We start from the raw sequence: 288,358 nt of genomic DNA on the forward strand, positions 1-288,358 counted from the left end.
AAATAGTTAAGATGTTTTCCTGTCATATTCTGTACTCCATTTTTATGAAAAAAGACAAATAGGAAATATGCTGTTGTCAGAATTTTGGTTTAAAAACCAGCACCAACATATGCCATAGGGTCAGTATAGGTTTAATGTAATTTCTCACATCTTCTATATAGCTATACTGTGAAAACTGTTCAAGGTCAAATAAATCAAGTTATGCCAGACCGACATTTACTCTGCATTTATTCATACAGGAAACAAGTATGTATTGCTTCCCAGGTGCCAGGTATACAATAGACCTGCAATACAATTCTGTGCAAAGCATTCAGGGAATGTGTGTGGATTAGAACCTTCATTAAGGAAATAGAGAAAAGGTTGGGAAAATAACTTGGAGCCTGACTCTGAAAGATCTTTGAATATCAGGCTAAAGAATCATGGAAGAATTTTTGAGGCAAGGGGTGATATGATCAAAGAAGTGTTTTAGGAATATTGTACTCATCTGGAAGCAGTTTGCAGGCTCATGTTCTCCCTCTTCCTTCTCATGGGACCATTGCTGAAATGGGCAGAGGAGCAGGGAGTGGGGTTCTGAGGGGTTAGGACTATAACAGAACCTTTCATCTGAGATGGCCAGTGGATTTGCTGGACCAAGGGAAGTAAGCTGAGTCACAAATCATAAGGGAAAGTTGAAGTTTAATGTGACAGTGAGTGGTCAAGGGTCACAAAATCACAAAGAGACCAGGAGCAGAAATAAAAGCTGGGGTATGAACCAAAAATTTAAAAATAAAGAGGTGAAAAAGAAGCTCAACATCACTAATTATCAGGGAAATGCAAATCAAAGCCACAATGAGATACCACCTTGCACCTGTCAGAATGGCTATTCTCAAAAAGACAAGAAATAACAAAAGTCACATAAGGATCTGGAGAAAAGGGAGCCCTTATGTACTGTGGGAATGTAATCGGTGCAGCCACTATGGAAAACAGTATGGAAGCACCTCAAAAAACTAAAAATAGAACTACCATATGATCCAGCAATTCCACTTTTGGGTATTTAACTGAAGAAAATGAAAACACTAATTCAAAAAGATATATGCACCCCATGTTCATTGCAGCATTATTTACAATAACCAAGACATGGAAGCAACCTAAGTGTCCATTGATGGATGATGAATGGATAAAGAAGATGTGGTATATATACACAATGTAATACTACTTAGCCATAAAAAAGAATGGAATCTTGCCATTTGTGACAACATGATGGACCTTGAGGGCATTATATGAAGTGAAATAAATCACAAAGAGAAAGACAAATACTGTATGCTTTCACTTATATGTACAATCTAAAAAAACAAAACAAATAAACAAGCAAAAGAAAACAAAACAACCAAGCTCATAGATAAAAGGAACAGATTGGTGGTTGCCAGAGGGGAAAGGGGTGGGAGGATGTCAAAAGGTACAAACTTCCAGTTATAAAAAAAAATAAGTCATGGGGTTGTAAGGTGTAGCATGGTGACTATAGTTAATAATACTGCATTGCATATTTGAAAGTTGCTAAGAGAGTAAATTGCGGAAGTTACATAAGAAAAAAAATTGTAACTATGTAGAGTGACAAATGGTAACTAGACTTATTGTGGGAATCATTTCACAATGTATACAAATATCAAATCATCATGTTGGAACCTGAAACTAATATAATGTTATATGTCAATTATACCTCAATTTTTAAAAAAGTGAAAAACAACAACAACAAAAATAGGTGAAAGTGAATGAAAAAAGTCAGAGATGGAAGAGAAAGGAGGAGGAAAGCTTTGGGGGAAGTGAATGGGAAGGCCTACCTGACTTGAAGGGCCAGGAATGGTGGCAGTGGGAATGGAAAAGAAGGGAAGAATGGGTGAGACATGATGTAGGAGACACCATTCAGGTCTGATGACCCATCTCTTCTCTGAGAACATAAAAGTGGACCCTCTGTTGCCATATTTGTGTTACTTGAATCTGCCCCTTGTCCATAGCTGAATGGATCAAGGTGGATTACACCTGACCTAAACTGGGCCAATCACATCCTTTCCTGAGAATTTGAAATTTGGATTGAGTCATCTAGTAAGTTTGAAATCTTCCCAAGAGCAAAGATGGTGTAAATTTGGAAGCTATGTTGGCCACATGAAAATAAAAACTGAGGGCAGCTTTGGAACAAAGACAGAGATAGAGGAGGTGGGGGTGATTTATAGTAAGATGTATGTATTTGGTCTTCATCCTCATTTCTGGCACAGAGCTCCTAAAACTCTTGGAATTTCCTAAGTGATGTGAGCTATAAAGGTGTCTTAAGTTATGTTAATGAGGTAATTTTTAGAGCCCACCTAAGGATAAGGGGTGGTGGCCAGGAGAACTAAACTTGTGATTAGAGGGTCAGAACTTTTATTCCCCACCTCCACCCCGCACCTCTGAGGGACTGAATCAATTGCCCATGGCCAATGATTTGGTCAATCATGCCTCTTACATAATGAAGACTCCATAAAAACCCCAAAGAATGGGATTTGGAGAGCTTCCAGGTTGGTGAACACATGGCAATTTGGGGAGCGTAGCATGCTTGGAGAGGGCATGGAAGCTCCATGCCCTTTCCCCATACCTTGCCTTGTGTATCTCCTCCACCTGGCTGTTCCTGAGTTATATCCCTTTATAATAAATTGATAATCTAGTAAGTAAAATGTTTCTCTGAGTTCTGTGAGCTACTCTAACAAATTAATTGAACCCAAGAAAGGGGTTGTTGGAACCTCCAATGTATAGCAGGTTAGTCAGAAGCACAAGTGATAACCTGGACTTTTGACTGGTGTTTGAAGGCAGGGTTGGACAGTCCTGTGGGACTGAGCCCTTGCCCTGTGGAATCTGACACTATCCCCAGGTAGATAGTGTCAGAATTGAGTTGAATTGTAGGACACTCAGCTGATGTAGGAGAATTGCTTGGTGGTGTGCGGAACCACCCCCATGAACACACACACATTGGAATTGGAGTCAGAATCATTACCAATAAATTCCTTTTGCTGAAGCAAATTCAAAATGTGTCTGTTACTTGTATCAGAATCAGTAGAGTCTGGTGCCCAAACTTTCTCTACCAACAGACAAGGCTCTAGCAAGGGTGGAGGCGGTGTGTTGGTTACTTCTTTTCTTTGATAAGATTCCAGAAATTGTGCCTTGAAGGGATGCCAGGATTATAGCTATCACTAAAAACAGGGTTACTAATCCATAGGGGTAGGGGAAGAGTGGGGGAATCAAGATATGGATGGGAAATAAAAAGATATGGAAGGCAGAGAGAGGGCAGACTGAGTCTGGTAGAAATACTAAGGAACCTTAGATGGGGTTTGAAGCACTTTTGTTCTAGCTTATATAGGACTCCTGGGTGCTCTCAGAGTTGTAGGTGATAATGGTGACTAACTGGATATAGGGGACAATGACCTTGAGGTACTTCCAGGTTCTGAGTTAACTTCTGAATTATCTAATAATGATATAAATTTGTTAGTAAGTACTATAAATACTTAAATAGTTAAGACTATTGTCATTGCTGAATATATTTTATTATAGTCTAATTTATTGAGCATCTATTAATATGCAAGGCATTGTGTTACATACATTATCTATGTCTGTAATTCTCTAATAATATCCTCTAATAACTCTGCAAGGCAATTGCTGTTATATTCACCTTATGTATTTGTGGTTAGATTAATTGGGAATATTTCAGTAAGTCTGAACTTTTGTGAATGCAGCCAGGGTAGCCTTAACTTTCCATGTGCTTTTTATGAAATAATGCAAACCCAAGAATATACAGTAAAACGGAGGTTTTATAGAAACATGTACATTGCCTGTGTGCTACTTTTCTGGGCTCACAAAATGGAACAATCACGGAAAGCACCAAAGTTCAGGCAGTTCTAATCATGCTCACAAATATGAATGGAGGGAAATTCCAAGATCTGGAAAAAGATCTTATATATTTGCTTTTTAAAAGCAGGACTTGCTTCAGTCTTGGTATGCCTGTGGGGCCTGGAACAGAGAGCTGTGCCAGACATATCTCACCTTCAATTCTTTTCTATCTACTTCCTTTCTAAATAAAGGACATGAGTTATTGCAGCACCAGTCATTTATACTCCAGGAGTGCATTTAGAAAAGAACAGAGCTTTTGTTTTCCTTGTCCATCCTGTGGTCGAGGTACTAATGAGCAGGGAAATAACCTAAAGGCCAGTTGCACTTAAGAGAAGAACAGAGATTTGAGGTCTCTGAATTAGCTTACAGAATTAGTGCTCAAGCCCTGAATAATTGCAAGTTCTATGAATGTAAAGGGAGAGAAATTTATATCTAAGGGTTTTAAAATTTTATTTATTTATTTTTGGCCGCGTTGGGTCTTTGTTGCTGCGTGTGGGCTTTCTCTAGTTGCGGTGAGCGGAGGCTACTCTTTGTTGTGGTGCGTAGGCTTGTCATTGTGGTGGCTTCTCTTGTTGTGGAGCACGAGCCCTAGAGCACGTGGGCTTCAGCAGTTGCAGTACGTGGGCTCAGTAGTTGAGGCACATGGGCTCTAGGGCATGCGGGCTTCAGTAGTTGTGGCATGCAGGCTCAGTAGTTGTGGTGCACAGGCTTAGTTGCTCTGCACCACATGGGATCTTCCCAGACCGGAGATCTAACCCGTGTCCCGTGCATTGGCAGGTGGATTCTTAACCACTGTGCCACCAGGGAAGTCCCTATCTAAGGTATTTATTAAAGAATTTTAATGCTTTATGAACTCCAAAGGATTTTATGACAGGCATATGGTCTTTTTTAAAATGAAGCCTCCTCATTTTTTTTTCTTAATGAAATGCTTAAAAGGCAATGAGTATCCTTCCAATGATGAAACTATAACTATGTGGTTTGAAAAGAGTGTGATTATGGGAATTATACAGCTTATTCCTAATCATTTCCATAGCAAGATATTCTGAGAATTTTAAAAGGCAAATAGCATATACCATGTGGAAAATGATAAAATATAATAGTAGAAGGGGGAATAATCTTTTAAAAAATATATCAGGAAAAGTTAATTAAAGCTCAATCATTTCAACAAAAATATCTCAGTCCCATACCCTTACTTGAACTTATTTCTCTTTACATACAGGGCAATTAATGCCAGTCTCCAATATAAAATTGCTCTTAGACATTTTTTGAGAGGATCAGGCCATCTAGTGGTAAGGAGACCTATCTATCACATGGGGCAGTGTAAATTCACTGTGGTTTACATCCGATGCTGAATGAGGGTGGGGTAATTTTTAATGGGTCACTTACCTTTATACAACAAAGAACTGTCACGTAAATATCACCTTAGCCCCAGACAGTATTTCATAAAAGCATACTGTTTTTCCTAATGTAGAGAAAGGGAGAAATTCATCACAAATATTGAAAAACAGCACAAAGGAAATACCTGATTTGACAGTTGAAATAAAAAAATTTAAATAATTGCTTATATATTTGAGAATCAGTTTCATATAATTGAGTTTCTTTTATCAAACTAAATGTTGGAGAATCCAGACAGCTGCCTAACAGCTAAGATTTAGTCCTGACAGATTTTAATCTGCATTATGTACTTACATCATCTAAAAATTATAATTCCTTTTTATGGCTGAGTAATATTCCATTGTAATTCAGAAAGAGAAAAATAAATACTGTATGCTAACACATATATATGGAACCTAAAAAAAAAAAAAACGTTCTGAAGAACCTAGGGGCAGGAGAGGAATAAAGATACAGATGCAGAGAATGGACTTAAGGACACGGGGCGGGGGAATGGTAAGCTTGGAAGAAGTGAGAGAGTGGCATGGACATATATACACTACCAAATGTAAAATAGATAGCTAGTGGGAAGGAGCCACATAGCACAGGGAGATCAGCTCGGTGCTTTTTGTCCACCTAGAGGGGTGGGATAGCTAGGGTGGGAGGGAGACGCATGAGGGAGGAGATATGGGGATATATGTATATGTATAGCTGACTCACTTTGTTATAAAGCAGAAACTAACACACCATTGTAAAGCAATTATACTCCAATAAAGATGTTAAAAAATATATAAATAAATAAACATGATAATTCCAAATAATCAGGGGCTATTACTTGATTAATTTAGTAAATAGTTCTTATGTTCTGGGAACTCTGTGTTGAAGGTAGAAATGTAACCAATTTATCTAGCAGTTTGAACTTACTGGGGAATAAACACAGAGTGGTTTTATTTTTCTCCAATCATTGCTCTCTCAATAGAATCGTAGGCAAATACATAACTTTCTAGTCATGCTCAGTTATTAAACAATCAGTCCGATCAGTTTAAAACTCTAACATCATCTTCTTTCCTCCCCAGCCCTGGCTTGATTGTGGCTCAGGGGACAAGGACAGGGAGACAAGAGCTGCTTTTTCATGCTCTCTTCTCCCTCTCCCTCTTCAAGCTCTCTTGGGCTTGAGGGCAGGGAGAAAAGATAAAAGGAAAAGTGCACTAGTCTTTTTACTTAGCTGAGCCCATTACTGAAATGGATGTTCATCACTTCTCTGGTTAATGTTGATTCGACATTTGTGCCCTCTGTGCCAGATGTCTGACTGCTGTTTCTGGTGGGGGCATTTGTAGGATTCTTCAGAGGAACCACTTCCTTGACACCCTCAAGGATGGTTTACCCCATTGATTGCCTCTTTCTACTGGTGTCATGTCAACCAGCAGAATTCCCATCTAGCTGGGGTACTAGTACGATGGTTAAAGCCCTCCTACTCTCCTGATATTTGACCCATGGGAAATTCATGCATTCTTACTATGCCTATTCCCTAAAACCCCTTCTCTATAGCCCATTCCCATTGCTTTTCCCTGCTTAGGTAGATACAGGACAATCAAAAGGACCACTGCCTAGGAATCTTCCCACTTGGAGAATGAGATTCCAGTCTCATTGTATCATGAGCACCCCAGTCTCTATAAGTTACAGAATTAATAAGTTAATAACTCTTTAATTTTTTTTGTGCTCCATTCATGACTTGGGGGTGGGGTATGCTCTGAGAGAGCTTCTAGGTCCCAGCACAGGAAGGAGGAACCCAGATGGAGTCTGGAAGAATCTCTGAGTTAAGGAGATAGAGCTGAAAGTATAGGGAGACCAACACAGCTAGAGCTTACAGGAAGGAGAATCACAGAGACGAGAGATATCAGAGAAAGAACTCCATAGATCTGCAGAGGGTCCTCTCAAGTATTCAGCTGAGTACTGATAAGCATGATCATGAAAGTAAAGAATCTCACCTTTGGCCAGGAAACATGTGCCTTTGGCTGGGAAGAACCACCCGCATGGATTAGAAGTAACAGGGTAGAAATAATGCCCATTCCCCACCAGTCAGACAGGAAAACCTCCAAGTTTATGGGACATTAGGTACAGTATACAAATGCTACTTGCCACAATAGTGGGTAATAATCAGCTCTAGACTGGGCACTGTTCTGTTTCTAACAATCTTATAAACAAGACACAATGGGACCAAACTGTTTCCAAGTAACTTAACAAAGCCCAACAATGTTTATAGACATACAAAAATATCTAGGACCCAACAAGTTAAAATTCACAATGCACCCAGTCAAAAACTACCAGCTATACAGAGAAACAGGAAAATATAACCTGTCATGAGGAGAAAATTAATCAATTGAAATTGACCCAGAACTGACACAGAGTTAGAATTAGCAAAGACATTAAAAAATAGTTATAACTGTATTTCATATCATCAAAAAGTTAGAGACATTGACAATGTAAAAAGGGCCCAAGTCTAACTTCTAGAGATGAAACAATATGTGAGGTAAAAATATACTAGATAGAATTAACAACAGATTAGATATGCAGACGAAAAAAATCAGTGAACTCAAAAATATTAATAGAAATAAACTAAAATGAAACAAAGAGAAAAAAGAATTTAAAAAATAGAGTCAAGCAGTTTAATATACAGGTAACTGGAGTCCCTGAAGGAGAGGAGAGAGAGAGAGAGGGAGGGAGGGAGAGAGAGGAATGGAAAAAATATTTGAAGAAATTGTAGCCAAAAATTTTTCCAAATTTGATAAAAAGTATGAACACACAGAGCCAGGAAGCTCAATGAAACCAAAGCAGAAGAAACCTAAAGAAAATTACACAAAAGAACATCATATTCAAACTGCTCAACCCCAATGATGAAGAGAAAAATCATAAAAGTTGCCAAAGGGGGGAAAAGAAAAGGACATGTTATGCTGTACAAAGGAACAAAGATAAAGATGACAGCAGATTTCTCACTGGGAGCAATGCAAGTGAGAAGATGTTGGAGCAACATCTTTAAAGTACTGAAGGGAAAAAACTGTCAAACAATTCTATAAGCAGTACAAATATCTTTGAAAGGCAAAATAAATACTTTTTCAGACATATCAAAGATGAAAGAATTCATCACCAGCAGAGCTTCACTGCAAGAAATGCCAAAGGAAGTCCTTCAGGCAGAAGGAAAATGACACCAGATGGGAAGTATGGGTCTGCACAAAATAATGGAGAGCAGCAGAAATGTTACCTACACAGGAAAATACAGGCATGCCTCAGAGATATTGTAGGTTCAGTTCCAGACCACCACAATAAAGCAAATAATGCAATAAAGCTAGTCACATGAAGTTTTTGGTTTCCCAGTACATATAAAAGTTATGTTTACACTATACTGTGGTCTATTAAGTGTGCAATAGCATTATGTCTAAAAAATGTATACACCTTAATAGAAAAATACTTTACTGCTAAAAATGCTAACCATCATCTGAGCTTTCAGTAAGTCATAATCTTTTTGCTGGTGGAGGGTCTTGCCTCCATGTTTATGGCTGCTGACTGATCAGGGTGGCGGTTGCCGAGGCTGGGGGTGGCCGTGACAATTTCTTAACGTAAGACAACAATGAAGTTTGCACATCAAATGACCCTTCCTTTCAAGAATGATTTCTCTGTAGTGTGCAATACTGTTTGATAGCATTTTACCCACAGTAGAACTTCTTTCAAAAGTGAAGTCAGTCCTCTCAAACCCTACCACTGCTTTATCAACTCACTTTATGTAATATGCTAAATCTTTTGTTGTCATTTCAACAATCTTTACAGTATCTTCACCAGGAGTAGATTCCATAAGAAGCAATTCCTCATTCATCCAAGTTTTATCATGAAAGTGCAGCAATTCAGTCACATCTAATTCTAGTTCTTTTGCTATTTCCACCACATCTGCAGTTACTTCCTCCACTGAAATCTTGGATACCTCAAAGTCATTCATGAGGGTTGGAATCAAGTTCTTTTAAACTCCTGTAATGTTGATATTTTGACCTTTTACCGTGAATCATGAGTGTTCTTAATGGCATCTAGAAAGACAAATCTTTTCCAGAAGGATTTCAATTTACTTTGCCCAAATCTATCAGACAAATCACTGATAGTGATTTGTCTTATAAAATGTATTTCTTCAATAATCTTATAGTCTTATAAAATGTATTTCTTCCATAATAAGACTTGAAAGTCAAAATCACTTTTCAATCCATGGGCTGCAGAATGGATGCTGTGTTAGCAGGCATGAAAACAATAGAAACCTCATTGTACGCCTTCTTAGAGCTCTTGGGTGACCATGTGCCTTGTCAATGAGCAGTAATATTTTGAAAGGAATCTTTTTTTTCTGAATAGTAGGTCTCAATAGTGGGCTTAAAATGTTCAGTAAACCATGTTGTAAACAGATGTGCTTTCATCAGGCTTTGTTTTTATAGAGCACAGGCAGAGTAGATTTAGCCTGATTTTTAGGGCCCTAGGATTTTTGGAATGGAAAATGAGCATTGGCTTCAGCTTCAAGACACCAGCTCCATTAGCCTCTAACAAGAGAGTCAGCCTTTCCTTTGAAGTGTTGAAGTCTTGAAGCCAGGTGTTCACTGCTACTCTCTAGCTGTGAAAGTCCTAGATGGTATCTTCTTTCAATATAATGCTGTTTTTGTCTAGATTGAAAATTTGTTGCTTAGTGTAGACACCTTCATTAATGATCTATCTGGATCTTCTGGAAAACTTGCTGCAGCTTCTACAATCAGCATTTTCTGCTGCTTCTTGCATTTTTATGTTTTGGAGACAGCTTCTTTCCTTAAATCTTATGAAATAACCTCAGCTGGCTTCAAACTTTTTTTCTGCAGCTTCCTCACCTCTCTCAGCCTTTATATAATTGAAGAGACTTAGGACCTTGCTCTGGATTAGGTTTTGGCTTAAGGGAATGTTGTGGCTGGTTTGATTTTCTATGTAGATCACTAAAACTTTCTCCACATCAGCAATAAGGCTGTTTCTCTTCCTTATCATTCATGTGTTTACTGGAGTAGCAATTTTTTTTTTTTTTTTGGAGTAGCACTTTCAATTTCCTTCTTTTCCTTTGCATTCACAGCTTGGCTAACTGGTGCAAGAGGTCTAGCTTTCGGCCTATCTCGGCTTTTTGACATGCCTTCCTCACTAAGCTTAATCATTTCTAGCTTTTGCTTTAAAGTGAGAGATATGCAACTCTTCCTTTCACTTGAACACTTAGAGGTCATTGTAGGTTATCAATTGACCTACTTTCAATAGCGTTGTATCTTGGGGAATAGGGAGGCCTGGGTAGAGGGAGAGCGATGGGAGAACAGCTGGTTGGTGGATCAATCAGAACACACACAACATTTATCAATTAAGTTCACTGTCTTGTACGAGCATGGTTTGTGATGCCCCAAGACAATTACAATAGTAACATCAAAGATCACTGATCACAGATCACCATAATAAATATGATAATACTGAAAACCTTGAAATATTGTGAGAATTACTAAACTGTGACACAGAGACATGAAGTGAGCAAATGGTGTTGGAAAAATGGTGCAGATAGACTCGTTCGATGCAGGGTTGCCACAAATCTTCAATTTGTAAAAAAATGCAGTATTTATGGAGCACAATAAAGCGAAGTGCAATAAAATGAAGTGTTCCTGTATATTTTGTGAGGAAAAAAGAAGGAAGAATTGAATTAAGCCAGCCTATCTAAGTTAGGCAGAAAACTAGAGGAGATTTTAGGGCAATGATCTGCTGGGTTGATGTTAAACAAGACCCTCCAGAGAAAACATGGCAAAAGTTAGAAGTAAGGCAGCAGCAAAATGGTACAGGAGGAAGGAGAAGGAGTAAGGGTTAAGTTCTTCCTATAAAAAGGTATTTTGGGATGGGGTAAGTTTAACTACAAGTAAGAAAGAAAGAGTCAAGAGTCATTATATTAAAATCTCTAGATGACATTGTAAGGTTAAGCTGGGATAGTGCTTATCATTGCTATGTATGTCTTAGGAAGACTTTTTTTTTTTGCTTTACTCTGGTTTTTATAACCTTGTAGACTAATTAATTTCAATAATTATTAAGTTTATAGAATGTCATTGAAATAAAGAGTATTAAAAAGTGTGATATGGCCTTCGATTGGCTCTTTCCAATGGATAACTTATTACCTCTAGTGGACAGTGAAAATATATTACAGTGTAAATTTTTAAAAGCCAGAGGAAAAATTAAAGTATTGTTATTTAACTCAGAACCTTAGAAGGATTGAGTGGATATTACATAAAGGCTCAGGATTTTTTGTTTTTGCATTTTCCCCTCAGTGCTTGTCCTGGTTCCATATACATGTAAATATATAAAAAATAACCTTTATAATTTAGTTAATAGAATCTAATACTTCAGTATATTCTCTAGAAAATAACAGGATCCTCATGTTCTTCGTAGCACATGTAGAAAGTGCTAATTTAGTATAAATAGAGAAGACCTACCTTTATAAATATATTAAAACTTATGTTTGTTTTTCTTCTCTGACACTTCAGGTATTTGATAATAATGACAATAATAATAATGAAGCTCACAATGTAAGTTACTGGGCTAGGCTCTACGTGCATAATCTCATGTCTTTACCAACACCTTTTTTTTGGCAGGGGCGGGGGGATTTTTTCTTTTTTAAAAAATTTTTATTGAAATATAGTTGATTTACAATGTTGTGTTAGTTTCAGGTATACAGTAAAGTGATTCAGTTATACATATATATAAAAAAATATATATTCTTTTTTTATGTTCTCTGCCATTATAGGTCATTAGAAGATATTGAGTATAGGTCCCTGTGCTATACAGTAGGTCCTTGTACCAACACCTTTTGAGGTGGGTATTTTTTCTTCCATTTTATAGGTGAGGAAAGAGATGCACAGAGAAGTTCAGTGACTTATCCAGGTGCTCTGGGCTCCAACACAGGTCTGGGTAATGCCAAAGCCCATGCTCCTAGCCACACCCTGTGCTGCTCCCCCATACCTCTTCCCAATAATAAACATGACGGCTTTGAAATTCTAATTTCAGGATACGGTAAGTAATCAGATGCTCATTAAGCATAATTATTCTAAGTCTGTGAGAGTTTCGAGGATAACTTTGGCATAATAATAATTTTGTGGACAGAAGAAGGAAGAAACTCCTGATGGCCTCAAAAGAAAGTAATTAACATGAATTTGTTAAGCACCTACTATGCACCAGCCTTGGAAAACACTCTTTCAAGTTAGTTTTTCCATAATATAACTTTGTCTACTTAACTTTCATTTGTAAGAAACCAAAATCTATAAACTTTTAAGTCACAAAGTTTACGGATTTTAAAAGATCTTCTTCTGTACTGCTTAGGTGAAAAGTAAGCTGTAATAAGGTTTCTGCTTGTTTTTCATTCATTTCCAATATGAAAAAAAGGTTGAGGGTTTATAAGAAAATTATTTTAAACCCCATGAGAGAACAAAGAAGCACATTCAGAGAAAATCTTGCTTTGCCCCTAAATCTAACAGCTTGTCAGAAGTGTATAGAAATCTCAGCAGCCAAATATGAAATGTTTTTGCCATACCCAGCAGACCATCTACTGAAACCCTGAGACATAAAGCAACTCATCAAAGCAGGAATCATCTAGAGAGAGGAAGATAACCAGTACATCGCTTAAGGCACTGGGTTTAAAACATTAAAGATGAGGAAATACTTTAGAAACGATTCTGTGGCTATTGTTAAAATAGAATTGGCTCGGGGATTGTGGTTTAGTGTTCCAAAGTAGCTAGTTCCTTGAAGCTGTTTTTGTATATCCCCACTCTTCTCCTGTTCTAGGAACACTTAAAGGGCTACAGAATTGCAGAAAACTTTGGACCCTGTTTATTCCTCCTTACCCTTGAAGTTCTGTTTCTAGTGAACATTATAGTATACCAAGGCCAGGCAAACTTAAAAAAAAAAGAAACTTTTTCAGCATTAATGATGCCAATTTTGGTGGTTTTAAATTTTGGATTGAATAAACTGGATAAATGGTATCATAAAATTCTTAATTTTACCAAATATGATAATAATTTATCAACACATTGTTATGAAACATTTAGTTAAGTCATATGATCTAGCATGCTTTTCTTTTCTATTTTTTGGCATGGAAATGATGTTTACCCTTTTTTCCTGATGATGATAAAGTTTCATATTAATTTTGGGTTACAAAAATTATAAAGAAGACATGCATACTTTTCATATTAAAGAAGTTATTGTTGGGACTTCCCTGGTCATCCAGTGGTTAAGAATCCGCCTTCCAATGCAGGGGACACCAGTTCGATCCCTGGTTGGGGAACTATATCCCACATGCCATGGGGCAACTAAGCCCGCACTCTCTAGAGCCCATGCACCACAACTAGAGAGCCCTCTTTCCCCAGTGAAGAGCCCGTGCGCCACATTGAAGACCTGATGCAGCCAAATAAATAAATATTAAAAAAAAATTATTGACTTCTACCAGGAAACACATTTTTAGAAAGGCATTCTATTCTTCCCTCCATTACTAACAAGTCTTACATTGTAATATGCACTGTGGCTCTGGGTCTGGCCAGAAGACTGCTCAGAACTGTGTTCAGTTTCATCTTCAAAATGGTCCACAAAGGACAAAGCCCAAGGCAACAGTAATAGCTCTGAATGAGTGGTTGAATATAGAGAGTGTCTCAGAACTTAGCCTCCTGTAGATACTCAATCACGTTTTAAAAGTGGATGAGAAAAAGAGAGACATCTTTGGAAAAAATTGTGAAAGTAAGGAAGATGTTCAGGACTGTTTTTGGTCCTCTTTTTAAAACTAAAAATAAAATGTTGAACAACTTCATACTCAGAACCTAACCAAATATTTGGGATTACTATTAAACAATACTTCTCAAATGGAGAAGTTGAAGGGAGGAAATTCTATGCCTACATTCAGAAAAAGGAAAAAATGTCTGTTGTTAGTCCACCAACCATGGGAAAAGGAGCACCTCATTTAAACTTATATTTACCAAAATGAAGGGTACTAAATATTGGTTAAAAGGGATTACTGTTTCCTTCCACTAGGCAATAAATATTTGCTATCCAGGCGGATAGATATGAATGCTATCACTGATCAGTATAGCAAACCAATAACAATATAAATATGGCGTTTAAATGAGCCTTCATGGAACCTCTAAGATGTCAAGAAACCCCTTCCTATAAATAACCATCTGGAGCACGGGAAGGTAGATACAGAAAAACCGAAATACTTGGGCAGCTGGAGTTCTGGGCCCCGGCAATTGCTTCAGCCTTAGAAAGAGACACTCTGCTTACTGCTTGTTTCTTACTTTGGGCTTTTATACAAGATTATGTTTGAAAACAGATTAGCATCATTTTTTTAAAAAAAGCTTGGAAAGGCTCCATCTTAAAAACCTTCTACTATGTGCTGAATAAGAAGAAAATGTGAGAAATCTGGTCACTTTTGCCCTCACTCCCAATCAGGGGCAAAGTTCATTTGAAGTTGAATTTATAGCTCATACCATTACTCACTTTCAGTAGCCCTCATTCTTATCTCTATCTGCATCCACTTTCATCCTCTTTCTATCATATCAATGATACATATTTTTTTTAAAAGTCAGTGTATGTTAATTTCTTTTCAAACTTTTTCAAAGACATTTCTGTCTTTGAATGTTTGAATACCAACATTTAGAGTCCTCAGGATTCTCTCACCAATTTCTCAAGTGGAATTTTTGAACTTAGTTTATTTCTAAAAATCAACAAATTTATTATATGGTGTGGTTGATCCTGTCATTTCTCACTTTACTCATATTATAGCATTTTAATATTGTTTAGTCAATTTATTTTTTGATCCTTCCCACATACTTCCCTATACTTTCTTATTGATGAAAGAAAGTATGAATATTATTTGAGATGTTAAACATACAGTTGAAATTAGTAATCTTTTCCAGAAATCCTCATTTCCTTTCCACTAGTTTGAACAGAAGGATGTCAAATCTTTCTGCAAACTGTTATCAACTCAAAATACCAATTGCTCCTTGTTTAAAGCTAAAATTTAACATCTCATCTGTGATAAAATATTTTGATTCCTTCTGATATTTTTGCTAAGCTTTTGAGCATTATTTGCTATTTTTTATCAATTTTACCAATTTCAGTTTTCTGTCATCAATCTTCAAATGGCATGTCAGCCTTTTAAAAATATTTAAATTTAAATTTCAGGTTTTTACTGGTGATACTATTGCTTTGACTACATTTGAGTTCCTTTTCATCCTTTTGGACATAATTTTTAATTTTTCAGCCTTAGGGTATTTTTATTATTTTTCTAACTCATTGGCGTACTGGTATGTGTTAGAATACAGGTTCAGTATCTAGATTGAGACCCAAATTAGTGACTGAAACAAGGTAGACATTTATTTCTTTATTTCCTCTTGTGTAACAGTCTGGTGGTTGGTGCTTCAGGGCTAGATGGTAGCTTTGCTCCAGGAAACCTGGTGGCTGTCCAGGAATCCAGGCTGCTTCTATCTTGTTGCCACAAGGTAGCACACATTGCTCAAAACTATTCAGTATCACTTCTGCATTCCAGTTAGCACAAAAAGGGAAAAAAACATGGAAGGCATACTGTTCCCTTTTAAGGGTAGATCAAGAGGTGCATACATCACATCTGCTCAAATTCCATGCACCAGAAGTCAGTAATGTGACTATACCTAGCTGCAAGCAGACTGGGAAGTGTAGCTTTTATTCTGAGCAGCTAAAAGTCAGTGGTTTTGTTACAAAATAAAGAAGGGGAGAATGGATACTAGATAACAACTAGCAGCCTTGACCACACAGACTTAATTTTGTGTTTCTAGAAATTGGTAACCACAATATTTCCATTTCTTATTAATGAGATTGCTCTGGATACTTCCTAAGCAATTTCATATTTATGGGGAATATACATTCACAATATGGGGGCTCTCAGTTGTGTTTAGGGAAAAAGGGAAAAGAATTTGGTTAGTTTCCATGTTTCAGCCAGAGCCAGGTTTCTAAGGGGCGTGAAATCTGGGCACGGTGGTGGTACAAAAGAAACTCAAGGGGCTGTTGGAGCATACCGAGACATTCTGCTGTTCCCATCTGCTTAAATCTTGATGAGATTGGGAAAATGTTTTAAAAAGAAGGACCATTGTTTTCAAAGCTTCCCTAAGGATTTCCCTTCCCCTTGCCTTCCTCTTTCTTCTTTTTTTTCTCCTTCTCCCTTTCCTTCTATTCCCATACTAGCAGTTACCACTAAAGATGTCATAAGTAGTTTTACTGCCCTGAAGATCTTTAATAAAAGCTCAACAGCACTTTGATTGAGTTGGCTTAGACATGGTTGATTTAGTCTAAATATGAACAGGGCCAGTTCAGAATGCAAATAAAAGACTTCCCATCTAAGCTCTGGAGATGGTGGTGGCAGGGGAATCGTACCCAAAGAGGAGTCCAGAGATTTGTTCAGCTATCTGTTCAGCTAATGGGAGCAAGATATTCTTTTTTAGAAAGATAGGTTTCCTTCATAGATAAGGGTCAATTTTTCTCCTTAAAAACAAAACAGGGTCAGAGGTCAGAATTATTTAATAGCGAAAGATTATTTAGAAGAGAACTTTCAGTTGAATATGGCTCATCTGACTATCTTATCTGTGCTTGACAACGTTGAGGGGAAAAAAGTGTTTTTCCAGAAGGAAATTTTGAAGGTTGCCTCGTTATCATTTAAATATTATTTTAAAAACATCTCTATATATGCACATCAGTATCCAAAATACAAAATAGAGTACGTTCAACAGAATTAGATCCTGCCTTCTAGCAATTCAAATATCAAAATTGGTATTATTGACTCAAGCTAACAAGTAAACAGAAACCAGCACATTCTACACATAATAGACACAAAGAGCAAATTATTTATAGTTTGCATAAGTTCAGTGACCAGCTCTGAGTTTTTGTGGTCTGAAAATAAGCCATAATTTTCTGACTCCCACTCTGGAGTTAAGACTTTTAGATTGCCTCTTCACAGAGAATTAGCTAACATTTTTAAGACTATGATGTCTTAAAAGATGTGAAAATTAGCTACATTTGTGCAACCTCAATTCCAGGCTTTCTAAGTATTTTATACTACAATATATTGCATTAGACAAGAAAACAGAGCCCAGCAGAATGTCACTTTTTTTTTTTTTTTGGCTGCGTTGGGTCTTCATTGCTGTGCGTGGGCTTTCTTTAGTTGCGGCGAGCAGGGGCTACTCTTCATTGTGGTGTGCGGGCTTCTCATCGCGGTGGCTTCTCTTGTTGCAGAGCACGGGCTCTAGGCGTGCGGGCTTCAGTAGTTGCAACACTCAGGCTCAGTAGTTGTGGGACACGGGCCCTAGAGCGCAGGCTCAGTAGTTGTTGTCCTAGTTGCTCCGTGGCATGTTGGATCTTCCCGGACCAGGGCTTCAACCCGTATCCCCTGTATTGGCAGGCGGATTCTTTTTTTTTTTTTTGCGGTATGCGGGCCTGTCACTGTTGTGGCCTCTCCCGTTGCGGAGCACAGGCTCCGGACGCGCAGGCTCAGCGGCCATGGCTCACAGGCCCAGCCGCTCCGTGGCATGTGGGATCTTCCCGGACCGGGGCATGAACCCGTGTCCCCTGCATCGGCAGGTGGACTCTCAACCACTGCGCCACCAGGGAAGCCCGGCAGGCGGATTCTTAACCACTGCGCCACAAGGGAACTCCCAGAACATCATTTTTTTTTTTTTTTCCCTGAGAAAATCTTGAAAGGAATCTATAAAATGTTGAACAAGGCATACTTGTTGGAAGTTGCTCTTGATTTTAGGAAATGCAGTGGCTATTATTTATAAAAGTATGACCAACTTGTGAACATGTTTCTAATATGAAAATAAATGCAAGGTAAATGTTTTTATTTATAAGAAGAAAAACACCATTATTATCAGCATGGACTAAATTTGTAAATCAAGCTGATTAAATAAGTTACATAATCATAATCCAATTTCATTGAGATCAAACAGAAGACAGTATTCTGAAAGGAAAGGAATTGAAACATACACACTTTTAAGACCATCACCAAAACCTTTCAATTAATCAAAGTTTGGGGCTTCAGTTCTTTGATTTACATGAGTGATTCTTAACTTTTAGAAATGGAGACTACCGTTCTTACTTGAAACCAAAAGAGTGATGGAATTAAAAAATGAAGGCTGAAACTTTACAAATAATATGACTCTGCTCTACAGATGTCTCTTAATAGAGACTGCTATATATTTTAGAACGAAAGAGACTTGTTTAAATTACAAGTTTTAACAAGGAATGTGCTTGCAAAAGATCAGAAGTTGTAAGTGCCCTGTGGATGACATTAGTTATATTTTAGATTTTCTAGTGATTGTTTTGATAATGGCTTTCTAATATGAAAATTATAAGTAATATTATTTTCTGTTTCTGTGAAATTATGAAGACTTGATCAATTAAACATTCATTTACTTCTCTCTGTGCCAGGGACTGTACTATGAATATGACACAATGCCTTCAAAGGACAGATATGATATGTAAGCAAATAACAGTACAATATGGGGTGCCACAAGCTAGCATAGAAGTATGTACAGCAGCTATAAGGACAGAAAGGGGAAAGACCACTCACTCAGGAAGGTGGAGTGGAGGAAGGATACAGAGGCAAAGAAGAGGAAGGCTCCCCAGAAGTGGTGAAGAATATTAAAGAGAATATTGAAGAGAAATTATTTACCAATAAAACAATTGGGGAAGAAAAGGGCATTTACCCAGAGAGGATTCAATAAGTGTGAGAGCTTGGAACCTGTATGAGAAGTAACAAGTGATTAGTATGGCTAGAGAATAGATCTATACTCATAGGTTGGTCACGGATTCTACTTTGTCCCTTATCCACCACATCTACATTTATCAACAAGTCCCCTTGTTTCTACCTCAAAAATACCTCTGGAATATGGCTAATATCTCTAATTCCATCTCCACAGCACCAGCTCAATCCAAGCCACCGCCATCTCTAACCTGAACGATCACAATGGTTTCCTTAATGTGTTTTTTCTGCCACTTTTATTCCCACTAAGAATAATCTTTAAAATTAATCAGATGGAGTTATTCCCTAATATGGCTCTGTTAAATGTAGCTTCTGTCTGTCCACTGTTCATATTCTTCTTTGCATTTATCTTGACTATGTTAATTAATTAATTAATTAAACTCTTCATTTTCAGTTATCCTCACTAGACTTTTAAGGAAAAGCCATGCTTGTTTATGTGCCCAGTATTTGGCACAGAGAAGAAGAAAACAAACAAATAAGGAAAGAAGGAAAGAAAAGGAAAAAAAAGGAAAAGAGATAAAAAGAAAGATATCGGATGACTAAATGTAATGGGGTATTCTGAATGAGATCCTGGAACAGAAAATAGGAAAAAACTAAGGAAATCTTAATAAAGAATGGCCTTTAGTTCATAAGTACCAATATTGGTTTATTAATGGTGACAAAGTACAGTACTCATGTAAAATGTTAATAAGGGAAAACTGGGTTTAGAGTATGTAAGAACCCTCCATACTATCTTTGCAATTATTATATGAATCTAAATGTATTTTAAATTAAAAGTTTATTTGAAAAAAAGAAAGGAGGAGAAAATAAAGAGGAAAAGTAGGCAACTGGGATTGCAGCTGGGAAAGTAGGCAGGGGTTAGTTAAGAAGTTCCTCATAAGTCATGCTAATAAGTTTGAACATTTTGCTGAAGTGATTAGATTTGTATTTTAGAAAAGAAAACTCTAAATGTGAAGGTTGGAAAACTTTGTCTTAAAGTACCAGATAGTCAATGTCTTAGAATTTCGTGCTGTATTAATTTCCCAAGATGACTGTAAAAATTTATCACAACCTTGGTGGTTTAAAATATCAAAAAAAAATTTTTTTTCTCACAGTTCTAGAGACCTTAAGTCCAAATTAAAGGTTTCAGTAGGACTGCATTCCCTCCAGTGGCTCTAGGGGGAGATTCTGTGTCTTCCAGTCTCTGGTGGCTCTAGGCATTCCTTGCTTTTTTTGGCTTGTGTCCATATCACTCCGATCTCATCCTCAGATCACCTCCTCCTTTGTGTGTATCTTCTATGTGTATCTCTAACAAGGACACTTATCAGTGAATTTAGTGCCCACTTGGATAATCTAGAATGTTAAGATCCCTTCTTTAATTACAGCTACAAAATGCTTTTTCTAAAAAAGGTAACATTCACAGGTTCCAGGGATTTGGAGGTGGACATATCTTTTGGAGGGCCATCATTCAACCCACTACCCAGGCCATCTGGTCTCTTTTGAAACTACTCATGTCTGCAGTTGTAGCACCAAAGCAGCCATGGACAATATGTACATGAATGAGTGTAGCTATGTTCTAATCAAATATTATGGGTTGGCTTTTTTTGGTCCATGAGCCATAGTTTGCTGGCCCCTTATGGCAGTGCAAAAGAGGAATTGGAAGGCAGCAAATAAAGGCAGTTAATCAAGACAGGAGGGAATTCCTTTTTTTTTTTGGCCATGCCTTGCAGCATGTGGAAAGTTAGTTCCTTGACCAGGGACTGAACCCGTGTCCCCCGCATTGGAAGCACGGAGTCTTAACTGCCAGGGAAGTCCCAGGAGGGAGTTCTAAAGGTCAATATTAAGGATGAGAAAGGTTTGAATAAGACAATGGCAATAGAGGTGAAAGGGAGAGTAAGAAATTGAGAGCTAGCGATTAGATTCAATAGCACTGGGTGTTAGACTACAGGGGAGAGATCATTAAAGTTCATTACAGAAGTGGAAATCATTATTACACCAAATAGGTTAATACTTTTGGCTTTTCAAGAGGACAACCTGAGACTTTTCTACTTTCATTACCTGAAAAATATTACTTTTACCAAAGGCAATTTTGTATAACCCATGCAGATAAGTAGTGAAAAATAGAAAGGTTCAAAAGTGTTAAGAGATTTTAGAGAATTCCCTGATGATCCAGTGGTTAGTATTCAGTGCTTTCACTGCTGTGGCCCAGGTTCAATCTCTGGTCAGGGAACTAAGATCCCACAGCCATGCAGCACGGCCAAAGGAAAAAAAAAAAAAAAAAGATTTTACTGTGCAGCTGGAACTACACAGTATGGGACATTTTGAAGTCAGAGAAGACAATAGTTAGCCAGCTGGTTTATTTCTTACAAGGAATGAAGCAATGCTAGGAAGGATGTCCTTTCCCATTAAACTCACAGTGTATAAATAGTTCCTCTTATCATGCAAAGAGTTGGATGGTTGAGATTATTAATTATAATTAATATTTATACACCCGTTTATAGTTTACAAAGTTCTGACACAATACATCATGTCATTTGATCCTCACAACATTTCTGAGGTAGGGAGGGCAGGTATTATTACTCCTGGAGTAAAAAGCAGTTAAGTGACATTTTCAAGGTCACGCAAATTCTGGTTTCCTGTCTCAAAATTCCCTAAATATTGAGCTATTTCCTTTTTAGTGTCTTTGAAGTTGGATCAGAGAGCTGTGACATCATGTGGCCCCTCTAGCTGGGGTGGTCAGCACGACCAGAAAGATAAAGATGAGATTAATGAGGTTCTTAACTAGGCAGTCAGGGTGGCCTTCCAGCTGTCCTTGGAGGGCAGATGGCCAAAGAGAAAATGCATCCTTGAGAGCAGAACATGATATGGGCAGGCATGATGAGAGAAACTGGACCCAGAGCTGTGTTACAAAAATTATGGCATGCAAGAGATAAAGCAACAATGTCATGAATGTAATCCAAAGAAGTGAGTGCCAAACTCACCACTGCAACAGTTACTTGCAGAGTTTGTTAGAAACATACCATCCCAATTTCCAATTTAGGAGTCTTCTGATTCAGCCAATCTGGGGTAGGGGTCCTGAAGGATCCCCTTCCCACCCAGGAAATCTGATAGAGAATGTCCACCTAATAATCCAGAACAAAAAATCGGTAGAAACATCTAGAAAGATTTTTGATGTTAGGGTAGCAAAGCATTGGTAATATAATAACTTCTATTTTTAAGAAACAGCAGAGGGAGTCTAGGCCTCTTTTAGAGAATAATTTAATAATTTTTTTGACACCTGCCTTGTGTATGGCACCAGGCCAAGTACTGGGAGTATAGCAGTGAGTAAGAAATTAAGACAGAGTTGGTCCTTGTACTCACAGAGCTTATATTCTGTATGGGAGACTGATGTCAACTATTATTATTACATGATAGTTTGTAGGTAATTGCTAAAAAAAAGAGAGAAGTACAGGATGTCAGAATAGGTGACAGGTAACAGAGGAGCCTGTCCCAGTCTGGAGATCAGGCAAAGTTCCCCTGAGGATATGGCATATGATTTCAGATCTGAAGGATGAGGTGGATTGACCAAGAAAAAAGGGGAGAGGAGGATAAAAAAGACATCTCAGTTAGAATATTAATTAATTACTTCAAAAGTATTTTGAGAACCTACAACATGCCAGGTATTATTCTAGGTTCTAGGTTTTGTTTATTGACGGAGCAATAAACAAAATGGATAAATTTCCTGTTCTCATGGAGCTTATATCCCACTTTACGAGACAAGGAAAATAAAAAATAAATTATTAAAGAGGAAATCGTCTGATATCTGATAATAACAACAGTGTAAGATTTCAGTTCTCTCCAAATCAATCTATTGATTGAATGCAATGCTAATCAACATGCCAGCACGATTTTTTTTTGTAGAACTTGATAAACTATTTATAAAATTTATAATGAAAACACATACAAAGAGAAAGTCTTAAAAAATAAAGTTGGAAAACTTTTATTACCAAATACCAAGACTTATTCTAAAGTGATAACTAAGACAGTGTGGTGTTGTCACAAGGGTAGACAAATAGCCCAATGGAATGGCACAGAGTTCAGAAAAAACTCACACTTAATATATAGCAAAGATGCCACTGCAATGCCACAGGGAAAAGGATGTTCTTTTCAATAAGTAGTGCTAGGTCAATTGAATATCTATGTAGAAAATCAGTAAACAAAAATCAGTTCTTGTGCAAACCAGAGGAGTAATACTCCTAGAAGTTAACATAGGAGAATATCTTTATGAACTTGGAGTCGGCCAAGATTTCTTAAACCAGGTACTAACCAAAAAGGGAAATATTGATAAACTGAACATTATTAAAATTAAGAACTTCTATTTATCAAGAGACGCTATTAAGGGGGTGAAAAGACAAGTCACAGGGTTGGAGAAAATATTTGCAACATATGTAGCTGACAAAAGACATGCCTGGAATATATAAAGAATGCCTACAAATCAGTACAAAAAAGTGGGCGGGAGTGACACAGGCATTTCACACATGCCAAAAAATAAATAAATAAAAGATTACATAAAAGACCAATAAGCATAAGAAAAAAATGCTAAGACTTCTCAGTAATAAGAGAAATACAAATTAAAACCACGATGGGGTATTACTGCATACCTGTAAGGATGGTTGACATTAAAAAAAAAAAGAACAATATTAAGAATTAGCTAACTAGAAAAAATAATAATAAAAGAATTAGCTAGGATGTGGAGCAATTTGAGGGGTGTGTGTATTGATTGGTACAATCACATTGAAAAGTAGCCTGGCAGTGTCTGCTAAAACTGAATATGTGCATATTGTATGCCCCAGAAATTCTACTCCTTGTTATATACCAAAGAGAAATACATTCTTAAGTGCACCAAGAGACATGTATGTAAATGTTTATAGCAACACAACTTGTAATAGGTCCAAAATGGAAACAACCAAAATGTCTGTCTTAGTCTGTCAGGGCTGCAATAACAAAATACCATAGACTGGTTGACTTATAAACAACAAACATTCATTTCTCACAGTTCTTGGGGCTAGGAAGTGCAAAATCAAGGTGCTGGCACATTCAGTGTCTGGGAGTGAGGGTTGCTTCCTGGTTCAATGTCCATCAACAGAAGAAAACTTAAACAAATTCGGTATATTCTTTTATTTTTTTAATGTTTATTTATTTATTTACTTTCTTATTAGTTATCCATTTTATACACATCAGTGTATACATGTCAATCCCAATCTCCCAGTTCATCATACCACAACCCCCGCCCCCCACCACTTTCCCCATTTGGTGTCCATAAGGTTGTTCTCTACATCTGTGTCTCAATTTCTGCTCTGCAAACCAGTTCATCTGTACCATTTTCTAGGTTCCACATATATGCGTTAATATACGATATTTGTTTTTCTCTTTCTGACTTACCTCACTCTGTATGACAGTCTCTACATCCATCCACATCACTACAAATGACCCAATTTCATTCCTTTTCATGGCTGAGTAATATTCCATTGTATGTATGTACCACATCTTCTTTATCCATTTGTCTTTTGATGGGCATTTGGGTTGCTTCCATGACCTGGCTATTGTAAATAGTGCTGCAATGAACATTGGGGTGCATGTGTTTTTTTGAAATATGGTTTTCTCTGGGTATATGCCCAGTAGTGAGATTTTGCTGGGTCATACGGTAATTCTATTTTTAGCTTTTTAAGAAACCTCCATACTCTTCTCCATAGTGGCTGTATCAATTTTCATTCCCACCAACAGTGCAAGAGGGTTCCCTTTTCTCCACACCCTCTCCAGCATTTGTTGTTTGTAGATTTTCTGATGAAGCCCATTCTAACTGGTGTGAGGTTATACCTCATTGTAGTTTTGATTTGCATTTCTCTAATAATTAGTGATGTTGAGCAGCTTTTCATGTGCTTCTTGGCCATCTGTATATCTTCTTTGGAGAAATGTCTATTTAGGTCTTCTGCCCATTTTTGGATTGGATTGTTTGTTTTATTAATATTGAGCTGCAGGAGATGTTTATATGTTTTGGAGATTAATTCTTTGATGATTCATTTGCAAACATTTTCTCCCATTCTGAGGGTTGTCTTTTTGTCTTGTTTATGGTTTCCTTTGCTGTGCAAAAGGTTTGAAGTTTCATTAGGTCCCATTTGTTTATATTTCCATTACTCTAGGAGGTGGATCAAAAAAGATCTTGTTGTGATTTATGTCAAAGCATGTTCTTCCTATGTTTTCCTCTAAGAGTTTTATAGTGTCCGGTCTTACATTTAGGTCTCTAGTCCATTTTGAGTTTAGTTTTGTGTATGGTGTTAGGGAGTGTTCTAATTTCAGTCTTTTACATGAGCTGTCCAGTTTTTCCAGCATCACTTATTGAAGAGACTGTCTTTTCTCCATTGTATATCCTTGCCTCCTTTGTTATAGATTAGTTGACTATAGGTGCGTGGGTTTATCTCTGGGCTCTCTATCCTGTTCCATTGATCTATATTTCTGTTTTTGTGCCAGTATCACATTGTCTTGATTACTGTAGCTTTGTAGTATAGTCTGAAGTCAGGGAGTCTAATTCCTCCAGCTCCATTTCTTTCTCCTCAAGACTGCTTTGGCTATTCGGTGTCTTTTGTGTCTCCATACAAATTTTAAGATTTTTTTGTTCTAGTTCTGTAAAAAATGCCATTGGTAATTTGATAGGGATTGCATTGAATCTGTAGATTGCTTTGGGTAGTATAGTCATTTTCACAATATTGATTCTTCCAATCCAAGAACATGGTATATCTCTCCATCTGTTGGTATCACTTAAAATTTCTTTCATCAGTGTCTTATAGTTTTCTGCATACAAGTCTTTTGTCTCCCTTGGTAGGTTTATTCCTAGGTAGTTTATTCTTTTTGTTGCAGTAGTAAATGAGAGTGTTTCCTTAATTTCACTTTCAGATTTTTCATCATTAGTGAACAGGAATGCAACAGATTTCTGTGCATTAATTTTGTATCCTGCAAATTTACCAAATTCATTGATTAGCTCTAGTAGATTTCTGGTGGCATCTTTAGGATTCTCTATGTATAGTATCATGTCATCTGCAAACAGTGAGAGTTTTACTTCTTCTTTTCCAATTTGTATTCCTTTTATTTCTTTTTCTTCTCTGATTGCCGTGGCTAGGACTTTCAAAACTATGTTGAATAATAGTGGTAAGAGTGGACATCCTTGTCTTGTTCCTGATCTTAGAGGAAATGCTTTCAGTTGTTCACCATTGAGAATGATGTTTGCTGTGGGTTTGTCATATATGGCCATTATTATGTTGAAGTGCATTCCCTCTGTGCCCACTTTCTGGAGAGTTTTTATCATAAATGGGTGTTGAATTTTGTCAAAAGCTTTTTCTGCATCTGTTGTGATGATCATATGGTTTTTTTTCTTCAGTTTGTTAATATGGTGTATCACATTGATTGATTTGGGTATGTTGAAGAATCCTTGCATCCCTGGGATAAATCCCACTTGCTCGTGGTGTATGATCCTTTTAATGTGTTGTTGGATTCTGTTTGCTAGTAGTTTGTTGAGGATTTTTGCATCTATATTCATCAGTGATATTGGTCTGTAATTTTCTTTTTTTTTGGAGTATCTTTGTCTGGTTTTGGTATCAGCGTGATGGTGGCCTCATAGAATGAGTTTGGGAGTTTTCCTTCCTCTGCAAATTTTTGGAAAAGTTTGAGAAGGATGGGTGTTAGCTCTTTTTTAAATGCTTGATAGAATTCACCTGTGAATCCATCTGGTCCTGGACTTTTGTTTGTTAGAAGATTTTTAATCCCAGTTTCAATTTCATTACTTGTGATTGGTCTGTTCATATTTTCTATTTCTTCTTGGTTCAGTCTTGGAAGGTTATACCTTTCTAAGAATTTGTCCATTTCTTCCAGCTTGTCCATTTTATTGGCAAAGTGTTGCTTATAGTAGTCTCTTAGGTTGCTTCGTATTTCTGTCATGTCTGTTGTCACTTCTCCTTGTTCATTTCTAATTTTATTGATTTGAGTCCTCTCCCTCTTTTTCTTGATGAGTCTGGCTAATAGTTTATCAATTTTGTTTACCTTCTCAAAGAACCAGCTTTTAGTTTTATTGATATTTGCTATTGTTTTCTTTGATTCTATTTCATTTATTTCTGCTCTGATCTTTATGATTTCTTTCCTTCTGCTAACTTTGGGTTTTGTTTGTTCTTCTTTCTCTAGTTCCTTTAGGTGTAATGTTAGATTGTTTTTTTGATATTTTTCTTGTTTCTTGAGGTAGGCTTGTATAGCTATAAACTTCCCTCTTAGAACTGCTTTTGCTGCATCCCATAAGTTTTGGATTGTCGTGTTTTCATTGTCATTTGTCTCTAGGTATTTTTTGATTTCCTCTTTGATTTCTTCAGTGATCTCTTGGTTATTTAGTAATGTATTGTTTAGCCTCCAGGTGTTTGTGTTTTTTACATTTTTTTCCCTGTAATTGATTTCTAATCTCATAGTGTTGTGGTCAGAAAAGGTGCTTGATATGATTTCAATTTTCTTAAATTTACTGAGGCTTGATTTGTGACCCAAGATGTGATTTATTCTGGAGAATGTTCCATGTGCACTTGAGAAGAAAGTGTAATCTGCTGTTTTTGGATGGTATGGCCTATATATATCAATTAAATCTCTCTGGTCTATTGTGTCATTTAAAGCTTGTGTTTCCTTATTAATTTGCTGTCTGGATGATCTGTCCATTGGTGTTACTGTCGATTTCCCCTTTTAGAGCTCTTAGCAGTTGCCTTATGTATTGAGGTGCTCCTATGTTGGGTGCATATATATTTATAATTGTTACTTTTTCTTCTCAGATTGATCCCTTGATCATTATGTAGTGTCTTTCTTTGTCTGTTATAATAGTCTTGATTTTAAAGTCTATTTTGTCTGAAATGAGAATTGCTACTCCAGCTTTCTTTCGACTTCCATTTGCACTGAATACCTTTTTCCATCCCCTCACTTTCAGTCTGTATGTGTCCCTAAGTCTGAAGTGGGTCTCCTGCAGACAGCATATATATTGTATTGTTTTTGTATCTGTTCAGCCAGTCTATGTCTTTTGGTTGGAGCATTTAATCTATTTACATTTAAGGTAGTTATTGATATGTATGTTCCTCTTACCATTTTCTTAATTGTTTTGGGCTTGTTATTGTAGTCCTTTTCCTTCTCTTGTGTTTCCTTTCTAGAGAAGTTCCTTTAGCATTTGTTGTAAAGCTGGTTTGGTGGTGCTGAATTCTCTTAACTTTTGCTTGTCTGTAAAGGTTTTGATTTCTCCATCGAATCTGAATGAGATTCTTGCTGGGTGGAGTAATCTTGGTTGTAGGTTTTTCCCTTTCATCACTTTAAATATGTCCTGCCACTCCCTTCTGGCTTGCAGAGTTTCTGCTGAAAGACCAGCTGTTAACCTTATGGGGATTCCCTTGTATATTATTTGTTGTTTTTCCCTTGTTGCTTTTAATATTTTTTCTTTGTATTTAATTTTTGATAGTTTCATTATTATGTGTCTTGGCGTGTTTCTCCTTGGATTTATCCTGTATGGGACTCTCTGCACTTCCTGGATTTGATTGACTATTTCCTTTCCCATACTAGGGAAGTTTTCAAGTATAATCTCTTCAAATATTTTCTCAGTCCCTTTCTTTTTCTCTTCTTTTTCTGGGACTCCTATAATTTGAATTTTGCTATGTTTAATGTTGTCCCAGATGTCTCTGAGACTGTCCTCAATTCTTTTCATTCTTTTTTCTTTATTCTGCTCTGCAGTAGTTATTTCGACTATTTTATCTTCCAGGTCACTTATCTGTTCTTCTGCCTCAGTTATTCTGCTATTGATTCTTCTAGAGAATTTTAAATTTCATTTATTGTGTTGTTCATCATTGTTTGTTTGCTCTTTAGTTCTTCTAGGTCCTTGTTAAACGTTTCTTGTATTTTCTCCATTCTATTTCCAAGATTTGGGATCATCTTTACTATCATTACTCTGAATTCTTTTTCAGGTAGACTGCCTATTTCCTCTTCATTTGTTTGGTCTGGTGGGTTTTCACCCTGCTCCTTCATCTGCTGTGTGTTTCTCTGTCTTCTTACTTTGCTTTACTTACTGTGTTTGGGTTCTCCTTTTTGCAGGCTGCAGGTTCGTAGTTACCGTTGTTTTTGGTGTCTGCCCCTAGTGGCTAAGGTCGTTTCAGTGGGCTGTGTAGGCTTCCTGGTGGAGGGAACTGGTGCCTGTGTTCTGGTGGATGAGGGTGGATCTTGTTTTTAGAATAATTTTGAAGGCAAAATATGAACTATGCAACTAGAACAAACTACTTATTTATTTATTTGTTCTTTCATTCATTAATTCCCAGCTTTGTTTAGGTATAATTGACATATAATATTGTGTAAGTTTAAGGTTACAATGTATTGCTTTAATACATTTATATATTGCAAAATGTTTACCACCATAGCGTTAGCTAACACCTCCATCCTGTCACATAATGACCATTTCATTTTTGTGTTGAGAACATTTAAGATCTATTCTCTTAGCAACAAGTATATAACAGAGTATTATTAGCTAAATCACCATGCCATACATTAGATCCCCAGAACTTGTAAATTTTATAACTGGAATAAACGTCCCCATTTTTTGGATGCTTTGTTCAGAGGCCCATGTTACAACTCACCATGTGGTCTCCATTGACAATGTGAGGGGTACATAGTCTCACTATTGTTGGGTGGTGGTGAAAGTCCTGATTCTCCATTAGGCATCTTCTGATACCTTTACAGTGGGGAGGAGGAATCTTGGGGATGCTCGAAATATTCTGTACTTTTTATTAAGATTGTGATTTCACAGATGTGTATAACTGTCATAACTCATTCAATGGTATGTTTTAAATGGATGCAGTTTTGTACATAAATAATTTCTCAATATATTTGTAAGAAAAAATGAGAAGGCCTTTTTAATATAATTCTTCATAGCTGAAATCTATTTCTCAGTCAGTAATAACCCTAAACCAATTCTGTGGTCCTGGTTCTACCCTCTGAAACCATGCCTATTAAGGCATGAACAAATTATTTATTCCACTGCAAGAATCTCTCAAATATTTGAAAAGAGCCAGCTTTTCTTCTCCATATTAGGTAGTACCTTTCCCCAATTCCCCACCCCTGACTCTCTTTAAAATATATTCTTTAAATCCTAAGCTATCTAACCTTCCTGTTTTGCCACCTTGAAATATAATTTGGTTTGCAAACATTACTTATAAAAAGAATCATCCAAAACTGATTGCAATTGTCTTATACATTATCTATTAAGTCTTGTTCAAGGGACAAAGAATAATTGTAGAAAGAGCAGAGGACCAGGTATAGGCAAATTTGAGTTCACTGTCTCTGCCAGTGAGTGATTAGCTTGATCTTAAGCAAATCAATCCCTCAGTATAATGAGGGAGCTGGAATTATTTATTTGACCTAAGATTTGATTCAGGTCAAATCTTTAGCATCCAGAAATGAAAACACAGGTAAGAAACCTCTGAGAAACTTTCTGAATTAGGAAATATAATTCAACTGAGACATTCTGCTTATAAGTGATAGAAGCTAAAAAAACCCAACATTTTGTGACTTGAAAATAATTTTTTAGTTTTGTATCAGATATGTGTTTGGAGGGATGTTCATTTTTCCATTTGCATGTGGATCAATGACCCCTAACTTCTTATATTAAGAAATTTTCCAGTCATGTGGTTTGTGACTTGCTATGCAATCTCTGTTGATTGGAAAAATTCAAAACATATGGCAGCTCAGATATTAGGCTGGAAGAAATAAAATATTTAAAAATTCCAGAGCTGTTTAGAAGATGCTTTGCTATATATATATATATATATATATATATATATATATATATATATATATATAATGTTATTGGTATATATGAATATGTTGGGGAAATTCCACTTGGGAATGAAGTCTAAGGAAAGATATATCTTCTTTATACTTTAAGTGCACTCTAGGTAACAGCATATGTTGCAAATAAAATAAGATTTGTTCAAAGCCAGAGATTTTAAAAATAAACTTTTTCTAATTGAACATTTAAATAACAACAACAACCAAATCAGTGACAATCGTTGTTCAAAGGAAATAGTATGGTATGTAGAAGGAGCCAGGGGCCAGGTATAGAGAAATTCAGGCAAAATTACTATATTAAAAAATCAAGTACTAATTTCTAGAATATTTCTTGATTTGGAGAAATTTTCAGATAAATTGTGTGAATGGTACTTTTTTTAATCCAGGAAAAAATTTCTAATTCTCCAATATTATAGATCATAGCCTACCAAATAATTTATTTAGTTAAAATTTCCCCAAATGACTTGTGATACAAAGCATCCTGCTGGAAAAAGAAGTTTCCTACTGGTTGGTTACTTGCCCATTTCTACAAGTGTGGGTGGCATATAAAGTGTGAACACAGGCTGCAGGGTTTGGGAGGACTTCTTTTTTGGAGTTAATGCTGTAATTGTTTCCCTAGGATAGCATGGTTTAAGTGTTCTGTTAATTAAGGGACACATGAAATAGGAGAATATAGTTCCTAATGATCGATGACACCTGAAAATTTGACAGCTCTTTTATTCCACGGTTATCTGAAAATATTCTGACAGTACACATTAACTTGCTTCGCTTTTATATTAATCATTCTCTTATCTTACTTGTCGTTTCCTAGACTTGTAGCGTTTTTATTTCCCTCCCAATCTCCATGTATTTCCTTTTTATATATATATATAAATTTATTTATTTATTTATTTTTGGCTGTGTTGGGTCTTCGTTGCTGCATGCAGGCTTTCTCTAGTTGCGGTGAGCGGGAGCTACTCTTCATTGCGGTGTGCGGGCTTGTCATTGCAGTGTCTTCTCTTGTTGCAGAGCATGGGCTCTAAGCACAGGGGCTTCAGTAGCTGTGGCACGCGGGCTCAGTAGTTGTGGCTCACGGGCTTTGTTGCTCCGTGGCATGTGGGATCTTCCCAGACCAGGGCTCGAACCTGTGTCCCCTGTATTGGCAGGTGGATTCTTAACCACTGCACCACCGGGGAAGCCCTCCATGTATTTTCTTTTTTTTTTTTTACATCTTTATTGGAGTATAATTGCTTTACAACAGTGTGTTAGTTTCTGCTTTATAACAAAGTGAATCAGTTATACATATACATATGTTCCCATATCTCTTCCCTCTTGCCTCTCCCTCCCTATCCCCCCCCTCCAGATGGTCACAAAGCACCGAGCTGATCTCCCTGTGCTATGCGGCTGCTTCCCACTAGCTATCTACCTTACATTTGGTAGTGTATATATGTCCATGCCTCTCTCTCGCTTTGTCACAGCTTACCCTTCCCCCTCCCCATATCCTCAAGTTCATTCTCTAGTGGGTCTGTGTCTTTATTCCTGTCTTACCCCTAGGTTCTTCATGACATTATTTTTCTTAAATTCCATATATATGTGTTAGCATACGGTATTTGTCTTTCTCTTTCTGACTTACTTCACTCTGTATGACAGACTCTAGGTCTATCCACCTCATTACAAATAGCTCAATTTCGTTTCTTTTTATGGCTGAGTAATATTCCTTTGTATATATGTGCCACATCTTCTTTATCCACTCATCTGATGATGGACACTTAGGTTGTTTCCATCTCCGGGCTATTGTAAATAGAGCTGCAATGAGCATTTTGGTACATGACTCTTTTCGAATTATGGTTTTCTCAGGGTATATGCCCAGTAGTGGGATTGCTGGGTCATATGGTAGTTCTATTTGTAGTTTTTTAAGGAACCTCCATACTGTTCTCCATAGTGGCTGTACCAATTCACATTCCCACCAGCAGTGCAAGAGTGTTCCCTTTTCTCCACACCCTCTCCAGCATTTATTGTTTCTAGATTTTTTGATGATGGCCATTCTGACTGGTGTGAGATGATATCTCATTGTAGTTTTGATTTGCATTTCTCTAATGATTAATGATGTTGAGCATTCTTTCATGTGTTTGTTGGCAGCCTGTATATCTTCTTTGGAGAAATGTCTATTTAGGTCTTCTGCTCATTTTTGGATTGGGTTGTTTGCTTTTTTGTTATTGAGCTGCATGAGCTGCTTATAAATTTTGGAGATTAATCCTTTGTCAGTTGCTTCATTTGCAAATATTTTCTCCCATTCTGAGGGTTGTCTTTTGGCCTTGTTTATGGTTTCCTTTGCTGTGCAAAAGCTTTGAAGTTTCATTAGGTCCCACAGTCTTCACCTTTTGGAATATATTCTTGGCCAGAATGGTTTCACCTGGACTTGCTTTAACCCACACCACTCTATTTTCTAGTGGAAGGACAATGTTCCTTCTGCTTAAATATATAATTTTTTCTCCATCGACTCTGGGCCCACTCTATTCTCTTACTCTCCCCATAATACACACAGACAATGCATCTACTCTCTCACACCCTCACTCAGACAAGCACACACACTATTTGTGTGAATTCTTAGACATTTTGCCCATACATCAAATGAACAAATGTTTGTAAACTGTAGAGCAGGGGTCCCAAACCCCTGGGCCATGGACCGGTACCTGGGCCATGGCCTGCTAGGAACCGGGTCACATAGCCGGAGGTGAGTGGCAGGCAAGCAAGTGAATCTTCATCTGTATTTACAGCCGCTCCCCATTGCTCACATTACCGCCTGAGCTCTGCCTCCTGTCAGATCAGCGGTGGCCTTAGATTCTTACGGGAGCGTGAACCCTACTGTGAACTGCGCATGCAAGGGATCTATGTTGCACGCTCCTTATGAGAATCTAATGCCTGATGATCTGAGGTGGAGCCAAGGTGGTGATGCTAGTACTGGGGAGTGGCTGCAAATACAGATTATCATTTGCAGAAAGGTCTGACTGCACAGAGACCATAATAAATCAATTGCTTGCAGACTCATATCAAAGCCTTATCAGTGAGAATCAAGTGAAAACAAGCTCAGGGCTCCCACTGATTCTGCATTTTGGTGAGTTGTATAATTATTTCATTATATATTACAATGTAATGATAATAGAAATAAAGTGCACAATAAACGTAAGGCGCTTGAATAATTCCGAAACCACCCCCCACCGTGGTCCGTGGAAAAACTGTCTTCCACGAGACTGGTCCCTGGTGCTAAAAAGGTTGGGGACTGCTGCTGTAGAGTGCTATATACATTTTGTTGTGACACTGGTGTTTCATAGGCCACTAATCTGAGTTATTTAAAGCAATGTAATAATGCAGGTGACTTTTTCCCCACCAAAGACAACAAAGCAAGTTATTACTTTGAAACCATACCTCCTAATTGTTGGAATCCCAGCTCCTCTAACACTCCCTACCCAACTGTTTCCCAGCTGACAACTGGAGGAAGGGGCTTCATAAACTCTCCTGGCTTTAGCAATCAGTCCTATTAACTATCATAGGCACGCTTTCCTGGCTGATTTCGCAGCTCTTACTTAGGCTGCCACTTCAGCCATGGTGACAGTTCTGTTGCTCATATCCCTGCCTGTGTTTGGGCAGTGTGCTGTTCCGAGGCCAGCAGGGACCTACCAAGGAGGGACCTTCCATTCTGGAAGGCTTAGCAGCACCAGGCCCTGGGAACGGTCTGGGAGCATTGCTTAGCTGCCTCTCCTCCACAGCCTGGTCCCCACAGCTTCTCTTGCTGCTTCGTTCTGAGTCTGCTGCTCCCCGGATATGAATGAGTCTTTCTCCTGTGCCTAGTACCAGGGGTGAGGGGGGCCTTAACCTCAGCAGTAAGCTACTTTTATTCTTTGTGCACTTCAACATGCCCACCCTTCCTCCAGAAATTTATCTCATATTCCCAGGCCTGGAAGCAGACGAGAACAGCCAGAAATGCCAAAGAACATCTTCAGATTTAGCCCTTTCCCTTCTCTGGTGATTAGTAATGGTGGCAGTTGTTGTGAGAAAACTGATGTGTCTACTTCTCTTTGTGGTGGCTTCAGACTCTGGGCAGACGTGGATGCAGCACTCCCAGCTTTGTTCCAGGGATCACCAAAAATGTTAAAATATACGCTATTACATGCCCTGTGCTTTCTCAATGCTTTGACATATTTAAACATGAGATAACCCATGCTTAAATGCATTCTAACTCAATATATATCACAAATGAGTAATTATCTGCCAGCCGTAATAACATCTCTCACCACTCTCTCCCCCTTCCTGGGAAGGATTCTAGGCAGATGCATCATTATTGTTCCTTCACGGTGTTTCTTATTTCTGTTATTCTGTCCATATTCCAATCTGTCTAGTATCTTAACTGGTTACTTGTAACACTGAAAATCTCTTTGTTTGTAATTATGATACAATGGTGATACAAAATTATATCACCTCTAGAAATGATTTTATTTCTAAGTAATATATAAACAACTTAATCTTTGATCATATTACTGTGAGATCTTGCCAATTACTCTTTTGTCTTTGATTAAAAAAATGCCTATTCTTAAAATCTGTTTTATACTCTGATCCCTGATATTTAGATATCTTTTAAAATGTCTGTCAGTGGCTTTTAAAAGTTCCCTCAAAGAATCTTTTTGTAGATGTAATATATCCCATGTTTCATTAAGATGGTCTTACAGGGCTTCCCTGGCGGCGCGTGGTTGAGAGTCCGCCTGCCGATGCAGGGGACACGGGTTCATGCCCCAGTCCGGGAAGATCCCACATGTCGCGGAGCAGCTGGGCCCGTGAGCCATGGTCACTGAGCCTGTGCGTCCGGAGCCTGTGCTCCGCAACGGGAGAGGCCACAACAGTGACCGCAAAAAAAAAAAAAAAAAAAAAAAAAAGATGGTCTTACATAAATACTGGATGCCAGAATCTTGATTATAACAGTCAGGTAAAGCCTACCTCCTTCAGATACTAACCATCTGAAGGAATGTGTTAATTCCTATTTACACTGGGACCTTATAATAATGGCAGAAGAATTTGTTCAATTTGTTACACAAATCTAAGTACAACTACCCATAGAGAATGTGCACTGGTTATCCCTCTCCCATTTACTCATTCTGAAGAAACTGGTTTTAATTTTTAATTAGGAAATAATTCTGTTCCAGTGTGGAATACTGCTATTTGTCCCAAAGCTGCTGTTCTGGGATGTTTGCTTCTTACTTCAGGGTTTGTGTTACATTTTAGACTCTACTTACATAGTTAGCAAAAAACAGCCATTGAATATTGAGTCTTTATCGACTAATTTCTATGGAAGGCTTATACTCTTTGTAATAATACCCTCTGGCTAGCTGTGGCTGGGGTCTGGGTCTAACTGGAGCACACTAACCGGCAGTCTCATTAAAATCAACATTTTTGGCTTTGGAGAACAGAAGATACTTTAAATTCATTTTGGCTGAAGAAGTCAACTTCTGCCTAAAAACAAGCAAATGGATCTCCCAAAATATGGGTACTAGTCTCTTCTGCATCATCATTAAACATACTCCTTAGAAGCTGGAACTCAAGGAATTACTTTCTAATTAACATTTGTCTTTTATTTTCTTGGTTACATAGAGACTTACTAAATCCTTCCCTAAAGAACAATTAACCTTTGATTTTCATTCATTCATCTTTTTCTATTTAAGCATCTGCTAAATGTATAGATAGCACTGAACTCTTCTGCACACAATTGTGCATAACCCTCTAAATTTTTCTTTCCGCCCAAGAATCCCATCCTACCAGACTTGATTCCTTTTCTTTCTTTTTACTTTCTCAGATATTAACTGCACAATTTTCAGAGTCTCCCAAATGCGCTTACCTTTTCTTTTCCAAGTCTGACAACAACACAGCATATTTCTGGCTGTCATCCAGAGAAAAACAGTCCTGAAACTACAACATGTCTTGGTTCCTGCTTCTCTAAAGCCATCAGCACCAATATTTCAATATCAGTTCCTCCTGATCAGAGTTTAAAAAGAGTGGAGGTTACAAAGTAGAGAAAAATTTTGATTATGTTGAACTTATGAGACAGAACCTATGGCATCAGTTGTATCAGCAGAAATCAATCTTCCTCCTGTGTCATGAATACCTATTATTTGTCTTTCAAGCTCTTCCAGTCTTTCAAGAAACTATATTTTGACAACACCCCCCCACCTTTATTTGAAATAAATACACCTTGTTGGTCCATGGCATGCCCAAAATGGATCAAAGATGTAAACTTAAGAGCTAAAACTGTAAATCTCTTAGAGGAAAACATTGGAGTAAATCTTCATGACATTGGAATTTGGCAGTGACTTCATAGATACGACACGAAAAGCACAGGTGACAAAAGAAAAAAGATAAATTGGACTTCACCAAAATTAAAAACTTTCGTGCATCAAATGATACTGTCAAGAGAGCAAAAAGAAAACCTACTAAATGGGAGAAAATATCTGTAAATCATATATCTGAGAAAGATTAATATCCAGAATATTTTTTAAAATATATAATAAAAAGATAATAATCAATAAAAAAAATAAATAACACAAAAATTGGCAGAGGACTTGAATAGATATTTCCCCCAAAAGATATTAAAATAACCATTAAGCACATGAAAAGGTGCTCAACATCATTAGTCCTTAGGGAAATGCAAATCGAAATCATAATAAATGAGATACCACTTCACATCTGCTAGGATGACTAAAATTTGTAAAAGATGGAAAATAACAAGTGTTGGCAAGGAAGTGGAGAAATTGGAATGCTTCTGCATTATTAGTGGGACTGTAAAGTGATATACTAACTGTGGAAGACAGTTTGGTTGTTTTTCAAAAAATTAGAGTTATCATATGACCCAGCAATTCCAATCCTAGGTATTTATCTAAATAATTGAACGCAGGGACTGAGAACAGATTTTTTTTTTCTGCTTCAGATGCTTTTTATTTATTTTTTTTAAACTTTTTATTTTGGGGGCTTCCCTGGTGGCGCAGTGGTTGACAGTCCGCCTGCCGACGCAGGGGACACGGGTTCGTGTCCCGGTCCGGGAAGATCCCACATGCCGCGGAGCGGCTAGGCCCGTGAGCCATGGCCGCTGAGCCTGCACGTCAGGAGCCTGTGCTCCGCAACGGGAGAGGCCACAACAGTGAGAGGCCGAAGTACCGCAAAACAAACAAACAAACAAAAACTTTTTATTTTGTATTGGAGTATAGTTGATTAACAATGTTGTGTTAATTTCAGGTGTACAGCAAAGTGATTCAGTTATACATATAGGTGCATCTATTCTTTTTCAAATTCTTTCCCATTTAGGTTGTTACATAATATTGAGCAGATCTCCCTGTGCTATACAGTAGGTCCTTGTTGGTTATCCATTTAAAATACAGCAGTATGTACATGTCAATCCCGAACTCCCTAACTATCCCTTCCCTCCACCCTTCCCCCCTGGTAACCACAAGTTCCAGAACAGATTTTTACAATTTTTATAGCTGCATTATTCACAATAGCCAAAAGGTTGGAAACAACACAAATGTTCATCCGTGGGTGAATGGATAAACAAAATGTGGTATATACATACAAATGGAATACACAGCCTTAAAAAGGAATGAAACTCTGATACTTGCGACAACATGGATGAACTTTGCAAACCTTATGCTAAATGACGTAAACCAGACACAGGACAAATACTGTGAGTTCACTTATATGAGGTACCTAGGATAAGCAAATTCTTCGGGAGGGAAAGTAGAGTTACCAAGAGCTGGGGGAAGGATTAAGATTTCTATTCAGTGAGAATAAGCCACAGTATCCTGAGAGGCATATATTAAAAAGGAATTACAAACTTCTGGGGAAAAGGAGAGGAGGGAAGGTTGGGGGCCCTGGCGATCCATTGCTTGGAGCTCGGCTTAGCCAGGCTGGGGGGGGGGGTCCTCCGGGGACCGGTGAATAGGCGCTCGGCTCTGAGGGCCGGCGGGGAGGGGAGAGAGGGCAGCTGGGACGGCAGCTGGGGAAGGTGGGGACTGGGGCCCGTTGCGTCTCACAGGGAGGAAGGGACGGGAGAACGGGGACCCCGCGGGGAGAGGGGTCAGGGTGGCCGTGGGGAAGTGGTTGAGCTTCCCAGCCGAGTGTCGGGCGGCAGCGGACGGGCGCGGCGAGGTGTAGGACCGCCGGCGCGACCCCGACCGCGACCCCAGCCCGCGCGGCTCCTCAGCCGCCTTCGCGTCAGAAGGGGCGGGCGAGGCCTGAGGCGGCTCCGCCTCTTGAGGGGCCGGCTGGAGCACTCTTGTTTTGCTTTGATAGCTCCTGGAGCCCCCCGTGTTTACTTACAAGTGTGTTTCCCTCCCGGGGCGGGAGCTGGTGGCCAGCGCGCGTGTAGCCGCGTGTCCACAGCGACACGACCTGCAGCCCCGCGGGCCCGGTGCCGGCGCCCGCGCCCGCTCTCGGGTCTCGGCCACTCACCCGGCCGGAAGTCTTACGCCCTGCGCCCACGAGTCTGGGGTGGGCTTTCTCGGATTTAGGGAACATCACGGGGGTATTTTTTTTTCAGACCCAGATTCGGTTCCTGCTGGAACTTCCCGGCCCCGGATTCCCCGGGGACGTGGTGGAGATCAGGCGCTCCGACTGTAAGGACCTCTCGGCCGAGACTCGGGGTATTAATTTGTTCCCACGTTCATTCTCTTACTTAGTCAAATTTCCTGCAGTCATTTGTGATGGTTGGTTTTTCCAGTGAATGTTGATCTGAGTCTTCACTGATTAACGGTTTCTGGCAAATCAATATTTCGTATCTGGGTTTCTGCACTTTTGAAATAAGTATATTTCTGAGAGTAAAAATTGTAAGAGATAACTAATAGATCTGAACATCTTATACGGTAAGGATTATAGAAGGTAAGAAGATGCTAAATTGTCACTAAAATAATTAGGTAAGGTGCAGGTCATTTCAACAATCAACAAATTATGTAGTTACAGAAACAGTTTAAATATTTTAAGAGTAATTAGTTAGAGCAGAAGCAAGCACTTAAAAAAGGAAAACATAATTTTATACCACATGCTGAAACTAGAACTTTGTAAAAAATAATCTAACGTGGAAACTTAGAAAATCTGACTCTAAACCTAAAACTTAAAATTAATCCAAAATCTATCACCTCCTACAGTAACAAACTCATATTGAAATATGGTAACGTCCCTTGTAGGACCTATGTTTAGAAAAATATATTTATTTACATAATTCAAGTGCCGAATCCCACGGTCTTTTAGAACCTTCATGATTTGATTACGTGAATCCTGAATTAGAAAAACAAATCACATTTTTAAACTGAATATTAAAGATTGGGGGGTAAATTTTTAAGCCTCAGAATTGACAGAAAATTATTTTTATTTAAAATTATTTTTATAAACTGAACATTGCTAATGTATTTATTCCACAGTGAATTGTTATGGACCATCTGCTATGTATCAGGCACTGTTCTGGGTTATAGGAATACATTAATGAGTAAAAAGTCCCTGCTTCCTCTACAGGGAGAAAGATAAACAACTGAACAGTTATAAATTAGTGCTGTGAAGAAAAATAATGCAAAGTATAGGGATGGAGTATTTTAGATAAAGGAGGTTTTCTTTCGTAGAACTGCATCACAACTAAAATATATACATAATGTTTTTATTCTGGACCCAAACAAGTTATTTTCTCTTTTATGCCAGAACTAGGAGTCAAATCAAAAGTTCTCTTGAAAATATTTGCTGTTTATATAGGAGGTTTTTAGATTAATTTATGAAATATTTTTTTTCGGAAACAAATATTTTTAATTTGCAGTTTTATTGTTTTGTTTGCAGCTTCTTTTAGAATAAAGAGTTCAAACATGTGCGTGTTAGCCTTAAGAGTTTCTACTTAAATTCTGAGGTACCATATAAAAGTGGTCTGGAATGTTTTAATTTGGAAAACTCTTTTTGTTGTTTAAAATTATATAATTTTCCTAAGACTAGAAAGGGAATATTTTATTTGTTACTTTTTGTATAATATAGAAACATGATTGGCATTTTAATTTATACTTTATCGGGTAATTGTTTTCAGCTTCTGAAATTCTTTACTTAAATAAGTTGTTAAAGACTCCAGTTAGCAATTTCTGAGTGACTCCCTTCTGCCTCCCACCCTGTTATCCTAGGCTTCTATTGTCCGCATAATTAAATTGTTTTAGACATTTATAGAACCATGCTAATTTGTTTCAACTTTACTGTTTCTTTTTGTTGGTGACTAAACGATTAATAAATTGAGAAAAATGAAGAGGACAACTAAGCTAAACAGGTGGAAAGGGGAAAAGCCCAATAACTAAACCAATGAAAAACCCCACAGTATTCTGATAAAGTAAGAACAGTCCTAATGTAATCAAATTTAGCCCTCTTGTTAGTAGCATTTTGTCAAGGGGTGCATGTGGAAGCGTTCCTCTTTCCCCCACATACTTCCATGTGTGTTTCACTATCACATCAGGGAGGACTCAAAATTGAAGGGACTGGACTTCCCTGGTGCAGCAATCAATCAATCAATAAATAGGTATATACATACATACAAACATACATACACACGCACTGCTCTGACTTGGTAATATGGATTTCTCCACGAGATGGCGCTCATATAGTGTCTGATTTTAGTTTCCATCCTAAGGAAAGCTTTGCAATATATTAACTATCACAGAATAAATAGAAATGTGATTTTATATTTTTTGGTATGTGCGTCTGATTTCATGTTTTGTCATATAGAATCTTATATCATGTTTCATAAATTAGAAAAAAGTTGAGTTGTAGTGTTGATGTGCAGGGGGAAGAATTACAAAGTATGTATCTGTAGAAATAATTCTACTCTCTCCTGTTAAATTTGAGGCTTTGTTCAGCCCTAGATTTTTGCTATATGCCCAGGTAGCCAGTGCTGAATGTTTTTATCCTTTACATTTAGATAACATCTTTGGATATAAAAATTATCTTTTTAAAAAGGAATGTAAACATTTATATATATGTTAGGTAATATAATGTAAACATACATATATATGTTAAACTAGTAAATTTGTTTATTTTGATAAATTCAAACATATATAAAAACAAACATTGAGGAACTCCACGTACCTATTACGTAGCTTTAGCAATTATCAACTCATTGCCAATCTTGTTTAATCAATAACCCTCAACATTTCTCTCTTTATTTTGAAGCAAATCTACTCTATCCCTTGATTTTGAAGGAAATCCCTGCATATGTACACAGTACATTGTTAGAAACACACACATTCACAATAAAATGCACTATCCTAACTCAAAAATAATGGTATGAACAAAATATTTTAGGAGCCCGAAGGAGCCATTAATTCTGCTTTTGGGTAATTCAGAGAAAACTTTGAAGAAGAAATGGCGTTTGACCTGTGCCATTAAGAATGGGTAGGAATTTGTCAGGTGGAGAATGGAAGAAAACACTCTTAAGCATTGGTGCAGAATGAAGAGAGGGGTACATATGTGAATATGTATGAATGAGTGGAGAAAGAGAATAATGTATTTGAATATTTTAGCACTTTGGAGGAAGTTACAAAAGATGTTGCTGAAAGGCTATCTGTCATTATTTTGGGAAATTAATGATTACAGTTTATGGATCCAGAAATTTTGTTTCTACATCTTTGTAAATAGAATATAAACTACTTTTTTTTTGGGTATTTTTTAGATTTGTGACAAAGTCCAGTTTTCAACAATGCTGAAATCAAATGACGCCTTGTTTTCCTTGGATAATTTGTTTTTTGAAAAAACAGATGAAGCTGAAAAGTAAGTCTGCTTTAAAGAATGATAACAGTATATTGCTTAAGGGTTTTTGATTTTTAAGGCATTTTAGTTTTCTCTCTGGTAAATTTATAGATAAAAAATGAGAGATCAACAGAATGGCATTTCAGGTATATGCTTGGTAAACATGGAATTCAGATATAAAGGAGTAACTGAAGTTTAACATGTTACAGTTTTAAAAACAGAGTAGATTCTTGTTTATTTGGCTTTCATTCGTTTGCATTTCTGGTTTGTTCAGATTATTTTTGGCTAAAGTAAAGACTGAAAGTAATGGTCAAAGAGTAGCTCAGGACAAGGAGTGATGATGGCACCTTTTGGAAACAGAAAGGGCAGTGTGCCAAAGGCCAAGTGTGATAGGCAGATTCAGTGCAGGCAGGAAGTAGGGGTGGAAATAAAGATGTGGTACCAAAGGAACTATGAATGGGGAATAGGGAGTCTGTTAAATACTGGCTTTTATGGATTTTCACATGTGAATCACTTTAATTTTAAGTTTTCTATGTATTTGTTCTATCGTATTACCCTTTTTAATGAAGCATTGAGTAAATTATTTACTGCTTCATTTATTCTTCCATTCATTCAAATATTAATTCAAATATTGACTGAATGCTGAAAGGGATATAAAAAGAATGAAACAGACTTTTACTTTAAAAAACTTAAAGCCTATTTGAGGTTAAATACACATATAGAAAGGTCATTCATAAATAATGTGACCATGTAATTCAGACTGGGACACTTTTGAGAGTGAAAGAGTGCATTCAAATGAAGCAACAGGTGTTAAGACTGACCTGGGCAAATTTGGAACATATGGTTGCTCTTCTAACAATACAAAAAAAAAGTGCAAAGCAAATTATAAGCATATATTCATGCAAAGAAATTTCAGATTTGGAGAGAGACTTGGGCCAGACTGTTTAGGTCAGGCTTTATGGTAGTTGGGGGAGACTTCAGGCTTTGAAGGACTGGATAATTCTTTTTTTTAAAAAAATATTTATTTATTTATTTGGTTGCACCGGGTCTTAGTTGCGGCAGGCAGGCTCCTTAGTTGCAGCACGTGGTCTCCTTTGCTGTGGTATATGGACTCTTAGTTGCGGCATACATGTGGGATCTAGTTCCCTGATTTTGTGAATGTAAGATTAGAAATGGATTTTGAATGAGCATATGCTCTGCTGCCTAAAACAATGCCTGGCACATAGTACTCAGTAAATAATTGCTGAATTGATTAATGAATGAAAAAAAAGCAGTTGAACTTCTATAGTTGGATATAGGGGTAGTGTCGGGTATAGGGGCAAGCCAAATAAAGAAAATAGTTTTGAACAAAGATAAGGAGGGACAGAATGTATTATCTGTTTGGTATACAAGTAGTTCACTTTGGTCTGTACTATAAGGGACATGTAGGAGAATTGAAACTGTAACATGACCTAAGGCCTCTAGGTAGTTTGGTGTTATTTAGAAGCCACTGACGGATTTTGAATGGAATAACATGAAAACAATTCCAAATTAATGTGATAGGAGTATATGAAATATAGAGAGAAAGCCCAGAGGCAGTGAAGTCAATTAAAACACTATTGTTCTCAATCAGACATAAGTTGCTTAGAGCCTTGATTAGGATAGTGCTAATGGAAATACAAGGAAGCGATGTATTCAAGAAGCTTTATAAGGAAGATGCAATAAGAGACATGGATATAGTGGGTAAAAGACTGTACTATGGTTTGGATTCTGGGTGATGGGGAGAATGATGACACCTCTGGAAAATACGGATATCAAGGAAGATTTGATTTTATGGGGAGGCTGAATAGAGAGCTAGATGTGTGCTTTTTGTATCTTGTTAATGTCTTTCTTGGATTTTCAGGAATAGTCTCTGTGCAGAAAAGAGTTAATATACCAGGCCCAAACCACTATCTTTGAAAAGGCCTACTTGTAAGGTTGGCCTCTGGCTGGAGTCTGAGAACTTGGATTTTAGGAAGATTCCTACCGTTAACTTATAAATTGGCTCACTGTGTAAAAACTGTTTATAAAAATAATGTGATTTAGGGCTTCCCTGGTGGCACAGTGGTTGAGAGTCTGTCTGCCGATGCAGGGGACATGGGTTCGTGCCCCGGTCCGGCAAAGTCCCACATGCCACGGAGCGGCTAGGCCCGTGAGCCATGGCCGCTGAGCCTGCGCGTCCGGAGCCTGTGCTCCACAACGGGAGAGGCCACAACAGTGAGAGGCCCGGGTACCACACCAAAAAAAAAAAAAAAAAAGGTGGTTTATAATGAACATCTGCTCTTCTGGGAATCTGGAATTTAGGTATGTGCCAGAGAGGGATGCCTACATGAGTAGCCTAAAAACCCTGGGCATTAAGTCTCTAATGACTTCCCTTGTTGGCGACATTTCACGTGTGTTGTCACAACTTGTTTTGGGGGGAATTAAGCACATCTTGTGTTACTCTAGTGGGAGAGGACCTTTGGAAGCTTGTGCCTGGTTTCCCCTGGACTTCACCCCACAGTCATGAGTAGGACTATATGCTGAGTCCTGTAAGTCGTCCTAGGGAATCATTGACCCTGGCGGTGATCTTGGGGACTCTGTGACATAGTCCTAAATTTCAGTTGCTTTGGTGTATTGTCAGACAATCTGTCAGACATTGTCAGGTGATGTGTTGCAGATTTTTGATTTAGAAAATAGAGCTGTAGTAGCTATGTTTGAGGTGCTGTGAGAGGCAGAAAATTGAAAGACTGGGCCTCTCACTTCTGGGAGTTTAAAATTCTAAATAAAGAGAGAAGAAAAAATCATAAAATCCTTGGGACTTGGCTTAGACAGTTTATGTGGTATTCTTCTCAACTTTATTTTGTTACCTAATGCTTATCTTTTTCTTCTAATGAAGGACAAGCCAACTTTGGTTGGAAAGGAAACATTAAAACATTATATATTAATAGGATCACAGCTGAAAGATAAGGAACGGTAGTTAACAATGCAAACAGGGTGACAAAAATCTCATCAATTACTGTAGGTTTACAAAGTGATTGTCAGTTTCAACTGTTTTCTTGGATTTTCCATGGTTATAGATGGTTCTGGACCAAGAATATTTGGGTTAAGACATTAATTCGTAATGTTTTAGGAGTACTCCATAATACCAATACTGGTGTCATTTACACACTTGTGACCCATGATTAGATGTCAGGTGTATCATCAGTAATTTGTTACTTGTATTGGTTAAGATGCTAAAGTTTCACAATGATTTACTACTTTCTTTTTTATATTGGAGCAGATTTAAGATTCCTGTCGCAAGCATTTGAATTGGAGAAAAGAAAATGGAGTTATAGCCATTATTTAGGTAGAATATCTCACATAGCAGTGTCATTAATCACATGACACACAAGGAAAAAATGAATGCTGCTATATAGGGATAAGTCAAAGTCACCGCAGAAAGGTAGTATATTAAGTTTAAGAGTCTATAATTGAGCAATGTTTCATTAATAAATACATAGTTTCTTTGTTTTTTCTTAAATAAAATTATTTTATTTTTTATGGCTCTGAAAATTCACATTTTAAAAAACACATGTGGAGAGGTATTACAAAACATTTAAGGTAGCCCATGATTACATTTATTTGTTCATAGGCTGTGTAAATCTTTTTTTTTAAATTTTATTTACTTTTTTATACAGCAGGTTCTTATCAGTCATGCATTTTATACACATCAGTGTATACATGTCAATCCCAATCTCCCAGTTCATCACACCACCACTCCCATCCCCCCGCCGCTTTCCCGCCTTGGTGTCCATACGTTTGTTCTCTACCTCTGTGTCTCAATTTCTGCCCTGCAAACCGGTTCATCTGTACCATTTTTCTAGGTTCCATATATATGCGTTAATATACGATATTTGTTTTTCTCTTTCTGACTTACTTCACTCTGTATGACAGTCTCTAGATTCATCCACGTCTCTACAAATGACCCAGTTTCATTCCTTTTTATGGCTGAGTAATAGTCCATTGTATATATGGACCACATCTTCTTTATCCATTCATCTGTTGATGGGCACTTAGATTACTTCCATGACCTGGCTATTGTAAATAGTGCTGCAATGAACATTGGGGTGCATGTGCTTTTTTGAATTATGGTTTTCTCTGTGTATATGCCCAGTAGTGGGATTGCTGCATCATATGGTAATTTTATTTTTAGTTTTTTAAGAAACCTCCATACTGTTCTCCATAGTGGCTGTATCAATTTACATTCCCACCAACAGTGCAAGAGGGTTCCCTTTTCTCCACACCCTCTTCAGCATTTGTGGTTTGTAGATTTTCTGATGATGCCCATTCTAACTGCTGTGAGGTAATACCTCATTCTAGTTTTGATTTGCATTTCTCTAATACTTAGTGATGTTGAGCAGCTTTTCATGTGTTTCTTGGCCATCTGTATGTCTTCCTTGGAGATATGTCTATTTAGGTCTTCGGCCCATTTTTGGATTGGGTTGTTTGTTTTCTTAATATTGAGCTGCAGGAGCTGTTTATATATTTTGGAGATTAATCCTTTGTCCGTTGATTCGTTTGCAAATATTTTCTCCCATTCTGACGGTTGTCTTTTGGTCTTGTTTATGGTTTCCTTTTCTGTGCAAAAGCTTTGAAGTTTCATTAGGTCCCATTTGTTTATTTTTGTTTTTATTTCCATTACTCTAGGAGGTGGATCAAAAAAGATCTTGCTGTGATTTATGTCAGTGTTCTTCCTGTGTTTTCCTCTAAGAGTTTTATAGTGTCCGGTCTTACATTTAGGTCTCTAATCCATTTTGAGTTTATTTTTGTGAATGGTGTTAGAGAGTGTACTAATTTCATTCTTTTACATGTAGCTGTCCAGTTTTCCCAGCACCACTTATTGAAGGGACTATCTTTTCTCCATTGTATATCCTTGCCTACTTTGTCACAGATTAGTTGACTATAAGTGCATGGGTTTATCTCTGGGCTCTCTATCCTCTTCCAATGATCTATATTTCTGTTTTTGTGGCAGTACATATAGTCTTGATTACTGTAGCTTTGTAGTATAGTCTGAAGTCAGGGAGTCTTATTCCTCCAGCTCCGTTTTTTTCCCTCAGGACTGCTTTGGCTATTCAGGGTCTTATGTGTCTCCATACAAATTTTAAGATTTTCTGTTCTAGTTCTGTAAAATGCCATTGGTAATTTGATAGGGATTGCATTGAATCTGTAGATTGCTTTGGGTAGTATAGTCATTTTCACAATGTTGATTCTTCCAATCCAAGAACATGGTATATCTCTCCATCTGTTTGTATCATCTTTAATTTCTTTCATCAGTGTCTTATAATTTTCTGCATACAGGTCTTTCATCTCCCTAGGTAAGTTTATTCCTCGGTAGTTTATTCTTTTTGTTGCAATGGTAATTGGGAATGTTTCCTTAATTTCTCTTTCAGATTTTTCATCATTAGTGTACAGGAATGCAAGAGATTTCTGTGCATTAATTTTGTATCCTGCAACTTTTCCAAATTCATTGACTAGCTCTAGTAGTTTTCTGGTGGCATCTTTAGGATTCTCTATGTATAGTATCATGTCATCTGCGAACAGTGACAGCTTTACTTCTTCTTTTCCAATTTGGATTCCTTTTATTTCTTTTTCTTCTCTTATTGCCGTGGCTAGGACTTCCAAAACTATGTTGAATAATTGTGGTGACAGTGGACATCCTTGTCTTGTTCCTGATCTTAGAGGAAATGCTTTCAGTTTTTCACCATTGAGAATGATGTTTGCTGCGGGTTTGTCGTGTATGGCCTTTATTATGTTGAGGTAGGTTCTCTCTATGCCCATTTTCTGGAGAGTTTTTATCATAAATGGGTGTTGAATTTTGTGAAAAGCTTTTTCTGCATCTATTGAGATGACCAGATGGTTTTTCTTCTTCAGTTTGTTAATATGGTGTATCACATTGATTGATTTGTGTATATTGAAGAATCCTTGTGTCCCTGGGATAAATCCCACTTGATCGTGTTGTGTGATCCTTTTAACGTGTTGTTGGATTCTGTTTGCTAGTATTTTGTTGAGGATTTTTGCATCTATATTCATCAGTGATATTGGTCTGTAATTTTCTTTTTGTGTTGTATCTTTGTCTGGTTTTGGTATTGAGGTGTCCTTCCTTGTCTCTTGTAACATTCTTTATTTTAAAGTCTTTTTTATCTGATATGAGTATTGCTACTCCAGGTTTCTTTTGATGTCCATTTGCATGGGTTATCTTTTTCCATCTCCTCACTTTCAGTCTGTATGTGTCCCTAGGTATGAAGTGGGTCTCTTGTAGACAGCATATATATGGGTCTTGTTTTTGTGTCTATTCAGCGAGCCTGTGTTTTTTGGATGGAGCATTTAATCCATTCACGTTTAAGGTAATTATTGATATATATGTTCCTATTACCATTTTCTTAATTGTTTTGGGTTTGTTTTCGTAGGTCCTTTTCTTCTCGTGTTTCCCACTTAGAGAATTTCCTTTATCATTTGTTGTAGAGCTGGTTTGGTGGTGTTGAATTCTCTTAGTTTTTGCTTGTATGTAAAGCTTTTGATTTCTCCATCGAATCTGAATGAGATCCTTGCCATGTAGAGTAATCTTGGTTTTAGGTTCTTCCCTTTCATCACTTTAAATATGTCATGCCACTCCCTTCTGGCTTGTAGAGTTTCTGCTGGGGAATCAGCTGTTAGCCTTATGGGAGTTCCCTTGTATGTTATTTGTCGTTTTTCCCTTGCTACTTTCAATAATTTTTCTTTGTCTTTAATTTTTGCCAATTTGATTACTATGTGTCTTGGCATGTTCCTCCTTTGGTTTCTCCTGTATGGGACTCACTGCGTTTCATGGACTTGGGTAGCTATTTTCTTTTCCATGTTAGGGAAGTTTTCGACTCTAATCACTTCAGATATTTTCTCAGGTCCGTCCTCTCTCTCTTCTCCTTCTGGGACCCCTATAATGCGAATGTTGTTGCGTTTAATGTTGTCTCAGAGGTCTTTTAGGCTGTCTTCATTTCTTTTCATTCATTTTTCTTTATTCTGTTCTGCAGCAGTGAATTCCACCATTCTGTCTTCCAGGTCACTTATCTGTTCTGCCTCAGTTATTCTGCTATTGATTCCTTCTAGTGTATTTTTCATTTCAGTTATTGTATCGTTCATCTCTGTTTGTTTGTTCTTTAATTCTTCTAGGTCTTGTTAAACTTTTCTTGTATCTTCTCAATCTTTGCCTCCATTCTTTTTCCGAGGTCCTGGATCATCTTCACTATCATTATTCTGAATTATTTTTCTGGAAGGTTGCCTATCTCCACTTAGTTGTTTTTCTGGAGTTTTATCTTGTTCCTTCATCTGGTACATAGCCCTCTGCCTTTTCATCTTGTCTGTCTTTCTGTGAATGTGGTTTTTGTTCCACAGGCTGCAAGATTGTAGTTCTTCTTGCTTCTGCTGTATGCTTCTCAATAAATACATAGTTTCTGATGTTATATCTTTATTAACATGTATTCATACTTTTATATTTTATATAGCCATCCAGACAATGAAAAATCTTTGGATTGGTTTCTGCCACCTGCTCCATTGATTTCGGAAATTCCAGAGACTCAAGCATTAGAGGAAGAAATGGAAAATCATAAACTGTTAGGTAAATTGTCCCATATTTTTTGGGAAGCCAAACCCATTCAGCTCATGTCAATGTAAAAAAGTCTAATATTGAAATATTAATTATTTTATTTTAATGGAATAAAATGAAAGTTAGAGACCCATTCAAAATAGTGCTTAGCAAATCTTAAAATCTGAAACATTTTCCCTCTCCATACTTACATATACACACATATGTATATTATATGCATAAAATATGCTATCACACACACCTGTTATATTGTTCTGTGAATTTGTTTCCTCTTACCATTAAAATTGTCAGTGCTATTTAGTTTTTGCCTTACCCTTTACTAAAGGTAGGATCCTTTCATTTAGGGAACCAGATTCATGAAATACATTGAGTGAAAAAAACAAGATGCAGATTATATATATAGTTTGTTACCATCTTTACAAAGCTAGAAAACCAGCACACTCGAACAGTATATGTGGTCTAATGTGATATTGTTGGTAAAACTGATCTTTAAATTGAGTGGTAGATTCATGCATGTACATTTTATTACTAAGCTTCATAATTTTTGTATATTTTATATATGAAAATACATATTATATACTTTTGTATGTACCAAATAATATGTAAAATTATTACATATATAGAATATGATAATTCTCTTATATGTTGTAATAGAACACCCATATATAATACGTATTTGTAGTAGTATAGTATGTACACCTAAATGATAAAACAAATTTAAGCCATGGGCTTCCCTGGTGGCGCAGTGGTTGAGAGTCTGCCTGACGATGCAGGGGACACGGGTTCGTGCCCTGGTCTGGGAAGATCCCACATGCCGTGGAGCGGCTGGGCCCGTGAGCCATGGCCGCTGAACCTGTGCATCCAGAGCCTGTGCTCCGCAATGGGAGAGGCCACAACAGTGAGAGGCCTGCGTACTGCAAAAAAAAAAAAAAAAAAATTTAAGCCCTAATGAGGCCTCCAGAATCCTTCCAAACCTTTCAAAGATGCTTATAAATTCTCTGTAAAGACACCTTTAAAATTCTGTCACCTTGATGAAAGCATTCCTTTATCTTGATTTTAGAAGCAAGATTACAAATTTAAAAGCATTGTGTCATGTATTTTAATACTGAATCTATTCAGTAACATTTTATATGATTGGTCGCTGTATTTTTGTGTACAAATTATTTATATAAATTTTTAAATCTTCATAATTACTTATATAATTATATCATTTGTAGTAGATAAATACTTAAACATTATAATTATGGTTATTTCTGTGGGTCATAAATTAAACCTATTTTATAATGTAGGTTTAATATAAATTTCAAATTTAATTTCATTAATTCTTAACTAATTTCTGAGTATCCTGTAGTGTTATGATATACCATAAGAGTAACAACTACCTGTATTTCAAAATCACATATAGTATTACAGATTATCTTGTTATATTCATATTTACCTAGTAAGCTGTTTTGAAAAATTTTATTAAATTTTTCTATCATTATTTTGAAAATTTGTTTTCCAGGAGAACATGTAGTAATTAAAATATTCCATTTTTGTAGGTCAGAGAAAGAGGTCAAAAATGTTACCATCAAATTTGAAGATCACTAATGAAGACACAAATTATATTTCACAAACACAAAAATTCCAATTTGCCTTCCCTTATAATGAATATGAAGAAGATGATCTAAATTTTGGAGGGGCAGGTAACAATGACTTACATGTTGCTGGCAAGCTGACATATGGTTCTTCTCAGAAATGGAAAAATCACACTGGCACTGAGATAGCACTTGAGAAAAATGTTCCAGATGATACGAAGTTAATTAATTTTGCACAAGATAAAGGAGAGAGCACGTCAGCCTTCTGCAAGAGGTAATTAATTAAATGAAATAAATAATATTCAATGATAAAGTTGAATATTTATGTGTATGTCCAGACGTATGAAGTATGGTAGAATCTGAATGATAAAAATATCAACAACAAATCGAGTCTACCAGGGACTTCCCTGGTAGTCCAGTGGGTAAGACTCCATGCTCCCAATGCAGGGGGCTGGAGTTCGATTCCTGGTTGGGGAACTAGATCCCGCACACATGCTGCAACTAAGAGTTCACATGCTGCAACTAAGAAGTCCGCACGCCACAACTGAAAGATCCCTCAAACTGTAACTAAAGATCCTGCATGCCCCAACTGAGAGCTGGTGCAACCAAAATAAATAAATAAATATTAAAACGCAAACAAAGAAAAAACCAGAGTCTACTATGTACTAGACACTGTTAACTGTGGGATTCTAGCCATAGGTTCTTGCCTTCAGAGAACTTACAGTTTATTGAGGGAAAGGCAGATAGTAAATAAAAATAACTGATTGAATACTTTTTGCACCACATTATTTTGATGAGATATATGGTTAGATCAGAGGTTCTCAAACTTTGTTTTCAGGACCCTTGTACCCTTAAAAATTACTGAGGATTCCCATAGAGCTTTTGCTTATTTGGGTTATATCTATTGATATTTAACCATATTATAAATTAAAATTATGGGAAAAAGTGTTATGGAAATTGTTTTGATCATATGAACTCTCTGAATCTTGACCACCATTTGAGAACTGTTGTTAATATGAGGTCCTAATCTGCTCTGCACAATCAGGGAAGACTTTCCTGAGGAAATGGTATTTAAGCTTAACATTAAGGAGGAATAGAATCAAGCTGAATGCAAATAAAGAAGGAGAGTGTGCCAGGCAGAAGGAATAGTATGTGCAAAAGTACTAAGGTAACGCAGAGCTTGGCTCATTCTTAGAAATTTTTCTTTAGTTTAAGTAAGAAAGAATGCTAAGAGATAAGGTATGGAGGGGCTAAGTCATTCAGAGTCTTGTAGGCCATGAAACACTTTGTACATTTAGGCAGTACTTATTAAACTGTGGCCCATGAACTCTCTGCATCAGAATTACCTGGAGTGCTTGTTAAAAATTTGGATTCCTGCTTTCTACCTTAGACATATTGAATCACAATCTGGATAAAGGTGGGGATGGGACCCAGGAATCCAAATTTTTAACAAATTTTCTAGATGATTGTTATGTACACTAAAGTTTGAGAACTATTGTTCTAAGGTCCTGGGTTTTAAGCAGAGGAGTAAAATTAGATTTTCTTTTTTATTTAGTGTCCATTTTGGCCACAGTATGATAAATTAGAAGAGAGCTAGAATACATTGTGAAGGGTCACTTAGGCTATTTTATTAGTGTAGGTGAGAGAAGATGGTAGCCTGACCTAGGACTGAGATAACAGGAATGGGAAAGTTCAAAGTTTTTTAGGATATAGAATTCCCACAGGACTTAAATGACGTTTGGATACGAGACCTGACTCCTAGGTTTCTGGCTTGAGCCAGAATGATGAAGGATGATAGTGTTCTTTCATGATACAGAAAACTGTAAAGGAAGAATAGGGGAAGGTGGTGAGTACAGATTTGGACATGTTGATTTTGGGTACTTACAAATTGTCCAAAAGACAATTGGATGTATGGGTTAAGGATTCTGAAGAGATCTAGTTGACAGTTTTTGTTTTCTCTGTGACATAAGAGGCAAAGTCATCTGTGGAGTTTGAGGGGAAAAGTGGGGGTATTGAGCAAGTATGAGAAGAGTGGAAGAAATTGTGGAGAATGGGAAAGCAACTAATTAGAATAATGGTAGGATTTTTGGACACTGTAAAGGGCCCAGTTGAGGTTGATGTCTATGAATTTTAAAATAAATTTTGTTAACATCTAATTCACATATCATAAAATTCATTATTTTGAAGTGTACAGTTCATGGTTTTTAGTGTAGTCACGGAGTTGTGCAACTGTCACTACTCTTCAATTTTAAAATGTTTTTGCTGCCCCAAAAGAAACTCTATACTCATTAACAGTCCTTCCCCATTCCTCCTTCCCTCATCTAGCCCCTGACAACCACTAATCGTTTTCTGTTTCTGTGGGTTTACCTATTCTAGACATTTCATATAAGTGGAGTCATACAATATCTGACCTTTTGTGTCTGGCTTCTTTCACTTAGCATAACATTTTCAAGGTTCATCCGTGTTATGTCATGTATCAGTATTTATTCTTTTTTTATGGCCAAATAATATTTCATTGAATGGGTATACCACATTTTGTTTAATGATCTGTCAATTGATGGACATTTGAGTTGTTTCCACTTTTTGGCTATTATGAATAATGTTGCTATGAACACTCATGTATACATTTTTGTGTGAATATATGCATTTGACCCTTGAACAACACAGAGGTTAGGGGTGTGTTGACCTTCTGGGAAGTCAAAAAATGAAGTATAACTTTATAGTTGGCCCTCTCTATCCACAGTTCTGCATCAGTGGATTCAGCCAACCTCAGATCATGTAGTACCATAGTAGTATTTACTGAAGAAACAAAATCCGAGTATAAGTGATCTGGTGCAGTTTAAACCTATGTTGTTCAAGGGTCAAATGTATTTTAATTCTTTTAGATTTATACTTAGAAGTGGAATTGCTGGGTCATATGGTAACTTGATATTTATCTGCCAGATATCAGGTAACAGATATTTATCTGCCAAATTGTTTTACAAAGTAACTATACCACTGAACAGTCCCACTAGCAGTATATGAGGAATCCGATTTCTCCAGGTCCTTGCCAGCACTTGTTGTCTGTCTTTTTTATTATAGCCATACTAGTGGGTGTGACGTGTACCATTGTGGTTTTGATTTGCATATTCCTGCTGACTAAAGATGTTGGGAAACTTTTCATGTGATTATTGTTTATTTTTGTATCTTCTTTGGAGTAATGTCTATTCAGATCCTTTGCCTGTATTTTTAATTGTGTTGTCTTTTTATTGTTGAGTTGTAAGTGTTCTTTATTCTGGATAAAAATCCCTCATCAGTTATATGATTTACAAATAATTTCTCACATTCTGTGTGTTGTTTTTCACTTTTTTGTTCGTATCCTTAGCAGCCCAAAAGTTTTTAATTTTAATGAAGTTAAGTCCAATTTTTCTAATTTTTGACTGGACTTTTGGTGTCCTATGTTGATTGGACTTTTGGTGTCCTATCTAAGAAACCATTGCCTAATCCAAGTTTGCAAAGACTTACTCCCACATTTTCGTCTAAGAGTTTAATAAATTTAGCTCTTAAATTTAGATCTATTATCCATTGTGAGTTAACTTTTCAATATGGTGCAAGGTAGGAGTCCAACTTCATTCTTTTGCACATATATATCCAGTTGTTAAAAAACAAAAACAAAAACTATTCTTTCCCCATGGAATGTCATGGCACCCTCACTGACAATCAATCAACCATAAATGGAAGGTCTGGGGGTTTTCTTACACCATCCAATTATCTGATTCATCAACACCAATGGGTGTCCAACAGTTCAATTCAGTTTTCATACTAACTCCTGGAGTTAGCATCAGACCACATGGGTTAAGGGTTCAGTCCTTTGCCCTACTTGAAATGCCAGCCACAAATAGGGTGCCAGGCTACTGACATTTCTGCCTTGCAGACTACAAATTTGGGAGTTCCCACTACCCCACATTGGGTGTAATAATTTGCTAGAATTACTCACAGAATTAGAAAAATGCTTTACTTATGTTTACCAGTTCATTATAAAGGATACAACTTAGGAACAGCCAAATGGAGGAGATGCATAAGGCAAGGTATGGAGAGGAAGAGTGTGCAGAGCTTCCATACCCTCTCTGAGTGTGTCACTCTCTCAGCACCTTGATGTGTTACCAATCTAGAAGCTCTCCGAACCCCCTGTCATTTAGGAATTTTTTATTCATGGAGGTTTCATTACATAAGCGTGATTGATTAAATCATTGGCTATTGGTGATTGAACTCAGTCTCCAGCCTTTCTCCCCTCCTTGGATGTTGAGAGTGGAGCTGAAAATCTCAACCCTCTAATCAAGTTTAGTTCTTTCTGGTGATTGGTCCCCATCCTGAAACTGTCTAGGTGACAAGAGTCACCTCATTAGCATAAACTCAGGTATGATTGAAAGGGGCTTATTATGAATAACAAAAGATGCTTCTATCACTTCTGTCAAGCAGGGAATTCCAAAGGTTTCAGGAGCTCTGTGCCAGGAACTGGAAACAAAAACCAAACATATTTTCTATTATACCACACAAAGGTTTTTTTCCATGCTCTCAATTCTATTCTATTGATCTGTATGTCTGTCCTTATGCCTGGCATAAGGATATTTTTCACAATGGCATAGCCTACATTTTCTTGATTGCTGTAGCTTTGTATTGATAGTAAAGTTTTACATCAGGAAGTGTGAGTCCTCCAACTTTGTTCCTTTTTTTCAAGATTTTTTTGCTATTCTGATTTATTTGCATTTTCGTATGAATTTTAGGATAAGCTGGTCAATTTCTGCAGAGAAGCCAGCTGGGATTTTGATAAGGATTGTATTGAATCTGTAGGTAACCTGATGACTATTGCTATCTTAATATCATTAAATCTCCCAATCTATGAACTGGGATATCTTTCCATTTATTTAGGTTTTCTTTAATTTCTTTCAAAGATGTTTTGTGGTTTTCTGTGGACAAGTCTTATACTTATTTTGTTAAATTTACTCATAAGTGCTTTATTCTTTTTGATGTTATTTTAAATGGAATTTCAGATTGTCCATTGAAAGTGTATAGAAATACAGTTGATTTTTGTATATTGATTTTGTTTCTTCAGTCTTGCTAATGATGACTTTGAATTTTAATATAACTCATCTACCTAACAGTTGTACTTTTTCCAGTAGTGTTCCACCACCCGGCTGCAATTATAAAAAACAATAGATAGTTAGATTCATCTAGATTTGCAGATTTGCAAGATAGTACGATAAAAGGCTAAAGGGGAAGAGGAGTTTAGAATATTGGTAAGAGAGTGGTTGAAAAGATAGGTCGTGGTATTAAATTCATTAAAGGTACGTGAGAAAAATGAAGGGGAAGATGGTTTGGAAAAAAATAAGGAGATTAATTATAGTAATTTTGTTCTTTGACCTCATTGGTACCTTCAGCAAACAAGCTAAAAGGATAGGAGGTTGTGTTCAGAGAATGATATGTTGGAATCGTTGATTTGAAAAGAGGAGCAGTTCTGGATAATGATAATGTCTAAGGTGAGAGAGTAGGTGACTGAGATCATGTGAGGGTTAAAGCCACTGAAGATAAAAGCCTAAGAAACTGAGAGGGTAGGATTTTGAATGGGTTGTCTACATGAGTGTTGAAGTAACCCAGATGATGGCAGAGTTTGGGATTGAGAGGAAAAGATTCTAAAGTGACCAGAGGTTGATATATGATACATGCCATGAGGAGTTTTACAAGGTGGTATAGCTAGACAGCACAGATACTTTTGTGAGAGAGTGGAAAAGTAATGATGTAGATTTGGGGTGGAGAAGAAGACTCTCAACCATCAATACATTGGATGTGGGAGAGTTAGCAGTTTTTTCCACTTAAGAGATTTTTAAGGAGCAAGAGTTTTCCAGGAAAAATAAATATTTTTGTTAAGACCAGGAAGTAAATATAAAATTCAGTAAAGAAGCTGAGGATATGGAGAATGTGGAGTGGGAGTTCCAGAGGACCTAGGAAGAATCTCAGGTTCAGAGAATTTAGATAACTAGTATGTGGATAATATTTTTATGGTTTGAAAAACCTATTTCAAACTCTAAAGTCATGCAGCTAGAAAGTGGAGGAGCTTTGGATTTATATTCAGGTTTGTCTGATTCCAAAGTCTGTCCTTTTAACTGATATCACAGCATGTAGCAAGGAGTCATCTTGTGGCATAAGTGTTTTCCTTGTCCTCAATACCATTTCATAATGGGATTCTATTATATTATCTAAGACTAACCATCTTCTTTTGAATTTTCTGTCTTCAAAAATAGAACTGCTGGCCTTGGAGGATGCAACTCTACAGTTTGTTCTAAAATACATTTCTCTCTCTAGTTTTTTGAAAGATTGGTCTTTCTCATACAAAAACCTGTCATTAAGATTAATAGTCAAAATAATTTAGAAAGTATTCTGTATTTGTACAGTACTTATTTGGGTGTCATTCCTTACAGAATTCTGTAAGACTGATAACCTGCCATCACCCTTTTACTTATTCTATAAGGTGCTAGTGTTATATTAGGAACCCAATTGGTCACTTCTTCCCTTAGGGTTATTGTGAACAAATTACTTTGATGGATTGTCTTTGAATCAGTCGAATATAGTAAATTACAATCATACGATGGCCTTTCTTTGTTTTCTAGAACTTTATAAAGAACTATTTCGTACACTAAAATGATCATTGAACAGTGTTTGGAAAGTTGGTGCTGGATATTGACAAGAAGTCTCAGTACCTGTCCACATGGGCCTCTCTATAGGGTTGCTTCAGTGGTCTCATAATATAGTGGCTAGCTCCCCATAGAGTGAGTGATCCAAGAGACCATGTGGAAGTGACAATCTTTTATGACCTAGCCTTAGATGTTGCACGCTTGTCCTTCCACAGTACTCTGCTAGTCTCATAGGCCAGTCCTGATTCAAGGAAGGTGACTAATAAAGAAGGTGAGCACCAGGAAACAAGGATCATTGGAACTATCTCAGAGGCTGGCTACCACAGATGGATTTATCTGAGTGTTAGGAAAAGAAATAATTCAGTGGTAAATTCAGCAAATTATACTTTAGGAGAATGATTAGCTTTTGTGTTCTAATAAACCAAAATCTGTAGGTATTTTTAAAGGGACCAATTTTGTGCTAGTTTTTCACATTCTAAGTAACTATTATAAATGCAAATATGTTTTGTTTTGCAGATTATTTAAAATATCTGACAATATACATGGAAGTGCTTATTCCAATGACAGAGTAAACTTGGACTCTCATATTGACTCAGTGAAAACTGTCCAAATGGAAATGAGCAAAGGGAAATCATGGAAATATAGCAATAGTAAGCAGAAACCTCAATATTCAGACATTAATATGTTTAGAGCCAGTGATACTTTTTCTGCTTCTGAAATCAGAGAAGGCATAATCAAAGGACCATCTTTTTCAGTTGCCTCCCAGCCTCATGAAGTTCAAGGTAATTCCTTGCTTTTTCAGTTGGTTTTCTAAAAGTACAGTCTAGTCTGTTTTTCTTAGCATAGGTAAGGATACAAAAATTTGAGTAGGCTGTCTCTATGTACAATTTCTTTACTATATTGCATTGTTTTTTTAAACTGTGATCTAATATTGTTTTAACTGTGCTCTCAATGAAAAGTTATACAAATTTTATTGCAGTAGCTTTTATGGAAAAGGTTAAAATATGCATAAGTATGTAGGATTTTCTTTTTTAGGGGTAACAGAAAATGGTTTCAATTCCTTGAAGGCTGTCACAGAAATCCGTATCCTTTAAATTATTTTACTATAGCAGCATTATATTTGAAGTCATAATTTTAAAACATTTTGTATCATTGTGTTTCTGTTTGTTTGTTTTGGTTGACAAAGAAGAAGAGGGAAAAGTGAATCTTTTGGGTCATGTAAGAGTCCCAATATGTGTGATAGTGCTACTGAAAGTGTGATCTGTGGACTGGTACCAGTTGTGAACTGTTTGTTACCAGTCTGTGACAAGTACAGATATGAGATTTGTATTACTGAATGAACTGTGAGCATATTTACTTACAAATTGATACAGATAATTTCCTATATTTTGTGTAAGAACAGTGTATTGGTATAAACATGGGTAGGGGAAATGACTGAGAATGGGATATTCTATGGACTGGGGACAGTTTTACAAATCTAGTAATTTTTGAAATAACCTAATTTGCAGATTATACCTATTTACATGTCTGGGTATTTCCAACGTAATTATTTTGAGTATATATGTGTGTTCTGGAGGTAACATTCTTTGCTTCTTTGATACTTTGTATATGTCTGTAACAGTGTACTTATTCTATTTTATTATAACTCATCAGCTGTTTCTGTAACTATTTCCCTATGACCTATGAACTCCTTGAAGGCAAGGACCAAGCCTTATGTATCTTCTTATCTCCAAATTCATTGAAAGCCGTATAAAGAGGAGAAGTTGTTCCGGCAAAAGAGTAGCCATGAGCAAGGGCAAGGGTAAGAAAGTATGGAATATGTTTGGAAAGAACAAGTATTCCAGTTTGGGTGAAAAAAGTCATGATTAAAGGAGTAGTAGGGGGACTACCCTGCTGGCGCAGTGGTTAAGAATCTGCCTGCCAATGCAGGGGACATGAGTTCAAGCCCTGGTCTGGGAAGATCCTACATGCCGCAGAGCGACTAAGCCCGTGTGCCACAACTGCTGAGCCCGCACTCTAGGGCCCATAAGCCACAACTACTGAGTAGTTATGAGCCCCACAACTACTGAAGCCTGCATGCCTAGAGCCTGTGCTCTGCAACAAGAGAAGCCACCATTATGAGAAACCTGCACACCACAATGAAGAGTAGCCCCCACTTGCCACAACTAGAGAAAGCCCATGCACAGCAATGAAAACCCAACACAGCCAAAAAAATAAATAAATTTTTTAAAAATGCAGTAAAAAGGAATTGTATTTTTTTTTTAAAAAAAGGAGTAGGAGGAAATAATGATGGATAGGTATTTTAGGATTAGATCATTTAATGCCATGAATACCAAGAAGCTTTTATTTTTATTTTTAATATATTTACTAAGCCATGAAGAGAAACCATGCAATATTTTTGAGCAGGTCAAGTTACATTACCTAAGCCATGCTTCAGGATTATAGAATTAGTGACTCAAAGCTGGGGAAGGCTCTAGAATCCACAAAAGTTATGATCTAGTTGGCAAAACAGTGAATTCCAGATATGGGGCCGTTGAGCTAGAGAAATCTAGGGATAAGTGATTCTAATCCTGGGTACTCTGGGGACTGAGAATTCTGAAGTATAGTTAGAAAATGTTTGGTTGACCACTTGTGAAAAATTGCCTCCAGTGCATATAACTGAACTGAATTAGAATGGGAGGAGGGGACAATAAAAGGATTATATATGATATAATAATGTCAGAAATGGCCAGCCATTAGTGCTCCTCTTCATCATGTTGTCTCAGTCTTGTTGCACTTCCTTCTCTCTGGTGATCTAAATAGTGTGGGAATGTAGGAAATGGGTTAGCAGTAAACAGTTAAAAGTAGTTTCATTATCTGTATGATGGAAAATTCTTATCCAATACCTGAACTTGCCATAATGTGACTAATTTTTGAAGAGCTTTATAAAGATTTTCTTGCTATCTTAGCATAGCTGAAGTGCTTCTGTTGTTTAGGTCTCTTTGTTAGCTAGACTACTGCCTACTCTTGTGTCCATTGATTTATTGTCCAAAAAGTTCATTTGCTGTCAAACTTGTTGAACTTGCTGCACTTTATTGTTTCCAAGTGTATATTTAAAGTGGAAGACTGAATGCTAGTTACGATAATTTGAGAGTCTGGGGATTACTTGGACTTATTTTCTGATTATTTTACAATAGTTTACTATATTTGAATACTCAGGACAATAGAAGTTTGGTCAGATTGATCCTGCTACAGTACTGTTGTCATTTTCAGTTCTGCAGACATCCTGCTCCTTCCGCCCCGCATCCCGTTATAACATGTAATTGCAGTGAGACTGCTGAGAATTCTTCGGACAAAGGGAAAAATTGGGGGCTTCCCTGGTGGCGCAGTGGTTGAGAGTCCGCCTGCCAATGCAGGGGACACGGGTTCGTGCCCCGGTCCGGGAAGATCCCATATGCCGCGGAGCGGCTGGGCCCGTGAGCCATGGCCGCTGAGCCTGCACGTCCGGAGCCTGTGCTCCGTAACGGGAGAGGCCACAACAGTGAGAGGCCCGCGTACCGCAAAAAAAAAAAAAAAAAAAAAAGGAAAAATTTGATATCAAGTGTTGATAGTGATGATAAATGCTATACTTAGTAGCTAAGTTTTCTCATGAGCTAGAAACTGATTTTACATCTACTCTGAATCATAGATTCATTTTTGTGAGTGTAAATGGATGTGGAATTACCTGATGAGAGAAAAACCAGCATGATGACCCACTTGTGGGCTTGTTACAAATAAATATTTTAAAGGAAGAGATATATTTTGAAGGAAAAATGAGATTCGTTCAAAAACTGATGGATTGACAAACTCAGTATTACATTTTTGTTTTGGAATGAGTATTCTGACACAGTGCACAATTGAAAGTAAAATGAAGGTTTATAAATTATCTGCTTGATTTAATAAATGCAGGCCTGTATTAATTGAGTTCTTAATGTGTGCCAGGCATTTGGGATATGTCAGTTAGTAAAACCGGCAGTGAATTCTTGCCCTTGAGAAGTTAACATTCTTGGGATGGGGGTGGAGAAGAGGATAGATCAGAACAATTGTAATAGTATATAAATAAGTCATATAGTATTTTAGAAGGTGATGAGTAATATGAAAAAAGACAAAAGTGGGGCAGAGTAAAGGAGATTACATTGGGAATTCTGGAATGGGGGCTCAGGATTAGAATTAAATAGAGTAATTAGGGTATGTCTTCTTTAGAAGTTGAGATGTAAGCACATGAAGGAAGTGAAAGAGCCAAGGAAATATGGAGGGAAGAACAATCTAGGCAGAGGGAAGGCTTTACAGCAAAAACATGGCTGATGTTTTTGAAAAACATAAAAGAGTCCAATAAAGCCAGAGGAAATGAGTCAGAAGCAAGAGTAGTAGGACATGAGGTCAGAAACACAAAGGTGGAGTGGGGAGGCAAGATTATGTAGGGCCTTGTGGCAATATACTTTGAGAGAAATGGGGGAATTTGAGCAGAGAAGTAATATGCTCTGATTTAACTTTTATCAGGATCACTTATCACAATCAATCAGTTTTTTAATATCTTCATAAAAATATAATTGCTTAAATAACTATGTATTTGTGTTCTCAGATATATTATCTGTTTTATATCTCCTAATTGATTGTAACAGCCTCAGTTGCAGGAGCTCATTTTCTTCTTTATTTACAACTTCCTACAGCTTTCTGAGTCTAGTATTCTGCACAGTGTTTCATAAAGGCAGTTGACAAATGTGATTCAGACTAATAAGAATCCATGCAAGTACAAATATCTCCCAAACTGGCAATAGACTCTTAACTTGGAGAGGGGACAGATTATTCTTTATGTCTATTAATATTTTTGAGCTTTCTTAGAGGAAGGACGATTTAAGTCCTTGTTGAGCCAGTATGCTGATAATTGCAATTAAATCCACCACTTAGCACAACGAAATTATCAAAAACAAAGGAATTCAGGGTTAGGTGACCAGCAGCAACACACATCAGCTAATGAAACATAATCAACAGTTAAAAAATGAAATTTGGAATTTTAAAGAAGAGATAAATATCAAATGACCTCATCAAGATGAATAAGAAAAAAATACCACTCTGGAAAAGATAAACTACATTCTTAGTTCTGATATACTTTTACATATGTTTTTGCATCTCTTCTATCAGATCTAATTGTCAAAGTATAACCCTTATATAACCTTGTTTCTCCATAAGGACTTTACAAGTTCTTTTCAGAATATGGAAGGTGACTGGGGACTGGAATAATTTTAATTCCTCCCCCACCCCAGCTTTACTGAGGTATAATTGACAAATAAAATTATAGTACATTTAAAGTGTTCAATATGATAGTTTGATAAATGTATACATTACAAAATGTTCCCACCATCAAGTTAGTTAACACATCCATCACCTCACATATTTACCTTTTTTTTGTTTTTTTGGATGAGAACAGTTAACACTTAAGTTCAACTCTCTCAGCAAATTTCAGTTATACAATACAGTATTTTCAACTCTACTCACCATTTTATACATTAGATCCTCAGATCTTACTCATCTTGTAGCTGAAAGTTTGTACTCTTTTACCAGCCTCTGTTTCTCCCATACCCCCAGCCCCTGGCAACCACCATTCATTGTACTATTTTTATGTCTGACTTTTCTTTTTTTTAATTTCCACTTATAAGTGATATCATGCAGCTATCACAGAAAGGATCTGTCTTTCTCTGTCTGGCTTAATTCACTTTGCATAATGCTCTCCAGTTTCATCCATGTTGTCACAAAAGGCATAATTTCCTTCTTTCTAAAGGCTGAATAATATTCTGTTGTATACATATTTTCTTTATCCGTTCATTTCTTAATGGTTATGTTGTTTCCATACTTTGGCTACTGTGAGTAATGCTGAAATGAACGTGGCTATACAGATATTTCTTTGAGATACTGATTTTGTTTCGTTTGGATATAACCCAGGGATTGCTGGACCATGTGGTACTTCTATTTTTAAATTTTTGAGGACACTCCATAATGTTTTCCATAAGGACTGCACCAGTTTATATTCTTACCAGTAGTGTACAAGGGTTCCGTTCATCCATATCCTTGCCTGCATTTATCTCTTATCTTTTTGATTATAGCCATTCTAACAGGTGTTAGGTGCCAACTCACTGTGGTTTTGATTGGCATTTTCTTAATGATTACTGATGATAAGCACATTTTCATGTGCTGTTAGCCATTTGTATGTCTTCTTTGGGAAAATGTCTATTCAGGTCCTTTGCCTATTTTTATTTTTATTTTTTTATTTATTTATTTTTTTGCAGTACGCGGGCCTCTCACTGTAGTGGCCTCTCCCGTTGTGGAGCACAGGCTCCGGATGCGCAGGCTCAGCGGCCATGACTCACGGGCCTAGCCGCTCTGCGGCATGTGCGATCTTCCCAGACCGGGGTACGAACCCATGTCCCCTGCATCGGCAGGCAGACTCTCAACCACTGCAGCAGGGAAGCCCTGGATGTTTGGTTTGCAAATATTTTCTCCCATTCCATAGGTTGTCTTTTCATTTTGTTGATGGTTTCTTCTGCAGTGCAAAAGCTTTTTAGTGTGACGTAGTCGCACTTGTTTATTTTTGCATTTGTTGCCTTCGCTTTTGGTTTCAAATCCAAAACATCATTGCTAAGACCAGTGTCAAGAAGCATTTCCTCTAGGACTTTTATGATTTCAAGTCTTATGTTTAAGTCTTTAATCCATTTTGAGTTTATTTTTGTGTATGGTGTGAGATGGGGGTCCAGTTTCATTCTTTTGCATGTGGATATACAGTTTTCCCATCACCATTTATTGAAATGGTTATGCTTTCCCAATTCTTGACTCCTTTGTTGAAAATTAATTGACCATATATGCATGGGTTTATTTCTGGGCTGGATATTTTGCTCCGTTGATCTATGTGTCTGTTTTTAGTGTCAGTACCATACTGCTTTGATTACCATAGCTTTGTAATATAGTTTGAAATCAAGAGGTGTGTTACATCCAGCTTTGTTCTTCTTTCTTAGTATTGCTTTAGCTGTTTTTAGCTGTTTTTTTTTTGTGTGTGTGTGTGTGTGGTTTCATATGATTTTTAGGATTTTTTTTCTATTTCTGTGAAGATGCAATTGGAGTTTGGATAGGGATTGCATTGAATTTGTAGATCATTTAGGGTAGTGTGGACATTCAGCAATATTAATCCTTTGAATCCATGAATATGAAATATCTTTCCATTAATTTGTGTCTTCAATTTCTTTCATCAATGTCTTATAGTTTTCAGTTTACAGATCTTTTACATCCTTGGTTAAATTTATTCCTCAGTATTTATTCTTTTTGATGCTGTTGTTAATGAGATTATTTGCTTCATTTTTCTTTCTGATATTTCATTGTTACTGTATAGAAATACAACTGATTTTTGTATATAGATTTTGTATTCTGCAATTTAACTAAATTTGTTTATTAGTTGTAACAGTTTTTAAAATTTGTTTATTTGTTTTGTGTTGTTTTGTTTTGGTCTGTGTGTGTGTGGTCTTGGTTTTTCTATATATAGTTTCTTGTCGCCTGGAAATAGAAACAGTTATACTTCTTTGTTTCCAATTTGGATTCCTTTTCTTTTTTTTTTTTTTTTTTTGTCTGATTGCCATGTCTAGGATATCTAATACTATGCTAAATAAAAGTGGCAAGAATGGACATCCTTGTCTTGTTCCTGACCTCAGAGGAAAAACTCAGTTTTTCATAATTGGGTATGAATGTTAGCTGTGAGCTTGTTATATACAGCCTTTATTATGTTGAAGTGTATTCCTTCTGTACCCAGTTTCTTGAGAGTTTTTATCATGAAAAGATGCTGTATTTTGTCATATGCTTTTTCCTCATCCATTGAGATGATATGATATTTATTCTTTGCTTTGTTAAAGCAGTATATCACGTTGATTGATTTGTGGATGTTGAACCATCCTATATCCCAGGAATAAATTCCATTTGCTCATGGGGTATGATCCTTTTAATGTACTGTTGAATTCAGTTTCATAATATTTTGTTGAAGTTTTTGCATCTATGTTTATTAGGGATATTGTCCTGTAATTTTCTTTTCTTATGGTGTTCTTTTCTGGCTTTGGTATCAGTGGAATGCTGGCCTCATAAAATGAGTTTAGAAGCATTCCCTTCTCTTATAGTTTTTGGAAGAGTTTGAGAAGGATTGGTATTAATTCTTTTAAAGTATTTGGTAAATTCACCAGTAAAGCCATCTGGTCCTGGACTTTGTTGGGAAATTTTTGATTACTGATTCAGTCTCCTTACTAGTAATTGATCTGTCAGATTTTCTATGATTCAGCCTTGATAGGTTCTTGTTTCTAGGAATTTCCTTTTCTTCTAGATTATCTACTTTTTGGCATATAATTGTTCATAGTAGTCTCTTATGATCCTTAGTATTTCTGTCTTATCAGTTGTGTTTTCTCCTCTTTCATTTCTGATTTTATTTATTTGAATCATCTCTACTTTTTTTCTTAGTTATCTTAGCTATAGTTTTGTCAATTTTGTTAATCTTTTCAAAAAGACCCAGCTCATTGTTTCATTGATCTTTTCTGTTGTTTTTCTGGTCTCTTATTTATTTCTGCTCCAGTCTTTGTTATTTTTTCCTTCTACTAACTGTGGACTTATTTTGTTCCTCCTTTTCCAGTCCCTTGAGGTGTAAAGTTAGGTTGTTTATTTGTGGTATTTCGTTTTTCTTCATTTTTGTACTTATCACTATAAACTTCCGTCTTAGAACAGCTTTTTATTGCATCCCAAAAGTTTTGGTATGTTGTGTTTCCATTTTCATTTGTCTCAAGGTATGTTTTTGATTTCCCTTTTGATTTCTTCTTTGACCCTAATAGTTGTTCAGGAGCATGTTGTTTAATCTCCATATATTTGTGAATTTTCCAGTTTTCTTCTTTTAATTGATTTTTATTTTCATGCTATTGTGGTTGGAAAAGGTGCTTGACATGATTTCAGTCTTCTTTTAAAACTTAAGACTTGTTTTGTGCGCTAACATACGATATTTCCTGGAGAATGTTCCATGTGCACTTAAGAAGAATGTGTAGGGCTTCCCTGGTGGCGCAGTGGTTGAGAGTCCGCCTGCCGATGCAGGGGATGTGGGTTCGTGCCCCGGTCCGGGAGGATCCCGCATGCCGTGGAGTGGCTGGGCCCATGAGCCATGGCCGCTGAGCCTGTGCGTCCAGAGCATGTGCCCCGCAACGGGAGGGGCCACAGCAGTGAGAGGCCCGTGTACAGCAAAAAAAAATTTTTAAAAATTAAAAAAAAAAGAAGAATGTGTATTCTGTTGCTGCTGAAGGGAATGCTCTGCGTATATCTGTTAGAGCCATCTGGTGTAAGGTATAGTTTAAGTCTGATGTTTCCTTATTGATTTTCTTTCTGGATGATCTATCCATTATTGAAAGTGGGGTCTTGAAGCCCCCTACTATTATTGTATTGCTGTCTATTTCTATGTTCAGATCTGTTAATATTTGTTTTATATATTTAGGTGTTCCAATGTTGGGTGCCTAAGTATTTACAGTTGCTGTATCCTCCCAATGGAGGATTATATAATTATAATGACCTCTTTGTCTCTTATTACAGTTTTTGGCTTCAAGTGTATTTTGTCTGATGTAAGTAGAGCTACCTCTACTTTCTGCTGATTTCCACTTGTATAGAATATCTTTTTCCATCCCTTTACTTTCTTTGTGGGTCTTTAAAGCTGAAATGAGTCTCTTATAGGCAGCAAATAATTTAGTCCTGTTTTTTTAAATCCATTCAGCCACTTTATGACTTTTGATTAGAAAATTTAGTCCATTTACATTTAAAGTATTTATTGATAGGTTGGACTTATTGTTATTTTATTGTTTTCTGATGTTTTGTAGTTCTGTTGCTCCTTTCTTCTCCTTTTGCTCTTTTCCTTTGTGATTTGATGATTTTCTGTAGTGGTATGTTCTTACTCTTTTCTATTTATCTTTGTGCATCAACTGTAGAGTTTTGCTTTGTAGTTACCTTGAGACTCGCATAAAAAAATCTTACAGTTTTAAGTCTCTTTTGAGCTGATAAACCTAACTTTGAATGCGTACAAAAGCTCTACAATTTTACATTCACTTTCTCACATTTTATGGGTTTGTTTTTGCGGTACACGGGCCTCTCACTGCTGCGGCCTCTCCCGTTGCGGGGCACAGGCTCCGGACACGCAGGCCCAGCGGCCATGGCTCACGGGCCCAGCCACTCCGCGCGGCATGTGGGATCTTCCCAGACCGGGGCACGAACCCATGTCCCCTGCATCCGCAGGTGGACTCTCAACCACTGCGCCACCAGGGAAGCCCTCACATTTTATGTTTTTAATGTCACAATTTGTATCTTTTAATATTGTGTCTCCATTAATAAATTATTATAGATACAGTACTTTTGTCTTTTAACATTTATACTACAGTTATAAGTGATTACCACCATTACAATATTAGAGTATTCTGAATGCAACTATGTATCAACCTTTATCAATGAGTTTTGTACTTTTATATGTTTTCCTGTTACTAATTAGCATCCTTTCATTTCAGCTTGAAAGAACTTCCTTTAGCATTTCTTGTAAAGCTGGTCTAGTGATGAACACCTTCAGTTTTTGTTTGTCTGAAAACTCTTTATTTTTCCTTCAATTCTGAAGGACAGCTTTGCCAGGTAAAATATTCTTGGTTGGCAGTTTTTTCTTTCAGCACCCAGAATATATCATTCCACAATCTGGTCTACAAGGTTTTTGCTGAAATATTCACTCAATCTTATGGGAATTCCTTTGTATGTAGCAAGTTGCTTTTCTCTTGCTGCTTTTAAGGTTCTCTCTTTGTCTTTAACTTCTGGCAATTTAATTACTGTGAGTTTCAGTGTGGGTCTCTTGAGATTCACCTTCTTTAGTAATTTCTGGGATTTTGGGATCTGGATGTCTGTTTCTTTCCCCAGGCTAGGATAGTTTTCAGCCATTATTTCTTTAAATAAGCTTTCTTCCCCTTTATCTCTTTTTCTTCTGGAACCCTTATAATGTGTATATTGGTCCACTTGATGGTGTCCCATAAGTTCCTTAAGCTGCTTTCACTCTTTCTCACTCTTTTTTGTTTTGTTTTGCTCCCGTGATTGCATTAATTCCACTGCCCTGTCTTCAAGTTCACTGATCCTTTCTTTCAGTTGATCTGTCTTCTTTTGAAACCTTCTATTGAAATTTTCAGTTCAGTTATTCTGTTCATTAGCTCTATGATTTCTGTTTGGTACTTTTTAATATTTTATATGACTTTGTTGGAATTCTCATTTTGCTCATGCATTGCTTTCCTGACCTTGATGGGCATCTTTATGTGTTATTTTGAACTATCAGGTAAATCACTTGTCTCTGTTTCATTAAGTTCAGTTTCTGGAGATTTATTTATTTATTTATTTTTTAAACATATTCCCCTGTTTCTTCATTTTTCTTGACTTTCTGTCTTGGTCTCTGAACGTTAAACAAAACAGGTACCTCCCCAGTCTTGAGAGATTGGTCTGGTATAAGAGATGAACCTTGTCAGTCAACCTGGCCTGGGCTCCTAGTTACCTGTCAAACCTTTGTGATTATCCAAGCCTCTGCCTTTGTTCTTAGTGGCTCACAGAAGTTAAGGGTGTGCCAAGATCCATCAGTGTCCCAAAGGGGAGGATTGCAGTCAGTCAGCACCTAGATGCAGGTTGATTAGAAGCCAGAACTTCAGGCAGCAGCTGAGAAAGTATGCAATAAAATTCCTTTCAGGGAGAAACTGAAGATAGGCATTTTTGCCTGCCCCCTCTGCACTGAGCCTGGATGTATACCTGTGGGGGTAGTGGGATGTTCATGTGCCCATTTAAAAGATGCTTATTTTCTTTGCTTGTAAATGCGAGCCCTTCTGGCTTCTAGAACTGGGTGTTCTGAGAGCCCATCCCTCAGGCAGGAGCCTTAAAAATTGGGGCACTAGATGTGTGGTCCAAACTCTCTGCTCCTCAGGGAGGATCTGGGAGTTGGGGGTTTCTTCCCAATTGTATGGTGATGTGCCAGGAGTGGGATTTATGGCAAGAGTTTCTCAGCCTTTCCCACCCATTTTGATGTAGGTATTTTCTCATTCATCTGTTGTAAAGGAATCATTCAGCTAGTTTGGGGATTTCTCTCAGAGGGAATTGCTCCACGTGTAGCTGTTTGTTCAGTGGATCCATGGGAGGATGGAAGTTCAGGAGCCTCCTATGTTGCCATCTTGGTGCTTCCCTCTATATCTGTTAATTCCTTTCTTATGATAAAATAGCAAGTATTAAGCATCATCATTAAATATTGTCAAAGTCAATATTAACTTAATTTTTAAGTTAAGAGTAACTGATTTTTAAAATTCTGAAATATTTAACTCCTTAATGTTATTCTCAGCGGCAAAATTTAGAAGTATTTTCAAAGAATTCCCGTATTTCAACTATATACAGTCCAAAGCCTTTGATGATGTAAGTATTTTGTTTAATTATCTACTTATCTGCCTTTTCTTACTAGATTGTGTGCTCTCTAAGGGCAGAGACTAGATCACATTCATCTTTTTGTCTTCAGTGCTACACTCAGTGATTGGTACATTATAGGAGCTCAAAAAATGTTTGTTAAATGAATGCATGTAATTTTCATAGGTGGGTTGTTTATATTTATTAGATTTATAACAATTTTTCTGGAAGCTAAAGAAATTATTTTCTTCTAGGTCTATCTAGCATATTACTTTGACCAAACAAGATGATAAATTATTAATAGTTTTATTTTTTGAGGGTGATAGACCTAGAGCCAGCTTATAATTTTAATAAGTTTAGAGGTAAAGATGTTTGAACTATTATTCCATAGAGTCTTCTTAAGGCATATTTTCTAAAAAATTGAGAATTGAAAATTTCTGTATATTCTATGGTTGATTAAATTTTATTTTTTAGCTTCTTTATACAGATAGGAATTTTGTGATTTGTGCTCCAACTGGTTCGGGGAAAACTGTATTGTTTGAGCTAGCTATAACAAGATTGTTAATGGAAGTACCATTGCCATGGTCGAACATTAAAATTGTTTACAGTAAGTATTTATATATTGAAAGAGTGATAATTAATTATAATAATGATAAACCATTGAGGTAAAAGTAAGAAATAAGTTCAAATTCAAGACATAAGAATTATTATTTGGTTTTCCAAACTTTTTAAATAAAGACATGTCACATTTGGTCTTATCTGTTAACATTAAATTCAAATCACATTTTCCCAGATTTACAAATAAAAATAGTATTGGAATTGAGAATTTGGCCTTTACATGTTTATTTTTAAAAGGACAGGGAAAATGAACAAATAGAATCAAACATTTTGTAATCTGAGAAATTTCCATAGGAACCTCTATTCTCTTTTTTTAGGTATATATTAAAATTTTTTTCATCAAAATAATTTATACACATGGTTAAAAAAATCAGTGATCACAAAGGGTGATAATTTCCACCCTACCTTTCTTCATTCTTAGTTACAATCTCCTGAGCAATCACTTCTTTTTCTATTTTTAGTTCTGTTTGGTGATTACTTTTATAGTTCTAAATAATATGTTTATATTGTTAATTTTTAATTTATAAATACTAGGCAGCACCTAGATGTGTGCTAACTTTATTAACTATTTGTGAAAATAATTTTTAACTTGCACTGATATTTAAAATAAATATCTTATATTGTTGTAGTGGCACCAATAAAAGCCCTGTGTAGTCAGCGTTTTGATGATTGGAAAGAAAAATTTGGACCAATAGGATTGAACTGTAAAGAACTCACTGGAGATACAGTAATGGATGACTTATTTGAGATTCAGCAAGCCCATATTATTATGACAACTCCAGTAGGTGTTGCTTATATTTTATTATTTCCTTGGTTTATTAGCAAATATCTCTTTCTCTTCACCATGGAAAAAAGTTAAAAGAAAATACAAAGTAGAAGACTATATTTGCAATGTGAAGCAAACAAACAATACGTACTAGTATTCAGGGTACATACGGAATACTAGCAAATCAATTAAGTAAAAGACAAACAACCAAATGGAGTAAATAGGCAAAAGATATGAATAGGCAGTTTGTTATTGTGGATGATTTGTAATCATACTTATTGCTTGTATTCTTTATCCAAATATTATGTATGTGTACCAAATATTATGTATTGTACCAAATATTATGTATTGTACCAAGGAGGACCTTGGTAGAGCTTAGAAAGGGTAATTAGACTATACTTTTGAATATTTTTGATTAAACTTAAAAAATAAATGGGAGTTCAATTTTTTAAACACATGATTATCAAAATTCTCTAAAATTTTAAAAATCTTTAAGTATCTTTTGGGATACTTTTAAGACATCAACTAAAATATTGCCCATCATTTGTAACAAGTCATGTTAAAATTTTTACCAAAATCTTAATAATACTTATTATAATTCCTTATCATGTTAAACCACTTGCATTTTTTCTCTAGGAAAAATGGGATAGCATGACTAGGAAATGGAGAGACAACTCTTTGGTCCAACTGGTTCGATTGTTTCTCATTGATGAGGTAGTGAACGCGTTATTCACTTTCAGAGATAAACATGAAGAGATGATTTGAATGGATATAAAGAAACAAGACATTTTCAACCAAACTCTATGTTTGCTTTATCCCTTCAAGTGGAAAATGCTTATTTTCTTAAGAAAGAGTGTTTAATATTGTTTTACATTTTCATTGACTAGACAGATTTTTATTTTTATAGCTAATGAGTCTTAATTTTTTTTCTCAGATACACGTTGTAAAAGATGAAAATCGTGGACCAACTCTTGAAGTTGTAGTCAGCAGAATGAAAACTGTGCAGTTTTTATCTCATGCTGTAGAAAATACCAGCAGTATTATTCCAATGAGATTTGTAGCTGTATCTGCAACAATTCCAAATGCTGAGGATGTAAGTTAGAATTTTAGTCTATCAGAATTTTTTATGACTTAGTGAAATATTTAATCTTAGAGAAAAGTGAGGTGTTTTTTTTTTTTCTGTCAATCACCTAACCAATTTAATAGGAAAGTTATATCGTGGAAAGTTATGGTTAGATCTCATAGATATGACAGCATTAAGGCCATAAAATTTGGTTGATTGGGCTTAATAAAATATGTTTGGTGCAAGTCTATTGTTTAATAGTATCTAAAAGTCATACTTTCATGGGTTTTAGACACTTCATAATACGAGGTGTTATGTTACCCCCAATTCTATGTGCCTGGAATTGTGGTAAGCACTAATGATAGATGCAAAAGTGAAAACATATAGACCCTGCTCTTGAAGAGGATCTCATGGTTAATAGGGTACATGAACATGTAAAGAAATAATTGTACAGTATTATACTTTCTATAACAAACACATGTCCTAATTTTCTTCTTCAGTTTTTTGGCAAACTTGAAAAGTAGTACGATTTCACTCTGCTTTCTTACTGCTATTTACTTCTCAGCCTACTGTAATATGACTTTTCCCCCAGCTAATTCTTAGAAATTGTTTCCACAAAAGCTGTTGTACAGTATTCTCTAATCCAATGTAAAATTTTGCCTTTATCTTTAGTTTAGCACAGTTAATCCTTTTTGTTCTTAAAATGACTACTTGTTTTGTTTATATTCAAGAATAATAGAGAAAATTTTAAAGTATGTGTAAATTAAAAAAAACCCAGCATTTGTCCTTCTAGATGTATTGATGGAATCATAATATACATACACTTTTATGACTTGCATGTTAGCTACAAATGTTTCCATGTTATTAACTATTCTTTAATACAATTTTTTGTGGTTTTATTGTAATTTATTTAATACCTTAATGGTCGAAGATTGTTTCCATTTTTTGCTATTGTAAATAGTCTTGAAATTATATCTAAGAAAACATCACAATTATTTCCTTAGGATGGTCTGCTAAAGTAGAATAACTGAGTCAAAGGGTATATAAAACTCTAAGAATACAGTGCTTTCAATAAATGTTATATTCATTTATACCTCTACCATCAGCCATTTCTCTGTATTCTAATGCTGGATAGTATAATAATGAAATTATTATTGTTATTATTACTTTTAAATAGTTCTCAAATTTGTTATTTGAAATGGTACCTTATTTTAAAATTTTGTACTGCATTGATTACTACTGAAGTAAATATTAATATATTTGTCAACTATTTTAAGTTCTTTTTTTGCAACCTGCAAGGTCATAGACTTAACTCTTTTTTCACATTGGGATACTAAACTTTTCTTATTTATTTGTAAGCAGTTACAAAATATCAATACTCTGTAATTCTTGAAACTCTCTTCCCCTTTGTGATAATCACTACTTCTGTGAATGCTATCTCTCTGTCTCTTTCTACAAGTCCTCTACCTCAGTTTTCCCCTGAGTTAAGGCCTTCAACCTTTGCCTTCTGCTCTGCTCAAACTGTAAATTCTTGTTCTCATCCCTACCCATGAGAGCCTTGAAAATGTTTTAATATTTCCTTCCTGTGCCATTAAAAACTCATTAATTTATCTTCCTGTCAAAGAAACAATCAGTTTCATAGCAGGGCACAGAAGCCTGATTACTAACCAGGCTATGTGAAGTTAAGGATGGCTCTCCACAGCTCCAGAAATTAACTAAGGACTCTAGCATTGAGTCTGAAATGTGCTTTTGGCACTGCCATCTCTCAGTGTTTATTTGTTCTTTGTTTAAAAAAGTTGTCAGCCTTTGCCAGTCTAAGCCAATCATTACTTTGCTACTCTTCAGCTAATATTTAGGATAACACAAAAGAAGTGTCAGCCATATCTGGGCATCATTCTGAAAAATAGCAAAGAAGTTACAGTGCTAGTGAGAAATTTGACTTCTCTGTTGAAATTAATTTTAATTTTACTTTAGACTCTTAGGAGGAAAATGAAACAAAATAATAATAATTAATTGGAAGTTTACCATGTTAAAAGTGGGTATAATCTTGAACCACTGTTATTGGAAATATTTACCAATATATCAATAGAACAGTGTCACTAGAATATGTAATGTTGAAAAAGACTACTTGACTAAATATTTTAAAACTTGACTTTAAAGTGAACTATAATTGGGCTTTTTAGCCATAAAACTTTACTAGAAAAAAATTTAATGTGTATGTTTCTGTCATTTAAAGATTGCAGAATGGCTTTCAGATGGTGAAAGATCTGCTGTATGTCTGAAAATGGATGAGGGACATAGACCAGTGAAACTTGAGAAAGTGGTCCTTGGATTTCCCTGCAGTAATAACCAAACCGAATTTAAGTTTGATTTAACCCTCAACTACAAAGTTGCCAGTGTTATACAAACGTACTCTGATCAGAAACCCACGCTTGTGGTATGGTTTGTTGGTTGCTTATTTTTTAGTGTAATGTTCAGTTTTTAATATGATTAATACAAAAATTATTCATTCAAAAATTATTCATTCATTTTTAGTTTTGTGCAACAAGGAAAGGTGTGCAACAGGCTGCTTCTGTTCTTGTGAAAGATGCGAAATTTATTATGACTGTGGAACAGAAACAGAGGTATATTTTAAATTTTTTTCTTGGAGGTAGAAAGACTTTTAAGGATAACCTAGATGAGATGAGAAAACTGGGTTGACCTTTTCAAGTTACTTGACCTCTCTAAGCCTTAGTTTCCTCATCTGTAAAATAAGGATAAAAGTAAGTTGGATGATTAAGACAATGAATCTTGATGCAACTGTGATCCTGTCTTCTTTATTTCATAGCCAGATTTGAAAGATTATTCATATTGCTGTCTTCAATTTTTTACTCACTTTCAATCCAGTATCTGTTGTAATCCTTTACTAAAGCTGATCTTGTTAATTGATCTCTCAGGAGCTTCTAACACATTTGACCACTCCCACCTAATTTAAAAATTCCAGACTCTGTGTTTCCATGATCATTTCTACCATGTTTTTTGCTACTTTGCTTTCTACTCATTCTCAGTCCCTTTTCACTTATAATACCTGATTCTTAAATGTTAACATTCTAGGGGTTCTATCCAAGGTTCATTCTTTCTAATGCCACACTCCTAGGTATTTGAGTCTCATTATCACATGGTTCAAAGAATATATGTGTACACATATTTATATATGTCTGTGAATTTACAAATTTACAGCTCCAACACAGACCTCCATTCTGAGCTCCAGGTCTACCATCCACCTGCCTGACATCTCCGATTGTATATCTGTGGGCATGTCAAACTCAGTATGTCCAAAAGAGAACCTTGGTTCTTTCTCTCAAATCAGTTCCTCCTCCAGTGTTCCCCATCCTGATTATTTATCATCTCCCTAGTTGCTCATGCAGAAACCTATCATTGACATCTCCTTCACCTTCTTCCCCATAGGCAATCAATTACCAAGTCCTGTCTATTCTTACTTGTAAATATATCTCAAATATATCATTTTATCTTCATCAGCACTGCCACCTTCCGCATTCAAGTAATTATTAATCTCTTGCCTTTTATCTGATGACCACAAACACACTCTTATCCCACTTTAATCTGTTATATTCATAGCAGAGTGATTGTTTAAAATTACAAATCTAAACATGTCATTTTTCTGCCTAAAACACTTTAATAGTTTCTTGTTGTCATTAGGCTAAAATCCTAAATACTTAATATCGCCTGCAATACCCTGTATAATGTGTTCTGTGAATACACCAAACTGTTATCCTACACAGAGCTTTCCTGAATCATATTTTCTTTGCCCAGAATTGTTTTTTACCTCTTATTCATCCTTCAAGTCTCACCTTTAATATCAGTTTCTTAAGAAGTTTTCCATGATTCTTAGTGTCCCTTTATTTGCTTTTACAGGCACCCTATATTTTTATTTCATAAAACTTACTGTAATTATAATAAATATGCTTTTGTTTAATTGTTATTTAATATCTGTTCTATTCCTTAGATTGTAAACGTCTTGAGGAAAGAAGGACTCATGGTCATCTTATTTACCCCTCAATCTTAGCAAGACTCAGCAGAGTGCCAGCACATGCTTACTACTAATATTAGCTTATTATTAATAACAGTTTTTGGAAATAAATAAATAAGTTTAGTGGTAGACCTCAAACCAAAGTTGGATTAGATCATTACATGTGGATATGAGCAGATACTGATTTTTCTGACTAATTTTCTACGGTGGGGGATGTACTTTTCTTCGCTTTGGATCAGATCAGCTTTCCAATTACAGTCTACCCTGTGGCTACACCTCTGGTTACTTTTCAACCAAAGATGTGTACCAAACCTAGAGGATACCACTTTAGCTTTCTGACATTTGACTTTCTATCCACTAAAAGGGTGGATCTCTAGTCATTTAGTGCATTAAAGAATTACATATGCAGCCACCTATCCATGCTGTATATACTATTTTCATAATTTTACTTCTGCTTTAAGGATTTAACTTGATCTCCTTAGTTACTGCCATAAGATAAAAACTCTCTATGGTGCAGCTTTTGTTACAAACATCAGCAAAGCATGATTAAACAATAAGATACAGTAGAGAGCCAGAGAAAGAGAAACCAAAATAGAGCTTATAGCCAAAAAAGTGCATGAGGTCTAAGAGGTAGACAGAAAGGGAAAATGTGAAATTAATGCTATCAAGATAACAATAACATAGATTTCTTTCTACCTACCTCTTTGTTTTATACTATAGAGAATATTTATCATATATCACGGTCAGTCTGTTACTCAGGCACAATAAACAGTTGAATAGATTCTCATTTGTATGTTTGGCTTTTACTTCATTCCCTGAGAAAAGCGTAAGTTGAAAAGGAGTGGAATGCCATTTTGAGTTACTATAGACTAGGGAAAGAGACTGCTGCTTATGTCAATTCCCCTTTAACCAGTCAGATTCTAGCAGCTCCCACAAGATTTCTTTTTGCCCATAAACCCCAGATTCTGTTACTAAGGTTTCTAAACTTGTCTAACATGCCCAACTTCTTGTGTACTCTGGTCTCTTTAGCTTTTTTAAAAATAATTTTTCTGTTGTATCATGCATTTAACTTAAAAAATATTTCTATATTTTAAAAAATTTAAGTTAACTTCAGGAAGTTAATTGATAGTATTCTCATAGTGAAAATGTTTCCTGAGCCTTTGGGGGTATTTTTCTCTCTTTTTTTTTTTTTTGGTGATTTTATTTATAATTATTTATTTCCCTATTTTCCCCAGTTTTTTTGAGATATAATTGACATATAGCACTGTATAAGTTTAGGGTGTACAGAATAAAGATTTGAGTTACATATAGCATGAAATGATTACCATAATAAGTTTAGTGCATATTCATCATCCATACATATAGATACAAAATTAAAGAAATAGAAATGTTTTTCGCTTGTGATGAGAACTGTTAGGATTTACTCTTTTAACAACTTTTATATGTAACATGCAGCAGTGTTAATTATATTTATCATGTTGTACATTATATCCCTAGTACCTATTTATCTTATAACTGGAAGTTTGTGCCTTTTGACTCCTTCATCCAGTTGCCCCTCCCCACCCCCCCAACCCCTCGCCTCTGGTAACCACAAATCTGATCTCTTTTTCCATGAATTTGTTCATTTTTGAAGTATAATTGACCTTCAACACTGTGTTAGTTCCTATTACACAACACAGTGATTTAGTATTTCCATACATTTCAAAATGATCACCGTGATAAGTCTAGTTACAATCTGTCACTATGCAAGATATTATATAATTATTGACCATATTCCCACACTCTACATTTTGTACCCATGACTCATTTATTTCATAAATGGAAGTTTGTTCCTTTTAATCTCCCTCACCCATTTCTTTCCTCCACCCACCTCTCTCCCCTCTGGCAACCACCTGTTTGTTTTCTGTATCTATGACTCTGTTTTTATTTTATGTTTGTTCATTTGTTTTGTTTTTTAGATTCCACACGAGTGAAATCATGTGGTGTTTGTCTTTCTCTGTCTGACTTAGTTCACTTACTTGTCTTTCTCTGTCTGACTTATTTCACTTAGCATAATACCCTGTAGGTTCATCCAGTTGTCACAAATGGCAAGATTTCATTCTTTTTTATGGCTGAGTAATATTTTACACACACACACACACACACACACACACACACACAAGTACCACATCTTCTTTATCCATTCATCTATTGTTAGACACTTAGGTTGCTTCAATATCATGGCTATTGTAAATAATGCTGCAATGAACATAGGGGTATATATGTTTTTTTGAATTGGTGGTTTTGTTTTTGTTGGATAAATACCTCAGAGTGAAATTGCTAGATCATATGGTAGTTCTATTTTAAAATTTTTGTGGAATCTCCATATTGTTTTCCATAGTGGCTGCATTAATTTACATTCCCACCAATAGTGCATGAGGATTCCCTTTTCTCCACATCCTCACCAACACTTATTTGTTGTCTTTTTGATAATAGCCATTCTGACAGGTGTGAAGGTATATCTCATTGTGGTTTTGATTTCCATTTCCCTGATGATTAGTGATGTTGAGCACTTTTTCTTGTTCTGCTGTCCATTTGGATGTCATCTTTGAAAAAAATGTCTATTCAGGCCCTCTGCCCTTTTTAAAATTGGATTATTTAGGTTTTTTTTTTCTTAGTTATAAAATTAGGGACTTCTCAGTATGAAAGTTAGATATTCTCTGCTTCTTAAAGATGGTTTTCAAAAAATGATGTTGTGAAAATATTTTGATATCTGTAATCTTCAAAATAACTAATACACTAAGAGTTTTGATGTTAATGGGAATAACTCAATAATTTTGTGTTTTTTAAAATAGGTTACATAAGTGTGCATATTCCATAAGAGATTCAAAACTGAGAGGTAGGTTTAGAGATAATTTTTGAATAGTATTTTCAGCTATAAATAAAAAGAGCCAATTACTGATGAAATATCAACAGTACATAACAGATGATATATTTCTTTTATAGATATCTTAATACATGGTGTTGCTTATCATCATGCTGGTATGGAGCTGTCAGATAGAAAAGTAGTTGAAGGAGCTTTTACTGTTGGAGATCTACCAGTTCTTTGTAAGTAAAACATATTCTTGTGAATATTATAAGATCTTTTGGAAAAAGAAAAAGCTCAGGTATTCTGACTTATTTCTGCTTTTCTTCCAAGAATCTAAAATTATATAACTATCCATACATATACGTGCTATAGTAAACTCTCTGGCAATTTTAGTTCTTTATCATCTTACTGAACATAGTGCAATTTGAAAAGTAAGAATTAGTAGCTTTTTGGTTTTAAGATATATTATTTTACGTTGTAATGTTTTCTTTTTGCTTTTTATTCTAAATTTCCTATATATGAGTTTTATTACATTTATAAGAATATATCTTTTATAAGAAAATGTTTACTTGAAGCAATAAAGTTATATGACTTAAAAGTAATATTCCATAATTTGATGCAGTTACTACCAGTACCTTAGCCATGGGAGTAAATTTGCCTGCTCACCTAGTAGTTATAAAATCTACAATGCATTATGCTGGAGGAATGTTTGAAGAGTACAGTGAAACAGACATTCTACAGATGATTGGTAGAGCTGGTCGACCTCAAGTAAGTGACAGTGTTTCACTTTTTGTAATTTATTTTAAAGGCAAGATAAAAAGCAAAAAAAGGATATAATTGTGTATTTTTTGTTAAACAAAAGATTAACATTTCACATCTAGATTAGGTTTAAGCATAAATGTAACTAAGAAAATGTACTTTAATGGAGGAGTAGAAGTAAAACAAGTCTCACCAAAGGAGACATACTCCCTTCATTCCCTCTAAGCTCCCATTGGTTGATGAATGGTTGGGTTGATAAATGGTTGGGTTTATTAATGTGTATGCTGTTAAAGGGTTTTTTTGGTTTTGAGTATTTTTGTTTTTGTTTGTTTTTTATTCTGAATAGGGATGCTATTGGCATTTTGGATGGGACAGCTTTTCATTGTGTAGGACTGTCATACATTGCAGAACATGTACCATCCCTGGATCCTAGCACAGAATGCCAATAGTGGTCCCAAGATATTGCGACAATTAAAAATCAGCCCATACGCATTATAAAACATGGCCTAATCTGACAAATTCTTGAATAAAGAAGTCATTCATATAGGTACTAAGGGAAAATTTAGGAAGAATATCTTTTCAAAGAATATCAAAATATTGTGTCATACAAATTTATAATTATTATAGGATAAATTAGATTATAAATAAATTGCCCCGAATCTTACAGCTTTTAACCAGTTACCTAAGTTTGTTTTGATTTTACTACTGCCAAAATTATGTTACATTGAAACCAAAGTGGTACTTTTACATCTATACTCTTGGAAGGTTTTTAAGTCAAATTTTCAGTTAATATTCAAATTCAGAAGCATTTTTAAAGCCTTTTTGACCTGTTGTTTAAGACAGGGAACTGTTTAATATAAAATGAAAATCTTGAGTTATTGAAGAAGACTGGTATCAACATGTGCTTTTCTTTACTACATTTCTGTTTTCTTTTTTTCCTTCCAGTTTGACACTACAGCTACTGCAGTTATTATGACTCGGTTAAGTACAAAAGAGAAGTATATTCAGATGCTAGCTTGTAGTGACACTGTAGAAAGCAGGTAATATGGAAAATATTCCCAAAAGATGTTAATACGTTAATGTTAATATAGGCTGTATTTTTCCTTTTAATATATTAGGGGATTTTCTAAGGCCATTTTCTTGAAACTTTTCAATAATCTAATTAGAAAGTGTGTACTTTTAAGAAATTTAATAGTTAAAAAAGAGACAGGGTAATATCTTTGTTCAGCAATGCTTCTTAGCATGCAGTTGCATGTATCCCTGTTATAAAAGGCCAGATTAGTAATGGGAGGAATGTAATTTTCACATCTTTTTACATCTTTAAAATTTGCATAATAGTAGGAGACAGGCAACCTGAGACCTTTTAGTAAAGTGGTTGATTATAATACTTTTGGGGAAAATAGGATGTAATCCACTCCCCACCCTTTTTTAAAGCAATAATGTCTTCTAGATCCATGGAGTAGAGAGAAATCTATAATGTTTTTAAAAGTTAAACTGACATTTTAAGGTTTTGTCATATTTTTGAAAATTAAGTTAACTTTCATGAATTATTAAAGTAACAATATTATTCAATTATATTATTGAATTATTCAAATATTATTCTAAACAAGCAACAGTTGTATGGCACTGAAATATATATTACTAATGAAAAAGTTTTTTTTCCATTAGTTTGCACAGACATCTTATTGAGCATTTAAATGCGGAGATAGTATTGCATACCATCACAGATGTGAATATTGCTTTGGAATGGATACGATCAACCTTGCTTTATATCAGAGCCTTGAAAAATCCATCTCATTATGGTTTGTTACTTTGATTTTGAAGAGTAGTAATTTTATCAAGCCAATTGGACCTACTTTATACTAATAGGTCACAGAATAGATTATAGAAACTAATAGTTAGCAGAAGTAAAAACAATTATAACAAATACAGTTAGAGCAAGAGTAGAGAAACGTGAGAAATATTTATCTGTTTTACTTCTAGTCTTTTAATAAGGCTTGAAATCAACACCATTAAAAATAGATCTTTTAGAAAAAAATTATCTCAAAAATTTTTTAAATGCCTAAAATTATTTAAAATAAGTTAAAGTCAAAAAGAAATTTTGAATTTTGTCTGAACTGGTGTTCAAATCAAAGTATATAGTAATACTGTTGCTGCTGGAATTTTCTTCTTGCTTCTAAAGCTAGCACACATATGGTTATGTTGCTTCTAGAGGGTTCTTTCATGTGGTACAGGTTATAAAATAAAAATGCTTGGGATTGCAGAATATCAGATTAAAACCTGACGTGTTATAATACCATTCTAATACACATAGGTTCAAAACTTTCAGACCTCTAAGGAAAAAAAATACATGTAGTATTCCTGGTCACTGTTATACAATAAAAATAACAAGAGATAGCCAATTGATATTGAAAGGATTTCACAACAGTGTTTATTTTCTATAGATGTTTAAGCCTTGTTTTAACTTTAAGCTACTTTTTTCTTCTATTTAAGATTGAGTTAGATTACTCTTTTCTAGTTAACTGGGGTATAAAGTGAGCTTATAAAGATGAATTCATCTCATTGTATTTTATTTTTAATAAATTGTCATAACTTATATAGGTTTTGCATCTGGATTGAGCAAAGATGGAATTGAATCAAAATTACAAGGTTAGATGCATTTCCTTCTAAAAAATTATATTCTGTACATTTTAATGAAAAAGTTTAGTTTTTATGAAAGTAAGAATGCTCCGGGAAAGTATTTTTTAAAATAACCTTGTTTGCAGAAAAGAAAATATGGATTTCTTTTTCACAGGTAAATAAAGCTTGGCACATGTACTTTTTTTCTGTATTAATCTATTTATTAATTCTATCAGAATATCTTCCTTTGTATAACATGTTAACTTGGTTTGTTTTTACTTTTAAAATGATCCTGGTCTTTGGAAATGTTGCCTATAGATACTCAACTCTTTATGTTCCTTTTCTAGTTTACTTTTAACTGAAAATATAAGCCAAGCTTGATTATGGGCTTCTTATCTTAATCTGTGCTAATGAAGTATTCCTATCAAACCCAGTTTTAGTTTTCAGTTAATCACTCAGTATTTCATTACCTATCTTTTAAAATATCAAAAGATTGTTAAGCATTTATTAGGAGTAGAAATTGCTGCCTCTTCATTGTATTGAGACTGTCTTCCAGGAAAAGAAAACATGTTAGATCCCAAAAAATATTTAGCCAATTTTAATTTATTCTCTACTTGGATATACACATATGGCAAATAAAAATGCAGAGATAAGGATGAAGCAGTAAAATTGTCTTTCTTAAAGAATAAATATATTGTTAAAACACGCTGATTAGGGGCTTCCCTGGTGGCGCAGTGGTTGAGAATCCGCCTGCCGATGCAGGGGACACGGGTTCGTGCCCCGGTCCGCGAAGATCCCACATGCCACGGAGCGGCTGGGCCCGTGAGCCATGGCCGCTGAGCCTGCACGTCCAGAGCCTGTGCTCCGCAACGGGAGAGGCCACAACAGTGAGAGGCCCGCGTACCGCAAAAAAACATGCTGATTAGCAATAGCTTATGTTCATGATGCAGCTGTTGAGAAACAGATCTATAATATAGTTGTATTATTCTTTATGTATTGACCAAATTTGTAATGGAGTTTTAAAAGCATATATTTTTTATCATAATGATCAAATACACAAAATGAGACAGACCAAGAAATACCTTGCTATATTCTGGTAACTGTAAAGATTTAACTTTTCTTAAATGTTCTTAACAGTTCATATTTGTCTTATTTTCAGTTATTATAGGTGGCTAAGTTTTGCCTATAAAGAATAGCCAAATTTATTATATAACTGGATAGAATGTTTTGGTTTGCTTGGAGGTCTGCCTTAAATTTCTTAGGAAGGGTCTTTAGCATACAATATGCTGTTTCCTAAATTTTGTTATACTTTCTTACTCAGTATCCTCCAGTAGCTCTCCCATCACTCTTAGAATAAAATGCAAACTTTCACCAGAACCCACAAAGTCCTATTTGGCATCCCCATGCCTATTTCTCTAACTTCATCTCTTGTCACTTTCTCCTCATTTATTCCACTCTGTCCAAATTGGCTATCTTGCTGTTCCTTAACCACATCAAGCTTGTTCACACTTCAGGTCCTTGCACTCTCTTTATTCTTGAAACACTTCTTGCATATTTTACGTGGCCTGAACCTTCATTTCATTCAGGTCTTTGTTTACATATCAACTCCTCAGAGAGACCTTCCTGGACTACCTTATTTAAACCCACATTTACAGAGACAAAGGAAAAGCAATTTCCATATTGTTACTGCTGTTTTCCTGCTCTTGGAAAAGGTGATGTGTTTATGTTGAAAATTAGGATGACTACATCCTTACTTTAATCAGAAATTATAAGCTGTGTATCTGAAATACACGTAAGCTTAATTAAATAAAAGCTTAAAAAACTCTGTTATTCTTTAGTTCCTTTCTCAGCTTTATTTTCCTTCATAATACCTTTCTTTTTTTTTAATTTTTATTTTATATTGGAGTATAGTTGAGTAACAATGTTGTGTTAGTTTCAGGTGTACAGCACAGTGGTTCAGTTATACATATACATGTATCTATTCTTTTTCAAATTCTTTTCCCATTTAGGTTATTACAGAATATTGAGCAAAGTTCCTTGTGCTATACAGCAGGTCCTTGTTGGTTATCTGTTTTAAATATAGTGGTGTGTACATGTCAATCCCAATCTCTCCCTCCCTCATAATACTTATCAATACCTGAAATTATTTATTTGTTATTGATTGCTTTCTTCAGTAAAATATAAGTTTATAGAAGAAGAACCTTGCCTTGTTCACTACTATAAACTTTAAGCTTAGAATAGTGCTCAGCATATAGTAAGCATTCTTGTTTGATTAACTTACTGAATATTAATTTTTTTGAAGTTGAAACTTGAGAGCATTGTTTTTTTTTTATTTAAGTGTAGTCGATTTACAATGTCATGTTAGTTTCAGGTGTACAGTATAGTGATTCAGTTTTATATATATGTATATTTTTCTTCAGATTCTTTTCCCTTATACATTATTACAAAATATTGAGTATAGTTTCCTGTGCTTATAGAGCAGGTCCTTGTTGGTTATCTATTTTATATATAGTAGTGTGTACATGTTAATCTCAACCTCCTAATTTATCCCTCCCCCTCTTTCCCCTTTGGTAACCATAAGTTTGTTTCCTATGTCTGTGAGTCTCTTCCTGTTTTGTAAATAAGTTCATTTGTATTATTTATTTTTTTTAGATTCTACATATAAGTGATATCATGTGATATTTGTCTTTCTCTGTCTTGCTTACTTCACTTAGTATGATAATCTCTGGGTCCATCCATCCATCCATGTTGCCACAAATGGCATTATTTCATTCTTTTCTATGCCTGAGTAATATTCTATTATGTGTGTGTATATATATATATATATATACATATATATATATCACATCTTCTTTATCCATTCATCTGTTGATGGACATTTAGGTTGCTTCCATGTCTTGATTATTGTAAATAGTGCTGCAATGAACATTGGGGTGCATGTATCTTTTCAAATTATAGTTTTCTCTGGATATATGCCCAGGAGTGGGATTGCAGGATCATATGGTAACTCTTTTTTTAGTTTTTTAAGGAACCTCCATACTGTTCTCCCTAGTGGCTGTACCAATTTACATTCCCACCAACAGTGTAGGAGGGTTCCTTTTTCTCCACACCCTCTCCAGCATTTATTATGTGTAGACTTTTGTTGATGGCCACTGATTGTTAACTTAATAGTGGGTAATTAAGAAAATTAGCAAAGACTTCAAAAGCCTTACTTAACCAAACACTTAAAACTATCAAGCTGCCTTAGCAATGTTGCTTAAACTAAAGTATTTTTCAAAGAACCCTGCTTTCTAAGGGCTATATTTTTGTGAGTGGCTATTCTATATAACATTGAATAGGTTGTGGTATTCCCATTCTCTGCTGTTAACTGCCTCCAATCTCCTGGGCTTTTTTTTTTTTTTTAACGTCTTTATTGGAGTATAATTGCTTTACAATGGTGTGTTAGTTTCTGCTTTCTAACAAAGTGAATCAGTTATACATATACATATGTTCCCACATCTCTTCCCTCTTGCATCTCCCTCCCTCCCACCCTCCCTATCCTACCCCTCTAGGTGGTCACAAAGCACCAAGCTGATCTCCCTGTGCTATGCGGCTGCTTCCCACTAGCTATCTGTTTTACGTTTGGTAGTGTATATATGTCCATGCCACTCTCTCACTTTGTCACAGCTTACCCTTCCCCCTCCCCATATCCTCAAGTCCATTCTCTAGTAGGTCTGTGTCTTTATAGCAGGGAACAGAGAGAACACTGAATGCAACAGGTTACTACAATTGCTCTGATCCCCATCAATCAGTGAGAGTGAACTTGCATTGTTTCCTATTCAGAGGTTCCTTCCAGGTGCAATAGTGTCATATTCAGAGATGCTGAAGTAAATACTAGAAACATCAGCTAAAATAGTCATAATGGTTACCTTAAGAGAGTGTGGCAAACTAGGAGGAGGGGAAAGACTGGTGTTTTTTGAACAATCTCTGTAGAACTATTTGACTCTTTATACTTTGTGTGTATATATCTTAAAGCTTTTTTAAAAAGAAAAACTACTGCCGTATTGGAAGTCAAATGGCAAAACAGTTATTTAGACCTGGAGCAAGTCACTTAGCTTCTCTATTCTTTAATTTCCTAACTTGTATATGAAATAATATTAATACCTGCCATGTTGTGTTTTGAGGATTAAATGAGATAGTACAAATATATCATTTTAAAAGCTCCAAGTTGTAAATGTTATCACTTGAGTGTTATTTTTATTATTTGTATTATTTTTACTGTTAGAAAATTTTTTCAGCATATTAGTCAGCTCTTTTGTTTAAATGAGTTTTTTTTTTTAACCACTTAAATAGGGACTACAGTTCTTCCCAGAACAATTACACTGAAATACACCTTCAGGATATTTTATAATAAATTCTATTTTGTGTTGATTCTTTATTTTACTAAAGTAAAAAATATGTTTTCTATAATTGAACAGAATTATGTTTGAAGAATCTGAATGATTTATCATCTCTGGACCTGATAAAGATGGATGAAGATGTTAATTTCAAACCAACTGGTAATTTTTCCATCATTGTTAGTAAATTTAACAATTGCTTACTTAAGTCTAAATTAAAATATTTTTTCTACTAAAATTTAGATGATGGTAAAATTGTGGTTTCAGTTCTCAGTAGGGTATCATCATTATTAGCATGATCAATTTATACGAGTTTTATTTCTGAAATTATAGATCTTCTTTTTGACAGGCACAGAATTTGTGTTCGCTAACTCCGGTGACTTTTAGCAGAGGATTAAAATGCTCAAATCTTTGGGTTGCTTCAGTCCTGTCATAACTCTTGTAGCTATCCTTTTACCAATTCTTAATTATTCAAACATTGCTTATATGGATGGTTACTTAGGCTCCTTTTCTCTCTCTCTCTCTCTTTTTGATTCTATATAGGGTATAACAGAAGCAAGAAAGAATGTTTTGTAGTTTTTACCACTCATGATTAGAAGTTTCTTAGGGGAAAATATTGACTTCATTATAACAAATTAAACTTTTTAAGAAGATATACTTTACTAAATAAAAATTGGGAAGTATAGGAAAGTTTAAAAAAATTAGACTATCTGTTAACATTTTATGTATCCTTCCATTTTTAAATGCATTTTTACATACTTGCAACTGTACTATAGAAATGTATGATTTTGTATTATGTTTTTATTTGTATTTATTTGTATAAGGTTTTTAAAAACAATTTACCTCCCTAACTCTCAGCCCTAGATTTATAACATTTGTTTCCTCTCCCATGGTTCTCATTCTGATAAACCTAATTTGTTTGTGAGAATTACCTTCTTTGTATTCTAGGATGTCTCACTAAAGGGGGCATGAAAATCACTAATATAACTTCTTCATCTATTCTTCAGATACTTTAATTCTCAAGAATCTTATTCCCACTATAATTCTTTCCCTGTGGAACTTCTTGAATCCACTGACAACATCCCTTCTGCCTTTAAACATACCTAATAAATGATATGTGTAATATTTGTCTTCTTTCTCAATCATCAGTGAATACTACCTGATTAATTTTCTTCTTTTTAACATTCTTTTGATTCTCTTTCTGCTTCTTTAATCAATTTCTCTTTGCTGACCTTTTTTGCTTTACTATGGGCTTCTTAAATGTGTAGATGTTGGACCTTTATTCCCAGTTTATGATAATTTCTTTGAAAACATAATTTACCTTCACAGCTTAAGCTATGGTCATTATGTAAATGAATTGTAGTTTTGATCCTGGTCTCTCACCTTTGCTATGACATTTGAACGTTAGTTTTCTATTGGAAATCTTTTCTTACATATATGACGTGAAACTTGACACCCAGAGCATATAACAGTTAATTTGACCTGGAGTACTATACAGTGGAATGAACATAAAATTTGCGTTCCAAATGCCTGGATTTCAGTCCCAGTTCTGCCACTATGCTTGCTGTGACCTTATGCTCACTGAGCCTTAGTTTATTTATCTGTAAAACAAGAATATATTACACATCCTACTTACCTTACTGGGTTGTTGTGATGATGAAATGGGATAATGAACATTTACAGCAAAAAAATTCCTCTGAAAACATGAGTCGTTGCTCTTTTTTGTCCAAGGTTAGGAAAATGTATCTCTACTTGCCTCTTATTCTCAATAGCATAACCGGTTTGTTAAGCCTATTAAAAAATGTTTGATGTCTTTGGTTTCTCTTTCATTCCTCACTCATTCCATGTCCAGGCAGGAATGTCCAAAAGGACAATCCAGTCTTGGAGCTGAAAATATTCCTTATCACGTAGCAGGGTAATGTTTCCTAAAGTGCGGTTGGGTTAACTACTCCTCTCAAAGTCAACTGAGGGTGCTGTTATGTTAAAAATGAAATTAATGAACCCTACTCCAGACCTACAAACCTCACCTTCTAGGAGTAAAACCTAGTAATTTAGATTTTAAGCTTGTTCCCTGGATGCTTCTTTTGCACATTAAAATTGAGAACTGCCTTGGGATTGATGTTTCAATAAATGGTATAGTGAAAATCTATTTAGATCTTCATGTCATACACCAATTTATCTTAGTGAGTGTTCTGGGGTGGGGGGTGAGAGACTCCAAATTAAAATAGAGAATGCAGTTTTACTCTAAACTGTCTTCTCTAGGAGATTCATGGGGTTCAGTAGCATACTAAATGTGCTAAGAAGAAAGGTAGTAAAAAAGAGATGAAATTGATTAACCTAAGATTTTTACATTCTTATTTGTCCACAGAAATCTTTTAAATGGAAATCCATTAATATTGCAAAGAGCACTAATGTTCTATCAGTGTTCAGTCTATCAATTTAAATGTTAATATCATCCAAAACACCTTTACAGACATACCCAAAATAATATTTGACCAAATATCTGGGCACCCTATGGCCCAGTTAAGTTGACACATAAAATTAACCATCACAGCAGCTTAACATAAAATATACATTCTAGCTGAATGTAGCTGAGTTTTCAGAGGAATACAGTATTGTACATGATGCTGTTTTACCTGTTCCTCCTCTGGACCCAGTTTGGTCATGTACTCTGCTTTGAAAGCACATACTATGCAATGCCCAATCATTGGACGTTTTGTCCTCTGTATTTATTAACTCAGCAGCCTCAACTCTTGTTACACCCTACACCATCAAGCTACTTAAAGCACACACACATAAAGTGTTACATGTATGTATATATAACTTTATGAGGAATTTAACATGTCTTTTTAACTGTGCCAGTATTTTTATTAGGATCATTTAGGTTAGTGCTCTTGTTATAAGGTTGTATGAATTTTTTAGTTGTTTGCCTCAATACTTTTTCCCATAAGCCTTGTTATTTTTAGTATGTAGTTTATAGAATACAAGATTTTATAGGAATGCATATACTATATATTTACAGGAAATAAAGGTTTATGTAAATGTATAGGAATACTATATATTTATTTAAGGCTAAGAATTTTTATTAGCTGTGATTTGTAATAGCTTCATTATCAATCAGTTTGTTGTGTTTTCTAATTTTCATTATTTCTTCTTTTACCTATGGGTTATTTGGAAATCTAGTTCTTAATTTCTGTACATATGATGGTTTTCTAGTTATTTTTCTTTTCAGTTTTTTTGTTGTTGCTGTTGTTTTTGATATTTGATGCAGTTGCTTTGTATCAGATAATATTTTCAGTATGATTTCAATCTTTTGAGAATTGTTGAGACTTGTTTTATGGCCCAGTATGTGGTCAGTTTTTATAAATATTTTGTGTGTGCTTATCCCTTTGGTTTTAAGCCCTCTCCCAGATAAATATCTTGTTAGTTCTTTGCTGCCTTATAAAAGATATTTCATATGTTTCATTTATCTGACTTAGTTGCCTTCAGCAGAGGCATTGGTTCATAATTACTTAGCCTGCTGTTAATGTGGATGGAAGCTCCTTACATATTATTTCTAATTAATTCTTTCTTTATGACTTCTTGTTCCTTTGTGTTACTATTACTTCTTTTATCTCTTTGAATATTTATTTTTTGTATTTAAATTTTTAGTCTGTATGTTCCAGTAATTCTGCTTCATATAGTTTTTGCTTTTTTAGTTTGTGGTTATAATACTCAAGTATCTAGGTATTTTTATCTGTATGCTTGTGTTCTTGTCCAGATTTTTAGCTATTCTGCCTGCTAATGTGTATAGAAGAAGGGCTCAAAAGGCCAAGTCTTAGTTTGTGCAAATTTATGAAGGATTAACAACCTTATGAAAATGGGCAGTAATTGCGAAAGGCATGGAAAGTCATTAAACTGGGATGCAAATCTTACCTCTGTGAAGGAGAGTGAAGGAAGGAAGGAGAAAAGGAAGGAAAGAGAGAAGGAAGGAGAATTTTATCCTGCAATGCAGTCCTAAGACCATTTGGCAAAGTTGATGGGGAATCTTCAAGTCAAAGTTGCCCATCCAAAGAGTCCCTTGGCTTATAGATCTTTCTTAATATTCCTGCCATGCTCAGTCATTTGTTTGTATCTCCTGAGAAGTGTGATCTTGGCGTGTACATAGTGATAGATTCAGAACATAGCAGTTTGGGCCATCCATCAGAGCACTTCTTGCAGTAGGATATGTGAGAGGTGCATACTCATGACCTCTGCTTCCACTCCCCTTACCCCAACTCTATGACTTTTACTTTGAAATACCCTGTATTTGCTATTATTCAAAAGCTATATTGATAGCAAGTTGCCTTTTTATTTTCTCTCTTCACTTGCAAATTTTAAAAAATTCTTTCCATTGCTTCTGCCTTGACTCATTTTCTTTATAGCTTTCTTTCTAGTTTATTTTTATACCTTACCTAGGAAACCTTCGTCCTTACTAATAAGCCAGCAAATATCAAGCCTTTTCTCAAAACCTTTCATTTTGACTAGCAGGGAGATACCCTATATTAATTTATAAACATCTAGGATAAGAGGAGCATCTTAAAATTTACCCTAAATATAACATATACTAGTTCCCTTGGTAACCATATTCTCGCTATCTCACACACTGCTCTTAGAATCTCCCTTTGGTGAACCACTGCATTACTCACGTTTTGGCTGAACATATTCACTAGACTCCTAATTGAGAAAGTGGCTATTCCTGAGTCTAAGTTCTGTCTACTGTACCTTATTCTTGATGCCTGTAAGTGATGGAATGTCAAATTCTTTCCTCTTCAGCAAAACCTGTAGCACATACTTAAATATTAGCCTTTTCCTTGAGCAACAGTATGCCTTTTTCCTCTTCTCAGCTGTTTTTTGTGTGTGTTCACAAGACTTGAAATTCTTTGTAATGTTCTTGACAACTTATAATTGAAGCCAGTAACCTTTTAAATGAATTCCATTTCATCAGTTACTTATCCTCACTCTACCCATCCTCCTACCCACAGCCTACCTGATGTTTTATTTCCAAAACAATTTAGTTTCAAATTCAAATTTATTTGAAATATTGCTCAAGAATTTTAAGTGGTCCTCTGTTATTTTACAAATCAAAACCAAAATCTAAACTCCTTTATAGCATTTAAAGGCTATTTCAGGGCCTCTGTATTCTACCTTTCATCATGTTTTGATAATAAAAGTAGGCAACATTTATTTAATGTTGGGCACTATGCTAAGTACTATGCATGTATTATTGCATTTAATCTTCTTCACAACAAACATATGAGATGCATACTTTTATTATTCCCACATTACATTAAGAAACTGGTAAAGTAACCTGCACATGATCACCTAGTAACTAGTAAGTGGTGGCCCAAAGATTCTAAGCAGGTCAGTTTGACCTGAATTTTAGTCTTATGTTTATCAAGCCATATCTCTCATTACATTATTCTAAAGATAGTCTTTTAAACTTTACTCTTTTGATAAACAAGTTTTGTTTTTTCCTGAGGTCATAACGGCTATATTTCCTTTCTGCCAAGGCCTATTGTTTACTTTAAAATCCTGCTCAATACCCATTTTCTCTAGAAGGTAATCCCACATGGACCATTCTTTTAGGATTAATTTCCTCTGTACTTAAGTTTGTGTATGTAAACATTATCATTAACTGGATTTTGTACTCTAGTCTAGCTATTTCACATGTGGTTATCTCCCTAGCTAACCTGTAGGTTCCAGAGACCATGTCTTCTAGATTTTTTGGTGTCTTTTGTACCTGATGCTGTTAAAGGCACAGCAAAGATGCTAAGGAAATGTTTGTTAAATTGATGAAAATTCAAGTTGTTTCAGCTGATGGGGAATGTTTATTTTTCTGTCTTTTCCCACAGAGGCAGGAAGATTGATGGCTTGGTATTATATTACATTTGAGACAGTGAAGAAATTTTGTACAATCAGTGGAAAAGAAACTTTATTGGATCTGGTAAATTAATTTTCACAAGAAAATAAATATACAATGATATAGTATAAAATAATATTGGAGTAAATAATTTGTGTATCTCATGCAATTTAAGAATAAATGAGCAGAAAAGAAAGCATTTCTAATAGTGCTTATGTTTTTCCTCCTCATGTGCCTTTGATTGTAAGATATAGAATAGTACTCCTTAGAATATATTTCCAATTGTATCTCTGTGTTAGAGCTAAGAAAATTCATATACATACCCAAAGTCAGGATGGCAACTGCCTTTCAACTTATGTGGTAATGCTGATTACCTTGGTAGTGGTTACCAAGTGTAATATGTTGAGAAAGAATGTGCTGAGAAAGATTCCAAGATGGTGTGGCATGGTATATTAGGAAAGTCTGCCATGAATGAGGGACACTGAGGGACGCATGTGTCTCCTACTTGCAACTCTTCCCTAAATCCTTTGCATCAGAATAATGATAACAGTAGAAAGAGAATAGTATTGGTGATAGACCAGGAAAAAGAACTGATTTTGGAGAAGATGGGAGTAAAAACAGGCTATACTAAGATATCCCCAGGGGGGGCAACTTTGTAGCTATAGCAGTGAATAGAACCATAGTCATGTTTTTGGCACATGGTAACTGTATTGGTCCTTTCTTCCATTACTGGGGATATGAACATGAAACATGACATTTATATTTATTGTCAAATCCAAACTATTTATTTTTATTTAAAATATCTAAGTTGATTATTGTGATAAGATTATTATACTAAAAATTGCATTAAAATTGATGAGTAGAAGGCTTATATTTTCATGTAAATATTATTCTTTTTTAATTTATTTTTTATTGAAGTATAGTTGATTTACAATGTTGTGTTGAATATTATTCTTAACTGAGAAGAAATCAAGAATAGAAACTCCCTAATGTTAACATTAACTCATCTGATTTTGAGTTCAGTAAGTGTGAAAGAGAATTAGAAAGGGTGTTAGTTTCATTTTACAGGTGTGAAAAACCAAAGCAGAGTCATCTGACAGAATTAGGCTCTAGAATACAGATTTCTTAATACCTACAGCATTGTTTTCATTACAAAATAATCCTCAATAGGAATAATAATTTGCAAACTATAGAAGGGTAAATAATACTATAACAGTAGTAATAGCGATAGTAATGAAATCTTCATTTATTGAGTGCTTATTATGTGTTAGGTGCTACGCTGAATATTTTAAATTTTATCTTGTTAATCTTTACAATCTTACTGATATAGCCCCAGTGTGTAACACAGTGTCTGACATATAACAAGTGTTCGTAAACTTTCGTTAGTGAATGAATGAATCCTTAAAGAAGCAAAATGTATAAGGCAGGTTTTTAACTCTATTATGCTAAATGTGATGTCCCAAGGCAGCATTAAAAATAAATAAATACAGAAAAAATAAGTGAGAGAAAAGAAGTAAAGAATGGACATAACTAAATGAACAAATGCTGAAATTTTATAGGTCACAATGATAGCCAGCTGCAAGGAATTTCTAGATATACAGTTAAGAACAAATGAAAAGAAAACACTGAATACTTTGAACAAAGATCCAAATCGGATAACTATCAGGTACAGAAATTAAATATGTTTTAAGTAATTTTAAAAAGATTTCATTCAGTTAAAATAAATAATAATAATAAAAGTTTTGCCTTGTTTATTTACAGATTTCCAATGGGAGGAAGAATTAAAACAAGAGAAATGAAAATAAATTGGTAAAGAAAATCAATTGTTAAATGTCTTAAAATACTGATTACCTGTCCCTGATTCATATTTATGAAGGTTTTTTTTTAAACTTATTTTAAATTTGTTTTCCTTAATACAAAAAAGAACATATTTACATAAGAATGAGGAGTCAGAATGTAGGTGCGAAATTAATTTCCCAAAACTCAGACTTTAATTAAAAGAGATAATTTGTGAATTTTTAAATCAACAAACGTTGAGAGTGTAATCTGTTGAGGGAAGTTAGACAATAGAAGAAGATATGCTTCTCATCCACAGGAACTTTCAAGTTGGCTTGAATGAGAACCATGTGTATAAAAATAATGGACAGTATGAAAACACATACAGTAAATGTCTATTGAATGATAGTGGTATTCTGGGAAAGACATACTAAATGCAATGATATCAGTGAAGGAATGTATTTGTGACAATGGGATGACTGTTCTCCCAGGAAAAGGAAGTTTCTATAGAGGAGTAGTAGCTGGAAGAGTAAACTAAAGTTACATTGTATTGTAATGACTTTACCCAGTTTCCAATCACAAATGGTGCCAAGTGCTTGGTTTTCTGAGTATTTAGGTCTTAGTGTTAAACCATTTGATTTAGATCATTTCAGGTAAAAATGATTTTTTTTATGTGGCTCAATAAAACCAGTTGGCCAAAGAATTTCCTTTTTCTCCTTAGCTAAAGGAGGTCACTCGTTCTCTGGGATACTTCCTAACGTCTCATTGAATTTTATCTCCCAAATACCATGGCATCTCATAAACAAACTTCCACTGCTGTGTACAACTCATCAGGCAGATCTACAGCTTGGACAACAGAAGTTAATGTTCTGTTTCTTAGATATATTTCTTTAGAAATTTAAATATCCTTAGAGATCTTACAGAACTTAGAGATCCTGTACCCAGGTCCTCTCATTTTACAAATGAAGTAAGTGATGCCTAGATAAGTTGTGACTTGCTCAAGGTTATGTTGCTATACTGGGGGCTGATCTAGAACTAGAATCTAGATCTCTTAATTCTCACAATGTTTTTTTCAATATACTCTGTTGTATCAACTACTGAGTCAAATTAAATCAAGGTATTTTTCCACAAGCACCTTGTTGGGAACACTATTTGCAATTTTAACGCTTTCATTTACCTTACCTTAGATTGGGTCATACATTCTTTTCATTGGGACTGTCAGATTTTAAAATTGATGACTTTATAATTGTTTTTGTATGTATCATAATTTAACTTCCCATTATAATTTCCCACCTTTATGCAACTACTTGAGTGTGGCTAGGAAGAGTGAATGTGTGTGGGGTATTTTCTTAATCCAAAATGTACAGTCTTTTGGTGGGTGATGATGGCTAATAGTTACCACTTTTATGTCTCTCTCATATTCCTGTTACTTTGCTGAATTTCAGATCAGTTCTTTTTCAGGTAGGTGTTAATCCTTTTAATTTTAAAATTTTATCCTTCACCTTTCTGCCCTTTAAGGCTGTTTTTTAATTTTTCATAATTCCTGGGTCTTTCATCTTAAGCACTAGCTCTGTTTTCTTTATTTGGTATTTTTCAGTGAACTTATAGGGTGTATTTCCAAGTCAGTGATTTCTTTTCACATTTGTTTGTTTCTTCTTATTATATAAGTAACGCATGGATTCATTTTTAAAGATTCAAAAATAAAATTTATAAAGCAAAAAGTCAGGTCTCCCTTGACCCCCAGAAGTAACTGTTATCAGTAGTTTGCTGTGGGTCCTTCCAATTTCCTTTCTATTTATTTCGTACGTATATATGGGCTAATAAACATATGTTATGTCTACATATAAAAAAGGTCATACTATAATTATTGCTCCTGTCATGAAGTTCTTCTATATCAGTACATACACGTCAACCTCATTTATTTTGATACCAATGTGTGTGTGTGTGTGTTGTTTTTTTTTTTTGCTGTACGCGGGCCTCTCACTGTTGTGGCCTCTCCCATTGCGGAGCACAGGCTCCGTACGCACAGGCTCAGCGGCCATGGCTCACGGGCCCAGCTGCTCCGCGGCACATGGGATCTTCCCGGACCGGGACATGAACCTGCGTCCCCCACATCGGCAGGCGGACTCTCAACCACTGTGCCACCAGGGAAGCCCCCAATGTGTGTTTTAATAGCAGTGTATTCTATAGTATGAACATATTGTAAATTTTAACCACTCCTTTACTGATGAAGAGTTAGATGGCTTACAAACTTTTGCTATTACAAATAGTGCTGGAATGAACTTCCTTTTATTTACATCGTATTTTTCAAGAATTTCTGGGTGAAAAGGTATATACATGAAAAGATTTAATGCCAAATTGCCTTCTAAAAAGCTTATCTTATTTACAGTTCCCACCCACAGTGTAAAAAGAATGACCATTTCCATAAATCCTCCCAATACTTGTTTTTTTATCTTGAACTTTTGTCAATCTAATGAGTGAAAAATTTAAAACTTTTCAAATCCCTAATTATTAGGAGGGAATATACATATTATTTGGTTTTATACAGAAATTTTAAATTGTTATAAAATCATGCATGTCAGTCATTTCCTTATGACTTCTAGGTTTTGTGTCTTTTTTTTTTTTTTCATCCTATATTTCTTAAGATTAGGTTCAACTACATAAAATGGTAATAAAATGAATTAACAGTAGATTCAACAAAATAGGCTACTTTTCTCTCACAGAATATACAACTCAAGGTAGATAGTCTAAGGTAGATATAGTGGCTTGAAGGTGTCATGAATACTGTGTTCCTATCTTTCTGCTCTGCTATCCCACACATGACTTCTATTTCAAGGTCACCACATTGTCCAAAATTACTACTAGAGCTTCAGCCATTACACTTGAATATCCTCTCTCTTTTCAGTAGGTTTCTTGGAAGTCCCAGATAACCCTTTCTCACCTAATACAGCTAAGTGCAAAAGAGACTGGGAAATGTCTTGGTGATAGTGTGCCTATATTAAAATTAGGATTCTGCTATTAATAAGGAAATAAAGAATGAATGTTGGGTAGGTAAAGCAGTCTCTGCCACACATCCTAAGATCATAGAACTTTTTCTATCGTTTCTTCTAATACTTTAAAATCATTTTATTTTTACCTAAAGGCTTTTCATAGGCATCTGGAGTTAATTTTTATATGTGGTATGAGTTAAGAATTTAATTATATTTTGTCCCTGAAAGATAGGAGTGTTTGATAACTATGTTGTCTTTCTCTCTTTGCCTATTGATTTGGAATGCCACCTTCTCATAAACTGAATTCCTAAGGATCTGATTCTGGACACTTACTGTTAGCCTGTTTATTTTGTTGCCGTGACAATACCACATTGTTTTACTTGCTATTCTTTTATTGCATGTTTTGTTATCTGGTAAGGCAAGTCCGTTCTTACTGTTATTTAAAAAATGTTTTTGGATATTCCTGCATTTTTCCTCCCTGTGAAATTTAGAATCAGTTTGTCAAGATTTATAAAAAGTCCTATTGAAATTGGCTTTATAGATTAGTTTGTGGAAGAATTCTTCCTTTAACAGTTCTGAAATCTTTCTATCTAGGAATATGGTATCTCTCTCCATCTATTCAGATCTTTATGTCTTTCTGTGATATTTTATAACTCATCATTTAGGTTTTATATTTCTTGATAGGTTTATTTCTTGGTATTTTATGGAGTTTGATATTGTGAGTCCTTTACATTGCATACCATTGCATTTTATGGTCAGTTATTGATGGTATATAGGAAGGCTATCAATTTTTAAAATTTTGATTGTTTTATCTGGCTATCTCACTGAACTCTCTTAATAGTATGAGTTGTCCTTCAGTTGGTTTTCTGGGATTACCTAGATAGTTTTATCTCTTGATTTCTAATAGTTGCAACTCTATTTTTCTTAACTTCTTGTAGATAGAAACTTTAGTATATGTTCTCTAGTTTTAGAAAGAGCAGACATCTTTGTCTTTTTACTGTTTTTAATTGTCAAGTTTCCAGTGTTTCACCACTGGGGAATTTCTCACACTTTTTGGATTCGATTGTGGAATCCATTAACCTCCTTCTCACTTATTTGTAAAAACAGATTTGAATTCAGAGAGAAGAGCGAGCAATCCATTTTAGCTCACCATTGTCTCTGGATCTAAAAGTTGGGTTTCTCTACGATTTCTTTCATTTTTTTGTTCTTTGCAGGGTTACTAACTTTTTTTGAATCAATTTTTCTTACTTTATATGTTCCTGAGCTATTCATTTCACCCAGCTTGTCAGTTTTTATGGCATAAAGTATTTTGTCCTCTAATAAGTTAAAAATTTCCTCTAAATATATAATGTCTTTTCTAATATCTAATATTATTTGTATCATCTCCTTTTTTCTTAATCAGATTTGCTAGAGGTTTCTATATTTTGATCTTCTCAAGCCATTTATTTTTGACTTATTGATCATGTTTAATAGTCCTATTAATTTTACATTTTTAATCTTTACTTTCTATTATTTTTTATTTCATTAATTTCCCATTTTGTCTTTATTTTTTTCCTTCTACTTCTTTTTGTAATCTTTTAAATTGTATTTTTCTCCATTTATTATTTTTTTTTAATTTTCTATAAAATATGTAAGACTACAAAATTTCCAGTGAATACCACTTTGACATTGTTCTATAGATTTTCTAAATCTATTGCTATTCTTTCTAAATAGTTTGTAATTTCAGTTTTAGTTTCCTCTTAAGAATTATTTAAAATTATGTTTAAAATTTTTAAAGTAAAACTTTTAAAAAATTGTCATTCTTTTATTGTTAATTTCTAATTTTATTGGATTGTAATTAGAGAATGTGGCCTGTTAGAGTTCTGCTTTGTGATAGATATTGTGGTTTTACTTGTGGCTTAATACATGGTTAATTTTTATCATTATTCCATGTGGAGGGTAAATGGATAAATGAATGATGTGTTCCTTAGGCACTAAATTGCATATTTTGCCATTAGGAAGAGTTTGCTAATTGTGTTACTCAAAGTGAAATATCACTCATTTTTCATGTAAAGTTTTATTAATCAAGAGAGTAATTTATTATATTGGAAGAGGAAAATATATTGAAAATATAGCCAGATTATATAATGGATCTAAAGATGTAATGTCAGATAGTTCAAGGGAATATATATATACCACCAATATATTTGGAAAAGCAAACAGAAAAGGAACAAGTACACAGTAAACAGAAGAGTGACATATTGTCTAATCAGCTGTGACTTGTGGAAATGACTATAAAAGTATAGGATGGATTATACAATAAAGGAACAAATCATAAGGAAATTGTCTTCTTAGGATTGTACATAAAAGGAGTTGTACTTAACCTGTGTATTTACACATTTGTTAGGTACTACAGGCCTATTGGCCCGTTTGTCCATGTTGCCTTTCTTGTCCTGTCTTGTCGTTTCTGCTGATGGAAAGAGGCAGGTTAGATGAGTCAACTAACTGTCCTATTGAATACTTTTTGCTTTTAATTCCGTTTTGTCTACTATTAATAATATTGCCATACTTGTTTTATTTAGTATATCATTTAATCTTTTTCTTCTTAACGTTTTCATATTGTTTTATAATTTGTATAGATTGAATATAGTTAGACTTTATCACTTTTCTTTTTACCTGATCTCAGAATTCTTTTAATTGAGAATAAGTTCATTCACATTTATTATAATTACAGTAGTCCCCCCCCTTATCCACGGTTTCGCTTTCCACGGTTTCAGTTACCAGTGGTCAACTGTGGTCCGAAAATATTAAATGGAAAATTCCAGAAATAAACAATTCATAAGTTTAAAATTGTGCACTGTTCTGAGTAGCAATTCATAAGTTTAAAATCTCACTTCATTGTGCTCTGTCCCACCTGGGACATGAATCATCCCTTTGTCCAGTGTATCCTGCCTGTTCTTCACTTAGTACCCATCTCAGTTATCAGATGACAGTTGCCATATTGCAGTGCTTGTGTTCAACTAACCCTTATTTTACTTAACAATGGCCCTGTGGAATTAAAGGAACCTCAGCTAAAATTGGAATCAGGACAGACCTGTAGGGGAAGATCTCACACTCTGCCATGCGTCATCAATTGCTCCAAGCAGAAAGAGGTGTACACCTACCTCTCTGATAGGAAAATCCCTCTACTTTACTATCCAGCAGGAAAAAGAAAACTTCTCTCTGCCCTGACAGCCCAGCCAGTCGGAGACTGTACCAGCCCGACTAATGAGAAGCCTCCATACTTTGTACTACCAGCTTCCTCCAATGGACTCTGGTTTTCACAGCCCCTCCTATCTCCCCCCTTTTCCCTGTAAAGCAAATTCCTTGTTCTCTTGATTTGCCTATGCTTTGCCATAGTTTGCATATCCTGAATTGCAGTTCTTTTGGCTCTTCCTCAATAAACTTGCTTTTGCTATAAAGCAAGTTTATAAATAATACAGTAGCCAGTTATAAAATAACTGGCTACTGCATTATTAAAGTTGACAGCTCCAAAGCGCAAGGGTAGTGATGCTGACAATTCAGATATGCCAAAGAGAAGCTGTCAAGTCCTTCCTTTAAGTGAAAAGGTGAAAGTTCTAGATTTAATAGGTTCTAGATTTAATAATTTAGAGGTTGCTATGCTGGTTAATAAGAGGTTAATATGCTGAGGTTGCTAAGACCTACAGTACGAATGAGTCTTCTACCTGTGAAATTGTGAAGAAAGGAAAAGAAAGGAAACTGTAAAGAAGGAAAAAGAAATTTCATGCTGGTTTTGCTGTCGCACCTCAAGCTGCAAAAGTTACAGCCACAGTGCATGTCAAGTGTTTAGTTAAGATGGAAAAGGCATTATATTTGTACAATAACATATTCTGAGAGAGATAGAGACCACACTCACATGACATTTATTAACACTATTAATTGTTCTATTATATTATTAGTTATTGTTGTTAACTTTTAGTGTGCCTAATTTATAGGTTCAACTTTATCCTGGGTATGTATAGGAAAAAACAGTATATGTAGAGTTTCATACTATCTTTGGTTTCAGACATCCACTGGGGAATCTTGAAATGTATCCCCTGAGGATACTGTGTTTGGACTTAATCTTATTGTATGTTTTCTAATTTGCACGATTATTGCTTGTTTCTTTTTTCCTCACTTATTTCTTTTGCCTTTTCTGCCTCTTTTTGGATATGTCAAGTTTCGTTTGTTTTTGTTCTTCTAACTAGCTCTTCTTTTAAAATTTTATATGTTTTTAACCAATGTCTATAGAAAATGAACATTTAAAAACTTCCCATATGAGATAAAACTTTTATCATATTTTCAATTTCCTCTTGCCTCTTGCTCTCTCCCATGTTCAGATCATCTTGGATTTTAGTTCCAGATTGTTAAATTTAAAATATTTTACTGTGCATTAAAAATTGTAGACTTAACCTAATTTCTTTTTTTACTGATTGCTTTGCTTACTTTCTGCTTTTTAAAATCTCTATCTTCCTTTTCCTTAGATATATAATTTATTTTTTTTGGATACATTCTCAAATAATTTTCTGAGTCCTTCTGAGTCTTTGTAAGCCTGAAATGTATTTTGCCCTATCATTTGAATAAGTTTGGCTAAATCATTCTTCAGATGTTTATACTGCTCTTCTTGCATCCATTGGTGATCTAATCTGTTTTCAGTACTTTTTTAAAAAATTAATTAATTTATTTATGGCTGTGTTGGGTCTTCTTTGCTGCACGCAGGCTTTCTCTAGTTCTGGTGAGTGGGGCTACTCTTCCTTGCGGTGCACAGGCTTCTCATTGCAGTGGCTTCTCTTGTTGCAGAGCACAGTCTCTAGGCATGCGGGCTTCAGTAGTTGCAGCACACGGGCTCAGTAGTTGTGGCTCGTGGGCTCTAGAGCGCAGGCTCAGTAGTTGTGGCGCACAGGCTTAGTTACTCCGCAGCATGAGGGATCTTCCTGGACCAGGGCTCAAACCTATGTCCCCTGCATTGGCAGGTGGATTCTTAACCACTGCACCACCAGGGAAGTCCCCATGTTTTCAGTTCTTTATTAATAACTTTTTTCTTTATCTGATTTAGGAAATTCACCAGAAAGTCTGCGTGTGTCTTTATTCTTTATTTTGCACAGCATTCTGTGGACCCTCTTAATATGTAGACTTGTATCTTTCTTCAGCTCTGGGAAATTTTCTTCTATAATTTAATTATTTCTTCTCTATTCTCTCTGTTCACTCCTTCTGGAACTCCTGCTGGATGAATGTTGGAACTTCTGACCATCTCCTCCACATATTATACTTATCCTTTCATATTTTTTATCTGTTTATGCTTGGCTTTTAGGAGAATGTCTTAGCTCAGTTAGCCATCTCACTAATTTGCTCTTCAGCTTTATCTATTGAGTTTTTTCAGTGATAAATTTTTTTGTTTTTTTGCATTAAAGCATATCAGGGATTTATTAGAATTCTTCAAAGAATTCTAGGTGAAATTTTAAAGCATTGATATTTTGAAAGCTCCTACAACATTACAAAGAAAATAACTGATAAAATTTGTATTTTACTGTATCTCTGCTTGGCTTTCTAAAATATACATGGTATTTCTTTTTCTGTGTGTGTGTGTGATTTTAAAAGTTTATTCTGATAGCAATACAAAACAAATTGCATGAGTAAGATTAAAGGTAAGGACAGGGTTAAAAAATAAGTTTCTTTCTTTCTTTTTTTTTTAAATTAAAAAGAAAAATTTTTAATTTAATTAATTTTTTTACACAGCAGGTTATTAGTCATCAATTTTATACACATCAGTGTATACATGTCAATCCCAATCTCCCAATTCATCACACCCCCACCCCCACCCCCCACTGTTTTTCCCCCTAGATGTCCATACGTTTGTTCTCTACATCTGTGTCTCAATTTCTGCCCTGCAAACCAATTCATTTGTACCATTTTTCTAGGTTCCACATATATGTGTTGATATATGATATTTGTTTTTCTCTTTCTGACCTACTTCACTCTGTATGACAGTCTCTAGATCCATCCACACCTCTACAAATGACCCAGTTTCATTCCTTTTTATGGCTAATAGTCCATTGTACACATGGACCACATCTTCTTTATTCATTCATCTGTTGATGGGCATTTAGATTGCTTCCATGACCCGGCTATTGTAAATAGTGCTGCAATGAACATTGGGGTGCATGTGTCTTTTTGAATTATGGTTTTCTTTGGGTATATGCCCAGTAGTGTGATTGCTGGGTCATATGGTAATTCTATTTTTAGTTTTTTAAGAAACCTCCATACTGTTCTCCACAGTGGCTGTATCAATTTACATTCCCACCAACAGTGCAAGAGGGTTCCCTTTTCTCCACACCCTCTCCACCATTTGTTGTTTGTAGATTTTCTGATGAAGCCCATTCTAACTGGTGTGAGGTGATACCTCATTGTAGTTTTGATTTGCATTTCTCTAATAATTAGTGATGTTGAGCAGCTTTTCATGTGCTTCTTGGCCATCTGTATGTCTTTTTTGGAGAAATGTTATACATGGTATTTCTAATCTCTCTGAAAAAATTTTAATTATATAAATCAATTATACTTATTTTGAAACTCTTTTTCTGTGCACTTAACTCTGTTTCCTCAATTGTTATTTCATTTATTAATATTGTGTGTCTTTTTAAATTTTTTTCTCAAATGTTAGGTAATTCTTCATTGTTTGCTTTTGCATTTGTAAATATATTTTTGCCTACCTATTCTGTTACTTACTATCTCTAATGATTGTGGAGAAATAATTAGATTGACTCCCATAAAAGTGTGGAAATACCTTGCAATTTAAGAGTAAAGTCTTTCTACTTCTACTGGGGTTTTCGTTCCTACCTGGAGAACTGTCCTGCCTCTCTGGCCTCAGTGTCTACACTCCCTACTTTAGCCTCTCAATACATACCACAACTGCTTAATGTTTTCCACAAATGAGAGAGAGTGACAGGGGTAGACTAAACTACCTGCTCAGAATACAGCATTCCAGTGAATTGCTCCAACAAATACCCTAGGACCCTCTCTCCTTCTTGATCTATTAATTCTTCTGCATGTACCATGGATAATCTCCGGTTTTGTTTTTCTCATAGATTTGATCTTTTTCATAGATATGATTTCTAACATTCAACTTTCTGGCCCACCAATGGCATGCTTTCTTGCTTTCCTGTAGTTTTGTGGATAGAGACTAACACACAAAAACACACCTATATAGTTGTTCATCATTTTATGGAATTTGAAGAGGAGTTATATAGAAGGCTCCATGTACCATCTTGATTTTTTTCTCTCATTTGATTCTTTGGGCATTCTTATTCTATGTTTAGGCAGAAAAAGATGACTTCAGAATAACTTTTTCTCCTCTCAAGAGAGTTGTACAGCTTTATAGTACACCTTTAACTTATCTTCATATGAAGGATTTCTACTCTTCCTATACCTTCCTTTACTAAGTTGGCCAGTATACAGAAGTCTTTTGGGAAGTTCTGGTATCATTTTTATTAGTTGGCTAACTGTGGAAGCTGAGAGCAGGTCATAAATGGCTCAACCATTGATAATAATAATAGTAATAACCATTTCTTGAATATTTGCTGTGTTCCAAGCACTGCATTAGATGCTTTACAGGCATACCTTGGAAATATTGTGGGTTCAGTTCCAGACCACCACAATAACATGACTATCTCAATAAAGCAAGTCACACAGTTTTTTTGGTTTCCCAGTCCAGTGCATATAAAAGTTATCTTTTCACTAGACTATAGTCTGTTAAGTGTGTAGTAGCACTGTCAAAAACACAGTGTACATACCTTAATTTAAAAATTCAAAACAATTACAACAGTAACATCAAAGATCACTGATCGCAGATCACCATGACAAATATAATAATAATGAAAAGGCTTGAAATATTTCAGCACTTAACAAAATATGACACAGAGACATGAAATGAGCAAATGCTGTTGGAAAAATGGTGCTGATAGACTTGCTTGATGCAGGGTTGCCATAAACCTTCAATTTGCAAAAACCCCACAGTATCGGCAAAGTGCAATGAAGTGAAGTGCAATAAAATGTGGTATACTTGTACATACCTATGGCAGAAACTGCTAGCTGACTGTCCAGTATTTATCTTACCTTCACAGGGAAAACATTACATTTCCCAGTCAACTTTGTAGCTAAATAGGGCCCTGTATCTAAGTTTGTCCAGTTAACGAGATGTAGGCAGAAGATGTAAGTCTTCCTAGAAGGCTGCTTAAAGGAAATGGAGTCAGGTGGTAAACAGGGCATCAATTGTTGTCTTCCACCACTTCCTCCAACATGTTGTATGGAGTGAATGTGTAATGGCTGGAGATCCAACAGTCGTCTTAGACCATGAGATGGCCTGAGAATGGAAGCCATACATGGCACAATAGAAATATAGTAGGATCCTAGGTCTCTGGTGACTTGTTGGACTACCATACCAAGCCCTAGACTGCCTAACTCTGGAGTTCTTTTACATAAGAGAATAAACCATTTATATTTAAGCCTCTATAGTCTGGTCATGGTTGAACCTAATTCAAATTGCATCATTACCTTATTTCATTTAATCCTTACAATAACCCTGATTTAGTCATTACATAACTATCATGCAAGTCTGACCCCATTAGTTGAGATGGCAGAGGTGCCATCTTACCTGAGGCTGTGAGACTTTTACTTCTACTGAGGATAAGCTCAGGCTGGCCTTATCTGGTGGAGAGAGACAGACAGCCCTGCCAAGGTTCTGTACCTACTAGAATAAATCCCTGTTTTCCCTTCCATTCCTGCTTATTGTTACCAAGTTCAAGCTTGTACTGCTCGCCGCATGACAGGACAGTAAAACGAGAGACAGGTGTTGGGGCAAGGAAAAGCCACTTATTTGGAAAGCTAGCAGACCAAGAAGATGGTGGACTCATGTCCCAAAGAACCATCTTACCCGAGTTAGAATTCAGGCTTCTTTTATACTAAAAGGGGAGAGGGTGTAGCTGGTTGTTGTTGTAGACTTCTTGGTGCCAGAATCCTTTGTTCTTGCAGCTGTCCACATAGGTTTGGTCCCAATGTTCCTGTAAACCTCCAACATGACAATCAACAATCATTATTTTCTGTTCTGCAACTTTTTATCTCTACATGAATGTAAACATGTTATACTTTTAAAGGTCAAGCCTAGGAGGCAGAGCATTGAGAAAGGGCTATTATGTATATTTGAAGCCATAGGCAACATTTTTACAAAGGTTCAGAGCCAGCATGACTAAGTGTGGGCAACAGAGCACAAAGGTTAGAGCTAAAGGAATAGATCCAATATGGAGTCAGGTTTGTTCTTCTCTTACATACTGCTTTTTGTGGTAAAGTTTCTGACAGAGAAGTATGATGTTGAAAAGTGTACTATTTATTAAGGTATATTGATGTTAAACATAAATATTACCTCAAAAGTCTTATTTTTACTCTATAATTTTGTATATATTCTGCATTTGTGCATTACAGAATAGTTTCACAAGAAGTTTTATTTATCCAGCACTTGAAAGCACCCCATCCACATTTTCCCATCAGTTCCTTCTTTGTTAACAAACCATGTAACTTTATAACCATTCCTTTCTTTCCTTTTTTTTAGTTTCCAACTTTCTTTAATGCTAATAGGTTGTGAGATATGTTTTTTTAATTGAATGAAATATTCTTTAAATTCTATAGTGCTTTACAATTTTCAGAAGTTTCACACACATGATTTCATATAATCCCATAATAATCCTATATTTCCCCACCCTTGTATTGCCCCTCCCCCTTCCCTCTTCCCATGGGTAACCATTAATTTGTTATCTATATCTGTGAGTCTGCTTCTTTTTTTGCTTTATTCATTAGTTTGTTGTATTTTTTAGATTACACATATAAGTGATATCATATAGTACTTGTCTTTCTCTGACTTATTTCACTTAGTATAATGCCCTCCAAGTCCATCCATGTTGCTGCAAATGGCAAAATTTCATTCTTTTTTATGGCTGGGTAGTATTCCACTGTGTATATATATATATATATATATATATATATATATATATCTCACATCTTCTTTATCCATTCATCTGTTGATGGACACTTAGGTTGCTTCCATGCTTTGGCGATTGTAAATAATGTTGCTATGAACATGGGGTGTACAATCATTTCTAAGTAGATGATATAAAATAATTTTCAGAAGCATATATTATAGCCAAAAGAAGTAATCATTCTGTAGTTTCAGCTGTATGCACCCATTCTGTGAAGTTAGTTGCTTCTTTCTATTTTCATATATTGTTTGCTAAAACTAAACCATAAAATATAACTATTCTACCCTTTCTCTTTGTGTACCTGTTTTTGGTCTTACAAGAGATCCCCCCAGAGAGTAATACAAGTCTAATAATTTTAGTTAGCATCATAGGGGGACTTGCATATCAAGGTCCGGTTAGATAAGTAAACAGACGAAAGAGGTAGCAAAGACCTGGGAGATAGTAGGCACAATAGATGGTAACTTCTTTTCTCCCCTCTTTCCACCCCTCAAATTTTGTAGCCAAGCAACTGCTTGTTGCTAATAATCAACTAATAAGCTACCAACCTTCAAATGTTGAACAGAATTTTATCACCTAACAGTATGCTTTTTACTCAACAGGTAATTAATAAATATATGGTGATTATATAAATTGTGTTGTTTTCTATAATACCTATATATAGTAAAGCCCAAAGTCAGCTGCATTGGAGAAGAATATGATAACAAATTTTAGATGTGTTGAGATGAAAAAAACAGTCAAAGTGCAAGTGCCCTGTGATCATTTGAAATTTATCAATCTAGAGATTATAACAAAAATCTTGAGAAGAAATGAGATTTTTGAGAGAAAGAGAGGTTGAGTGAATAAAGAAGAGTAGAAAAATGAGAACTGACCTTTTAGAGGCTGGGAAGAGGAAGTCAACAATTACTTGCAATAATGATGATACAAGATGCAGAGTCATGTAGTGTCACAGAAATCAAGGCAGAGAGGAATTTTAAGAAGAGATACTTCAGTCACTGATGTCAAACACTGTGAGATAGTAATTTTTAAAAAGAAATAATAAAATTTCTTCTTTCCTCAGTCTTATTCAGGCTCAGCTAGGATGCATTCCCATACAAGACTTTGCTTTGACACAAGATACTTCGAAGATTTTCAGAAATGGCTCACGAATTACAAGATGTATGTTATAGGATTAATGGATTTTCAATATTTTTCCAGTAAAATAGTATACTAGATTTAATATTGGAAACTTTTTTTTAGGGTTGTCAGATTTTATGGCTATTCAAGAAAAGTTTGCTGTACTGTTGAACAGTTTGATTTTAGCGAAGTGTTTTAGATGTAGACTTTGGGAAAACTCTCTGCATGTATCCAAACAGCTGGAAAAAATCGGTAGGTACTGAATACAGGTAGGCAATGTGTCAATGTCTGCAATTTATTTTGTATTTCACTGTTAGAAAAATTGTTCTAAGATGGTTATAGACCTTTAAGGAAAAATGTGTTTATGGGCCTAAATAAGTTACTATACTTTCCTTCTCTTGAAAATCTGATTTTCATTTGCTTATGCTTAAAGGATTCTATTTGAAATCAATTTGGAAACCTAATAAAAATTAATGTTCTTATTTTTAAATTTGTTCTCAAACAAAGAGTGAAATTTTGTTTTAGTAATTAGGTAACTATGTGTTGTTCTCTCTTCTACTTTTATGACTGTTTTGTTTTGATCTCAATGACAAGGTACAGAGCTAGCAGTCCTGGTCATTCCTAATTCATTACAGAAAATTGTCACTTATTTATATCTTAACTTTTTCTCTTTTTTCAATAACATTTCAATATTAGTAATGATTTTCATAGAGATTCTATAGACAGGTTTCTTTCCTGTCTGTTGGGATCTAGCTCAGGATGTGAACTGAAAAACTCTACACGGTGCCATTTACAAAGACCGGGATATGCCTAAAGCACTTTGGAATTTTTCACTTTGGTGTCTTTGGCTTTGTGACCCTGTTCCTTCTTAGATAGCTAGAACTCCAAAAAGAGAGTTATTTCATGGCTGACAGTCTTATTAGCTTTATAATTTTGTATGCATCTTGGGGACATTAAAAAATTAGGTAATGGGTCACTGGGGATTGTCTAATTATTCCTTAGAACAAAGATCTCCAGCTATTTTGTGAGGAAGTACCACTTTGTATTTCCTTGAAGTTTGAAATCGGTGGGGGAAATCAGTCAGAGAGCTGACCAGTCCTGGGAACTGGGGTGAAGGTGGAGATTGACTGGTGAAAGCAAGGTCAAAGTAGAAGAAAGATTCCTGATTAAAGGCTCACCTTCCTATCAATACATAAGTCCTGGCAAACCAAATGCCACGCCCATCCCACAGAGATAAGAGTTCTGAATTGGGAAGAAGGTTACATACAATATTTAGGAGATTTCAACTTACAGAAAAATTTGAAATTATATAGAAAGATTATTAATAGTATAGCACTAAAACACTTATATTAGAAAAGTAGAAAGTTCTCTAGAGTGATTTCAGTTTCCATGTGATAAGATGAGAAAAAGAACAAATTAAACCCAAAGAGGGCAGAAGAAAAGAAATAATTTTAAAAGAGCATAAATAAATTGAAAACAAAAAAATCAACAAAACAAAAAGGTGATTATTTTGAAATATCAATGAAATTGATAACACTCTAGTCAGACTGATCAAGCAATAAAGAGAAAAGACACAAATTTCCAAAAACAAAAATGTGATATATAACTATGGATCCTATAGATGGCAAAATGATAGAAAGGGAATGCTATAAACATCTAATGTCAATAAATGCCACAACTTTGATGAAATGGGAAAATTCCTTAAAAAACACAAACTGTCAAGAGTCCACTCAAGAAGAAATAGACAACATGAGTAGGCTTATATTTATTAAAGAAATTAAATTTGTAGTTTAAAACCTTACAAAGAAAATCCCAGGCACAGAAGGTTACACTGGTGAATTCTACTGAACATTTAAATAAGAAGCAATATCAGTTCTATACAAACATTTTCAGAAAATTTAAAAGGGGGAGTAATACTTCCCAACTCATTCTATGAGGCCAACATTACCTTGTTATCACAACCTGACAAAGACATTCAAGAAAGACAGACCTCAGTAATATAAAAAAGATATCCCTCAGTAATATAAATGCAGTAATTCTTTATAAACTTTTAACAAATTGAACACAATGATAGATAAAGGGGCTAACATATCATGGCCAAATGTGGTTTATTCTAGCAATACAAGATTAGTTTACCACTTGATGTCAATCAATGTAATTCCTCATATTAACAAACTAAAATAGACCATATGATCATCTCAATAATGCCCAAAAAAGTTGACAAGATCCAAAATCCATTTCTAATTAAAACTCTCAACAAATTTAAAATAGAAGGAAATTTCTCAAATTGATAAAGGACATCTATGAAAAACCTACAGCTAACATCATATTTAATAGTGAGAGACTGAATGCTTTCCTTCTAAGATCAGGAACAAAAAGGATGCTCACTGTAACTACTTCCAGTAAACATTGTACTAGGGGTTCTAACCAGTACAGTAAAGCAAGAAAACGAAACTAAAAGCATACAGATTGGAAAGGAAAGAAGTAAAAATGTTTTTATTCATACATGATCACATGATCATCTATGTAGAAAATTCCATGGAAGGTAGGAAAGGTTTAGCATGGTTGAAGGATGTAAGGTCAATATATAAAAATTAACTTTATTTCTACATACTAGTAAGGAAAATCAGAAACTAAAATTAGAAAAACTATGCCATTGTAACAAATTACCACAAACTTTGTGGCTTAAAACAACACAAATTTATTATCTTAAAGTTCTATAGATTAGAAATCTGATGTGGTTCTCACTGAGATAAAATCAAGGTTCGGCAAGGCTGTTTTCCTTTCTAGAAATACTAGGGATGAATCCATTTTCCTGCCTTCAACTTCTAGAGAATACTTGATTCCTTGATCATAGCCCTCTTCCTCTACCTTCAAAGTCAGCAGGTGATCTTGGATTTGGCAAAGAATTTCTTAGATACAACACAAAAGCACGAACTATATAAAAGAAAAAAAGTGGATTTAATCAAAACTTAAAACTTTTGCTTTTCATAGAATACTATTAAAGAAGGAGGAGGAGGAGAAAACAAGCCACCAGACTGGAAAAAAATATTTGCAAAACATATAACTGATGGAGGACTTGTACCTAGAATGTATAAAAAATTCTTATGACTCAATAATAAGACAAACCACTGAATAAAACAATGAGCAAAAGATTCAAACAGACACATCACCAAAGAAGATATATATATGGCAAATAAGCACCTGAGAAGGTGTTCAACATCATTAGTCATTAGAGAAATGCAAATTAAAATGACAACGCAATACCAGTACACATCCACTAAAATAATTAATTTTTCTTTTTTTTTTAATTTATTTTTGGCTGTGTGCAGGCTTTCTCTAGTCATGGCGAGCAGGGGCTACTCTTTGTTGTGGTGCATGGGGTTCTCATTGTGGTGGCTTCTCTTGTTACGGAGCACAGGCTCTAGGAACATGGGCTTCAGTAGTTGTAGCGCGTGGGCTTCAGTAGTTGTGGCGCGTGGGCTCAGTTGCAGCACGTGGGCTCTAGGGCACGCAGGCCTCAGTAGTTGTGGTGTGCAGGCTTCAGTAGTTGTGGCTCATGGGCTCTAGAGAGCAGGCTCAGTAGTTGTGGCACATGGGCTTAGTTGCTCTGTGGCATGTGGGATCTTCCCGGACCAGGGATCGAAATCGTGTCCCCTAGCGTTGGCAGGTGGATTCTTAACCACTGCGCCACCAGGGAAGTCGCCACTAAAATAATTAAAACTTGACAGAGTGCTGGAGAGGATATGGTTCAACTGGAACTCTCACTGTGGGAATGTAAAATGTTACAACCACTTTGGAAAACCATTTGATTGTTTCTTTAAAAGTTCAACATAAACCTACCATGCAACTGGCCCTTTCATGCTTAAGTACCCAAAAGAAATAAAAGCATGTAGACACACAATTCTAATAACCAAGACATTTGAAAACAGCCTAAATATCCATGAACACGCAAATGGAAAATAAATTGTGGTATATCCCATAGTATGGATATATATACTCAGTAATAAAAAGGCATGAAGTGTTGATACAAACAACAACATGGATGAATCTTACAATAATTATACAGAGTAGAAGAAGCCAGACTAAAAAGAAAACTACTTAATTCCATTTAAATAAAAGACTAGAAAATACAATAGTGATAGAAAACAGATCAGTGGTTGCTTGGGGACTGTGTGGGGAGGGGACAGAAGAGGTAGTGAAGAATTACAAAGTGACACAAGGAAACTTTTAGAGGCAATGGTAATGTTTATTAGCTTGGTTGTGGTGATAGTTTCTCATACACACACATACATAAACACACAAAATCACATGTCAAGTATATTGTATGTGAATTATACTTCAGTCAGTAAAATTGTAAAAATAAATAAATCCAAAGGAAACTATATTCACTCACCAAATGAGCAAAAATTAAAAGTCCTGTAGTGGAGATAATATAAGGTTATGAACATTCTCATGCAGTGTTGGTTGGAGCCTAAGTCTCATGATATCTACCAATTAAAATGCACAATCTCTTTAAAACAGCAATTTCACTTTAGCAATTAAATTTATAGAAATATTTCCACATGGATACAAATATAAACATTGTTTATAATCACATAATCTTAAATGTCCATCAATAGCAGAATGATTAAGAAAAGTATGAATTATCCATAAAAATTGATTAATAAAATTTCACTATACTGGAAGAAGCCAGTCTTTCTGACTTTCTAGAATATTGTCAGTCTGGGCATCAGTTGCATTCTATCCCTTCCAAATTGTTGAACACGAACATGTTTTTCACACTTAGTACAGCTGAACAAAAAGAAACAAATATTGACCAGCAAAATTCATGTAATAGAAAAGTGAGAGAATCCAAACAAAAAAGTAAATCTAAGTTCTTATTGAGCACCAGGAAAAAATAATGAATGCAAATTGATTTTCAACAATGTTTATAAACTAAAAATTAAAAATCAGGAAAGGTTATAAGGGAAAATGGAAATGAACATTAAGGAAATAAGAATACTAGGAGTTGTGTCTAAAGATTGAGTAAGAGAAATTCCCAAGAATAGTTAAAGATATGAGTAAGGAAAGGAGTATCATACCCTCATCAGTAATATGTGTGCCTTAAACAAGGTGGCACTAGTTTAGAATTTTATGCTTCTGACAATATCTTCTATTTTGGGATTTGGTTAAAATCATTCATATGAGTGTAAGAATTAAAAATTACAGTTTCTCAAAGCATGAAGAAACAGAGAATGTCCAAAGATGGAAGAACACTTGATGTATTTAAGGAGCAAAATTAAAGCCGGTGTGGCTGGAGAATAGTCAGCAAGAGGGGAATGGTAGGAAATTAAATGGGAGAGGTAGGCTGTGTTCAAGTCATATAGGTAAGGGAGTTTGGCCATAGTAAGGAAATTGCCATTTTATTCTAAATGCAATGGAAAGGCATTGGAAATTTTAGGCAGAAGAGTAAAATTATCTGAATTAGTACAGAAACAGAGAACTCAATTTCTTGAGTTCCTGTTTCTTTAAAAGTTCAACATAAACCTACCATGAACTCATTTCAAGACAGAAATGCTCAGAGAGCCCTAGCTTCATGAAACAATATTCCCATCCCTGAATAATGTTGCCTTTTTTAAAAACATGAGTATAACTGTAGATGTTTCTTGGTACTTGCTCTATGACATAAGGTAAAACTAAGGGTTGAGACATCATGTGGACCAAAGAATTCCTCTTTCTTTTATAAAGCACATGAGTGTTTTATTTGAGTTTGAAAAAATAAATATGAACAATCAAATAACGTCGCAGCCCAATTAATCCAATTGAGAACATTTTTTAACAACTTTAAAAATAAGTCATTAGTCTGGCTCTTTAAATTTTTCTTTTTTACTAATGTAGTTGTTAAATATTTAAGTGTAGATTTAGTTTTAAGTGGATTGTTTAAAAACTATTTGATTAATTTTCCACAGGTGTAACATTATCAAATGCTATGGTAAATGCAGGTTTGACTACCTTTAAAAAGATAGAAGAAACAGATGCAAGGAAACTTGAACTGGTATTTAATATTTACTTATTCCTAATGTTACCTGAATTCTGTATAAATTCTAAAGCCTGACTTTTGTATCTTTATTTCTGCCAAAAAATGATATCCCTCTCATAGTCATACATATATATATATATATATATATATATATTTTTTTTTTTTTTTATTTTTTTTTTTTTTTGTGGTATGTGGGCCTCTAGCTGTTGTGGCCTCTCCCGTTGCGGAGCACAGGCTCTGGACGCGCAGGCTCAGCAGCCATGGCTCACGGGCCCAGCCGCTCCGTGGCACGTGGGATCTTCCCTGACTGGGGCACGAACCCGTGTCCCCTGCTTCGGCAGGCGGACTCTCAACCACTGCGCCACCAGGGAAGCCCAGTCATATATATTTTTAACTTAAGATTTTAGATAATAAGCATGTTAAAACTATTGACTCTAAAAAATATTTTACTAAAAGAGTTTTTAGTGTTGTAATAAGAACATAATGACATAAATATGTTTTAGATTTTAAATAGACATCCCCCGTTTGGAACTCAGATAAAAGAAACAGTGATGTATCTACCAAAATATGAACTTGAAGTGGAACAGGTAAACATTTTCTATTTTTCATATATTTTGATTTTTAGGAATAAAGCTACCCATAGCTGACTTGGAGGTGAGTATGAGTAGTAAGGTTATTTTTAACACTTTTTATGCCTATCCTTTTTTAAAGATTGCAAGATATAGTGATACCATGGCAGAAATATTAGTGACTGTTATATTAAGAAATTTTGAACAGCTACAAACTAAAAGAACAGCACCAGATTCCCACTACGTTACCTTAATCATAGGTGATGCAGATAATCACCTGGTTTCTAAGCACAAAATTATGTAAGTGTGAAATTTCTATTTTATTTCTAAGCATATACTGTAAAAGAAAAATTCTGCTGAGGAAAAGAGTAATAAAATCATGGTGGGATCAATTAAATTACATTTTCCTGATTCTATAACGGGATAGTTTGTCTATTAAAGAAGATACTAATATTGGGTCTGTTGGTTTAGATAATATTTAGTACTCAAATGAACAAAGTGTAAAGTCTATCCACCATGGTTTGAAACAAGTAATAGATGACCTTTAGGAGTAGCTCTAATTCACTGTTGCTGAACTTTCTTATTTTGTTGCTTTTCTCGTATCATTCATGACCTTACTACTCTTTGAGTGCAATCTTCCTCCTACTTACTTCAAAATATATCTTCTATTTCCAAATTAAAATCTAACAAACTACTACCACCATTGTAGGATTCAGGCAACCAGATCCAATAGATAAAGGAGGTACCTTGCCTTATATCTAGTTCTCTAGCATGTCATTCTATAATTTTACTTCAGCCTTTTTTCTAATACTATTGCATATTGATATTTTCTCCCAGGATGTCATAAACAAACTCTAAAGATAATAGTTGTAGCTACAGCTAATATTTTTTGAGCACTTAGTAGGTTCCAGGTATTGAATAGTTTAGTCTTTGTATGAGATAGGTGCTATCATTATATATACTTTATAGAGGAGAAATTTGAGACCAAGGTCATATAGGTAGTTTACAGCAAAAACTAGTTTTGAAGCCAAGCATTCTTACTCCAGAGCCTATGCTCCTAGCATATAACTGTACCTGTAAGTTCAGGATGGCAGTGATTCTGAAATGGGAATCTTCTAATTTTTGCCAGTGTACTGGAACATGGCTTCCTAAAACATCCTGTGCAAGGTTCCTAATGGGACTGCAGTGACTGATAAGGATATCCTTTTAACTGATAATTACTCTCCTGCAACTAGCCATGATACACTTACAGAGAATATATAATTATACAAATCTTTATTCTCTGTGACAACTAAATCTAATGACAGCCTTGACTATAGGAGGCTAAAATAAGTTCAATCACAAAATTGGTTGCTGGTGTTGTGTTATTAGATACAGACTATTTCATATCATTTAAAAAAACACTGTTGAAGTTCTCACAAATCCATGTAACTTATGTATAGCCATTTTAAAGTGGTAGTGATTTAAGGTCAAGGTCATAGGTTATTGATAGCAATTATATATTCAAGCAGGCCTGAAATGATTCAGTGCAACTTAGAACCAGCTGTTGGGTGAACATATAGTTAAGAAAATTATGGTAACGGTAGCTCCATTGACACTCCATTTCCCTATCCTCAGAACTTGGGGAAGGTAGTTTTCAGTCTCACTTCAGTTTACTACCAGATAGGACCTATCTTAGGATCAGTTAGCCCTTGAACATTAATTTATTATTTCATTTCATTTAGTGTTCAAGATCACTATTAAATGATGCATTACTCTTTTTCAGGGATTCTGTTTTGCTAAAAGCTGGAAATTGGGCTAAAAAGATTGATGTGAGGCGAGCTCTTAAATCTGAAGATCTTAGCATAAATCTAATTAGTTCTGAATATGGTAAGTTCATTGAAGTAATGAAGACATGAATGTAAAAAATATGATAGCATTTAAAAATTATTTCCTTTATGTAAAACAGAAAAACAACATAAGTGATATTGTGTAAAAATAATTTATTTAAGTAAAATGAATAATTTTAAAGGAAGCTTCATATATTTGGATATGTAAAAGATGGCAGAGACTAGGATAATAAAATTAAAATTTTATCTGTTCATTTATAGACATTTTATTTTTTAAGATAAAATTCAATTACTGTAGGAACATTGATTTTTATTTTTATGACAGATGTATAAATTTTCATTTGTTATACTTTTTAAAGTATCTTTAAAACATTTCTATTTCCTGGACTTGTTAGACTTACCAGTTCAAAAAGGTATAAAATATAGCAGGTATAAAAACAAATAAATGGTCTCATGTGTGGATTTATGACTTAAATAAGCATTTGTATGCTTTTTTTTTTCTTTTTTCAGTTGGACTTGATATACAGCAGAAATTTACAGTCTTTTACTTAGGACCCAAGAGATTTGGAAATCAAATACTTATGCGAAAAAAACCAGAAACAGAGATGTCCCATTTTAAACATTCAATAGCAGGGCCCAGTAAAGGTAAATAGCTGTATTTAGTCCTGTTTTGCATTAAAGCAAAGATATGGCTGAGGGTAGTATCATCAGTATAGTACTGCTTCATTCAGATTGTGGATACTGTGGAATTAGATGTTTAGACTTTCTAATAATTGCATTAATAATGTACAGTAGGAATTCTTAGTGTTAATATTTGTCAAAATTGGGGTGATTTTTGGAGCAAAGAATTATTTGACTAGTTTTTTGTATACATTTCCCCCTTTTCATACCCACTCCATTCTTATGGCCATGTCAGGGGGGGAGCAAGTGATATACAAGAATTAATGGATTTGATAAGGCAAAGCAGGTGACAATTTTTTTTTTATTATGGGACATTCAAATAAAGATGAAAGTAGAAAGAAGTGTATATTGAACCTTCATGTACTCATCACCCACCTTAAAGAATTATCAACTCAGGGCTAATATAGTTTCATCTGTACCTCTGTTTAGATTTCCCCTTGTATTTTTTGAAGAAAATCAGATATCATATTATTTCCTCTGTAAATGTTTCAGTATATATTTGTAAATGGTAAGGATTTAAGAAAAAAATACTGCATTACTCTTAGACATAAAAAGCTAATAGTAACTAATAATTATCCAATATTGAGTTAATGTTCAAACCGCTGATTACTCATAAATGTTGTAGATATATCATCTTGATACCATCTAGACATACCAGATTGGCTCCTGAATCCTTTTGCTCTGTCCCTAGTAGTCTTGACAGCTTCCTTGCTTTGTGAGGTTATATGATGTTCTAGGCTTAACCTTTTATAATTCCAGACCCAGACCTGTAATAAGCCTTTTCTCCAAAGATACCTGGTTTCTTTTCATGATAAATAGTTTTCTGTGTGCTGGAAGAGCTCATTGCCATTGACTGATTATTATCTCTTGCCTTTTCCATGCACAGATTTAGGAAATATGTGATTTTTTTCTTTTTGAGATGAAATACATAATTGATTCATAGTTAAATGTCCAAATCAAATTCAGGGCTATAGTATTTATCCTTAAACTCAATAATCTGTATCTCCTTTCTGCCATGCTGAGAGATTTGTTTTGCAATAACTCCCAAAATGATAGAATGTCACTAATTTTCTTGTTTTTTTAACATCTTTATTGGAGTATAATTGCTTTACAATGGTGTGTTAGTTTCTGCTTTATAACAAAGTGAGTCAGCTATACATATACATATATCCTCATATCTCCTCCCTCCTGCATCTCCCTCCCACCCTCCCTATCACATCCCTCTAGGTGGTCAAAAGGCACTGAGCTGATCTCCCTGTGCTGTGCGGCTGCTTCCCACTAACTATCTATTTTACATTTGGTAGTATGTATAAGTACATGTCACTCTCTTACTTTGTCCCAACTTACCATTCCCACTCCCCATGTTCTCAAGTCCATTCTCTACGTCTGCGTCTTTATTCCTATCCTGACCCTAGGTTCTTCAGAACCCTTTTTTTTTTTTTTTAGATTCCATATATATGTGTTAGCATACAGTATTTATTTTTCTCTTTCTCACTTACTTCACTCTGTGTGATGGTCTCTAGGTCCATCCGTCTCACTACAAATAACTCAATTTTGTTTCTTTTTATGGCTGAGTAATATTCCATTGTATATATGTGCCATATCTTCTTAACCCATTCATCTGTCGATGGACACTTAGGTTGCTTCCATGTGCTGACTATTCTAAATAGAGCTGCAATGAACATTGAGGTACATGACTCTTCTTGAATTATGGTTTTCGCAGGGTATATGCCCAGTAGTGGGATTCCTGGGTCATATGTTTTTTCTATTTTTAGTTTTTTAAGGAACCTCTATACTGTTCTCCATAGTGACTGTATCAATTTACATTCCCACCAACAGTGCAAGAGGGTTCCATTTTCTCCACACCCTCTCCAGCATTTATTTTTTTATGATGGCCATTCTGACTGGTGTGAGGTGACACCTCATTGCAGTTTTGATTTGCATTTCTCTAATGATTAATGATGTAGAGCATCCTTTCATGTGTTAGTTGGCAATCTGTACATCTTCTTTGGAGAAATGTCTATTTAGGTCTTCTGCCCATTTTTGGATTGGGTTGTTTGTTTTTTTGACATTGAGCTGCATGAGCTGCTTGTAAATCTTGGAGATTAGTCTTTTGACAGTTGTTTCATTTGGAAATATTTTCTCCCATTCTGAGCGTTGTCTTTTCATCTTGTTTATTGTTTCCTTTGCTGTGCAAAATCTTTTAAGTTTCATTAGGTCCCATTTGTTTATTTTTGTTTTTATTTCCATTTCTCTAGGAGGTGGGTCAAAAAGGATCTTGCTGTGATTTATGTCACATAGTGTTCTGCCTATGTTTTCCCCTAAACTTTGATGGTGTCTGGCCTTACATTTAGGTCTTTAATCCATTTTGAGTTTATTTTTGTGTATGGTGTTAGGGAGTGTTCTAATTTCATCCTTTTACATGTAGCTGTCCAGTTTTCCCAGCACCACTTACTGAAGAGGCTGTCTTTTCTATATTTTATATTCTTGCCTCCCTTATCAAAGATAAGGTGACCATATGTGCATGGGTTTATCTCTGAGCTTTCTATCCTGTTCCATTGATCTATATTTCTGTTTTTGTGCCAGTACCATACTGTCTTGCTTACTGTAGCTTTGTAGTATAGTCTGCAGTCAGGGAGCCTGATTCCTCGAACTCTGTTTTTCTTTCTCAAGATTGCTTTGGCTATTTGGGGTCTTTTGTGTTTCCATACAAATTGTGTAATTTTTTTCTTGTAGTTCTGTGAAAAATGCCAGTGGTAGTTTGATAGGGATTGCACGGAATCTGTAGATTGCTTTGGGTAGTATAGTCATTTTCACAATGTTGATTTTTCCAATCCAAGAACATGGTGTATGTCTCCATTAGTTTGTATCATCTTTAATTTCTTTTATCAGTGTCTTATAGTTTTCTGCATACAGGTCTTTTGTCTCCCTAGGTAGATTTATTCCTAGGTATTTTATTCTTTTTGTTGCAATGGTAAATGGGAGTGTTTCCTTAATTTCTCTTTCAGATTTTTCATCATTAGTGTATAGGAGTGCAAGAAATTTCTGGGCATTAATTTTGTATCCTGCTACTTTACCAAATACATTGATTAGCTCTAGTAGTTTTCTCATAGCATCTTTAGGATTCTCTGTGTATAGTATCATGTCCTCTGCAAACAGTGACAGCTTTACTTCTTCTTTTCCGATTTGGATTCCTTTTATTTCTTTTTCTTCTCTGATTGCTGTCGCTAAAACTTCCAAAACTATGTTGAATAATAGTGGTGAGAGTGGACAACCTTGTCTTGTTCCTGATCTTAGAGGAAATGGTTTCAGTTTTTCACCATTGAGAGCAATGTTGGCTGTGGGTTTGTTGTATATGGCCTTCATTATGTGTAGGTGAGTTCCCTCTATGCTTCCTTTCTCAAGGGTTTTTATCATAAATGGGTGTCGAATTTTGTCAAAAGCTTTTTCTGCATCTATTGAGATGATCATATGGTTTTCTCCTTCAATTTGTTAATATGGTTTATCACATTGATTGATTTGCATATATTAAGGAATCCTTGCATTCCTGGCATAAACCCCAATTTATCATGGTGTATGATCCTTTTAATGTGCCATTGGATTCTGTTTGCTAGTATTTTGTTGAGGATTTTTGCATCTATGTTCATCAGTGATATTGGCCTGTAGCTTTCTTTCCTTGTGACATCTTTGTCTGGTTTTGTTATCAGGGTGATGGTGGCCTCGTAGAATGAGTTTGGGAGTGTTCCTCCCTCTGCTATATTTTGGAAGAGTTGGAGAAGCATAGGTGTTAACTCTTCTCGAACTGTTAGAATTCTCCTGTGAATCCATCTGGTCCTGAGCATTTGTTTGTTGGAATATTTTTAATCACAGTCTCAATTTCAGTGCTTGTGATTGGTCTGTTTATATTTTCTGTTTCTTCCTGGGTGAGTCTCGGAAGGTTGTACTTTTCTAAGAATTTGTCCATGTCTTCCAGTTTGTCCATTTTATTGGCATATAGTTGCTTGTAGTAATCTCTCTTGATCCTTTGTATTTCTGCAGTGTCAGTTGTTACCTCTCCTTTTTCATTTCTGGTTCTATTGATTTCAGTCTTCTCCTTTTTTTTTCTTGATGAATCTGGCTAATGGTTTATCAATTTTGTTTATCTTCTCAGAGAACCAGCTTTTAGTTTTATTGATCTTTGCTATTGTTTCCTTCATTTCTTTTTCATTTATTTCTGATCTGGTCTTTATGATTTCTTTCCAACTGCTTACTTTGGGAGTTTTTTTGTTCTTCTTCCTCTAATTGCTTTAGGTGTAAGTTTACGTTGTTTATTTGAGTTATTTCTTGTTTCCTGAGGTAGGATTGTATTGCTATAAACTTCCCTCTTAGAACTGCTTTTGCTGCATCCCATAGGTTTTGGGTTGTCGTGTTTTCATTGTCATTTGTTTCTAGGGATTTCTTGATTTCCTCTTTGATTTCTTCAGTGGTCTCTTGGTTATTAAGTAGCATATTCTTTAGCCTCTGTGTGTTTCTATTTTTTATCAATTTTTTCCTGAAATTGATATCTAGTCTCATAGCTTTGTGGTCAGAAAAGATACTTGGTATGATTTCAATTTTCTTAACTTTACCAAGGCTTGATTTGTGACCCAAGATATGATCTATCCTGGAGAATGTTCCATGAGGATTTGAGAAGAAAGTGTATTCTGTTGTTTTTGGATGGAGTGTCCTATAAATATCAATTAAGTCCATCTTGTTTAATGCATCATTTAAAGCTTGTGTTTCCTTATTTATTTTCATTTTGGATGATCTGTCCATTGGTGAAAGTGGGGTGTTAAAGTCCCCTACCATTTCTGTGTTACTGTCGATTTCCCCTTTTATGGCTGTTAGCATTTGCCTTATGTATTGAGGTGCTTCTATGTTGGGTGCATAAATATTTACATTTGTTATATCTTCTTCTTGGATTGATCCCTTGATCATTATGTAGTGTCTTTCTTTGTCTCTTGTATTAGTCTTTATTTTAAAGTCTATTTTGTCTGATATGAGAATTGTACTCCAGCTTTCTTTTGATTTCCATTTGCATGGAATATCTTTTTTCATCCCCTCACTTTCAGTCTGTATGTGTTCCTAACTCTGAAGTGGGCCTCTTGTAGACAGCATATATATGGGTCTTGTTTTTGTATCTATTCAGCCAGTCTGTGTCTTTTGGTTGGATCATTTAATCCATTTACGTTTAAGGTAATTATCGATATGTGTGTTCCTATTACCATTTGTTTTGGGTTTGTTTGTTATTGTAGGTCTTTTCCTTCTCTTGAGTTTCCAGCCTAGAGAAGTTCCTTTAGCAGTTGTTGTAATGCTGGTTTGGTGGTGCTGAATTCTCTCAGCTTTTGCTTGTCTGTAAAGTTTTTAATTTCTCCATCGAATCTGAATGAATTCTTTGCTGGGTAGAGTAATCTTGGTTGTAGGTTTTTCCCTTTCATCACTTTAAATATGTCTTGCCGCTCCCTTCTTGCTTGCAGAGTTTCTGCTGAAAGATTAGCTCTTAACCTTATGGTTATTCTCTTGTATGTTATTTGTTGTTTTTCCCTTGCTGCTCTTAATATTTGTTCTTTGTATTTAATTTTTGATAGTTTGATTAATATGTGTCTTGGTGTGTTTCTCCTTGGCTTTATCCTGTATGGGACTCTCTGCACTGCCTGGACTTTATTGACTATTTCCTTTCCCATATTAGGGAATTTTTCAACTGTAATCTCTTCAAATATTTTCTTGGTCCCTTTCCTTTTCTCTTCTTCTTCTGGGACCATGTAATTTGAATGTTGGTGTGTTTAATGTTGTCCCAGAGGTCTCTGAGTCTGTCCTCAAATCTTTTCATTCTTTTTCCTTTATTTTGCTCTACAATAGTGATTTCCACTATTTTATCTTCCATGTCACTTATCCGTTCTTCTGCCTCAGTTATTCTGCTATAGATTCCCTCTAGAGAATATTTACTTTCATTTATTGTGCTGTTCATCATTGTTTGCTCTTTAGTTCTTCTAGATCTTTGTTATTTTCTCCATTCTGTTTCCAAGATTTTGGATCATCTTTACTATCATTACTGTGAATTCTTTTTCGGGTAGACTGCCTATTTCCTCTTCACTTGTTTGGTCTGGTGCATTTTTACCTTGCCCCTTCATCTGCTGTGTGTTTCTCTGTCTTCTCATTTTGCTTAACTTGCTGTGTTTGCGGTCTCCTTTTTGCAGGCTGCAGGTTCGTAGTTCCCATTGTTTTTGGTGTCTGCCCCTAGTGGCTTAGGTTGTTTCAGTGGGTTGTGCAGGCTTCCTGGTGAAGGGGACTAGTGCCTGTGTTCTGGTGGCTGAGGCTGGATCTTGTCTTTCTGGTGGGCAGGACCGCGTCCAGTGGTGTGTTTTGGGGTGTTTGTGACCTTATTATTATTTTAGGCAGCCTCTCTGCTAATGGATGGATGGGGTCGTGTTCCTGTCTTGCCAGTTGTTTGGCATAAGGTGTCGAACACTGTGGATTGCTGGTTGTTGATTGGAGCTACGTCTTAGCATTGAGATTGAGAGCTTTCACCGTTTGATATTACGTGGAGCTGGGAGGTCTCTAGTGGATCAAAGTCCTGAACTCAGCTCTCCCTCCTCAGAGGCACAGGCCTGACACCCAGCTGGAGCACCAAGCCTGTGTCAGCCACACGGCCAGGCACGTGGGGAGTTTCTTGCCTTTTGGGCGTCTGAGATTCTGCCAGGATTCAGTAGGTGTTCTGTAGGAGTTTTTCCACATGTAGTTGTATTTCTGATGTATTTGTGGGGAGGAAGGTGATCTCCATGTCTTATTCCTCTGCCATCTTGAAGGTCTCCCCACTAATTTTCTTTATTCTACATTATACACACAACAAAGTCTCAGGATAACAACAGCAAAGTGCACTTTTTTTTTTTTTGGTCACACTGTGCAGCTTGTGGGATCTTAGATCCCTGACCAGCGATCGAACCCATGCTCCCTGCTGTGGAAGCACAGAATCCTAACCACTGGGCTGCCAGGGAATTCCCCAAAGTGCACTCTTAATGTCATTATTAAAAATACTTTAAGGTTTTTATGGTAAATATTTTTATTCTTAGACTATATCTCACTAGGCATGTGTAATCAAATTACTGTGTTTTAACATTACTTGGAATAGATCTTCTGTGTGTGGGTATCCCACCAAACTGGCTACACATGTACTATTTTATTTATTATTTTATTTTCTGTTGTTTGAATAGTTTTTAAGAATTAATTCTGACTGATAGTAATGTAAAACATTTACAGTGTTCCATAGCAAATCTACAAAACAAACACTAAATGTTGTTAATACTTGAGGCATAGGCAGTCTACCATACAGCTCTTCCTTATTCACTTGGTTCTATTTTCACTGCTTTGTGAAAGGCCCAGTAAAGGGAGCAATTAACAGGTACTGGGGAATGTGAGAGCAGCAGCTACCTACCAAAGTAATCTAAACAGTCATGTTCTCTGTATAGTATAGCTAGTTATAATAAACAGTAATTGCAGTGAATGATGGCAAAAGAGGACATACAGAACTACTCTGTGAGCCGAGGAGCACTCATCCTCCTCTTTAAAGAATTCAGAGGAGCTTCCACTTCTGGGCAGGGTGAGGTAATTTGGGACAGGCCAATGCTCTGATAGCAGCAATTATAAAAGCCTACATAAGTTATAAAAATTACAATTTTTAGGACATCTATTAAAGCGAACTAAAGGGACTAAAATTCCAGAGAGGGAGAGCCATTCCAGGGCTGAGGAGTCAAGGATCCATAGGCTCTTAATTAAAAGGCCGGGTAAGCCATGCCTTAAAAAGGGTTTTATATGATCAGCTACTCACCATGTTTGCCTGACAGAGAAAAAAAGAAACCCTCTATGGTGGAATATAACATAACCTGGAATCTGTAGATATAATGTCTGCCATACAATAAAAAAATTGTGAGACCTGCAAAGAGGAAGGGCCATATGACTCATAATTAACTATATAAGAAAATGAAGCAACTCTGTGGATGATTCAAATGGTGGCGTTGGCATTTAAAGATTGTAAAACAACTATGATTAATATTTTCAAGAAAATAGAGGAAAAAAAAGACAAAATGAATGAAATGATGGAAATTTTAACCAGAAAATTGGAATCCATACAGAGATTTAAGTGAACTTCCTAGAACTGAAAAATAAAATATCTGAAGTGAAGAACTCTTTGGGTAGGTTTAGTAATAGATTGGATATGGCCAAACACAGGATTTGTGAACTGTTAGACATATCAATAGAAAATGTCTAAATGGAAGCCCAGAGATAAGAGAACAGAAAGAACAGAAAAGAGCATAATACTCAAAGTGCTAACATATGCATAAAGGCTGAGAAGCAGTGTAGAGAAAGAATGGGACAAATGCAGTATTTAAAGAGACAATGGCTGAGAACATTCCAAAATAATGAAAGACATCAACTCACAGAGTTTAGAATTTCAGCAAACCCAAGCAGAGACAAATACATAGAAAACCACACTGGGGCACAATATAGCAGAACTGCTGAAAATCTTCAAAAGCAAACACAGAAAAACTACACACTACCCTCAAAGGGCAACAGTGAAACTGACAGCTAACTTCTCAGCAGTGATGATGGAAACCAGAAGATAATGGAACAATAGCTTCAGAATGTTGCCAGCCTAGATTTCCATGTGCAGTGAAAAATATCCTTCAAAAATTAAAGTGAAATCGAGACATTTTGAGAAAAAAAATAACTGAAGGAATTAATTATTACTGCTAAATTTATCAGCCAAATTTATTGGATTTGGTTCTTTGAAAAGATGAATAAATTTAAGAAGTCCCTACCAAGACTAATAAAGAAGAGATAAAACATGAATTAACAATATCAGACTTCCCTGGTGGCACGGTGGTTAAGAATCTGCCTGCCAATGCAGGGAACATGGGTTCAGACTGTGGTCCGGGAGGATCCCCCGTGCCGCAGAACAGCTGGGCCCATGTGCCACACCTGCTGAGCCTGCACTCTAGAGCCTGTGAGCCACAGCTGCTGAGCCGCGTGCCACAACTATTGAAGCCTGTGTGCCTGGAGTCCGTGCTCCGCAAGGGGAGAGGCCACCGCAGTAAGAGGCCTTCGCACTGCAGTGAGGAGTGGCCCCACTTGCCACAGCTGGAGGGGGCCTGCATGCAGCAACGAAGACCCAATGCAGCCAAAACTAAATAAAATAAATTAATTAACTTTAAAAAAATATCAAGAATGAAAAAGGTGATATTATTACAGATCCTACAGGTGTAAAAAAGACCCCAACAAGATATGAATAACTTTATACCAATAAATTTGACATAATTTGGGTAAAAAGGAACAAATACCTTGAGGAGAAATCTTACCAAAACTGACAGAAGAAGTAGAAAATCTGAGCAGTCTTAACACTAATAATGAATTTGAAGCAATTTAAAAAAAATCTTTCCATAAAGAAACCCTGAGCCTTAGATAACTTCATTGGTAAAATTTTCCAAATATTTAGGAAGAAATAACATCAAACTTACCCAAACTTTTCCAGAAAAAAAGAAAGAATATTTTCTAATATTTTAATTTTTTTGAAGGCCAGCATGACTTTGATTTCAAATCCTGACAAGGACATTAAAAGAAAGAGAAATTATTCATCAGTCTATTCATGAATATAAATCCAAATGTTCTTAACAAAATATTAGCAAGTGGAATCCAGCCACATATTTAAAAAGCATAATACAGCACAGTTAAGTATGGCTTATTCCATACATGCAAGAGAGCCTTAGCATTTAAAAGTGGATCAATATAATCCTTACATTAACAGGGCAAAGAACAAAAAGGAAAAAAAACATGTGATCCTCTTGATAGATGTCAAAAAAACTTTGACAAAAATTCAATGTTAATTTTTCATTAAAAATATATAGCAAATGTATATATATATCAAATACACAATAGTGAAATATTTTTAAACTTTTCTATTTAAATGGAGAATGATGGATGTTCTCTCTTACTATTCAATACTTCTTTTCAACATTGTGCTAGAAGTCCTAGTCAGTACAATTATATAGAAAAAGAAATATAAGGGATAAGGGTTAGGAAGAAAGAAATAAACTGTCATTACTTGAAAGCAACATGATTATGTACCTAGAAAATATAAAAGACTCTATGGACACACTATTAGAATTAATATATATATTTAGAAACATCACCGGATAAAGAGTCAATATTAAAAATTGTACAATAACATCAAAAAAGCATAAAATACTTAATAAATTTAACAAAATAAGTGCAAGATGTGAACACTGCAAACTTCAAAACATCATTGTAAGAAATTAAAGAAGACCTAAATAAATGGAAAGATATGCCATGTTCATGGATTGGAAGTCTGAATATCATTAAGGTGGCAACATTTCCCAAATTAATTCACAGATTCAATACAGTCCTTATCAAAATTCTAGCTTTTTTTTTTTGGCAGAAATTCACAAGCTGATTCTAAAATTCATGTGCAAATGTAAGGGACTCAAAATAGCCAAATCAATCTTTAAAAAAAAGAACAAACATGGAGACTCACAATTCCTGATTTCAAAACTTACTATAAAACTACAGTAATCAAGGCAGTGTAGTACTGGCATAATAATAGACATATAGATCAATAGAATATAATTGAAAGTACAGAAATAAATCTATACATCTATGGCCAATTGATTTTGAACAAAGATGCCAAAACAATTCAGTGGGGAAAGGATAGTATTGCAACAAATAGGGCTGGGCATCTGGATAGCCAGTTGAATTAGTTTGAACCTCTACTTCATACTATATATAAAAATTTTCTCAAAATAGATTAATGACCTAAAGATAAGAATTAAAACTGTAAAACTCTTAGAAGAACACATGGGTGTATATTTTCTTGACGTTGGATTAGGCAGTAGTTTATTAGATACGACATCTGAAGCTCAAGCAACCAAAGAAAGAAAAACAGATGAATTGGACTTTATCAAGGTTAAAAATTTTTGTGCTTCAACTGACACTATCAAGAAAGTGAAATACAACCCACAAGATGAGAAAATATTTGCAAATCATATATCTGATAAAGGACTAGAATCTAGTATATATAAAGAAATCTTACAACTCAACAATAAAAACACAAATAACCCAATTAACACTGGTCAAAGAATTTAAGTAGACATTTTTCAAAGAAGAGCTACAAATGGCCAATATACAACATGAAAAGATGTCCAACATCATTAATCAATACAGAAATTCAAATCAAAACCACAGTGTGGTATCACCCAGTAGGATGGCTTTAATAAAAAGATGGACAGTAACAAGTGTTGGCAAAGATGCAGAGAAATTGAAACCTTCATGCTTTGGTAGTGGGGATATGAAATGGTGCAGCTGCTTTGGAAAACATTTTGTCAGTTCCTCAAGAAGTTAAACATAGAATTACCCAGGAATTCCTCCTCTAGGTATATATCCAAACAAATTGAAAAATATTCATACAAAAACTTGTACATGAATGTTTATAGCAGCATTATTCATAACAGCCAAAAAGTAGAAACAACCCAAATATCCATCAACTAATAGATAAGTAAAATGTGGTAGATTCATTCAATGGAATATTATTCAGCCACAAAGAGGAATAAACTACTGATACATGCTACAACATGGATGAACCTTGAAAATATTATGCTAATGAGAGAAGCCAGTCACAAAAGATCAGATATTGTATTATTCCATTTATGTGAATGTCTAGGATAGGCATATACATAATGACAGGAAGTAGATTAGTGATTCCAGGGGCAAGGGGTAGGAAGAAATGAGGAGTGACTACTAGTGGGTTCATGATTTCTTTTTGTGGTGATGACAGTGTTCTGGAATTAGATAGTTATGATGGTTGTACGACCTTGGAAATATACTAAAAACCCACTGACTCGTGTACTTTAAAAAGGTCTTTGTGGTATGAATTCTATTTCAATTAAAAAATTTAAACATCAGTTGTATTACTACTTACCAGCAAAAAAAATGATAGAAATCATAATTCTGAAAATACCATTTACAATAGCATTAGAAATCTCAAATATCTAGTAATACAGTAGCAAAAGATATGAAAGACCACACTACAGAAAAACTAGAAATCTCATGGTGTATATGTTTAGATATAAAAAAGGAAGAAGGTTTCTGTCTATCTTTCAATGACTCCCTTTTTCTTAGAACTGACTGCCACATCACAGAAGTAGGTTGTTTGTCTTGTTTGTACTGCATTCTCCTCAGACCCCCGGTCTGGCCACTATTTTTCTGACAGCAAAATTATCAGGAACCAGGGTGACCTTCTTTCATTCAGTTCAAAGTCCAAATTCCTAGATGAAAAGAAATACCTCAGTTTAAGAAAGACAATTTAGAATTAGGACTGCACTAAGAGAATATAAAATCAGAGCTGTCGGTTGCCATCCTTTACCATGTGCAGAAATAATCAAAGTTAGCTGGACCATGTAAGAGAAGACTAAATCAGAGGTATAGAAAGAAGCAAAGGTGAGAAGGCCAGAGCTGAAGTTCTGATGAGTTTCCATTTCTTGGTTTCAGTCCCTCGTGATGCCTAGCTGCATTGCTGCTTTTGCATTCTGTGAGATAGCTATGTTCATGTAATACATTTCCACCACCCACCACATGGGTTTTTTTAAAATAGCTTGAATTCTTTCTGTTGCTTGCAACTGTAGTGAAAATTACGATGTTTACTATACTTCCTTCTAGCATGAGACTTTTTTTTTTTTTTTTTTTGCGGTACGCGGGCCTCTCACTGCTGTGGCCCCTCCCGTTGTGGAGCACAGGCTGCGTCCCGGACGCGCAGGCTCCGTCCCGGACGCGCAGGCTCCGTCCCGGACGCGCAAGCTCAGCGGCCATGGCTCACCGGCCCAGCCGCTCCGTGGCATGCGGGATCCTCCCAGACCGGGGCACGAACCCGCGTCCCCTGCATCGACAGGCGGACTCTCAACCACTGCGCCACCAGGAAAGCCCTAGCATGAGACTTTTATGAGAGCAAAAGTCCCCCACATTTTCAGCATAACCCTGTGGAAAACAGATAAAAGATGCTTCCTATCAGGCAAATGTTTTATTATACACATACCCCCTTCACATACATATATTATACATAAAACCATCCTAAATCTTATGAACATTCTGATTATATAATTCAGTTCTTATATGCAAATTCAAGTATCCCCAAATAAAGTTGTATAATTATACCTTTATATATAACATACATACACTATCTGCATTTTCTTTCTCAGTAACTTACACAATGAAGGGGTCATAGATTTACCCTACTAAGGTTGTGACAACAGCCTTTTCAAAAGAATACAGATTTCAGTTTTTCTGACCTCTTGTCAGACCATTTTATTAAATGATAAAAACTGATATTTAGTTCAGAGAATATAGTTGCTAAATGATTGTTTCCAAATGTGCTTGTAGGTTCAACAAATACTTTAATATTTTATATTGTCAAATTGTAGGACCATATTTAAAAACAGAAGTATGCACCTTAGAGTACAAATATAATTAGAAACTTTTTTTATGCTTCCTACAACTCTTTCAAAAATATTTATTTTTTAGTTGTTTCTCACAGTTATAGTCCAAGAGATAAAATTTTTGTAAAATTTTAGGAAAAATATTTTTGCTATTTTTAAGATTAGGCAGTGTGAAAAATACACTTTTTTAGTTGTAAATTTTTTTAACTTTTATTTTTATCATTTAAACTTCTTATCCTTTAAATGCATTCTCAATAAGAAATATGGGCTTTGTTTACTTTGAAGAAAATTGATTTGACATTAATAAGTTCATCTGCATTTGCTATGCCATTTTGAGTGTGAAAATTTAATGTACTTGAAGAATGCAAGGATAAAACCAGTGCCCAAGCAGTTTGGAAGTGTGCACATTTAAATACTAGTCAAAAGGCAGTCTGGGGCTTCCCTGGTGGCGCAGTGGTTGAGAGTCCGCCTGCCGATGCAGGAGACACGGGTTCGTACCCCGGTCCGGGAAGATCTCACATGCCGCGGAGCGGCTGGGCCCGTGAGCCATGGCCGCTAAGCCTGCGTGTCCGGAGCCTGTGCTCTGCAACGGGAGAGGCCACAGCAGTGAGAGGCCCACGTATCGCAAAAAACAAAAAACAAACAAACAAAAAAAAGGCAGCCTGCTTTTCTTTGTACTCTGGTGTATACATGCATTAAATTGCAAAATCAAGGACTCCAATTCATTAGTGCTATCCTTTTCTTGATAAATAACAAAATGATAGTGTAATATTTGACAAAAAAAATGAAAGGAGATTTGCTTTCTCATTTAAAAAGTAAAATTATAAAGTGCATAAATATGATTAGCATATATCAGGAACTGCAAAATAAAAAGTAATATTCTTTTAAAAATATTAATTCCAGTAGCTTATGCACCGACCACATTATTTGAATTTATAGTTAGGATGTGAAGCTGTGTCAGGGATGCCTCCTATTTTTAATTTTTTTCTGGATTTTTTTTTTTTTAAGCAACTGACCCTTACCCCACTGGTCATTATCGACCCTGTTAAAGTAATTTTAAGTATTTACTTCAAATATATTTCTAGTTCACATTAATGATTTATTTTGCTTTAAATACTTGGAAACGGGAACTTTAAAAACATGTAAATTAATATATTATGTGACAGAACTAAGAAAATATATTCATTTCAGATTATGATAGTGATGGGGTATGGGATCTGTTAATTTTATACCTAAGTCAATTTTATACCTAAGTGTACAGCTTAGGTCAGTTTTCTCTCAGAACCTTATTTTTCCCTCAGAACCTTATTTTTCCACTTGACAATCTCTGTAAGCTTGTGTTTGTTAATAAGACAAATTCAGACAGTTCTCAGACTTAGGGAGTGGAGTTGCATTTATGTATAAGTGGAGGAGCACTTATATTTTCTAAGTATCATTTCTAACAGAAATACAGTAGAAGTTTTGTCACTTAGGTAGTAATAGCCGTATGCTAGTATTCTGTAAACAAACTTGTATATAGTTCTCATTCCTAGCAAGACTCGCCAACACTGCCTTGAAATTTTGGGGTGTCCCCAGAATCTCTATAATTAGATTTCCAGATCCTAGTTAGTTTCCACCACTGGGAACAAATGTGTATAGTCATTGTGCACCATCTTGTGGTAATGTTTAGAAGTTCATCTATTAGAAATTGTTGGATAAGGGACAAAGTGACTCCTTATCACTTACTTCAAAACAACAACCTTCAAGGCCTTTCCTCCTATTCTTCCCACCCCACAAACTGTAGATTCCTTCCCTAAGTAAATTAAATGCATTATATGGGGAGAACTAAGGCAGCTAGTATAACTAGTAAAGCAGGGTGGTTGAGAGATCAGGCTCTGGAATTAGACCACCTGAATTAGAATCTCAAATTTGCTACTTATTATTTCATAGTTTTGAACATGTTACTTAACTTCTTTATGAATTAATTTTCTCATCTGTGGAGATATAATAGGACTGCTGTATAGGCAGACAACCAAGGATGAAGAGACATTTGAGGAAAATTTGGAACATGTGAAAGAAAGCCCAAAATAAGTAAACAGAAAGTGGACAAAAGAACAACCAGATAATTCAGAGATGTAATAAAACGTAATATAAACTAATCAGTAACATCAGAGAAATTAAAGACTAAATTGAAACCATAAAACAGAATAGCATGCTGTGAAAAAAATAAAAATTAAAGAAGAAGAGCGAGCACAGGGAAGTAAAAATTATGATTTAAAAAAAACAAACAAACAGCTTAGCTGGAGAGCCAGAAAATAAAATCAGTATAATCTGAATGAAAGCAAAAAGGCAAGGAGACAGAAAACATGAGACAAGAGGGCAATCTGGAGTCTGATACCTGACTAATAAAAGTTTCAGAAAGACAGAACAAACAAATCAGAATAAATAATTTGAGAAGATTCACTAGACTTAAAGTGAGACATATATCTGCGCATCAAAAAGGCTTACTTAGTGCTGGTTAGGATGAATGAAAGAAGATCTACAAAGGAAGCAACGTTTCAGAACATCATGGATAGAGAGAAAATCATAAATGTTTCCAAGGAACAAAAATTGAAGTAGTTTTAATGGTTTTATCAGCAACACTGGATGGTAGAAGACAGTGGACTTAAAAATCCAGGGGGAAAATGATTTCCAACCCCGTGTTCTATACCCAGGAAAACTATTAATTAAGCGTGAAAGTAAAATAAAGACATCTTAATACATTCAAGGATTCAGAAAGTTTAACTCTCATACATCCTTTCTCAGGCAGTTGTTCTAGGATGAGCACAATCAAACAAAGCAGTTAACCAATAAAGAAAAAGTCAAAGAATCCAGCAATAGTGGATTCAGCCCAGAAGCTTAATGAAAGGAAGTTCCAGGATGACAACTATAGCACAGGCCTAGATTGCATTGGGAGGAAGATGGAGGGCTCAAGAAAGGAGATATATATTGGGGGAGTAAATGGGTGAGGTGTTTTCATATAGTTGCCTTTATCTTTGAAATATTGAATGAACTAAAGAAACTTTAGGTAGATATTGCTAGACTAAAAGTCAGTAAAACTTCAGGGAAAATAATATGTTGCTCAAGAAAGAAAAGCACTCCACTTGATTCTGCGTTAAAAATATTTTTACCTTTTATGTATCTCTCAAATTAGTCCATTCTCTTTGAATCTACTAATACTACCACTCTAGACTGTTACTGTAATTTTCTTTTATCTGCTCCGTCCTCTCTCAAATCCGTTCTCCTACAGTAGCCTCTTAACTAGTTTTCTTTTTCATTTTTTTTGCGGTACACGTACCTCTCACTGTTGTGGCCTGTCCCGTTGCGGAGCACAGGCTGCGGACGCGCAGGCTCAGCGGCCAGGGCTCACGGGCCCAGCTGCTCCGCGGCATGTGGGATCTTCCCGGACTGGGGCATGAACCCGTGTCCCCTGCATCGGCAGGCGGACTCTCAACAACTGCGCCACCAGGGAAGCCCTTAACTCGTTTTCTTGCATCTACTCTGTCCTCTCTCAAATCTGTTCTCCATACTACACTCCATAGATTGCTTTTTTCAAAATGCAAATTCAGTTATGTCCCTTCTTTGGTTAAAACACTTCAGTGGCTCCCCATAGCTCCTAGAATAAAAGATCCACATCATTAACATCCACTACAAGGTTCCATACTAACACTAAGTCAATCAGTTCCTAAGTAGCAGTGGGGTGCCAGCTGCTATGTAGTCTTGCCTCACCTCCATAGGATTGACTGGTAAAGACACAAGAGACCCAAATATATTTAGACAGTTTACTACTTACACAGACAGCAAAACATGATCAGCATGGTATCAGTTGCATGCATCCATAATCCCAGAGGATGACACTGAACTGGAGGGACCAGATGAGAATGATGGGTTGCTTTGTTTTTGAGGAGTCAACTCTAGGCTGCAGCTAAGCAACTTTATAGCCTACAGCTGTACCTGAAAGGGTCAAGGTGGAAAGTCCTATGCCTTACTAGAACCAGGAGACAGATGAGAAACTGCCTCATGACAGCCTTATGCAGGATAGGCAGCCTCCTGCAAGCTAAGGAGGCAGATGAGAAATAGCCTTTAACAGTTCCTCGCAAGACTGGCTATCTTGACATGTCCCAGGGAGGATCAGAGGGCATTCTGTAACTAACTGAGCCTTGCCTAGGTGGAGACATGCAATCACCAGGGTGCCATGGTGGAGCTGTTTCCCTAGGAATATAGGCTGATCTTACTACCACTGTAGTCTCATCTCATGCACTCTCATTTTTTGAGCATCAGCCACATTGACCTTCTTTTAATTTCTCCACGTGTCATGCTTTCTCTTGTTTTTGAGCTTTTTCTTGAAAAAAAGCTTTCTCTTGAAAGCTTCTTCATATGCTATCCCTTTCTTTCTCCTACCCTTTGCCTTGTTAATGCCATTCTTTCTTCAGTCCTCAGTCCAATTATCACTTCATTAGGAAAGTCTTCCAAGACATTCCTGACCAGGCCCATTCCCCCTGTTACGTAGCATTGTGCCCCTCTCCTTCATAGCACTCAGAACAATTTTATATTTACTTGTATAATCTTTAATTAATGTAATAATAGAGATAATACATACACTAATATATTAGTTTATTACTTAATTTTAAAATGCTATCACATACGTAATTTCATTTTATCTTTTTACCTCTGTGAGGTAACAAAACAGGTAGTATTATTTTTTTAAATAAATTTATTTATTTATTTTTGGCTGCTTTGGGTCTTCATTGCTGCGTGCGGGCTTTCTCTAGTTGGGGCGAGCAGAGGCTACTCTTTGTTGTGGTGCACGGGCTTCTCATTGCAGTGGCTTCTCTTGTTGCAGAGCACGGGCTCTAGGTGCACAGGCTTCAGTAGTTGCAGCACATGGGCTCAGTAGTTGTGGCGCACGGGCTTAGCTGCTCCGCGGCATGTGGGATCTTCCCAGCCCTGGGCTCGAACCCGTGTCCCCTGCTTTGGCAGGCGGATTCTTAACCACTGCACCACCAGGGAAGTCCAAAACAGGTAGTATTATTTTTAATCCCTGCTGTTGTTGTCGTTTTTAACAGAGAACAATCCATATTAGAACTCATGTTTTCTTACTCTAGTTTAGGGTGCCCTGTACTTCACCACTGTGTTTTTCATGTAAATACATTAAATATAAAGCAGCATACAGTAGGTGAGAGGGGCAAAGAAAATGCCATAAGGGCTTGAAGGAGAGAGAAATCACTTCCAATTTAGGTGATCAGTATAGATCTCCATGATAGAGGTGCCATTTGAGTTGGTCGTGAAAGCAGATAGATAGGCTTCTGGTAGACAAAGAAGGGTCTTCTAAGACAAGAGGTAATATCAAAGGTACAATCATAGAAAGGCTTGGGACTATTTGAACACTAATGGCAAGTGAATGTATTTTTTGGATGTAGGGTTAATATGGGTGCTAGAAGGGAGGCTAGAATTACATTGTAGAGGACCTTAAATGTGGAATTAATTTTGTTGGCAGCAGGAAGTAACTAACGTTTCTAAGTGGGCAAATTATCTGATCAGAGTTGAATTTTGGGAGGATTAATTAAGCAACAGCATATAGATAAATTGTAGCATGGTAGGACTGGATTCAAGGAAAACAGAGATCACGAACTGGGGCAAAACTTCTCAACCAGTAAGCCGTGACATACCTTGTAAAGTATAACGTTGAAACCTTTCAGACAAGGATCACTAGGAGCATACCTATATTTGAGGAAAGTTAGGTATTTTTTAATTTGCTGCAGCAAAGGAGAGCACAGCACCTGCAGAACTGTGGGTCATCTCAGGGAATTGCGAGGAGCCTATTATAGGAGTTCAGCTTGTGCCAGGTGATTCTTAGAAGGGTTTGGGAGAAGCAGAGATCAGTTCTAGATTGGGTGCTATCAGCAAGTGGGATATTGGATATTTTGGTATATCTTATCTTGGAGATGGGAGAATTAAAAAAATAGTAGTCATTTGTGTTAGCCAGAAGAGGGAGATGTTTAGTTATTTTTGTGGTTCTTCAGCGTCCTTGTCTCTACTTTCAGAAATAATTACACACTAGTCTTATATCTGTCTTCTACTACGATCATAGAGTGGCCTTATCTGATTATTGTTTATATTCTGCCGAAATTGTTTATGTTCAGTTGGGAACACTGTGGTTCAGCTGTCAGCTGCCAGCTGCCAGGGTTATTTTATTACTTTTTCAGTACCCAGTACATTGATCTGCTCAGCCCCCAAGGCATCTAACCAGTTGCCTCATATGGTGAGCAGCCTTATTCATTTACCCCTGGGTGCTATACATATATTATCATTGTTCAGATGTGCCATGCCTTGAAAAAGTTGATTGAGCAACACACTGAAAATGAAGAGTAAAGGACCGAGAAAGATTACAAAAGTTTTCAGAGCTCTTCACTACCTCCAACATTTCTAATTTAAAATCTGTGCTCCAGCAAAAATAAACTGATGTGTTTCTATAGTCTGTGGTTGGTTGCCTTTGGATATTATGCTGTCTATCTGGAACATCTTCCTCTGGTCCCCTTCTCATGTCCAGATCCTGTCTGTCCTTCAAGGACCACTTCAAATGTCTCTCCCTTCTCCCATGTTACTCGGAGAGTGAAAATCAAGAAAAAACCTACTTAAATATAATAAATGAAGAATAGATTATATATTTCGATATATTAATTCTAGCTTAGAGGGGTCAAGCTGGAAGCAATCTCTCCTTTCTATGAATTCATATAGCAAATTTGTTTATATCCCTAAAGCACTTATTTCTAACATTTATTAAATATGCATGGTGTCCTATCTACTAGCTGCTGTCAGTGGTACCATCAAAATGCCATGAGGTTTCCTTCTTTCCGGGTTCTTCAGGTTTAAGTATAAAGTAGAAAAAAAAGTTTCAAAACTCCACCCTCATTCTTATCTCATTCAGCAGGAGTTAACTGATGTTCAGTGATATTTGGTTTTATTTATATCAGGGAGGTTAAGAGAAGCTTATAGGTGACTCAGTGCTCCTTGTGAAAAGCTGGGATGGGCCCCATAGTGGGCAGGGACTGATTGTTATCAGAATATCTTTTTAAAAATACATATTAAAGGGGTTAACTTTTGAGGGAGTGTGAAAATCATAATCCTTTTGTACTGCCAGAAAGGACAGAGCTGGATAAAAATTAATTATAATTAGTCACATTAATAGATGTAGTGAAAAAGAGGCTTTCTTTTCTTATATTAATTTAGGAATGACTGCCTGCAAAAAACCTGGGAACCGAGAATGTAAACATCACTGTAAAAATAAACATACATGTGGACACGACTGCTGTGAGTTTCATAAAACAAGTTTATCAGGTTTTAAAAATTGAAAGGTCATTGAAGAATAGTAATAATATCCTAATTATCTATGTATGATATTTATATTATGCAGCTTATAACTCAAATAATTTTCTTTCTTTTGTGGTTAACATTTTTAAAAAGTAAATATTAGATTAGAAATTTTGAAGAAATTTGGCTTTATATGAACAATACATAAAGTTTAACTTAAACAATCTAGAATTTCTTCTCATAGGTAAAAATGGAGTTGCACAGAAGTCAGAAATGAAAGAGTCAACAGTGTCTTCATATTTATCTGATTTAAGAAACAGAAATGCTGTTTCATCTCTTCCTCCAGTGAAACGTCTAAAGGTTAGTTTTAATAACATTTATCCCTTGCTCTGTAATTAAATGTATATGAATATCCCTTTATTCTGGGTATCAGGTAGGTATCCACAGAGTACTTTAGAGTTACATAAAGGCTTGAGTAGGAAAATGACTATTATTCATAATACTGTTTCTATAGGAAAAGATACTATAGTTTTTAATAATTAATCTATAAATCCACTTTTGGTGCATAGGGGCATAGTTATACATCCCTTTGCTTCATTAGCCTCTTTTTTTTTTTAAACCAGAGAAGAGGGATATGTAGCTTGCTTTGGTTCAGCAATTGAAACTAGAAACTCTTGCCCTTTTGTGGCTCCATCTGTGGTGGACTGCGCTGGAAAGTCTGAAGTTGATTTTGATTGATGCACATAGATGAGTACTGAGCAAGAGTCTCCCTTTCAAGTGGTGAAGAAATGGGAGTCCCCACTGGTTGATAGGATAGTCACTAGCAGACTTACTCTAAGCCTAAGTCATCATATCCAGGGCAAAATAATTGATCAGGCCACAAAACAGAGCGAAGAAAATGGCAGAGTGCCTGATTCTTTTCTAGGTCTTTTTTTTTTTAAACATCTTTATTAGAGTATAATTGCTTTACAATGGTGTGTTAGTTTCTGCTTTATAACAAACTGAATCAGCTATACATGTACATATATCCCCATATCTCCTCCTTCTTGAGTCTCCCTCCCACCCTCCCTATCCCAAACCCTAGGTGGTCACAAAGCACTGAGCTGATCTCCCTGTGCTATGCGGCTGCTTTCCACTAGCTATCTATTTTACGTTTGGTAGTGTATATAAGTCCCTGCCACTCTCTCACTTCGACCCAGCTTACCCTTCCCCCTCCCCGTGTCCTCAAGTCCATTCTCCACATCTGCATCTTTATTCCTGTCCTGCCCCTAGGTTTTTCATAACCATTCTTTTCTTTCTTTTTTTTAGATTCCATATATATGTGTTAGCATACAGTATTTGTTTTTCTCTTTCTGACTTACTTCACTCTGTATGACAGACGCTACGTCCAACCACCTCACTACAAGTAACTCAATTTCATTTCTTTTTATGGCTGAGTAATATTCCATTGTATATATGAGCCATGTCTTCTTTATCCATTCATCTGTCAGTGGCCACTTAGGTTGCTTCCATGTCCTGGCTATTGTAAATACAGCTGCAGTGAACATTGTGGTACATGACTCTTTTTGAATGATGGTTTTCTCAGGGTATATGCAATGCCAAGTAGTGGGATTGCTGGGTCACATGGTAGTTCTATTTTTAGTCTTTTAAGGAACCTCCATACTGTTCTCCATAGTGGCTGTATCAATTTACATTCCCTCCAACAGTGCAAGAGGGTTCCCTTTTCTCCACACCCTCTCCAGCATTTATTGTTTGTAGATTTTTTGATGATGGCCATTCTTACTGGTGTGAGGTGATACCTCGTTGTACTTTTGATTTGCATTTCTCTAATGATTAGTGATGTGGAGCATCCTTTCATGTGTTTGTTGGCAATCTGTTTATCTTCTTTGGAGAAATGTCTATTTAGGTCTTCTGCCCATTTGGGGATTGGGTTGTTTGGTTTTTTGATATTGAGTTGCATGAGCTGCTTGTAAATTTTGGAGGTTAATCCTTTGTCAGTCGCTTCATTTGCAAATATTTTCTCCCATGCTGAGGGTTGTTTTTTCATCTTGTTTATGGTTTCCTTTGATGTGCAAAAGCGTTTAAGTTTCATTAGGTCCCATTTGTTTATTTTTGTTTTTATTTCCATTTCTCTAGGAGGTGGGTCAAAAAGGATCTTTCTGTGATTTATGTCATAGAGTGTTCTGCCTATGTTTTCCTCTAAGAGTTTTATAGTGTCTGGCCTTACATTTAGGTCTTTAATCCATTTTGAGTTTATTTTTGTGTATGGTGTTAGGGAGTGTTCTAATTTCATTCTTTTACATGTAGCTGTCCAGTTTTCCCAGCACCACTTATTGAAGAGGCTGTATTTTCTCCATTGTATATTCTTGCCTCCTGTATCAAAAATAAGGTGACCATATGTGCATGGGTTTATCTCTGGGCTTTGTATCCTGTTCCATTGATCTATATTTCTGTTTTTGTGCCAGTACCATATTGTCTTGATTACTGTAGCTTTGAAGTATAGTCTGAAGTCAGGGAGCCTGATTCCTCTAGCACCATTTTTATTTCTCAGGATTGCTTTGGCTTTTCAGGGTCTTTTGTGTTTCCATACAAATTGTGAAATTTTTGGTTCTAGTTTTGTGAGAAATGGCATTGATAGTTTGATAGGGATTACACTGAATCTGTAGATTGCTTTGGGTAGTGTAGTAATTTTCACAATGTTGATTCTTCCAATCCCAGAACATAGTATATCTCTCCTTCTGTTTATATCATCTTTAATTTCTTTCATCAGTGTCTTATAGTTTTCTTCATACAGGTCCATGTCTCCTTTGGTAGGTTTATTCCTAGGTATTTTATTCTTTTTGTTACAATGGTAAATGGAAGTGTTTCCTTAATTTCTCTTTCAGATTTTTCATTAGTGTATAGGAAGGCAAGAGATTTCTGTACATTAATTTTGTACCTGGCAACTTTACCAATTTCATTGATTAGCTCTAGTAGTTTTGTGGTAGAGTCTTTAGGATTCTCTATGTATAGTATCATGTCATCAGCAAACAGTGACAGCTTTACTTCTTCTTTCCGATTTAGATTCCTTTTATTTCTTTTTCTTCTCTGATTGCTGTCACTAAAACTTCCAAAACTATGTTGAATAATAGTGGTGAGAGTGGACAGCTTTGTCTTGTTCCTGATCTTAGTGGAAATGGTATCAGTTTTTCACAATTGAGAATGATGTTGGCTGTGAGTTTGTCATATATGGCCTTTATTATGTTGAGGTAAGTTCCCTCTATGCCTACTTTCTTGAGGGTTTTTATCATAAATGGGTGTTGAATTTTGTCAAAAGCTTTTTCTGGGGATTCCCTGGTGGTGCAAGTGGTTGAGAGTCCACCTGTCAATGCAGGGGACACAGGTTTGTGTCCCGGTCTGGGAAGATCCCACATGCCACGGAGCAGCTGGGCCCGTGAGCCGTGGCTGTTGAGCCTGCACGTCTGGGGCGTGTGCTCTGCAATGGGAGATGCCACAGCAGTGAGAGGCCCGCATACTGAAAAAAAAAAAAAAAAAAGCTTTTTCTGCATCTATTGAGATGATCCTATGGTTTTTCTCCTTCAATTTGTTAATATGGTGTATCACGTTGATTGATTTGCATATATTGAAGAATCCTTGCATTCCTGGGATAAACCCCACTTGATCCTGGTGTATGATCCTTTTAATGTACTCTTGGATTCTCTTTGCTAGTATTTTGTTGAGGGGTTTTGCATCTATGGTCATCAGTGATATTGGCCTGTAGTTTTCTTTCTTTGTGACATCTTTGTCTGGTTTTGGTATCAGGGTGATGGTGGCCTCATAGAATGCATTTGGGGGTGTTCCTTCCTCTGCTATATTTTGGAAGAGTTTGAGAAGGATAGGTGTTAGCTGTTCTCTAAATGTTTGATAGAATTCTCCTGTGAAGCCATCTGGTCCTGGGCTTTTGTTTGTTGGAAGAGTTTTAATCACAGTCTCAATTTCAGTGCTTGTGATTCGTCTGTTTATATTTTCTGTTTCTTCCTGGGTCAGTCTCGGAAGGTTGTGCTTTTCTAAGAATTTGTCCATTTCTTCCAGGTTGTCCATTTTATTGGCATATAGTTGCTTGTAGTAATCTCTCATGAACCTTTGTATTTCTGCAGTGTCAGTTGTTACTTCTCCTTTTTCATTTCTGATTCTATTGATTTGAGTCTTCTCCCTTTTTTTTCTTGATGAGTCTGGCTAATGGTTTATCAATTTTGTTTATCTTCTCAAAGAACCAGCTTTTAGTTTTATTGATCTTTGCTATTGTTTCCTTCATTTCTTTTTCATTTATTTCTGATCTGATCTTCATAATTTCCTTCCTTCTGCAAACTTTGAGGTTCTTTTGTTCTTCTTTCCCTAATTGCTTTAGATGTAAGATTAGGTCGTATTTGAGATGTTTCTTGTTTCTTGAGGTAAGATTGTATTGATCTAAACTTCCCTCTTATAACTGCTTTTGCTGCATCCCATAGGTTTTGGGTGTTGTGTTTTCATTGTCATTTGTTTCTAGGTATTTTCTGATTTCCTCTTTGATTTCTTCAGTGATCTCTTGGTTATTAAGTAGTGTATTGTTTTGCCTCCATGTGTTTGTATTTTTTACCTTTTTTTTTTTCCTGTAATTGATATCTAGTCTCATAGCTTTGTGGTCAGAAAAGATACTTGATATGATTTCAATTTTCTTAACTTTACCAGGGCTTGATTTGTGACCCAAGATATGATCTATCCTGGAGAATATTCCATGAGCATTTGAGAAGAAAGTGTATTCTGTTGTTTTTGGATGGAATGTCCTATAAATATCAATTTAGTCCATCCTGTTTAACGTATCATTTAAAGCTTGTGTTTCCTTATTTATTTTCATTTTGGATGATCTCTCCATTGGTGAAAGTGGGATGTTAAAGCCCCCTACTATGATTTTGTTACTGTCGATTTCCCCTTTTATGGCTGTTATCATTTGCCTTATGTATTGAGGTGCTCCTATGTTGGGTGCATAAATATTTACAATTGTTATATCTTCTTCTTGGATTGATCCCTTGATCATTATGTAGTGTCCTTCTTTGTCTCTTGTAATAGTCTTTATTTTCAAGTCTATTTTGTCTGATATGAGAATTGCTACTCCAGCTTTCTTTTGATTTCCATTTGTATGGAATATCTTTTTCCATCCCCTCACTTTCAATCTGTATGTGTTCCTAGGTCTGAAGTGGGTCTCTTGTAGACAGCATATATGTAGGTCTCATTTTTGTATCCATTCAGTCAGTGTATGTCTTTTGGTTTAAGCATTGAATCCATTTACATTTAAGGTAATTATCGATATGTATGTTCCTATTTCATTTTCTTAATTGTTTTGGGTTTGTTGTTGTATGTCTTTTCCTTCTCTTGTGTTTCCTGCCTAGACAAGTTCCTTTAGCATTTGTTGTAAAGCTGGTTTGGTGGTGCTGAATTCTCTCAGCTTTTGCTTGTTTGTAAAGATTTTAATTTCTCTGACGAAGCTGAATGAGATCCTTGCTGGGTAGAGTAATCTTTGTTGTAGATTTTTCCCTTTCATCACTTTAAATATGTCTTGCCACTCCCTTCTGGCTTGCAGAGTTTTTGCTGAAAGATCAGCAGTTAACCTTATAGGGATTCGCTTGTATATTGTTTTTCCCTTGCTGCTTTTAATATTTTTTCTTTGTATTTAATTTCTGATAGTTTGATTAATATGTGTCTTGGCGTGTTTCTCCTTGGATTTATCTGTATGTGACTGTCTGTGCTTCCTGGACTTGACTGACTATTTCCTTTCCCATATTAGGGAAGTTTTCAAGTATAATCTCTTCAAATATTTTCTCAGTCCCTTTCTATTTCTTTTCTTCTTCTGGGACCCCTATAATTCGAATGTTGGTGTGTTTAATGTTGTCCCAGAGGTCTGTGAGACTGTCCTTAAATCTTATTTCTTTATTCTCTTCTGTGGTAGTTATTTCCACTATTTTATCTTCCAGGTCACTTATCCGTTCTTCTGCCTCATTTTTTTTGCTTTTGATTCCTTCTAGAGAATTTTAAATTTCATTTATTGTTGTTCATCTTGTTTGTTTGCTCTTTAGTTCTTCCAGGTCCTTGTTAAATGTGTCTTGTATTTTCTCCATTCTATTTCCAGGATTTTGGATCATCTTTAGTATCATTACTCTGAATTCTTTTTCATGCAGACTGCCTATTTCCTCTTCATTTGTTTGGTATGGTGGAGTTTTACCTTGCTACTTCATCTGCTGTGTATTTCTCTGTTTTCTCATTTTACTTAACTTACTGTGTTTGGGGTCTCCTTCTCACAGGCTGCAGGTTTGTAGTTCCTATTGTTTTTGGTGTCTGCCCCCAGTGTCTGCTTGGTTCAGTGGGTTGTTTTGGCTTCCTGGTGGAGGGGACTAGTGCTTGTGTTCTGGTGGATGAGGCTGGATATTGTCTTTCTGGTGGGTAGGACCGTGTCTGTTGGTGTGGCTGTGACCTTATTATGATTTTAGGCAGCCTCTCTGCTAATGGGTTGGGTTGTGTTCCTGTCTTGCTAGTTGTTTGGCATAGGGTGTCCAGCACTGTAGCTTGCTTGTCGTTGAGTGGAGCTGGGCTTTAGCGTTTAGATGTAGATCTCTGGAAGAGCTTTTGCCATTAGATACTACGTGGAGCTGAGAGGTCTCTGGTGGACCAATGTCCTGAACTCGGCTCTCCCACCTCAGAGGCACAGGCTGACACCCGGCCAAGAGCACCAAGACCCTCTCAGCCACACAGCTCAGAAGAAAAGGGAGAATAAAAGAAAGAAAGAAAATAAATAAAATAAAGTTATTAAAATAAAAAATAATTATTAAAAATTAAAAAAAATTAAAGTAATAGAAAAAGAAAAAACAGAAAGAAAGAAAGAGGAGAGCAACCAAACCAAGAAACAAATCCACCAATGATAACAAGCACTAGAAACTATACTAAAAAAGAAAAAACAAACCAAAAAAAACCAGACAGGCAGAACCCTAAGACAAATGGTGAAAGCAAAGCTATACAGACAAAATCACACAAAGAAGCATACATGTACACACTCACAAAAAGAGAACAAGGAAAAAAATATATATATCTTTGCTTCCAAAGTCCACGGCCTCAATTTTGGGATGATTCGTTGTGTATTCAGGTATTCCACAGATGCAGGGTACCTCAAGTTGATTGTGGAGATTTAATCCACTGCTCCTGAGGCTGCTGGGAGAGATTTCCCTTTCTCTTCTTTGTTCGCACAGCTCCCAGGGTTCATCTTTGGATTTGGCCCCCACCTCTGCGTAAAGGTAGCCTGAGGGCGTCTGTTCTTAACTGATACAGGACGGGGTAAAAGGAGCAGCTGATTCGGGGGCTCAGGCTCACTCAGGCGGTGGGGAGGGAGGGGTACGGAATGCGGGGCGAGCCTGCAGTGGCAGAAGCCAGTGTAACGTTGCAACAGCCTGAGGCACGCCATGCATTCTCCCGGGAAAGTTGTCCCTGGATCACGGGACCCTGGCAGTGGCGGGCTGCACTGGCTCCCAGAGGGGAGGTGTGGATAGTGACCTGTGCTTGCACACAGGCTTCCAGGTTGCTGCAGCAGCAGCAGCCTTAGCATTTTATGCCCGTCTCTGTTGTCTGCACTAATAGCCACAGCTCGTGCCCATCTCTGGAGCTTGTTTAGGCGGTGTTCTGAATCCCCTCTCCTTGTGCACCCTGAAACAATGGTCTCTTGCCTCTTAGGCAGGTCCAGACTTCTTCCCGGTCTCCCTCCTGGCTAGCTGTGGCGCACTAGCCCCCTTCAGGCTGTGTTCACGCAGCCAACCCCAGCCCTCTCCCTGCGCTCCGACTGAAACCCGAGCCTCAGCTCGCAGCCCCGCCCACCCCGGCGGGTGAGCAGACAAGCCTCTCGGGCCGGTGAGTGCCGGTCAGCACCGAGCCTCTGTGCGGGAATCTCTCCGCTTTGCCCTCCGCACCCCTGTGGCTGCGCTTTCCTCCGTGGCCCCAAAGCTCCCACCACCACCACCCCCAGTCTCCAGCAGTGAAGGGGCTTCCTACTGTGTGGAAACTTTTCCTCCTTCACAGCTCCCTCCCGCTGGTGCAGGTCCTGTCCCTATTCTTTTGTCTCTGTTTTTTCTTTTTTCTTTTGCCCCACCCAGGTACGTGGTGAGTTTCTTGACTTTTGGGAAGTTTGAGGTCTTCTGCCAACGTTCAGTAGGTGTTCTGTGGGGGTTGTTCCACATGTAGGTGTATTTCTGTTGTATTTGTGGGGAGGAAGGTGATCTCCAAGTCTTACTCTTCCGCCATCTTGAAGGTCTCCTCTCTAGGTCTTTTATAAGAAAGAAGATTCTCAGTCATGAGGCTAAAACAAGGAGAATATTGGGAAACATGGAGAGGTTTACAGTTTGAAATGGCAACCACCTTTTCTGAGACAATTATTTTTTAGTGTCCCAAGTTTTTCCTACCTTTTTTTTGTACTTATTCCATATCATCCATCCCTCCCTTCATCCCTCCCTCCCTCCCTCCCTCCCTTCCTTCCTTCCTTCCTTCCTTCCTTCCATATTCATCGAGCACCAAGAATGTGCCAAGCACTATAGTACGTGTAGAAGATCCAGTGATAAGACCGTTTTAGTCCCAGACCTCATAAAGCTTACAGTTTGAGTGAAGGATACAAATAAGTAAATAGGCTTTTTCAATACAGTGTGATGAGTGATTCTGTGACAGAAGTGTAAGATAACTTGAACTTATAGAAAGTGCATTCACTCCACATTTGATAGGCCAGGGAAGGATTCCTAATAAACATGATTGAGACCTGAATGATATATGGGCATAAGCAAGCATGGAGAGGTGTGTACCAGAGTGGTGGTATAGAGGGATAGAAAAGTATTTCAGCTATAGAGAATATGCAGTGGTTCAGAGCTGAGAAAGAGATAGAGATCTTTTTAAAAACTGAAGTAATACGGTATATCTGGAGTTCATTTACAAGTAGGAGGGTGGAGAAAGATAAGGCTGAAGAAGTAAGAGCTAGATCATGAAAACATTTTTGCTATTTTAAGGATTTGGATTTTATCCTGAAAGTACTGGGAAATCACTGAAGGGCTTTAATCAGTGGCATGATTGGAACCGCATTTTATAAAGTTCACTCTGGATGCAATGTAGAGAATGCATTAGAGGATAATAGAAAAGGAACATAAGGACTCATTAGGGAGGCTTTGCAGTAGTCCAGGCAAGACGATGGCCTAGTCTAGTGTAATGGCAGTAGCAATGGAGAGAAGTGGCTGGGTTTAAGATATTTTTCAGAGGTAGAAACAACTACCTTGCTACTTATTGGTTATAAGGGGTGAAGTAGAAGGAATAAAGATGATGCCCTTCTGGCTTGAGCAACTGGGAAAAAAGTGGGGCCTCACTAGGGTAGAAACTCTAAATGGAAAACAGATTTGGAGGAGTAGAGACATGATAAGTTCATTTGGGAAATACTGAATTTAGAGGCCTACAAGATGTCTAGGTAAAGATGTTCTATAGACAGTTGGATAATAGCTGTTTGAAAGTCAGGAGAGAGTTGAGCTAGAAAATCAAGAAAGAGAGCTAAGCTCAAATCTACAGAGAGCTATAGATTTGAGAGTCATTCATGTGTAGATGGTAATTGAAGCCATGGGAGTAAATGAGATCTGTGATTGAGAATGAGTGAGAGTGAGAAGAGAAGAAGGCCTCGTGATGAAGAACCATGAAGAATATCAACATTTAAGAAGGGCCTGAGAAGGAGATTTGAGTTGAAAACTAGCTTGAGTTTCTCACAATTTATTGGTTTGGGGACTATATGTATCAGCAGGAATTTTGCTGTTCGGCTTATTTGTTAAAAGGTGTATTGATATGAAATTGATGGTTGAACTTGTTAATTTTTCATTAATAGATGCAGATGAATAAATCTCAAAGTGTGGACCTTAAAGAGTTTGGTTTTACTCCAAAACCTTCTCTTACCAGTGTATCAAGGTACAAATATAATGTTAATATCTGAGGTAAAATATTCATCATAAACTCTCTGTTCCTCCAAATAGTCATTTATTCAGAGAAAGATGGTTACTGGCTACCTTTGAATCACAGTAATCATTTAGTTCCATAATGAGGTAATTACATCAGGAGAGTTTTGTTATCTTTTACACCCCAAATTTATTTAGAACTCTGCAGTCATAAGGATACTTTAACGTTGATCTAATCTGCTCTTTCCTGGAAAACTACCCATCCTATGTGTCATGCCTCCAGGCTCTCTCTGCCTTCTAAACTTAACAGATGACAAGAGTATACTTTAAAAAGAGAAGTCATGTTGGTGTATAAAGTCTAATATTTTCCATTTAGGGGCCCACTCTATATTAATAATACCTCAGATTTATAAAATACTTTATAATTTAAAAATTGCATGTTTGTGCATTCTTTCTTTTGAACTTAACAACAACCTGGCTCATAAACCAAGGTATTTTTATCCTATTATATAGATGAAATAACCAAAGCTCATATTCAGAGGGCCCTAGATGATAATTCAGCATTCTTTTCCTATTATGATACCTAAAAGATAACAGTATATGTAATTTCCCTTCCAGATAAGGGCATTCTATATGCTGGGATGACATTTAATATACTTAACAACCAGTACAGAACAGCCGCTGACCAATCAGAATAGATGCCAACACTACTTCAAGAGATCCTAACTTTTGTTATCTAACTGAAAGAAGCATTAGAAATAAATTTTTAAGTCTACACACAAATAGCAGAAATCTACCCAATGGGGGAATGTAAAGATGACTAAGTGACTTAAGTAGTTGTCACTTCCATTAAACACCTATTTTTTTACCTTTTACTACTCAGGCTAGTACAGTTTATCACAGAAGTGTTGAGTGGCTGAACCAGTTTTTTCCCATTTATATGAATCAGTAGTTTTCAAAGTCAGATTAATTTTAATATTTTCTTTAACATTTTTATGGTTTTATTTATCTTTATAAAGGTCAGAATATTTAAACATACCCGAATTGCCTATAATGGAGCAGAGGTATCAGCATGAGATCTACACAGAAGGTCAACAACCAGAACCATCTGCATATCAAGACAAAGGTAAATTACTGTTGATATTGACTTGAGAGAGAAAATGATTTCTCACTACTTTGGATTGACAAGCAATGTTATTGAAAAACCAAAATCTAAAATTATGATTATTAACTTGGCAACATTTTTCTCTTCAGTTATTGAAGCAGTTTCAAATTCTTAGGTCTGTTATTTCAGATGGTCTTGTTGTGTCTATCATAGATTCCTAAAAAATCTTTTCGTACATAGCATTGACTATTTTAATTTAAAGATAACATGAGGGCGCTTCCCTGGTGGCGCAGTGGTTGAGAGTCTGCCTGCCGATGCAGGGGACACGGGTTCGTGCCCCAGTCTGGGAAGATCCCACATGCCACGGAGCGGCTGGGCCCGTGAGCCATGGCCGCTGAGCCTGCGCATCCGGAGCCTGTGCTCCGCAACGGGAGAGGCCACAACAGTGAGAGGCCTGCATACCGCAAAAGAAAAAAAAGATAATATGAGGAAAAGCTGAGAATAGAAGGGATCTTAGGATATGCAAAGTATTAAAATGCTGAACGATTACTTTTATGTGTCTTTAGAATTATTTGAAATAATTTTTTATTTATAAAATTAGTCCATTTTATAAAATAGCTGTGTGACCTTGGGAAAATTATTTAACCTCTTTGGGCATTAGTCTTATCTTTAAAATTAAGGGATTAAATTGGGTGACCTTTAATATCTCTCCAGTTCTTAAACCTATGATTCTTACAATCTCTATGATATGTGAGACTATAACCTAGTTTGTGGGATATAGCTGGTTTGTAATATAGATTTGCTTTTTATCTGTGTCTGTCATTAAATTAAAGAGATAATGCATATAAATTCTTCAACTTTGGGCCTGTTTCATCATTTCTCCGGGTCCTGCCATTAATAGCACCATTTCTCTGGGTCATGCTACTATACTAATAGCAGTTTGTTAAAACGTGTGAGAAATAATTCTGGCCACAGAGTTGTTTGTTCAAGTGGCTGTATGTAGAAATGGTAAACTTGGGATTTTCTAAAAACAATTAATTTCATGTGTGTGTTGTTTTTGACTTCTATTGCCACTCTTTCCTTCATTCTTTCACTCTATTGCTTTCTCTGGCCATAATTTAAGATCTTAGGTAGGCAAGGGCTGGAGTACCCATCACCCCTTATGACACCGTGGCAGCCATTAGACCCAATATCAGATCAAGAAAAATCCCCTGGTCTTACCTAGACTATCAGAACATTTATCCAATTTGTTCAAAGCCTGAAAATATTATTACAACATGAATAGAAGGTGTAAGAGTGTCAATCCTCTTATTTTTATCTCTCTTCAACCTGTAGCCCTCTAACTTATTCCTTGTATGGCTGATCTATTCCCTGCCCTTCTCCACACCAGAGTTTGTCCTTCCCTACTTTCATGTTGTCTTTACATAGTTTTTCTACTTTTATTTCTTTCCCACCCACTATTCCAAATGTGATTTGTACTATGATATAAAACTCTCATCTAGATACTTTAAACCCCAATAATAACTGTATTCCTCTTTTACTGAATGCCCCCCCACCTTTTTTAAAGAAGCTGTATAATATAGTAGTTCAACTTACAGGATCTAGAGATTATCTGTCCAGGTTCAAATCCTAGCTCATTTAGTAGTTGTATGACTTTTCATAGTATACTTACCCAGTTCATCTCAATTCCCTCATCTGGTTATATTTTAGGGATTTTAGGGTTAAATGAGATAATATATATATAAAGCTCTTAGCATAATATCTGGTACTGTTATTAATAGTAATTGAGTATATTCATTATACTTTTTCCACATTAGTCTTTGGTGACAAAACATACTTTAAATGTGTTCAAATACTGCTCTTAAGAATGTTTTAAGAAAAACATGGCAATTTTTATCATCTGTATTCCAGGTGCAAAAAGAGAAGAAGAAAAAATGTCAGAAATTATGAGAAAGCATGTTGAATTGTAAAATTTAAATTGTAAGGGACCTTTGTGCAATTTCTCATTTTTACAATGAAAGAAGCCAAGACTCAGAGATTAAATGACTTGCCCAAAATTACATATCTAATTAATAGCAGGACTAGAAATCGATTTCATATCTCTTGATTCCCAGGCAATGCCATTTCTATAAAATGAAATTGACTTTTAGTTATCAGTGGAGAATTGAAAATCAAACCTGTAATATACAAACTCTTTCAACTTTCCACCCCCCCAACTATTATATTTCTCTGTTTCTGCACCCATCCATAACTCTCTATTTATTTTGAAAGAAGAATTATCTTTTCTTCTATTCAAAGTTTATGTCTCCGCCTGTAATCGTAATCTTTCCAATTCTGCCCCCTCTGGGTCTTTAGAAGACCAGCTATCTCTCTCCTCTTGCCCTTATTTTCAGTATCTTCTCCCTGTGGCCTCTTTCTTTTCAGCATATAAATATGCTCAAGTCTCTTCCTTCTTTAGCTGCCAGTCCCCATCTAGCCAGATGGTCTTCTTCTCTTTATATTTCCACTGCACTTTGTACCTACTTCTCTTTTCAGGACATAGTGTACTGTGTATGTGTATCAAGGCACAAAAGTAGAATAATGTGTACTGGAGTTGTAGGTACAGTTGAAGTATAGAGAAGGATTTGGATAGTGAAGAAGAGGATAGAGGTTATTTAAAGTGAAGGAAACTCACTTTAAATTTTACTGGAGCAAGCTTGTACTAGCTTGTGAGATGATTATTAAATTTTGGGGAATCAGGCATCATTAAAGTTTAATTATATAAACTTTCAATTAAGTTATATTAAACACAAAGGTTATAAATATTAAAAACTAACCATTTCCTAATTATTCTACTACATTTTACTGTTATCTGTATCCTTGAGATTATTTGCATCTATATTTATATCTGTATGGTGGAAATACTGTATAAAGGGGTGCTATTGTGCATTTCTTCCCAACTTTGCATTCAGTTATGTCACATTTGTAGCTTGAAATCAGTCATGGTGGGAATACTTATAGAATGGAAATCAGCAAACACTACAAATCAGGGCCTAACTTATTGTTTTGTTTATTGTTTATACCTAAGAAAGTGATGGAGAAAATGACAGTAGTGCAAACTTAATTTATCAGTGTGTCATGTCTGTAGCCCTTATATTGTGGATAGCAAGAAAAATTGAAGGAATATTCTTCTAGCATTTGAAAATTACTATCTAATTCAGCAAGGAAATTGCTTAAGGCTATGGGTGAATGAGTGAAATCCCAACATATGTCTTTATTGTTTTACTTTTATTAAAGTCAACAAAAATATCAAACAACGCTCGAATTGACGAATGTGAGAACTACATTCATTTATCAATTGTAACCATAGGTTGATACAGATACAAGAGTTTGGCAAAATTCAATGAAAACGTTCAGTGATAATCAATTAGATATATGGAATTTACAGTTAAGCATGCTGTATATTTTATCATTATTTGTAAATTGTGTGCTATACATCCTTCACATATAATACATATATATGCATAAAATTTTTTGGAGAAGCGAGTTATTGAATATTTATTAACCACTGCTATGGAAAACTGTACAAGTAAAGACATTTAGTCCCCATAACAATCATATGTATTAGGTACTATTATTTATTTATTTGGTTGTGTTGGGTCTTAGTTGCGGCAGGCAGGCTCCTTAGTTGTGGCTTGCCAGCTCCTTAGTTGTGGCATGCGAACTCTTAGTTGTGGCATGCATGTGACATCTAGTTCCCGGACCAGGGATCGAACCCGGGCCCCCTGCATTGGGAGCGGGGAGTCTTAACCTCCATGCCACCAGGGAAGTTCCATGTTAGGTACTATTATTATCCCCATTTTGCAGAGGAGAAAACTAAGCTCAGAGTTTAAATTACTTGTCTAAGATCATCCAACTAGTAAATGATAGAGATGGAATTTTCACCCAGGTAGTCTGGCTCTAAACCCAGGCTATAAACAATGGATAACACTGAGGATATTTTAGGAGGAGAAAAATAACGATATATTTTCGTAACAATACTCAAAATTAACTGCTTGTAGGGAGAAGAGATGGGGGAGGAAGCCCATTTTAGAAGCTATTACAATCCAATCTTGGAGTAAGATTATTCTTATGTAGGAATTAAGAGGGAAAATTAATTCTGTCTAGAAGAATACCTTGAAAATTAAATTTAGTGCAGCAGTCAATCACTACATGTAATACAGTAAATAAAATTGTTGAATACAATACTCAGCAATGCTTTAGAACACTACTACTCAAGACCTCTGTTTAGTAGTTGAAAGATGTGTTTGATATGTCAATAAATAATGATGCTTAAGGTTTAAAAAGTGCCTATACTCATTTATACATACACATGACAGATTTTTCTAGACGGACCTATTCTACAACTTCAAATGAGAAAGCCCCTCAAACAATGCTGTTCAACAGAAATCTTAATGCATCTGAAAACCAGGATTTGACAGATGCGGTTAAAAGTAATTCTTCATTTTCAGAAGTTTTGAATGTGAACTTTGAATTGGGAAATGAAGTTTGGGATGATTTTGATGATGAAAGCTTAATAGAAGTTACTAGCTTTTCAACTGATACCGAGAAGACAAAAACATCAGGTAAATAGCATGAAATATATTTCATTTGTATGTATTTTTGTATATATGTGTGTATTGTATTTGAAATATATGTTAGAATGAAATAATTTTATGAGAAATTATTTGAATATTTTTCAGTTAAGCTTTTGGGACTAATTTTCTTTTTCTTTTTTGTGTGCTTGCTTAATTAGTTTCAGTTTGTTAAGATTATAATTTTTAGCAAAAGTAAAATTTGACCCTCCCGCAAATAACATTTCCTATCCCTAGGGACAGAGGTCAAGGTTATTCCATGATGACGATATAGGAAATGAGCTTTTTCTATTCTATTGCTCCTTATCTTGTTAAAGGCTCTATTCAAATTCAGATTGTTTATCGAATTTTCCCTCATAAAACAGACTATCCTGCTCTCCATTTTAAGATCTCACGTAGTCTGGTAATGTTTGTGAAAAACAAAAATGTTCCAATTTAAAAAATATTCTTTTTTCACATGCTAGCAAAAAACATAAAAGATAACTTTTATTTCTAATAGAAATATTGACTTTTCAAGTATAAATAAATAAACAGGAAAAGATTAGTTTCTCTTGTATTAGATATTGTGCTTAAATCATATACAATCCAAAAATAATGGGACTAGGCCTTTGAGTTACCGGTGAATCCACTCTATTTCACCAAAACAGAGAAGTGAAAATCTTGGTAAGTATAAGACAAGATAGGGAGACAGAGATACTCTTTCCCAGGATGGCTGACAGATGGAAATCAGTCCCTTGCAGACCATTGAAAATATTGAATGAACTTCGACTTGATCATTTACATGGCTTAAAAATAAATAAATAAATAAATAAATAAATAAATAAATAAATGATAGTGGTTGGGGACCTTTTAATATAGTGACTAAAAAAATAAGCTAATCTATGTGTTTTATAGATTTATTCTCTTAACTTTGCTCCTTTGTTTTGTCTATGCACATTAAATTTGATTATTGAGAAGAATTTTTCATTCTCTCCTTAACCAGATCATATCTGTTTGGAGAGATATTCTACTCTAGAATAGAATACAGATATTCTATTCGATTTATTTCAAAATGTTATCTTTTTACCTAGGATTTGGAAACCCTTTGAGTTCAAGAACCAGGGAAAGTAAGCTACCCTTTGAAGAATCAAAAAGCAAATTCCAAAGAGAAATGTCAAACAGGCAAGTTTTAGAACTTTATTTTCAAACACTTACAACTTTATATCCTCCTGACATGTAAGTGGAGATGGGGATAAAGTCATTAGATGTCAGAGAAGCAATAGGGCATTAGCCAACTTAAAGCCTCTTAATCTTAGAGCTGTGTTTCTCAAAGTGCTGTTGTCATACCACCCCAAAATCAAAATTACCCAGGGGTGCACATTAAAAATGCACATTCTTGGGCCCCATGCTAGACTTACTGAATCATGGTCTCTGGGGCTGGAGCTGAGGAATCTTCACTTTTTATAAGATGTGAAAACTGAATAGGAGTTTGACAGGTAGAAAAGAGGAGACTAAGGCATTCCAGGTAGAAGAGTACATGTAAAGGGATAAGGCTTGAAAAGGCATCCCATGCTCAAGGGTCAGTAAAGTGTGGCCTATGTAGCCATAGAATTAAGGCTGAGATTGCTGAGGTCTGTGAGGGGCCATGAATGCCATATTTAGATACCTGTGCTGTATCCAGTAGGTCAGGGGTCACAAGCTCAAACTGCCTTTGGGATTTCATGGGCCAAGGTTAACTGTAGAGTGTCCCATCTAAAGGGAATAACCACTACTCTGCTCCAACCAGTTGTTGCTGTACAGGAAATGTGAGTCTAGTGTTGTCAAATATCCTGATTTTTAAAAAAAGCTAAGATCAAAAATTTATGTGACATCTCCTAACTTAAAAAATTTTTTAACATCTTTATTGGAGTATAATTGCTTTACAGTGGTGTGCTAGTTTCTGCTTTACAGCAAAGTGAATCAGTTATACATATACATATGTCCCCATATCTCTTCCCTCTTGCATCTCTGTCCCTCCCACCCTCCCTATCCCACCCCTCTAGGTGGTCACAAAGCACTGAGCTGACCTCCCTGTGCTATGCGGCTGCTTCCCACTAGCTATCTATTTTACGTTTGGTAGTGTATATATGTCCATGCCACTCTCTCACTTTGTCCCAGCTTACCCTTCCCCCTCCTCATATCCTCAAGTCCATTCTCTAGTAGGTCTGCATCTTTATTCCCATCTTGCCCCTAGGTTCTTCATGTCCATTTTTTTTTTTTAGATTCTATATATATGTGTTAGCATACAGTATTTGTTTTTCTCTTTCTGACTTACTTCGCTCTGTATGACAGTCTCTAGGTCCATCCACCTCACTACAAATAACTCAGTTTCATTCCTTTTTATGGCTGAGTAATATCCCATTGTATATATGTGCCACATCTTCTTTATCCATTCATCTATTGATGGACACTTCGGTTGCTTCCATGTCCTGGCTACTGTAAACAGAGCTGCAATGAACATTTTGGTACATGACTTTTTCTGAATTATGGTTTACTCAGGGTATATGCCCAGCAGTGGGATTGCTGAGTCATATGTTAGTTCTATTTTTAGTTTTTTAAGGAACGTCCATACTGCTCCCCATAGTGGCTGTATCAATTTACATTCCCACCAACAATGCAAGAGGGTTGCCTTTTCTGCACACCCTGTCCAGCATTTATTGTTTGTAGATTTTTTGATGATGGCCATTCTGACTGGCGTGAGATGATATCTCATTGTAGTTTTGATTTGCATTTCTCTAATGATTAATGATGTTGAGCATTCTTTCATGTGTCTGTTGGCAATCTGTATGTCTTCTTTGGAGAAATGTCTATTTAGGTCTTCTGCACATTTTTGGATTGGGTTGTTTGTTTTTTTAATGTTGAGCTGCATGAGCTGCTTGTAAATTTTGGAGATTAATCCTTTGTCAGTTGCTTCATTTGCAGATATTTCTCCCATTCTGAGGGTTGTCTTTTGGTCTTGTTTATGGTTTCCTTTGCTGTGCAAAAGCTTTGAAGTTTCATTAGGTCCCATTTGTTTATTTTTGTTTTTATTTCCATTTCTCTAGGAGGTGCGTCAAAAAGGATCTTGCTGTGATTTATGTCATAGTGTGTTCTGCCTATGTTTTCCCCTAAACTTTGATGGTGTCTGGCCTTACATTTAGGTCTTTAATCCATTTTGAGTTTATTTTTGTGTATGGTGTTAGGGAGTGTTCTAATTTCATTCTTTTACATGTAGCTTTCCAGTTTTCCCAGCACCACTTATTGAAGAGGCTGTATTTTCTTCACTGTATATGCTTGCCTCCTTTATCAAAGATAAGGTGACCATATGTGCATGGGTTTATCTCTTGGCTTTCTATCCTGTTCCATTGATCTATATTTCTGTTTCTGTGCCAGTACCATACTGTCTTGATTACTCTAGCTTTGTAGTATAGTCTGAAGTCAGGGAGCGTGATTCCTCCAGCTCCGTTTTTCTGTCTCAAGATTGCTTTGGCTATTCTGGGTCTTTTGTGTTTCCACACAAATTGTGAAATTTTTTGTTCTAGTTCTGTGAAAAATGCCAGTTGTAGTTTGATACGGATTGCATTGAATCTGTAGATTCCTTTGGGTAGTAGAGTCATTTTCACAATGTTGATTCTTCCAATCCAAGAACATGGTATATCTCTCCATCTATTTGTATCATCTTTAATTTCTTTCACCAGTGTCTTATGGTTTTCTGCATACAGGTCTTTTGTCTCCTTAGGTAGGTTTATTCCTAGGTATTTTATTCTTTTTGTTGCAATGGTAAATGGGAGTGTTTCCTTAATTTCTCTTTCAGATTTTTCATCAGTAGTGAATAGGAATGCAAGAGATTTCTGTAGTTTTGTATCCTGCTACTTTACCAAATTCATTGATTAGCTCCAGTAGTTTTCTGGTAGCATCTTTAGGATTCTCTGTGTTAAGTATCATGTCATCTACAAACAGTGACAGCTTTACTTATTCTTTCCCAATTTGGATTCCTTTTATTTCTTTTTCTTCTCTGATTGCTGTGGCTAAAACTTCCAAAACTATGTTGAACAATAGTGGGAGAGTGGGCAACCTTGTCTTGTTCCTGATCTTAGTGGAAATGGTTTCAGTTTTTCACCATTGAGGACGATGTTGAGTGGGTTTGTAATATATGGCCTTTATTATGTTGAGGAAAGTTCCCTCTATGCCTACTTTCTGGTGAGTTTTTATCATAAATGGGTTTTGAATTTTGTCGAAAGCTTTCTGTGCATCTATTGAGATGATCATATGCTTTTTCTCCTTCAATTTGTTAATATGGTGTATCACGTTGATTGATTTGCATGTATTGAAGAATCCTTGCATTCCTGGGATAAACGCCACTTGACCATAGTGTATTATCCTTTCAATGTGCTGTTGGATTCTGTTCGCTAGTATTTTCTTGAGGAGTTTTGCATCTATGTTCATCAGTGATATTGGCCTGTAGTTTTCTTTCTTTGTGACATCTTTGTCTGGTTATGGTATCAGAGTGATGATGGCCTCGTAGAATGAGTTTGGGAGTGTTCCTCCCTCTGCTATATTTTGGAAGAGTTTGAGAAGGATAGGTGTTAGCTGTTCTCTAAATGTTTGATAGAATTCTCCTGTAAAGCCATCTGGTCCTGGGCTTTTGTTTGTTGGAAGATTTTTAATCACAGTTTCAATTTCAGTGTTTGTGATTGGTCTGTTCATACTTTCTATTTCTTCCTGGTTCAGTCTCGGAAGGTTGTGCATTTCTAAGAATTTGTCCATTTCTTCCAGTTTGTCCATTTTATTGGCATATAGTTGCTTGTAGTAATCTCTCATGAACCTTTGTATTTCTGCAGTGTCAGTTGTTACTTCCCCTTTTTCATTTCTAATTCTATTGATTTGAATCTTCTCCCTTTTTTTCTTGATGAGTCTGGCTAATGGTTTATCAATTTTGTTTATCTTCTCAAAGAACCAGCTTTTAGTTTTATTGATCTTTGCTATCGTTTCCTTCGTTTCTTTTTCATTTATTTCTGATCTGATCTTGATAATTTCTTTCCTTCTGCTAACTTTGGGGTTTTTTGTTCTTCATTCTCTAATTGCTTTAGGTGTAAGGTTAGGTTGTCTATATGAGATGTTTCATGTTTTTTAAGGTAAGATTGTATTGCTATAAATTTCCCTCTTATAACTGCTTTTGCTGCATCCCATAAGTTTTGGGTGTCGTGTTTTCATTGTCATTTGTTTGTAGATATTTTTTGATTTCCTCTTTGATTTCTTCAGTGATCTCTTTGTTATTAAGTAGTGTGTTGTTTAGCCTCCATATGTTTGTATTTCTTACAGATTTTTTCCTATAATTGATATCTAGTCTTGTAGCGTTGTGGTTGGAAAAGATACTTGATACGATTTCAATTTTCTTAACTTTACCAAGGCTTGATTTGTGACCCAAGCTATGATCTATCCTGGAGAATGTTCCATGAGCACTTGAGAAGAATGTGTATACTATTGTTTTTGGATGGAATATCCTATAAATATCAATTAAGTCCATCTTGTTTAATGTATCATTTAAAGCTTGTGTTTCCTTATTTATTTTCATTTTGGATGATCTGTCCATTGGTGAAAGTGAGGTGTTAAAGTCCCCTACTATGATTGTGTTACTGTCAATTTCCCCTTTTATGGCTGTTAGTAATTGCCTTATGTATTGAGGTGCTCCTATGTTGGGTGCATAAATATTTACAATTGTTATATCTTCTTCTTGGATTGATCCCTTGATCATTATGTAGTGTCCTTCTTTGTCTCTTGTAATTGTCTTTATTTTAGAGTCTATTTTATCTGATATGAGAATTGCTACTCCAGCTTTCTTTTGATTTCCATTTGCATGGAATATCTTTTTCCATCCCCTCACTTTCAGTCTGTATGTGTCCCTAGGTCTGAAGTGGGTCTCTTGTAGACAGCATATATACGTGTCTTGTTTTTGTATCCATTCAGCCAATCTGTGTCTTTTGGTTGGAGCATTTATTCCTTTACATTTAAGGTAATTATCAATATGTATGTTCCTATTTCCACTGTCTTAATTGTTTTTGGTTTATTATTGTAGGTCTTTTCTTTCTCTTTTGTTTCCTCCCTGGAGATGTTCCTTTAGCATTTGTTGTAGAGCTGGTTTGGTGGTGCTGAATTCTCTTAGCTTTTGCTTGTCTGTAAAGCTTTTAATTTCTCCATCAAATCTGAATAAGATCCTTGCTGGGTAGAGTAATCTTGGTTGTAGGTTTTTCTCCTTTATCACTTTAAATATGTCCTGCCACTCCCTTCTGGCTTGCAGAGTTTCTGCTGATAGACCAGCTGTTAACCTTATGGGGATTCCCTTATGTTTTATTTGTTGTTTTTTCATTGCTGCTTTTAATATTTGTTTTTTGTATTTAACTTTTGATAGTTTGATTAATATGTGTCTTGGCATGTTTCTCCTTGGATTTATCCTATATGTGACTGCCTGTGCTTCCTGGACTTGATTGACTATTTCTTTTCCCATATTAGGGAAGTTTTCAAGTATAATCTCTTGAAATATTTTCTCAGTCCCTTTCTCTTTCTCTTCTTCTGGGACCCCTATAATTCGAATGTTGGCGCGTTTAATGTTGTCCCAGAGGTCTCTGAGACTGTCCTCAATTCTTTTCATTCTTTTTTCTTTATTTTGCTCTGTGGTAGTTATTTCCACTATTTTATCTTCCAGTTCATTTATCCATTCTTCTGCCTCAGTTATTCTGCTATTGACCCCTTCTAGAGAATTTTTAATATCATTTATTGTTTTGTTCATCACTGTTTGTTTTCTCTTTAGTTTTTCTAAGTCCTTGTTAAATGTTTCTTGTATTTTCTCCATTCTATTTCCAAGATTTTGGATTATCTTTACTATCATTACTCTGAATTCTTTTTCAGGTAGACTGCCTATTTCCTCTTCATTTGTTAGGTCTGGTGGGTTTTTGCCTTGCTCCTTCATCTGCTGTGTGTTTTTCTGTCTTCTCATTTTGCTTAACTTACTGTGGTTGGGGTCTCCTTTTCACAGGCTACAGGTTTGTAGTTCTCGTTGTTTCTGATGTCTGTCCCCAGTGGCTAAGGTTTGTTCAGTGGGTTGTGTAGGCTTCCTGGTGAAGGGGCCTGGTGCCTGTGTTCTTGTGGGTGAGGCTGGATCTTGTCTTTCTGTTGGGCAGGTCCACGTCTGGTGGTGTGTTTTGGGGTGCCTGTGGACTTATTATGATTTTAGGCAGCCTCTCTGCTAATTGATGGGGTTTTGCTCCTGTCTTGCTAGTTGTTTGGCATAGGGTGTCCAGCATTGTAGTTTGCTGGTTGTTGAGTGGAGCTGGGTCTTGGCATTGAGATGGAGATCTCTGGGAGATTTTCGCCATTTGATATTACGTGGAGCTGGAATGTCTCTTGTGGACCAGTGTCCTGAACTCGGCTCTCCCACCTCAGTGGCACAGCCCTGCCGCCTGGCTGGAGCACCAAGAGCCTGTTCTCCACGCAGCTCAGAATAAAAGGGAGGAAAAAAAGAAAGAATGAAGATAAAATAAAATAAAGTTATTAAAATAAAAAATAATTATTTAGAAAAAGAATTTTTAAGTATTAAAAAAAAATTAAAATGAACAGACAGAACCCTAGGACAAATGGTAAAAGCAAAGCTATACAGACAAAATCACACACAGAAGCATATACATACACACTCACAAAAAGAGAAAAAGGGAAAAAAAGATATATATATTGTTGCTCCCAAAGTCCACCTCCTCAATTTGGGATGATTCGTTGTCTATTCAGCTACTCCACAGATGCAGGGTACATGAAGTTGATTGTGGAGATTTAATCCGCTGCTTCTGACGCTGCTGGGAGAGATTTCCCTTTCTCTTCTTTGTTCACACAGCTCCCAGGGGCTCAGCTTGGATTTGGACCCGCCTCTGCGTGTAGGTTCCCTGAGGGTGACGGTTCTTGGTTCAGACAGGATGGGGTAAAGGAGCAGCTGATTTGGGGGCTCTGGCTCACTCAGGGAGGGGTACGGGTGTGGGGCGACCTGAGGTGGCAGAGGCTGGTGTGACGTTGCACCAGCCTGAGGTGCGCTGTGCGTTCTCCCGGGGAAGTTGTCCCTGGATCCCGGGACCCTGGCAGTGGCGGGCTGCACAGGCTCCCCGGAGGGGAGGTATGGATAGTGACCTGTGCTCGCACACAGGCTTCTTGGTGGCGCAGCAGCAGCCTTAGTGTCTCATGCCCGTCTCTGGGGTCCGCGCTGATAGCCGCAGCTCATTCCCGTCTCTGGAGCTCCTTTAAGCGGTGCTCTTAATCCCTCTCCTTGTTCACCAGGAAACAAAGAGGCAAGAAAAAGTCTCTTGTCTCTTTGGCAGTTCCAGACCTTTTCCCGGACTCCCTCCCGGCTAGCCGTGGTGCACTAGCCCTCTCAGGCTGTGTTCACACAGCCAACCCGTAGTCCTCTCCCTGGGATCTGACCTCCGAAGCCCAAGCCTCAGCTCCCAGCCCCCGCCCGCCCCGGCGGGTGAGCAGACAAGCCTCTCAGGCTGGTGAGTGCAGGTCGGCACCGATCCTCTGTGCGGGAATCTCTCCGCTTTGCCCTCTGCACCCCTGTTGCTGTGCTCTGCTCGATGGCTCCGAAGCTTACCCCGTCCAACACCTGCAGTCTCCACCCGTGAGGTCTTCTGCCAGCATTCAGTAGGTGTTCTGTAGGAGTTGTTCCACATGTAGATGTATTTCTGATGTATTTGTGGGGAGGAAGGTGATCTCCTCGTCTTACTCTTCCGCCATCTTGAAGCTCTCCTGACTTCTAAATTTTGACAGCTAATTTTTTAAAATGTGATATGGTCTGCAGCACCCTGTCTCCAAAAAATAATAATAATGCTTGTAGACCGTATGTAGCCTAGAAGCCTCTAGTATTTGATCTCCATAGTAAGCAGTGAGGGCCCATCCAAAATATTTAAGCATAGCTTATATAATTTAATCAGAAAAAATCATTCTAGCAGTGATATCTAGAATGATTTGTAGAGGGTGGGACCAGCAGGGACATGGTGGCCAATGAGAAAGGCAGGCTATGATGAGGCCTCAACTATGGTAGAGGTGATAGAAACTGAGAGGTAGAATTGGATTTTTCAAATATTTCATAGATAACACAGATTAGATTTAGCAATTGCTAGAATATGGTAGTAAAGGAAGAGGGAAGAATAAATGGCAAGTGGGTAGATTGAGGTATTATCTGAGAATATAGAACATAGACGTTTGGGAAAAAAACAATAATTTTAGAAATGTTCAACTTAAAGTATCTTTTTTTAATTTTAATTTTATTTTTTATACAGCAGGTTCTTATTAGTTATCTATTTTATACATATTAGTGTATATATGTCAATCCCAATCACCCAATTCATCACACCACAACCACTGCCCATCCCCGCAACTTACAGTATCTTTGTAGAAATGTAAAATGCATTTGGATATTGGACCTGATTAGAACTCAAGGGAGAGAAATTATAGCCAGAGCCAAAACTTTCCCACAGAGAAGAAACATTTATAACTTTTTATTCATGGTCCAACTTTCTACCTAAGGATTATTTATGTCTCCTGCTTTAAAAAAGTTTTAAATTTGTGGTGTCTTTTGATACTTTTGCTATTATTTAGTCATTTTACTGAACATTAGTATCAACATCACAGAATCATAGATTTCAGAGAATTCCAGAGTTGAAGGAGCTTAACTTAAATGTCATTTAGTCTCCCCACCACTGGATCCTTGAATAACCATCCAACATCACTGGCAAGTAATCATGCTATTTCTACCAAGACAACTTCAGTGTCCAGGAGCTTATTCACTCTTCAGTGCTTGTTCCATGTTTGGATCTCTCAGATCACTCAATAGCTTTTAAAAATATTTGTCTAAAATTTGTCTTTTTATCATTTCCATTCATTGCTTCTAACTCTGAGTCATACGGAATAAACAGATTAGAAACATCAAAGTGGAACAAAGCCGGGGGTATAGAGAAAATAGGCAAATCACAAGTAGGAAGATAACAAGGCATATGAACAGTTTTGTGCACCACACTTTTAGAAAAGTACAAATAATTTTGGGAGAGTTTAGAAGTGACCAACAGAAGATAAGTGGGTTTAAAAAGGAATCCTATCAAGAAACCTCTGAGAAACCGATGCCAGAAGTTGCTGCTAGGAAGAAGGCCTGTGGGATCTGAGGGTCTGAGATGAAAAGGAAACACATGCTTTTCCTTTCATACCCTTTTTACTATATTAATTCCTTGCCATTCATCAGAGATAAAGAGATTCAGTTCTTATCAATATATGTGATTCTTCCCTACCCATATCTACTGTTTATTGCTCCTTGTATGACTGTCACATTTTAGCCTGTGTCAGCTTAAATTGTCTCCTCCTCATAGTGGCATCCATGACCACTTTTTTAAGTTGGTTTGTGCCTCCACACTGTTATTTCCTATAATATTGCTCATTTCATTTCTTTCATATCACTTCAGGATCTATAATTATATTTATTGTTTATTCATTGTCTGTCCCTCTATAGATGATAACCACCTGAGGATGTGTTTACTATTTCATACTTAACTCCTAGTATAATGTGTGGCATACAGTAGTGAATAATAAATGTTTTTTAATGAATTAATTTAATACAAAAGATTAAAGGTGAATTCTAGTATACAGTTATACATGAACAGATAGGTAGAGATGTCTGTCTACAGTGAGACCAGAATAGGGAAAGGAGACTAAAAGTTAAGCAAATGGGATTTAGAAAAGATTTACAAACTGCTAGATGATAGATGATTAAGCATAAGACAGTTTTAATGAAAATTGTTGAATGATTATTTCTGTAGGCCTTTAAAAGTAAATTCTTATTTTATTTGGACTATATAAGTTGTTGTTTTATCTAAAAGAAAGGAGATACACCAAGTTCTCCATGAGTCTAAGAAATGGAGCATTAATTTTGGGGTTGATAAATATGATAAACTCGAATCATATTTTCCAAAGGATCACTGTTGATCTAAATTAGAATGGTTTGTTTCTCTTATTTGCTGTATTTTATAAATAATTCATTTTGATTTTTAGTTTTGTTTCATCACATGAGAAGCCAGATATTTATTTATCAAATTCTGCTATGTCCAAGTTTGCTGCATCCTCCATGACAAAATTACCTCAACAAGCTGGAAATGCAAGTATTATAAGAAGAAGCACTTCTTTGTTTTTCTTTTAAATACCACCTGAATAGTTAAACCTTCAATGATTGCTAAATTTTTTAACCTCAAAATATAGGTCCATTTACAAGAAATAAAACAACAAAGTCTGTCGCCAGAGATTGAAAAGCTGTACTTTACTCACTCTGAAAAAATACCAAGCTCTTCAAATTTTGTTAAGAATGTGGATTGCTTTATTAGAAACAATGAACATAAAAAGGAGATTGATTTGAGGTAAGAACTCTTTAAAAATATTTTGAAACTACACTAGTAAGAACTTTTTACAAAGAAGTTCAGTATTCCTTTTCCCTTGTTTCATTTTAAAGATCAGAACCTAAATGTTTTGTTTACTTAAAGACATTAAAATTTTAGACCACTGGTGAGCTAAGCTCCTTAAGATAATTCAAAATATCAAATATCTCAATTTTTGAGAACCCATATATTTGATGCTAGTAATTAAAACATATTATGCTGATAAACTTTTTTTTATTGATTTGAATACACTATGTTGATAATATGAAGTGTAAGGTCACTTGAGAAATGAGATCAGCTAATTTTTTTAACATTCAAGTTGTATTTTAGCCACCAAGTTCTGTTACAATTCTACAGATTCAAAGTGAAAGTCAGACTAAGTCTAATCAGTGCCCCGACTGCTGGTCATTTTTATGGGTAACTCTAGCAGTTTCCCTCTCCTTGAATAGTCAAGGTTTATAGACCTGTTGACACTGATTAAATGGCATTACTTTCCAATATGTTTAAAGAAATATCTAAGATACTTCTCTCTATCTTTCACAGTTTATGAAATCTTAATTTGCTCCAGACTTTTTACAAGGTTATGCACATTGAAGTTTGTTTAATAAATTAACCCTCTCAGCAATCTTCAAGTTTATCCATTTTATATTTATTATTATTTATTATAAATTTAAAAATAAATTGTGTTACAAAAATAGTATTTTTACGTTTGCTTTTTCCTCCAGTCGGTATTATCCTGAGGATGAAGCTGATGAAATGAAGTCTTTTCTGGGAATATTTGATGGTATTTTCTAAAACAATCAGACAAAAATGCTTTTTATATTAATAAGACAAAGCATTAAAGACACTTAATTACAAAGCATGATTTTTATTTTTAAAAAGTAGTTCATATTTGTTCAGATTTTTTTTCTCTTGGATTTGACTAGCTTTGTTGACTCTTTTGCAACAAAATATTTGGACTGATTTTTTTCCCCATCATATTGATAACTTCATATAAAGCACTTTTGCAGTGGCTTTGTTTCATAAGTTGATAATTGTTTCATTTAGAAATAATTATTGGTTATTAATTGGGTTTTGACGGGAACAAATTTTATATTTTCTTAACAAGAAAAAAGGTATTCTGTGAAAGCAAAATGATGGTAGGTCAGTGAATCTATTTACTTTATCGATTTTTCACCATTATTGTTTTGTTTTACTAAAGATTTTTAAGAATCCAATGGCTGTCTGAACCTATTGTTATATCATTTCAAGCAACAATAAATGAAACATTAATCAATATAGACTGTTTAACTTGTTTCTCAATGTGACAAATTCTAAAACTTTGTTATGTTGAATTTTACTATAGCAAAAGCTATTTTATGTTATTTTCCAGTGGGATATATCTCAAATTTCTTTACTGTTAAGTAGTATATAGGCACTGTAAACAATGTTTATATATAGTTGGGTTTTGCTTTCTAATCCAGTCTGACCATCTTTGACTGTTTAGATCATTTACATTTTTAAATTTTCCCATGAATCCATAGTATGGGTTAATTTTATCTTTTTTTCTTATTAGTTACTTATTTTATACATAATGTGTATATATCAATCCCAATCTCCCAATTTATCCCATTACCACCACCACCCACCTACCACTTTCCCCCACTGGTGTCCATATGTTTGTTCTCTACATCTGTGTCTCTATTTCTGCCTTGCAAACTGGTTCATCTGTACCATTTTTCTAGATTCCACATATATGCATTAATATACGATATTTGTTTTTCTCTTTCTGACTTCACTCTGTAGGACAGTCTCTAGGTCCATCCACGTCTCTACAAATGACCCAATTTCATTCGTTTTTATGACTCATTGTCATAAATATACATATAAATGACTCATTGTATATATGTACCACATCTTCTTTATCCATTCGTCTGTCGATGAGCATTTAGGTTGCTTCCATGACCTGGCTATTGTAAATAGTGCTGCAATGAACATTGGGATGCCTGTGTCTTTTTGAATTATGGTTTTCTCAGGGTATATGCCCAGTAGTGGGATTGCTGGGTCATATAGTAATTCTATTTTTAGTTTTATAAAGAACCTGCATACTGTTCTCCATAGTGGCTGTTTCAATTTACATTCCCACCAACAGTGCAAGAGGGTTCCCTTTTCTCCACACCTTCTCCAGCATTTGTTGTTTGTAGATTTTCTGATGATTCCCATTCTAACTGGTGTGAGGTGATACCTCTTTGTAGTTTTGATTTGCATTTCTCTAATAATTAGTGATATTGAGCAACTTTTCATGTGCCTCTTGGCCATCTGTATGTCTTCTTTGGAGAAATGTCTATTTAGGTCTTGAGCCCATTTTTTGATTCGGTTGTTTGTTTTATTAATATTGAGCTGCATGAGCTGTTTATATAATTTGGAGATTAATCCTTTGTGTCTTGATTTGTTTGCAAATATTTTCTCCCATTCTGAGGGTTGTCTTTTCGTCCTGTTTATAGTTTTCTTTGCATGCAAAAGGTTTTAAGTTTCATTTGGTCCCATTTGTTTATTTTTGTTTTTATTTCCGTTACTCTAGGAGGTAGATCAAAAAAGATCTTGCTGTGATTTATGTCAAAGCATGTTCTTCCTATATTTTCCTCTAAGAGTTTTATAGTGTCAGGTCTTACACTTAGGTCTTTAATCCATTTTGAGTTTATTTTTGTATATAGTATTAGGGAGTGTTCTAATTTCATTCTTCTACATGTAGCTGTCCAGTTTTCCCAGCACCACTTACTGAAGAGACTGCCTTTTCTCCATTGTATATCCTTGCGTCCTTTGTCATAGATTAGTTGACCATAGATGTGTGAATTTATCTCTGGGCTTTCTGTCCTGTTCCACTGATCTATATTTCTGTTTTTGGGCCAGTACCATATTGTTTTGATTATGGTAGCTTTGTAGTATAGTCTGAAGTCAGCAAGTCTGATTCCTGCAGCTCTCTTTTTTTTTCCCTCAAGATTACTCTGACTACTCAGGGTCCTTTGTGTCTCCATACAAATTTGAAGATTTTTTGTTCTATTTCTGTAAAAAAATGCCATTGGTAATTTGACAGGGATTGCATTGAATCTGTAGATTGCTTTGGGTAGTATAGTCATTTTCACAATATTCATTCTTCCAATCCAAGAACATGGTATATCTCTCCATCTGTTTGTGTCATCTTTGATTTCTTTCCTCATTGTCTTGTAGTTTTCTGAGTACAGGTATTTCATCTCCCTAGGTAGGTTTATTCCTAGTATTTTATTCTTTTTGTTGCAATGGTGAAAGGGATTGTTTCCTTAATTTCTCTTTCTGATCTTTTGTTGTTAGTGTATAGGAATGCAACAGATTTCTGTGCATTAATTTTATATCCTGCAACTTTACCAAATTCATTGATTAGCTCTAGTAGTTTTCTGGTGGCATCTTTAGGATTATCTATGTATTGTATCATGTCATCTGCAAACAGTGACAGTTTTACTTCTTTTTTTCCAATTTGGATTCCTGTTATTTCTTTTTCTTCTCTGATTGCTGTGGCTAGGACTTCCAAAACTATGTTGAATAATAGTGGTGCTACTGGACGTCCTTGTCTTGTTCCTGATCTTAGAGGAAATGGTTTCAGTTTTTCACCATTGAGAATGATGGTTACCGTAAGTTTGTCATATATGGCCTTTATTATGTTGAAGTGCATTCCCTCTGTGCCCACTTTCTGGAGAGTTTTTATCATAAATGGGTGTTGAATTTTTTCAAAAGCTTTTTCTGTATCTATCGAGATGATCATATGGTTTTTATTCTTCAGTTTGTTAATATGGTGTATCACATTGATTGATTTGCATATATTGAAGGATCCTTGCATCCCTGGGATAAATCCCACTTGATCATGATGTACGATCCTTTTAATGTGTTGTTGGATTCTGTCTGCTAGTATTTTGTTGAGGATTTTTGTGTCTATGTTCATCAGTGATATTTGTTTGTAATTTTTTTTTTTGTAGTGTCTTTGTCTGGTTTTGGTATCAGGGTGATAGTGGCCTCATAGAATGAGTTTGGGAGTGTTCCTTCCTCTGCAATTTTTTGGAAGAGTTTGAGGATGGGTGTTAGCTCTTCTTTAAATGTTTGATAGAATTCACCTGTGAAGCCATCTGGTCCTGGACTTTGGTTTGTTAGGTGATTTTTAATCCCAGTTTCAATTTCATTACTTGTGATTCATCTGTTCATATTTTCAATTTCTTCCTTGTTCAGTCTTGGAAGGTTTTACCTTTCTAAGAATTTGTCCATTTCTTCCAGGTTTTCCATTTTATTGCCATAGAGTTGCTTGTAGTAGTCTCTTATGATCCTTTGTATTTCTGCAGTGTCCATTGTAACTTCTCCTTTTTCATTTCTAATTTTATTGATTTGAGTCCTCTCCCTCTTTTTCTTGATGAGCCTGGCTAAAGGTTTATCAATTGTGTTTATCTTCTCAAGGAACCAGGTTTTAGTGTTATTGATCTTTGCTATTGTTTTCTTTGTTTCTATTTCATTTATTTCTTCTCTGGTCTTTATGATTTCTTTCCCTCTACTAACTTTGGGTTTTGTTTGTTCTTCTTTCTCTAGTTTCTTTAGGAGCAAAGTTAGATTGTTTATTTGAGGTTTCCATGTTTCTTGAGGTAGGCTTGTATTGCTATAAACTTCCCTCTTAGAACTGCTTTAGCTGAATCCCACAGGTTTTGTATCATCATGTGTTTGTTGTCATTTGTCTCTAGGTATTTTTTGATTTCCTCTTTGATTTCTTAAGTGATCTCTTGGTTATTTAGTAACATATTGTTTAGCCTCCATGTATTTGTGTTTTTTCCCCTGTAATATATTTCTAATCTCATAGCATTGTGGTCGGAAAAGATGCTTGATATGATTTCAGTTTTCTTAAATGTACCGAGGGTTGATTTGTGATCCAAGATGTGATCTATCCTGGAGAATGTTCCGTGTGCACCTGAGAAGAAAGTGTAACCTGCTGTTTTGGGATGGAATGTCCTATAAATATCAATTAAACCTACCTGGTCTATTGTGTCATTTAAAGCTTGTGTTTTCTATTTAGTTTTCTGTCTGGATGATCTGTCCATTGGTGTAAGTGAGGTGTTAAATTCCCCCACTATTATTGTGTTACTGTCAATTTCCTCTTTTATAGCTGTTAGCATTTGCCTTATGTATTGAGGTGCCTCTACGTTGGGTGCCTATATATTTATAATTGCTAGATCTTCTTCTTGGATTGATCCCTTGATCATTTTGTAGTGTCCTTCCTTGTCTCTTGTAACATTATTTATTTTAAAGTCTATTTTATTTGATATGAGTTTTGCTACTCCAGCTTTCTTTTGACTTCCATTTACATGGAAAATCTTTTTCCATTCCCTCACCTTCGGTCTGTATGTGTTCCTAGGTCTCTTGTGTACAGCATATATATGGGTCTTGTTTTTGTATCCATTCAGCAAGCCTGTGTCTTTTGGTTAGAGCATTTAATCCATTCACATTTAAGGTAATTATTGATATGTATGTTCCTATTTTCATTTTCTTAATTGTTTTGGGTTTGTTTTTGCAGGTTCTTTTCTTCTCTTGTGTTTCCCACTTAGAGAAGTTCCTTTAGCATTTGTTGTAGAGCTGGTTTGGTGGTGCTGAATTCTCTTAGCTTTTGCTTGTCTGTAAAGGTTTAAATTTCTCTGTTGAATCTGAATGAGATCCTTGCTGGGTAGAGTAATCTTGGTTGTAGGTTCTTCCCTTTCATCACTTTAAATATATCATGCCATTCCCTTCTGGCCTGTAGGTTTTCTGATGAGAAGTCAGCTGTTAACCTTATGGGGATTTCTTTATGTGTTATTTGTTGTTTTTCCCTTGTTGCTTTTAATAATTTTTCTTTGTCTTTAATGTCAATTTGATTACTATGTGTCTTGGCTTGTTTCTCCTTGGGTTTATCCTGCCTTGGACTCTCTGCACTTCCTGGCCTTCAGTGGCTATTTCCTTTCCCATGTTAGGGAAGTTTTCGACTATAACCTCTTCAAATATTTTCTCAGGGCCTTTCTCTCTCTCTTCTCCTTCTGGGACCCCTATAATGCAAATGTCCGTGTGTTTAATATTGTCCCAGAGGTCTCTAAAGCTGTCTTCATGTCTTTTCATTCTTTTTTCTTTGTTCTTTATTGCCAGCAATGAATTCCACCATTCTGTCTTCCAGGTCACATATTCATTCTTCTGCCTCAGTTATTCTGCTGTTGATTCCTTCTAGTCTATTTTTCATTTCAGTTATTGAATTGTTCATCTCTGTTTGTTTGTTCTTTCATTCTTCTAGGTGTTTGTTCTTTCATTCTTCTAGGTCTTTGTTAAACATTTCTTGCATCTTCTCAATCTTTGCCTCCATTCTTTTTTTGAGGTCCTGCATCATCTTCACTATCGTTATTCTGAATTCTTTTTCTAGAAGGTTGCTTGTCTCCACTTCATTTAATTCTTTTTCTGGGGTTTTATCTTGTTCCTTCATCTGGTACATAGTCCTCTTCCTTTTCATTTTGTCTATCTTTCTGTGAATGTGGTTTTCACTCCACAGGCTGCAGGATTATAGCTCTTCTTGCTTCTGCTGTCTGCCTCTGGTGGATGAGGCTATTTAAGAGGCTTGTGCAAGCTTCCTGATGTGAGGGACTGGGTGGTGGGTAGAGTTGCGTGTTGCCCTGGTGGGCAGAGCTCAGTAAAACTTTAATCCACTTGTCTGCTGATGGGTGGGGCTGGGTTCCCTCCCTGTTGGTTGTTTGGCCTGAGGCCACCCAGCACTGAAGGCTGTGGGCTCTTTGGTGGGGCTAATGGGGGACTCCAGGAGGGCTCATGCCAAGGAGTACTTCCCAGAACTTCTGCTGCCAGTGTCCTTGTCCCCAGGGTGAGCCACAGCCACCCCCACCTCTGAAGACCCTCCAACACTAGCAGGTAAGTCTGGTTCAGTCTCCTACGTGGTCACTGCTCCTTCCCCCTGGGTACTGATGTGCACACTAATTTGTGTGTGCCCTCCACGAGTGGAGTCTCTGTTTCCCCCAGTCCTGTTGAAGTTCTGCAATCAAATCCCACTAGCCTTCAAAGCCCGATTCTCTGGGAATTCCTCCTCCTGTTGCCAGACCTCCAGGTTGGGAAGCCTGACGTGCGGCTCAGAACCTTCACTCCAGTGGGTAGACTTCTGTGGTATAATTGTTCTCCAGTTTGTGAGTCATCCAGCCAGTGGTTATGGGATTTGATTTTATTGTGATTGCGCCCCTCCTACCATCTCACTGTGGTTTCTCCTTTGTTTTTGGATGTGGGGTATCTTTTTTGGTGAGTTCCAATGTCTTTCTATGGAAGATTGTTCAGCAGTTAGTTGTGATTCTGGTTCTCTTACAAGAGGGAGTGAGTGCACGTCCTTCTACTCTGCTATCATGAACCAATCTCAGCAATGTTTATTATCTAATTTATTCATAGATACAGTGTGAAGTTGAAGCCACTTAAGATATTTTAGGAATTTTTCTTTAGATATAAAAGCCTTAGAGACAAGAGAGGCAAAGAAAAAGATGAGGCTGTTAGTTATTATTAGTAAATATTTATGAGGCATCATATGTATTAAACTTAGAACAAATCTAAGAGGCTTTGTCTCTGTTGAAAAATAAGAGCAAGCAGCCCTTATTTTAGTCATCTTTACAATTGATGTTTCTTCATCTGAATCCATCATACTACAACCTTTAAAGGTTATTAAACATTATTAAAATGAAAAATTGGTACACTACAATCTGCTCATCTAGCATACATAGAGTTTGATACTAAGGAAATAGCAATTTAGCTCAATAAGACTTATTGTGATCTGCTAAGTGAAAAGTACTGTGCTTGTTAATGCAAAGGACACCAATGATGAAAACACTGTTTTTGCTCTCATAGAGCTTACTTTACATTCTGGTAGAGAAATTAAGACCTATAATGAAGCAATAATAAAATAGAGAATACATTAGAGAAGTGGTTCTGAAGCTTCAGGGTGTGTTGGAATACTCTAGAGAGTATGTTTGAAAACAGATTGCTGGGCACCATACCCAGTTTCTGACTCAATAGGTCTGGATTGGGGCCTGAGAATTTGCATTTCTAACAAATTTCCAAGTGATGCTGCTGTTCCAGGGATCACACTTTGAGGATCACTGCAATAGAAATTTAAAGAACTATGGGAGTTCGTAAGAGGAAGAATATTATCCTGACTGTGGGGTCAGGGAAGCCTTTACAGAGAAGTTAAAATTTGAGCTGAGCCTTGAAAGATGAATAAGATTTTGATGGAAAAATACATGAGAAAAGGACATTGTAGGCAGAGGGGACAGCTTGAGCAAAGCTCCGAGGGAGGAAAGTATCTATGTGGGGAATAATGAATAGATAATTCTAAACATAAGTTAATGTTGTAGGAGATGTTTGAACTGTACCTAAGGTCACTCTGTGGAGGACTTTAGATGTTAAAATAAGAAACCTGAGCTTTACTCAGCAAACTAATGTTTCCCAAACTTGCCTCATCATAAAAAACATATGGATAGGGCTTCCCTGGTGGCGCAGTGGTTGAGAGTCCGCCTGCCGATGCAGGGGACGCGGGTTCGTGCCCCGGTCCTGGAAGATCCCACATGCCGCGGAGCGGCTGGGCCCGTGAGCCATGGCCGCTGAACCTGCGTGTCCGGAGCCTGTGCTCCGCAATGGGAGAGGCCACAACAGTGAGAGGCCCGCGTACCGCAAAAAAAAAAAAAAAAAAAAAACATATGGATAATATGTTAAGTGTACAAACTCCCAGACTTCATCTCAGAGCTACTGGTTCAGAATCTCCAGTGGACAAAACTGGGAGTTCTATAGTTTTAACAAGCACTCTAGGTCATTCTTTATGATCAGGCCAATTTTAGAAACACTTGGGTAGATAATTTGCCATTTGTACAAATGCTTACCTGAAAAATTATATGTATGTTAAATGTATTAATTCAAAATCCTGTTACGTATACTGATCACTTAAAAGAGTACAGTCACTGGGTATTCTTTCCATGAAGTGAATAATAACCCTAAGTTTTCCTATTTATTAGTTATGTTCTAAATATATTGGGTTTATTTATTCTTATAGAATGAACCATACAACAGAGCTTTCACAAAAATCTTTGTTGGGTTATATTTTTTCAGAAGTTTTTTTCAATTAAAAATGTCCTTAATTGGCTGTATTTTTCTCATCCATAATGTTAGCATAATGACAGCTACCTCACAGGTATGGAGTGAGAATTTAATAAGCCACTGCATAGGAAGTTCTTAGTTTAAGGACTGATACATAGTATGTGCTCAATGAATGGTACCTGTTTGTGCTAAAAACAAAGTGTCCTTAATGGCACTTTAAATAACCCATTGGGAAGGGGTGAAATAATACAGTATTCAGTTGTCATATTTGAGTTGCATTAAATTGCATAGGACTTGAAAAATGAACTCTTGACTTCCACAGATTATCATCCATGGAAAAACATTAATCTTAGACCTCCCTCCTACATATACTTCCTCATGCTTTCAAATAGGTCCCCTCCACTCCCATTCCCTCCTTGCCAACACTCTTAGTTGGTTTATGGTCACAGCATACAAATCTATTTTAATATTACCTTAAGTAAAATATAATTATAAAATAAATCTTCGACATATTCTATTATAATACATTCTAAAGCCAAATCCAAATGATTGCTGGATTATTCACTCTTTTAGGTTTTGGCACAATTTACTTCTTAGTAGTTTATGGAGCATCACTTACCAAGATCCCATTTCTAAAAAATGGGAACAACACAACAAGCACAGTAGAGAACCACTCTCTGAGGACCCCTAACCGAGGGGGAGAGCATTGGATAAATGGATAACATTTACATTTGCATCCTAGATAATAACAAGTGTGTATAGAGAAGGCACCAGTGAGGAGGAAGTCAGGGCAAAGAGGAGTAAACTAAGCTAAGCTTAGAATTAAGCTAAGTAAGTAAGCTAAGAATTTAGTGTGAGTTTTGGTTAGTTAGTAGAACAAACAAAACAAAAAGGAAAATGCTGGTACTTCTTGTCTTTTGGCATTTCAACTCCTGGCTGCCAGTAGTTAAAGATCTTGCCACTCAAAGTCTGATCCAAAGACCAGTAATAAAGGAGATCCCTGGGAGTTTGTTAGAAGGTCTTAGTCCTCACTCCAGACCTTTTGAATCAGAACCTGCATTTTAACAAGATCCGCGTGTGATTGTGTGCATGTCAAGTGTGAGAAGCACTTGTTTTCGTTGGAAAGGAAAGCAAAGGGACGATATCAGACTTTTAAGAGAATCCATTCCAGAAGACAAGTATAGAAGAGTAATGATGATTACTTGGTTTTCTGCACATATATTTCCTATTTTAAATGTAACATGGTGGTATAGCTATTGTTTAATGCCCTTCAGTATAGGTTGTTTCTTCACCAACTGTGTAAATTATCTTTATAATTCTCATACATCAACTGGGTATTTTGTTATGTAGCTTGAGAGGCACTTAGATGCTCTGTAGAGTTTTGTTTTATTAACGTAATAAAATCAGATAATTCAAAAGAGCAATCTTTGTCTTTCTTATTTTCACATTTCAATTCAGAAACCTTTCCCTAAACTAACACATGCCTTAAAAATCCCTACATACTTCAGCAAAACAAAATGAAACAAAATAATCCAAACCCCGTATAGCATTCTGAAAGATTTAGAAAAGTGTGCATAAACCTACAGTCACGAATTATATGTTGTAGCTATAAAATGTTTTATTAAAAGAGGAATTAAAATTCAGCTGACATTAGCATTTTGCCTAAAATGCCTCCTTATGACAGTTAGATGGCTTCAATCCTTTAAAATTACACACACGGGATTTCCCTGGTGGTCCAGTGGTTAAGACTTTGCCTTCCAATGCAGGGGGTACGGGTTTGACCCCAGGTTGGGGAGCTAAGATCCCACATGCCTCGTGGCCTAAAAACCAAAAATAAAACAGTAGCGATATTGTAACAAATTCAATAAAAACTTTGAAAGTGGTCCACATCAAAAAAAAAGTCTTAAAACTACACACATGATAAAGTCACCGTTTTTTTTTTTACTTTCCAAATTGATGTTTGGAAACTTAACCTTTTACCATTTAGAATTTTTTTTAAAGCTAATTTTACTGCAATATTTTTTTCTCATTTCAAGTTTATTACAACTTTAGCAAGGCAAATTATCCAGGTTACAGATTATCAAATATCAATTCAACTAAGTCCACATTAAAAAGAAAAAAAAAGTCAAAAACCTAAAAACAATGAAAAGATGAAAACAACATAAAGGAGATTCATCAGCAAGTCTCCAAACTTAAAAATTTAGACAGAATGGAAATTGATTTGCACAACTCACTGATCCATTTTTGTCTTCATTTGTCCTAGAGCTTGATTCAAATTTTTTATTTTTGTCACGTACATGGTCATTTTCTTGACCATTTGATTTTTGGTTTTCCGTTTCCACTGAGGTTCTGGTCTTCCCATGCTCCTGATTAGGAATCTGTTTTCAAGTATAGGAGGATATCTTCTAGATGGACAATAGACTGGGGTCGTGCTTCAAGATTTTCAGCCTCATTTCACTAGATGCACTTTTCTTTCATTTTTCCTTTTTTGTGTTTTCAGGAATTTTTCCTATCTTTCTTTTTAAAAATTTCTCTTCAGAAGCACTTTCAGAAACAGAAGAGGACTGAGAATCTCTTCTGAGTCATGGGATGATGATGAGGATGGTGATGATGACTTATACCTTTTCTTCGTTTTAGTTTGGGAATTAGCTCTCTGCAACTGAATATATGCACCTCAGCAAATGGTTTGCTAGCTGCATCTGTTTTCTGATTTTCTCTCTCTCACAACTTCTTGACCAGAAATCACTTTCCCCAAAACAACATGATGCCCATCTAAATGAGGAGTTGGTTTCACTGTTAGGAAGATCTGTGAACTGTTTGTATCCTTTGCTTTCTTTGTTGGTCATTGATAAGAGAAATTCTCTCTTGTATTTAATAGCAAAACTCTCGTCCAAAATATCCTCCATTAATAGATTCCCCTCCTTCTCCATTTCCTTCACTGAAGTCACCACCTTAAACCATAAAATTTTTGACAACCCTGTGAAAAAGACAATTCTTAAAACATAATGGCTTCTGAGTTGATTTCTCTGTCCCCTTTTCACTGGCACAAAGACAATAAATGTTCTCCCATGTTTGGGGGCCCACATCAGAAAATAATTCAAAGACAACTCTTCCAGCAGGTTGATTATTAATGGTGATGTCAGAAAGAAAACATTGAGAGTGCTGAAGCTTTATCCCGATGGCTCCAATACTTCAATCTTTAAATAAAGAAAAATCAAGGAAAACTGATCCAAAAATCTTTTGGCTCCTGCACCAGTACACTCTCTTCTTCCTGGGGTCCTGTCCTTTAAAGTGTTTCAAATCTACCACTGCCAGAAAAGGTTCTGAAGCCTACTACTACAATCCTTTTTAATGACTAATTTGCTACAAGAGTTTTATTTTAAAAAAATAATTTTTAAGCTTTTTTTATCTGATATATTTTTTAAATAAGGGAAATAATTGAATGGTGCAATGGTACAATGAAAAAAATGTAAAGATTCTAACTCAAAATTTTGATTTGCAGCAGGGAAAACTGAGCCCCCCCAAATACTAAATTACTTGCCCATAATTTCTCAGCTAATAATTGGTAGAACCAGAACTGAGCCTAGGTTGGTTCCATACTTTTCCTACTTCAGTTCTAACATTAAGGGTTATATCTCATGCTCAGTTTTGTAAACGTTTTTTGTTTGTTTGGTAAACTTTTAATCTTTTGATTAGAAATGTAAAACGTACTTCACTCTCTTCTTCCTTAAATGTATTAAGAAATTCTTCTCTACCTATGAAACATAATAACTCAATTCCAAACACAATTTTACTCATAGTTGTTGCTACACTTATATTTTTGAAATATTGTACACATATATTGTAGTATATGGTGTATGTAGATTAGAATGCTCTTGCTATGCATTACTGTTTACAAAATTACTGTTTACAAAATTCAACACCCATTTATGATAAAAACCCTGCAGAAAGTAGGCATAGAGGGAACTTTCCTCAACATAATAAAGGCCATATATGACAAGCCCACAGCCAACATCATCCTCAATGGTGAAAAACTGAAATCATTTCCACTAAGATCAGGAACAAGACAAGGTTGCCCACTCTCACCACTATTATTCAACATAGTTTTGGAAGTTTTAGCCACAGCAATCAAAGAAGAAAAGGAAATAGGAATCCAAATCGGAAAAGAAGAAGTAAAGCTGTCACTGTTTGCAGATGACATGACACTATACATAGAGAATCCTAAAGATGCTACCAGAAAACTACTAGAGCTAATCAATGAATTTGGTAAAGTAGCAGGATACAAAATTAATGCACAGAAATCTCTGGCATTCCTATATACTAATGATGAAAAATCTGAAAGTGAAATCAAGAAAACACTCCCATTTACCACTGCAACAAAAAGAATAAAATATCTAGGAATAAACCTACCTAAGGAGACAAAAGACCTGTATGCAGAAAATTATAAGACACTGATGAAAGAAATTAAAGGTGATACAAATAGATGGAGAGATATACCATATTCTTGGATTGGAAGAATCAACATTGTGAAAATGACTCTACTACCCAAAGCAATCTATAGATTCAATGCAATCCCTATCAAGCTACCACTGGCATTTTTCACAGAAGTAGAACAAAAAATTTCGCAATTTGTATGGAAACACAAAAGACCCCGAATAGCCAAAGAAATCTTGAGAATGAAAAACGGAGCTGGAGGAATCAGGCTCCCTGACTTCAGACTATACTACAAAGCTACAGTAATCAAGACAGTATGGTACTGGCACAAAAACAGAAATATAGATCAATGGAACAGGAGAGAAAGCCCAGAGATAAGCCCACACACATATGGACACCTTATCTTTGATAAAGGTGTCAGGAATGTACAGTGGAGAAAGGGCAGCCTCTTCAATAAGTGGTGCTGGGAAAAATGGACAGATACATGTAAAAGTATGAGATTAGATCACTCCCTAACACCATACACAAAAATAAGCTCAAAATGGATTAAAGACCTAAATGTAAGACCAGAAGCTATCAAACTCTTAGAGGAAAACATAGGCAAAACACTCTATGACATAAATCAGAGCAAGATCCTTTCTGACCCACCTCCTAGAGTAATGGAAATAAAAACAAAAATAAACAAATGAGACCCAATGAAACTTCAAAGCTTTTGCACAGCAAAGGAAACCATAAACAAGACCAAAAGACAGCCCTCAGAATGGGAGAAAATATTTGCAAATTAAGCAACTGACAAAGGATTAATCTCCAAAATTTACAAGCAGCTCATGCAGCTCAATAACAAAAAAACAAACAACCCAATCCAAAAATGGGCAGAAGACCTAAATAGACATTTCTCCAAAGAAGATATACAGACTGCCAACAAACACATCAAAGAATGCTCAACATCATTAATCATTAGAGAAATGCAAATCAAAACTACAATGAGATATCATCTCACACCAGTCAGAATGGCCATCATCAAAAAATCTAGAAACAATAAATGCTGGAGAGGGTGTGGAGAAAAGGGAACACTCTTGCACTGCTGGTGGGAATGTGAATTGGTTCAGCCACTATGGAGAACAGTATGGAGGTTCCTTAAAAAACTACAAATAGAACTACCATATGACCCAGCAATCCCACTACTAGGCATATACCCTGAGAAAACCAAAATTCGAAAAGAGTCATGTACCAAAATGTTCATTGCAGCTCTATTTACAATAGCCCGGAGATGGAAACAACCTAAGTGCCCATCATCGAATGAATGGATAAAGAAGATGTGGCACATATATACAATGGAATATTACTCAGCCATAAAAAGAAACGAAATTGAGCTATTTGTAATGAGGTGGCTAGACCTAGAGTCTGTCATACAGAGTGAAGTAAGTCAGAAAGAGAAAGACAAATACTGTATGCTAACACATATATATGGAATTTAAGAAGAAAAAAAAATGTCATGAAGAACCTAGGGGTAAGACAGGAACAAAGACACAGACCTACTGGAGAACAGACTTGAGGATATGGGGAGGGGGAAGGGTGAGCTGTGACAGGGCGAGAGAGAGTCATGGACATGTACACACTAACAAACGTAAGGTAGATAGCTAGTGGGAAGCAGCCGCATGACACAGGGATATCGGCTCGGTGCTTTGTGACCGCCTGGAGGGGTGGGATAGGGAGGGTGGGAGGGAGGGAGACGCAAGAGGGAAGAGATATGGGAACATATGTATATGTATAACTGATTCACTTTGTTATAAAGCAGAAACTAACACACCATTGTAAAGCAATTATACCCCAATAAAGATGTTTAAAAAAAAAGGCAAATATCTTATTGTTCTTTCATTCAATGTAGTGATTAAACAATTGCTATACTATCTATTGTATCATGAAAGTCCTAGAAAGATAAATATGACCACGTCATGTTTCAAAGGGCTCATAGATGATCCAGGTAACAGGGATCAAAATTCAACAAAAATATATGACCTTTAACGTTATCAAGTTTTTCTTAAAAATAAACATCATCACCATCAAATAATATTATCAAATATCTCTGACTTCAAGGCTTTTCTAGACTCTACATAAGATTTATAGTGTCTGGACTTCTTAAGGAGGTAATATGCAGACATAGTCAAATTTTACAAAAAGGAAAGCTACACATTTTTTTTGGATAGCAAATTATAAATAAAAAATGTGAAACTCAAGGATGGAATAAATTCAGAGAGTAACGAGATCACTGAGGAACATTGACAAACAGGTTAAAGAAGGAGAAAAAAAGCAAGGAGAGAGTAAAGAAAAGAAGCATCCTCATCTGGCAGACTAGTGTTAGAATCATTATATGCATAAAATTTATGTAATTAATAATTATAAAGGAAATTATAAAATCAGATACTTAATAGTATATAAGGTAACCCATATTTTTAACCAAAGACACATATTTTAGTTGGGAGACTTTTTAATTCATTATGGAGAGTATTTAAAATGTAAGTTTAGATGAAAATGATAAAACATACATCCCTCCCTACTTCAGTGTATTCTGGTGTATTGAACTATCGTGTTTGTTTGGTTGGTTGATTTTGTTTGCTGTTGCCCCCTCATTGAAGCAACTAGACTATGAAGTAGATATTCCTCAAGGAGATGTCAAATACTTGATTTTTTTAATTTCAAAAGTCAAGATCCAGACTTGAGATGAAAGAATTGGGAAAATACCTGATGAGTCAAAACCTTTCTCCCTGTCCCCAAGACTGAAGACTCCCTAGACTTGTAGAGAAGGAGAGAAGTCAGAGGAAAAGTAAAGATGCTAGGTACCTGAAAAAGGACCTGTGCCCAGCTTTCTCCTGGATTCATCTAAATAGGGTGTGGTAAGGTTTAGGGAATAATAGAACACTCATCTCTGCATAATTTTGGAGATTCAAGAGCAGAAAGAATGTCACTTTTCCTACTTCTTTTGAGAAGGTGATAAGACCCCACAGTCGATGGTTTGGGAGCAGTAGAGTAGCAATGGCAGTGTGGTGTGTTAGAGTTGGAAAGGGGGACTGAGATAAGCTCACAGAGTCCCTTTGTGCCCCAGGATAGCATGGGGCACAGCAGAAGCATTTTCTATGAGCCAGAGGCTAGAAGGGGATGGAGTAGGGCGTTTTAGTGCCCCATTCATTTTTCCACTCTCCCAACAGTCACAGAAGCTGATGTCCAACACAAGGAGGACACGGACATAAGCTTTGTACATCAGGACCAGGATGTACACCTTACCAGATAGTAGCGTAGAGAGAAGGTGACAACTGACAACAGGTAACAGCCCCCTGGAACATGGGTGCAATTCCAGTGTAAGGGGAGGGAAAACTTGAGTTGACTGTGATTGTTTTTCCAACATCTAGTGGAAGGGGGGCTTGAAAGAAAAATTAAAACTTAACATTTCTTGCATCCTTGAGCTAATGGACCGAGGTTTGTACCCACTATATTATTAATAGTGATAGATTTGTGCAATGTCTCATTTCTTAATATTATTAGTAACAAACAATGTCTTCTTCAGATTCAATATGATCTATCAAAAACATTACAAAACACTAATCTCAATTGCTATAAAAATTCAGATCTGAATCTCAGGTGGATGCTCAAATGTTAAACATACTTCCTTTTTTTACTTCCTGCATAAGGCCATTGGGCACATAGTACATGGATGGCATATTTAGCTTAATCCTTACAATAGTCCTATGAGGTAAATTCTCTTGTTATGTATATATTTTATACATGAGGAAGTTAAATAAATTGCAAGAGGTCAAAAAGCTTGAACTTTGTGCAACCCAAGAATCCTTTGTGTAAACATTATGCCATTCTGCTTAGAAATGAGTGAAACACTGACTAATCTTTATAGCCGCATAAAATCATCAAAATCCATGTTTTTCCTAATCTTTAGAGTTTCTGTGTTAGAGAATTTAAGGCAAATTCAAGAGGGCTCTTAGCCAAGACACCTCCTACATTCTCAGTGGCCAGTTTAACTCTAGTTTCCAGAGAAGCAAGACTGCTGTGACCTCCTCCCTGGAGAATCTGGTCATTGTGCTGGGCTGTTCCCCTTTGCAGGTCACCTGTCAACATTAGTAGACATCTCTTCTTCCCAACTGGCCCTGAGCCCTCAGGTCATTATTTTGTTTCTTGGTTCTCACACTTAAACTTCTGTACTTTAACCTGCTTTTTGTCCCGCCTCCTGATCCCTGGAGACTATTTGTTTGTCTTTCCAGGTCAGTGACTTCATTTTGAAACCCAATATTTTGGAGAGAGAGAGAGAGAAAAAAAAAGACCCTGTGTTCAACAAAATTCTTTTCGTAAAGGCAGCTTGGTTTTGTCTGCTAGTGGTATGTCATAAAGCTTCTCTCTGCTGCCAGTGAAAACTAACTTTAAAAATAAAGAGAAGAAACCCAGTTCTTTGTGACCTTTTCCAGGATTGAAGGACTTAAGTAACATCTGCTTGAAACATGACTCTCATCTTGCCACTTTCCCCCATAATAAATAGTTATATGTGACTTTTTTCCACATCTCTCATCTAGGAATATATTGTTTTGAAGAAGAGTTTGAAAGTTAAACACAGTCTTGCTGAGAGTATTTGATATCTATCTTATAAAAATATGATTGAATAAAGTTATTCTTAAAGTTCTATTTTTACCCTTAAATTAAAATTTAAAGAAAAGAAAGGGATTATCAGTTATTATTAGATTTTTATGTTAAAAATTATGAACTTTCAATATATAAATTTCAAGTTTTTCCCAATAGGCTTTATTACTTCCTCTGATTGTCTTTTCATTTTCCTGTGCTGTCCATCAACCATGTCCTATCCTTCTGGGATATTCCTCAATTTCTGTTTGTGTTACAATGTCATATTTCTTTTATTTTAAATGATTTTAATTTCATTTTTAATATATAGTGAGAACACTGTAATAAGTTCATTTCACTACTTTTCACTTTCAAAATAACTTTGTCTTTTGAAATTTTTGCCTCCTAAAATAAATCATTTTAGAGTCTTCATAGAAAGAAATATTCGCTTTTCTCTTTGAATTTTCTATACTTATAGAAAAGAGTTCCATATGTCCAAACACTTTTCTAAAGTAGGGGTGTTTAGAAAAATAGAATCTTCAGTGTAGTAAATATTTCTCCAGTTGGATATTTCATTTACAAAATTATGTAAAGCAATTTATGCTCTTATGTTAGAAGAAATAATTATCTTTCTTTTTTCTTTCTTCATAATAAAAAGAGCTTTGCTGGATTTTTTTCTGATTATGAAAGTAGCATATGCATATTTACAGTGCCTATACTACAAAAATAGTTCAGCAATAGACTAGTACACAAACAACAGAGGCCTAAACAAACAGTACTAGGTGAAAAATGTTAAGGAATAGAATATGAAACTAAGTAAATTTAAAATATCTGAACAAAAAACAAGAAAATATATTTTGTAGAAATATATGCAAACTAAAAAGATTTACATCAAATGCATTAGAATTGTTGTCAGTGGGGGGTGGTTTGGGTGATCTAAATGGGAAATGTGGATAAAAGAATACAATTTCAGATGATACAGAAATGTACAAAGACGTTAAAATCACCCTCAATCCCACCGCTTGATGATAATCACAGTTTGCATATTTTGGAATACAGTCATCCAGATACACACACACTTTAAAGTGGGATTATAATCTGTTTTTTAATCTTTATTTTCTTCTTCATTTAGCAATACAATATAAATGTTATACATAATAATTTTTCATGTAGTACAAGCATGGATGTGCATAACATTTAATGATTACCCTACTGATATATATTTAGATAGTTTCCAGTTTTTTTAATAACTAGTATTACAATGAGCATTCTTAAGCATACATCTTTATCTATTTGCCTTTTAAATTATTGAAACAAATTGTTGTCAAATTGCCCTCCAGAAACTCCATTTTTACATTCCCAATATGAAACTTTCTGATTCTTGTAGGAACGTATAACTTTTGTAAAACAAACCAACAGAAACAAAGTTATCTCCATATTCCAGGTCACCGAAATGTCCAGATCTTAGCAATAGAGTAAGTTTGCGCACAGAGTCCTTTCTGTTCTGTGGAAGATCAAAGACTACACAACATGTTAATGTCTGGGTGCAACCGACAATTTAGCACTGACTTCTGATCTAAACATCAGGAATTGAGTGAACTACAACAAGAGAAAACAGCAAGGGATGCACCTAGAACTATCACTCATGCCATTTGTATGTATTCGATTAAGTAGTACCTCAACTTTTTTGCACTTGTATATGTATCAGAATTCTGAAATTTAGAAAAAAAAATTAAACCCTTTAATTACTAGGGGTGGGACTTTTGTTCTAAGTAATTGTGAGTTTTCTATTTTTGAACCTGATTCCTAAAGTGCCTTTAAACTTTTCTTGAAGGTTCTGACTTCATTAGTAACCTTATATCCCAAACAGTCCGGTGAGTTTTCTAACATAGCTTTCAAAGGAGACAGCAATTCTAGTACCCCCTCCCGCAATGGGGGTAGCCTGGTGGGGTGCACGGAGCCAAGCTGGAGCCAGTCAGACGCTGGGTTTCCTGCAAAGCCCCATGCTGCGGGAAGGTAGGCTCCTCTCTAAGGTCCTCTATCTCAGTTTCCTCAACTGTTACATGGACATAGGATATCCACTTGACTATCTCCAGTACCTAGAGCAAATATTTCAACAAACATCTGTGTAGTGACTTAACTCACGGTAACAATTAGGAATAACAAATGTGAAATGTCTGGAACCTAGCAAATACTCATGGAGCGGCAGCTATTGTCAATATTAGGATAAAATATGGGGATGTTGTTGAAGGAGAGAAGCAGAGAGCAAAAAAATTCAGATAGTCCTGTCAGCAAGTGGGAGTCCCAGTTTAGGTGCTGGGGCCAGTGTGAGTCTAAAAATATGGGAATTCCTATTGACGGGTTAGAAAAAGAGAGGGAGTTGCTCTGAATTAGGCTCAGCATTCAGGGCTACCAACAGCTTCTCTGAATGGAAAATACCCACGTGGCTTTTAACAGTGTGTGAATGTGAATAATCAACTCATCAAGGTAAAGTCCTTAAGCTTTTTCTACCCAGTTTCATTGCTACACCCAAACCACATTGCAGAAAGAATTACTAAATGCATGTTTTTTTAATGCTACTATGTGGCAGGAATTTAAGTTGATAATCTCTTTTCAAGGCACGTCTTTATTAAAAGGGAATTATTCAAAGCCATCTGACTGGTAATTACTACATAAAGGCTAATTGACCTAATTAATCTAATATGGGTCAATGGCTTTATAATACCCAAAGAAGAGCATTTTCAAATGAGAAAAAAAGAAACTCCAAAAGGAATTTCTGTAAGTGAACATCCTTAAATTTAGTGAGTCTGATTTATTTCTTGCACACAGATGTTATATTGCTGCATATTGCTGGAGTGGCTGAGCTGGGATAAAGAGAGATAGAGAGCCTAATTCTCTGAGGATACTGAGGAATATTCTGTTCATCACTCTGGGGAAGGCACTATATAAATTACATTTAAACAATAGTGCCTCTTTCTGATAACATAGCACTGAAAGAAGAATTCAACATGACAAGAAGTCAAATTTACTATCATACTGTTTTGATTCTCTTGGTGATGTGATAAAGTGCATGCTGATACCTGCTTTTTATTTGATTAACTTTGGCTTCTCTGAATGCCACCTTGTCCCATTTGAAGTATTGACTGTAAAATATAAACCAGTACTGCTAATATCTGGGCCCCATGCTTGAGGAAAGAATGTATAATCCACACCTGTGGTAGACAAAATAAGGCCCTCACAGATGTCCACATTTTAATCCCCCACATCTGTGAATATGTCAGTAACATGGCAAAAGGGACTTTGCAGATGTGAAGTTAGGGATCTTGAGATGGACAGATTATCCTGGATTACCTGGGTGAGCCCATTCTGAAAGTGAAAGCCCACTTCCATTTACAAGTGTCCGTATAAATGAAGGAGGGAGGCAGGAGAGTCAGAGTCAGAGGAGATGTGACGGTGGAAGCAGAGCTCAGACAGAGAAAGAGAGAGGGAGACAGATTTGAAGATACCACAGTGTAGCTTCTATGATGGAGAAAGGGGTCACAAGACAAGGAATGCAGGTGGCCTCTAGAAGCTGGAAAAGGCAAGGATATGGATTCTCCCCTAGAACCTCCAGAGGGAATGCAGCCCTGGTTTTTAAAATCAAGTAACCTTGATTTTAGCCCAGTAGCCCAGTGAGACTGGGTTTTTTTTGTGGTTTTTTTTTTTTTTTGACCTCTGATCTCCAGAACTGTAACTAATAAATCTGTATTGTTTTAAGCCACTAAATTCGTGATCATTTGTTACAGCAGCAATAGAATCTAATGAACCACTTTTTGCCTCATGGCACAGAACCACAGGATGTCATTTTAATTGAATCGAAATGACTTTCCCATGCCTGTAATCCAAAACAGGGAGGCCCTGCAGCAGAAGCTCACTTTGCTCCTGTTTATTTTCAGGCCTTTTGAGAAATGGAGTGTTAGTGAGGGTTCCTAAGTATGGGAAGAAACCAGTGAGCTAATTTCCCTCTCCCAGGTTTTTAAAACCCAAAAATATTTTCTAAAAAAATATTCACAACTACACACAATGTCTTTTAATCAATTGGGCCCCTGTTCTGTATTCAAAATTAAACAAGAGTAAACCACTTGGAGGATGAGAATGTTCACAAAGCCTTTAGAAAGTGGTTAAGTGTTTTCACTGGGGTCACAAGCTTCAGCTACACCCTTGGGCTGATAGTGTAGGCTGGGAAGGAGTTTGGGGCAGCTGATCAAAATCTCGCTGGGGGCCAAGGAGTTGAAGTTTAACAGCCACTGTGCTAAGGCACGCTTACATCACATTAAGGAACATTTGCATTAATGTATTATCCCATTCTTACCATCCCTATTTTCAATGGAGGAAATTAAAGCTTGAGAAATGGCACCATCTCCACATCGCCTACAGCTGACTCACGGTAGATTTTATGCACTCCAAGTGTGAGATGTTAACAGCTACTCTACAGCCCTTCTCCACATCAGAAGCTCTATGGCTGACAGCCAAGAAAGTTTTCTGTATGACAGAGTCATGGCATATTTATTGTTTTCTTGATATTCTAAGTGCACTACCCCAGCAGATTCCTTAGAATGCAGGAAGGTTTTGCTAGAGGAAGAACATATCACATACAACACCAGGCAAAGTTCTACTGCCAAACGCAGTCAGAGAATGGGCTGACTGTGAGTGCAAGCCTGGCTGTCTCTGAGAAGTGTACTAGTTCTTACAGCCCCCATGGGAAAGTTTGCTAACTGATGTCATGATAGTGAGTGCATCAGAAGTAAGGCAAACAATGAAAATGATTAAGTGCACAATTTGATTCTGACTATTGCATTGGTTCCACCAAGGAAGAAAAACTGGAGGAATCCAATGAGATCAATTAGATTGGACAATAAGCTTTCTGATGAGCATGGATGAAAGTTGAATGGGATGACACGTACCCAAGATTTGGAGTATCTCAAGTCTTGGAGGAAGACTAATACTGGAACCAGACAAAAATAGTAAGGAAAATAAGAAATTCAGAGTGGGAAGAATTCTGAGAAGGGAACGGCCCCTGGCTTGAAAATAATGATGATAGGTTGGCATGTAACAGCAATGAGGAAGCAGAACCTCTCAACTCTTGTTGTACTACCTTTAAATATTTTTTCTGGGTAAGAAGACTGCTCATCAGGCTTGACTGGAAAGGGTGTTAATGAGTGTTGATAAGAAGGAATTGGAGCCCCAGTTTATTCAAGACTCCACATCTGAACCACTGCATTCCAAGGGAAGGTAATATAGTATGTTGATTAGGAAAACAGGCTTCGAAGTCAGACCTAGAGTCCACTTTGTTTTCCTAGCAAGTTACTTAACAGATTTAAATTTCAGTTTCTTCACCTGTAAAATCGGGATAATGGTATATACCTCATAGGGCTAGTGTGACAATTAAATGTAAGCCACTTTAACACAGCACCTGGCACATAATAAATGCTCGATGTACAGTAGCTATTCATTTTATCATTATTATTTTTATAGACTAAATAGTTGAAATGACATCAGAAATCTTTAAGAAATTATAAAGAATAAATGTTGTGAATAAGTAAATAGTCAATAAAACTAGGACTAATTAAATTAAAGATAGTTTTAAAGAGTTTCCAAAGTAAACAGTGATCTCTAGGAATAGTGTAGGCTCAGTAAGAATAAAGCCATATCAATCTAAATGCATCTTGCTTTTTCTAAAGGGCTATATACTGGAAATCAGAGGAATTTTATAGACAGAGTATTGGGACTTCAGTATGACCAAGAATTCAAGATATCCTTATGAAAGAACTGTGGGCTGGTTGTATTAGGTAAGAGGATTTTTAACTTGTTGAATAATACAAACAATGCTAGTTAAGAAATATTATAAATTCAGAGGAAGTTTTCCAGGAGGAATAAATTAGAGGTTGATCCCTCAGCCCTAAAATGTTCAACATTTTCACTAATGACTTTTATGCTAATATCTGCAGCTTGGTGATCAATGAAAGAATGCTGGGTTAAAAAATTAGAATTCAAAAAATTCTCATATGGCTGAAACAACAGACCAAATCAAACAATACAAAATCTGCCTACAAAAAAACCTAGTCTTTTACTTTAGTCCAATATTAAACTTTATAAGCAGAGTATGGGGCACATGTCTTAGCAGCTTGTATTTCTTATAAATAGGTTTTATTCAAAAGCATATTACAGTGCAAGGATTTGAAAAGAAATAGTGTGTGGTTGGTGGTAAACAACTTCTCTCCATCTCCACTGATGAGCCCTTCTCAGACTAATGTGTATATGCCTTACCTGGGGGTCTTGTTACAGTGCAGATTCTGATTCAGTAGGTCTGGGGTGGAGCCCGAGATTCTCAGTTTCTAAGCTCTCAGGTGATGATAATGCTGATGGTGATGATGACCCAAATCCACAGTTTGAAAAGTAAGAGAGTAACAGATTTAAAATTGCAGTGGAATGGATACAGGGCAGCAGTGGTTCACCACATGGGCTGCTCACTAGAATCATCAAAATACTGACATCTGGGCCTGATCAAGACCAACTAAATGAGAATCTCTGGAGATGAGGCTTGAGCACCGACATGTTTTTCAGCTTTCCAGTGATTCTTATTCTCTAGGTTGACTGGTTGATATATCTCAGAAGTTTTGTAACTAAGAAGCTTATTTTTTATAAAAAATATATATATATGTAACTAAGAAGTTATATATAACTAAGTTTTATACATATATAAAACTAAGAAGGTTTGTAATTTATATATACATATATAAATTATAAAACTTCTTAGGTATCACTATTTATATATGTATGAGTTACATATATAATTAACATATAAATAATTTCTGGGGGGCAAATTTCCATTAAAACTATATATGTAAATACCTGTTTATAGAGATATATATATATATATATATACACACACACACACGGGTGTTAGAGGAGCTCCTAAATTACTCTGTACTATAGTTGTAAACATATTTGGCAAATCTAATTTATGGTTAAAAAATATGTCATTCCAATATTTGTAATAACCTGTAAGGGAGAAAAATCTGAAAAACAAAATAGATATATATGTATGTATAACTGAATCACTTAGCTGTACATCTGAAACTAACACAACATTGTAAATCAAGTATACTTCAATAAAAATAAAATAAAATGTCATTCCAAATGTGAAAACTTTCATGATAATATTAGACAATGGTTCTTGTCCTTCATTGTATTAAAAATAAACCAATGTATACCACCTTATACCTATTAGGATGGCTGCTATCTAAAAAAAAGAAAAAAAAAACAGAAAATAAGCCTTGTTGATAATGTGGAGAAAGTAGAACCCTTGTGCACTGTTGGTGGAAATGTAAAATGGTGCAGCCACTGTGAGAAACAGTATGGGAGTTCCTCAAAAATTAACCATAGAATTACCATGTGATCCAGCAATTCCACTTCTGGGTATATAACCAAAATAATTGAGAGCAGGGTCTTGAAGATATATATTCATATTCATAAATAGAATATATTCCTATTTTCCTATTCATATAAATTATGGCATTATTGACAATAGCCAGAAGGTAGAAGGAACCCAGGTATTCATCAACCCATAAATGGATAACCAAAAACGATTTATAGATACAATGAAATATTATTAAGCTAAAAATGAAGGAAACTATGACATATGTTGCAACATGAATGAACCTTGAGGACATTATGCAAACTGTAATAAGCCAGACACAAAAGGATAAATACTGTATGATTCCACTTATATATCTAAAGTAGTCAAATTCATAGAGACAGAAGATAGGATGGTCGTTGCCAGGGGCTGGAGGGAGGAGAGGAATAAGACGTTATTGTTTAACGGGTACAGAGTTTCAGTGATGCAAAATGAAAAGAGTTATGCAAATGGATGCTGATAAAGGTTGTACAGTAATGTGCATATTTAATACTACTGACCTGTACAATTTAAAATGGTTATGATAAATGTTATATGTATTTCACCACAATTTTTTTAAAAAGTAAACCAATGTAAAATCTTAAATATACCAAGAGCAACTTGTACCATAATGTTATATAGATACATAATAATATATTATTATTACCTGGTATTTTGTATCTTTTACAATTTTGTTACTGATAATAATATTGTGAGATGCACAGGACAGACATGATCTCTCTTTTAAAAATGAAAGAAACTGAGGCTCAGAGAGATGAGCTTAGAGCCCAGGACTCCTGACTCAAGGACCAGGTATCACTTCTTTCCAACTTATCCCTGGCCACACTTTGGTCCTAGTGGCTGGAATTTTAGGGGTGTGTGTGTGTGTGTGTGTGTGTGTGTGTGTGTGTGTATGAGAGTTCAGTTATTAACATTAATATTGTGCTTGGATGTTTTTGCAGTTATAAACATCTCTGATAGGTTGATGTGGTAGAGGTGTTTGTCTCTTTGCCAAGCTGGTGACAATTTAATGATAGTATTGTCAACCAGTGTCTTCAATGATTATACACATTTATTAGACAGTATAATCATCTCTACTATGTCAGTTGCTCACACACCAGAAATGAAGTTCCAGGAATAGTCTATTACTCTGACAGGGATAATAGGTCATTATTACCAAATCAGCAGCACAGTGCTTTAAAAATAAATGACCCTGCTTCACATCAGTATTTATTTTTCATAAATGCCTCAGGTTTGTCTTAGCATCTAAGAGCAGGAGAAAATTATCCCCTTAATATTCTTCTATTTTTTTTTTGCATGTCTTAAGTGGTCTTAAATGGTAAATGAAACGTTTCTGTTGACCCCAATATAGAAGGCTGGGTGGTTTTATAGGAGCATTAATAGAAAATGGGTAGAATTCATCTTATATGCACACCAAATGCATATATAATCTTTTCCTTTTCCATCCAATTCTGTTGACAAATAAGGGCCAGCTAGGAAGATGGGAGTTGGAGGGGGAAAGGAGAAATACTAGGTACTTACCCCATGAATTAAGGTGAGTTTTTTTTTTCCAGTGATATATATCAGGAATAAAAATAATTTGGCACCTTACTTTTCTTTTTTTAGCATCTTTATTGGAGTATAATTGCTTTACAATGCTGTGTTAGTTTCTGTTTATAACATAGTGAATCAGCTATACATTTACATATATCCCCATATCTCCTCCCTCTTGCATCTCCCTCCCACCCGCCCTATCCCACCCCTCTAGGTGGTCACAAAGCATGGAGCTGATCTCCCTGTGCTATGTGGCTGCTTCCCACTAGCTAGCTATTTTACATTTGGTAGTGTATATGAGTCCCTGCCACTCTCTAACTTCGTCCCAGCTTACTCTTCTCCCGCCGCATGTCCTCAAGTCCATTCTCTACGTCTGCATCTTTATTCCTGTCCTGCCCCTAGGTTCTTCATAACCTTTTTTTTTTTTTTTAGATTCTGTATAAATGTGTTAGCATACGGTATTTGTTTTTCTCTTTCTGACTTACTTCACTCTGTCTAGGTCCATACACCTCATTACAAATAACTCAGTTTCGTTTCTTTTTATGGCTGAGTCATATTCCATTGTATATATGTGCCACATCTTCTTTATCCATTCATCTGTCGATGGACACTTAGGTAGCTTCCATGTCCTGACTATTGTAAATAGACCTGCAATGAACATTGTGGTACATGACTCTTCTTGAGTTATGGTTTTTGCAGGGTATAGGCCCAGTAGTGGGATTGCTGGGTCATATGGTAGTTCTATTTTCAGGTGTTTTTTTTTTTTCTTTACCTTTCTCCCAAGCTTTTATTAAAATACTCATAAAGATTTTTAAAAAGACAAGACTGCACAGACAAATTACTAAGTATACAGAAACATGATATTCAAACATCATTAAAATGACAGAAATCTTTTAAGATCTGCTTCTCATCTCAGTCTAAATCAAGGATCTGGCATTGTCCTCAAGGAACTAACCACAAATAACACAGTGCATGCCTAATAGCTTTCTTTGTGTTCTCTTTGTTGGTCCAGCTACTTGTTTTATAATTCTTCCTTACCTGAATGACATTATTAGCAATAGAAAACACACAAATATTACCATAGGAATTAGCTAATTATTAAAAGCTGATTATCAACTATATTTATCCTATAATTTAATTTCATCTGTTTCTTTGTAATTTTGCTTTTACATACAAAATTTACCACCAAATATGTATCTCTGGCTCCCTAATATATGAACGACTTGTGTAAGAAGAAACATTTGATGACGTACATAAAATCACAATCACAGTAATTGAACCATAGTTAACACTAATTCAGAACAGAGGAATTTATGCTCATTTATAAGTGATCATATAAAAGAAGAGAAAATGCGTTAGGTAACAAAATGATATTAAATTTTTTATATGAACAAATTACATGAATCCCAAGTTCTTAAAAAAGTTTATGTTCTATTTTTAGTTTTTTAAGGAACCTCCATACTCTTCTCCATATTGGCTGTATCAATTTACATTCTCACCAACAGTGCAAGTGGGTTCCCTTTTCTCCACACCGTCTCCAGCATTTATTGTTTGTACATAAATTGATGATGGCCATTCTGACTGGTGTGAGGTGATATCTCATTGCAGTTTTGATTTGCAGTTCTCTAATGATTAGTGATGTGGAACATCCTTTCATGTGTTTGTTGGCAATCGGTATGTCTTCTTTGGAGAAATGTCTATTTCGGTCTTCTGCCCATTTTTAGATTACATTGTTTGTTTTTTTGATATTGAGCTGCATGAGCTGCTTGTAAAATGAGGAGATTAATCCTTTGTCATTTGCTTCATTTGCAAATATCTTCTCTCATTTTGAGGGTTGTCTTCTCATCTTGTTTATGGTTTCCTTTGCTGTGCAAAAGCTTTTAAGTTTCATTAGGTCCCATTTGTTTATTTTTGTTTTTATTTCCATTTCTCTAGGAGGTGGGTCAAAAAGGATCTTGCTGTGATTTATGTCACAGAGTGTTCTGCCTATGTTTTCCTCTAAGAATTTTACAGCGTCTGCCCTTACATTTAGGTCTTTAATCCGTTTTGAGTTTATTTTTGTGTATGGTGTTAGGGAGTGTTCTAATTTCATTCTTTTACATGTAGCTGTCCAGTTTTCCCAGCACCACTTATTGAAGAGGCTGTCTTTTCTATATTTTATATTCTTGCCTCCTTTATCAAAAATAAGGTGACCATATGTGTGTGGGTTTATCTCTGGGCTTTCTAACCTGCTCCATTGATCTATATTTCTGTTTTTGTGCCAGTACCATACTGTCTTGATTACTGTAGCTTTGTAGTATAGTCTGAAGACAGGGAGCCTGATTCCTCCAGCTCCATTTTTCTTTCTCAAGATTGCTTTGGCTATTCAGGGCCTTTTTTGTTTCCATACAACTTGTGAAATTTTTGGTTCTAGTTCTGTGAAAAATGCCATTGGTAGTTTGATAGGGATTGCATTGAATCTGTAGATTGCTTTGGGTAGTATAGTCATTTCCACAACGTTGATTCTTCCAATCCAAGAATATGGTATATCTCTCCATCTGTTTATATCATCTTTAATTTCTTCCCTCAGTGTCTTATAGTTTTCTGCGTGCAGGTCTTTTGTCTCCTTAGGTAGGTTTATTCCTAGGTATTTTATTCTTTTTGTTGCAGTGGTAAATGGGAGTGTTTCCTTAATTTCTCTTTCAGATTTTTCATCATTAGTGAATAGGAATGCAAAAGAATTCTGTGCATTAATTTTGTATCCTGCTACTTTACCAAATTCATTGATTAGCTCTCGTAATTTTCTGTTAGTGTCTTTAAGATTCTCTATATATAGTATCATGTCATCTGCAAACAGTGACAGCTTTACTTATTCTTTCCCAATTTGGATTCCTTTTATCTCTTTTTCTTCTCTGATTGCTGTGGCTAAAACTTCCAAAACTATGTTGAATAATAGTGGTGAGAGTGGGCAACCGCGTCTTGTTCCTGATCTTAGAAATGGTTTCAGTTTTTCACCATTGAGAATGATGTTGGCTGTGGGTTTTTCATACATGGCCTTTATTATGTTGAGGAAAATTCTCTCTATGCCTACTTTCTGGAGGGTTTTTATCATAAATTCATATTGAGTTTTGTTGAAAGCTTTTTCTGCATCTATTGAGATGATCATATGGTTTTTATCCTTCAATTTGTTAATATGGTGTATCACGTTGATTGACTTGAGTATATTGAAGAATCCTTGCATTCCTGGGATAAACCCCAACTGATCATGATGTATGATCCGTTTCATGTGCTGTTGGATTCTGTTTGCTAGTATTTTGTTGAGGATTCTTGCATCTCTTTTCATCAGTGATATTGGCCTGTAGTTTTCTTTCTCTGTGACATCTTTGTCTGGCTTTGGTATCAGGGTGATGGTGGCCTCGTAGAATGAGTTTGGGAGTGTTCCTCCCTCTGCTATATTTTGGAAGAGTTTGAGAAGGATAGGTGTTAGCTGTTCTCTAAATGTTTGATAGAATTCTCCTGTGAAGCCATCTGGTCCTGGGCTTTTGTTTGTTGGAAGAGTTTTAATCACAGTCTCAATTTCAGTGCTTGCGACTGGTCTGTTTACATTTTCTATTTCTTCCTGGTTCAGTCGGAAGGTTGTGCTTTTCTAAGAATTTGTCCATGTCTTCCAGTTTGTCCATTTTGTTGGCATACAGTTGCTTGTAGTAATCTCTCATGATCCTTTGTATTTCTGCAGTGTCAGTTGTTACTTCTCCTTTTTCACTTCTAATTCTATTGATTTGAGTCTTCTCCCTTTTTTTTCTTAATGAGTCTGGCTGATGGTTTATCAATTCTCTCTATTTTCTCAAAGAACCAGCTTTAATTTTATTGATCTTTGCTATTGTTTCCTTCATTTCTTTTTCTTTTATTTCTGATCTGATCTTTATGATTTCTTTTCTTCTGCTAAATTTGGGCTTTTTTTTCTTCTCCTTTCTCCAACTGCTTTAGGTGTAAGGTTAGGTTGTTTATTTGAGATGTTTCTTGTTTCTTGAGGTAGGATTGTATTGCTATAAACTTCTCTCTTAGAACTGCTTTTGCTGTATCCCATAGGTCTTGGGTCGTTGTGTTTTCATTGTCATTTGTTTCAAGGTATTTTTTGATTTCCTCTTTGATTTCTTCAGTGATCTCTTGGTTATTAAGTAGTGTATTGTTTAGCCTCCATGTGTTTGTATTTTTTACCGATTTTTTCTTATAATTGATATCTAGCCTCATAGTGTGTGGTCAGAAAAGATACTTGATAAGATTTCAATTTTCTTAACTTTACCAAGGCTTGATTTGTGACCCAAGATATGATCTATCCTGGAGAATGTTCCATGAGCACTTGAGAAGAAAGTGTGTTCTGTTGTTTTTGGATGGAATGTCCTATAAATATCAGTTTAGTCCGTCCTGTTTAATGTATCATTTAAAGCTTGTGTTTCCTTATTTATTTTCATTTTGGATGATCTGTCCATTGGTGAAAGTGGGGTGTTAAAGCCCTCTCCTAGGATTGTGTTACTGTCGATTTCCCCTCTTATGGTTGTTATCATTTGCCTTATGTATTGAGGTGCTCCTATGTTGAGTGCATAAATATTTACAATTGTTATACCTTTTCTTGGATTGATCCCTTGATCATTATGTAGTGCCCTTCTTTGTCTCTTGTAGTATTCTTTGTTTTAAAGTCTATTTTGTCTGATATGAGAACTGCTACTCCAGCTTTCTTTAGATTTCGATTTACATGGAATATCTTTTTCTATCTCCTCACTTTCAGTCTGTATGTGTCCCTAGGTCTGAAGTGGGTCTCTTGTAGACAGCATATATATGGGTCTTGTTTTTGTATCCATTCAGCCTGTCTATGTCTTTGGGTTGCAGCATTTAATCCATTTATATTTAAGGTAATTATTATGTATGTTCCTATTACCATTTTCTTAATTGTTTTGGGTTTGTTATTGTAGGTCTTTTCCTTCTCTTGTGTTTCCTGGCTAGAGAAGTTCCTTTAGGATTTGTTGTAAAGCTGCTTTGGTGGTGCTGAATTCTCTTAGCTTTTGCTTGCCTGTAAAGCTTTTAATTTCTCCGTCAAATCTGAACGAGATCCTTGCTGGGTAGAGTAATCTTGGTTGTACGATTTCTCCTTCATCACTTTAAATATGTCCTGCCACTCCCTTCTGGCTTGCAGAGTTTCTGCTGAAAGATCAGCTGTTAACCTTATGGGGATTTCTTTATGTGTTATTTGTTGTTTTTCCCTTGCTGCTTTTAATATTTGTTCTTTGTATTTAATTTTTGATAGTTTGATTAATATGTATCTTGGTGTGTTTCTCCTTAGATTTATCCTGTATGGGACTCTCTGTGTTTCCTGGACTTGATTAACTATTTCTTTTCCCATATTAGGGAAGTTTTCAAGTATAATCTCTTGAAATATTTTCTCAGTCCCTTTCTTTTTCTCTTCTTCTTCTGGGACCCCTATAATTCGAATGTTAGTGTGTTTAGTGTTGTCCGAGAGGTCTCTGTGACTGTCCTCAATTCTTTTCATTCTTTTTTCTTTATTCTGCTCTGCATTAAAATTTCCACTATTTTTTCTTCCAGGTCACTTATCCATTCTTCTGCCTCAGTTATTCTGCTATTGATTCCTTCTAGAGAGTTTTTAATTTCATTTATTGTGTTGTTCATCATTGTTCGTTTGGTCTTTAGTTCTTCTAGGTCATTTTTAAACTTTTCTTGTATTTTCTCCATTCCATTTCCAAGATTTGATCATCTTTAATATCATTACTCTGAATTCTTTTTCAGGTAGACTGTGTGTTTCCTACTCATTTGTTTGGTCTGGTGGGTTTTTACCTTGCTCCTTCATCTGCTGTGTGTTTCTGTGTCTTCTCTTTTGTTTAATTTACTGTGTTTGAGGTCTCCTTTTCACAGGCTGCAGGTTCATAGTTCCTGTTGTTTTTGGTGTCTGCCCCCAGTGGCTAAGGTTGTTTCAGTGGGTTGTGTGGCTTCCTGGGGGAGGGAACTGGTGTCTGTGTTCTGGTTGATGAGGCTGCGTCTTGTCTTTCTGGTGGGCAGGTCTGCATCCTGTCTTGTGTTTTGGGGTGTCTGTGACCTTATTATGATTTTAGGCAGCCTCTCTGCTAATGGGTTGTGTTGTGTTCCTGTCTTGCTAGTTGTTTGTCATAGGGTGTCCAGCACTGTAGCTTGCTGGTCGTTGAATGGAGCTGGGTCTTAGCATTGAGATGGAGATCTCTGGGAGAGCTTTTACTGTTTGATATTACATGGAGCTGGGATGTCTCTGGTGGACCAATGTCCTGAACTTGGTTCTCCAACCTCGGAGGCACAGGCCTGACACCTGGCCAGAGCACCAAGACTCTGTCAGCCACACGGCTCAGAAGTAATGGAGAAAAGAAGAAAATAAAATTAAATTAAAGTTATTAAAATAAAAAATAATTATAGAAAATAAAAACATTTTAAAGTAATAAAAAAAAGAAAAAAAAACAGAAAGAAAGAAGAGAGCAACCAAACCAAAAAACAAATCCACCAATGATAACAAGCACTAGAAACTATACTAAAAAAGAAAAAACAAACAAAAAAACCCAGACAGGCAGAACCCTAGGACAAATGGTGAAAGCAAAGCTATACAGAGAAAATCACACAAAGAAGTATACACATACACACTCAAAAAAAGAGAAGAAGGAAAAAAATATATATATCTTTGCTCCCAAAGTCCACAGCCTCAATTTTGGGATGATTCGTTGTGTATTCAGGTATTCCACAGATGCAGGGTACCTCAAGTTGATTGTGGAGATTTAATCTGCTGCTCCTGAGGCTGCTGGGAGAGATTTCGCTTTCTCTTCTTTGTTCGCACAGCTCCCGGGGTTCATCTTTGGATTTGGCCCCCCCTCTGCATAAAGGTAGCCTGAGGGCGTCTGTTCTTCACTCAGACAGGACAGGGTTAAAGGAGCAGCTGTTTCGGGGGCTCTGGCTCACTCAGGCCGTGGGGAGGGAGGGGTACAGAATGCGGGGCGAGCCTGTGGCAGCAGAGTCCAGCATGAAATTGCAACAGCCTGAGGCACGCTGTGCATTCTCCCGGGGAAGTTGTCCCTGGATCACGGGACCCTGGCAGTGGCGGGCTGCACAGGCTCCCAGAGGGGAGGTGTGCATAGTGACCTGTGCTTGCACACAGGCTTCTTGGTGGCCGCAGCAGCAGCCTTAGCATCTCATGCCCATCTCTGGTGTCCACTCTGATAGCCATGGATCCCGCTCATCTCTGGAAGCTTGTTTAGGCGGTGCTCTGAATTCCCTCTCCTTGCGCACCCCAAAACAATGGTCTCTTGCCTCTTCCGCAGCTCCAGACTTTTTCCCAGACTCCCTCCTGGCTAGCTGTGGCGCACTAGCCCCCTTCAGGCTGTGTTCACGCAGCCAACCCCAGTCCTCTCCCTGGGATCCGACCTCCGAAGCCCGAGCCTCAGCTCCCAGCCCCCGCCACCTAGGTGGGGGAGTAGACAAGCCTCTCGGGCTGGTGAGTGCCGGTCAGCCCTGATCCTCTGTGCGGGAATCTCTCCGCTTTGCCCTCCGCACCCCTGTGGCTGCGCTCTCCTCCGCGGCTCTGAAGCTTTCCCCCTCCGCCACCCACAGTCTCCGCCCGCAAAGGGGCTTCTAGTGTGTGGAAACCTTTCCTCCTTCAGAGCTCCCTCCCAGTGGTGTAGGTCCTGTCCCTATTATTTTGTCTCTGTTTTTTCTTTTGCCCTACCCAGGTACATGGGGAGTTTCTGGCCTTTTGGGAGGTCTGAGGTCTTCTGCCAGCGTTCAGTAGTTGTTCTGTAGGAGTTGTTCCACGTGTAGATGTATTTCTGATGTATGTGTGGGGAGGAAGGCGATCTCCACATCTTACTCCTCCGCCATCTTAAAGTCTCCCCTAAGGTGAGTTTTTAACGTTCTTTTAATGCTGTTTGATCGGGCCGTCAGAGTGTACAAACATTTCCCAAATGCTGTCCCTTCCCTATGTAGGGTGTTTTAAAGGGAAACTCATAACTCACGAAAGGAAAAATTCCCCTCCACTTGCAGAGGGATTCCCCTCCTCCTCTTGGACAGGACAGCCTGTGGGGTCCTGAGGGGTCTTCCTGGGGCTGGACACCTGTTCTTACCACCTGGCAGGAGACTCTGCTCAGAGAGCAGTCCCCCTTTGTACTAAAGTCTGGATTAAATCACAACCCGGCTGGAGACTGACGATACCCACAGCTGCGGTGGCAAAAAGGTGCCAGGAAGGACGGGAGCGTTTGTTTCCCAAGGAGGGAAGGAGCGAGCCGGCTGGGTGAGGAGTCCTGTTTCTTTGATAACTGAGAACCGTCCTCTTAGAGGTGGCCGCTCGCTTTCAAAACAAAAAGAAGCTTGTAACTGTAAAAGGCTCTGATGGGTTTCCTGCTCCCCCACCCTTTTAGAGGCAAAACCTATTTATGAGGCTTTATTAAGTGCAAATAAGTCCCTCAGCTTCAACGGAGAAGCAGCAGCTGCTGAAGATGTGGTCATTTGCATATAAATGACATAATTTCAGCTCAGAGAAGGATATTGAAAAATACACATGTCGACAATGGAATCCTGATAGAGTCACACATACTAAGGTCAGATATTGTAATTTTTAAGGCTGCTGCATGCTGATGGCTGCATGCTGATGACTTCATCCTACCACACATTCAGTTCTGTTTGGGTTATATGAATTTTATCTTCTATGAAATGGAAGATTTTTTATTGTGAATTAATTAGACTACATTTTTTTTCTAAACATGAGAACATGTAGGTCAATAAGCTAAATGCTCTACAAATGCATAGGCTGTGTGACAGCCAAAGTTACCAACTTCAGACTTGGTTTTCTGTACAGGTAACAAAGAGGGTTGTGCGCCCAGGGGTCTCCTGGGGAAGAGACAGTGGTGCTTTCATTCTGTCCTCTGCAGGGTCAACCTTCTTTTGAAGGGTGAAAGGAAGCTCCAGTTTCCATATTCTAAAAAGGTTTTCCAACAGCCTGGCTAAAAGATTAGGGGAGAAATTACTGTGGCCTAGAAACCCCTGAAAATTTACCAAGTACCCACCATATGCCCTTGCACCATGGCCTGTGGCTTAAGGGTCACAGCTGGTGAGAAACAGCTCCTGGAATCATCTGCCCTGCTTCCAGGCAAGTGTCCCGCATGCTCTCTGGAGGAAGGAGGTGGGTTCCTCTGAGATTTGCCCCAAATTTTGGCCCTGCAACAGTCCAGTGCTTATTGGCTCCTTCCCCATCTGCAAAATAGAGCTTGTTTAGAAACTGCTTGCTGTATACTGGCTGCTGGGAAGGCCAGAGAAATAGATAGTAGCACCTTCAGCTTGCCAGCCAGTCCACAGTCCCCTCAGGGAGAACATCTTCCTGTAAATGATGATCCCTTAAGGGATAACTTTAGATTCTCTTATAGAAAAGTAGTATCTTGTGATCCTTTAAGTAACAGACTTTACTCATTGATTCAGCCTTTGATCATTGCATTATTTATTCATTAAATAAGTTAGGTAACTAATTCTCAACATATTTTTAAACCTTACATGTTAATATTTATTGGATGACAAAAGTCTTTGGTATACACATCCTTTTTAAAAGAGAGAAAGATGACTAATAAATAATTAAATAGCTAGCAGGGTAGAAGAAAAATTTAGAAACTCACCATAAAAAGATGTTTTTCATAGAGAACTTTAGAGCCTTTAGAGTACTCTATTATGCTAACTTGAAAAAAGAATCTCAATGTTGATTTGCTGAAGTATTCGATATATTCCCCATAAAGAGGTATATATAAAGCTTCGGGTTTTTTTTTTTGGCTGCATGACACGGCTTGTGGGATCACAGTCCCCAACCGGGAATTGAACCTGGGCCATGGCAGTGAAAGCCCAGAATCCTAACCACTAGGCCACCAGGGAACTCCCCAAATCTTTAGGTTTAGTAAAGATTTTAAAACTATAAATTCTAAAAAGCTTAGTCCTGGTAATCGATCAGATTATACACATAGAAGATGATTATATTATCCAAAGTTTGACATCCCAGGATTAGAGAAGGGTGATTAAACCACCCAGGGGTAGATCCAGGTATTGTGAGGCCTGAAGCTTATTCAATTTGGAGGACTCTCTTTAAGAAAAAAAAAAAAAAACAAAATCACTGATACAAAATTGAGTACAAAGTGAATATTTATTTAAGTGGAGGGAAAAACACAACAAATTATAAATTAAAAAAAGGAAGCAGCACATTGTAAGCCTCACAAAAGCCACAAAACTAACCTATGTTAATTGATTAACTGGCTACACCTCTATGACACTTTCCCTACAATTGACTACCTACCTGTTCAGTCTATCCTTTAATGTGGTTGATAAAAATTCATTTCTTATTAATGATAGTTTTTAAAAGTTTACTTCATCTTTACAATATGTTATATGTAATGTCATGTAAAGTTTTAGGATCATTATCAAACTGGGGAAAGCCTCTACTTCTTTCATACATGAGCTGTGAAATGTCAGGGAATTTCAAGTTTTCCTGTGGAGCAACTGATCCTAAATACTTTCACATGTTCCTGGCACCTTGGGCCACAGAACACATTGCTTTCTATTGCAATGTGCTCTTGGGTACTGCACTGTTGTGTCCCCAAAACAGTGTTTATAGAAGCTGTCCCTATATCAAGACAGTTAGCATTATCTTGACTACACATAGAATTGACCGTAAAACAGATAATTAAATGTACTCCCAACTCAACTGACCTGGGTGAAGGGAAAGAATCTATTAGAAGAGCTCTGAGGGGGCAGAAGTTGAGACACAGATGTAGAGAACAAACATATGGACACCAAGGGGGGAAAACCACGGTGGGGTGGGGATGGTGGTGTGCTGAATTGGGCGATTCAGATTGACATGTATACACTGATGTGTATAAAATGGATGACTAATAAGAACCTGCAGTATTAAAAAACAAACAAAAAACCAACTAATATTAAACTTTCTTTGGGTTATTTGTATGGAAATACGTTAATGTTTCAGACATTACATGAAGTTTCTAAAAATCTTATATGTTCTGGTGTAATGTTATAAGTCATAATTCTAGTTATTACTTTAAAATGTATATCTCAGAAATAACTAAATTTCCTTGTCAATTGCATTATTATGAACTTTCACCAAATCTTTAACCGTGGTCATTTCTAAGTCTTTTGTCATCTACAGACAGTTCTGAGTGTGCTCTGATGCTTTTGCAAAAATGTTCCTACAAAAGGGTTTCATCTTCAAGGAATTCATGGAAAAAACTCTGACAAGTACAGGTTTCTGGTAACTGACTATACTGCTGAACTGAATGAATAAGCATTTTCAGAACTCTAATGGAAAATGATTAGATGATGAATTCATAAAAGTGCTAACAAAAGATCAAGATGAAAAAATAATTAATTGCATGGGACTGAGTGAACTGATGAGATTGATTATAATTTTTGTGACTTTCTGTTTGAATAAAAAAAAAAAATTCCCCCTCCCAAAAAAAAGGAGAGCCTCTGCGGAAAGCTTTCTGGGCCCTTTCTGCCTTTGGTCAGTCTGGTGGTTCTTATACACCTGGTCGTGGCTGATTTTCAAGGCACAGTGTCTGGGATGAGAGAAGAGGGGCTGTAAAAGCAGAAGACAGGTGAACATTTTCCTTCTGGCAGCACAAGCCCCTGAAAGTTAAAAAAAAAATGCTATTCCCTAAGTTCACAAAAACAATACCCTCCAGACTCCCTCCTACCAGCATTCTCTGTATACCAGTTCAGTTCCTCCAGAGTAGAATTTAAACCAGAAAATGCCACGAGAAATAGAAAGATAAGAGCCCCAGGTGGATGCAAGTCTCTCTGGGGTGTGATTGCCTGAACACAACCAATTCTCTGGTGGATCAATGGTCATCGTCTTTTGGCAGAGCTTTGCTAAAAGCAGCACCTCTCGGAGCTGCCAGAGAGGAAATGGACACTTTGATCTGTCCTAGACAGAAGAGGCAGCAGGTAGTTTAGACTGCTGAAAAACAGTTTGAGGTGAGCTTCTAGTTCAGTAGAAATTAATCCGTGCCTCTAGATAGCACATAAGCCTATTGGAAAGCTTCTTCAATTCAAGCAGTTAATAATTTATCAAGTCTTGTAGCTTAAGGGATACAGTTTTCAAAATTATTGTACTGAGGGAATCATAAATTCCACCAAGAGGAAGGTTGTAGTCCAGATATTTTATTTTAGATTTCCAACCAGGGTGCATTATGACACTCCACATGAAAGTCAAATCGTCCATGTAAAACGGTTTCCAGGTGATAAGTTTACCCCAAGGGGTCCAGTAAAGTAATACATTCAGAGTTATATCTGACTTTCACAATCTATAAAGACTAGTTATCAATGTTTTGAAAGATTTGATAAGCAGGAAGAAAAAAATAGCTTATGGATGCTGACATTTGTCTCATTAATGGGAGCAGCATAAGAAGTACAAGCTCCTTCTGGATTTGGCTGTAAATACACCACTGACATACATTTTGGAAAGTTGCTGTTTTGTGCTGGTGGGAATGTATTTGTCTAACCTTGCCCTGACTCTAATAGACATAAGGAAGTAGTGATATTACTGTCAGCCACATTCAGCTTTTTAAAACAGGGGCACCCACTCTGCCAATATCTGCCAGGTTCCAGGCCACTGCATATTAAAAATTATGTTCAAGCAACACTATCTGGCCTCGTGAAAGTTTTATTAGGAAATAATTCTCCTGTTTCGCTTGGTGAAGGGAAGAAAAAAAACCCACTTCACCCAACAGGATTCCAAGGAATAATTAATGTTTCTTCCATCCTCAGAATAGGAATGCTGCCGCCTTCTCTAGTGTTTCACGCGGAAGACACAGCCCCACATGGCAAGGACAGAACTAATCAACATACTAGAAACAGGCAGGAGATGCAAGTTCTAATTAATCGCCAGCTTGAGTGTTGCCTGTCATTGCATCACTCTTTGTACTGTAGGCAATATTTTCATAAGTTACTCCCTTGTCAACAGGGAAAAAGAACTAGATTCTTTTTTTTTTTTTTTTTGGAAGATTGGTAGGTTTGCTGAAGATGCTTATTAAAACAATAATAGTAATAACCAAGTGTTGAATTTTGCTTGGCTTTGGTTAAACTCTCTAGTTTAAAGTGAATTCCCTGGAGGATGCTGACTGCCCAAACTGCAGGAGAAATTCATTGAGCATCATCGCTTGAGCTCATGGGGTGAAATACAAGAAATGGGTGGGTACACTGTTCACCCATGCAGAACTTACGACTAAACCCATTCTTTAAAAACTCACCGTGCACTTGAACAGAAGTATACTGCAGGGATACTTCATTTATCTAGCTAGCACCATCAGGAAATGGGTTGTTTTCCCTAAAAGTAAATCGTTCCTAAATGATATTTAAATTTTAATCCATTCAGTGTAAGCACATTGCATTTTAGCATTTCTACAATAATTGCATACTTGCCTACCTTTTATTTTTTTAACATCTTTATTGGAGTATAATTGCTTTACAATGCTGTGTTAGTTTCTGCTTTATAACAAAGTGAATCAGCTATGCATATACATACATCCCCATATCTCTCCCTCTGACATCTCCCTCCCACCCTCCCTATCCCACCCCTCTAGGTGGTCACAAAGCATGGAGCTGATCTCCCTGTGCTATGCAGCTGCTTCCCACTAGCTATCTATTTTACATGTGGTAGTGTATATAAGTCCATGCCACTCTCTCACTTCGTCCCAGCTTACCCTTCCCCCTCCCCGTGTCCTCAAGTCCATTCTCTACGTCTGCATCTTTATTCCTATCCTGCCCCTAGGTTCTTCAGAACCCCCTTTATTTTTTAGATTCCATATATACGTGTTAGCATACGATATTTGTTTTTCTCTTTCTGACTTACATCACTCTGTATGACAGACACTATGTCCATCCACCTCACTACAAATAACTCAATTTTTTTCTTTTTATAGATGAGTAATATTCCATTGTATATATGTGCTACATCTTCTTTATCCATTCATCTGTCAATGGACACTTGGATTGCTTCCATGTCCTGGCTATTGTAAATAGAGCTGCAATGAACATTTTGGTACATGACTCTTTTTGAATTATGGTTTTCTCAGGGTATATGCCCAGTAGTGGGATTGCTGGGTCATATGGTAGTTCTATTTTTAGTTTTTTAAGGAACCTCTATACTATTCTCCATAGTGGCTGTATCAATTTACAATGGAGCAAAGACAGCCTCTTCAATAAGTGGTGCTGGGAAAACTGGACAGCTACATGTAAAAGAATGAAATCAGAACACTCCCTAACACCATACACAAAAATAAACTCAAAATGGATTAAAGACCTAAATGTAAGGCCAGACACTATAAAACTCTTAGAGGAAAACATAGGCAGAACACTCTATGGCATAAATCACAGAAAGATCCTTTTTGACCCACCTCCTAGAGAAATGGAAATAAAAACAAAAATAAACCAATGGGACCTAATGAAACTTAAACGCTTTTGCACAGCAAAGGAAACCATAAATAAATTGAAAAGACAACCTTCAGCATGGGAGAAAATATTTGCAAACAAAGCAACTGACAAAAGATTAATCGCCAAAATTTACAAGCAGCTCATGCAGCTCAGTATCAAATAAACAAACAACCCAATCCAAAAATGGGCAGAAGACCTAAACAGACATTTCTCCAAAGAAGATATACAGTCTGCCAACAAACACATGAAAGCATGTTCCACATCACTAATCATTAGAGAAATGCAAATCAAAACTGCAATGAGGTATTACCTCACACTGGTCAGAATGGCCATCGTCAAAAAATCTACAAACGATAAATGCTGGAGAGGGTGTGGAGAAAAGGGAACCCTCTTGCACTGTTGGTGGGAATTGCCTACCTTTTAGATTTGAGTGGACACCTACTTTTTCTTTGTGAAAATGAATTCTTGTTACTGGTCACCACCCAGCAGTGGCTGCTGGGTCTGCTGGGCCACATATGGCTCTTCGGTTGTGGCTTTCAGCCTCCTCCTTTGCTTGAGCATTTCCTTCTCCTTTTCACCCACTGTGTGCCGCCCTGTAAATCCCCCTCTCACCACTTCTAATCAGACAAGGCAGGATTTTGCAGGTGAGACAGAGCAGGGGTTTTGGAGTCCAACATTTTAGGGTGAATTCCAGCTCCACCACTTACTTCCTGTGTGAACTTAAACAATTAATTTCCTCAGTTTTCTCATTTATAAAATGGAGAAGAAATACTTGTCTAGGGTTGTTGTGAGATGGAGGGATGTGGGTACAGAACTTGGCACAGACTTCTGGGGGCCGCAGCTTACCACGAGGTACCCCGAAAAGTGAAGTGTTTCTAAGAGAGGACCCGGACCTTTGTGGCAGCTCAGTGGACAGTCGGGGGATGTTTTCACTCACTTGCGGGTTCATTGCTGGTCACTGGAGGGCTGACCTTTCCAGCACCTCACCCCCAAAGACATGGATACACAGACCATTGCTGTGCCTAGTGATTTAAAGCAGCACCATCCAGCATCCTCTCTGTGCCTTTTTTGTTCATCTATCTATATAAATATTTATTTATTTATTTTTTACTGTTTTCCCATTACATGGGAAGGATTGAGCGGATTTCACCAGACTCGGAGGCCTGACTTTGCATATGGGCTGTACGGAATGCCAGGTCGGTGGTCCTCAGACTTGAGCTGCATCAGTATTGCCTGAAAGGCTCATTAAAACACAGATTCCTGGGCCTCACTCCCAAGGTTTCTGATTCAGTAGGTCTGGGGTGGGACATGAGATGTACCTGTCTAACCACTTCCCAAGTAAAGCTGATGCTGAGGCTGACATGGCTGGTCTAGGGACCATGCTCTGAGAACCTCTGCCTTGGGTGAGCCAAAGTAGAATGGGTGGTGTTGATCCGCAATCAGCCAGCCACACACACTTCTCCTCTATGGGCTAACAATTCTCCATAGGCGGCTGGAAGGCCAGCTAGTCCTCCTAAAGCAGCAGTCCCCAGCCTTTTTGGCACCAGGGACCAGGTTCGTGGAAGATAATTTTTCCACGGACAGGGAGGGGCAGGAGGTGGGGGATGGTTCAGGCGGTAATGCGAGTGATGGGGAGCCATGGGGGGTGATGGGGAGCGGCAGATGAAGCTTCGCTGGCTCGCCTGCCGCTCACCTCCTACTGTGCGGCCCGGTTCCTACCAGGCCGAAGACCAGTACTGGTCCATGGCCCGGGGGTTGGGGACCCCGGCACTAAAGTAAAGCCTGCTCTTAGAGGCAAGTGGGGTTTTTTTTTTGTTTTTTTTGTTTTTGCCGTACGCGGGCCTCTCACTGTTGTGGCCTCTCCCGTTGCGGAGCACAGGCTCCGGACGCGCAGGCTCAGCGGCCATGGCTCACGGGCCCAGCCGCTCTGCGGCATGTGGGATCTTCCCGGACCGGGGCACGAACCCGTGTCCCCTGCATCGGCAGGCGGACTCTCAACCACTGCGCCACCAGGGAAACCCAAGGCAAGTGGTTTTTTGCAACTTGATCCCTAAAAAGCGTATGACAGAGGTGAGGTGCAAGGCAGATTTTTTGTAGCTTTAATTCCTTTCCACACCCCGTTGTCTAGTGAGTGCAAATAGCTGAGGCACCCCCTCCAGTGCCTGACCTTCTCTTATTTCCTCCCCTAAATCCACAGTGGCTGAAAAAGTCGGGGTTTGAGTGTGGGTTGTGGTCTGAATTATTAGCTCTTGGGTAAGGTGAGACCCATTCAAATTGTTCTTAATTTCCCACCACACGCTTGGGTTGAGAAGGAAGCAATTTTGTAACTATTTGCAAGTCAGAAATAGTGCTCACAAAATATTTAATTGAGATAACCCAAACCACATTTCCAAAATCCAAATCCCACATACTTAATTGACATGGAAATAGCTGTGTGAGACCTGGTCTCAGTGTCCTGACATTGCAGGTGAGGGTGTTTCTGGGAACTCTGCCAGACCCAAAGAGGAGAGAGAGCTATAGTCACGGGACAGGCTTATCCTACTTGTGTCTGTGTGAGGTCTGAGGAGAAAAGTGGGGCAGTGAGAAATCCTGGGTTGGAGTGGGGATGGTCAGTGTGAGAGAAGCCAAGGAACTTTTAGGAACAGGGATAACGAATTTTCAAATTAAATGTGTGATGTATTGTTGTATGACCCCTAATTTTAGAATGAGCCTGCTGTAGTCACTACTCTGTATTACCAGGGCTCACAGGGGTGGTCTCCATGGGACGAGAGAGGGGAGCAGCCCTCATGTCAGGTGATGTTGGCGGGCCTGGGAGGTTAGTGAGGGAGGTGACTCAGCAGAGGCCCAGGGATTTACAGAGATCCTCTGGGGCAGTCACTGGACTTCCCATAGCTTGTGGCCCACAAGATTTGAGGTGTTTTCATTTAAGTAGTAAAGAAAAAAGTGGCCTAGCAAGGGGGCACCCAGGTGACAGACTCCTGGGTAACCTGAGGTTATAGGAAGATTCTGAAATCAACAACTCTGGTTGTCTTTGCCCCATTCCTTTTTCAGATTTCTCCAATCTAAAGAAAGTGTGTTCATTGCAACAATCTTTCCGAGTGGCTGCTGGGGCCTGGCCGTGTGCCAGATGCTGAGGAAATCTTGGGGACCATAAGGCAGGCCTTCATCTCTAGGAGCCTGTTTTCTTGGTTCCCCACCCCCCACCCGTGTCTTCTTTTCCTCCAAAGCCCAGTTCCATCATGTTTGCAGTGCAACCACCTTCCTCTTCTGTGCTCTCACCAATGACCCACTCCCAGAGCCTGGGGTATTCACCCATCTATTAAACAACAGTGTGCCAGGCACTGTTTGGGGCAATGGGGGACTCAGTAGTGAAGAAAAGAGACAAAAATCTCTTGCCTTCTTGAAAAAGACAATCAACAGGATAAAATAAAGCAAAGACACAGTTTGTAAAACTTCAGTAAGTTAGGCAGTGATAAAGAAAAAACGAAGCAGGGAGGGGAATAGAAGGAGTCTGGAGTGGGGTTTAATGGACCAGCCAGGGCAGGGGCTCTTTGAGAAGGTCTGAACTGAGCCAGGGAGAAAAGGCAAGTGCAAAAGCCTGACGTAGAAGCTCACTCCTGGAGCCTGAGGAAGAGCGGGGAGGCCGCAGTGGCAGAAGGCAGAAGCCGATGCAGGAGGGAAAAGCAGGAGATGAGGTCGGAGTGGGGCAGGCTGGGAAGAGACCGGGTATGTCTTGCAGGGCCTAGTAAGGCCCTGGCCTTGCTCTGCACCATGTGGGAAGTCATAGTGGGGTTCTGAGCTGAGGGGTGGCCCAGCATGTCTTAGTTTTAGCAGGGTCATGCTGAGTGCAGTGTGAGGAATGAGCTGAAGGAGAGCAAGGGAGAATAATTAGGAAGCTACGGCAGAATCTAGGCAAGAAATGATGGTGGCCTGGACCAGTCTGTGATGGTGGAGATGGTGAGAAGTGATCAAATCCAGGATGTATTTTTAAGGTAGAGCCAACAGGGTTTGTTGACAGATTATGAGATATAAGAGAAAGAAAGGACCCAAAGAACGTCAATAGACATTTTTTCCAAAGAGGCTGTACAAAAGGCCAACAGGTACATGAAAAGGTGCTCAATATCACTAATCATCAGGGAAATGCAAATCAAAACCACAATGACCTATCACCACACACCTGGCAGAATGGCTACCATCAGAAAGTCAAGAAGTAACAAGTGTTGGCAAGGATGTGAAGAAAAGGGAAACTTGTGCACGTTGGTGGGAACATAAATTGGTGCAGCCACTCTAGAAAACAGTATGGAAATTCTTCAAGAAATTAAAAATAGAACTACCATGTGATCCAGCTATTCCACTTCTAGGTAGATATCCGAGGGAAATGAAATCACTATCTTGAAACGATATCTGTACCCCTGCGTTTATTGCAGCATTATTTACAATCGCCAAGACATGGAAACAATCTAAATGCCCACCAATAAATGAATGGATAAAGAAAATTTGGTATATTTTCAGACATAATGGAATATTGTCAGCCATGAGAAAGAAGGAAATTCTGCCATTTGCAGCAACATGGGTGGAACTTGAGGGCATTATGCTAAGTGAAACAGGACAGACGAAGACAAATACTGTATGATCTCCATTATACGTGGACTCTGAAAGACAAATCAAACTCATAGAAACAGAGAGTAGATAGGTGGTTGCCCAGGCAGAAGAGTGGGGAAAATGGGAGAAGGTGGTCAAAGGGTACAAACTTCCAGTTACAAAATGAGTAAGTTCTGGTTGTGCTTATGTACAGCATGGTGACTATGTTAACAATACCATATTATATACTTGAAAGTTGCTGAGAGAGTAGAACTTAAAAGTTCTCACCCCAAAAGAAAAAGGTAACTATGTAAGGTGATGGATGTGTAATCATTTCCTAATATATACATTTATCAAATCATCACGTTGTACACCTTTAACTTACACACTGTTACATGTCAATTATATCTCAGTAAATGCAGGAGGAGAAGGACCTCAAGATGGCAACAAGTTTCTTGACTTGAGCAATTAGAAGAAAGGGTCACTATTTATTAAAACAGAGGAGACTGCAGGAGGAGCAGATGGGAAGATTCTGAGCTTGATTTTGGACCAGTTAGAGATTGAGAAGCCCATTAAACATCCAAGTGGAGATGTCAAATAGACAAATGGATATGTGACTGGAGCTCAGGAGAGAAGTCCAGATTTAAATTTGGGAGTAATTGTTATGACCCACCACGGACTTAAGCTGGGAAAAGAGGACATGAGGGGTTTGAGGGTCAGTGAAAGGGGGAAAGGATCAGTTGATTTGGAGCCGGGGAGCCACTACCACATAGAGCCACAGGAGAAGCAATGCCTCAGAAGAGCAAGTGTCAGCACGAAGTAAGGAGCATTCAGAAAAGAAGTGGAGGATCGAATAGAGGGATATTGCTGCCAACTGACTGAATTCCAGGGAGCACAGAGGAAGAGCTTCAGGAGAAAAGGAAAGGTGGGAGACGGGGTCAGAAAATGTGATGTACTGGACTTAATGTGCATGAAGTGTCCAGGGCATGAGGAATGATCGCTGAGTTTCGGGCCTCTCTTGGGGAAAGAGGTAAACAGGGATGAAGCTGGGCAGAGACCCCGACTACTGGTCCCAAGGCTCGAGGGGGAGGGTGGATGTGAGTGCGCATGCGCACGGGGAGGGGCGTGGCCGGGAGTGTCCTCCTTGCTCCCGAGCTCCCTTCGTCCCAGTTCTTTTCAACTTTTACTCTGGGCTGGGCAGGTTGTATTCGTTCCATCTCAGCCTCCGGTCGGGGCTCTTTTCCTGCTGGACCGGTTGACTGCGGGTTCCCTAGGCGTCTGTCTGAGCTGGGGCTCCTCTAACACCTGCCCTGCTTTGGAAACACCAACCTTACAAAGATTCCTTCTGCTGATTCACACAGGCGCTGCGCTCTCGCCTTCTTCAAGATCCTAAAAGTAAAGATGCATTTGGGACTCGAAGGATTGCCCAGTGTGTGCCTGAACCAAGCTCATCTTTTTTTTTTTTTTTTTTTTTTGCAGTACGCGGGCATCTCACTGTTGTGGCCTCTCCCATTGCGGAGCACAGGCTCCGGACGCGCAGGCCCAGTGGCCATGGCTCACGGGCCCAGCAGCTCCGCGGCATGTGGGATCTTCCCGGACCGGGGCACGAACCCGTGTCCCCTGCATCGGCAGGCAGACTCTCAACCACTGCGCCACCAGGGAAGCCCCAAAGCTCATCTTTCATAATTTGTCACATTTCTGTCAATATATCCTTTCTCTCATATCCACCCCCTTAACCAGCCATAAATGACGCCAGACTTTTTAAGGCCAGTGTTTTGCGTTCCTTATTTTTAATTTTTAAAAAGAGTTAAAGTCAACTTTCTTCTTTGTGGCCTTTTTCTTTTTTAATTCCTTTATGTCTATAAGATTGATGCCTTCTGTGATAAAAAGGATTCCCTTGTCCTCTTCTAGCACTTGGAATCATTTATTTTCCAACAATTTTTCTGGGGGCCTTCTCCTATCTGAGGACAGTGGTCTGACCACAGCCTTTCAACCGCCTGGGGTTTCCACCCTCTTGCCCACATTGTCTGGACTCCTTTTCCTGACCAACGACTTGGCACTGGCTCTCCAGGACTGCATGGTCTTTGAGCTACACTAGATGCAAAAAAGTCACCCAGCAGAAGAAAGAAATGAGAAGATGGAGTTTGATTTACTACACACCCAAGAATGAGGATGAACAGAAAAGACTTATTGCACGGGACTCTGTCATATATAAAATACAAGGGCAATTAGAAGGACAGAGAGAAGAGACCCCTTTAGTGGCCTGGTTATTCTCTCTAGAGATGCAGTCTTTTTTAGTTATTGTTTACAGCTTGCCAACAGTTTTCCTGTCAGAGATTCCAGGGTGGAATGAAACTAATAATTATTAAATGTTCATTAGCAGCTACCACAAAGTTGGCTCAGAGCAAGTGATTGCTGGGTTCTGGCTTTTAGTTTTCTTCTAACACATGAACACAGAATTTGGTCATCCTGACCGGCAGGCAGCTGGGCCTGCACCCGGCTTCTGCCAGGCTCTTCAGAAAGCATCTGTTACAGATCACGGAGGAATACATCTCTCATGATGTGCTGTGCATTGTTTCCTCACTTTGGTCACATCCCCTTTTTAATTATGATGACGACCCAAAGCTTGAGGAACTTTGGAAAGTCACCCACCTGTCTCTGCGTGTGTGCGCAAATGTATGCGTGCTCTCCAAGAAAAGAAAAACCATCCTTTGCTTTTTAAATTATCTTATCATGCTATTCCTTAAGAAAATAACCTGGGCAAAAGGCATGAGAGATGGTTATACTTAGGGTTTTTTAATATACAAAATGATATATAGGTATAAAAATAAAGTTAATAGACAAAAGCAAATTTTAAGTTGTTTTAACCAACATTTATTTAATGCCTAGATGTTGTAGGCATTTTATATATAAGAACTTGCTTAAGCTATATAATAGCCCTGAGTAGGTAGTAGGCATTATTAACCTCATTTTATACATAAGCCAAAAAAACTTGCTAAAGAATATGCAGTTAATAAAAGACAAAACAGAGGTTTGAACCCAACTCTGACTTACTCTGAAGTCTATGTTTATTCCTCTACATCATGATGACTTTGAAAGAGACCATATGGCCTATCTAGAAGGTGAAAATGTCCTTTGCCTCGAGAATAACCAATACAAATTTACTAAGTACTGGCTGGATGGGAGCACTTCACGCATTCAAATGGGATGGAAGTTAATTCTCCTGAGTTACAGTTGAGTAGCAGCCAGGAAAGTGGCATGTCTTTTACTATGTCAAGCTTGCTTCTCAGGTAGCAAGAGATGAAACTGCTGATATTGTTTGTCTGAAGGAGGCAGAAAAGAACTAGACATCTTCTACACAGGGAAAGAGCGGACTTGGGTTGTGTATCTGCTGTGATATAAATTGTGACGTTACCTGAAACTGTGTCTCCATCTCAGCCTAGCAGGCAATCCTAGCTGCACTGTATTCTGGCTGGAACACACATACACACTCCTCTTCACGCTTCACCTGCCCCTCGCTGGTGCTGGTGCAGATCAGGGGTGGTCAGCAAAGCCCTCCAAGGGTTTCCGTTCACTCCAATGTCTGGGATTAGTATCATAAGTTACAGCAAGCAATTCCTGTCCTCTCTCCGGCAGTTTGAAAGGGCCACTGCCACATCTGGTCAAAGTAACTTTGTTCTTCCAAGATGGAATCTTTCTTAGAATATTTTCTTTTCTTGCAGAGTTCTACTAGATTTCAGATAGCTTCAGAACAAAACTAGAAATATATGTAGATAAATAGGTAGATATTGTTATATAGATAATATATTAATAACTACATATTTTAGTAATTATTGCTTGTAATTCATAATTATTATCTATGTTATATAGCTATGCTAGATAAGATTATATATTATATAACTATATATTATATATAACTAGCTATATAGATAGATATAGAGAGGATATATATAACTAGCTATAGAGATAGATATAGAGAGGAATATATAGGTATAGATATATAGATAGAGATGTATATCCTTTCTCCTTCATTGTTTTAAATAATATAATATAGAAATATTTCTGGCTTAGGATACCACATCTATATAACTGTACCTATATCTATAACTCTTTCTACATATCTATATCTATATCATATCTATATATTCCTCTCTTGAGGGACACTAGTCTCCTCTCCTGTTGGCCTTGATGACAAACACTTTGCCTTCCTGCATTAAACACATAAGGGTGCGACTTAGACCCTATTGCTCTTGCTGGGCCCAGACAAGACTGTGGGCAAGCCAGGCTACTTGGTCACTCTAGGGGTCTTGCCAAGGCCACTGCCACTGAACTTCTTTGGGCAGCAACCCCAGGTCTTATCCTGATCTAAATAACAAGCCAAAAGCAAAGAGGTGACTCAGAGGCACAGAAAACGTGTGCAGGGATCCCTAAATTTGTCCTGCTATTGGCTATCTTTCCTTGAAAGAAGCCACCAGCAATTAAATAGCAAACAAAAGAGAGATCATGCACATGCACATCCCCGCCCTGCCCAAGGTTCTGGAAGAGAGACCCCAAGGGGAAAATAAAATTTAGGAGGTTTGTTGAACCCACTGTAGAGCTGATCCAGAATTTAAATTGATTCCATAATTTATTGCATTTTAATTAGCAATCACAAGAGACCAAGTATTGTTTACTCTCTTATAATAGGAGCTCTAGCTGGAAACAAATACCAGAGAGTCTTAATAAGGATGAGTTATATTTACTGTTTTCCATTTTACAGTCTTGTTATAATCATCACAAGAAGAGATTCATTTAGTGCTCATCTGTTCTTGGTATGACATTTGTTGACCACTAGGGTGACATAAAATCAGAACATACCCCATAAGCCAAGAAAGAGCCTCCCCACCTCCACCCCACCCCATGTTTATGCCTTCATTGTTTTCCATCATATAATTTAATGTGGAAATACTTCTGGCTTAGGTTAGATGACATGAGTTCGCATGTGCCATTGTCACCCAAAATGCATCTAAATGACTGCTCTCGGTTATTTATTTAGGGCAGAATAATGCTACAAACAGCAGACAGCTGTATTTATATGCGCCACTCCAACATGGAAAGAGCCACGTAAACAGCTGAGAAGCTGTCAATCTGTGGCAGCGCACACCCGGCAGCCTATTAGGCCCCCATCTGATGGGTTACCACACTTGTTTTGTTGCATTCCATTATTTTTGTTAGCTTCTAGAATATCAATTATTTTTAATGACATTTCCCCAAGGTCAGAGCTTTGGGGGTTTCTAAAGAGCTCTTGCTATTGTTACTCAAGCAGGAAGAACCCTAAGCTTCTCTACTTGTGGGATGGGACTCTGCTACAATGTATTTCTTTGAGAGCATGCTGGGTCCTCACTGGGAACATTATAAAGTACTTTAAATACCACTGCATATTACTACAGTGATTCACATCAGTCAACCAGCTCTGCCTCTTGGATCAGACACCCTGGCAGGTAATCGAGCTCATTATCTCAATTCTAAAGGATATTTCATTAAACTAAGTGGGAGGACTTGATTCCAAAGGCCACTTTCAAAAAGGGCATGTTTTGTGTAATCTGAATACACATACCCTTTTGAGGCCTTTTCATTCAAAATGGACCTTCTTCCCCAAAAGCAGGTGAAGTAGGTGCCATTATTTACCCTGCTTTTTCTCCTTTAACCCAGTTTTTCCACCCAGGCACAGAGGCACCAATCCGGTGCTCGGGTTTTAATTAAACCTTGTTCCCTGTTAAAAAGCTCCTATTGTTCCTTTCATTTAAATAGGATTCTTCTTAGATCTTTAACAAGACCACAGAGGAGTAATAAATCTAAGTAATTGTCCTTATTAAGAGGAGATTATTCTCACAAGACTATAACAGTCACCAAAGTAACTAAAGCCATTTCCAGGTAGCAATTAGAGAATCCTCCTCCTACCCAAATACAGAAATGCCTCGTTAGTCACTTTCTTTGCATCTCAAATTAAATTAGATGGCATTCTGTTTATTTTTCATATCTTTTGCTAACAGAAGAAGATTTTCCCTTTGATGATATTAATCAGGAAACCTCAAGTCCAACTGCATTGAGTTCATGGGATGGTGGTGACCTCTCCCTCCCTCCCTCCCTTCCTTCCTCCCTCCTTTCTTTCCTTCCTTCCTCCCTTCCTTCCTTCCTTCCTTCCTTCCTTCCTTCCTTTCACAGCTGATGCCTGGGTGCCTGCTGTGCTAGGCACTCTGCTAGGCACTAGTGGTTCAAAGATGAAAGACATGGTCCCTTGGATGGTATATTAACAAGTCATCTAATACTTACCAACCATCTTCCATCTTTACAGTGCAGGACACTGTAGTAGGTGCTGAGCTTTCAGAGGGAAAAAAAGCCAGACATAGTCCCTGCCTTCTTAAAACTTGAAATGTTGCAAGAATATAGACGTTAACCCAACAATTCCATAACTGGTTAACTGCAACCATGGAAAAAAGTTATGAGAGGACAGGGTGCCATGTGAGCATATTTTAGGGAGTTATAAGCAGTCCCTTCAGAATTATCCACTTAGTTTGTTTTATTACATATGACCGGACATCTGCTTTCTTATCCCACAAAACTGCCTAAGAAACTTTCTCATTTCCCAAGTTCTTACGAAGGCAGTGGCTCCTGATGTTTTCAATTTTTATTTAAAACCCACGTCCTAAACTGGCCTCCCTTGGTTAGAGAAAGCTAACTTAACATGTGTAGAGTTGTCAAAGAAAAAAAAAATGACAGCAGCCTCAAGAACCCATCAAAGTTTTATTTCAGAAGTATACACATGCATGTGTACATGGGAGCCTGCCAAAAAACACATGCCCTAAAAAGCTTGGGAAGGGGGCTTTACACCAAAAAGGAGAAAGTATTGGTTGTCAACCTTATCAGCAGCAGTCTTTGTTTTCAGATCTGGAGGACATAGCTTACATCAGCTCAGCTCTTATACTGAGCTGTCAGCATACTGTGATTTCTTTTTCGGAAATTGTTAATAAGAACTGATAAGTTTGTTGCCTCCAAAATTGCCAGTAATATAGAAATTTTGGGTGTTACGTGCAAAATTCATTCCTGGTGCACTAAAGAGAAGCAACCTAGAGCTGTGCAGAGATGGGGATTGAAAGCATATAATTTGAAACAGAAAGTATCTATCATATGACCAAAAAAAAAAAACAAAAAACGCTCTCTTTCACTCACCCAACAAGTCAAAATGTTTTCTTGAAAAACAAGATCATCAGTCCATCTGCAGGGAAGCCTTGACTTGTGGTCGCCACTACCTTTGTGGGTTGTCCGGGGGCTGGTCTAGATTTCAGCCTTGCAGACTCAGAACTTTAACAACCCGCCGGGAGCAGATCCATTTTTTTTTTATTATTATAGATAAAGATTCATTAGCCAAGTAGTGAGGCTGAAGAATAAAAGCAATATACCAGGGTACTAATTGGCAACAAGAAGTAACTGTCATAGGGATCAAAATGCTCAAAAGTCTACACGAGGGCTTCCCTGGTGGCACAGTGGTTGAGAGTCCGCCTGCCGATGTAGAGGACGCGTGTTCGTGCCCCGGTCCGGGAAGATCCCACATGCCGCGGAGGGGCTGGGCCCGTGAGCCATGGCCGCTGAGCCTGCGTGTCCGCAGCCTGTGCTCCGCAACGGGAGAGGCCACAACAATGAGAGGCCCGCGTACCACAAAAAAAAAAAAAAAAAAATCTACACGAGCAGTACATTCTTTTTCTGAAGGCAGACACTACATATTCATCAGAAGATTGCCTGCAGGTAGAGGCAGGGTTATGGAATCAGAATAGCAGTGCTAAATGACCTGGATGTTTAGTGAAAGCAAACTAATATCAACTGATGCTTCCATCGCAAACTAACCAGGACTAGTTAGAACATTAGAACTCAGCTGGCCTCTACCCTCTGTGTTCATCTTCATGTTAAGGATGTCTTTGCCAAGGGGACCCAGTGACTCAGTTCGTTGGGCTGGATCTCCTTTAACCTGGATGAATCTTCCCCAAACAGCACTTTGCTATTTGCTATTCACAGTAAAGTAACTGAGAGAGCTGCTGCATGAGAGCCTTTTTGGGGTCTTATATATAAGGCTACTTTCTCATTACCAAGGGATCATTTTCTTTCTTTCTTTCTTTCTTCCTTTCTTTCTCCCTTCCTTCCTTCCTTTCTTTCTTTCTTTCTTTTTCTTTCTCTTTCTTTCTTTCTTTCTTTCTTTCTTTCTTTCCTTTTCTTTCTTTCTTTCTTTCTTTCTTTCTTCCTTCCTTCCTTCCTTTCTTTCTTTCTTTCTTTTGTTGCACCACCACGCAGCTTGCAGAATCTTGATCTCTGGACCAAGTATTGAACCCGGGCCCTCTACGGTGAACACATGGGGTCCTAACCACTGGACTGCCAGCGAATTCCTACCAAGGGATAATTTTTTTAGGAAAAAAAATCCTCATCTTATATTTGAGCGTATATGATAGGTATTTAAAATTAAGAATCAATAATTATATTCCATATACCCTGAGAAAACCATAATTCAAAAGGAGTCATATACCACGATGTTCATTGCATCTCTATTTACAATAACCAGGACATGGAAGCAACCTAAGTGTCCATCGACAGATGAATGGAGAAAGAAGATGTGGTACATATATACAGGATAGGAATAAAGACGCAGACGTAGAGAATGGACTTGAGGACATGGGGAGGGGGAAGGGTAAGCTGGGACGAAGTGAGAGAGTGGCATGAATTTATATATACTACTAAATGTAAAATAGATAGCTAGTGGGAAGCAGCCACATAGCACAGGGAGATCAGCTCCATGCTTTGTGACCACCTAGAGGGGTGGGATAGGGAGGGTGGGAGGGAGATGCAAGAGGGAGGAGATATGGGGATATATGTATATGTATAGCTGATTTACTTTGTTATAAAGCAGAAACTAACACACCATTGTGAAGCAATTATACTCCATTAAAGATGTTAAAAAATAATAATAAAGTATATTCCAGAATCATGACTTCTATAGGGTAAGATTCCTTTCCATGGTTTCCTATTGCATCCGAAAAGCTTGGTTTTTGGAAAAAAAGCAAGATAGCACAGTACTGGCCATCTGGAGGAAATGGAGGAAAAGGGGTCTTAAAAACAGTTGAAATAGGTAAAAAGGAGAAAATAGAAGGACACTGAAGACAAATGTAACTATTTCATCATTTTGGGGACCAGTCCCAATTCCTCTGCCCTAGTATTCGAGGCCCTTTGCTTATGCCATCAGCACGTGCCCCAGATTTTCTTTTTCTAGGCTTCCAGGGCTGACTAGCTGCTCTTCTAATGGACATATTCTTCGTTTGTAAATGTCACACCTTCTCTGAATTGCTAGCGGGGCTTTACAGACTCCTGAGGCATTTTGTCTCCTTTGAGTGACTTTGCTTCTCTTTGATGTTGATCTTACTGCTTGGTTCTCAAAGGGCAATCTTATTTCCTGGTTCTCGGGGAAGTGGGTGCGGTGAGGGAATGCCCCAAGTACACAAATAAAGGCATTATCATCATAGCATATTTGAAACTATCAGCATTAACAGGGTTTGGACTTTGGCAGGTACCACAGTGCACATGTGCGAGAACACACACACCCAACCCTCCTCTTTTGTGGACTCTACCTTGAAATCCTCTAATGAGAATATTCCTTTGAATGAAGGTATGATTACCTGAAGTGACAAAGGGGGAAATTTGCATTTTCTTCAAACTTAATAGAGTTCATTAATATAACTTTTTTAGGACAACTTAGCACAACAGATTTTCAATGACAAATATTTGCAGATAATGAATAGAAAATTATCAAGAGCTTTAGATCTAACCACATATTCCCAATTAGGAAGAGAATGACATTTTTCGAACTTAAGATTGGGTCCCAGAAAAATAGGATGGATTTATCTTTCTTACTAGTTTCCCATATAGAATCCTTGCTGTGTATAGTTGCACTTCTTGTATTATCCCTTTCTTGAAAAGCAAAAAGGCTGTCCACTGTGAGCTACCTGTCCTAACACATAGGGCTGTCCTGTGACTCGGGTCAGGAGGTGAGCTACTCAGAACACTTGTGTCCAAGGGTCTCTGGTTTAGTGACTATGGATATAGAAGAAGAAAGGCCTAGTAGATGGGATATTAAAAATTTTAGGAAGAATGAAAATGACCTTTTAGTTTCAAAATCATCCCCGGTGGAAGTGGCTCCCTTACTGTGTGTGGCGGATACACAGGTGTAAATGCCATTTTAGGGCCTGGCCCCTAAAATGCCCAGCAAGCTCTTCCGTGGTCCCTGGCTTCACCATCTCTGTGCCTGGAGCAATGGACTCCGAGAGGTCAGAGCTGGACCCTTGAACTCATGACACGGAGTCACCTGACCAGTGACATTCACATTGAGCTTCGTGTGGATGGAGCCTAGCTCTCATTGTGTTAAGCCACTGAGATTCTTCGAGTTGTCTGTTACCCACTTAATCCAGCCTAGCCTGAGGGCAGGAAGCAGGCTAGCCTAGGGAGGAAGATGTTGCCAACACTCATGGATTTCACCCTCAGGTGCGTCTGTTTTTCTCGACCTGATATATGAACATGGGATGGACCTACCACCCAGGACATTTGTAAATAGTTTTTTTAATCAAATCAATATTTCATATGGAAAAGCCCATCAGACCTCCTATTGTGCCCAAACTCACCTGGGGCCTCTTCTGGGTAGATGCTTGAAGACCGGGTCTGAGCCAAGCTTGAGCCCAAGTGTAAGCCACTGCCTGGCACACACCGGAATCTCCACTGCAAACATTGATTGAACATCTGGGTCCTGAGGGACAAGCAAGAAACAAAGTCCAGGGTTCGGATCTGGCACAAAATATAGTGGAGCTGGAAGGAGCAATCTGAGGATGCGGAGGGCTGGCAGGGCCAGGGCTGCTGGCATTGGCTGGGGAGGTCTGCATATTGCGCTGAGCTGTCCAGAGGGTCTTCTTTTTTTTAAGTCCCGTTTTAGGTTCATAGCAAAATTAAGCAGAAAGCACGTGCAGTTTCCATATACCCAGTGTCCCCACACCTGCATAGCTTCCCCCATTATCAACCTTCCCCACCAGACTGATGCATTTGTTCTAATTGATGAACGTCACATTCCACATCCTTATCACCCAAAGTCCATGGTTTACATTACGGTTCACTCTTGGTGTTGTACATTCTGTAGGTTTGGAAAGGTGTAGAGCGATGTGTATTCACCATTATAGTATCAAACATACTATTTCACTGCCCTAAAAATCAGAGGTATGTTTTTACAGTGGACACAAATAAACAGCTCTGTCCACAGCCTTCTCTTAGGAGGCATTTTCCCAGCACACAGCCAAAAGGCCCCAAGAATTCTTCAGGTATCCATGTGGGAGAGAAAAGCCCATGTAGGATCCTGGAAGATGTGAATGGAGCTTGTGGCTCCGTTCCCAGCATTCTCTGGAGTTTAGCCTGAGAAAATAATAAGAATCCCATAGGATCAGTGATCTCACTCATTCGGACTACAGTAAAGCTCTTCTATATTACTGCTCAGCCTCTGAGAATATTACGTTGGGTCTCACTTTATTAAAGAATGTCGTGCATACCCAGAAGTAGCTATTTAATTTTTAGCTGCAAGATACAATTTTGAAAAACCATTATCTAGAAAGTGCAATAATCAAACAATGTAATCATGAATGTTAAACCTTCTTGAAATACTATTTTAAATGCTTGCCAGCTGGAATCAAGGGTTGACGAGAAAGTGTGTGACTTGGTTGGCTTTCTAATTTGTCAAAGCATCTACGCTTTCCAACGAGTTATATTTGTTAAAATATGTTGTTTCTCTGCATGATTGCTTTGAAACTATCAAAGAATGCAAAATCCTTAAAGAAGGAAGGCAGATTTGCATTTTCTATTCGTTCCAGCCTAAGATTTAGTATTAAATCACTTTAAGAGACACAATTGAAGAATCATTTCTTGGAGGAGCCAGAAGGTCCACATACATCACCATTTGCCTCTGAGCTTTCTGGCTGCTCTGAGAGACTCGTAAATTTTGTGACATATGGAAAATATCAGAAAACCACAGCATGTGTTAAGAGGGCCCAGAAAGCAGGACTCATACTGTCATGAAACATCCCTGGTGATTCTTCCCATCACCCAACCCTGAATCTCTACAGAAAGGGCCACCTGGGTGTTTGGCCAGTGGCTGGGAAGCTCAGTGGCTGATCCAGCTGTTTGGTGGGTATGTGCCACCCTCCCCACTCACAGGAGGTCCAGCAGGGCTGTGGGTCACAGTGCAGTGCCCCAGGAAGGAAGTCCTCTTTCAAGGCTCTGAACTTTGGTACATGCAACCTCCCCTGTGTAACACCCTTCTGTCTCAGTGAATTCCCCATTCTGTTCCCACACACTTCCTACCTACCCTCTCTTAGCACGTGTTTCATTGTGCTATAACTTACATGTCTGTCTTCACTATCAGACATTGAACTTACAGAGGCCGGGGCCTAAACCTTCTTTTCTTTGTATGCCCTGAACTTAGCAGGTACCCGAAGAGATGAGTGGATGGATCTGCCCACCTGCTTGGGGAGTCTAGGGATGGAGCAGGGATTGATCTTAGCTCCTGGCTTCTCTTATTCACACTAGCTTCATGGCCTTTGGCAGGTACCTTGCTATGCCTCAGTTTCTTTATCTATAAAATAGGAAGGATAATGGTGCTTACTTCGTAAGATTTTGCATATTGAATGATTTATACATATATTATACTTAAAATGATACCTTGGGGCTTCCCTGGTGGTCCAGTGGTTAAGGTTCCAAGTTTCCACTGCAGGGTATGTGGGTTCGATCCCTGGTTGGGGAAGTTCCGCATAGTGGGCGGTGTGGCCACAAAAGAAAAGAAAAGAAAAGTGACATCTTGTAAGAGTAGGAGCTCAGTGAATCTTAGCTAACAAAGTGAGCTCTCAAAAAAAATGTAAGCTCTCCTTATCAGTCATAATAACGTCATTCCAAATGGCCCAACTCCACTGACCACGCTGCAACAGCCCAGGTCTCCATGTGAGTAAGAGAGGGTGACTGGATTTCTGGGAGGAGTGATTTGCTGGGGGTCTCAGGAATTCCAGGAAAGAGAAACGGGGAATTTTTTTCTTCCTGGAGCGAGCTTTCCTTAACTGTTTGAGTGACCAAATAGTGGTGCTTAATCAACATCTACGCCGAGAGAGGAAGACTAGAAACACGACCTTCTCTCCTCCCAGCACCGTTTCTAAGGGGTCCTTGGATGGACCCTGAGAAGGGTGGTGAAGTGCGGGTCTGACCTTGGCCAGCACTTCAGGCTCTAATGTCCCTGAAAGTCCAAGGACCCAAGGAGGACTCTGATGCGAAGTGGGGAATGACGGTCCATGAAAGCAATGAGCCTGCGCTGTGGGAAGCAGCAGGGCTGCCCTGGCCACCAGCTGGGGTTAGTTAGTGACTCAGAGGCAGAGCCTATCAAACCTCAAACATTTCTAGGCAAAATGAAAAGGGGGTGTTTGGAGGAAAGGAAGTGGGCACAGACTGGGGGTGGGGAGAGGGGTGAAAAGTCATCCTAGGCACGGAGGCAGTTCTTTCCATCCTCTGACCTGCATGGCCCTCTGGGCAGGGGCTGGAAATGGGGACAGCAGGGAATGGAGACTAAGGACAAGCTGCCTCAGAGCTGTTTTCACTAGAGATTCTCCTGAAATTGAGAGCCCACGCCCCCAGGGAAGAAACTCTGCGATGCGGGTCCTGAGTCCATAGACAGGTACCCCAGGAGTGAGTCCCAGCTCTCTGTTCACTTGTTTGGGGCATTTGAGTGGCCACTTAGCTTTGCTGAACCTCCCCCTCTCCTCCTATAAAACGGAGTTAATATGCCTCCCTCACAGAGCCATTGTCCGTCTCTAATGAAATAAGGCTGGTGATGCGTTCTGAGAGCTGTAACATGGTAGATTAATAGCAGGCATTTTACTCACCATAATCAGTATTTAGGATGGTTTAAAGACCCCTGGGTAGATAGAGCTGAGCCAGGTTTGGTCTTTGGAGGCCAGCAGCCTTGGTGGCAATGGAGAGAGGGTCCCACCAGCGTGGATGCCCCTTTCCAAACTGGCCTCTCTCCCTCCATCTTCCTCCACAGACTGGAGAAGACTGGCAGTATAGGATGGTGGTTGAGGGTCTGGGAGACCAGACTGCCTGCTTTTGAATCCTGGCTTGGTCACTGAGTAGCTTCACGGCCTTAGGCAAGCCACCTAATCTTTCTACACTTCAGTTTCCTCATCTGTAAAATGGGGATGATAGTGGTGCGTGTACCTCATAGGATGTTGTAAACATTGAATTACATATGATAATTAATAATACATTATTATACTTAAAATGATAGCTAGTAAAGTGAGCCCTCAAAAAATGGGAGCCTTCCTTAATAGCCATGGTAATGTCATTCCAAATGGCCTGACCCTATTGACCTCCCTGCTCATTCAAAGAACGCCAGGACGTTTCCACCTTGGCAAATCAGCCAGAAACTGAGAAGAAGAAAAAAAAAACACATTAGAAATCTCCACAAAAAATGAAAATGTCTTTCTTGGGGGAAAGAAGATGGGGAGGTTGCAGACCATGGGCAGCTTGTATGATTTACTCAGAACCCCGTACATCCAAAATATGGGGCTGTTCCCAGTGATCCAATCTGACTTCCTATAACAGGAAGCTCAGATTCTCCACCAATCTGATCAGTGGGACCAGCTCTCTTCTGCTCCTCAAATGCTATTTCCAGCGATGAATCATACACTTTAGGACTGGAAGGGATCCCAGAAGATCACTCGGGCCAATGGGATGGGAGTGTTCCTGGGGAAAAAGACGACTGACAGAGGAGGTTCAGTTCTTGAGTGGAAAACCATTATCTGCCTGCTAGAGCAGAAAACGGCCCCCCTGCTGCTGAGGAAGGGTTGAGAATGCATTCCAGCAGTTCCACAAACACCCCTTGAGCACCTGCCTCAGTCCTGTGCCATCCAGAATTGCACCGTTCTGGGGACGGGGGCGCGTGGCTAGCACATCATTGCAACACCACGTGGTTAGAGCCGTTTTGCGGGTTTTCACCCTGTGTGGTGTTTGAGCCAAGGGCAAGGGCACCATGCAGCCCTGGGGGCGTCTACAGAAGGTGCTTTGGAGGAGTTGGTGACACTTGAGCTAACTCTGGAAGGAGGAAGAGGACTAAACTCAGGTGAGAAAAATGGAAAGACCCTCCCATCAGAGTGAAGAGATGGACAAGCAGATCAGTGCAGTTGGAGGCTAAAGTGCCAGAGATATTAGAGGCCGATGAGGCTGGGGAGACTGGGGGCCACAGGGGTCAGGGCCTCGTGTGCCATGTTGAGGACTTGTGCTTGGAGAACGGGAGCCGTCGATCGGGTTTTCAGTAGAGCAATGTGCAGTGAAATGTGTGCAGCCTGGAGAAGCCATTCGGGGGCTGGCTGGGTGGAGGGTGGATCGGAGTGGGAAGGCCTGGAGGAGGTTGTCGGGTTTGCTACCTTGAGGCTTGGTCCCTGGTAGGACTTCTCAGAGACCTAAGGTACCAGAGTCCCGCTGACATTCCATGCGTGGCCATCAAACATCCACCCACCTCCCATGTTAACTCTTCTTAGTCACTCAGGTATTTCCCTCACCCCAACATAGCCCATGTACTTTGGGGGAAACTTGGCGGCTCTCCTAGGGCATGAAGCTCAGGCTCCAGTGCATGAGCACAGCTCCATCCCCCGTCACTGTGTTTGCTTTCAGAAAGGGCAAGTGATTCAATTCAGGCTGCTGAGACCCAAGGCAGCATTTGGGGGAGAGTGTGGGGCAGGGGTGGGAGGCACTCCAGAAGGTGAAACATGCAGAGATGAGGCCTGGAACTGTTGTGACTGTTTTCCAGCGGGAGGGAAGGCAGTCCTAGGACAAAGGTGGCCGTGGACAGTGGAAAACGTCAGGAAAACAGACCCAAGGCCCTAATGATGGGATGAAACCAGAACAAATCCCTGGACTTTTCAATTACGTATGCCAATAAATTCCCTTTGTTTTCTAAACTTTTTTTTTTTTTCTTGCTCTCGAAAGCTCAGAGCTCAGGGGCAATAATCTAGGGCGTAGTGGCCAGAACTGACCATGTCTCAACATGTAAAACAATCACTACGAGGTTTTCCTGACATCAATTTTTAAAACAGAATTTGTTTTAAAGCCGTTTTACACAGCTCTCTGCTGGCTGGAACTTACCTCTCCAATCTTCTTTTCTGGGTCCCTTTAACGAAGTGGTGTGCTGCCACCTGCTGGTCACAACACAGAAGAACGTACCCCAGAACGTAGGTTGAGACTATTGATGCTGGAAAAGGCCTTAGAGACCAGCGTCGGGAATAAAGGGGAAATTCATTTTCTGCTAATGGATATTTCTGAGCTGTTTGAATTTTGATTAGCAAGCATTATTTTTTTCATCAGAAAAAAATAGATATTCACTTTGGGAAATATAGTATTTCATATCTTGTGATGTTTATTACTCTTGGCTATTTACATCAATACCTGCTATTTCCTTGAAAAGTTCCAGGGCAGCCAGCCCCTTTGAAGCTTGTTGGATCTTGTAGGCAGAAGGTAGATCCTAGTCCAGTGTCTTTCTATTCAGGAAACACTGATCAAGCCCTCCAAGCATTCTCCATAGAGTCTCTCTCTCTGGGCTTGAGGCAAGGAGCAGCCACAGACAGCCCCCCACCTCCCCAGCCCTGTGAAGGATGGGACTTGATAGCTGCTCACTCTAAAAATTCTCTTTGCAAATCCTTTTTGCCTTTGCTTAGTGGGTAAGGAATTTAAGAGTTGTCTTTCCTGTTCTTGATACGACTTTGAAATTTCTGCACAGTGGCCCCTTTGGAATTTAGCATCTGTTGTAGTCATACCCCAAACAAAACAGAGATAGTAAGAATCCGATCATAAATGCTGTTACAAATTCCCTCCTGGCCTCTACTGGAGGTGGACCTGACCAGGACCAGGATGCTCCCAGCCCCTGAAGCCCACCAGTAGGTGGCGCCCGAAACAGCCTTATTGCCAGGGCTCTTGCCTAGGACTGAGGGACTGAGCTTGAGCTTGGAGCTGGTGCCCACCCCACTCCCACCCACCCCACCGCCTCCATCCCCTTTCCGCCGACCCTCCTCCACTACAGCCACCTTCAGTCTGTCGGTGTTCTCACCCAGCGGTTACCTGGGCTTTGGCTTCTCTTACCCACTTAGCCCTGAAATTCACAGAGTCCCTGTTAACCTGCCCAGGATCTTTTCCCGTGTTACCCTAAACCCAGCCCCTTCACCACTAGCTCGGACTGACGTGGCCGGGCACTTCTGTGGTGGACTTCCAAAGCCATATTCTGCTCTGCATTCGGGCACCTTATATGACCGTGTCCTCTTATACCACGCTTTGATTTTGCAGGTCCATCTGGACACGACACCCTGGACTGTCAACCAGCCTCATAGGAGTTCACCCTATGGCCCAGCTAGTTTTCCCTGAACCCTTCCCAGCTGGTCCAGGAACCTCTTGAGGGTAGTGTTGAGGCTGCTCCAATGCGTGTGCATTTACATCCCGGAGGCTGCAAGGCCCAATATGTTCTGGTCCCCTCCCAACCTCATCTCTCACCTTTCTTTCCCCAACGTTCCCCACTGACCACGCTGACCTTCCTCCTTTCCTTAGACAGATGTGTTCAAAGCTGCAGGAAAATAAGCTCACACCTGCCTCAGGCTCTTTATACCACTTTCCCCTCTGCCTTCTGCACTCCAGCTCATGCCCACCCCATCTTACCATTCAGGTCTCAGCTCAGATGTCACCTCCTCAGAGAAGCCTTCCTTGACTATTTTACCTAGATTAGTGACCACCATCACATTCTATGCTCCTCCCCCGTTTTCTTCATATTCTTGTCACTCTCTGAAAATTTCTTATATAATTTTTGTTTGCTTGTGTATTATCTAGTCAGATAATAAACTCTACCTAGAATGAGCTCCCTGAGGGCAGGGAGTTCACCTGTCTTGTTCACTGGTGTGTCCCCAACATCTAAAACAGAACATGGCCTGTAAAAAGACTGCATCAGTATGCTGTGCACCTGAAACTAATTTAATATTGTAAATCAACTATACTTCAATTAAAAATCTTGATTTAAAATTTTTTTTAATAAAAATAAAACAGAGCATGACACTCATGGGGACTCACTCAATTAATGTTTGTTGAATGAATGACGTGTGCCCCAGGCCACCCTGGCTGAGTGTCACAGCCCCTGCATCTACAGTTGCGTTCATTTGCCTAAAACAGTGCTGCAACCCCTGCATGCAACTACATTTCTTAGTCTCCGCCCTATGCATGTTGGTAGAACCTCCAGTCACTGTTGGAAGCCGCCCTTCCCGCTATTTCAAGAGTCTTCAACTTGAGCCCACTCGGCTGCCAGGTGGTGCCTGACACCTTCCTCTAGTCCTATTGTGGGAAGGGTGTCTGTTGCTGAGGTCGCTAAGACCCACAAGCCCCATGCAGGTACCCAGGCCCTGCCACAGCTGCCACCTCCCTCAGATGTCCCTCCACATTGTGTGATGTCACCCTTCACTGTGCCACAGCTGGGCGTTGAGGGCTCCATGATATTGGCAGCCACTCTCCCCTGCCCTGTGTTAACCTGTTCTATGTGGCCAGTGGGACCTTCCCCATTTCCTCCATCTCTCATCCTTCAGGAATCAGCATTCATGACTGCTATGGACTGAGTGTTTGTGTCCCCCAAAATGCATATGTTGAAATCCTAACCCCCAGAAGTGAGGGTATTGGGAGGTGGGGTCTTTGGGAGGTCGTGATGGTGGAGCCTCATGAATGGAATTAGTGCTCTTATAAAAGAGACCCCACCAAGCTTCCTCACCCCTTCTGCCATGTGAGGACACAAGAAGTCTGTGACCTGGAAAATGGGCATCACTCGACAATGCTGGCACCCTGATCTCAGACTTCCAGCCTTCGGAACTGTGAGCAATACATTTCTGCTGTTTACAAGCCACCCAGCCTGTGGTATTTGGATATAGCAGCTCGAACACACTAAGACAATGAGCTCTGTGAAACTGCCATGCGTTTGGAACAGGAGACGTGCAGGATGCTTAAGTGCATGGAAAGCGGCACCTGTGCCTCAGTCCTGAGCCCCCCTCGCCCAGCCTCCTCAGCACTCCTGCCTCCCGAGCCCCATCAATCTCTGCTGGCTAATTACGCCAGGGCTCTTGAACCCCCCTCTGTCGTGGGCTCTGGGGTCAGTGTTTGTGGGCTCAAAACCTGGCCTCTCCACTCTCTGGTGCTGTGTGACCTAGGGCAAGATGCTGACCTCTCTGAGCCTCTGCCACCTCTTCTGTAAAATGAGGTTGTTAATAGTATCTGCCCCATAGGATTGCTGTGAGGCTCAAATGAAATAGCCAGAGAACACAGAGCACTTTCTAAAGTGCCTGGCAGGGAGTTATCATCTATCAACTGCAAAAGCCTAGGCTGCTCCCAACATAACTCTCATCTCCAAGTAGAAGCTACATTGAAGACAGGAACTAATTTTCCTCAACTTTCTATTCCCAGCACCTAGGATGGTGCTGCATGCACAGTGGGTGCTCAGATATTTGCTGAGTTGAAGTATTTGATAGCACTAAATTTTCTCTTCTCATTTAGGTTTTTTCTTGGTTAAGGGTAAAAATTATATGTTTTTTTTTTACAGCTTGACTTTTTTATTGTTGTGAAATATAAATAACATAAAACTTACCATTTTAACCGTCTTTAACTGTACAGTCAATGGCATTAAGTACATTCACATTGTTATGCAACCATGTGGTTTTTTTTTTTTAACCCTAGCAGCCAGCATGGGGCCAGGACTGGAAGCTGAGTCTACATAGACTCAGTGGATATGAATAAAGGAGCCTTCACTAGCAGATTGACTCCTTTCAAATAGGGACTGTGTCTGCCCCCCAAGCACTCAGCACAGTCCCTTGACATAGTAGGTGCTCAATAAACATAAAATGAGCCACCAGTAGATGTTGCAAACTGGTGGGAAAACAAAAGAAGGCCTTAAGACATGCTACTTAGGGCTCACAAAATTGTTTTTGTTTTTAGTTTTCAATAAGCTGTTTTGAGTAAGTTGCAGTCTCACACACATACACACAAATCCATACTATGGAGTGAAAAAATGGAAGGCTCTGGTAACTTTGGACCTGAGTTCTCAGATGGCAGCGCCCTCTTTTGCTGAGGGTTGCTGCCCCTGTGGACGGGCTGTGTGGTCTCCAGGCCACTGCTCTCCCATAATTACTACCCCGCTCTCTCAGGCATCTGAGTTTGAGACTCCTACATTAGAGTTAGGCAAAAGGGGCTTGAGACTCACTTCCTCAATTTAATAGTAAGTTAGTCAGCCCTTTGAACCTCCACATCCTCATCTGTAGGATGGGAAAGATGGTAGCATCTTCACCAAGCTTTTCTGAAGAGTATTACAGGATAACATATAGGAGAGTGTGTAAGAAAATGTGAAGGCTGCTATACAAACAACAGCCCTATATCACGGGCCTGTTTTTTCCCAGTCTTTCGTGCTCACGTCGAGGATGTATGAGTTTGCCTGCCATTTGGCACCTCCATGTTTTTGTACATCAAATACTCAACTGGGAGGGCACCAGCATCTGGAAAAGCTAGGGCACTATCTGTCAGCACACGGCAGCTGACAGGTACCACCATCACCTGTCAGTCACCTCAAGCCTTCGCCAAGTCCCTGTCAGTGGGGGGGAGGGTTGGTGGCAGGGGGACGCAGCTGAGAGTAAGTCATGCAGGCACAGGCCTGCTCTCCAGCATCGTCCATCCAAGACCCTTCAACACACTGGACAGTGCCCCAACAGGCATCTGACCCCACGTTACACATCAGTGCAGAAATGTATTGCCTATTCATCACATCTTAAAACAAGCTCCTAGGATGGGGTTTTGGGCATCAGAGCACCATCAGTTTCCCTCCCCTTCCTTTAGAGCTGGGGCTTGGTTTCTGTGGTGTCTTTGCAGACACAAAGCCTAGAGGAAATAAGAGCACTTTCCCTTTAAGTCCTTTTGACAAACCCCTGTCTCACCATTCACCTCAAAACTCAGGTCAAGGACTAGTATGGAGGTTCCTTAAAAAACTCAAAATAGAACTACCACATGACCCAGCAATCCCACTACTGGGCATATATGCTGAGAAAACCAGAATTCAAAAAGAGTCATGTACCACAATGTTCATTGCAGCTCTATTTACAATAGCCAGGACATGGAATAAACCTAAGTGTCCATCAACAGATGAATGGATAAAGAAGATGTGACACAAACATACAATGGAATATTACTCAGCCATAAAAAGAAATGAAATTGTGTTATTTGTAGCGAGGTAGATGGACCTAGAGTCTGTTATACAGAGTGAAGTAAGTCAGAAAGAGAAAAACAAATACTGTATGCTAACACATATATATGGAATCTAAAAAAAATAAAAAAGGTTCTGACGAACCTAGGGGCAGGACAGGAATAAAGACGCAGACATAGAGAATGGACTTGAGGGCATGGGAAGGGGGAAGGGTAAGCTGGGACGAAGCCAGGGAGTAGCATTGACATATATACACTACCAAATGTAAAATAGATAGCTAGTGGGAAGCAGCTGCATAGCACAGGGATATCAGCTCGGTGCTTTGTGACCACCTAGAGGGGTGGGATATGGAGGGTGGGAGGGAGACTCAAGAGGCAGGGGATATGGGGATATATGTATACGTATAGCTGATTCACTTTGTTATACAGCAGAAAATAACATAACATTGTAAAGCAATTATAGTCCAATAAAGATGCTAAAACAAAAACCAACTCAGGTCAACTGTGTTTCATTAGGAGCATCTTGATACTGAAAGAGAATTCAAGACAGGCAATAAATAGAAAGGTAAGTCAGGTGATACGATTTTGAAATAAAACAAGTTTGCACAGTAACTGGTTCCAGATTGCCGTACAGTCTTGCTTGGCAGGTAGAGATTTATTCCTGATAGCAAACCAGATGTCACACTTGCTCTTCTAAGACATTTGCTTTTATCTCCAGCAGTTCCTGATGAAATAGATACAAAGAAAAGACTAGAGCCTTGTTTAAGCATCCTGACACTGGAGAGGATCAGATCATCTGAGAGTTTCCAATCTGGGTCTTAACAGCTTTCAAAAATCAAACACGTTAAAACAAAACAAAACAATGCAAAACAAAGGCACTGAGAGGCAGTTGAGTATTTTGCAAGTCTTTGTGTAAGAGAGATAAGTGCCTGTGGTGCAAGAACCACCTACAATAAGAGATGTGTGGTTTGGCTCTTCTAGAAGAAGACAAGGCCTCCAGAAATTGGTTACTGGCATCATAGAAAACACGGAGTCATTTGACAACATATCATTGTAACAAGGAACCCGGAAACTCCTCTGAGACTCTTTCCTTCCAGGAGTGGCAGCCTTCTCCCACACCAGGGAGCAGCATCCTGCCCTGGTTTTTTCTGCATCTCCCTTTCCTCCTCTCCAGTGCAGTCTCGGTGGGGCTTTCTGGGTTAGCCAAGTGCAAGTGCTCAGGTTCTCTGGCAAGTCATACAAACTCGCTGCGAACTGTTGTAAGCAGAGCAGCACAGCCCTCAGAACCTCAAGAGCGCTAAGCCACCGACCTTCTCTCCAGACCCCTGTCATTAACGGGAAGCAGCTCCCACCCCCTGGTCCCAGAGCTTCTTAGCTCGAGATCTTGAGAGAGACCGTCCTTCCTGCTCAACAGCTCAGTGCAGGCAGGAGGGTCTCCTGTGACCGTGTTGTCCAGGCTCACCCTGACATCGGGGGGTGCACAGCGTAGTGGCCGTGGGCTGGCCAGGCACTCTGCCAGGAATCTGACACTACCTGACTTGGTTTTGATCAGTGGCTGTGGGGGAAGTTCTTTGGAGAGTGACTCCCAAAAGAGAGGCATTATTTATGGGGGATTGGGATTGCGTGGTGAATTTAGGGGCTGTGCTTGGGAGGGGGTTGTGTTTGTTTTCGATTGCTGATGGACGTAGTGAATTACCACAAACTTAGTGGCTGAAAACAATACAAATGTGCCATCTTACAGGCCTGTGGGTAGGAAGTCTGACAACAGGGCTCACTGGGCTTAGATCAAGGCATCGTCAGGGCTGAGGTCCTTTTGCAGGAGAATCTGTTTCCTTGCCTTTTCCAGTACCTGAGGCCACTGACGTTTCCTGACTTGTGGCCCCTCCTCCATCTTCAAAGCCAGCAACGTTGCTTGCTCTGACCGCCATTCTGTCATCACAACTTTCTCTCATGACCTCAGAGGGAAAGTTTCTCCACTTGTAAGGACTCGTATGATTAGATTGGGCCCATCTGGATAATTCAGGGTCATCTCCCCATCTCATCGTCCTTAACCTTAATCCTATCTGCAAAGTCCCTTGGTATAGGTTGAACTGTGTCTCCCAGATTCAAACGTTGAAGTCTTCAACCCCAGAATGTGAACTTCTTTGAAAATAGGGTCACTGTAAATATAATCAACAAAGATTAGGCTCTTAGGGCAGGCCTCACTCCAGTATGACTGATTTCCTTATTAAAAGGGAAAATTTGGACACAGACACAGACACACGTAGAAGGAAGGTGATGTGAAGAAATACAGGGAGAAGACAGCCATCTACAAGCCAAGGAGAGAGGCCTGGAACGGCAGAGACTTTCCTCACTTCCCTCAGGAGACCCAACCCTGCTGCCATCTTGATTTTGAACTTGTGGCCTTCAGAACTGTGAGAGACTAAATTTCTGCTGTTTGAGCCACCCAGTTTGTGGTACTTTGTTACAGCAACCCCAGCAAACCAATATATCCCTTCTGCCATGTAAGATAACGTATTCACTGGTCCTGGGGATTAAGACATGGACATCTTCGGGAGGCCATTGTCCTGCTAACCACAGGTTTAATCAGTGGATCCCAGCCAAATATTTTTATTTTATTTTATTTATTTATTTATTTATTTTTTGCGGTACGCGGGCCTCTCACTGTTGTGGCCCCTCCCACCGCGGAGCACAGGCTCCGGACGCGCAGGCTCAGTGGCCATGGCTCACGGGCCCAGCCGCTCCGTGGCACGTGGGATCTTCCCGGACCGGGGCACGAACCCATGTCCCCTGCATCAGCAGGCGGACTCTCAACCACTGCGCCACCAGGGAAGCCCAGTCAAATATTCTTTACTTGACTTTACCTTGGGCCTGTGCTCAGTGGCTCCTGTACCATAAATGAAATAATGGACTGGACCACAGGCTTGCTGCTCAGAAACACCCCTGCAAGTGTGACAGGAAACTCGAAACAATTGGACTTTGCACTGGAATGCTGTCCAGCTTCAGACACACTACGTTTTGTGGGCTACATGCAAAGGTGCTGGAATTTATCGCCTTTTCTGAGGGGGAGACATTGTGTTTGCAGAATTTAGTGAACTGTACATTATTAGCTATTTTCTTAGAAAAAATAAAAACACATAGCAGTGATGTCAGCAAAATGGGGAAATACGAGTTTTCTCTTATAGTCCCCCTAAAGAACAGCAATTTTAACAGTCACCCATTGAGGAGAGTGCCTTTGCGGCCGTCTATGAGACCGGCGGAGAAGTTCCACGTGGCACTGGAACAAAGACAAATCCAACATTGGACACACTGAAGAGGATAAGAGGAACAGTTTCCCTTTACCCACGTTATCTTTTCCCCAAGGTAGCACAGCTCAATGCAAGAGAGAACTTCTCACGGGGGAGAGTGAGTGTGTGAGGGAGCACCTGGCTTCCCCAGCTGTGTGGAATGCTGCCAAAGGGGCCCCCTTCTGTCTCACCCCATCCAGAAGCTGGAGGTGTGCCGCATGGCATGGGGGTGGGAGGGCCCTGGGAGAAGCAGACAGGGCTCTCAGAGGGCATCACAGGGACACGGATCCTACTAACTGCTTCACGGAATCCCCTAATAGCCTGCCCACGAGCTGCTGGGGACACCTCACCTGCAGGTCCCCCCAGCTGGCTCACAGACACCCTGACTGCTCCATTTGCCTCCCCCCCCCACACCCCTGCCCCGTGTCTGACTCCCTGTGTGTACCCTGAAGGTGGCAAGTATGAGCCTTTGCAGAGGGCGGGTGAGCATGCACAGAAAACCAGCCTGCGAGATTCAGAGAAAGCACGCCAACTCAAGTATCAGCACCACACTAAGGGAAGCACATGGCCGTCAGCACATGGCCTGGCTCTGCAGGGTTGAGAGAAGATTTCCCCCCAAAGAGGGAAGCAGAGGTGTGAAGCAGGTTTATCCATAGAAAAGATCTGAGATAATAAGGGTTGGCAAGGATGTGGAGAAAAGAGAACCCTTGTGTACTTTTGGTAAGAATGGAAATTGGTACAGTCATTATAGAAAACGGTATGGAGGTTCCGCAAAAAATTTAAAAATAGAACTACCATATGATCCAGCAATTCCACTTCGAGGTATAAATATGAAGAAAATATTTTTCAGAGATATCTTTACTCTCATGTCCTTTGCAACAGGGGTCCCCAGCCCCTGGGCCACGGACCAGTAGTGGTCCATGGCCCGTTAGGAACTGGGCTGCACAGCAGGAAGTGAGCGGCGGGCGAGTGAGCGAGCAAAGCTTCATCTGTATTTACAGCCGCTCCCCATCGCTGGCATTACTGCCTGAGCTCCGCCTCAAATCAGCAGCGGCATTAGATTCTCATAGGAGCGTGAACCCCGCTGTGAACTGTGCATGCGAGGGATCTAGGTTGCACGCTCCCTATGAGAATGTAATGCCTGATGATCTGAGGTGGTGATGCTAGTGCTGGGGAGCGGCTGCAAATACCGATTATCATTAGCAGAGAGGTTTGACTGCATAGAGACCATAATAAATTAATTGCTTGCAGACATATCGAAACCCTATCAGTGAGTGGCAGGTGAAAACAAGTTCAGGGCTCCCACTGATTCTGCACTATGGTGCCTTGTATAATTATTTCATTATATATTACAATGTAATAATAATAGAAATAAAGTGCACAATAAATACAGTGCACTTGAATCATCACGAAACCACCCCCCCCCCACAGTCTGTGGAAAAATTGTCTTCCATGAAACTGGTCCCTGGTGACAAAAAGGTTGGGGACCACTGCTTTGCAACATTATTCACAACAGCCAAGATATGGAAACAATCTAAATGTCTGAGAAAGGATGAATGAACATATAAAGAAGAGGTGGTATGTATGTATCTTGGCTGTGAGAAAGAAGGAAATACTGCCATTCCCAATAACATGGACAAACCAAGAGGACATTATGCTAAGTGAAATAAGCCAGAGAAAGACAGATACTGTATGGTTTCATTCATACATGGAATCTAAAAAAGAAAGCCGAACTCTGGAAACTGAGAGTAGAATGGTGGCTACCGGGTCCAGTGGCAGGGAGATGGGGAGATGTTTGTAATAGGGTACAAGGGTATAAGATGAATAAGCTCTGGGGATCTAATGTACAACATGGTGACTATAGTTCTTAATACTGTGTTGTGTGCTTGAAAGTTGCTAAGAGAGTAGACCTTAAGTGTTGTGACCACACAAAAAAGGTAACTATGTGAGGGATGGATGTGTTAATGATGCTAACTGTGGTAATCATTTCACAAATATACCTATGTGAAATCATCACGTTGTACACTTTACAATATACAATTTTGTCAATCATACCTCAGTATAGCTGAAAAAAGGTTATAAAAATCTTGAAATTGCAGAATCTGAGTAATTAGTTATGAGGATTCACTGCTGTCCTCTCTATTTTATCTGTTTATGAAAACAGAGTTTTAAAAATGTGTCAACATAAAAAAGGAAACAAAAAACTGTACACACCATGTGACCCTCCAATGTGAGTTCACCGTGAGAGAAGTGGCCTCCCTACATGACAGTGAGCAAGCGTCCCTCACGGCTCTTCAAAGCCATCCCACCCCTACACGTGGACCACACAGAACTCAGCAAGGACCCTCTCCCCTGCAGATCACTGGGGCTGCTTGTTGGTTTAAGCCAGATGCCAGAGAGCAGAAACTGAAGTCAAATAATCCTAGGTGAGACATGAAAACAACAGATTAACCGGAAAAGTAAATCTGTGACTAATAATACAATAACAGGTTCGTGCTCACTGCAAAAAAGTGTTCACCTTCTCCACTTCCCCTGCCATTACCCTAAGCACATCCTTATCTTCTTTGATTTGGACCCTGCAACATTCCTAGTTGGTTCCCTGCTTTGGTCTCTTCCTGCTTTTCATCCTCTAGCTGTTGCATTTCTAATCAGGGAAAAGAAGAGTAAAACACAGGCCCACACACGGACACACACAGATCTGATAGTGTCATCAGCCCGCTTAGGCTTTTAAGTGCCAGCCGTCCCCCATTACCCATAAAGCCTACGTTTCTGACTGCAGCATACAAGGCCCATTCCAAATGGGTCCAGCCTCCTCTTCCAATGTCATCTTTCACTGTGCAACACCGGGAGAGTCTATTCCAGTGTTTCTCCAAGTCAGGTCACTCCGCACTAGAATTAGCATTCTGGAGTCCTTGTGAAAAATCCCAGCCCTACTGACTCAGAGTCTTAACAAGCACCAGAAACAATTTTTATGTGCACATATCTGGAAGTCCCTAGTCTAGGGTCACTGTACTCTTTCCCGCTGACTCACGCACCCTTCTCCTCCTTGTAGCATCTTCTCCTTCTCAAGCCCAATAAATCGCTGCTCTCTCTCTATTCCCTCAGCACTTTGTACAGACTGTCATAATACAGCTGTGTTTTACAGCTGTCCACTGAGATCTGTCTCTCCTGCTGGATTACAAATTCCTTGTCATTAGGAACCATGTCTTGTTCATCTTCCTCTCCCTAAGTAACTAAACAGTTTCTCTGTTTCTGCAACGGGAAACGTGTATCCGACCATGTTTCCCTTTTCCCTTAGCCACGCACTTAGAGTCAAATTCAGAATCACAATTACAAAGGCTGTCACTGGCCATGTATCTGTGTCCTTTTTTCCCCTGGATGTGACCTATTTTAATTTACATTTGCCTTACCCAGAGTTTTAAAAACCTGTATTTGGCCATTTTATTTTACAGGTTTCTGCTACAAGCTGCCTCAGATCCTTTCTGGCACAAGACGAGAGAGAGATATTACTGAGATTACCCAGGACAGCACCTGGCAGATAGAAAATACTCAATAAGTTTTTGTTAAATTTAATCAAAGAAATAAAGTTATGTGGATTCTGTGACAGCTATCTGACTCGTCGCTTTAGAAGACTTTCTTGTTTACTTCTGGTTTTTATCACATTGCTCAAGAGCTAATGCTGCTGGGAGAGGGTCTGATGGACCGGGTCCTGTTATGACACAAAATTCATTTAATTTCAGTGACCCAATTAGCTCAGTTTTCCACCTTGGTCTGTGTGCGGCCTATTTTAGGAACTCAGGCTACTCATGAACACTGTAATCTAGGATTAATCTTAAAAGATGGCGAACAGGTAGAAATCTGCCAGGAATTTGGGAAGGGGAATAAGGATAAAGTGTCTCAGTGAACAGGGAGAGAGGAGTTCAGAAGAGGTTGCACAGGATGGGGCCAGGGACGGCACATAGCACGCTGAGGAGGGGATCGCGGAGGCGGGGCGGCATCTCAGGAAACAGCGGTCCAGCAAGTGTGGGGAGCCATGGGGAGGAGCGAGACTCCTGGTTCCCGAAGACCCACCCCGGTAGTGTCCCTGGGTGCTGCTGGAAAGTACAGAGCTAAAGATGTCAACATCAAACAATAAAACTATGACGAGATAAGGGGAACATCTTGAGAAAGGAAAAATTGTCACTTTTCATATTCATTTTAAAACATTTACATCCTAATGTTTCATTAAGAAAAGCCATCTTTTCCATCCTTACGTATTATATCTGAAGAAATGGCAGCAGCGCCCAAGTCTCTTTAAATTGGAGATGTTTTTCCCTAGGAAACACAGGAACATGTGTGGTCTTGACTTTCCGTCGTCACCTCAACTTTCTAAACAAGTCCCTCACGCTTCCAGTTAGCTATTTTCAAAGCATCATTCAATTGGAATTTTTTCCTTTGAAGAAAAATAAAGGGAAGCTAACTTATCATTTGTTACACAGCCAACGATTTATAAAACCACACGTCTCATTTAAATTTGCTTTCAACATCTTTGTTTCAATCAAAAACATCAATTCGTTGTGTTTTCTCCATGAAAACCTAGAGGATCTGAGATCATTCTTTGAACACCGTAAAAGAAAGGTATTGATATTAAATAGAATAAAAACGGAAAGTTTGTCGAAATGAATTTGCTTACATTGTTACCGTGTGCGGTAGGATGCAACAGAGATCCTGGTCCATTATAATAAAATATGGCTCTTTCCCCCCAAATGAAATTAACAGAGGAAACATGAGTTACAGTTTGGGATATCTGGTGTGTTTATGCTGTCCTCGGTCAGTGAGCTATTAGTCCCGGCTGAGAGTTTGGTCTCAGCCTCAAAGGATTAGGTGTTAGTGGTGGGGCAGTCACCCCGTCAGCCGAGGCCAGGGGGCCTGGTTAACCTGCGGTCTGAGGGTCAACCGGCAGGTTATGTCAGATTGGGATCAGGGTCAGGGGTTATGTGCCAACCCCGCTAGGGCAGAGGCCTCCTGCTCAGCTGCAGTTGAGCTAAGAGTCAGACAAGTTTCTAGTTTGTCATCCCCAGCCCCGGCCAGGGGAACCAATCCCCTCATTCTGAACCCGTGAATCACACCATGTGTTCAGGCGAACCGTCGATTCAGAGGGACCCAGTGCTTGGCGTGAAGTTAGTCTGGCTTCTGTAAGCCTGCGGATGGTGGTGGGGAAGCCTCTCTGTGCCCCAGAGGCTGTCTAAGCATTCTTTCAATCCTTCTGCAATCCCCCAATTTCTGAAATCTTACAACTGCTTCTATTTCCTCTGCAATGCTCTAGTTTCCCGTCTGCGACCTCAGCTCCTTTAGTGGAAGTCCTGACACCTTGTCAGACTTGGGCCAGCCCCATCTCAGGGCCTGCACTCTGACTTGTTGAAAAACAGATGCACCATCCTCCACCCCACATTCCAAACTGGGGGCCTATCTGGTTCATCCTTGCTGCAGTCCGAGTCCCTAATAATTCCCTTCCGTGCTGTCTTATGTCTCACAACTACTGTTCTGATGTCAGAATCATAAGATGGGAATGGCACAGCGTTCCTAGGTGGACAGCTCAAAATGCAGGGCTGCTGACACTCTGGGGCCACTGGTGATGAGGGGCAGATAAGAGCTGATAAATATGTGTTTCTTTCTTTCATCCCCCATGGACGTTCTGAAACACATTTCGTATGGATCCTCAGAAAATACTGCAGGGTCGCCCAATTGCCTATGCAGTGGTCAACTCAACAACACATCCTTATGTTGGCTTTCCTTCCTTCTCTGTTGTTTTTCACTCATCTCTGCCCCTGGGACCACATTCTCAAGTAAACTACCTGTATGTAAGCCTTTGTCTCAGGCTCTGCTTTTAAGGGAAACCAGGTAGGTGGACAGAAAAGAAATGACCGTTTCTCGAGAAAACCACTCCACTCAGTTACATATTGCTCCCTGCTAGTGACCACAGTGATTTTTCTCTCTGTCTCTATTCAATCTTTTTTCATCTTGGAGACCTGATGGGGTGGATCCTGAACTTCCTTCTCCTTTGGAAGTCACCACAGACTAAAATGTCCTGAAAATATTAGGAGGAAAATCTGACTGTGGCAGAACGCAGCCAACATCTCAGCCAAAGCCTTAGTAAGGATGAGGCTTCCATAAGGCAGATGAAGATATCAATTTAGACGAAAGATGAGAGCTTTTCCTGCTACAATGATAAAATAATTATTTTGAGAAGAAGACTCTCTCAGTACTGACAAAGCACAGAAAGATCATTGCTCATCACATAAATGCAGGCATCTGGGCTGGAGCTGCAGGTCTGTCTCTAACCTGCTCCCACGGGGAGTCTCCACACCTCTCCCCTGGTAGCAGTCAAGGTTCCAGACTCCTTGTTTCCTTAAACAATTGTTGCTTTTAATCAACACCGTCTCCTCTTCTCCCCACATACACTCTCAGCGGGGAGGTCAGTGTTATCACCGTCAGTCTAAAGATGTGCCAAAGGAAATCAGGAAGATGAGACAAACCAAGAGAATCCCCATTGCAGCCACAATTTGCATCTTATCTCAGCAGCAGTGGTGTGCAGTGAACATCCCTGAATGCCGTATTTGAATTCCTCCCAACTTCTTGAGCATAACCGAGGAGTTTTCCAACCTCTTCCCAAGATCTGAAATAAGATTTATTCATTTGCCCAGTTGCTTATTTAGAAGTGATTTTGTATGGAGACTTTCTGCTAAAATCGGCTTTATCCTTTCAGTTATTTTCATTATGGTGACCATTATTTGCTTTTGGATGAAATTGTTTATTCTCTAATTCTAAGAATCCCAGATTTTAATGAAATCATGTTACCACAAAAAAGACGCTTCTTTTCTTTTGTAAAATCTAATAATAATCTAATGATTGCTCAAGAGTACCCTAAATCACTGCAGCCAAAATCATCTCAATGGCCATTATACTGCATTAACCTGACCTCAAAACCAGACAAAGACATTACAAGAGAAGAAAACCACAGACCTATATCCCTCCCTCAAGAACGTCATGCAAAAATCCTTAACAAAATTGATAACATGTCATAACCAAGTGAGGTTTATCCCAGAAATCTGAGGTTACTTTCACATGAAAAAAATCAATTAATATAATTTACCATAATAACAAACTAAAACCAAAATACATATGCTCATCACAATAAATATTAAAAAAGCATTTGACAAAATTCAACACCCATTCATGATTCTAAAAATATATTTTCTAGCAAAGAAGGAATGGAAGAGAACATTCTCAACCTGATAATGAGGTTATTATCTCAAAAAAAATTAATCCTAATATCATGCCTAATGGTAAAAGAGTGTATGTTTTCCCACTAAGATTAGAAACAAGGAAAGGTTGTCAGCTCTCACCACTTCTATTCAGGATTGTTTTGGAGATCTTAGAGTAGTAAAGTAAGAAAAAGAAATAAAATGTGCAGATTGTAAAAAAATAACTAAAGGTGTCTCTGTTTGCAAAACTGTCCCTAACCATTCATGATAGATAAACCTTAGAAATCTGCAAACTAGATAGATAGTTCTTGCAAATCTACAAAATAGATCACTAGAACTAATAAGTGAGCCTAGCAAGGCTGCAGGATACAAGGCCAATATACCAAAATCAATTGTTTTTCTCTATGCTAGCAATAAACAATCAAAAAATTGAAATTAATAAAACAATATCATTTAGAATCCTATCAAAAATATGAAATACTTAGAGATAAATTTAACAAACTAAATATAAGTCCAGGTCAATGAAAGCCATATGTCATTGTTGAGAGAAATTAAAGAACACCTAAATAAGTGGAGAGATACACCATATTAATGGATTAAAAGATTTAATATTGCACATTCTTCCCAAATTAATCAATCAATTTACTGTAATCAAGTTAAAATACCATCAGCCTCTTTTGTAGAAAGTGACAAGCTGATTCTTAAATTTATATGGAAATAAGACTTCCCTGGTGGCGCAGTGGTTAAGAATCTGCCTGCCAATGCAGGGGACATGGGTTTGAGCCCTTGTCTGGGAAGATCCCACATGCTGCAGGACAACTAAGCCCATGCGCAGCAACTACTGAGCCTGCACGTTAGAGCCTGCGAGCCACAACTACTGAGCCCATGTGCCACAACTACTGAAGCCTGTGCACCTAGAGCCCATGCTCCGCAACAAGAGAAGCCACCACAATGAGAAGCCTGTGCACTGCAACAGAGTAACCCCCTCTCTCTGCAACTAGAGAAAGCCCATGTGCAGAAGCGAAGAACCAATGCAGCCAAAAATAAATTAATTAATTAAAAATGTTTTATATGGAAATAAAAAGGGCCTAGAAATAGCCAAAACAATTTTGAAAAAGAAGAACAAATTTGCAAGACTTACATTATCTGATTTTAAGATTTACTATGAAACTACAATTACCAAGACACTGTGGTATTGGCATAGACACATAGCTCAATGCAATAGAACAGAGAGTCTAGAAATAGACCCATAAACATAGGGTCAATTAATTTTTGATGGGGAGACCAGTGGTATTCAATAGGGAAAGGATAATCTTTTCAATAAATTATGCTGTGGGGATAAAAAGAAAAGAGAAAGGAAGGAAATAACAGAAAAGGAAAAAGAAAAATATTTTGACAATTACATCAAACAATATAAAAAATTAACTTGAAATGGATAATAGACCTAAAGGTAAGAAGTAAAACTATAAAAATTCTGGAAACAAGCATAGGATGAATCTGAATGACCTTGGGGTTGGAAGATCTTTCTTAAATATCTTTGTGTTTGTTACTCAAAAATCACAAAATAAGGGAAATAGATGAGAAAAAAATTAATAAATTGGACTTCACCCAAATTAAAAATGTTTGCTCTTCAAAAGGCATTAAGAAAATGAAAAGGCAAGTCATAGATAAGAGAAGTATTTACAAATCGTACCAACAAAGACATATCTGTTATACTGAAAGAACTTCTACAGTAGTGTCTTAGTCTATTCCAGCTGCCATAACAAAATACCACAGACTTAAATACAGAAATTAAACACAGAAATTTATTTTCTCACTATTCTAGAGGCTAGAAGTCCAAGATCAAGGTGCCAGAATATTGGATTTTGGTGAGAGATGTCTGCCTGGCTTGCAGAGGGTCCTGTGCCATCACATGGCAGGAAGAAAGAGATGAAGCTCTCTGGTGTATCTTCTTATAAGGGCACTAATGCCATCATCAGGGCCCCACCTTCATGGCTTCACCTCAACCTAATAGCCTCCCAAAGGCCCCATATCCAAACACCGTCACACTGGGTGTTTGGTTTTCAATATATGAACTAGTGTAGGGGGGACACAATTCTGTCCATATCAAGTAGGAAAACAAACAACCCAATTAAAAATGCAGAGACATGATATCTCATTGTGGTTTTGATTTGTATGCACAACTACCAATGATTTTGAGAATATATTCCTGTGTTCACTCACCATTCCTGTTTCCTTTTCTAAAGCCTTTAATGGGATGTGTTGCTTTTCTTTTTGTTATTGATTTTTAGATGCTCTTTATATTTTTTGGATGCTAGTTCTTGTTATTTGTATGTCATGAAACGATCTTCTCCTGTTATGCAGTTTGTCTTTTCACCTTTTAATATTTTAGTGGAAAGTAGTCCTTAATATAATCTAACATATTAAAATTTCTCTTTATGATTTCTCATTTTTATCATATTTATAATTTAAAATTCCCTATTCCAATGATGTAAGATGTTATTCTGATTTCTTTTAAAAATTGAAGTATTATCTTTCATTTTTAAGCCATAAAAAATGGGGAGAAAGATTTGAACAGTCATCCCACCAAGGAGATAATATAGATGGCAAATGAGTGCATGAAAAGATGTTCTGCATCATTAGACATAGGAAATGCACACTAAAAACGAAATAAGACACAACTACACACTCACTAGAATGGCTATAATAAATAAGAGAGATAGTATCAAGTTCTGGGAGGATGTGGAGAGACTGGAGCCCTCATACGTTCCTGGTGGGAATGTAAAACGGCACAGCCAATTTGGAAAACAGCTTGGCAATTGCTTTAAAAGTTAAGTATTGACTTACCGTATGGACCAGCAATTCCACTTCTATATATTTACCAAAGAGAAATGAAAACATATGCCCATCCAAAGATTTGTACATGAATGGTCACAGTAGCATTATTCATAATGGCCAAAAATGTAGAAACAACCAAATGTCCATGAACTTGTGAATGGATAAACAAATTGTAGTATACGCCTATATTGGAGTACTATTTAGCAATAACAAGGAACAAGTTACTGATAAATGCAAAAACATGACCGAACATCAAAAGGATTATGCTATGTGAAAGAAATCAAACACAACTGACAACATATGTATGATTCCAATTACATGAAATTGTTGAAAGGGAAAACCTGATGGAAAGCTGTTGCCAGGGGCTAGAGAGTGGTAACCAGGTATTAACTGCAGAGGGGCACAAAGAAACTTTGGGGAATGATGAAACTCTTCTTTACCATGATTGTGGTAATGACATGACTATATACATATATTCTTGTGAAAAGTTATCAAATCGCCCAGCTAAAATTGGTGAATTTTGTTGTATTTAAATTATACATCAATAAATCTGACAGAAGAAGAATGTGGGGTGGGTGGGGAGGAAGTAAAGGGGGAGGAGCATGGCAATAACACCACCACCCACCGTCACCACCATCACCAAGTAGGAATGTTACTATACCTGAATTCAAGACTTTCTGTAGTAATCAAGAAGGTGTAATTTTTGAGAACAGATAGACCTAGAGATCAATGGACCAGGGTGCCTGGCTACCAGGAGGAGCTTTTTACCACCACGCCTACAGAATGTGACGGTGCATGTCATGGACCACTATGCACTCTGTGTTCATTTCTTTTCTCTTTCTTAAATGGGGAATGAGGGACCTAATCATCATACCACTAACAGAATAAAGGTCAACAAATCTTAACTAGAAGGATACACAGATTATCCAGTTTACCATGCAGGAATCCTGCACATCCAGAGCTGTTACGGTATAAGTGTACAACGTGGAGAGTCTTCCTGAGAATGGGAACTTAATTCATAGGGATGCAGAGCTAAGAAATTAAAGGGAGGGACAGAGCCTCTTGTGTGATATAGGGCTCGTGGATCTAGCTATACCTGAAGCCAACATCTCCTTGGACTGCTTAATTATTTGAAGTAATAAATTCCCATTTCTGTGTAAGCAAGTTTGAGTTGGGTTTCTGTTCCTTGTAACAGAAAGAGCCCTGAGTAAGGTACATGTGTACTCTGGGGTGATACTAGAGAAGCACTGGCTTATGCACATACTAACTGGCCGCCCTAGGGCAGGCCTTTTAAAAGCTCTTTGCCCAGGTTTCCAATCTCTAAGTAGAAGTAGTTGGAACAGGACAAGAATTTTTCAGAAGACTTGCACAAATCTGAGGAACCACAGTGACCTCAATGGGAAATGAGGAAAAGGCACAGCAAGGGACCCCAGCTTCTGCCTCAACTAAACCAGAAGTAACCCCTCCTTTAAAAAGAAATGTTTTAGATATTGGAATTACACAGAGTTTGATTTGAAAAAAAATTCCTTTGTTTAGGAAAGAGCAAAAGTCTCTGATCTCCTCTAGTTCCCAAAATTCCAGTATTGTCTGTTGATTTCTGACAGGCAGTGCAGCATAGGGCCTTGCATTACAGCATGTCAGACTCCGTAGAGTCTGAATCCAGCTCCGTCCCTTACTAATTGTGTCAACTCGGGCAAGCTTCTCTGTTGCTTGGTTTCTTCATCAGTAAAACAGGGACAATAATAATACCTACTCCAAAGTGCTGCTGTAAGGGTTAATTGACAATATGTGAAAAACCCTTCTGAAAATGTCTGGCACATGGCACGTGCCCAATACCTGTTAGCAGTGACGATGATGACGACAGGCCTGGGAGACCACAGTGAATCTGGTTTGGCTTCATCAACTCACCCAAGGAATAAGCTGGAAAAAGAACGGAGACCTGAGTAAGGTCACCTTCTTATTCCCTGTAATTGTGTCAACAGATTGGGGGTAGTGAAAGCTTTGGTCTTTGTTCTGTTTTTCTGAATGTAATCACCCTTTCAACTAATGACTATTCAAATGATAATTTTGTGTGTGTGGCTTAAATAAAATTCTTCCTGACTATATTCATAGTATACATGCATTGAGGAAAATTCGGAAAATTAATGAAAAACAAAAATATTAAAGCATTTGTAAACCTACCACCAAAAGACAAATGCTATTAACATTTGATTATTGCATACGGTCTTTGATTTGGAGTATTTTCTCCCAGGTTTTCTTTTAAAGCGTTTAAAAATGTATATAAATACATACCCAAAACTTTACATATATGTATATGTGTGTGTTTGTGTGTGTGTCATTTTATGTCCTTTTCTCAAATAAGGTTATATTGTGAATAATTTTCCATGAATTAAATATCCTTTGAAAACATTTTTCTGACTTCTTAATAATTCATCACATGAATTATATACCATAATTTTATTTGGTAAGTTCCCTATAATCGAATCTTTCAGTAGTTTTACTTTGGATTTAATATAAATAATGCTCTGATAAATATATCTGATTAGGATACTATTCCCAGAGGCGGAATTTCTGAGTCAAAGCATGTGATCACATATAAGGTTCCTGATACATATCGTCAAATAGTCTTCCAGAAAGTTTGCACCAACTTACATATTGACCGGCCCTGAGGGTCTGTAAACAGCAGTCGTTAGAAGTTGTAACTGCTGATTTTCATTATAGGAACTACAGTTAGGGAATCGAGCTCTGGAGTATATTACCCTTGTTTGAGAGAGTGGACTAAATGTAAAGTTTATGAAGCTAGGCTTTTTACGGCCTAAATCAGATCACATATTTCTTTCTAGACCCCTTAAAGTTTACAAACTTATAGGACCATAAGTCCGTCACACCACACAGTGACTCAGTCTTTTTAAGCCACAATGTTTACTAACTACAAAATAAAGAAAAAATTATTATTATTATTATTTTAACTGCAACTTCATAGCCAAGCTTTTCATGCCATGCTTCATGAAGGACAAACATCCCATCACTTCAATACTGTGGTCAAAGGGATTCCATGTACCACACGACGCTGACTTCACTCTGGTCCTTGAACAATTAATGCTCTCTGGGTTACAGCAGCAGCCTGTGGTTCATTAGACATGAACATTTGAATTTAAGTGTGAAAGACAATATGAAAATATTCCTTAAACATCTTTCCTTCAAGCCCTGGGAACTTAAAGTAGGAAAGTATTCCAAGGGGGCAATACTGTGATTGGAATACTGAGTTATGAAAAGCAAAATGGCACCATCTAGAATTTAAAATAATTTTTTTAAGGCCTCGATTTCAGTTCCCTAGAGCCATGGCTGTGTGCTGACTGACATTCTGCTTCCCTATGAGACCTGAATGTACAGCTGATGTGATCATTTCTTGGCCTCCTTTTTCTCAGTGTGTCTGTACTAGTGTTAACAGTATTTGTAACCCAAAGGAAACCAACAAAGAAGTGAATCTGATCATGTCCCATCCCTCACCCTGCTTAAGGATCTCGTCCAAACCTCAGCGTGACAAGCAGACCCCTGACAATCTGGATCCTACTATTCCAACCCCACAGCCTGCCATCCCCCGCTCATGCTTCTTGTTAGTCATATGGACCCACCTTGACCATCCATGCCTCTATACCTGGAGTAGCTGTGTCCCCTAGAAGAATCCTCTCCCCTGTGTGGCCTGGTAAACTCTGGTCATAAGTAAGATTTCCCCACACAGCTCCAATTCATAAATACTGAGACCAAGATTTACACATTGTTAGAAATTCCTTCAAGTTTCCTCAAGTAATGGGAGTTGTTAGTCACGTATCTATCACTATTACATGACCGTTATAGACAGGTAAAGAAACTCATGGAAACCAGGAGCAGCTCCTTTTCAAGACCCAAGACAGGCCTAGGATCCCCTCTTCAGATACGAGAGTCGAAGGTCTTCATTCTCATGCCCTGTTGCTATGGTGATTCCTACTCTCACGAGCTTACCACTAAAAGTGTTAGTTCATTTTTCCTCCCTGAGCAGGAAGGGAAGTTTCCTGGGCAGAGCTTCCCAGACAAGACCATCTCACAGGTGTGTATCCATCCCTTGGACAGCTTCTTTGGTGGCCACTCCAGCCTGGTCCAGTCCAGTGGCCACCTTTGTTTCAACCCCAGCCTTACAGTCAGCTTCCTGCAGCAGGGAACTGTGGGAGGGCCGTTGTCCTTATCAAAGGATACAGAGCAAGCTTGGCATCTTTCCAGATAGCTCTGGTGCACAAAATTCCTAGGTTTGGTCCTAAAACTCTTATTTTTGTGAATAGAAGATTGAGGACCATAGTTCTAATTTGCTTCATATATTATAAAGGAGAGGGTTTATAGTGTGATCTCCAAGCACTGTCCTAGAGCAAAATCAGAGAGAGAATTTGGGAAATTTGTTTTACTTATTCCTAGAACTATAAGGGACACATGTGCAAAAGAAAAAATGGTATCATTTTTCCATTCACAATTATCTTAGAGGTTTCTACCTGTTGGGTCTTTGTAAATTAATCCTTCTTAAGCCTGTCCTTAAAGGCTTTGTTACACTGTGCTTGGAATGACTACTGAAGATCTTACATTCAGAATATTAATGCATGGATATATAATTATTTGTCCCTCTCTTACTCTGTGAGGCTTCCGGATTCCCTCACCCCTCATACCCGGGAAACAGAGCAATGATTCTGAACTCTGACCTCTCCCTTCTCCCCAGGTTCCTTCAGACCAAAGGAGTCAATCTTAAGCTGCATCTGAGGCTTTTCTACTGACTGAGAGCCCTCTGAGGTTTGACTCCTCCTGCCCAGGGTCTAACCACCGAATTTTGCCAACCCTTGGACTAAAAGGGAGAAATTCCTTAAGGAAGGAATACCTGACTCCAAGTAACAGCCTGGGGGGAGAGCAGAAGCCTGGCCCCAGATACCCCTTTGAATTCGTCCCTTTGAAAATTCATTTCTTTGCTTTCTCTTTTTTTTTTTTTGCAGTAAGTAAAACATATTTATTCCCTTTTAATTATAAAGGTAAAAAACTGTATCATAACAAAACAAAATCAAATGCAACAGAAGTATAAAAAGTAAAATTCTGTACCCAGTAATTTATTTTTTTATATATATATAACAACTTTATTGAGATAAACTTCACATACCATACATTTCACCCGAAGTGTATAATTTTTTTTTCATTTCTTTGTTTTCTACTTCATATTGCCAAGTCATGCCCATGTGTGTGTTTGGGGAGATGGGGAGGGGTGGGAGGAGGTTAGGGGGTGCCAGGACTGGAGCATAAATGCATTGAGGGCAGAGCTCTGTCTACCCATATGCCTCTGCGTCCCACAGCAAGTGCTCAACAAATGTTTTTGGACTGTACCAAGTTTCAAGCACACAGATTTAAGAGCAACAACTTGTTGTTGTGTGATTACCAGTGCCAGACACTGTGATCCACGCATTGTAAAAGTTACCTCTAATTCTTATAAGAACTCTCTTTGGTAGGTGAATCATTATTCCCATTGTATAGACAAGGAAACTGAGGCCCAAAGTAGTGAAGGGACTTGGATAAAGTCAGTGAACTAGTTTAAGTGACTGAACCATATAGTTTTTGCAGTGTGCTGAGCTGCAGAGCCAGCACATAAGTCAAACTCCAGGAAAAGGAGGGGAAGGGCAGGGGCACCTCCTTCCAAGGGCTTAGCAAAACGCATTTCCCAGCCAAGTCTCTGCTCAGGCAGAGAGGCAATTGTGTCATCATCAGAGAGGAAGGAATCATTGACCTCCTTTTCAGACTCTCAGCTCTCTGAGACCATTTAGGTGCATTAGGAAGCGAGGGGTAGGGCCCAGACTAGGACCGGCTCTCCTGACTGCCTATCTGGTGCTTACCCACCCTGCAGAGACCAGCAAAAGATTAAAAAAACTCATTGTATCCATCAGAAGAGGCAAGCTGCTATGATCACACCATAAGTATCAGTAGCTTGAAGCAATAAGAATGTCTTTCTCATTTGTGTCACAATCCAGTGTAGGTAGGAGGTGGGCCTTCCTTATTCCCTCTGGGCTGGCCCTCTTTCAGGCTCTTCATGTCCTTGGTGCCCTCTCCATTCAGCCAGCAAATGAAAAGGAACAAAGCTTGCACCTAGGAGGGTTTAGCAGGCCAGACTCGGAAGTGGCCCCACCTCACTTCCATTGTCCAGAATTCAATCAGGTGGCCACAACTAACTGCACGGGGGGGCTGGGAAATGTAGTCTGACTGTGTGCTCAGAAAAAGAGCACCCATCGACACTCGTGGGTTCTAGAAGTCTCCTCTGAGAACAGCAAGTATCACGGGGCTAGTTCTCATTTTTGTCCTGAATTTATCAAGGGCATTTGAACTCTAGACCCCTATAACGTACAATATTTATACTATAACATACTAAATATATTTTACTTTGAGGTCACTGCAATTATCATGCTCGCAGACGGGGGTGGAAAGGAAGGGAACAGTGCCAGTTTCAAGTAGCTAAAAAATTTTCTGTAGCTCTTCAGGGCTTCTTATCTTATTTTTGTTGTTGTTTGGGTTTTAATTTGTTTTGCTTTTTTTTTGTTGTTCTGCTAATATTTATTGTGTATTTGCTGCACGCCAAATGCTGTCCATGTGTTATCTTTGTTAGTCCTCATAGCAACCCTGGGAGGTGGGTTGCTAATATCCTCTGCATTTTACACATGTGAACATGGAAACTTAACCTGGTTAAGAGACTGACCAAGGTCATAAAGCCAGTAGGTGTGAGAGTTGAGATTCTAACCTGGGTCTCCTCCACTCCAGATCCTATGCCATCCACTCCATTGAGCTCTGGCTGGCAAGCTTCTGGCCATAGATGGAACCCACTCCAAGCCTGGTATTGTTCTCTGAAGTCTGTGCACCTCTGCTGGGCAAATCCCATTTGTTGACACACCGAGGTCACCATATATCGTCCCTCTATTGATGAAAGCTGCTGGGGCATACAGGCTCTTACAAATGTTCTAACCAGGGGAAGGGATGTCAGTGTTGCAGCAAGTCTTCCTTGAGTACAAAACAAGTGCTTTCATGTTCCTACATTTTGGTCCACATTTTAAAGACTAATCTTGCCCCAAATGAATTAATTTATGTTCAGCCCAATATCTCCTAAAAAATTTTTAGTTCAGTGTTATATTTCAAAAAGAATACTGTAGCAGCTCTCTTAAACCACCATGGTTACAGGCTAGTCAGATCTTTCCTTACATGCTTTTAAATACTTAGAATGCCCTGGGAATGAATCACTGGATCAATTAGGGCAAACTGACTAAAGGTTAATTTAACAGAGCCCTGAGCAGATGCTCTGCCTGTCCTTGAGGCTCGATGGTCTAGCAAGCTGAGCTACTTTGACTGTGTAAACACCATTAAAACTATAACTGGACCTGGGTGGTGTATCCGTCCCACCATTAGAGAGTAGATTAAAGAACCCTATTAGAGGTAAACCATTGGGTGGGAGAGTGGGGAGGAGAAGTGGGAGGGGGGGTTGTTGAGCTATTGAACTCGAACTGAACTATAAACAATGGTTGGTTTATTATAAGCACTGCTCCTGGAACTCTCAGCATGTGACCCCCTGGGGAGTTTCACCGTAAGAGGAATTTAATCGCACACCTGTCTTCCTAGGGCATCATGCCACTCCACTTGCCTCTAGTTCAAGTAACTGAAAGATGTGAAGAACAGATTTTGAGACGATGGTGCTTTAAAGGTGGATTATGCAAGGAACACTCAAGCAGCACAAGCCTGAGACCACTCAGAGGTGGTCCCATGGCTCAGGAATCAGGCGTGGAGCTGCTTCCAGTCCCATGCATGCTTCTCTTGCCGTGACAGCCATCATGGCAACCATCAGCCACATGGTGATTTCTCAGGGACGCATTACCTGGTTTTTGACTCATTCTCATGGAGATAGGGGGAGCCCCATGAGCACCTGAGTGCCCCCCTCCTTGTCTGGCTCAGTGGTTCTGTATCCTGGCTGCGTATCAGAATCACCTGGGGACCTCCTCAGAATACTGATGCCTGGGGTCCTCCCTAGAGAGATGGTATTTTTCACAAGATCCCCGGGAGGACCTAATGTACAGCACTGGTTGAGAACCATGGGAGTGGCCCCAACCCTTCTCCAGCAAGGTGGAGTGGTTTAGCCCTGGACATCTTGGATATAAAAAATAGAAAGGGGATGGGTCTAAGAGCTGCTAACTGTGGCCGACAGCAGCCGTTAGGCTGTGCCTAAACCTCTTCCTGGACAGGGAAGATGGTGGGGCTGGATAATCTTTGGTGGTCAGCTCCCAACTCAAGTTCTTTGCCTTTCCTTCTTCCTGCCACATTGTTTTATTTCTTCCCACATGACAATTCAATGAACACTCATTGAATGTTTTCTGTATGCCAGGTGCTGGGCTGGGCACTATAGACAGAAAGAAAGGAGGAGAAAGGCATGGTGCTTATCCTCATAGAACTTACCCATCTTCACAGGGGAAGCAAATGCATTAGTACAGAAATCAATTTCCTACTTATTAGCAGCTCTTATTAAAGGTTCCAAGGGATGAGATAAAACATAGAACTGCGTAACATTTTCAGATATTGTTAGCGCTTTGCCCCGTTATAGAGGTAATTAGGAAGAGTCAGTGTCCCTTCCCCAGACCCATTCTCTCTCATGCGCACACGTGTACACGTACACACACATACACACACACACATACACACGACTTTTTCAGAAACGGGAAAGAGCTGAGCATAGATACCAGTCACAGGCCTGCTATCTTTTTAATATGGAATCTGTTTGTGGGAAAACCTGGGTGAGTGAAAGTTTAATCGAGGTCTGGGAGTCATTCTAGTTGCTCCCAAATCAACAGGAGCCTCCATCAGGCCTTTTCACATGTTTTTTTCAGAACCCCATGTTTACTCAGTCAACAAAGATTTGAGTCCTAGTATGTGCCAGACACCATGCCAGACACTGAAAATGTAATAGTGAGGCCGTAAAACCCATCCCAACGCTACCTGTGCTTAAAACCTAGAAAGGAAGATAGATGTCAACGTAAATTACTATTGTGGTAAGTGAAGATGTACATGAGGTATGTGGGAATGTTTAAAGGGGAATAGACTTAGGAAGTCAAAGAAGGAGCCCTAAGAGCTTGGTCATGAACCCGGGCATCATATCTACAATGATAAAGAGGTGGGGGAGGGGCTACATTCCAGCCAGAAGGAAAAGTATGAGTGCATTAGTGAGCACAGGCTGGACTGGAGTGCTCGAAGTGCGGTCCTCAGAACACTGTGTGTACCAGAGATCCTTCCAGAGGTTCTCTGAGGTCAACATTATTTTTATAATTATTACTAAGATTTCATTGCCCCTTTTCAGCTGGAATGACATTTGCACTAATGATACAAAAGCACTGGTGGGTAGCACTGCTGAGGCCTTAGCACGAACGAAGGCAGCGGCACCAGACTGTACTCGTAGCCACTGTATTCTTTTTCCATGCACTTGCAGGGGGGGCAAAGTCAGTTTTACTTAGAAACGCCTTTAATTAAGCAGTAAAAGTTATTTCTCTTATTAAATCACTACCCGTGGGTACACAGCTCTTCAATATTCTCTGTGACAAATGGGAAGTATGCACAAAGCACTTCTACTGCCTACAGAAATGCGATGGTTGTCTGCAGGGAAAGCAGTTGTTTGATTTTGAGTCGTAAATGGAACTAGCTGCTTTTATCATGGAACACAGTCTTTACTTGAAAAAGAACTACTGCCAAACTATGGTTATTCCATCTTGGGTTCTTGGTAGATATATATATTTTTAAGAATGCATAAAGTGAATCTGTCACTTCAAGGAAAATAACTGACAGTGTCTGTTGCCAAAGATAAAAATTCAAGCTTTCAAACAAAAATTAGAATTATAGAAAACTTGTAGCCATTTTTATGAGCTTGACAGCTTCCTAATACTTAAAGACTCCAGTGAGATGGATGCTGATACTAATTAATGTGATTTTTAAATATATTATATAATGAAATATGTCAACATTTGGAAGATCTGTATAACTCAGTGAACCAATCTTTTCCAAGTAACCAGTGTGTGAGGTCACAAAATCACGCATGGGTAAATAAAGGATCCATTCAAAGTGCAAGAGAGCCTAATGGACTTTAATGTAACAGAGTATGAAAAGTTCATTGGTATGATTTCAGATTCCATATTGCAGCTAGCTTTTAAAAAACTACCACTTGTCAAGTTTTGATGTGGTATCCAAAAAGAAAATTCACAACCAGCAGAAAAGACTATTTAACTACATTATCTGTGTGTAGCCAGATTTTCTTCACACACCTCAACACAAAAACAGAACAGATTGCAATTAATTAAATGCAGGAGCAATATGAGAATCCAGCCGTCTTCAATTAATCCAGAGATCTGCAAAAATGTAAAACACTATAATTCTCACTAGTTTGTTTTGGAAGCTAGCTCTTTTTCATAAAATGTGATATTTATATTAAGTAATGGTTTTATTATTTTTACTTTAAAAGGAATTAATAGGTACACATTTAAAAGTTTTTCTCAGTTTTAAAAGTCCCAGTTTTAATCTCTGATATGGAAATATTGCTGGATGTTATCCACATAAGTTAAAGCTCTTTAGGATTACCAGTAATTTTTTAAGAGTTTAAAGAGGTCCTGAGACTCAAATGTTTGAGAACTGCTAGACTAAATTATTTTGTGGTAACAAAATTGTCTTGAATCTCAGTGGCTAAACAGAACAAATGTTTATTTCCCTGACATCCACAGACAATCAGGCAGCTCTCTAAAGACAGCTGTTCTCCATGTGCTGACTCAGCAATCAGGTTACTTCATCCTGTGGTTCTGCTGTCTCAACATATGGCCTCCATGATTGCAGCTGTAGAAGAGAAGGCTGGAAGATGGCACATCAGCTCCTAAATCTTCTGCTATGTGTCACTTCAACTCACAGCTCACTCAGCAGAACTGGTCACGTGGTCCCGCCCAACAGCAAGTGGGCTGGGAAATGTGAGAAAGTTTGTGAATATCTGGTGAGCAGCAAATAACTCTTTACACTGCAGTACAAAGAGCTTGTGCTTTAGAACTTGTGGTGAGAAACTGAAGCTGTGTTGGAGGAACTGATGGAGCACATAAAGTGAGGTGAAGCATAATGCAAAAAAAGGCAGGGGAGACTTGTAGGGGCCAGACTGTGCAGGCTGGCCTCATAAGCCATGGTAAAGACTGTGGTCCTTTTCAGAACAACGGGAAGACAGTGGACGTTTTGTTTCATTTATTTATTTGGCCGTGCCCCATGGCTTGCGGGAGTTCCCTGACCAGGGATTGAACCCGCGACCTCGGCAGTGAAAGTGCGGAGTCCTAACCGTTGGACCGCCAGGGAATTTCCTATGGTGGATGTTTTAAACTACAGGTGATAACAATCAGTTTTATCTGTTGATGAGCCACTACAGCTGTGGAAGGAAATGAAAGTAGGGGGACAGGAGTGGAAGCAGCAAGGTGCTGTGTTGATGAATCGATCTTTGGGGAAAAACAAAAGCCTTGATTTGTGGCACTTGACAATTTCTGTAGTGTAAATTCTCCCATCAAGGCCAATTTCAAGCTTACCAGTTTGATGTCGCTGAACACAGCGTTAGGACCGAGCCATGCGCAATCAACTCTTATGAGCCAGCAGGGCAGGTTTCAGTGCACTGAGACAAGAAAGGTAGTTAGGAGGCTGGTCCAGACAAAAGATGCTGGTAGTCTGAACTTTCCTCTCCTTTGATCACAGCTGGAGCTAGCCCCACGTTCTATGCACGTCAGTGACGGAAACACCCTGCCTCCACCACCAAATGTCAGCAAGGCTTTCCAACTATTGCTGTGACACATGAGGGTGAGGGATGTGGCTATCTTCCCCCAGCCCTCCACAGTCTTGCCTCCGGTACAAAAATGTGGACCTAGATCCTTTCACTATCTTCCCAGAGACATGTTTGCAAACACCCTCAGATACTCTGGCATAGCATTGCTCCCCAGCTGTTCCAAGGGGGGCGGGCAGCCCAGGAAGCTGCCAGAAGGGCCCTGCTTGGGTTTTCAGCCCCCCTTGATTTACATGAAATGATTCACAAGAGTCAAAATAGTTGCAGTCTACAACTATAGGTTACAAGAAAAGCCTTCGCAAGCTTGTGAACAGGGTGAAAGCTTGGCTTTTGCTGGCTAACTCAGAAGGGAACCAACCACATGCCTGTCTTACAAGAATGCAGATGGAGTGAGGCTCCCACCGTGGAAGTTACCAGTTACCGAGGCTGGCAGCGTCAGCCAGACATGCCCCTCCTCTACCCAAGCCTGGGTTTAAGCGAGCTCACCCAGACTCTTTCCTTCTCCCTTCTCCTCTGCTCAAGTTTCCAGCGCAGAATAACAGCTTGCGTGCACCGGAAGTGACGCCCGGCTGCTGCTATTTAAATAACTCCGCCTCTAAACACAGCAGGTGTCGCTCACAGTGTAGCTCTCAAATTTTAACTGCTTTTGGTTTTGTTTTTTTTTTTTCTCTAGAGGGCCATATGGTTTTTTTTATTTAAAGAGCCTGACTCTCTCAAATAATAATCCTCTCCTCCTTCCCTTTCTCCCTCCCTCCCTCCCTCCCTCCCTTCCTTCCTCTCACTCTCTCTTTTCTCTTTTCTCTTCACATAAAGCCACAGGCTGAAGTCTTCCTCAGCAGCTTCACCCATCCCCCCCAATGGTTCTGGAAGTTACTGACCCATGAGCAGAGTGGAATGCCACTGTGCTGGCTCCGAAGTTCTCTTCTGGTTCTACCTGCTGGACAAACCTCCCAAGAGGAGTTAGGGACTCCAACCAAGTTCAGGCATAATTTCTGCACCCCCATTAATGGTCTTGCATAAAACCCAAGTCACCAGACACTGGAGTATTCAAAGAAAGGCAACAAAGGTAGATGTGGTAGGCAGATAGGGAACAACATGTCACAAAAATCTGGGTGCCACCAAATGCTAACATTCTCTCTTGCGACAAATTAGAAGTTTGAGACTGAATAGCATGGACTTAAAATTTTCTATTTTAGAAATTTCAGCTTTTATTCCTAAATTCACTGAAACCACTAACCAAGTAGAAGACCTACAAGCAAAAGAGGGTACACTTCCTTATTTTGCTGCAGTCGCTTAATCCAGATATTCCTGTAGATGCAGGCACTAGTCCTGCGTGATTAGATTAAGAGATTGACTTCTTATGCAGCTAAGTAAGAACATTTTTTAGAAAAATGATCTCTTATCACCATCTTTTGGTGAAATAAAGGACATTTTAACATCAAATATTTCAATGAATTTAGCATGATGAAAACTCACTCTTTTTGTCTTTTGTCTCTTTTTGCCTAGAAAAGGACAGGTGGAAATTACAGCCCACTTAACAGCATTTGAGAACCCAAATCTCAGTGCATCCAACACCATCTAAGAGAAGGAGATGGTATATTTGGTAGGTAACCCCACTGGACCTGTGGAGAAACAAAGTCTCAGAGGGGTCAAACAACTAGCTAAAGTCACATAGCTAGTAATGTCAGAGCTAAAATTCAAACCCAAGATGCAACTCTTTCCATGAAAAAAGGAGGGGTAACAGTAAATGTTCCCAGCCCAAATATTGAATAAATTTTATTAGACCTATTCTTCCTGCTCTATAATTCTCTGCCTATCAGGCAATTTTCCTACTATGTTTTTGATTTCACAAGGAGGCCTCCTACCAGGTAAAGAGATTCTGGAATAGACTGTATCCCCCTTGTAAATTATTAGCTTTCTTGATTACAAATCAACTTCAGGAAAGTCTGGTTATCATAAATTGATTTTCTGAGGACTTTGAGGCTCAGCTGGGGAAGTGAAGAAGGGGTTGTGGGGTTTCTAGACCTGAAAAACCTGATTTTCCAGCCCTAGAACTCAGAGGCAAGGAACATGCTGACAAGCACTAACAGTGCTGTGGGGAACAATCTGCTGAGCCTGTGACCAAGTGGGGTGCACCCTCCACCTGCCAGCCGGATGGGTCTCCAGTGGGTCATCTCGGCCAGGTGATGCTGGTACTGACTATGACCTTGGGCATGTCACTACACCCTCAGCCGACCTGCAGTTTCTTCATCTCTCAATGGCAGGGATTTGGATAAAATTATCTTGAGGGCTTCTTCAAGGTTGGCAAACAAAAACAACAGCAGCAACCAATGACTGTCAAAGGATATTTTCTGCTGCAACTGGGGGGATCAAGCATTTCTCCTCTAAGGCTACGCACAGCCTGGGAACCAGGCAAGACTTCTTTCCTTTATTGTTTTTTTCCCCAGTGTCCTCCACTTTCATCAGTCCTCAGCAAGACAAATAGTGGGCCAGCCAAAAACTTCTCTTTGAGGAGATCACATGCTTGACTGAAGTGAGGAAATGGCTGTAATTCACGTAGTCAGCAGTGCACTCACTAAGTGGTAACATTATCAAGGGCCTATGCCTACCGCTTGATCACCTCCACTCATTTAAAAGTGTGACCTCAGCTCACAGCCCCAGAATGTCCCCAGAAGGGACATGTTTCACACCCAATTGGTCAGCTACTGTTACCACACAGCTTCAGGCCTCTTCCTCCTCTTGTGCCCCCCGGGCTTGGGCCTAGAGGTGACTCACAGCCAATCAGGAATGTGCCAACGTTCCCACCGGGAGTGGCCTCTGGGTGCTCCCAAGCTCCCAGTCTCAGCACTGGAACAAGGCCAGATGGGCTCTACTGCAGCAGCACAGCGGGACAGGGGGAAGGACCTACCCTAACCCAGCTTGGCTGGGGTCCAGTATCCCTCCAATAGTTATATCACCTTGGTCTCTAACTTCCTGTCTCCAGTGAGGGCCAGTAGGGGCAGATGCCATTCATTCACTTGCCTCCAACCTCTCTTCCTCTCTCCCCCTTCCTCCTGCTCTCAGGCAGGGTGTGTGGACTGGGGGGTGAGGCAGGCCAGGTTAATCCCCCACTACCCCAGTGTTGGTGTAATGAGTATCTCCATGGGAGGGGAACTGGGTAACGGAGGGAGAGAAGAAGAGCTATTTTTCACAACATATCCTTTTGTATAGTTTGAATATTATACCAAGAGTATGAAATGCTTGTTCAATAAAATAAGTTTTTTTGAAAAGAATTTAAATAATGTTTAAAATCATCCGACAGGGGCCTAATTCTGTTTTCTGTTAGGGAAATCTTGGTGTTTTTTTTTGTTTTTGTTTTTTTTCTTTTAGTGTGTGTCAGATACCATCACCAAGTTTCTGGTCAAAAATATTCTTTCTGTATCCATCTAAAGTCACTTTTGGTGGTCTGCCTTGAAGCCACTGAGCGTGTCAAAAAAAGAAGAGAGTTTGGAGGTTGAAAAGAAGGTAGGGTTTACAGTAAGACCGACTTAAATTTGAGTCCTGGTTCTACCATTTACTGGCTTGAGCAGGATTCTCAAGTTCTCTAAGGCTCAGTTTCTTCATCTCTCTAAAAGAAAATCAAATTAACCTCCTTACCATAAATCATAGCAGTTTAGAACATATTCTTTGGATTTAGGTCCAATTCCTGCAACTGTCACATCCTGTTTCATCTCTCGAAGCTTGTTTCATCATCTCTAAAATGGAGATAATAATAGTGTCGGCCTGATTAAGTTGCAGATTTTAAATAAGATGATGCATGGAAAGTCCTCAGCAAAGTAACCTACACAGGGGAATAGTCACTAAGTTGTTGCTCTTCCTATCAGGATGTTTTTGTGAGAATGAAGTAAGATAAAGTACCTGGCCCTCAAAAATACACATGTGTATTTTTAACATTTATTTTCCCCCAGGTTCTTTTCTGTGTGTGGAGAAATCCTCTGCTATCTGTCCTTTTAAACTGCTCTCTGTATCCATGAATCCAATCCTTTTTGTCTGATCATTATAAAGCTCTTCTATGAAGAAATCAATTGGAATGACAAAGAGGGAGAGCTCAAAACTTCTCTCAAATAGGAAGATTCTTTGAACTTTCATCAATCCATGCATCCATCCATCTATCCATCCATCCATCCATCCATCCACTGAAAATGCCAGGTCTTGGGATTGCAGAATTGACCAGCACAGATGTGGTTCTTCCCCTCAGATGTGAGGAAGTGGACTCTATGAGGAAATCAGATGTGAGGAAGGCATAAACCCAGACCCCTGTTGGGCTGAAACTTCTTTGCATTCCCACACTTAGACGCTTGTAAGAAATTTGTATGTGATCACCAAATACCCCCCAAAGTTTGGGCTGAGTGTATCCAGGAAAAACTCTAGCTGAATAAATTATAGTTCCACAAACAACTGATGGAGGGACAGCCCCTTTAATGCCATGCATGCATTTAAGAATCAATCTTAAACTGTGGTAAATGATGCCATTCCCTCAGAGTCTATATAACATACAGCAACTTTCTGGTTTTTCAGGCTTTGTGGGCCTAAATGAAAGTGCCAAAGAAAAGTCCAGAACTTCTCAGGCTTCCTTTACTCTCGGGCAAATGTTCACCTTGTAGGGATACTCGAGACTGAATGTGGCCAAGCAGGCTAATGGGTTTGGAAATAGCAAAGGGCCATCTGAATACAAGGCATTATTGCCACTACTGCAGCAGCCAGCGAGAGTGGGAAGACAGCCCAGAGCTTCTGGTGGCTTCAGTCACTGGAGCTGGATGGAGTTCCATGTCATCCACTCAATCAATCAACAGTGACAGAGCATCCCCTAAATCCCAGGTGCCGGGATACAGCCCTGAACAACATCACAGATGAGACTCTCCAGCCAGAAGGAAGTGAGGCCCTAAGCAAGGATGCAGGGCAGTGTAACAAAGCAGAGGGCCTTGGCCTGTGCTGCTGAACTTACCCAAAGTGAACTTGGATAAGGTCTTCCTTTGTCTATAGCTGTGCTGCCCTGATTATTCAGAGTTGGTCAGAAAGGCAGCATGATGGAAAGAAGGACACAGGGAGCCAGGGTAACACAGGATCCGGTCACAGCACCTCATGACACATCAGTGCACGTGTCTAGATCTCAGCCTTTTCAGTCATTAAGGGAAGGATTTTGAAAAAAGAATAAAGGATGTCTAAAGACACTCCAGTTCCAACAGCAGGTTTGATCCAGGACTCAGGGAACAGGCTCTGCACGTGGGCCCTTCCCACCACTCTGACATTTACTTGACTGTCTCTGGCTGTGACACACACACACACACACACACACACACACACACACACACACCACTGTCCCAGAGCCAGAACACTGAGGTCACCTGCTTCTGGTCGTGTCTTTCATCCCAGTATTACTGAGTGTCAGCTGGGGGTCTCCTTGGCCCTCAAAATCCAGGTAAAATTGTATAGTGTCTGCTACATATGTCATGCCCCAAATCCCAGGAGCTGCGGAAGCTGAAAGCCCTCCTGAATATATCTGAGAGTCCAGGGGGGCGGTGGAGTGATGTTCCTCTTCTTAGATCTCTGGCTCCTGAACTTGAGGTACCAGTCAGGGGATTCTTCCCCATTTCCCAAGTTTGCCTTTGCCACTGCAGATACCACATCATAATATGTGTGCCTACGAGTGACCCTCCCCAACCCCCGACTCCAAGGGAAGGAATTCGTCCTATTCCTTTTTTTCCTTCCTCTAGTCCCAATCTACACTTGGCATCTAGTAGGAGTTCAAAATTTTGGATGAATAAATAGAAGGAAGGAAGGAATGGTGTCAAAGTATCACTGAGATCACTTCGAATGACAGGTCAAGGCCAGTCCAGGAGAAAAATGTGTCAAAGTCAATACATGGTGCTTCTCATCCAGGGTCATCCCTGCCCTGCCTGCTTCTGCTAACTTTCGGAGTCCCAGTCCAACCACAAACTGCTGAGGCGTTAACTGGCAATGACGTTGTTGTTGGTAGAACCTCAACATCTTTGCTCCCCTGGCTCAGCTTGTTTGCTTCAAGAGCCTTCTCCACCTCCTCCCCGCCCTTCCAACCAGGTCAGGTAATACTGCTCTACAAGGCCATCCGCACCCAGACCAATCCCTACCTAACCAGATCCTGCACTGATGGCGGAGCTCTCCAGCTGGGCTCACTTAGCCCTTCGTCCTAAGAACTGGCTTCCGGAAATGATCGCTCTGCAGCTCTTTTGTTTGCTTCCCTGTCTCGCCCACTAGACGGTGAGCGTTTTTGTAACTCCTCCCCCAACCCCCGGGCCTAGCTCAATGCTGGAAACATAGGAAGCCTCGATAAATGTTTGCAAAATGAATAATGAGAAAAACAGAGTATGGGTGCAGTTATTTTGAGGTTCAGTGAGCAAAAACAGAAGAAATGCTTATGGGAAACAAAAGGGGGAGTCAGAACTTTTTTTAACTGGAGGAAAGGCAGTGTTCGTTCCACATTACTGAGTAGATAAGTCATTTGGCAAAGCATGCTGACGGAGAACTGGGTTCGCTAAACCCCAGCTCAATGTTTTCTCATAGTGTCTTTATCATCTCTGTCACATTGTTTTTGTTTGTGTTTTTGCAGCCTTTAGGGAATTACAACATCAGTTCATTGTGTGCTAGGTTTCACATTTCTCCCCCCTTCCCATCAAGAGCGTACCATGAGGCACATACAATAATTGCTTTTTATAAATCCAAGAATGTAAATTATATTTTGTTTTGCAAACTCCATGATACGCCTTGGAGGTAACTGGAAACACCTGGGGATATTTCAAAATCAGACCTAAGAATGGCCTCTTCACCGTGTGCTCAGCAGGGCTCCCACAGTTAAGAAAGAACATGCAGCTACCAGCTTGCAGTTTTCTTCTTTAGACGTGCTTCTGCTCTTGTGCTTCGAATTTGTGTTTAATTCAGCTGGAACCTAGGGACCAGTGGCAGCATGGTCCATATTACTGAGGAGTCCAAAACCTAGGCAGAAGTAAGCACTTTCCTTCAAAATAGTCTATTAATTTACGCAAAGAGTTTTGACTTCAATTATCAAAATAATCATATTCTATACATGACTTTGTGTAGACCTGTGGTGTCCAAAACTAACTACTAGTCACTTACGACTACCGAGCACTTGAAATGTGGCTAGACTGAATTTTGAAGACTTAGTACCAAAAAAACGCAATTTTAACGTTGATTACATACTAAAATAGTAATATTTTAATGTATTAGTTAAATATATTGAATACTATATTATTAAAATTAATTACACCTGGGGCTTCCCTGGTGGCGCAGTGGTTGAGAGTTCGCCTGCCGATGCAGGGGACGCAGGTTCGTGCCCCAGTCTGGGAAGATCCCACATGCCGCGGAGCGGCTGGGCCCGTGAGCCATGGCCGCTGAGCCTGCGCATCCGGAGCCTGTGCTCCGCAACGGGAGAGGCCACAACAGTGAGAGGCCCACGTACCAGAAAAAAGAAAAATTAATTACACCTGTTTCTTTTTCCTTTTTTTTTAACGTGGCTACTAGAAAACTTTATATTACACGCATGGTTTGCATTAAATTTCTACTGGACAGCTCTAGTGCAGACAATGCCTGTACATACTCAGTGGACAATTAAAGCAAAATATCATAAAGATTGGATCACTAACAGAGTGAAAGGAGAATTTATTCCAGGGGGAAAAGGATAGTGTATTTTAGACAAAAACAAAATTTTGCTTAAGTATAAATTCTGCCATGATTTCCATCTCACAGTGCAATCCACCAATGAGCTAATGCTCAGAGTTTATAATGGATGGAAATCACTCTATATTATAGCATTAGTGGGCACAGTAAAGACATCCAACTGCCATTTCCTCCCGAATGAAACACTGTACCTAAACCTTTGGACTGTCATGATTGCTTTATGCATTTTCCTCCATCATCTCTGGACTGTGAGCTCCTTGAGAACAGACACCTTGTGTTAGTCATCTGTTAGAGTGACCAGCCATCCTGGTATCCCCAGGATTGAGGGGTTTCTGGGCTGTGGGACTTACAGTGTTAAAACTAAGACAGTTCTAGCCAAACAAGATCTGGTTGGTCGCCCTAGTGGGAAAAAAATATCCCCCAGACCCTTCAGTATTCCCTCTGGTTGATGTGTGGTAAGTGTTCAATAAATGTTAAACTCATACTGAAAGCTGTGAACTTGTGCTGAATGTTTCCCATTTGTGTACAGACACCCCTGATAGAGTCGAAGTGCCTTCTAAATTAAGGAAGGATTAGTATGAGGTGTTTTTTAAAACATAAAGATTGGCTACCGCATTTGAGATTCCTTTCCCAGCATCAGCACTGCAAGAACTATCTTTGGTCCCTGTCAATGGAACTTTCATGCTCCTCTCCTTAGCTCCATCCCCACCAGCTCCATCACAGCCCCCATCTGCCCCTGCTGACTTAGGGGGCCTTCACCATTGCCAGGGATCCTACTCAGGTCCCCTTCACTACTCCTGACCAGGGGAGACAGCTAGTTGCCTGAGCTGAAGGAGTTCCAATGTATATTGTCTACCAAGCAAGTACACTACAGTTGTGTGTTTGGGGTGGGGAAGGAGTGAGGGGGATATGGGATAGACCTAGGAGCTAAAGGTAAGAAATAAGAATTTCTGGATCTGTTACTGGCTTCATCCAGGAAAAATATTACTATATGTGGTACCTGGACTCTGTGACCCCAGCTCAGAAACTTCCACAACAGAGGCAAGGCCGTGGAGTGGTTAAGAGTCTGGGCTCCAGAATCACAGTCCTAGGTTTAAATCTGGCTCTGTAAGTTAATCAACTTCTCTAGGCTCAGTTTCTTATCTGTACGTGATAACAAGAATACTTACCTCACTGGCTTATTCTAAAGAGTAAATGAGTTGATGGATATAAAGTGATTTGTCCAGTTCCTGGTGCATAGGAAGTACTGAATGTGCCAACCATTATTATCCTGTCATTCAAGGCCAAGAGAAAAAGTTTGTACAAGGAAAGACGATGGACTTTAGAGCAAGATCTGGAAATATTTCAGTTCAGATCCATACAATTGTGATCTTACGAGTAATTTAATCTCTCTGTGCTTCAGTTTACCTATTTGTAAGGTAGAACTCCATCTTGTAGCACTGCTGTGAAAATTAAATGGGACATAATAAGTATGGTGCCCAACACATGGTGATCAATCAAGATAATTGGTAAAATCTTTTCTGTATGCAACTTATCTCTTTCTTCAATCTAAGTCTGAGAGACCCAGTGGATTTCCTGTCTTCCAGTGCACCTCTCATTCCCAGCTCCCATGCCTAGGCTCCTACTATCTCATGTCTAGAAACTGACCCCGAAATGTTAAAATCCTGCCTAGCACTCAAGATCCAGCTTGAACCCATCTCCTCAAATGTTCTTTCCTCTCCCAGGTAAAGAAGGCAGCTCTCCCCTCAGTCAATTGTCTCCTCATTTAACCCACTCCAATGAGTCAAGTTCCATTGCCCTTGGACAAAGTATTTAAAGTACACCAATAATTCTCAGAAAATGGAAACAGAGAAAAGTAAAGATAATACAGTGAGTTTCAAAAATTAATTCACGTAGCCTTTCTGTTTTTTGAAATTAGTGCTAATGTGTTTTTAGGGACTTGCCTGTTGGCGGAGTGGTTAGGAATCCGCCTGCCAATGCAGGGGACACGGGCTCGATCCCTGGCCCAGGAAGATCCCACATGCCACAGAGCATCTAAGCCCGTGTACCACAACTACTGAGCCTGCGCTCTAGAGCTCGCGAGCCACAACTACTGAGCCCATGTTCCATAACTACTGAAGCCCTCGCACCTAGAGCCTGTGCTCCGCAACAAGAGAAGCCACCGCTATGAGAAGCCTGCGCACCGCAAGGAAGGGTAGTCCCCTCTCGCCCCAACCAGAGAAAGCCCATGCGCAGCAACGAAGACCCAACACAGCCAAAAATAAATAAATAAAATAAATACATTTATTTTAAAAAATAATGTTTTTAATTTTATATAAGCATGGTGATGATAGATGATAGTTGCTATTTTTCAATGTCTGTACTAGGCAAAATTAAACGTAAGCAACACTGGGACTTCCCTGGTGGTGCAGTGGATAAGAATCCGCCTGCCAATGCAGGGGACACGGGTTCGATCCTTGGTCCGGGAAGATCCCACATGCTGCAGAGCAACTAAGCCTGTGTGCCACAACTACTGAGCCTGTGTGCCTAGAGCCCATGCTCCGCAACAAGAGAAGCCACTGCAATGAAAAGCCCGTGTACCACAACAAAGAGTAGCCCCCTCTCACCCCAAGTAGAGAAAGCCCGCATGCAGCAACAAAGACCCAGTGCAGCTAAAAATTAAAATTAAAATTAAAAAAAAATGTAAGCAGCCCTATGTTGATTGACAAAATGTGTTTGGTTTTGTCTATTTTTTTCCCTATTTTATTGATTGGCAAAAAACAAAAAGTCTAGGAACTGCTTTACAGTGTACAATAGAGAGAAAGGAGATAAAGGAGATGGAGAAAGAGAAATGTAATAGGGGCTGGTCAGAATTTGGAGTCTCCATGTGGCCACCTTCTGCTGATTGAATGGGGGCCTCAATGATTCTGTCTAGGTGCTAACTAGGCACACACATAAAACAGTCTACAGTTAAGAGCACAGTCGGCCCTCTGTATCCATGGGTTCTGCATTGCATCACGGATTCAATCAATCACAGATTGAAAACATTTGAAAAAAAATCCAGAAAGTTCTAAAAAGCAAAACTTGAATTTACATAGCATTTACATTGTATTAGGCATTTAAGTAACCTAGAAATGACAAAGTATACAGGAGGATGTGCGTAGATTATATGCAAATATTACATCATTTTATATAAGGGCTTGAGCACACAGATCTTGGTGTTTGTTGAGGGGGGGCATTCCTAGAATCAGTCCCTGCAGATACTGATGGACAACTGTACGTCCTTTTGCTAGAATCAGTGAATGACCATCTCTTTCTAACTCCAAGTTACAACAGGTAAGACTGGCTCCGCCAGCTCTAAAGCAATGATTTTCAGACTTCAAGGTGCATCACAAATGCCTGAAAAGTTAAACTCTGGAGTCCAGGGCCCACCCACAGAAACTCAGAGTCAGTCCTTTTGGGGCATCTGCATCTTAAACAAGCCTCCTGGAAATTGCTGATGCAGGTAGTCATCAGGCCAGCCAGACACCGCAAATACAAATACTGACCATTCTGCTCTTTTCTGTATATCCACAGGTGGCCTGGCCCCTAACCTCCATCTTTCCCAGCCTCAGTCCTGATATTGCACCTGCTTTCACATTTGTGCAACTCTCAGGTGTCCCTAACACTTTTTTTTCTTGGAGGCTTAGTAATGAAGCCTCCAAGACAGGTAAGTTCTTCTAAATCAAAGTGAGGTCTTACTTCAGTTTTTGGCCACCCATTTAAAAGTCACAAGTATCCTGAGTATCTCTAGGTCCTGAGACAGAGCGGCATACCAGCTACCTCCCCATCACTGCTTCCAGCACACCTCTAATGAGTGGCAAATGCTTCCTTCCCCTCTGCACCGCTGATGCTGCCAGAGAAGCAGTACTGTATTGTTTCTTAGGGCAGGTACTTACCAGCTGGCTCATGATCAGCTCTCTGAATTCAGTACCCCAGAGGCCACAGGAAAGAAAACGTGACTAAGAGAAGCTACCTACTCTGGTCAATTTGGAAAAAGCAGAGGGAAAAGCTAATGTGGAAACTGGCTCTTTGGTTTTATTAAAAATCACTAATTTCCCTGACTTCACCTTTAGCATGTGCTCATGACATGTATCCATTTTCTTGTTTTAATCACCACTTAGTATGGCTGTCACTTTAATTTGCAAAACTCCTGACCAATATTCATGCAAATAGCCCCAAAGAAAGGGAAAAAAACGTTTCCTGGGGGCCCCCTCTGACAGCCTGCATTCTGTTTATCAGAACCATGAGGCTTTTGAAAAGACTTCACAGGTGGAAAAAGCTCGCAAAGAGATTGATTTACAAATTGCCAGCTAGGACCCAACCACATTCATCAAAGACTTGAGTTTCTGGAGCGGTGAATTTTCGGGGCCTAGGAATAAAGCCTAGATTTGGTGAGCTTAGGAAGGGTAGGTGAAGCAAAGAATTTCTTTGCTTTACACACAGACTAATTGAAGAGTGTGGAGGGGTGTTCATTCCTGTGTTGAAAGAACAGAGAGGGGCCATATTTTGCTTTTTATTTTTATTTTATTTTATTTTATTTTTTGGTGCAAGGCAGATGGACTGTTGATTGACACTAAATAAATCCTTGAGAAAACGAATCTCTCTAGCACTGGGGAGGGGGTGGTGATGGAGGGAGTGGGGGGGATGATGGGAAGTGGCTTGTGCGTATGGAACAGATAACTTTTTAAGGAAAGGAGAATTAAAAACAAAAACCTCGGGACATTTAATAACTGCGGCATCTTATTCTTGCATTATGTGATTATTGGGGATTATCTGCTAAAAGCAGGAACCCAGTCTAGTGTTACTGTTTGACTCCCCATTCCTTTCCTCTCGTTTAAAATCTCATGTCTCTTCCACGATTTTCATTTGGTTAATGTTGGACAAATCTGGAGTGTGAAAAAGTTTTCTGGTACATGTCAGGCTCTACACAACCATCCTCTAAAGAACAGGAACTGTCAAATTCAGCTTTTATAAAATCCAAAAGCCCAATTAGAAGCATTCAAAAGTAGATCCATAACAGACTTTGCAACCAACTGCAGTGGCCTAACCAACAAACGGAGCTGCTGAGGCTCAGGAGAGCCAGTTGGTGGCAGGACAGCGTGGGCTCCAGCACAGGCCTCTGCAGGAAACGCCAAGCTACACCACACCACGTGATCTCTGCTGGCTTTCAGTGACTCGTAATTGTGAACCAAGCAAATGCTATGCTTCGCCGCAAACATTACAAATCACCTGAGGGACAAGCTGTATTTCAAAAGGAAAAAAAATCTTTCCTTGGGCTTTCTGGAGCTAGAAGGAAAGGAAATTCTAAACTGAAGCCCAGCATGGGGAAGGTTTAGCCTCCTAAAAGTTCACCTTGGGGATTCCAGACATAGGGGATAACTTGAGAAGGCTGAAAAGATCACACACAGTAGTCTCAGGAATTACGATCCCATGGAAAGAGTGATGGGCTTTGGAGCCAATTCCAAAGTGCGGATTTTAGTTCTGGTCCAGTTACTTGTATATAGTTTGACCTGGGACAAAGTATTCAAGTTCTTTAAATCTCAGTTCTTTTATTTTAACAGGAATAACAACAAGTCTCTTGCAGGCTTGTTGTACTTATACTACACTGAAATCTCCATCCTTGCATATGTAACAGCTCAGTAAGTGTTATTTTCCTTTCCCTCCTCCCTCTGCCTGCCTCCCACCTACCACCAAACTCCTTGGTCCAACTGAAACGTCTCACTACTGCTGTGCCTCCTTGCCTCAGGAATTTATTTCAGAATGTCATGGGGGGTAATTTGCAGAAATCGGCTAACATCAAGGAATTTCCTTACCAAACACCTTGGCAAGGCTTGCAAGCTCTGAGGGCAGCTGTTCAAGGTGGTGACCATAATTTGCACCTGATCTAAAGTATTTCACCACCAGAGAAACTGCCTCACAGTCCCAGTCCGCGTCCAGCTGGAAACAAGAGAAGGTGGGTCCCCAGCGAGTCTGTAGTCAGAGGGTGGAGAGTCAGTCAGGAGAGAGCAGCAGATGAGTCAATGGGGAGAGGGTGGACCCCAGAGGGAGAAACCCAAGCCAGGAGGTGAGCCGACAGGAAGGACATGTTGATTTTAGAGGAAGAGTGAAGTCAAGGGAGGGGAGACTCTAAAGACATCTCCAGGAATTCTGTTGCAGGGACTTGAAGGCAGCAATCTTATTAACAGTATGTATTGATAAAGTTAATTCATATAGGGCTTCCCTGGTGGCGCAGTGGTTGAGAGTCCGCCTGCCGATGCAGGGGACACGGGTTCGTGCCCCGGTCTGGGAAGATCCCACATGCCGCGGAGCGCCTGAGCCCGTGAGCCATGGCCGCTGAGCCTGCACGTCCGGAGCCTGTGCTCTGCAACAGGAGAGGCCACAACAGTGAGAGGCCCGCGTACTGCAAAAAAAAAAAAAAAGTTAATTCATATATGGAGACCCACTAAATGGAGGCTGCCCCAGTGGCCCAGTCCACGTCACAAATCTAAACCTAAATCAGCCTGCATTTACAGGAAACACCTGTCAAGGAAACGTAACAAACACCAATTGCAGTCCTCCAACTCTGCTTTAGCTAGAGTTGACTTAGAAAATAGACGTGCTAGCTAGAAAATAGTTGACCTAGAAAATAGACTCCTTAGCCTTATAAGGAAATCCCTGGCCTCCTAGCCAGTCATGCTCTGTTTCCTGTCTGCTTCTTCTGCCCACTCTTGCCCAAAATCCCTTGGGAAGAGTGTTCCACTGCTTGTACGGCACTGTACTCCCCCAATCCATGGATCGTTTTCCCTTGAATAAAGGACATCAAATTTGTAAGTTGTTTTGTCATTTGGCAGTATAAAAATGGGGCAAAAATGTCAATGAGGCCCAACAAAGATGATGAGAGAAAGAACGATGGAGTTTAAGGGAAGAAAGTGACTGAAACCTCCTCTCCTGAGTCTTCCCTGAAAAGAGGGCAAAACACAGCAGTTGCTAAGACAGAGACCTGGGAAAATGAGCCTGTGCAGTAGAAGAGAGGTGAGGCAGGGGATGGGGTCCAGGACACAGGGAGAAATTCGGCCTAAGAAGCTGTAATTTTTAAAGCTTTCCCACGGATTCAGTTTGGGAGCTTCTCCATCAGTGGCGTCCTGTTTTGCATGAGACTGAGCCAGCGCACCATCTGCCTGGTCTCCAGGCCTTCTCTCATTGTTATGTAAAGCCCATGTTCATGCTCACGGCTTTTTCTTATGCAGGGACATTAAGAAGTGCAAGTAGCATCGACATATATACACTACCAAATGTAACATAGTTGGCTAGCGGGAAGCAGCCGCATAGCACAGGGAGATCAGCTCAGTGCTTTGCGATGACCTAGAGGGGTGGGATAAGGAAGGTGGGAGGGAGGCTCAAGAGGGAGGGGATATGGGGTATATGTATGCACATGGCTGATTCACTTTGTTGTGCAACAGAAACTACCACAGCATTGTGAAGCAATTATACTCCAATAAAGATCTATTTAAAAAAAAATAAAAAGAAGGCATTATAGGCACAATTCCTAAGGACCTATAAAAATATTTTAGCTCTCAAAAAAAATTGGCCGTAGAATAGGAAAAGAAAATTGGCAAAATTAAAATTAATAGATGTTTAAATGCCTGCCAAATTTAACTTTCTGTCAACTACTCAAATATAACTCAGCTTATATTTTGTTGCACATCAATTATAGCCAAATATTTAAACTCTGTTCCACTCTATACAATGGGTATGCAATAATAGCACTTTTCTCATAGGTATTTTTTTAACGCTCACTTGACATTGGTGGGAATAAATGTGATGTTACATGTAAAGCACTGTAGAAAGGCCGCAGTACACTGTATGCCAATGCAGTGTTATAAATGATGTTGTTAATGATAACGAAGATGATGACGATAATGACGATAAAAGCATACATTTGCCATGTAATACATTGAAGAACTCTCAGTGTACTAGGCACTTACCACACTGATATTCCTTCCTCTAAAATATACTGGCATGTCAGTCCAAAGCCAAACTGTGGCTCTCTATAAATAGGCTCCCACCTGTGTGTCCCCGTAAGGCCAATGAGGACGAGTCATAGCGCTTTCAAATCACAAAGCATGCCAAAAACTTTCACATCCATAATTTTCTTTATTCCTCATTGCTGCCCGTGGAGGTAGGCAGCAAGGGCAGAGCAATGTAATGTGGAGCGCTAGGGGCACCATGCTTACTTGTATGCTTGCCCTGTGACTTCGAACAAGTCCTGTAACCTTTCTGGGCTCAGTCTGCTCACCAGTGAATAAGGAGAGAATTCCTGCTTTGTGGAATCCACAGCCTTGTGGGAATCAAAAGGGAGGCAGTATGTCAAAGTGCTAAACCACAATGCCCGCCTACAAATATCTGATCTGCCCTTATTCTGGGAGATAAGGAAACTAACATCTACAAAAATGACCTAACATGTGCACAATCCCTCAAGTGGGAGAGGCAGCACAGGAAATTGGGTCAGTGTGCCTTCCTTTACACAGCACAGCTTCCTGAACTGCTAACATTCCCTGCAGGCCCTTCACCACAGAGGAAAAGAAAGGAAAGATTCAGGTCACACAGACCCCTGCGGTCAGGGCTTTGTAAAGCAGACTTAGCCAATAGATCACTGCATCCTGGCCTCACAGGTCAGGCCACCACCCCTCTGTGGGAAGCGTGGCTTCCTGTATCAGCCATGGTGCCAAGCCAAAGCCCTTCGGTGATATTTAACTCTTTGCTACACCCCAATTTATACTGGGTTTATGAGGTGCAGTGGAGCCTAAGGTTCCTGCCAATACACTTGCAGCCGTCATGAGTTGGAGAATTCATTTCTGCTTGAATTCAAGATTACAGTAGCTACCATTTTTTGAGTGTTTCTTATCGATATTTTCCCCACATCATCTCATTCAGTTCTCACTATGGCCCTCTGAGGATAGAGGTGCTATTATTATTCTCATCCTCAGGTTTGAGAAAACTTAGGCCCTTACAGGTTAGGCAACACTTCAAAGGGCGTGCAACCATGTAGGCTGTCTGAGAAGCCAGCACTCTTAATCACCTCAGTGTTTCACAAGGAATGGCCTACAGACCACATATGTCAAAATGTGTCCACTCCCTCCTTCTCCCTCAACAGTAACCTACTGAATCAGATGGCGGTGGGTGGGAACAGTGGGAGCCCAGGAGTCTGCATTTCAATTAGTTCCACAGTTGATTCCCACGGATGTCCAAGTTTGAGAACCAAGGCCACACTCCCTAACCTTTCATATGCATTCTGTCAAAAGACAGGCAAGGAAGGGAGCAGTTCAGTTTTCAATTCCAAATGCATCTTTGGCATCATTGTGGACAAAAAAAGCCAAGTCTCTTTTCCCTCAAAATTTGCTGAATAACCTACACAGCTTCTCTTTAGTAGGTCTGAGAGGGACAAGGTTGCTCCTGTTGATTGACAGGGATTTGAGCATGAATATTTAATGGGCAGGGCAGCTGGTATACTTGGCTATGTAATATTTCAAGCTCTACTTTCATACTGAAGGGATTTGCCCTCCTTTAATGCATGTCTACATCCTGTCCCAGTCCTTCCAACAGCATTTTCCACACAGATAATGCCAGTTCAGGGAGCCTCTTTTTCCCAGCTCTCAGTTTAAGATAGCACTTACTCTTACCTTGAGATAAGGTTCTTTTGTGCTGATGAAATGCCACTGGGCATTGTCTTGATTTTTATCATTTCCTGTCCAGGTCCTCTAGGCCCTCTTCGTTATAACCCATTGACAGAATTGGCTTGGCTGATGTCATTCAGGAGAATCATTCACGCCTTTCATTCTACCTCTCTTCCTCTCTCTTTCTCTCTCTCTCTCTCTCTCTCTCTGCCTCTACCTCTCTCTATATCTCTACTTCCAGTCTCTGATGTTTCCCAACTTAAAAAATATTTGGGTCCAATATTGTACTTGGGGTTTGTTTAAGCCAATTAGACGGACAATTACATTTAATGGTGAAAGATGAAATAATTTCCTCCTTAGATTAGGAACAAAGCAAGTTCTCCCTTTACCACTTAAATAAATAAATAAATAAATGCGTTCATATTGGAAAGGAATAGGTAAAACTGTCTTCATTCACAGATGATACAATATGGTATGTAGAAAATCTCAAAGAATCTACAACAAGCTATCAGAGCTAATAAACGGTTTGAGTTAGGTCACAAGATATAAGAACCATGCACAAAAACCAATTATATTTCTATACGTTAACATCAAACAATCCAAAAATAAAGTAAAAAATTTCATTCACAGTAGCACCAAAAATATATGTAGCAATAAATTTAATAAAAGAAGTGGAAGACAAACACTAAAAACAACAAAACATAGATGAGACACGTTAAAGAAGACCTAAAATGGAAAGCCATTCCATGTCCATGAATAGGAAGACTCAATATTGTTAAGGTGACAATTCTGCCACAAATTGATCTGTAAATTCAACATCTCTATCAAAATCCCCACAGCCTTTTTGTATATATTGACAAATTGATCATAAAGTTTATATGGAAATGCAAAGGAACTAGAATAGCCAAAACAAATTTTAAAAAGAGAACAAAGGTGGAGGACTTATACCACTCAATGTCAAAGTGTATTATAAAACCACAGTAGTCAAGACAGTGTAGTATTGGTGCAGGGATTGGCATGTAGATCAATGGAACGGAGTCGAGAGTCCAGATATAAACCTCACGTTTAAAGATGAACTGATTTTTAGCAAAGGTGCAAAAACAATTCAAAAGCAAACTGTAGCCCTTTCAACAAATAAGTGTTGGAATTGGATAGCTATGTGCAGACAAATGAACTTACTTCACAAAATACAAAAAAAAAAAATTGTCTGAAATACCTCAATATAGGATCACAGACCTAAGTATAATAGCTAAAATTATTAAACTTTTAGAAGAAAATATAGGAGAAAATCTTTGTGACTTTGGATGAGGCAAAGATTTCTTAGGTACAATGCCAAAAGCAAACTCATTTTTGCTTTGATAAATTGCAAAAATGATAAATTGATAAATTGCACTTCACCAAAATGGAAAACTTTGCCACTTCAAAAAGCACCATTAATCTGCTAAGGCACTTGTATCTAGAATATAAAAGAACTCTTATAACTCAATAATAAAAAACAAATAATGAAATTAGAAAATGGACAGGGAATTTCAATGGATGTTTTCCCAAAGATATACAAATGGTGAACACACACATGAAGAGCTGCTCAGCACCATTAGTCATTGGGAAAAATGCAAATTGAAACCACAATAAGATGCCAAATTTACATCTGCTAGAATGACTAAAATTGAAAAGAGAGATAATTGAAAGTGTCGGTGAGAAAGTAGAACAATTGGAACACACTTATGCTGTCAGTGGGAATGTAAAATGGTACAGACACTTTGGAAAACTATTTGACAGTTCTTCAAAATGTCAAATATAGTTATCATATTGACCCAGCAATTTCACTCTTAGATATCTACCCAAGATAAATGAGGATATACGTCCGCACAAAAACTTCTATACGAATGTTCATAGCAGCATTATTTATAATAGCCAAAAAAGTAGAAACAACCCAAATGTCCATCAACTGATGAATGGATAAACAAAATGTGACATAACTATGTAATGGAATATTACCAACAATAAAAAAAGAATGAAGTACTGATATATGTTACAACATGGATGAACTTCTAAAACATTATACTAGGTGAAAGAAGTCAGTCACAAAAGACCACATAGTATATGACTAATTTATATGAAATGTCCAGAATAGGTAAGTCTTTAGAGACAGGAAGTAGATTCCTAATTGCCAGGCGGTAGGCTGAGGGCAGAATGAAGAATGACTGCTGGAGGGTACAATGCTTTTTTTGAGGATGATGAAAATGTTCTGAAGAAGAATACAGTGATATTGCACAAATCTGTGAGCATACTAAAAGCCATTGAAGTGTACACTTTAGACAAGTGAACTTTATGGTAAGCAAATTATGTCTCAGTAAATTTTTTTATGAAAAGCTAATAATAAGAAAAACAGCACACACTGTTAAGAAAATGAAAAGACAAGTTGGGAGAAAATATTTGCAAATCACGTGTATGATGAAGAACTTGCATAGAATATATGAAGAACATTTATACCTCAATAATAAAAAGACAAATGATCCAATTATAAAATGGGAAAAATATTTAAGAAGACATTTCATGAAGGCAAATATACAAATTGCTAAAATCACGTGAAAAGATGCTTAACAGCATTAGGCGTTAGGGAAATGCAAATTAAAAGTACAATGAGATACCACTTCATATCTACTAGGATGGCTACTATCAAAAAGACGGATTATACTTGGTGTTGGGAAGGATATGTAGAAATTGGGACACTCAAACTTTCCTGATGGGAATGTAAGATGGTGCAGCCAATTTAGAAACAGTTTGACAGTTTCTTAAAAAGTTTAACATAAAGTTATCATACAGTCCAACAGTTCCACTCCTAAGAATCTAGAGAAATGGAAACATATATTCACACAAAATCATGCCTGTGAATCATAGCAGCTTTATCAGAGCCCAAAACTGGAAACAGGGACTTCCCTGGTGGTCTGGTGGTTAAGGCTCCGTCAGGGAATTAAGGTCCTGTATGCCACGTGGCACAGCCAAAAAAAAAAAAAACTGGAAATAATCCAAATATCAACTGATGAAGGATAAATGAAATGTGATATACTACACAAAATTTTTTTCTTTCTTTATGTAAGCAATATTTTATTTATATGAAATATTATTTAGGAAAGGAAGGAAGGAAGAAAGGAAAAGAAAGGAAGGAAGTGGGGGAGGGAAGGAGGGAGGAAGGAAGGAAAGGAGGGGGAAAGAAAAGAGAAACTACTGAAGAAACTACTGATATATTGTTTGGAGACAATTCTCCATGAGCTGAGGCACTGATTGCCTTGGTTCCAGACCATCTCTTCAAGGATGATTGTTTAGCAAACAGCTCTGAAAGATTGAGATACTGCCTCACCCTGGAGCGGAGGAATAATTTGCTTGATGTCCAGTTTAATAAAGACAATGTTTGCCTCCAGGACAAAAGTTGAGCTGGTTTGCCTGCAGCCCATTACAAAAAAAACTAGGTTTCCTAAGCTTAGGATTCCTCAATTTTGACATAAACCCTCTGCCTGTGTAGCATCCATCTGGGCCCACTTGCATCATCCCTGTGGGACTGGAGAGGCACAGGGAATCAGCACAAACATGAAGCTCGTGCTGCCTGCTAGGCCGTGAGTACTGAAGTCCTTTCTGCCTGACCCAGGAGCCTCACGTCTTCAGTCAGCAGCCATGAAACTGCGGCAGGCTAACTTGTTAGCTTGCCATCAGGGTAAAATTTCAGATTTTCATAGCTCTTGACATACAAACTACAACATGGATGAACCCCAAAACTATTATGATAAGCAAAAGAAACCAGACACAAAAGAGTACCTATTATATGATTCCGTTACATGAAATAGCCAGAAAAGGTAAATTTATAGAGACAAAGCGGATCAGTGGTTCCCTTGGGCTGAGAGCGGGAGCAGAGACTGGTAACAGTGAACATGAGGAAAGTTTGGGGGATGATAGAAATATTCTAAAACTGGTTTGTGGTAAGTTACACAAGTCTCTACATCTACCAAACATCATGAAACTGTACGCTTACAATGGGTGAATATTTATGGTATGCAAATGATACCTCAGTAAAGCTGTTTAAAAAATACAATAAGATACTACCTTCACCCTCACTGGAACGGCTAAAATTTAAAAGACTGGCAACAGTAATGCTGGCGAGAATGTAAAGCAATGGGAACACTTATGCTTTGCTGGCAGGAGTGTAAAATGGTGCAACCGCTTCAAAAAGACATTTGGCAGCTTCTTGAAAAGTTAACATACATCAACCCGATGAGCCAGTAATTCTGCTTCCTGGGTATTTACCCATGAGAAAGGAAAATATCTGACCGTAAAGATATGTACCTGAATGTTTATGGCAACTTCATTCATAATTAGTCTAAATTGGAAACCTACCCAAATGTTCATGAACAGGTAAAGGGATGAACAAATAGTGGTATATTCACACAGTGAAATACTATATCACCTCCTCCACCAAAATACTGATATATGCAGCAACATGGACGAATCTCACAGCTATTATACCGAGTGAAAGAAAACAGTTACAAAGAACATACAAAGAAGTATAGTTCCGTTCATATGAAGTTGTAGAACAGGTAAAATCAACCTTCAGTCATAGGAATCAGATTAACGGCTGTGGGGCACGATGCGGGAAGGAAGGGCCACATGGGAACCTTCTGGGGACCTGCAGATGTTTTACATCTTGTTTAGGATGCTGGGTACACAGTATATACATTTATCAAAAATCATCAACCTGTGTGCTTAACATGTGTGAATTTTATTGAATATAAATTATACATTAATAAAGTAGAGTTTTTAAAAAATGAACTTATTACCTTCCTTCCAAATTGCCTCGCTCCATCATGAACAATAGTATCTTCCAAGTTAACCAGGTTAAAAACCTGTTTAAAAACCTGGTTAAAGGGGGCTTCCCTGGTGGCGCAGTGGTTGAGAGTCCGCCTGCCGATGCAGGGGTCACAGGTTCTGTGCCTGGGTCTGGGAAGATCCCACATGCCGCGGAGCGGCTGGGCCCGTGAGCCATGGCCGCTGAGCCTGTGCGCCTGGAGCCTGTGCTCTGACCTTAAAGGTTTTGTTGATTTTTCCCTCTTTCTTATCTTCCAGATCCAGTTGTCCACAGGTCTAGTGGGTTTTCCCTTGGAAATCTCCCCATTTATTACTACCTTCTCCCCTGTACTCTACATCTGTTGTTTTCATCTGTCTTGCACAGACAAAAGCAGAGGCAGAGTGAGGAGGAGAGAGAGGAGGAAGAGGAGGGGGAGGAGGAGAACTTATAACAATGAATTCCTTGTTTGTTATTGTTTCCTGTGGGGCATAGAATTTAAGTTTTGTGTTGTGTTTCTGTTACTTGCAACGAGCGCAGAGACAAAATAATGTGGTGGTTAATAGCCTGAACTCTGGAGCCAGAATGACCAGGCTCCAGTGAATCCTGGATCTACACTCATCAACTATGTGACTTTGGGCAAGTTTCTTAATCCTTCTGAACCTTAGTTTTCTCATTATTTCTATACTACTACTGCTAATAAAACCACCACACACTACAAAGCCTTTTCTACTCTCTGAGCATTTTTTTGCCATTACATAATTAAATATTAGAAAACAAACAAACTAAAAAGAACAATGTATTAGATGCTATAATAGAGGTAGTGACAGAATGGGAGAATTGGAGAGGAGCACCACCCAGTTAGACAAACTTCAAAGTTTAGGGCACAGCCCCCAAGACTGGCCTCATCGACTCCAAGTTCCCCAAATCACCTTCAGCTTCTATAATTCGTTAGAATGACTCAGAACTCACAGAAAGCTATTATTCTCATGGTTAGAGTTTAATTACAGGGAAAGGATATAGATAAAATGGACCAAATGAAGAGACACATAGGGCAGAGCCTGAGAGGGTTTCAAATATGAAGTTTCCACTGCCTACTCCCCTTGAGGTCAGGATGCGTAGTCACCCAACATCAATGTATGGCAACCCACATGGAGTATTGCAATCAGGGAAGCTCACCTGAGCTTCAGTGTCCAGAGTTTTCATTGGAGCCTCACTATATAGGCATGATGAGTGAACACAGTCTCAATGATAATGCATGATCCAAAGCCCTGACCCTAAGTCACATGGTTGTGACTCCTAAGTCACATGTTTCTCCTGTGACCAGACCTTACCCTAAGGTTGTTAGATATGGTCAGCCTTACCCTAAAGCCTGGTGTGGCCAGCTCCTGCTCTAAACAAACACATTCCTATGACAGAGTGCCTCCCAGAAGCTGAGGGCAAAGGCCAAACTTCGTCTTTGTATAAAACTAAATTCCTTAGTACATATGAACTAACCCTATGGAGATTTGGGAGTCAACTAGGGTTTAAGGTTAGGACTGAGATAAGTTGAAGTCTTGTTGAAGTCTATGGAAAAATCTGGCAAAATCCACGCTGGATTGATTTGTTATATATTTATGTATATATATATATATATTTTTAAAACATATTATTACATATTTCAATATTAATGGCAATAATTTTTACCCTTAGACTTTTGTGTTATCCTGGTCACCTCTTTCTTCTTTTTCCTGTTACCTCCTTATGAATATATCATGTTTTCCAAAATTAGAAGGTTTTTAAGGATTGAGAGAAAAACCTGAATTGAGTGTTAAACACATACATTTTACTTGGAAGAAAGTAAAAGAATGACCAAAATCAGGTTCAGAAATGTCTTGTGTTTAGTAATCTATGCTTTAGTCTATATTGCTGTAGATAATTGAGAGTTCTCCAAGATTCGTTTTTGGAGACACTTAATTTTACCTGCTTTTTACAAGATAGTCATTTAGCAAAAGAAGTTTCCAAATAACTCCTCATTTCAGCAGTAATAGGTAAGAAAAGAAGATTAAATCCTTGAACTATTTACTTAGATGAACAGAAATACCCTTTTTTGAAACAATGGATATGCAAGATTTAGCCACTAAAGGGTTAGGGTAAAATGAAAATCCTTTCAGTAACAGTTGAAATCTGAGAAAATCTTTCAAGGAAATTAAACACTTGATCAAAAAGCAGAAAGGGTTATTGGTGAGAGCTGAGATTAAACAGCAGAGTTGCCTGAGAAGAGGCCTCAATTATAAGAAGCAGACAGTTAATAATATCCTCTCAGGGATCTGCTTTTCCTCAAGACGTATCTTTGGGGAAATGCAATAGTTTCATTTTCTTTTTGTTAAGATAGAAAAAAAATGCCTTACCTTTGAAAAATTTTAAAATTTTGAAAAGCATCAGAACCACAAAGGAAGAATTTAGAAGTATGCTTCCGGTATAATCTAAGAGAAAGTACCACCCTAAATCAGGGTCTAAGACATTTTAAAAGTATACTTCCATTAAATTTAGTTCTGTAAACTGAAATATAGAAACAAATCAAAAGCAAGATAATAGTGATTCACACTTCTTGCGTGAAACTAGCTAAGCACTTTTATCATTTGAACACTTCGGCTCATAAGAAGACACAAATCCCTAAAATGAGTCAGTTATTTGAATCCTGTCTTTGTTAGTAACTCTTCACATGGCCCTAAGGAAAGAGAACCATTTTCCTGTGCTGCATTTCTCTACAGGAAAGAATGAGAATACTTTACAGTCGTAATGTCACCATCATTTACCATCACCTACCATCATTATCATCAACACAACTACCACATACTAAGTGCCAACTGTGTGCCAGCAGTATACCATATACTTGCCACAGTTACTTAATTCTCATAAATGCACTAAAGTTTAAAGTATTATTATCCCCACTTTATACAAAAGTCAGGCACTCAAAGAATTCACAGAGTCAGGAAGCAACAGAGTTAAATTAAAACCTACTTCTGTGGGCCTCTACACGTCCCCACTCTTTATCCTTGCTCCTGCAGTTCAATGGTTTAGCGGCTCCCATGAGCTATTATATCTGTACTGCAGCCAGTGCTCAGGACTGGTACTCACCACAGTTGTGCTCAGGGTTAATGCAGAGCTGGGAAGGACAGCAAGGGCTCTGCCTTGTCTGTGGGCCTAAGGTTGAAAGAAGATGAGTCGCCACACCTCGATGGCGAATGGGCAGTGTGAAGCAGATCATCTTAACCAGTTGTGAAGTTAATTCTGATGCATCTGGGTCCCAGCAGCAGGCTGACCAGCCCCTGAGCTGGGCTGAATGAACCACTTGATTCCGAGCCAAATCTCTCTCACACTCTATCCCACTACATGTCAATAATAGGTCCTTGATACCTCATAAACTTCAAAGTCCTTTCTAATATTATTTCAAGTCCAGCATGCCTTCTATTATAGCATACTCCCTCTCAGGTAAGTGTAAAAAAATATTTCATTGATGTATTTAGTCAGAAGTCTTTTGGTTGCAGGAGACAAAACCCCAATTTTTGCCTACGAAGACAGAAAATCTATTGACTCACATAGCTAAATTGTGAAAAGGGCAGGATAGAGCTGGCCTGAGGAAAGATTGGATCCAAAGGCTCCAGCACCATCAGAGTTGTCTCTCTATTTCTTCAAGGGTGGCTTCAGGCTCACACTCTCAGAGGGCTGCAACCAGAAGGGAGATAGTGTGTGAATCTCTATAGCTCCACTTTGAAAATCCTGGGAGAGAGTTGTGATGTTTCAACTTGGGTCATGTGTTAACCTCTTGAACCAATCGCTGGGGCCAGGGATGAAATCATATAAGAAGAAAGCCATTCAGACCAGAGGATTAGAGTGCAGGAAAGAGGGGGCGTTCCCCCAAAGAAGGGGATGACACCAACGTGGACATCAGAATTATTGGCAGCTTCTCCAGTCCTGGTCTATCAAAGGGTCGTATCTGAAGCAGGTGTTAAGCACTAAAGTCAGCCTGAAGGTGGAACATTGCGTAACTCAAAGTTATCCTTGAAAATTTTCTAAAATGGGTACATAGGGGGAGAAAAGAGGGAGAGGGCTGGCGAGTCAGGGACCGAAAGAGTGGCTGGCAGACGGGAGCCCCGCGAACAGAGCGAGCGTAGGAAAGCGAGCGAATTGGAGTAGGGGAGACGGAGGCTGACCGGTAGCCAGGCAGGCAGACCAGACGCACCCACGGACAGACAGCCCAAGAAGGCGCCGGAGAACGTCGTGCTGGTTCCTCCCGCCTTTCACTTTCAAAGCCAGAATTTTGCCTTTTCCGTGGAGCCCGAGAGAGCATGCTGGGACTTCAGCGTAAGCTAAGATTTCTCAGCTAGGCAAGGAAGATCAGCTCAGTCCCGAGAAGGGAGGAAGCAAGCACCCCTGTCCCCATGCCCCCTTCCTTCTCTCCCGTACCATACTTGGGCGCCAAACCCAGCCCTTCCCTAACCACTCGACTTCCTCTTCTCCTTTCTAGCATGGTGGCTATATGGACAGTATGACAGAACAGAGACTGGCATCTCCCCATCCGGAACACTACAGTGCTCTGCATTGCACCATGACCCTGGACGTGCAAACTGTCGTCGTTTTTGCCGTGATCGTAGTCCTGCTTATCAATGGCATACTCATGTTTTTCCTGGGAACGCGCTGGATGGAGTCCAGTCTCCTGAGCTGTTGCAAAATCTTGCTTTGATTTCAACCAGAGAACCCCCAGGGGAAAAAAAAATAAATCAAGAGAGATGGACAGTCAGAGAAGGGAAAGAGAGAGAAAGAGCAAGTGTTCTTACCCGGGAAGGAAAACATTTTAATGAGCTTCCACATGGCCTCGCTGTGATATGTACGACATTGGTATATTATCTCTCCTGAAATCTTTTGTTATGTCTCGTCTTTTAAGTATGTTGAGTAAAATTGTTGAGTAAAATTGCTTATTGCTTGAGTAAAATTGTTGATAAAGAAAAAATCAATCAATAATCAATTCATTAATTAAGTGGGTACATAGCCCTAATTTTTAGTCACAATAAGGATTGAAAAACACAGAGCTTGATTAAAGAAAAGAACGAAATAAGTGTCTACAACTGATGTTTGGACATTCAAATGAGCTTGCTTTTAAGACAGTAATCACATCCATTCCCAGAAATAGGAGATGCAGAGGAAATTCTAAATGTGCCCTTTTTAACCACAGGGTGCACTCTATTTTTTTTAAATATAAATTTATTTATTTGTTTGTTTATATTTTTGGCTGTGTTGGGTCTTTGTTGCTGTGCGCGGGTTTTCTCTAGTTGCGACGAATGGGGGCTACTCTTCCTTGCAGTGTGTGGGCTTCTCATTGCGGTGGCTTCTCTTGCTGCAGAGCACGGGCTGTAGGCACACGGGCTTCAGTAGTTGTGGTGCCGGGGCTTTGTTGCTCCATGGCACGTGGGATCTTCCCCGACCAGGGCTCAAACCCATGTCCCCTGCATTGGCAGGCAGATTCTTAACCACTGCGCCACCAGGGAAGTCCTTATTTATTTATTTATTTATTTATTTATTTATATAGGAAGCTTCTATTACTTTAGTGCATCCCAATAAAATCATTTGTTTTGACAAAAGAGATACGTGAAAGTACATAGCACAGGCTCTGGTCATAGAAGGTACTCAATAAATGTCTGCTGGACTGAAGTCCAAATCGTCCTTGGAAGTAGAGAAGTTTGTTGTTTGGGCTGGCATTTCATGTTGTCGCCCCTCCAAACAGCAACCATTTCCTGCTGATTTGGGCTTAGTCTCCCGAAGGTCAATGGAATCACATGTTATAGACGTTTCTTACAGCATGGGTTTTGTGCCAGGAGAGGCAGCTTGCAGGGTATGAAATGCGCTAGGATAGCTTGAGGAGTGAGTTCTCTGCCAAAATTAGCCATGAAAATTTTAAGCCTCAGTTTCCTCATTGGCAAAATTGGGATGCTAATTCCTCCCTACCGATAGAGCTGTTGGAGAGGGATTAAATTAGATAACATATAGCTAACAAGCTAGTTCATATTAAGCACTGAAATAATGGAATTTCTTTCCTTTAGGAATTACATTGTGCCAGGCCTCAGGACACCAATTCCCAAAGAGAGTCTGAAATGCCACTGACACATCTGGCATGAAATGGTTAACGCGGCAACTTCTGACAAAACCAGAAAGATGCCATGCAGTTTTTCATTGCCCTTTACTTTGGCAGGCAGTTATCTTCTCTCTGTTTCTATCAAGTTGCCAAATTATTGTTTTCAAACATACTGGATTGTGCCTAGT

General features: G+C 38.2%; 1 protein-coding gene across 2 annotated transcripts; it reads left to right on the forward strand.

The window, feature by feature from the left end:
• Positions 1-42,076: 42,076 nt before the first annotated feature.
• HFM1 (helicase for meiosis 1) lies at positions 42,077-168,936 on the forward strand. 2 transcript variants are annotated; one of them, XM_089919815.1, is made up of 38 exons: positions 42,077-42,751; positions 50,248-50,360; positions 51,890-52,199; positions 59,110-59,375; positions 59,629-59,676; positions 71,003-71,073; positions 71,536-71,668; positions 72,309-72,460; positions 73,082-73,159; positions 73,380-73,538; positions 75,745-75,945; positions 76,044-76,132; positions 80,373-80,416; positions 80,524-80,625; positions 81,009-81,154; positions 82,091-82,185; positions 82,814-82,947; positions 83,747-83,794; positions 88,222-88,302; positions 94,014-94,105; positions 95,581-95,687; positions 95,783-95,830; positions 109,885-109,982; positions 110,064-110,192; positions 115,892-115,977; positions 116,466-116,549; positions 116,674-116,831; positions 118,297-118,400; positions 118,871-119,005; positions 139,804-139,884; positions 140,129-140,244; positions 149,783-149,862; positions 150,869-150,975; positions 155,445-155,558; positions 156,638-156,728; positions 166,641-166,752; positions 166,845-166,999; positions 167,743-168,936. In XM_089919815.1, the coding sequence occupies exons 1-38, from the start codon at positions 42,681-42,683 to the stop codon at positions 167,810-167,812; spliced, it is 4,308 nt and encodes a 1,435-aa protein (XP_089775941.1). In that variant the 5' UTR covers positions 42,077-42,680; the 3' UTR covers positions 167,813-168,936. The 2 variants fall into 2 exon arrangements, with proteins under 2 accessions (XP_089775941.1, XP_089775948.1); XM_089919822.1 differs by having other exon boundaries at positions 59,110-59,243; positions 155,313-155,558; positions 166,641-166,753; positions 166,846-166,999.
• The last annotated feature ends 119,422 nt before the right edge of the window (positions 168,937-288,358 follow it).

The sequence above is a fragment of the Delphinapterus leucas genome, chromosome 1 (assembly GCF_059928025.1).
Source record: "Delphinapterus leucas isolate spDelLeu-1000000601 "Yukka" chromosome 1, BTC_Dleu_Yukka2, whole genome shotgun sequence".
In the NCBI taxonomy this organism is placed as follows: domain Eukaryota; kingdom Metazoa; phylum Chordata; class Mammalia; order Artiodactyla; family Monodontidae; genus Delphinapterus; species Delphinapterus leucas.

What these genes read in the sequence shown, in the direction of transcription:
- HFM1 (XM_089919815.1), top strand. Translation starts at nt 42,681, where the DNA reads ATGCTGAAATCAAATGACGCCTTGTTTTCCTTGGATAATTTGTTTTTT. An exon ending in CCAAATCGGATAACTATCAG is followed by an intron (nt 95,688 to 95,782) that starts GTACAGAAATTA and finishes GTTTATTTACAG; the next exon opens with ATTTCCAATGGGAGGAAGAA. An exon ending in GTTTCTAAGCACAAAATTAT is followed by an intron (nt 116,832 to 118,296) that starts GTAAGTGTGAAA and finishes ACTCTTTTTCAG; the next exon opens with GGATTCTGTTTTGCTAAAAG.